Source organism: Meles meles, chromosome 12 (assembly GCF_922984935.1).
Source record: "Meles meles chromosome 12, mMelMel3.1 paternal haplotype, whole genome shotgun sequence".
NCBI classification, from domain to species: Eukaryota; Metazoa; Chordata; class Mammalia; order Carnivora; family Mustelidae; genus Meles; species Meles meles.
In genome coordinates, this window is record NC_060077.1 from 47,768,280 (window position 1) to 47,974,936 (window position 206,657).

Sequence of the window (206,657 nt, forward strand, 5' to 3'; positions counted from 1 at the left end):
AATCCAACTATCTTCTGTTGAGCTAGATATTAAAGAGATTTGAAACATCTCTTTAAAGTCTATTGTTTGGGGGTACCTGGGTGGCTTAATGGGTTAAAGCCTCTGCTTTCGGCTCAGGTCATGATCCCAGGGTCCTGGGATTGATCCCCACATAGGGCTCTCTGCTCAGCAATATAATATACTAATATATAGTTATTTTTCATAAGTATTTTCTATTTTGGGGCACCTGGGTGGCTCAGTCAATTAAGCAGCTGAATCTTGATTTCGGCTCAAGTCATAATCTCAGGGTCCTGGGATGGAGCCCTGTGTCCTGCTCCCTGCTCAGCGGGGAGTCTTTTGGAGGCTTCTCCCTCTGCCCCTCCTCCAAACTGCGCACCTGTGCGCACACACTCCCTCTCTAAAATAAATGAATAAATCTTCAAAAAATATATTTTATTAAAATATAATGAGATTATTTTTGTTATTGTTGGAGGGATTAATAAGTAAATTTTAAAAATATCTCCCCTTGGGGCACCTGGCTGGCTCAGTCAGTAGAACAGGAGATTCTTGATCTCAGGGTTGTGAATCCAAGCCCCACGTTGGATATAGAGATGACTTCAAAATAAAATCTTAAAACAAAACAAAACAAAAACCCTAAGAGTCTGACCTGGAGTTTTCCCAGACTTAATGCTCTGTAAGGACAAGTGTTGTGCTTTTGATTCATGTTTTTTAATGAGATAATTGTAGATTCACATGCACTTGTGAGAAATAATTCAGAGAGATGTCCTGCACCCCTCACCCAGTTGCCCCCAATGGTAACATCTTACAAAACTGTAGCACAGTGTCACAACCAGGATATTACCTTTGATGCCACCCACCCATCTTAGGTTTCTCTAGTCTTATCTGAACCCACTTGTGTATGTGCATAGAATTCTGTACAATTTTATCACATTGGGGCGTCCACAGCAGTCACCATGCCAACCGTTCATCTGTCTTCCATTTCTAAAATTTTGTCATTTCCAAGGTGTTAGATGAATGGAAGCGTATCGTATCTAACTTTGGGATTGCCTTTTTTCACTCAGTGTAATTTATCCAAATTGTTGCACATCTCGGTACTCCCTCTCTTTTTATTGCTGACTGGTGTTCCATGGTGTGGATCCACCACAGTTTGTTTAAACTGTTGGAGGACATCTGGGCTCTTCCCAGTTTGGGGCTATTACAAATAAAAGTGGCTGTGAGCATTCGTGTAGTGGTTTTTGTGTGAACACACATTCTCATTTCTCTGGGAAATTGCCCGAGTGTCATTACTGGATCATATGGTCATAGCAGATCTAGCATTTGGAGAAACTGCCAGACTGTCTTCCAGAGCGGCTGTGCCACTTTACATTCCAGCAGTGTATGAGGGATCCATCTCTCCACATCCTTGTCGGCATTTAGTGTTACTGCCTGTAGTAATAATCGTCACTATGTTTTATTTTCATCACTCTGATAGGTGTGTAGTGATATCTCATCGAGACTTTAATCTGCATTCCTCTGAAGGCTAATGATGCTGAACACCTTTCCACGTGTTTATTTTCATCTGGATAAACTCCTCAGTGAACTGTCTCTCCAAACATTTTGCCCATTTTCTAACAGGATTTTTTAACTGTTGAAAATGGTTTAGATCGAAGTGGAAATCTGCTTACTTGTGTCAATAGGAAGTCCCTCTTGCAAAATGTATTTAAATGGAAGTCAGCTTTAGGGGCACTGGGTGGCTCAGCCCTTAAGCATCTGCCTTTGGCTCAGGTCTTGATCCCAGGGTCCTGGAATCAGTCCCTACTCTACAGGGAGTCTGCTTCTCCCTCTCCCTCGGCCTGTTGATCCCCCTGCTGTGCCCTCTCTCTCTCCTTGTCAAATAAATAAATAAATAAATAAATAAAATCTTTTTAAAAAAAGGAAAAAGAAGAAAGAGAGTCAGTTTTACCTTATACAATTTCAGAGGTGCTAAGGGTTGTTAAAGGCTACCACCAGTTTTTAAGATCGGATCAGAAAAAAATAAACAGGTAGACTAGATCCTTAGGAGTTTACTCCCTTCTGGGGCTCATGCTTTACACACACACACACACACACACCCCTTTCCACAGGTCTGCCGGTTCATATCCATTTCTTTCACCAAGAGGGTATCAAGCCAGTATGAACCACCTCAGGTGAGGACACAAACTGAAGTGGCTTGTTTCAATCCAGAGCATCTCTCTGCCCCTGTTCCATGGTGAGGACCTTAAGGATCCCCTGGGCACAGTGCGAGGGTGACTCAGACAGGATTACTGGTTCCCTCTGTAGACTTTCCACCTTCAGAGTGTTGAATGGCCAGCAGGTGTGCTCAACAGTGGAAAAGTGGGGAAGACAAATGGCTCTAGACAGGGCGGGAGGGGCGTGGGTGTGGAGGGGAGGGTGGAGGTGGAGGGGAGGAATTAGAGAGCAGGCGGCGGAGGCAGGCGGCTGCCCAGAAGTACTGTCCAGCCTTAGTCAGCAATCTCAGGCTTTCGGTGCTCAGCACCAACCTACCTTATCAAAGCTCTAAACGTATCAGCACAGGCCAGCACTCCACAATTTGGTAAGCTGTTCTAAGCCCAAAGAAAGATTTTAAAAATATATCTGAATGTGCTCATTTCAAGCTTGATTCCACTGTCTGCCCATCCTTTGATGTCACAACAAAACTTAAGGTCCCGTTGACCTTGCCCTTTTGAACATGGTTCTACCGCTTGCTGAGAGAAACCTAACATGTCTGCTTTCTCCTTCAAAAAAAGAAAACTTTCCCCATTTCATTTTATATTTTCAGTTCCTTTTAGATGATAAGCTGACATTGAAGCATACTAATTGGTTATGTTATTTTTAAGTGAATTTTTAATGGCAAATAATTTGTTCCATCTGGGAAAAGGCTGATGGCATTTTCAGCAACCAGGCACAAATCAAGATGGATTATTTCCAGCATTAAAAAAAAAAAGAAGTGTATTTAGAGTCACATCATACTGGTCGTTCAGTGTCTTGGCATTTCCTGATCCTGAAGGGGGGCTAAGCCCTTGGCTGCTTCTCTCATCCCTGAAGCACTGGCCTCTCACAATATTAGAGATTTTGCTCACCACACTCCCACCCCTCCGGGATTTCTGTCAGCCGGTTTCAGGTGGTTGCCAGGGGCATTTGTGGTTCACACTGCGGTAGGAGTTCACACCGAACTTAACCCACCCATTGGCGAAGGCATTAGGTGGTGTAACACACCAGCCGCTGAACTTGGCGTCCCTGGGTGTTGGTCCCATAGCAAACCATCCTCTTACTTAAGAGGAAACAGAATGAGCCATTAAGCATTTAGGGAAAGCAAAGGAAAAGATCGTCTTGGGGTCCCATTTGGATCCATCCAACTCTCTCTCATCGGCCCTGTGGGAGCTCTAAAACTGAAAGCATTCTTAAAAAGAAAGGAAAGAACAGTTATTGGTACACTCATATGCATAGCAGTGTTTTTCACGACAGCCAAATGTGAAACAACTCAAATGTCTGTGGATTGATGAGACAATAAACAAAATGTGGTCTATATGTACAATGTATTATCATTCAGCCAGAAAAAGGAAGGCAATTCAGACATGTTACAATACAGATGAACCTGAAAGAGATCATGCTAAGTGAAATATGCCAGACACAGAAGAATAAATATTATATAATTCTACTCACCTAAGGTCCCTAGAATAGTCAAACTGACAGCCCCAGAAAGTGGAAGAGAGGTTACCAGGGGCTGAGGAAGCGGGAAATAGGGAATTGTTTAATGGGTATACACTTTCACTTTGGGATGATGGAAAGTACTGGAGACGATAATGTGATGGATTTTCTGCCACTGAACTGTACACTTAGAAATGGTTAAAATGGTAAGTTTTATGTTTTGTATAATTTATCACAATTAAACAAAAAAAAAAAAAAAAGAAGGAAATATGTTTGTGCTCTTCACTGCCCCGGGTCCTTTTTAAAAGAAAGTCTTCTGGGTATCATTGCTCAGGGAGGCAATGGTTAGTGACCAAACTAGCCAGTGGCGAGCTGGTAAATATTTATCAACCAGCTTTCTAACAACAACAAAATATCTGTATGCAAATATGTGTACAGAAGTTGGTTAGAAATTTTACTGATATAAAGGATGTGAATCACATGATTTACAAATAAAATACACAAACTCTTGCATGTCGATGATTCCTCAATAAAGCTGACTTTCACGAAATGATTTCATTGACTTTTGCTGAACTCTTGTATCCACAGCCAACTGTGGTTGCTGCTGATGAACAAACATCATTCTGACATGAATATTGATTGATGTTTTAATTTACTTGAATGAGTAAGACAAAAATGAAACAATAAAAACATAGGTGAGAACATCACTCATGAATGATGTAAGCAATTTTTTTGTGATGCATTGGATGATAATTTTTTTTTTTTAAAGATTTTTGTTTATTTATTTGAGAGACAGAGATCACAAGCAGGCAGAGAGGCAGGCAGAAAGAGAGAGGGGGAAGCAGGCTCCCTGCCGAGCAGAGATCCCGATGCGGGGCTCGATCCCAGGAACCTGGGATCATGACCTGAGCCGAAGGCAGAGGCTCAACCCACTGAGCCACCCAGGCGCCCCTGGATGATAATTTTTGTACTGTGTTTTTTGTTTGCTTTTTAAGTAGGTTCTGTGCCCAATGTGGGGTTTGAACCCTGGGATGGAGAGTCGCACTGTACCAACTGAGCCAGCCAGGCACCACCCCCACCTTGATCTAGCATGGCAGGAACTTGTGCTTAAAAAGGGGTCATAGAAATCCTATGTCTATTAAAGAACTATGGGGAAATTTACTGCAGGCTTGGCCTTCTGAGCCTTTTCTTCCTAGTCTTCTGATACTCAGTACATCAATTTAGTGAACTCAGCAATCAGAAAAGAAGGAAGAACTCTGGGGCGCCTGGGTGGCTCAGTGGGTTGAAGCCTTTGCCTTCAGCTCAGGTCATGATCTCAGGGTCCTGGGATTGAGCCCCACATCCAGCTCTCTGCTCAGCAGGGAGCCTGCTTCCTCCACACTCTCTCTCTGCCTGCCTCTCTGCCTACTTGTGATCTCTGTCTATCAAATAAATAAATAAAATCTTAAAAAAAAAAAAAAGAAAAGAAGGAAGAACTCTACAGAATGTATCTTAAGTGGGAATCTTGGGGTGGCTGCCCATTAAATGGGATTTCATTGGTGAGACAAGCATACCACAGAAAGAACAGGTGAGAAAACTTCACAAGCCCTATGATAAAATGAGGCAATAAAAATAGTGCAAATTTGTAGAGGCCTAAGAAAATATTTTTATTTTTATGTGTTTATTTTTTTAAGTAAACTCTACACCCAATGTGGGGCTGGTACTCACAAACCGAGATTAAGAGTCATATGTTCTACTGACTGAGCCAGCCAGGTGCCCCAGAAAAATATTAAAAAACAAAAACAAAAAACTCAGTGACAGCTGGTCATCAAATATTATGTAACTCATAGACCCTTTTAAAGAGGAAAAAAAAATGTTACAGACTTATTTTAAAAGAAAAATAATTCTCCTGGACCTTCAATATCGCCTTAAATGATTTTTTTAAGTATAAACATAAACTAGGCATAAAGCTTGTATGCATATAACCCTCCTATAATTGTAAAAGTAAATGTATTAAAATACAAACAAAACCACAAAAATCAACCATATTTTAATGAACACCACTGACTTAACAAACAACATAAATTTAATGTGATGAACAATACTCTTGAAAACAAGTTGCCACTGTTGGGGTTTAATTGGTTTGTTGAAAAAAAATAATGAATCAATCAGTGAGTAAATCTTGACTTCATCGGTGCCAGCAGCGGACAAAAGCTATGGCATCACTGATCTCCCGAGCCCCACCAGGCTCCTCACTGCTACATGAACATCAGGGAGTGGAAAGTACTATCTCTCTCTCATATAAGGAATGTTTCCTTCTCTCTTATATTTTCCCACACTTGTCACCATTGATAAACAAAGCAAGGAGATCAGATTCACCACATAGTTCATAAACATATTTGGCATTTAATTTTACAGTATTGAAGGTTGCCTGGGGAAAATATTGTACTTGCTTTATTTTCTTATAACTGATTTTATAATCGTTTGAGACCCCATTCCTGTCCAGTAATGAGAATTACCTCACCAAGGCAGTCCCTCCAAGGGGAAAATCCTGGGTTGTTTTTTTTTTAAGATTTTATTTCTTTATTTACTTGACACAGAGAGAGAGAGAGAGAGCGTGCCCGCGCACAAGCAGGGGAGCAGCAGAGGCAGAGGGAGAAGCAGGCTCCTCACTAAGCAGGGAGCCCAATGCGGGGCTTGATCCCTGGACCCTGGTCATGACCTGAGGCAAAGGCAGAGGCTTTAACCCACTGAGCCACCCAGGCACTCCTCTCGGGTCAATTTAATTATTAGACCAGCCAAAGAGCCTAGAAGGGGAGAAGGAAAGCTTCCCCACCCCAACAAACCCCCAAGACAAGCCAGCACTGAGATTACTTACTCCCTGAGCACAGATGGTACACCTGTACCTGTCATTGGTGGTAGACACTCAGGGGAGATGGTCTCCTGTAGGCACTATGAATCCCAGTGGGAGCTCACAAGAATCAGCATAGAAGGGACAAGACCAGCCATCCGCAGAAGCAAAGCACTTCGAACAGGGCTGTAAACAGGAGCCAGCCCCTCTGCCAAATAGAATCAGGAGCCAAGAGTGCCCATCAAGCCCGTCAAGAGACCAGAGGGCCTCTGAGTGTGGGCCGTCGCGTCCTTAGGACTGAAACCTTTTTTAAAGGTGCTTGGGTGGCTCAGTCAGTTAAGCATCGGACTCCTGATCTCGGCTCGGGTCTTGATCTCAGGTTCATGCGTTTAAGTCCTGCTTCGGCCTCCACATTGGACATGAAGTGTACTTAAACAAACAAACAAAAAAAGACTTAAAAAAAAAAAAAAAACCTATTCGATCACATTGTGACTGACAGCCTGACAGAAGGGTGGGGTGCTTTGTATGGATCCTAGAATCTAGGAGAAGGAGCCTAAGAGTAAATACTTGCCAGTGTTTCTCCTGTGCTGCAAATACTGTGTGTTGGACAGGTCACTGCATAAAATAGAAGCCAACATTTACAGGGCACTTGCTGTCTGTGCCAGGCCAGAGGTTAGCTTAAAATCCCCTCTCAGTTAATCCTGACAAATACATAATGAGGTAGGTTTATCCATTAGTCTTTTGTGAGTTTGATTACTGGGAATCAGTCTCCTTTGGGACAGATTTGTTTTAAGGGGTCTGAGGATAACTGAATATCTGGACTTGCAAAGTGAAGAGTCTGGAACATAGTGAACCCCGCCAACATACAGTTACCCCGAGGGTGCCAGGCTGAAACAGATGGCTGGACTCTCTTCAATCGTCTTGATTACAAAAGAGATCATCTGTTCCAGCCGTCAGTTGACCCGGGCAGCTTATCAAAGTCATGTTTTTGTTGCAAGATGCTGGACTCCAAATATGCAAAACCCAGATTGGAACAGACATGCGACCTGGAGTTCAAACGGGCCAGTCTCTACAGGAACTGGAACTGTTTTCATCATACATGCTTTACTTCGAGGACTCATAAACAGAAACGAGAATGCATTCCCCTAAGATAGGTGACATGCCTGGAATGGCTTTCAGGGGACAAAAGTGGGCACAGAGTCGGGAATGCATTGGCAAGGATTCTAACTGCCAGGAAAGGAGAGGAACCCCCGTTCCCAAAAAGGCATCTTGATAGAAGATTTAAAACTGGAATCATGGACATTATGGTCTTACTATAACATGTAAATATCTAAAAGGTGGAAATTGTCATTATTCTTTTTTTTTTTTTAAGATTTTATTTATTTGACAGACAGAGATCACAAGTAGACAGAGAGGCAGGCAGAGAGAGAGAGAGAGAGGGAAGCAGACTCCCCGCCGAGCAGAGAGCCCGATGCGGGGCTTGATCCCAGGACCCTGAGATCATGACCTGAGTCGAAGGCAGCAACTTAACCCACTGAGCCACCCAGGCGCCCCGAAATTGTCATTATTCTGACCTTATACAGTTTCCAGCCTAATGTCAGTCTGAGCTGATAACTCTAAGACAAGCGATTATCCTGTGGCATGGGGAACACCCACCCGCTGCCCCCACATAATCGAAACCAGCAAGGCTGGGGAGGACTGGCATCTGTTATTGTACCAAGATGAAAGTGGCTGGCAAAGTGTGTCTGGTTTGGTAATTAGACCCCTCATTACAGCTCTCAAAAGTAAAGCCAGACCCAGAAACTTTCTTTGACAGTAAAATATTCCTACCCTCTTCCAGGCGTGGATATTGATCTAAGGGGTACATTGTTAATAGTAATAAAAGCATAAAATATACACATGTATATGTATAAAATATGTAGAAAGTAATGTATTGAAGATCAGAGAAAACTTAGGAAACAGTATATCCTATGATCTGAAAGACAGTGAGGCAGCCTCAATTATGTACATATGGATGAATGAATGGGAATCCAGTGCATCAATATGGACTCCATGGAGATGTGGGCAGACAGGAAAAGGAGGGGCGCCTGGGTGGCTCAGTTGGTTGAGCGTCCAACTCTTGGTTTCAGCTTGGGTCACGATCTTGGGGTTGTGGGATTGAGCCCCCTGTCAGACTCTCCGCTCAGTGCAGAGTCTACTTAAGATTCTCTCCCTCTGTATTAAGCTGAGCAAAATAAGCCAATTAGAGAAAGACAATTATCATATGATCCCCCTGATATAAGGAAGTTGAGAGGCAGAGTGGGGGGTTTAGGGGGTAGGGAAGGAAAAAATGAAACAAGATGGGATCGGGAGGGAGACAAACCATAAGAGACTCCTAATCTCACAAAACAAACTGAGGGTTACCAGGGGGAGAGGGGTAGGGAGAGAGTGGTTGGGTTATGGACATTGGGGAGGGTATGTGCTATGGTGAGTGCTGTGAAGTGTGTAAACCTGGCGATTCACAGACCTGTAACCCTGGGGCTAATAGTACATTATATGTTAATAAAAAATTAAAAATTAAAAAAAAATAAAGGCGGGTAACACTCAAGAACACCTGGAACTTAAAAAAAAACAAAACAAAAAAACAGTTCTCTCCCTCTTCCTCTGCTCCTCCCCCTGCTCTCTCTCTCTCAAATAAATTTTTAAAAGAGAAAGGAAAAGGAATATTTTGTAAATATTAAACATATGTTTTTATTTTATTTATACATATTTCATTTATTTTTTAAAATACTGCTTTTACATTTTATAATATATATAACATATACATGTATATTATATGCAATTTGTATGTTTATATGTATACTATATATAATATGTTCACATTTTATTTATAAATATATTTTAGTACTCCTTTTTCTTCCTATCCCTGTCTCCTTAAAGTCTATGATGATGCAATATCCTGGGTCCCCATCCATTCATTCCCCCACTTTCTCCTGTTCTTATACAGTCAGATAAGGGAGATAAGATTGCAAACAATGAGCATAGTATTTGTGGGTTTGTTTGCTTGCTTTTAAGATTTTATTTACTTATTTGACAGAGAGAGAGAAAGAGCACAAGCAGGCAGAGCAGCGGGCAGAGGGAAAGAGAGAAGCAGTCTCGCAGGACCCCTGGGATCGTGACCTGAGCCCAAGGCAGACAGGTAACTAACCGAGCCACCCAGGCACCCCTTATCTGTGGTATTTCAATTCGAGGATATGGGGAGTGGTACAAAAGGGTAGCTATTCCCAAGCCTGTGTCTCCACACACACAGGAACAGAACAGTTCCTATGATTCCAACTGCCTCTTTTTTCCTTTTTTTTTAATTAAAACAACAAAAATATATATTTTTTAAATAAACTCTACCCCCAATGTGGGCCTTGAACTCATAACTTGGACATCAAGAATTGCATGCTCTGCTGACTGAGCCAGCCAGGTGACCCTCCAATTGTCTTCTTCTCCTTTTTCTTATAGATTTTATTTATTTATTTATTTATTTATTTATTTATTTATTTATTTGAGAGAGAGAGAGAGAGAGAGAGCGAGAGCAAAAGGTACCTGGAGGGTGGGGAGGGGAGAGGCAGAGGGAGAAGCAGACTCCCCAGTAAGCAGGAAGCCTGATGCAGGGCCAGATCCCAGGACCCTGGGATTCTGACCTGAGCAGAGGCAGACGTTTAACCCCTCGGAGCCACCCAGGCGCGCCCACCCATTGTCTTTTTCAGGTCTGAAAGTAATTTATATGCTGAAAATGTTTTTTAAAGTTTTACAATTTTTTTTTACTGATTATTGAAGGAATTTAGTAGTTTGTAGAAAATATAGCAAAGCAGAAAGGGGGCGGGGGGAAGCACCTTCTATAACCCTTCCCCCACAGTGGCTATGAACAGTGGTTTCAGCCTAAGAGGTGGAGCTAAGGGAAATCTTCCAGGAGCAACAAATGTCCTCCAGTGTTCTGGTTTCCTCCCCTCATTCCAAGAGCTCCTCATCCATGCTCCCAAAGCCAGTGACACTTCCTAGGGCAGCCTTAGTCTTGGACAGAATTGGGAGCCCCTATAAAGTGAATGTTCAGGGCCCCCAAGGGGGCTTCTGCCCAGAAATATTCTGTTCCATCCAGTCTGCTCCCCCAAATCAGAACTCGGGAAACAGCAGGTGTGATTTCACGGTAAAAGGAAGCTAAATGTAAATGCCCATCGCCTTAAGCTCATTCCTGCTAAAATGAGAATAAGGACTGTTCGATGTGCCTACGGGGAGGAAGAGGGATGCCCAGCCCCACGAAGGAGAAAGACCGAAGGGCCATCCAGGAAGGAGCCCTTCTGAAGCCAGGCAGCCCCACTTGTTGTGACTCTTTTAAAGCCTAAATGGGCCCTGTTTAACTTTAAACACGGCTATTCTCTGAGCAAAAGCCACCTAAGTGGTGTTTGTCTCCCCCTCCAACCGCCCCCACCCCCAGCAATGGTGCCCTAGCAACCTCTGTCAAGTGGGAAAGCGGGTCCCGCCCAGCAGAGTCCCATCGCAGACACCCTTCTGCGTCTCCCTTCTTCCCTTTTGAAAACGATCTCTTTCTCTCACATCTCCTAACTGTTAAAATTCACTCCGAATAGCAGGAAGCCTATTGGGCCAAAGCGTCCTGTTTCACATGAGAATTTCTCATCGTTTCCAGCACACAATCTTTCATCGCTTGTCTCTGGGTCTGAATTAGACACGGCTCTGAGGTCGCTGAACCTCCGATTGATTAAATCCCTCGCGTTGGCTCAGAGAAAGAGCTGTCCTGTGTATTTATTACAGAAAATTATCTGGTGTCTTTCAGATTCTTTTATAATGAACTCGTTCCCTTGTTTCCTGGGAATTCTTTGATATTCCAAAAGCTTCTGGCACATTTTACATGAGACTTTTCTAGCTTCTTCTTCCATAGAAACAGGAAGTTGACAGAAAGTCCCAAACATTTATTCTAGTTCCCCAAATTGGGATGCATGTCCCGTGGGTTCTAAAAATAGGAAAAGCCCTTTAACCTTGGATTTTGTCTTTACCAAAAGATTCAACGGATTTAAATTTAGTCTGAAATTTATCCACGACCCACCTGGTTGGGTTTGGAGGCATCTTTACGCTCATAAATATTCTTGGCTCTGAAAATACTACACCTGGAAAATGGCTCTATTTCCATTCCTGGACAGGATAAAATGAGTGTAACAACAACAAACATCATTGACGATGGTTACATGCCTTTCATTGAACCATTCTATTCTCTCTTATAACAGGAATTGCTGTATTAGCTCATCTATGGGTCCTATCCACCGTGTTGCCTGTTTGCTTTTAATAATTTATTGAGGTGAAATTCTTTTTTTTTAAGATTTTATTTATTTATTTGACAGAGATCACAAGTAGGCACATAGGCAGGCAGAGAGAGAGGAAGGGAAGCAGGCTCCTGGCTGAGCAGAGAGCCCGATGTGGGGCTCGATCCCAGGACCCTGGGATCATGACCTGAGCTGAAAGCAAAGGCTTTAACCCACTGAGCCATCCAGGCGCCCTGAGGTGAAATTCTTATAAAATTAAAGTGTTTTCAAAGAAACTATTTCAAAGTGAACAATTCAGAGGCATTTACTCCATTCAGTGTTACGCAACCACCGTTTCTATCCCGTTCCAAAACATTTCCAGCATTGCAAAGCAAAACCCTGGGCGCATGAAGCAATTTCTCCCAGTTGCTTCCTTCCCCCAGCTCCTGGCACCCCCCTCATTCCTCCCACCCTCCCCACCCCCGCCAGCCATCTGAGTTCTGTCGCTAGGCGCTTATCTATTCTGGATCTTTAATGCAGATGAAACCATACAATATGTAGTCTTTTGTCTGGCGTGTTTTGCTTAGCGCCCTGGTTTGGAGGCTCACCCACCGTAAAGCTTATGTCAGAGCTTCCTTCCATTTTATGGCTGAGTAATTTTGTATATTATGTGCATGTAACCATTTGTTTATCTATCGATGGATACTCGGGCTGATGGATACTCGGGCTCGTCCTACCTTTTAGCTATTATGAAGAGTCTTACTATGAGCATGTTGGTACAGGTGCTTGTTCAAGTGCCTGTTTCAATCATTTTGCGTATATCCCTAAAAGTAAAATCGCTGGGTCATATGGTAATTCTATGTTTAACTTTCTGAAGAACTGCCAAACTGCCTTCCACAGTGGCTGTACCATTTTACATCCCCACTAGCAACGTATGAGGGTTCCAATTTTTCAACATCCTTGCCAACACTTTTTCTTTTCTTTTCTTTTTTTAAATTATTGTTATGTGGGGGGCCTGGCCGGCTCAGTCAGTGGAGCACGTGACTTTTGATCTTGGGCTGGTGAGTTTGAACCCCACACTGGGTGTAGAGATTACTTAAAAATGAAATCTTCTTAAACATAATATAAAAAAATAATTGTTATAGCTATCCTAGAGTCATTGCCTATTTTTCTAAATAAAGTTTTATTGGAACATAGCCATGTCCTTTCCTTTACGTGTCTACGATGCTTTTGCTACCTCGGCAGAGACTATATGGCCCATAAAACTAAAATACTTACTATGTGGCCCTTTAAGAAAAAGTTTTCTGTACTCTACTTTGGACAATTAGCCCTTCTTTTTAATTTGTCATTTTATTTGACAGCTCCCCAAAATGAGACCAAATAGTATTGTGACCTTGGATGAGTTAGCTTATTTTTAGTCTTAAATTCCCTTATCTGCAAAAAGATACAGTAGGACTTGTTGATTTCCAAGTTCCCTTTGGAACTTTATAATACTCTGAAAAACTATGATATTTCCAAGATGGGCGGTTAATTTGCAGTTTATACTTTCTGCAGTCTGTAACTTGCTGGGCTTTCTTCTGGCTTAAGTTAATGGTTTCCTCATAATTCTCTTTGATCTATTCATCACACAAGCATAGGACAGTAGTCAATTCCCAGCTCATGCTGTTCTTTCTCTGTAAGAAGTTCCAGTAATTTGGTGGGATTGTCTAGGAAGGTAAGGACACAGGAGCAAGTGAAAATTCCTGGCTCTTCTAGCAAGGAAAAAAGAAACCCTGTCAAAACCAAATGGCATCATTCATGGTTTCTTAAACACACAGCTGTGCCCAGTTTAAGACCGAGGCTTCTTTCTCTGACTTCTCCACCTGGGACGGGGAGCCAGGAAGAAAATGAAGAGATGGAGCGAAGGAGAGAACAGACTAGTTCATGGTATGTGAAATGCATGGTCAAGGAATGCTTCTGTTGGACACCTCGTATTAATAACCTAGTTACCCCCTTAGAAGGCTGGAAGGGTAATCGAGATACTCGGCAGGCACCTGATCTACCAGGAGTTGGGTGTGGACGAGACCCCAGGGAATACTGTAGCCCAGCCCGCCGGTTCCAAAAGGAAGAAATAGAAATGCACCGCCTGGCCCCTATTCCCTGGGGGAACTGGCTGCATAACACAGATAAGCCCCACATACCCCGACTCCAATCCAGGGAAAGGAGGTACCCACGCCGACGGAAAAGCCGGTGTTTTGTAACTCATGGGATGAAATGGGTAGAGCAGTCGGGGAATAAGGGGGATGTTCTGCTGGTCAGACCCTGCTGACCCCAGAATCAATGTTGCCTGCTGTGGTCAGGAAGGACGAGCCTGGTCCCCAGAGAACTGTAAAATATACCTAAGTAATTCTTACCTTTGGGTCTCTAAGACGGTTTGCATGAAGCCACACAGTGAATGGAGCACTGTGTTAAGGTTTACTCCTCAACAAGCTGACATGAAATTGGGGAGCAAACTAGAAACCCTGTGGAGAGGGAGGGCTCAGAAGGTGTGTGACCAACACTCCACCCAAGGAACCAGGTGTTTGCGGCCCAGCACTGCCGGTGTCCCCACTCAACCTGGTAGGACTCAGTTGAACCAACTTCCTGTCATCAGGAAGGCCCGCCCATGTATCCCCTGGGGACCCGCCTGTGCCAGAGTTGGGGTGACTGCTAGTTGATGTGAAACTCTTGCTATTATTGTGGACCAACCTCTAGCTCAAAGTTCATTTTTCCCCCAGCTCGACTGAGGTATGATTGACAAAAATTGTATATATTTAGGTCATATAACATGATTATTTTTAAGATTTTATTTATTTATTTGACAGAGAGAGAGAGATCACAAGTAGGCAGAGAGGCAGGCGGCGGGGGGGGGGGGGGGAAGCAGGCTCCCCACTGAGCAGAGAGCCCGATGCAGGACCCAATCCCAGGACTCTGGGATCATGACCTGAGCCGAAGGCAGAGGCTCAACCCACTGAGCCACCCATGCGTCCCTAACATGATTTTTTTAATGTGTACAATGTGGTTTAATATATGTCTCCACTGTGAAGGGATTACCACAACGAAGTTAAAGAATATATCCACACCTCAAATAGTTACCCTTCTTTTTTTCAGACTTCATAGGGCCACAGGCTCCCTATTCTATGTGCCCTGAATCTCTTGCTGCTCCACCCTGCTTCCTCCCCACACTTTTGCACAGTCTGTTTCCTCTGCTGGAAGGCACAGGTTCTAGATTTCCACCAGCTTCTACAAAGCCCTCGAGATTCATACCACCCATACCAACTCCTCCAGGAAGTCTTCCCTGACCTCATGGTTTCTCCATCTCACTTTTACCAACAGCATGGCTCATACCCTAACATGCTTTCCTGTTTACTTATCCTCCTTCACAGCGAGTCAGCAAATCTCTGGAGGATAGGCACTGGCTCTTCTATCCTTGCCTCCCTTGCGTTTAGTTCCCTAGCGACTTGCAGCAGGCTCTCGATGACGGAGGAGATGAGGAAAGAGTGATCGTGGGGCGTCCACCTCTCCCTCCAAGCATCCTCCCTGTGGAGGCTCTGGGAGGCGACTTCCCTCATGGGTGCTCTTTGGCAGAGGGCAGGCTTTTGTCCCAGGACCCTGGGATCAAGACCTGAGCCGAAGGCAGCCGCTTAATGACTGAGCCACCCAGGCAGCCCTTGGGCTGAGTTTTCATAGTCACCTCAGTAACTTCTCTTCCATTCTCCCTTTGTCACCTGTAGCAGAGGGGATGAGGCCACTGTCACTCTTCCATAGTGTCTGAATGTAACTCCACAACCAATCCAGCCACATGGCTCCCTCCTTAAAGTCTCCCTGGCTCCCAGGCCCCAGGGGTCTGCAGCTGCTCCCCCCATAGACAAGGTCCTCCCCAGACGCCCGATGCCACCCGCCACCGGAACTCCTCTTTCCTGACTCTGGGCCTCTTATCTGTGCTTGTCTCTGTTTTGCCCTTCCCTGAGCCCCTTCAGACTCCCCCTGCAGCTTCAATTATGCCTTCTCTGAAGCTTTCCCCAGTCCTCCCAGGCTGAGTACCCACCCCCCCAGTCTGCCATCTGGCAGCCCCTCTGCCAGCCTCTAGCCCCGCCCCCTTGCCTTCTCCCCAGTTGCAAGAGAACTCTCAGAGGGCCGGGCTTTACTCACCTCTGGAGCCCTGACAGCTAAACACCGATGAGCAAGAGAATTGCCTTTTCCATGGATGTCTAAGCCAAGTGGGTCTTTGGGTCTTCCTGAAGCAGGCATTACTACTGTGGGGGTTAAGGGAGTGAAAGGGCAGGACAGGAGCCAAGTTGCGTGTTCTTCTTGGTTGGAAGCCAAACACAAGCATAGTCAGCTATGTATTTGCTAATTGTGCGTGCAAAACATCCGCATATTAAGCCCATTCAGCCTGGGCATTGGTCCTATTAGCCGGGAGGGGTAAGCGGGGAAGTCTGAGTGACAGTAGCAGCTGGGCAGGAGGGGAGGGCAATGGCTGGTGAGAAAGGGGCAGGCAGGACATGGCGGAAATTACCACACTCCTGGCCCTGCTCGGCTGCTGGGCAGCTGTCACCAAGCAGGAGCCCAGGCTTATTCTGGCAGGACACGCTAGTCTCCCCTTCCTGGCCAACACCTTCAGGGAAGCATTATGGTATAACAGAAGAGATGGTCTTCAGAGCTGCGGAGACCTGGGACCAAATCCCAGCTCAGCTACTGCTGGCTGTGTGATCTCAAGCAAGTTACTTAACCTCTCTGATCTTCAGACTCCTCTTCCAAAAAAAATAGAAATTAAAAAAAAACCATATTTCACAGGATTCTTTATTCCTAGAGAAAATGTTTTTTGAGTCCTCATTTGTATCATCTCTTAACTAGTCAATAGGAATAGACAAGTCTTTAAATACTAGTTTCTTTTCTTTCTTCTATTTATTCCCTAAGCCAAGCCCAGATTCTTTAAAGAAGTCCCCTTCATTTTTCCTTTCCTCCAGTGCCCATTATATTTCCTCCATGGCAGGTCATCCAATAATAATAATAATAGTAACACCTAACACTTGTCAGGTACTTACTACATGCTAGGTACTCTCTGAAGAACGTACATATATTTACTAATTTAATGTTCCTAACACAAAGAGATTAGGATTTCACAAGTAAGGGAAGGGAGGCACGGAGAGGAGGAATCTGTCAAGGTCAGGCGGCCCCAGATAATGAGGCTGGGATTTTAACCTGAGCATCCCAGTTCCAGCCCCTAGTGGGAGCCAGAGACCTTACAATTCAGTGCATCTGCAAGATACCATGTCTGCACAGCTGTCTCTCTCCGAAGTCCCTTCTTTTCTCTTCTCTCTTCTTCTCAACTGAAGAAACTGAAGGTCACTTTGGGCAGGGTTAGGTGCCAGGCTCAGAGTTTCACAACTACTTATGGCATTTGTCCTGAGCCCCATTCCTATGCCCTTCCTCTGAACTGGGCAACACCGGACACTCAAAAGAAAGGCAAATGGCTAAAACTAGTCACTTTATTGAGTAATTCATTTCTATGACTTTATCCTTCTTGTAACAATCATTAGAAGGCACCTGATCTGCTGCTTAAAAAAAAAAAATTTCCATTAGATACCATGATGTTTGTTTTCATGTAATTAATACCGATCTGAAAAGCATTCTTTGTTTTTGCTAATGTTTCAATTTCTGCCCCCATAAATATTTGTGCTGTTGTCTTAGTTTCAATGAGCCTTTGCTGTTTTCCTTGGACTGGGTTTTTCCGATGGGACGGGGGGTGGAGTGTTTACAGTCATCTTCAGAGCTTTGCATCCAAACCACAGTAGCCACAGCTCCAAGATGACATCCATCCATGTACAGTCAAAACAAGCCTGGGGTGCCCTGTGAGATCAGCAGTGCTGTGTCTCAGCGGCAGGGTGACCCTGAAGCTGAAGACACCCGGAGGCAGCCATTCCAAGGAGGACCAGCAGGAACAAACTCGTCACTGAATCTTCATGAACTTCGCTCTTAAATTGACTGAGGTCCCCACAACCCAGAACAGAAGTCTAGGGAAGAATGCTTTCTTGTGTCAAGGAGGTCCACGTGCCATGAGATAAGAGTCAGTAGGTGGCCTGGATAAATTGGAGCATGAGTCTACAGAGGGTAGTGTGGGTGATGAGACCTCACAGGAAGAAAACTTAGTAGATAGAAAATTTCCCAGCTCCCCTGTATAAGTCAGTGAATTCTTTGTTTTGATTTCCTCTTCTGTAAAATGGGAATAAGAATACTTGCCTTGCTTTTCCCCCAGTGACCAAATCGATCAATTTGCAAAGTGTAAAGTGCTCTGGAAATGTGATCAATTATATTATCATTATTCTGTAATGTATAAAATAAGGGAAGTGGCGTTTCCCCAGAACAGCATATACAGTATATAACAGAGATTTTCACTAAAATGCACCAGAAAAAGAAATGATACAATTCTTATGAGAAACATCTATTTGCATTTTCAAACCTAGGGAAAGAGAGACAACTTGGCAAACATAATAACAGAACAACAAAACATAGCAAGGTAGTGATGGGGGGATGGGGACTTCCCATGGACACCAGCCTGAAGTGCTCCAGACACACGAGGAGGGGGAGGCCAACGAAACGTGCACCACGGAAGAGCCAACTCCTCTGTGTGCACAAGGTGTGACCAGACTCAAGGGTAAGGGGAGCTCAATGTCAAGGCAATGTTAGAGCGTGCTACGGACTAAATTGTGTCCCGCAAATGCGTATATTGAAGTCCCAACCCCACAGTGTGGCAACACTTGGAAATAAGGTCTTTGGGAGGTAATTAAGGTTAAATGAAGGCATAAGGATGGAGTCCTAATCCACTAGGACTGGTGGCTTTATAAAAAGAAGAGCTCTCTTGCTCCTCCCCCGCCCTCAGCTCCCCTCCAAGAGGAAAGGCCACATGAGGACAAAGCAGACATCTGCAAACAAGGAAGAGAGCTGTCACCAGAACCCAAACCCTGCTGGAACTTTCTTCTGACTTCCAGCCTCCCCAACGGTAAGAAAATAAATTTCACCGTCTGTGATGTTTCGATATGGCAGCCCCAGAAGACTGGGGCGTTGGCAATGTCTTCATTTTTCTTTCAATACTAAAAAGAAAATCAAGTTTTTCTTTAAAACACACTAGTCTCAGGGTGCCTGGGTGGCTCAGTTGGTTGAGCGTCTGCCTTTGGCTTGGGTCGTCGTCTTGGGGTCCCCGGATCAAGTCTCCTGTAAGGCTCCCTGCCCGGTAGGGAGTCTGCTTCTCCCTCTCCCTTTGCCCCTTCCTCTACTCGTGTTCTCGCTTTCTCAAATAAATAAATCTTAAGAAAAATTTAAAATACATTAACCTCTCCAATTTCTACCTATATACTCAATAAAAATGAAAAAAAAAAAAACATAATTCCAGTGGAAAAGTCTTACTGGGTACCCTTTCGTCTCAAGGTGATGTCCTAGAGAAGAGCAATATTTCGCAGTACTCTGCCCACCCAATTCTCCTCAGAATCAGTCTGCTTTTTTAAAAGTTCACAAAATCAGGGGCACCTGGCTGGCTCAGTTGGAAGACCATGGGGCTCTCGATCTCGGGGTCACGAATTCGAGCTTCACATTGGGAGTAGAGAGGACTTAAGTAAAATTAAGTAATTTTTACTTAAGTAAAAATTTTTTAAAATCCCAGAACATTAAAAAGTTCACAAAATCGGGAATGCCAGAGTGGCCGAAGATCGTACGTGTTATAGGGTCTAGTCATGCACCCAAGCTTCCATTTCATTCCCAGAGTGGACAGACTGGAAACTCACAAGTTGGATTCTGACCACCTGAGGTGGTGAGAAGGCGTGGTCCTCCCGTTCCTTGGCTGTGGAACTCTGAGAAACTTGAGAAATCTCCAAATGCCAGTCTTCTCATCTGTGAAACAGAACAATAATTCTAACAGCCTCCAGCTCCCACCTACTGTAAAGAAACAAAGTAACGTAGCCCAGGATAGTGCCTGGCACCCAGTAAGGGCCCAGTTAATGTTAACTTATTACTCTCCATCTCAGAAAAGTCAGACCCAGGATAAAAACAAAAAACAAAAAACAAAAAACAAACAAACAAAAAAAACTGTGCGATGGAGCTAAAGCTCCAGACCTCCCATTAGAGCGTCCACCCTACTCCTCCACGCCTGCCAATTAGCAATCTACGGAACTGTAAAGCCAATTAACAGAGAATCAGAGTGAGGGGAGGAAAAGTGTTCGAAGAGAATGAATAGAATTAATTTAATGAAGTTCCATTCAGGAAATCCTTTCACTCAGGACAAGCGAAGCCATTGTCTACATGACACAGAAAGGTATTATTTGTGCAAATGTGCTTTGCAGCTCCACGCAGTGAGCCTGGCACCATTGCTCCAGTATTGTGCAAAGCGATGGCAGCAGAGAGGCTGGCACGGTGCATGACGTGTCCCCAAGTTAAAGAATGGGTGACCCTGGAGGACGCAGAGGATGCACCCCAGGCCACAGGGGACCAACATGGCCCAGCTTCCCAGAGCACCAATTTTATGAAGCAAAAGGGAAAGATCTACATGAATTATAAGGCAATGGCTTATACCTGAAAGATCTTTCTGGCATGCCATGTTCTGGTTCTGGCTGCACCTCCAGTTCCACAGGGGCTGCGACCTGGGCTCTGCCAGGGAACTCTGGGGCAGGGGGACAGATGAGCCCAGGAAAGGAAGGCAGACTCCCGCTTTCCCCGCAGAGTGATCTTTGTCAGATGGGACAGGCTCAGCCTCTCCTCGCTGAGGAATCACCTTCCACACCTCCTTCTGGCTGCTGGAGTGAAGTCCATGTTTCTTTAACTTGCCACGATGCCCTGAAGCCTGGCTCCGTACAGCCATTCATTCATTCATTCATTCATTCATTCATTCATTTAACAGAGAGAGCACACGCGGGGGAGGGGGGAGCAGCAGGCCGTGGGAGAGGGAGAAGCCGGCTCCCCGCTGAGCACAGAGGCCCGTGGGAAGTCCATTCCAGGACCCCGGGTTCAAGACCTGAGCCACCTAGGCCTCCCTCCCCACAGCCTTTTAAGTCTTTGACATCCCGGGGCTGCCTGAACACACCTCCTTCCCTCCATCCCTCAGCAACACCCCCTTCTCCAACAGGCCTTCCCCGTTCTTCCCGAGCGCCCCTATGCAAAACCTTGGCTGTCTGAGAGTTCATTTACAACCCCCTCCAGTGCAAAGCTTCTCCCCCAACCCTCCACCGCCCCCCCCAAGTGCGCACACGTCACCACCTAACTGCCAGGATTCACCCGCTACGAAAATTTGTATTTAACCAGCAGTCAGGAGGCACTGACTACGATTTGGCTCTCGTTCGCTTTTCCAGTTTGCCCAGAAAGTTTCTTGACGAGGTTTGCGCTGCTCTTTTGAAATGAAATCTCAGCAGATTTCATTTCCAAACAATTAAAATAGGAAGTGAAATTCTCAAGGGCGCTCCACTGTGACAAAAGTCACATTACGAAACCCAAGTGTCCTCATCTGTTAGGTGGCTCCCGCGTCGAGGGCAGCGTGACTTTCCGGGACTCCCGCAGTCAAGACTCCCTTGAAATTCGCTGAAAGAGGCTCTCACCGGGTCTATTTCACCCGCTGCCAGGCAAAACGGCTGAGGGTTTTGAATGCCAAAGCAAGCCCCTGTAGATGCTGAGTCAGGTCGTGAGAAGAAGGGGCTGCAGGGAGCCAGACGGCAGGCCAGCGGCAGCTTAGAAGACACAAAAGTGTTTCCTTTACTGAAAAAACAAAAACAGAAAGTTTTGTGGAGGAAGTTTTGTGTCCCAGGCAAGTTCCGACTGCACCAGAACAGCTGAGCTAAGCTCAGCCTGCCTCTTCCAGAAAGAGGGAGAAGAGAGGGGCTGTCTTCCCCGGACACCAGGGCCCAGGGAACGGACCCCAGGGAGTTCTGTCCGTCTCAGAAACAACACAGCAGCCGCTGCTCACGCTTATCCCAAGGAATCCAGCAAAACCAGACTTGCCCTCAGGAAATCACCAATTCTCAGAGCTTCTGGTTTTGTCTGATCGTGTTCATGTCTTTATTTTGTTGCTGTTTTGTTTTTCTGGCAAACGGAGGTGAACAGTCATCAATGAACAAATGAACCGAGAAAAAGAAGTCAACAGCCAGGCGGGGGGGGGGGGGGGGGGGGTAGGGAGGGTGGGGTGGAGGGGCACAGGCATGGGCTTGAGACAGAAAGCAGTGAGAGGTTGAGGCAGAGCTTGTTTTCTTCGGTTCTTACAAATAGGCTCATGATTTGTGCCGCCACGAACTCTGCAACGGGACGTTCATTGTATTATTGTCGTTTGTTTTGTCATCCATCCGTTCATCTGACATTGCATGGAAAGTCACCTACTGGGGCACCTGGGTGGCTCAGTGGGTTAAGCCTCTGCCTTGGGCTCAGATCATGATCTCAGGGTCCTGGGATCTGGGATCGACTGGCATTGGTCTCACCACTTGCCTCTCTGCCTACTTGTGATCTCTGTCTGTCAAATAAATAAATAAAATCTTTACCAAAAGAAAGAAAGAAAGAAAGTCACCTACTAACAACCGTAATAGTTCTTAGACCTTAGTGCTTGAATCGCCCCAGGACTTACCAAATCAGACAAAACCAGAAGTGGCCCCAGAATCCCAGAGCTTCCAGTGTGGAATGGTGTAGCAATGAGCAGGCGCTGGAATTTGCATTTCTTAAAAACTCCCAGGTGCTGCACATGTCACCAGCACAAGGAACACAGTCTGAGAAGCCTTGCCTGAATATACCCACCATCCCCAGAAAGCCCAGAACTTAGGTGATGCTCAAGAATTACTCAGTAAATTGAATTGAAGCCACTTTGAAACAATCCTGGACTACCGGAGATAACAGGCCGGCTTGTGCAAATAGTTATACATTTTCTCTGCTGAGACAGACACAACTGTGCAAGAACAATTTTATAGAGCAGAGTGGTCTCATGGCATAGCAGATATTAGGTGGAGAATAGAATTTGCAGCTGACTTAGTGGTGAGTTGACTTAGCTATGGACATCCTGGGAATTATTAAGAAAAATGGGAAAATTATTTTCTCATTTTTACCACGTACCCCTGCAGGTACTTCCTTCTCTTTCTCTCTTCTTCTTCATCTCCTCTCTCCAGCCTCCCCCTTCCCTACCATCCCTCTTCCCCACACTCCTCCCCTTCTCCACCCTCCTCCTCCCCATCCTCCCTCTTCTCCATTCTCTCCCCTTCTCCACCCTCCCCCTTTCTCTACCCTCCCCCTTCCACACAATCCCTCTATCCCTCTTCTCTATCCTCCCTCTTATCCACCCTCCTCCCCTTCTCCACCCTCCTCTCCTTCTTCACCCTCCCCCCTTTCCACCATCTCTACAAGGCTATCAGTGAATATTTGTACAAATACTTTGAGTTCTTTGGAAGAGAGAGGCTGTATTGTTGCCAAATGAAATAAATAATTTCTCTCTGTTTTTCTTTAAGAAGGTAGATTGGGCAATATTATATTTTAAAAAAAGAATTCCCTGAATTTGTCTTCTTTATAATATCTTGTGTATCGAACTCCAGGGTAAACAGAAAGCCTCACTTTTTTTATGACCTTGAAGTCTATAGTCAAAGGTGACTTGTGCAGTGGGTTTACCAGTTGGCTATTTTATAAAATATTTCTAAATTTATAATGGTGGTTTGTTTTCTCTAAGTAGTGTCATATCAAATATCCTCTTGTGTTCTTGAGTTCTCTCACTATTATCAAGTTATTTTATTCCTACTTATCAAATGGCAAACCTACAGAGATGTAAATTATATGGGCTTACAATTTAGCTTTTGTCCCCTCTTGGCTATTTTGCAAAGAGAGAAAGTAACTTTATAAATCCTACAATTTAAAAAATATGCATCAGCCATTAACTTATTTGTATTTCAGATTACCATTCCAGGTGAACGTTAAATGCATATTTTAAGTGCACTGTGTCTCTCATATATCAGTCTGGTTTGTTTGTTGTTGTTTTTATAGTGTTTTGGTAACTTTTTTAAAGCGATTTTACTTACTTTCGAGAGAGAGCACACAAACAGGGAGAGGAGCAGAGGGAAAGGAGAGGGAGAAAGAATCTCCAGCAGACCCCACGTTGAGCACAGAGCCCAAATCGGGGCTTGATCTTATGGCCCCGAGATCATGACCTGAGCAAAAACCAAGAGTTGGATGCTTAACCGACTGAGCTACCCAGGTGCCCCATGGTAACATCTTTAAAGCTTTCTTTTTATTAATCTTTAGAAGATGAACACTGTATATAAGCATATGGGGAGGGGGGAAGCTATAAGGGCACCTAATGAAATGTCTAATACCAGATCTTTTAAATTTACCTCTGTATCAGAATCACAAATAACACATTTAACTACAGGAGGAGTTCTGAATTTTAACCCTAACTTTGGCATTGTGTATTAGGAGAGGTTGACGATGTAAACTGAAACTGTCCTGTCTCTTATTAAAACAGCCCGGATAGTCTGGGAGGTGGCCATCAACCCCTACGAGTCTTCATGGAAAAGAAGCAGGTAATACATACATACCATCCAAAACAAAATCAGAATGGTGAATAGGAGAGCCATAGAATGTTGTCAGCCCTAGAGTCCCCACAGACTTTCATGACAGTGGTGAACGAGAGAAGATTCTAGAAAATTATACAATCTCCCAAGGGCCTTTCTTGTTTTTAAGGATAAATGATAGAAAGATATGATAGATGGTTAGATGGTAGATAGCACCTATCATTTACTGAGCCCTTATTCCCTGATAGGTGCTGGGCCAATTGCTGAGTCTTTTATTCTAATTGAGATGTAATTCACATATCATGAAGTTCACCCTCTAAAATTGCACAGTTCAATAGGTTTTAGTATATGCACAAGGTTGTGTGACCGTCACCACTATCTCATTCCAGAATATTTTCATCATGCCCAGTAGATAAAAGTATTATAAAATCAATTTTCTATGTAACAAGATAAAGACAATTTTGACCTCTTAGCAGTGGTATTAGAATTCCTTACTGTAAGAAGCTTGCTCTTGCTGACGAGATGCATTGATAAGGCCAAGCTGCAGCAAGCAGAATGTGACTGCATGACAGAGGAGGGACTCACTGTGGCCTCCTGGGAGCAGGGGGCTGAAGGGCAGGGAGAAAGGACTGCGCTGGAGTAGAGGTTTTGTTTAGCTCACTGTTCCAGATGTCTGGAACAGTGCCTGGCACCTAGCATTTGCTCATTACATGTATGTTGCCTGGTTTAATTCTATGTTTATTAGATATCAGACTCTATTTATATCCATGTCTATTAGATCACATCTTATTTTATTTTACTTTATTTTTAAGATTTTTTTTAAAAGTAATCCCTACCCTCAACATGGGGCTTGAACTCATAATTCTGAGATCAAAAGTCACATGTTCCACCGACTGAGCCCGGCAGGCACCCCTACACCACCCTTTAAAATCACCTTGTTCAGGGGTGCCTGAGTGACTCAGTTGTTTAAATGTCTGCCTTTGGCCTGGGTCATGTTCCCAGAGTTCTGGAATTGAGCCCTGGCCTGCGTCTGGGCTTCCTGCTTAGCAGGATTTCTGCTTCTCCCTCCCCTTTACCCCCACTCCTTCTCTCTTGATCACTCTGACTCACTTTCTCTCCCTCTCAGATTAGTAAGTAAATAAATAAATAAAATCTTCTTGTTCAAACCTACTGAATCTTTGTTGATGTTTTGTCTCCCTGATCCAACAGTTTCTGAAAGAATGACTTTTAAATCTCCCATTTGTACCATAGCAATTGTCAGTTTGCTCATGTAATTCTGATCCTTTTTTCCTTCATCAATTTCAAGGCTGTGTTGCTGAGCATAGACATCAGGATTTTCAACTACCAGCGACGGAAATTGACTTTGGCCCATTGCAAGACCTGAAACACTGGGCTCGGTGCTACCCAGCTACACCGCAAGCCACAAAAGAAGCCACATGGCGAAGTTGCAAATATCACAGTATCTCTGCAAAGTTACCTATGCTGCTCTCCAGAGCCCTGAGCAGCTCCCAGCCACTGGAATGTGACCAACGGAGCCAAAATGCTGCCCCAGGAACTCCGTCTTGCTAGAGACCCCAGCCTGCTGGAGAAATTCCGTGGTCTTTGCTTTTCCACGTCACTAGCTCCTAAATGGAGGGAGGCAAAGGTATGTCCATTGGCAGAGCCTAGATCACATGACTTACCTTGAGGACCACGACACTGGGAAATGACAGTGAGGTATTTTGAGTTTCTATAGGAGAAGGTAGAGAATCCTTCAAAATGAGAAGTGGGTGAGGCTTCTGGGCAAGATAAATATCTATTCCAGCTACGTATATAAATGCCTGATTGGTCTATCTTCTTGATATGTTTGGTTCGTCCTTGACTTGCATATTTTTGCTGTGAGATATTACCTTCCTGACCTGTCTTTTTTTATGTACCCTGCAGGCCAGGGAAAGAATAGAGCTGGCTTTCACATATTGGACAGGAGCCCCCATCCTGAAATCCCTCCCTGGTCTGGATCCCCATTCCATCTTGCTTTGTTTCAAGCCCAGTAGGGCCAGGGGAAAGGGTTTTCCTTCAGGGAAGAGTACTTTTTTTGTTTCTTTCTAAATTTCCCGTACCTGGCTGCTGGTAGGCAATCCAGTCTGTCTCCTAGAGGACAGGCACTCCTGACAACGAGTATACCAGCTCTTGCCAGGGCCAGAGTTCCTTAAAGGGAAAGAATCTACCTACAGCCCACTTCTTGGGTTTCCCAAGGACCCAAAACTTGGCCGGTGGGGGAGCGGGGAGTCCATTGCTGAGAGAAAGAAGAGAAAAGGGGAAAAGGAGCTTTGACTTGGCTAAGGGGCTGAAATTTACTTATACCAAGTATAATCCAAGTACATAGAGAAAAAAACTATCACCTACTTAAGACATATAGCCAACACTGTATATCCAGTCTCTTAGCCTAAGCAGCACAGCCTCAACTGAAGCCCTCTGTAGCCCTCCCGGGGCCCACCCTCCTTCTACCCCAGAGGTTACCGCCATCTGACAAACATTTTTTATCATTTTTATTTGTGTTTTAAGATTTGATATGGAGGATAGTATACATACGCATTGCTCGGCAACTTGTTTTTTCACCCCACATCATGTTTGGGGATTTATCCACGTTGACAAATGTAACTCTGATTCCTTCCTCTTCATAGCTATATAGCACTCCTTTGTATAAATATAGCAGATTTTTAAAATATCCTGTTGATGGCCATTTCAGTCATTTCCAGTATTTTGCTATTATAGGCCATGTTGTCAGAATAGTCTAGATTCTATTTCCTAGTGCATGTGTAGAAAAAAAAAAAAAAATCCCTGGAAATAGGTTACTTGGTTTGAGAGCGCACACATCTTTAATTTTTTTTTTTCTAAGTAGTCTCCATGCCAAGTGTGGAGACCAGTGCAGATCTTGAACTCACAACCCTGAGATCAAGACCTGAGTCGAGATCAAGAGTCAGATGCTCAGCCACCTGAGTCACCCAGGTGCCCCTGCACATCTCTAATTTTACAAGTGATAACTCAACTTCTTTGCTGATTGTATTTATTTATTTATTTAAAAGTGTATTTCTTTTTTCGTTTAAGCAATCTTTATGCCCAATATGGGGCTCCAATTCATGACCTCAAGATCGAGAGTAACATGCTCCTCCAACTGAGCCAACAGGTGCCTAGTTTTACCAATTTACACACTCATGGCCGTTTGTTTCCATAGCTCCATGTGGTCCCCAACGTTTGTAATTGTCAGCCTGCTTTATTTCTTTCCTGTCTAGCAAATGTGAAGTGTTATCTCACTGTGGTTTTAATCTGCACTTCTCTGATGGCTGGGGCTTGAGCATCTTTGCTTGTATTTGTCATTCTGTTTCTCTTTGCATTTCTCTTTCCTGAATTGCCTATTCATATTATTTACCCATTTTTCTCCTGGTGCTTTTATGTTTCTTTATTGATTTGTAGAAATTCTTTACATATCTTGGATAATCGTTTGTTAATTATAGGCATCACAAACAGCTTCTCCTAGTCTGGTTTATTATTTCACTTAATTTATAGGCCAAAGGGTTTTTTGTTTGTTTTTTAAAGACTTTATTTATTTATTTATTTATTAGAGAGAAAGAGGAGAGAGAGAGAACATGCATGTGCACCAGTTGAGGGGGAGGGGCAGAGGGAGAGGAAAACTCCCTGATGTGGGGCTCAATCCCAGGACCCTGAAACCACGACCTGAGCCAAAAGCAGATGCTTAATTGACTGAGCCACCCAGGTACCCCAAAGGTTGTTTTTTTTTTTTAAATGTAGTCAGATATGTAAGAAATCTGGAATAAGTGTGAAAGATTGTCAGTGTTCTCAATAGAAAATCATGCATTGCTTACAGTACATTTTTCCAGGTTGTTGGATTTTAGTTGCTCACTAAATAGCTCACTGGTTTGAGCTATTCTACAATGTTTAAGTTGCAAATACTGATAGCAATGTAAAACAATTCTTGTCTCTGGACAGGAAAATAAATTCTGTCTGGTGGCCCTTGGATTGACTCCTGCCATACCCCCTTAATCCCTCTCCTCCAGCCTGCCTGTGGAAATTTATTTCAACATGCATTTGTGCCTTATAAATTTGTGGTTCTCTGCTTCCTCATCCTAACAAATGTAACATCTGCCTGCTTCCCTCATTAATAATGAAGTGAATAGGGGCGCCTGGGTGGCTCAGTGGGTTAAAGCCTCTGCCTTTCGCTCAGGTCATGATCCCAGGGTCCTGGGATCGAGCCCCGCGTCGGGCTCTCTGCTTGGCGGGGAGCCTGCTTCCTCCTCTCTCTCTCTCTGCCTGCCTCTCTCCCTACTTATGATCTCTATCTGTCAAATAAATAAAAAATCTTTAAAAAAAAATAATGAAGTGAATAAAATCTTTAATAGGTATTGATTTTATATCTGTATGATTTTACCTTTTTGAAAATTTCCTTTAACAAGCATGTTAATCTTTTCCTTTACTTTGTGTTTTTGAGTCTTAAGAAGTCATTCCCTCTCCCAACCTTATAAAAATATTTTCACCTATATTCCTTTAAGCTATTAAAGTGTTACCCGTATTACTTAAGCTCTCTGCAATAGATTTTTTACTTATGACATGCAATGGTGATATAATTCATTTTTTTTAAAGATTTTATTTATTTATTTGAGAGAGAGAGACAGTGAGAAAGAGCATGAGAGGTGAGAAGGTCAGAGGGGAAGCAGACTCCCCACGGAGCTGGGAGCCCAATGCCGGACTTGATCCCGGGACTCCAGGATCATGACCTGAGCCAAAGGCTGTTGTCCAACCAAATGAGCCACCCAGGCGCCCCAATATAATTCATTTTGTTTCCCTATGGAGAGCCAATTTCCCCGGTGCCATCTCCTAAACCCTTCACCTTGCCCTACTAATTGGTAATTCTACTCTGTTTTATATGAGGACTCCTTCCTGCATAAGTCTGTTTTGGGGTCCACGTTCTGTTTTCCTGGTCCTTTTTTTTCCATTTCTGCACCAGTGGCACACTTCCATAATTTCGGGAGCATTATAAAAAATCCTAACATCTCTTGCCATGTTCTTTGTATTTAAAATTACAATGGCTGTTTTTGACCCTTTACTTATCTGTATTAAGAATCAGCTTATGAAGATCCACAAAATATCAACTGGGATTTTTCATCTGAATTCTATTGGATTCAACAAATTACTTTAGAGAGAATTGCTTTCCTTAGAATTTTATGTCTTCCCAACCACAAATACAGTGTATGTCTTCCATTTGTTTAGATTTCTTAAAATATTTTCCTCATGGAGTTTTATAGTTTTCTCCACACCAAGTCTTTTTTCTTTTTCTCCACACCAAGTCCAGCACATCATTTGTTAGTTTAATTCCTAGGTAATTTGTGGTTTTGTTGCTGTCATGAACAATATTTTTCAGATGTTTATTGCTGGCACATAGTAATGCAATTGGATTTTTGATATATTTGTTATTATGTCCAGCAACCCACAATTGTTCTGAACCTTAGAATTTTAATGTATGAGCTCTCCACCAATTCTTAGTGCTTCTTGGACATAAGGGACTCATTTCAGTTTTCAAACCTTCCCATGGCACATTTTTCAACTCAGTACTATGCAGAATGTCAGGCACATTGCAGACACATTCAATAAATATTCGTTCAATAAATAACAGTCAAAAGAAGGCATTGTCATTTGAGGAAACGTGCATTTCTCTATGATCAGCAAATTCCATATTCGGCTTTGTAAGCATTAAGAACATGATATAGCATCCCTTCCCTTCCAATTATACACAGGTAAAGTCTGCTTGAAATAAATATTGAGAGCAACCCTGAAAGAAAAGAGGGAAGAATGGAATATCACAAATTGATATCTAGGGGGGGGGGTGAGGAGAGGGCACTGTTGCTAGGCAACCACCTTCATTCCAGACAGGTGCTGACCCAGTTCTACGAGGGTCTCCTTTCCCTCCCTCCTCTTCCTCATCCCCTCCTCTTCTTTCTTGACAGAGTCAAGAACATTACAGACAGAGATTTGTTTTCCCTTTTGGAGAAGGTATGTTGCCATTAAGTTCAGATTGTGATATAGGGTTTTGTGATTAGAGACTTGGATTGATGAGATCTGAAAGGAACCCTAGAGATACAGTGGTCCTGTTTCTGAAGCAAATTGTCCCCTGATGAGGAACTCATAACAGAATGTTGAGTCAGATGGGGACTTCAGGGTAGGCACGACAGGTTCTGCTTTGGTATTTGAAATGATTGTGGAGTATCCACCTGCATACTGAGAAGCACAGGACTGGAGGCAGCTGAATAGTTTGAAGAAACTTACATTGACAGGTCATCAGTTCAGTGTGAGGAGAGGTTGAAGTCAGGGCAGTAGACAAATGACCACAGAGGGCTGGTACTGTGAGAAGAGAAGACGCTTGGAGCTCGGTATACCACGTCTTAGAGGAAGAAAGGCATGGCCAGGAAGAGATGCCTGTCAAGGATGCCTTCAAGGAGGAGCTGGAGGGGTAGGAGGTGGAGGAGGGCAAGGGGACAGGAACCATACAAAGTTTTTGAGAGGAAGTGGGAAAGAGGCAGATGCCAAAGAGAAGTCAAGGAATATCAGCAGAGAGTAGACTTAGTGCAAGGTCGCCACGGGTGACCATGGTGGGTGGATGAGCTCTTTGCTCTTGCCCCTTGTCCTTGGAATGATGAGGCCCCAGCTGGGCTAGTTTGGTCAAGCCACTTAACTTCTGTGGGTCTCTGTTTGCTCATCTATCAATTGGACGTGATCACAACACTCCCTTCAGCACTGTTCTAAGGATTACTAAAAAGATGCTCAGTGTCTTGGTAATATCTCTATCCTTCACTCCTTCTCACCCAGATCTCCCCCTTGGAGCCCATCTGATAGCTTCACACCTCCTATATCATCTGAGCTTCTCTCTGTAAATTCCTCTGTGCTTAAGCTTTCTGTGAAAACCTTACTCTGATGCAAGCATGCGTGGTGAGAGAGGGCTGACTTCTTCCCTCATCCTGTACTCCCCAACCCTCCTGCAGAGGCACAACCCCACGCCACCCCACACCTCAGCCATCCCTTCTGACCAACTTGAATCCTCTAGAAGCCGAGGGAACAAATGAGGCAAATATCTCCTTGGAGATACACTGTCCTTTGAGTGATTCTAAATGGAGACGTTCAATTGACCCTTCTATCTTCTCCACTGAAAGGATGTATGGTTGCTAGGAAACCAACAGTAGGTGTTAACCACACCTGGCAAGAAAATGCTCCTAACCTGAAGAGGAATTATCTCCACGAGAATTTTTAGCTGCTGTTTCATTATCATCTTTCAGAAATTTAATTTCACAAAGATGTATGGAATTTGCACATGCAAGGAACTTGCAGCCCAGATCGATTGCATCATTCCTCAACTCAAAAGCCTTCCATGCCCGTCCATTCACAAAAGGAAGTCAAAACTGTTTACTCTGAACTATAAAGCTAGCTTTGCCCCACCGCACTCCCTACTCCTGCCCCACCTGCTCTCTGCTCGCTCTCTCCATTTTACCTTGTGGATCTTCCTGAAATCCCATCCTGCTCTTGCCTCTGCAATGACTCTTAATTCTTCAGAACGTTGCTTTAAAAATACTATTAAGTCCAGGGGCACCTGGGTGGCTCAGTTGTTTAAGCTGCTGCCTTCAGCTCAGGTCATGATCTCAGGGTGTTGGGATCGAGGCCCACATCGGGCTCTCTGCTCAGCGGGGAGCCTGCTTTCCCCTCTCTCTCTGCCTGACTCTCTGCCTACTTGTGATCTCTGTCAAATAAATAAATAAAATCCTTAAAAAAAAATACTATTAAGTCCAAACAGAATGAATTGCTTGTTCCTGTTCACTGAGGATTTCAGGGCGTGCAGGCATTCATTCAAGAAAGATTTTCTCTCCTAGGTACTCAGTACATACTGAGTGCACCTTGTTTGCCTTCTTTCTTTATGGGGCACAGTTGGTAAAATGGTTCTATTCTCGCCTCTATCATAAGGATTTCCCAGTAGTGACAAAACTATAGCAACTGGTAATTCTTTGATTTGACAAATTATGGTCCTGGCTTAATAAATACAGAGTTGAGAATTTTAAAATTTAAAAAGCAGCTAGTAATTATCCCAGGGTAGTTTTTAAAAAATTAAATACACTCTGTTACCCAATCGTGTTTAGCACAGCCCTGGGAGACTTCCTCCTACATCGAGGCTTTGTTCGAGTTTTTAAAAATGTGGATGTTCCCAGAATGCTTCTCCTTAAGAGAACAGGTATTGTTTGATGCTCCCTAGCTCACTCCTAAGGAAAGAAATGGTTTCTCCCCACGATACATAAACAAACAATTCACCCGTCATCAGCCATCAAACCAGGATTAGTAAGATAGCCAACTTTCATTTTTCTTTTGACACATGCTTAAAATTCTCTCTAAATTTTTTTGCACAAACGAACCCCACTCCATGCCGCCCTGCATTTTGCCCATGTCATTGTGACAACATGTCTGATGGGGCAGTGGGTCTTTGAAACGTCCTTACTTTGCCTCCCCCATCCATGTTCCCTGGAGCCAGGTGCATTTCCCAGCACGATCCTAAATCACAACCACTTGTATTGCCAGAGTCTAGTATGAAAAGCAGAAACCAATTTGAGTATTTTGGAGGGATTCTACTAGAAGGAATTCAATATGTAAGTGATGAAAGAGTAGAGAAGCCAAACAGAGTAGCAACAGCTGGAAGCTACTCAAGCTGAGAGGGCAGAAAGGGTTCACGGAGCCCAGGATTTGGCATCACCTGGCAGGAGCCTGTCTCACAGAGGAGAAAAGCTATAACCAAAGACACCACCTGAGGTAGAGAGAGAGGGAGGAGAGCACCATGGCTGCTCCCTTTCTCCCCACTCCAGTCTTCCAGGAGCTTCTGTTGGTTAAATGGAAGCTACATCCAGCCCGAGGGTAAGGAACCTGAGAAATGTTGTTTCCTGAAAGAGCAGAGAAGGAAAGGCAGGAAAGGAGCTGGGGAGAGGCAGGGAAGGGATCTGGCAGCAAACAGGAACCCAGTCCGTGCCCTGAGCGCCGGAGATGCAGCTCTGTTTCTGGTTAAGTTTAAATAAGCCTTTTCTAAGGGAGAAGTGAATACCTCTTCATTATAATCATGTCCCGTATTTACATTTTAAGTGGTTTTCAGGAGCTTATTCCCAATTAATAAATGTCTTTCTTTTCAACATTTAGTATTCAAATACCTACTTATAAAAATGCATCTTATTCCTATTTTTGCGAAATTTAGCCCCTAAGGTTTTTCTCGGTTTGGTTCTATGTTTAGTAGAACTTTCAAGTTGCACATTGGGAGCTTTAGGCGAATTTAAATAATCTCCTTTAAATTAGAAGGAAACTCTCAGTGCACTGTAGGATCCCTTCAGCTGGGCTGAGCCCTGTCATCTGAAAGTCATTTGCCCAAACATTCAGCGTGTACTCCTGGGAAATTCTGTACGTGCTGGGAAGCTCAGAACCATGGAGTGCAAGAAGGAATCTGCTAAAAGCACCTAGAATAAGGGGAAGCAACATAGAAAGATCATATTTCTGTTCACAATTAAACTGGGCTATTAAAACCACATATTTACTTTTGGGAACTATCGTCTTCAGAAACTCTTGTCTACACGTAAGCCACAATATAGAACTCCTCTACTATTGTCATCCATCTTTTTTATTCTAAAAATAATAAATGTTCATTATCGAATATTTAGAAAATAAGAGAAAGTATAATAGTTAAATTTTTTTAAAACAGATAACTTCAACATGGGTAGTTAACCTCTGTTAACATTGGTGTTTAATGCATGGTGTGTGTGTGTATGTGTGTGTGTGTGTGTAAAACAGCCTGTGGACCTACCATGTAAAGTTATATACCCTGATTTGCATCATTTATCATTTTATTTTGAGGATTTCCTCAGCCTGTAATTTTCCTTAGTGAAAAATCATTTTTTTAAAATATTTTATTTATTTATTTGACAGACAGAGATCACAGGTAAGCAGAGAGGCAGGCAGAGAGAGGAGGAAGCAGGCTCCCTGCTGAGCAGAGAGCCCGATGTGAGGCTTGATCCCAGGACCCTGAGACCGTGACCTGAGCCGAAGGCAGAGGCTTAACCCACTGAGCCACCCAGGTGCCCTCATTTTAATCCCTTCAGAATATTCCATTGTATGGTTGGCTGTGCTATGATTTATTAAGGTATTTCCCTTTTGTTAGACATTTAAGAACCACATTGCCACCGATGTCTTGACAAGATAACACGGAAAGTGGGTTTTAGTCTATAAAAAGGAAGTAACATCTTGAAAGAAGCTGGCATTTCCTTTTCTCAGGCTGATTGTCTCTCTTAGCTTTGATTCACATTAAGTACTTTCAAAGGCTTCTCTTACTTTGAAGAGTAGGAGTGAGAAGAGGCCACCAGCTAAGGCTCTCGGACCGGACCGGAGGAATGGCCCTGGATAATTATTCAAGTGACGATTGTGAAGAAGGTAAGCCTTGTTCTTGTTCAAAAATTGCAGGTCACTAATGACATACTTAAGGATATATAGATATACCTCCTTAAAAATATATATATTGTGTATATATAACATATAAAATGTAATATATATGTAGTGTGTATATATATATATATATATATTTAGATGCTTAGATGCTTAGAAACTCCCGTTGAGTGATGAATTATGAATGCCAGAGAAAGTTATGGCAAGCACCTGATTTGATTTATTTGGGGCCTCCATTGGATTTTCTTGTTCCTTCTGTATTTTTCTTTTTTTTTTTAAGACTTTATTTATTTATTTGACAGATAAAGATCACAAATAGGCAGAGAGGCAGGCAGAAAGAGAGGAAGCAGGCTCCCTGCTGAGCAGAGAGCCTGATGCGGGGCTCGACCCCAGGACCCTGGGATCATGACCTGAGCCGAAGGGAGAGGCTTAACCCACTGAGCCACCCAGGCGCCCTTGTGTTTTTCTTTTTTTTAAAAGATTTTATTTATTTATTTGACAGACAGAGATAGGCAGAGGCAGGCAGAGATGGGGTGGGGGGAAGCAGGCTCCCTCCTGAGCAGAGAGTTGGATGTGGGGCTTGATCCCGGGACCCTGAGACCATGACCTGAGCCAAAGGCAGAGGTTTAATCCACTGAGCCACTGAGCCACCCAGGCGCCCCTCCTTTTGTATTTTTCTAGTAAACAATGATTTGGAGTGGGACTGGTCCAGAGTAGTCTTTATAGTCTAAAAAGAGGAGCAAATGAGATGATGCATAAAGAATTCAGCTCAGTGACTGGGTCGCTGAAAATATTCCACAGATGTCAAGTGCCATTAGTATCCTCAGCCGATCTTCATCTGAATAGGACTTCATAGCTTACGAAGAACTTTCACATACATTTACACTTTGAGTTGTCACAGTAACTCAGGGAAGTGGGCAAGGATGAGGATCCTTTTTACCTCCAGGTACTTCCACGCTGTGGGTCACTATGATAACTTGCTCACTTGCTGATGGCATTTAAATGGTCATTCTGGCCTGAATTATTACAGACTCTGATTTTGGCAAAAGCAGATAGACTGAGTGGACAAGGTTGGCAAGGGCTCCAGACTCCTTGCTCGTGAATAGTTTGATTTTAGGCAAGTTACTGAAATCCCTCCCAGTGTTTGGCCAAGGCCAATAATAACACAAACAGTAATACCACCGTGCCCTCTGACCTAGGGTTAATGATAAAGCACAAAGGAAGAAAAGGAGTCAAAATTATGTCTTTTTTTTTAAGATTTTATTTATTTATTTTACAGAGAGAGATCACAAGCAGGCAGAGAGGCAGGCAGAAAGAGGGGGAAGCAGGCTCCCTGCTGAGCAGAGAGCCCGATGTTGGGCTCGATGCTGGGCTTGATCCCAGGACCTTGAGACCATGGACCATGGTCGATCCCAGGACCCTGAGACCATGCCCTGAGCTGAAGGCAGAGGCTTAACCACTGAGCCACCCAGGTGCCCCAAAATTATGTCTTTAGGAGTAGAACTTAAGAAAGTATTTTGATGAGACTATTCTAAACAATAGTGCATTTGCAAATTAAATAACAATCGAAGCACTCCTGTAGAGTGATTGGTATGAGCTCTTAACCTTCCCTCCCTTCCACTGGATCTGCTTGCAGTCCAGGTGTGTAGTAATCCTTCAAACTGGTCCTAACACAGATCTATACTTCTTTTAGGACCCATCTAGAGGCAAGAAGGGAACTACCTCTGGGGGAAAAAACCCCAAGGGGCTAGCCTTGATTCAGTGAGAGACTGACTGAAAAGTTGCATCCAGGTCAAGGTCATGGCTCCCCTCATAAACTGAAGAGGCCAGGGGTCTCGGTCTCGGTGTCAATGGTTTGGCACTTAGGATTGCTCCAGATTAAGGTTCATCAATTTGTTTTCAAAGAGCTGCCCCAGAGTCAGCAAGGTTAATCCATTCTAAGCCCTAAGCAATGAAATAGCCAGCAAACACAGCCCACAGGGGAAGAAGGAAGAAAGTTAGACACACTGTCCTAACCGTTTAAGAACCAGACATGACAGGTCAGATAGATCATTCTGTTGAACAGTAGCACTCCACCGTTAACCAACAAAACAGGAAGGTTGATTGAATCTGGGCTCAGAGTTCCCAGCCTGGCAGAGAACTTTCTAGGGAATAAAAAGAGAGGCAGAAATAGAAGCGGTATTTGGATGCTGTTAAACTATATTTCGCTTTACCCGAGAGAAGAAGTGGATGTGAATTGCCTCTGCTACTGATCACGAAACTAACACAGATAAAACAGGCAGCAGTAAGCCTTGAATGAGATGAACAGCTGCTAAAAACAGGAGTGTGACCAATTCTTGACTTGTCTTGGCATTCTTGTCTCAGAGAAGAGAGGAAGCCAGGAAGGTAGCTGCAGCACCGGCTTTATGTTTGGTGAGGCAGAAGGGATGTATGTGTGGGTGACAGGGAAAGGTGGGGCCTGGAGAATTAAGCAAACATTCCACCTTAACCTTGTTGACTCATAAAAAAAAAAAAAAAAAAGCATAAAGATATCAAAGATATGTACAATGGATGATGACTTTTGAATGATTTACTTCAAAATTATCTAATGGCAGCAGGGAGTAGGTCTCCCTGGTAGGTGGGGGTATAGAAAAAAACAGGAATGTCCATGTGCTGGTAATTACTGCAGTAAGGTGACAGATCCATGGGGGTTCATTCAGCTACTCTCTGAATTTGTGTGTGTTTGACATTCCCCAAATAATAAGTAAAACAAAATAAAAATATATATGGCTCATTCCAAGGCTAAAAAAAAATAAAAAAAATAAAACTTTGAAAGGAAGAATAGCTTTAAAATATGACAAGCTTTCAAAAAAGAAACAGTGTATGGATAGAGACACACACAATCCCATTTAGGGAGAAAATGTGTGTTTTTGGAGTGAGGGTTGGGAAGGCAGTATCTAAAGCAGTGTGACTTGACTAGGAGCCATTTGGAAATTTGTGGGGACATTTTGGCTTACTGAAATCCCTGACAATGCTGGTTCTCAGTGGTGGAAGGCTAGGAATGTTAAAACTCCTTTCATCCGAGGAGCCTAGAACTGTTTCCTCAATGCGGGTAGTGCCCCCACTCTATAGCATTGATGTGAGGAGACCAAAGTGCCGAAGTGGCCACCAACATGCTCTTCTGTTAATCTGATCTTAAAATCACATGATCTGTGAAGGGGAAGGATAAATAGTAAAGGTTGAATAACAAAGGCCCACATGGAATTTTAAGAAGTGGGTCAAGAAAGCCAAAGATTGAATGGTCAACAGTATATTCAGGTACAATAAGAGTATAATATTTGCAGCTTTCAGAAAGAGGGGATAGTGTCCTCTAATCTAGAAAAGGTAGCACAAACATGGTCAGAAGGGAACTGGAAAGCAAAATGTTAAGAGGAGAAGTAGTGGGGCGCCTGTGTGGCTCAGTGGGTTAAGCTGCTGCTTTCGGCTCAGGTCATGATCTCAGGGTCCTGGGATCGAGTCCTGCATCGGGCTCTCTGCTCAGCGGAGAGCCTGCTTCCCTTCCTCTCTCTCTGCCTGCCTCTCTTGTGATTTCTCTCTGTCAAATAAATAAATAAAATCTTTAAAAAAAAAAAAAAGGAGAAGTAGTGAGAACATACCACCGGGAACTTGCGCCCATATCCCAACAAGGCTGCACTTGGGTCACTTGCCCTGGAAGACTCAACACTTGCCTCAGGTTGTGGAAGTGATCCTGTCCTTAGTAAGGAAAAATCAAATAAACCACAGGCCAGTGGTTCCATCAGGGGGTGAACAAGCCTGACCTCTGAAAAATGCATGCCTGCTCTAGTCATGTACACTATGGATCAGACCCTCACGTCAAGGAGCTCATAGAGCTCCAGACATGTTGAAACAACAACTCCAAATGTCAAAGACACCAGGAGATGAAGTCCTCAATGAGTTGCACAGAGGTTAATGGCATTAAGTCCAAGAAAGAAGACCTGTGGCTTGAGTCAGCAGGAAGCCCTTTGTGGAACAAAGGGATGTAACCCTGGTCTTAAAAGAGGGGCAGGTTTTGGAGAACCATAGGAAATAAGAGAGAACATAGCCGTGGAAAGTTCACATTTGGGGGAAGGAAAAAATGAACAGAAGCCTCATCCTTTTGACGGTGTCATAATTTACAACTTCACCTCTACCCACTTTCCTCTCTGGCATGCAGCCTTCTTGTGTCGCTCAGCCCTTGGTTTTCCTGGGCTCTCAGCTTCCACCGCACACCTGCCTCTGACTCATTGCTGCTCAGGCCCTCAGGTTTCTGTGTGCTCTGGCCCCACACCTCTCACAGCTCTTGGCCAAATGCCCCATTGCCTCGGCCTCATACGAGGAGGTGTCCCTGGCCACCCTTGGACAAACAGCTGAGACAAGTTCCCAAGAAAGGAAATGAGCACAGTGTTTCACTCTGAAACAAATTCATAGTCTTTGGGTGCGCTCATGGAATCAAATCCAAGGGAAAAGTTTGTCTAAAAACGTTCTCTTTCTCTCTCTAGGAATAGATTCCTTTTGATATATTCACTTTTTTTATTTTCTAAAAACTGGTATCAAACCTGATAGAGCAATTCACTTTAGATGCATCATGAATGATAGACTGGAAAGTTTTCAAATAATATTTACTAAAATGCTGGTAGCTGAACTGTGGCAGTCTGGTATCCGGAATCAGCTTGAAAGCTTTGATCCATCAGCTCCACCAAGAGCTGATACATCTAGGTGAGTGGTGATACCAACTGTGGCCAAAGCACTTGCTTTATAATTCCTGTGTGAGTCGGGTGCAGGGCTCATGAGGCTGGAAACAGATCCTCGCGGTCCTTCTCAATGTGATTTTTAAAAAAATATTTTATTTATTTATTTGACAGAGATCACAAGTAGGCAGAGAGGCAGGCAGAGAGAAGGGGGAAGCAGGTTCCTTGCTGAGCAGAGAGCCTGATGCAGGGCTCGATCCCAGGACCCTGCGATCATGACCTGAGCCAAAGGCAGAGGCTTTAACCCACTGAGCCACCCAGGTGACCCTCAATGTGATTTTTTTAAATTACATATTCTAATATTTAATACCTTCATTACATTTCTGGCATCCACAGTCTTGCAATTAAGGAAAGATATTTTTGCTTCTAAAAATTAGAAACCGTACTTCCTAGTAAAATGCCCAGGTACACAAATAGGAGGAGGTGAGCAATATAATCAAAATGCGTTAAAATACACTCCTCTTGGAGGCGGCTGAGGTGAGCGCTAGCGGAACACTGTGTTTTTCTTTATTTACTGCCTCTGCCAACACCATGTTTGGGTTCTTGGGTTGGTGCTTATCTGAAATCATGTTGACACAGGCATGAATGTTCTGAATTTTTGAAGTGTGCGCACGTGTGTATGTGCGTGCGTGTGTGTGTGGCTGTTGTTGCTTTGCTTGCTGGAGCTCTTTTCTCTGAATGAACAGCTTTTGAGAAGCTGTAAAAATTTCACAACACACAGACATTTGATGATGACAGCGTGTACTCCTTGGGAAAAACAACTGGAACCTTGAAGTAGTTGGTTCTGTTCTCATACTACTGCTTAGTATAAAACACTCGGGGAGGGAGGGACACTAGAGAGTTTCTATGTAGACAGAGTTTTGTAGACAGTTTCTGGAAAGATCACAGCTTGGACACAGCACGTTAGTGTATTGGCAGTTGAGGTTTTTTTTAAAAGATTTTATTTATTTGAGAGAGAGCATGAGAGAGCATGAGCGTAGGGAGTGGCAAAGGCAGAGGGAGACGCAAACTCCCCACTGGGCAGGGAGCCCAACTCGGGGCTCAATCCCAGGACCCTGAGATCATGACCTGAGCCAAAGGCAGAGGCTTAACCCACTGAGCCACCCAGGTGCCCCGGCAACTGAGTTTTTAAAAAGACTGTACTCCGCTCTATACTCTGAACTTTCAATCTCATTCTGTTCCATATTTCAACAGATTGAAAATTGCTAATATCTACATACACTGATGAAGGGATTTCTTGTGACCATGAAGCAAGAAGAAACACTTTTCTTTCCCACAGAGTCTGAATAGGACGTGCGATAATGGCTCCAGCACAGTGTACGGTACATAAAGGTTTTTTTCAGGTAGCCATTCTAATGTCTATCGATGGATCATTAGCGAAAAGCAGATCAAAGACAGATACCGACATGAACCATGAAGTTCAGGCTTCTTCAATCATTCTTATTCATTGAATGCAAGGGTGCTTCTGTCTAAATCCTTGTTTTGGTCTCTTAAGTTTCTTCAACTATGTTTAGAGAATAGGTCATCAGCTCATCTTTGCTTCGTGAACACAATTAGAATCTAAGAAACAAATTGTAAATGTAATGTTAATTTTATGTAGTGTGAAATATGTGAAGAATGTTGAACATTATACATATATCATTGACTGATGGCTTCCGTCCCTGCCAGACCCTGCTCCTACGTTTGCCGCAAAAAGTAGGTCAACAAGCTGGGACAGATGCGTGGCCTCCCTGGGCCAGGCTGAGAGAACATTCCTTCCGTGTGTTGTCTCCGGCCTCGCTGTTTGTCCAGAGGCACCGAAAAGGCCAGCAGGCCGCTCCTGGATCCCAGCCTGCGGAGTCCTTCCCACTGTTGGCGGGCCAGGCACAGCGCTTCAAGGAGGGCCCCCAACTCTGCGTATCAGCTAGCTTCCATTTATCTTAATGAAATGAAACAACACCCTCCAAACTCAAATCAACAAATGGTTTCATCAGAGAGGCTGCTTAAAGCCATCTTCCTTATCAGCTTGCCCAAGAGTGAAAGAACAGAAAACAGCGAAAAATTTATTAATTAATTGTCCCTCCTTTGTTCCTATCTCACCTCTGGTGCTAACTTTTTCAGTGTTTCAGAAGTCTTGGTCCTTAAAAAAGAACACTTGTAACAAGTTTTCACTCATACCACTTCTGACACCAAGTGAGGGCGTTTTGTTTTCGTTTTTGTTTTTTTTCCCTCTGCATCAACCAATTCTCCAAGTCTCTGGGCCCTGACTGGGTGTCGTACAATTCAGTTCAATTCTGACACTCCCCAGAACTGGTGCAGACCCCATGGGTCTAAAGGCTCAGTCCCACAAGACTGTCCCCACTTCAGATACCAGCCACAAGTCCCCATTTGTCATTAGTACTTCCAACTGACTAGCTATAGACTTGGGCTTCACACAACCCCTTCCTCAGGGTTGATAATTCCCTAGAAAGGTTCACAGAACTCAAGAAAAGACTTTAGCTACTATTTCTGGTTTATCTTAAAGGATTCAACTCAGGAACAGCCAAATGGAAGAGATGCACGAGGTCAAGGCATGATTGATTAAGCCATTGGTCACTGGTGGTTGAACTTAATCTCTAGCCCCTCTCCTTTGGTGGAGGTCCAACCTTCTAATCATGGCTTGGTCTTTCTGGAGATAAGCCTCCCCCCCCCCCCCCCCCCCCGCCTTGAAGGTACCTAGCGGGCAGCCACAAGAAGCGTAATTAGAACAGAAGAGCCTCCAGGATATTACAAGGGATTTAGGAGCTCTGTGTCAGGAACTGGTAACAAAGACCAAACATATATTTTTATTGTAATCACACAAGGTTTGTTACCTTTCTTTCCTTAAGATTTTATTTATTTATTTGACAGAGAGAGAGAGCAGGAGCAGGGGGAGCTGCAGAGGGAGAAGCAGGCTCCCCACTGAGCGAGGAGCCCGATGCAGGACTTGCTGGGATCATGACTCGAACCAAAGGCAGACGCTTAACCAACTGAGCCACCCAGGCATCTCAAGGTTTGTTACTTTTATTGATTCAGTACAGAGGGGAGGAAACCCTGTAGCTCCCTTCTTGTTGCTTCAAAGCCACCAGTTTCACCTGGGAAGCTTGCCAGCAGATGACAGCCTTCACAGCCACGAGAAACGGTTTGTTTTAAGTAGCATTGCTTTCCAGAAGCCTCCTTCGGCTTTTTACGTTCCATTCTGGCTCTTGTGAGTCAATTGACTGTTGGTTGGTCATTATGCTAAAAACAGATCAAAGATGGGTACTAAAAATAAGTTAGGAGTTCAGGCTTTTTCAAGCCCCAAGCACACAGAGTTTCACGCATTTAAAGTGACCCTTGGGGGCGCCTGGTTGGCTCAGTGGGTTAAAGCCTCTGCCTTGGGCTCAGGTCATGATCCCTGGGTCCTGGGATCGAGCCCCACATCGGGTTCTCTGCTCAGCAGGGAGCCTGCTCCCCCCCCCACCTCCACCCCCGCCTACTGTGATCTCTGTCGAATAAATAAATAAAATCTTTAAAAAAAAAAGTGACGCTTGATCCACAGATGAAGACAGCTTTTCTCCCTATCCTTGGTCTTTGAATTGGTCACTAGCTCCCTGGGGTGGGGAGTGGGAGTCGGGAGTTAGGTAGGAACCTGTGGGGAGCTTCAGCCATGGGAAAATGGAGTTCTGACTCGTGGAGACCTACCCAAGAGGGAGCAAGGGGAAGAAGCCCCCCAGATCCTCAAATTGTTTCTGCAGAAACCCTGATGTCTCCTTCCTTCCTGCTCTATCCCACCCCGACTCCACACTCTCGAAATGTCTCATAGATTCTTATCTAAAAGTGGCTGTTTCTGAATTTCATTTAACAGTTATTTCCAGAGTAGATGACCACGTATTTACAAATACATTTGGGGATACCCTTTTCTCAGAGGCTTTGAAATACTTCCGTCCACCAGAGCTGTTGACACTTCCAAGTGTGTAACAACCTGAGTCTTAAGCTTAGGTTATCGGTCCCCTCCTGAAAGCGTCAGTGAGAAGGGGGTGGGAGGAACCAGAAGCCCAAGTCCCCGGAAGAGATGAGACCTCTGAACCTCAGCGGGGCTGGGAAACACTCCAAGAGCAGAGGTCACAGCCTCCACCCCAGCCCAGCCCCAGCACTGTGCGGAATGGGCCTCTGAGAACGAGAATGGCCACATTCTCTGGAGACACACGCCACAGGGAGCATCCTGGGAGAAGGGCTGTTTCCTGTCCTAGGCCTTGAAGCACTCCCACCACCCTGAGAGGATGTGGCTGTTGGTACTGTGATGTAATTCTGTTCCTCACCCACCCAGAGTCCTTCCCGAGGGTCTCCCCTTGTTCTTGGGAAACAGCCCAAATTTTGGGATGAGGAATTCTGAAGATCAATTCTCTTGCTTGAGGGTGGTGTGGCCTTGGGGGGAGTTATTTAACCTGTCTCCAGGGTCTCATCTGTCAAGGGAATCAACTGGGTTTAATACTCTGTTTTCACACCCAAAAGGGAGAATTCTGTCTTTCCTGGTAGATTCTGGACCTTTTGTTGCGGGGTTAGGGTAGAAGAGGAAAATGAGAAGGGCCAGGGTGGGCTGCTCTGATTTATACAGGGAAGAAAAGAGAGTGGAAGTAGGAAGAAGGAAAAATCTACAGGAAGGAATGAGTAGGAGAGAGAGAAAGTTTAGAATTGGCTGAACTAGGGGAAATCTGGGGAGCGTGAGGAGGAAGCGGAGGACAGAGACTCAGGAGGCTGACGAGGACAGGCAGGACGTGTGACCCATGTTTAAAGAGAGAGAGAGAGAGAAAGAGAGAGAGAAATGTGAGGCTTTGCATGATTATTAAACTGTCCTTTAGCATTTCTAGAGATAATTCAGTGAAATACGCAAGCAGTTTGATCAGATAGGCCGTTGAAAACCATTCCCTTCATCAGCTTGCCTGGGAGTGAAATAAGGACCCAAATGCCCAGAAACGTATTAAATAAATATCCCCTCCTTGGCTTCTTTCTTACCCCCAGCTATAAACTGCAGCTGATCCCTAGTAGGTGTGGCTGCTGACACAGGGAAGCCACCCATCCCATGTGTCACTGAATTTATTGTTTTCTGTGGCACTTCGAAGTGTGAAGCCTGAAGAAGGCTGACAGAGAATTACAACCTCCTTTGACTTCGTCATCATGGGTCATGGTCCCATGAGGTGTGATGTGGAGAGGACTACTCTGGGAGCCTCTAGATGAGTCATAAACCTTCCAGAAGCATCCATGCAGAGTTTATTTATGTCATTCCAAGCCTCCTGTATCCAAAAGAAACCTCATAAAAAGTCAGCTAAAACCACTAGTGCATTTTAAGACACTTCATAGATTTTTGACACTAGGAATAATAAAATGGAAAAAAAAATACTTTGCGGTCAAAGAAAATGTTTTTGCTTATACCTTTGGCCAGATGGGTACCCTCTGCTGTGAACTGACAGGCTTTGATATTTGATGCAAGCATCTGAACACCTATATATTTAAAATTTTTTCCTGGGGCACCTGGGTGGCTCAGTGGGTTAAGCCGCTGCCTTCGGCTCAGGTCATGATCTCAGGGTTCTGGGATCGAGTCCCACATCGGGCTCTCTGCTCATCAGGGAGCCTGCTTCCCTCTCTCTCTCTCTCTGCCTGCCTCTCTGCTACTTGTGATCTCTCTCTGTCAAATAAATAAATAAAATCTTTAAAAAAAAAATTTTTTTTCCTTTTTGGTGGGGGAGGGGTCCTATAATAATCACTGCTTTTAATGGTCCCCAAAATGGCATGGGATAGTTTTATATAGAAATTATATTTGGAAATAAAGTCCAAGGAATTCATGCAGGCTGAACCATCGGTTTATGTTACTTTTTAGTTTTAGAGACGATTCCCATCAGATTTCTTTGTGTATCCTCGTAAAACCAGGAGCTAAATAAAGGAGAGAAGAAATGAACTTTGCTTCCCTCTTCTTCTGGGACTCTCACACCCATCTCATTTGTTCTCTGCGGCAGGATGCTCTAATTCACTTGACCTCCGCCGCCACGTGCTGTGCACAGAACCATAGAGTCCCCTTCTTTCTGCCGGGATGAAACAAAGCAGATAATGCAAATCACTTGCCCACGAAACTGAGATGCTCCCAACAGCGTTGGAATGACTTTCCCATTCCGAAGCCCCCAACTCCCGGATCTCTCTGTGTGATGGAAACCAAGAAACATTTCCATCAGAGAACCTGAAGTCCATTCGCCAATCGAAGCACCTATTCCCATAGTCTTAAAGATTTACCGCAGGGCGAGTTGCAAGTACAAACATTCACCCAAATTCCTCCCACCCCCACTCGATTCTCAGGAAAGAACAGACCATTTTAAATGTGTGCCTGTGGGGCCCCGAGATGTTTTCAAGGGAAACAGCTAGAACTTGCATTCCCATCTATATTTCAGGGGCAACTTCCACACCACTTACAAGAAATAATGGCATTTTCTTTCTTTCTCTCTCTCTCTCTTTTTTTTTTTTTTGTTTTGTTTTGCCCTCAATGGAAAATAATGTTGGTGTAGAAGGTTTAAACACACAAAATAGAGATCTGAAAAAGAAAATCACAGAATCCTAAAATTTTTGGTGGTAAATCCTTCTAGGCTGCTTTTATGGACATTTATGTTTATGGAATATATATGGGAAGGGGAAAAATAACTATTTGCTAGATAAATTGATTTTTTTAATTAACTATGCATCATGAATATGTTCCCACTTTATTCAGTATTATTTCATATGAGCATTTGAAATGGTTGCATTAAGGGGGTGCTATGATCTATTTAATTTAAATTTATCCCCATTGCTGGACATTAATCCCAATTTTCTGCTATTAAAATCAATACTTCTGAGGCATCTTTGTATAAACCTCAGCAATATGTTCTCTCGTAGAAGTTAGAGGATGTTGAAATGCCAGGTCACAGAGCATGCCCATTTTAAAGGTTTTTGACATGCAACTTTATTTAATATTTAATATTTAATATTTTATTTTATATTTTATATATAAAATATTATAATATTTTATATTTTATTTAATATTTTATTTATTTATTTGTGTGTGTGAGAGAGAGAGAGAGCACAAGCAGGGGGAGTGGGAGAGGCAGAAGCAGGCTCCCTGCTGAGCAAGGAGCCCCAGGCAGGGCTGGATCCCAGGACACTGGGATCATGACCTGAGCTGAAGGCAGACACTTAAACTACTGAGCCACCCAGGCATCCTGACATGCAACTTTAAACATCAATTTTCAGTCTTCCTAGTCTTGCCAACATTGCAAATTATTTCGATAAAAATACTTTGCCAATTTGATAAAAGAAAAAAGATGGTTTCACTGTGTTTTTACTATGAATATATATGATTCCTCATGAGAGTGAAGGGCTTTCTTCACTGTTCATTAACCATTTATATTTTTCTTCTTGTTTTGACTATATCCTTTCTTTAATTTTTTTTTTGCAGCACTTGTCTTTTTCTCGCTATTATAGAAGACCTCTTCAAACATTAAGGACAGGAACACTTTGTTAATATATTGGCAAGTTTTTCCCAGCTTGCTATTTGCATTAATTGCATTTATGATTTTTTTTAATGTACAGAAGTATTTTATTTTTAGGTTTTATGCAGTAGAAACTATTAATCTTCTTTACATTTTCTGACTTGGCATGTGTAGCCTTAAAAAGCTTTCCCTAGGGATGCCTGGTGGCTAAGTCAGTCAGGCGTCTGCCTTCATGATCCCTGGTGTCCTGGGATCAAGCCCCGCATCAGGCTCCCTGCTCAGCGGGGAGCCTGCATCTCCCTCTTCCCACCTCTCTCCTACTTATGCTCTCTCTCGTTATCTCTATCTCTCAAGTAAGTAAAAAATTCTTTAAAAAAAAAAAAAGCTTTCTCTAAGTCCTATAGACTTTTGTCAATAAATCATAGTTGTGTACTATACAGTCTTGTCATAGCTCTTCTGTTGTTGTGCAAGGTCAAAGAGGCTGAAGGTCAGGAAGAGCTCTTAATGCTTACTTCCGCCTTACATGTCCTGTGCTTAGTCAATTACAATCCATTCACCGAAAGCATGTTTTAATCGAGGACCTGCTGTGTTCCAGGATTATCAGATGTAGATGACAGAGACACCTGTGCACAACTGCTGCTTTTTGAATTCGACCAGCATTGCTGAATAATCAGCATGTGTGAACAGTGCAGAGACCAGGGCAGGAAGGGAATTGGATGAATTTTTAAAAAGTCCCCACGCCTCGAAAATGTATAGTTCAAGACACTCGAGGTTTTCAAGAGGCAGGATTTATTAGAGGCATGTGAATAACAGCAGTACAAGGGAAAGTAAAAATGGCTTGTGAGAGGGGTGAAACCTGTCCATGCTCCCACACGGGCATCAGGGAGGGTCTGCAGAAAACACGGCATCTGAGGTGAACTTTCAAGGTGGAAGCGACAGAGAGAGCTCTCTCTCCCTCCTGCCCTCAAAGCCCAGAGAAAGCAGGCACCATGGACCCCACTTCTCTCTGTAGTACTATAAAAGAAAGGTTACCAGTCAGATATGCTCGTCATCAACCCACAATGTCCACAGGAGGGGCTCAGCGAAGAGTCAGCATTTCTCTACACTGCCTTTTGCATTTACAATGTGCGTGTGGTATTTTTCCAGGTGTAGATCATTTTCTCTGTTAATGTGGTTCAGTCTCCTCAGACAATGTGGCAGACTATATTTTCCAAAGATGGCTGCACTACTATACATCTCATCCCACATGCTCTTAGGATAGGACAGTAACAGGTTTCATTGAGAGGTGGAGTCTCTGTTCCCTGTTGTTGAGCCTGGATGAGCCTCCATATTTGCCTCAACCAGTAGAATGTGGGAGAAGCACTGCTGCCTGACATCCAAGGCTATGTCCTAAGAAGCACTCCTAGCTGGCTCTCCTTCTCTCTCTAGGGACGCTTGCTCTCTGAACACAGCCACCATATTGTGAGGAAGTCTAGGCCATGCCATACCGGTCTCACCAACAACTCCCCCATCAGATTCCTGGTCAATAGCCAGACAAGTGAACAGGAGGAGTTGAAGCTCATAATGTCATTTACATCTTGAGACAATGATTGTGTTGGGGAGAAAGGGACAACAGATCAGGCATGGAGGCAGGGAGAACAGATCAGAGGTGATAGCCATGACCCAGGACAGAGATGGTGGGATTTGCTAATGGACAGATGGGAGTTGGGAGGGAAGGAGAGGAGTCAGGGAAGATGCCGAGATTGTTAGCCTGAGCAGCTGGGTATTGAGGAAGTATGGTGTCATTTATTCAGATGAGGACACCTGAGGGAAGAGCAGCTTTTCAAGGCAGGTTAGTCAATAATTTGATCCTGGGTGTGTTCAAAGCCTGTTAGACATTCAAGTAGAAGAGCGAAATAAAGAGTGGGAAATGTGAGTCTAGGGCTTAGGGAGGCTGGAGATACAAATGTGGGAGTCATGGCATACAGATGGCATTCTGAATAATGCTGTGTAAGAAATGACCCCCAAACTTAGATTAAAACAGCTGTTTCATTTGCCCACCAATTTATGGGTTAAGAATTTAGGACAGACACAACAGGAATGTTTCGTCTCTATACCATGATTTCTGGGATCTCAGCTTGGAAATCTCAAGGGCTAGAGGTAACATGATAGGTGGGGCAGGAATCCCATGGAAGCATCTTCGTTTAAAAATCTGACAATTCAGGGGGCACCTGGGTGGCTCAGTGGGTGAAGTTTCTGCCTTCGGCTCAGGTCATGATCTCAGGTTCCTGGGATCGAGCCCCACATCGGGCTCTCTGCTCAGCGGGGAGCCTGCTTCCCCCTCTCTCTCTGTCTCTGCCTGCTTGTGATCTCTCTCTGTCAAATAAATAAATAAAATCTTTTAAAAAAAATCTGACAATTCAGGCTGTCTGTTTACTGGGACCTAACAGAAGTTATCAACCAGAATACTTAGAGTGGCTTCTCCATGTAGCTTGAGCTTCCTTATAGCACACAAGCCTTGGGATGGTGGGACCACTTATATGGCAGTTCGGGGCTCTAAAGTGAGTATACGAACGAACGAGGCAGACGCTGCATCATCTTTCCTAACTTAGCCTTGAAAGTTAGACAGCATCATTTCCATTTCATTTTATGGGCTACGTACAAGAGAGTCACAGCCTGCCTGGATTCAAGGTGAGGTGGGGAGGGTGGTAGATGTAGATCCCTTCTCTTGATCAAAGGCACGTGAGGGTCACTTTACAGAAGAGCATGTAGAATGGAAATATTGTTGTGGCCAACTTTGGAAAATACGGTTTGCTACAGAGGGCATTGATTTAGGGCCTTGTAATTCAATGAGATCCCATAGGAAGCAAATGCAGACTGAAGAGGTCCGGGACTGAGCCCTGGACACTCAACATTTAGAGGACAGGAGGCAGAAGAGCCAGTGGGTGGAAAGAAGCCTAGAGCAAATGCCATCTTTTTGCAGCAACTGCTCCTTCCTTATGAAATTCCTTTAGGAAGTGAGGTGAGGACAGGTTCTTGTGTTGGCCACCAACTGCCCCCTGGATCCAGAACCAGTCATCTCCAGTGGGCACTGCCTGGGGGCGCAAGCGAGCCCAGCTCCTCAGGCCTATCAAGATGATCAGTCCGTCAATATCTTAGACCCTCAAGTGCTCATCTTGCATAACACAAGGCAGGGTGGGAAGGGTGGTGGCCATAGACCCCCCTCCTGTGGAGAGGGGGTGGCCCCAGTCCAGAAAACCCTCCTTCTAGAAAACCATTTGTTCCCCTTCTTCTAGAGCTAACGGAGCCTCCATTTTGCTCGACTTCAAAGAAAACTTAACATCCAAACCGTAGTATCTGGATTTAGATTTAACTTGACTTCAGTTTCCTTTAAAAGTATTTGATAAAAATGTCTTAGGTCTTGGAGAGCTTCCTAAACTAAGCGAGTCCAAAGGAAAACTAAGCAAGTCCAAAGGTAATGATGTTTTCACCTCCAGGAAACAAACCTGCCCGAAGGTCCCTAAGCGGCAGGTCCTAGGGAACCACACAAAATAGTTACGTCCCACATCCCAAGGACCCTGCGAGAATAGTTAAAATAAACAGTCCGTGTGTTAAAGAGTTGGAAGTTCTATGATTACAGAGCTGTCTTGCTGAAATGGGTTCTAACCTCTATAGAGTTAGAAAGAATGAGGCACGTGCTGTTCCTTTCATAGTCGTTCTTGCTCACGCAAATGACGCCCTATCACACCCAGCAGTGCTTAACTACTAAGTTAAAAACAACCACATAGCAATTGGGACCACTCCAGGGGGTGGAGTAGGTCCCCTTGGCTGCTCTGTGGTTTTCTGCAATTCGTGTATTGTATACAAGAAGACTCGACCTGGGGCAGGCAGCAAGAAATGTGTAATTAGAAACACTTCCAAGGAAATTACGGTGACAAGTGAAGGCTTGAGGATTTCCGCAGGAGCCTGGAGCCGCAGATATTCATTATAGGTACTCGGGAGGCACAGCTGCCCCTCTGAAAACCGTCTCTAATTGCTGTGCGGCTGGATGCAGGCGTGGAGGACAGCCCAGAGCTGCCCGGAGCCAGAAATGGTGTCTATGGCAACACAACGCTCCATTTTTAAACTTTTCATTGCATGAAAAGAAACCGCTTATGTGTTGTTTTTTTTTTTCCCTCTCATTCATCCTACCAAATCACAGTTGGTACCAGCAGTGAAGCCCCTCTAGGTCTAACGTTTCCTGATAGCTCATGACTTTCTGGGTTAAATGCTTTTGGCTTTACCTCCAACCAGTCATTAATAACTGCTCCCAGAAGCATTTTCCAATCAAATTATTGTTTAACCAAAATAAAAGAAAATGCACTTTTATTGCTGTCGACAGCAAGGATCAACTCTCCCTCTGAGTCTACGTGGGAACAGCGGAGGTTTTAAATTTAAGGAGAAGTGTCCCTCTGGGGGTCAGTTAAGAAGGGCTTTCTCTAAATACAGCAAAGTTGCCCTGAGTGCCGTTGAGGACCATTGGCTGTGGGCTGGGAGGATGCTGACCCACAGGCAGGAAGACTCAGGAAGTTTACATGGACACCCCCTGGGTCCCAGTCATTCTTTGTCAGTGTCCTTCTAACCTTGCTGTTAAGCCAAACATCCTCAATGCTTGGGAGGGGGAGGGGGGGCAAAGGATAGGGGGTGGCTTGAAGGGGAAAAGATTGCTCCCATGAGCAGTGAATAGGTAAAACCCACACACATAATAATCACACTTCCTGAGTGCCGACCATGTCCCCGGCAGGTGCTGCGCCCTGTGATTTACCCACGCCATCTCTAGTGAGCTCCATCAGGCCCCCCCAGGAGGAGAACGTGATCACCGTTCCTGTTTCACAGACGGGGAAACTGTGATTCAAAGAGATGAGCTTAGCCAAGATCCACCACACTCAGTGAGGAGCAGACCCAGAACTTGATCCCCAGTCTCTCATCAGAGCCTTTTCTTTTTTTTTTTTTTAAGATTTTATTTATTTATCTGACAGAGAGAGAGACAGCGATAGAGGGAACACAAGCAGGGGAAGTGGGAGAGGGAGAACCAAGCTTCCCACTGAGCAGGGAGCCAGATGCGGGGCTCGATCCCAGGACCCTGGGATCATGACCTGAGTTGAAGGCAGATGTTTAATGACTGAGCCACCCAGACGGCCCTCTCATCAGAGCCTTAGCTGTTAATTTTTTTCTAAATGTTATTATCTACATTTCCTCTAATTTATTACCTACATTTTATTTGTGGAAAAATATGCAATTTACTATCATCACCGTATCTTCACACTGCTAGGCGGCCATCATCACCCTCCATCCCCAGAATTCTCTCCATCTTGCAGAACTGAACCTCCCTTCCCATTCAAAAAACAACTCCCTATTCCCTCTCCCCTCTCCAGAAGCCCTTGGCAACCACCATTCTACGTTCTGTCTCTCTGAAATTGACTACTCTAGGTAGTGGGTTTATGCAACATTTGTCCTTCTATGACTGGCTTATTTCACTTAGAAGACTGTCCTCAAGGCTCATCTGCCTTGTAGCAGGTGTCAGCATCCCCTTCCTTTCTTTTTTTTTTTTTAAATATTTTATTTATTTATTTGACAGAGAGAGAGGTCACAAGTAGGCAGAGAGGCAGGCAGAGAGAGAGGGAGAAACAGGCTCCCCACTGAGCAGAGAGCCCGATATGGAGCTTGATCCCAGGACCCTGAGATCATGACCTGAGCCGAAGGCAGAGACTTAAACCACTGAGCCACCCAGGCGCCCCCTCTTCCTTTCTAAAGCCGAATAATACCCCATTGTACGTCTGCAACACATTTGTTCGCCAGTCACCCATGGGTGCACGCTCGTGTTGCCCTCCCTTCTTGGCCATTGTGAATAATGCTGCTGTGTTTAACTCTTAACCACTAAGATACATGGAGACTTTGAACGAGTCTTAGAGGGGGGCACACAACCCACAGGCTGCCCGACACCCCACCCTATCGATCTGCCAGGGACCGTGTCGCCCATCAGTCCATTCCAGAAGGCGCCACCTCCCAGGCAGGAGAGAAAGATGCCTGAGGCCAACACCTGTAGGTTCGCCACACGCGTTCCATGGTCCGTGCTAGCACCTCTGATGAGGAATTTAGGCGTCCCGTGGGAAGACAAGGTCTTTCAAATCCAAATTTCTCAGTCCAGCCTCGATTGCAGGATTCCCCAGCTGGACCAGAGCCTGTCTTGGGACTCCACAGGTTCATCTGCCAGCCCCTGCTGATTTCTTCCACCCGGAGGCTCCCAGTGGTGCCGGGGGTGAGCAGGGTTCCTCTCTGAGGAGGCACTGCCGCAGGGGCTTTGTGGAAGTGGGAAGGGCACTCCTGGTTGTCTTACGGTCTGGTTTGGGGGCACTGCTGGTACCTAATGTGTGGGGCTGGAGACACACATTGGCTCCCTGCCACGCATAAGACAGTAGTCCACCACAAAGAATTGTTCCACATCCTGAATCACTTTCAAATGTCTCATTAAAATGTATCTTGTAAGTGAGAACCCCATTATAATTATCTGAGCCTAAAACCTAATTATGTTTTACAAACGAACACACAGTAATTTTGCATGATTTTTACACGCACCAGATTTTCCAGGAATGCAACTATTGAGTAAATTGAGAGAGACGGTGATTTTGTTTTAGACTTGGAAATTTACCTAGAGTTGAGCACCATTCTGGAAAAGCCAATGCCATTCCTAGTGTCTGAGTTGCAAAAAAATTATATGCAACTTTATCACTTACAGTTGTTTTATTTCAAGTTTTTATTTAAATTCTAGGTGGTTAACATTGGTTTAAAAATTGATTTCAGGTATAGAATTCAGTGATTCATCAGTTACCTACAACACCCAGCGCTCATCACAGTGAGTGCCCTTCTTAATCCCCATCACCCATCTGGCCCATTTCCCACCCCTCCCCTCCAGCAACCCTCAGTTTGTTCTCTATAGTTAAGAGTCTCTGATGGTTTGCTTCCCTATCAGTTACATTTGAATTGCCACATTCAGGAGAATCTGCGTTTAGGGGCAAGTATCCAACTCATTTCTTAGGTCTTTCCAGTATAGTCCTGCCCTAGCATTTACATATTGAAACATACATTGTATTATTAAAAGTTTCTAGTCTTATTTCTTCTTTATTTTACACCCGAGTCCATTATATCATTTTTATTTTTAAACATTATGAGTGTCAGTTGATTATCGTAGACCACAACTCTTCATCCAAAACTCTTGGGAGCAGATGTGTTTCAGAATTTTCCACATTTTAGGAAAGTCATGTGGTGCACATACGATATATTACATAACCCCTTAACTGGGTCTGGAACAGCATCTTGTAATCAAACACACTAATATTTTTTAAAAGATTTTATTTATTTATTTGACAGAGAGAGACACAGCAAGCAGGAGAGGGAACACAAGCAGGACAGTGGGAGAGGAGGGAAGCAGACTCCCCGCTGAGCAGAGAGTCCCATGATGCAATGGATGATGTGATGATGCGGGGCTCTATTCCAGGAACCTAAGATCATGACCTGAGCCGAAGGCGGACACTTAATGACTGAGCCACCCAGGTGCCCCAAACACACTATTTATACAGTAAAACATAAATAGGCAGTATGGGATGAATAAAGTCTATATGTAACTCTAGATGAGCTCGGGGCAGATTTTTTTTTTTTTTTTTTTTTTTTTTTTTAAAGATTTTATTTATTTATTTGACAGAGAGAGAGATCACAAGTAGGCAGAGAAGCAGGCAGAGAGAGAGGAGGAAGCAGGCTCCCTGCGGAGCAGAGAGCCCGATGCGGGGCTCGATCCCAGGACCCTGAGATCATGACCTGAGCCGAAGGCAGCGGCCTAATCCACTGAGCCACCCAGGCGCCCCTCGGGGCAGATTTTGTTGAGAAAATTTAAAAAAAAAATCTTTGGATTTTCAAAAACTTTTTGGATTCTGGATAAGGGATTACAACCTTCCATTACATGGAGCTCCCACTTGGCCGTGATGAAGGGGAATTATAAGACAGCAGCATTGGATCTGGTAGGCTGAGACCATGACTTCAACCTCCACTCAGTGTCAGTTCCCCCCCAGGGTTTGGGGGCTCCCTCCTATCCTTGAGCTTCTCCCTACCCACAGCCCCATCTAGGTTCAAGTGAATGCACACCTCAAACCTTCTTTCCTGTCTGTCAGCTCCTGGAACTTGATAAAATAACTTTTGTCAGGTAACCGTCATCACAGGTGTTGGCCCTGAGGTGTCTAACCATATAGGATTGCTCTCCCAGCAGGGTGGGTAGAAGCCCTGTGCGCTCAGCACTCCGGCCTTCCCAGCTGGCCACCTCCCGTCCACTCTCATCACAAAGGTAAGCTCTTCTCTCTGTCTGAAATGCTTGCTTTCTCCCTCTTATCCTCTGGGTGCCTCCGAACAGCCAACAGCCTCTGTCATTCCCTCAGGCAAAAGCCCATAACCCTTGGTATGTTCATTCATTACAAAAACATGGTTTTTTTTAGTATCTACTATGTGCCAGACCCTGGGCGAGGCTGAAGAATGTGGGTCCTGTATAACCTCGGATTTTACCGGATAACATCTCCCAAGGCCATGCTTATGGCATAAGACACTCATCAGCCGTCGGAGTAGGAGCCAGCGGAGCAGGGGTTCCCTCAAAGGCTCCCCTCCCAGGAACAGTTCCGTTCCCACAGAGCCAGGAACTTGCATTTGTAAGGCAGCTGCTTGATGTGCCAAACACTCTGCAAAGTTCTCTTCTCTTCAGAAAGGGGACACTTGCTGGTGTGCCCAGGAGACTGAGTCCCAGGATAAATGCCTCATCTGTCCAGAATGTTAATTTCACTCCAAGATTCGAGAGGGAGAGTTAATTAGTATAAGGTAAGTAATTTAAGACATTTTTACATTACATCAGTTGTGGAGATGCTGTGGAGCAAAGGGCCAAATGAACACATTTTTCTTAATTTAGTTAATAAATTTATTATTTATTTATTTTTTTATTAACATAGAATGTATTTTTCATTTCAGGGGTACAGGTCTGTGATTCATCAGTCTTACACAATTCACAGCACTCCTTAGCACATTTAATTTAATTTAATTTACTATTTGAAGAGGTAATACAGACATAAGACAAAATTTGAAAATTATAAAAAAGAGTTTAGAATGAAAATCCTGCCCTCTGTTCTCCAACCACCTGGTTTTACTCCCAGGAGGCAACCAGTATTCCTAGGTTCCTGGGAAGCCTCCCAGAGATAATCTATACGTAGTACAGGTAAGTATCTATGTGTAGGGTTGTTGCTTTGTTTAGTACACATGCTCGCATGAAAGACGCACTGCTCTGCAGCTAGCTTTTTTTCAGATAACACTACATCTTGGAGACCTTTTCAGAACATGTTCATAAAGAATTATGTCATTATTTTAACAGCTGCACAGTATCTCATTTTATGGGTGGGCCGGAATTTGGTAACCAACCCTATGATGGTTATTTCTAATAGTTCCCAAGTATAAACAACACTGCAACAAACAGGAACCTGAATATTCTTCATCTGTGCATGTGTTAGTACGCCTGTAGGAAGAATTCCTAGACGTGGATCGTGAGGAATGCTGTAGGGTCCAGTTGGCCCCAGAAGAGTTTTCCCAGTCTGCACTACATCAGAGTATCTTGTTTCCTTATCCCTTAGCCAATACACAATAGACAATAATGTGTTCTCAAACTTTCTGACCTTGGCCAATCTGATATCTAGAAACTTGTATTTCATTGAAATTCTTTATTTGCTTTTCTTAAATCATGTTAAAGTTTGAGTATCTTTTTTTTTTTTTTTTTTTTTTAAATAATGCCTATGGCCAGGAGTGCCTGGGTGGCTCAGTCATTAAGCATCTGCCTTCAGCTCAGGTCATGATCCTAGGGTCCTGGGATCAAGTCCCACATTGGGCTCACTGCTTGGCGGGAAGCCTGCTTCTCCATCTCCCACACCCCCTGATTGTGTTCCCTTTCTCTCTGTGTCTCTGTCAAATAAATAAATGAAATCTTTAAAATAAATAAATAAATAAATAATCTCTATGCCTAATGTATAGACTCATGTCCCTGAGATCAAGAGTCCCATACACCACCATCTGAACCAACCAGGCAACCCCCTCCCATTTTTTTTTTATAGTTTGAAATCCATTGGTATTTCTTATTTTGGGAACAGTTTTGTTTTTTTTTATACCCTTTGCCCATTTTTCTATTGGATTTTTGGCTTTTTTCTTATCAATACTTAGGATCTCTTTAAATATTTAGGAAAGGTAACTTCTGTGATTTGAATTACAAATATTTCCCTTCAGTATGTTTGTCTTTTGATTTAGTTTGGTCCTATCCCCACCCCAACCCCCACCATATAGTCATTTGTAAATTGTTTTGTTTTGTTTTGTTTTGTTTTCGGTAGCTGAATTTACCTTTGCTTTAATTATTTGACAGAGAAAGAGAGAGAGAGTGCACAAGCAGGGAGAGTGGAAGAAGGAGAAGCAGGATCCCTGCTGAGCAGGCAGCGGGATGTGGAACTTGATCCCAGGACCCTGAGAGCATGACCTGAGCGGAAGGCAGTCGCTTAACCAACTGAGCCAACCAAGTGCCCCTTTACCTTTGCTTTCATAGCTTCTGGGGTTTTTTCTGTTCTTAGAGAGGCTTCTCCCCTACCTGAGGGGATTAAAATTCATTTTTTCAATGAGACCCGCCTCCAAAGATGTTCTGAGGTCTGACTGTGCCAAGTACCGCTTCAGGTGCGGAAGTGACGTGCGGAACTAAACAGATCGCGGCCGCAGGTTCCAAGTTTTTAGCGCTTTTCCTAAGTATTTTCATGGTTTCAGGCTTTTTGCAATTAAATCTTTCTTCTGTTGGGAATTCAATTTGGTATAAACTGTGAGGGATCCTTTTTTTTTTTCTTCCTAACTAGCAACCCAGTTGTCCCAATATCCCTGACTAAATAATTTATCTTTTCTTTACTGATCTATCACTGTTATTATATGCCAAATTCCCATGGCTCATACATTTTTAAGCTGAAAAGAGGACTTCAAAGAAATGTCCTGCTTTAGACCCCTCAGGCTGTTAGGAGTCTTTAGGAACTCTCTCTTCTGCCTGTGGGAGCAGTTGCTGGGAAGTCTGAGTATCACCGCTGTCTTTTTATCCTCCTTGATCTTCACTAAGAACCTCCAAGGCAGATAGGGTATTTATATTTTCCAAGCAAGAAAATTAAGCCTAGAGAAATGAATAAGGTGCCCCAATAGGTTAAGCCCCTATTATTTTATCTGCCCCACACTTCCCTTCTGGGAATTGGCTGCCCTCACCCCCCCCAGCCCCCACCCTACCTCAAGGCCATCCATCTGCCTCCAGCAGCCAGTTAGTCTTTCTCTGTAAATCTGAAATGGAAACATAGAGGGGCCAAAGTTATAAAGGCCACATTTCTTGCCCACAGAGGAAGGCAGAGGAACCTAATCTGTAGAGGGAGATGAGCCTGAATAAGGCACTAAAGAAGGTTAGGGGGGAAGGAAGGGCAAGTACCAGGACATTCCTGTCCATGGGTCTCTGTGTGGCCGGCTGGGTGTTAGCTGCTTCCCTGTTTTGGTGTTCCTCTAGACTTTTCTATATCTTTCAAACAAATTCTCCATAAGCTGCCTTAACACTTTGACAGGTTTCTTTCTTTATTTTTTTTTTTTTTAAGATTTTATTTATTTATTTGACAGACACAAGTAGGCAGAGAGGCAGGTGGGGGGTGGGGTGGGGAAGCAGGCTCCCCCATGAGCAGAGAGTCCGATGTCGGGCTCGATCCCAGGACCCTGAGATCATGACCTGAGCTGAAGGCAGAGGCTTTAACCCACTGAGCCACCCAGGCGCCCCTGACAGGTTTCTGTCACCTGCAATCAGGTGGAAATGGCTGAACAGGGTCTGATCCCAGAAGAGTTTGTTTCCCAAGTGTTCACTTGGGTGTATCATGAACAGGGGCCAGAAGGCTGTTTGGACTTTAAATTGTGTCTCTTCTCCCTCTCACGTGTTCTCTTCTCCCTAGAGTACTCTTTATTCTTTCAGGAATTACAGCTGCGCCCCACCCCCACCCCTGCCGCTGGAAATCTGGAAGCCAGTTTCTCCTTAATGTCTCTTGCACTTGACCCTACTTTTCCATTCTCTCTGCCAACTCCAAGTTTTACTGCCTGTTGTAATAGAGTCCTAACATTACTGCCCCCATGCCTTTGCATGACCCGAAATGTCCCTTCTCACATGTACTCTAGGGTCCAAGTCAAATATCACCTTCTCTGTGGGGCCTCTTTGACCTCTAGGATTCGGCTCTTCCCTGCTGACGCAGACCTGCACCCTAAGATATTACAGAAGAAACTATCCAGGGATTAGCTGTGTGACCAGAGGCACGTCACTGGGCTCAGCTTTTCTGAGCCTGTTTCTTTATCCATCAGACAGGCTGAATAGCAAGGCTGTGGTGAGAATTCAATAAACTAATATGTAAAAAGGACTCTTTCAGGGCTTGCACATAAAAGAGGAACCACCCCCCCACCCTTCCCTTTGCCCCTTTGCTCTGGTTTCTCAGCAGGTTGTTAGCTCCCCGAGGCCCGGGACCTTGCCTTACTCCGAGGGCCTAGCAGAGAGCACGGCATAGAGCTTGCTGCTCTATCAGTCCATGCTGAACAGATAAGCATATACATGGAAGAATGAATAAAAAACCCTCTCTACTCCTTTAGGCTCTCTGTTCAACCCCAAAAGCACATTCGCCAAATTAATGCTCCGTTGGTTTGGTTCTTCACATGCGTTACTTCTTGTTTAAAAATCATCTATGGCTCTCTCCTACTTATAGGTTCAAATTCCTTATTTTATCTTATTTATTTCTTTTTAAGATTTTACTTTTAAGTAATCTCTATACCCAATTGGGATTTGATCTCACAGTCCTGAAATTAAGAGTCGCAGGCTCTACCCACTGAGCCAGCAAGGTGCTCCTCAAATTCCTTATTTTAGATTCAAGGTTTTCATGATCTGGCCCTTTGTGTTGTTTTTCAATCTTATATCCTATTATTCACTGGTACAAATCTTTTAATGTAGCTGTTCTGGCGGATTTCCTCATTGCCAGTCACTTCCAAAAAGTCCTTTCCTTTCTTATCCTTCATTCATACTCAACCCCTTCCCCAAGAGGCATTTCCTTCAACTACCTCCTACCCAACAATGGCAGAGAAAGCTAGATGCCACCTAATTATCCCCAAGGAAACTGAAAAAAAAAAAAAAAAAAAATCCCTAATAATTCCACCACTTGTTTGGGCAGATTTTATTCTAGAACTTATTTCCATACATTGAAAAACATTTTTTATTTTTTTTAAGATTTTATTTATTTATTTTTAAAATATTTTATTTATTTATCTGACAGACAGAGATCCCAAGTAGGCAGAGAAGCAGGCAGAGAGAGAGGGGAAGCAGGCTCCCCACTGAGCAGAGAGCCCGATGCAGGGCTCGGTCCCAGGACTCTGAGATCATGACCTGAGCCGAAGGCAGAGGCCCTAACCCACTGAGCCACCCAGGCGCCCCAAGATTTTATTTTTTTTTTAATTTGACAGACAGAGATCACAAGTAGGCAGAGAGGCAGGCAGAGAGAGGGAAGCAAGCTCCCTGCCAATCAGAGAGCCTGATGCGGGGCTCAATCCCAGGACCCTGCAATCATGATTCAAGCTGAAGCCAGAGGCCCCAACCCACCGAGCCACCCAGGCACCCCTGAAAAATATTTTTTTAAATTGTTAATTGAGGGACTCCTGGGTGGCTCAGTCAGTTAAGCGTCTGTCTTTGGCTCGGGTCCTGACCCCAGGGTCCTGGGACAGAGTCCTGTTCAGCAGGGAGCCTGCTTCTCCCTCTACCTGCTGCTCCCCCTGCTTGTGCCCTCTCTCTCCCTTTCTCTCTCTCTCTCTCTGATAAATAAATAAAATCTTTAAAAAAAAACAAAAAAATAAAAATTGTTAGTTGAGAAACTGTTCCTATAATGACCACATGTTTATTTATACTTAGATAAGCAAATAAAAATCACCATAATCCTGCCAGCCGGTGATTTAACTTCTGGTCACAATGGAGCCTTTAGATACATATTAGCATTCAAAACAACAATTCCATTCATTGTTTACAAAGTTGAGATACTATGATCTATCTGGTTTCTGTTCTGCTTTATTTGGTTAGCATTGTTTCAAAAAACATTTTTCATGTCATTAAGAAAGTTCGGTAAAGATAATTTTTTTTTCAAAAACAGAAGCACAATATCCCATTGTTTGCATAAAACATAATTTACTTAGTTTTTCCAACGTTCACATTTAGGGCTACTTTTTTCAAGTGTTCTTTATTTAAAATAATGCTTCAATGAATAATTTTGTGCATAAATCTTTAACCTTGTTTCTCAAAGCTTCTTAGGATTATTACAATAATTACACTTCTGGGGCACCTGCTGGCTTAGTTGGTAGAGCTTGCAACTCTTCATCTCAGGGTCCTAAGTTCAAGCCCCACATTGGGTATGGAGGAGACAACTTAAAAAAAAATAAGAAAACAAAAAACAACAACCATATTTTTGGAGTGCTTACCATGTACCAAACATTTACTGCACTCTTTGTTTTTTAAAGATTTTAGGGGCACCTGGGTGACTCAGTCAGTTAAGCGTCTGCCTTTAGCTCAGGTCATGATCTGGGAGTCCCGGGATGGAGCCCCACGTTGTTAGGCTCCCTGTTCGGTGGGGAGTCTGCTTCTCCCTCTCCCTCTAACCCTCCCTACTGCTTATGCTCTCTCTTTCAAATAAATAAAATCTTTAAAAAAATAAATAAAGATTTTATTTATTTGAGAGAAAGACAGCATGAATGGAGTAACAGGCAGAGGGAGAAGTCAACTCCCCACTGAGCGGGGAGTGCTGGAATCAATCCCAGGACCCTGGGATCATGATCTGAGCTGAAGGCAGATGCTTAACCGACTGAGCTACCTGGGGAACCCCAGCATTTACTGCACTGTTAATGCACTGAATCCTCATAACAATGTATAAAGTAGATACTATTCCCATTTCACAGATGACAACACTGAAGTACATCAGTTACATGCTCTATATGCTCAAAGTCATGAGAGTGGGGCCAAAACTTAACCTAACTGGTATGACCCCAAAGCTCCTGTTCTCAATCATGAACTTTTTTTTTTTAAGATTTTATTTATTTATCTGACAGAGAGAGACAAAATGAGAGAGGGGAGTGGGAGAGGGAGAAGCAGGCTTCCTGCCGAACAGGGAGCCCAGTGTGGGGCTCAATCCTAGGACCCTGGGATCATGACCCGAGCCAAAGGCAGACACTTAATGACTGAGCCACCCAGGTGCCCCAAACTTGTTATTTTTTTTTTAAAGATTTTATTTATTGGGGCGCCTGGGTGGCTCAATGGGTTAAGCCATTGCCTTCGGCTCAGGTCATGGTCTCAGGGTCCTGGGATCGAGCCTCGCATTGGGCTTTCTGCTTGGCGGGGAACCTGCTTCCCCCTCTGTCTCTGCCTGCCTCTCTGCCTACTTGTGATCTCCCTCTCTCTGTCAAATAAATAATCTAAAAAAAAAAAAAAAGATTTTATTTATTTATTTGACAGAGAGAGTGATCACAAGTAGGCAGAGAGAGATAGGGGGAAGTAGGCCCTCCACGGAGCAGAGTCTGAAGCGGGGCTCCCTCCAAGGACCGCAAGATCATGACCTGAGCTGAAGGCAGAGGTTTAACCCACTGTGCCACCCAGGTGCCCTATCATGAACTTTTTAAAGCTCGTCATACATATTGCTGCCAGACTTTCTAGAAAGGTTGTTCCAGTCGACACCACCAGTAGGATGAGTGTCCATCACTCTTAATCATCCTTCTTTCCTTCTGTCTTTTTGAAAGATCTTATTAATTTATTTGAGTGACAGAGAGAGAGCACATGCAGGGGAGAGGAGCAGAGGAGGAGAAGAGGAGGAGGGAGAAAATCGCCAGCAGACTCCCCGCTGAGTGCAGAGTCTGAAAACGACAACGCTGAGATCATGACCTGAGCCGAAACCAAGAGTTAGACAATAATCTAATTAACTGACTGAGCCACCCAGGGGCCCCATTAATAGTCCCTCCTACAAGTGATTGCCAGGCATTTGCATTTCACCTTCTGTGAGCTGTCTCTTCATATCGTTTGCCCATTTAACAGTCAAGGTTACCATGGATCACCAGTCAGTCCCGCTGAACTTCCCAGTGGCTGGGAAAGGGGTATTGCTTCCCCCAGAATCAGGCCACATCCATCCCATCCCATTGCACTCCATGCAAACACTATAAAATAATGCTGCTATGTGGGGGGACATAGAGCCCTGTAGGCCGGCCTGTCTGTTCACGGTTTAGAGGTGCCTTCTTTGGAGGCCTGAGAGTGCAGGCCATATGTCTGTTGCAGGGCTAGCCCCTATGATTACCGGGAAAGTGCTTTCTTCTTTGTCCATGAGCTCTTTATGCATGCATGCCAGTATAATTAAACAACAACAACAGGTTAATTTCAAAGAAAATAAAACTAAGAGTTTGCTATGATTTAAGTATAAAGGTAATACAACAGAGAAAATTCATTGCTTTTTCTTTACAATGCTAATACCATGCAAACTGCAGTGGGATGATGAATGGCATTACAGGCATGGACAATGCACTTCTGGAAGACTGAGGACACTTCACGGAAGCATCTGCAATGTATTTTCCTAACACTGTCTGACGTCAGGTTTCTACCATGTCCTCTGCCCACTTGCTCAACAGTTTGCTTCTCTGCGGTTCCTTGTATAATGACCACAGGCACTACTCACAACCACCCACCACGTGCTGGACACCTGGGAGATGTTTTACGCGTGATCTGGTTCTCGGCCGCACAGTAACCATGCAAGGTGGGTAGGACTTGCTTCAGCCTTGAGATGGAGAAGCTAAGGCCCAGGAGTCAGGGGTTAGTGAGAGAGTTGGGATCTACAAACTGAAGCCTGTGACCTTTGGCTATGCCCTTCTCATGGTGGGCGTGTGGGATAGGCTACTTCACCCTAGATGGCTGTCCTTTCTCCTTCCCAGCTGGCTGGGCTGTGTCCAATGGAGATTTCTGATGGATCAGAGGAATTGGAAGAGTAAAGACATTTGCACTGTTGTCTTCAGAGGTCTGCTCTAAAAACACTGTGAGACGAGGAAGGGTTTTACTGAAACACGTCTTCCCAGATTAACGAAGTATCTAAGTCCATTCTTGGCTTGAACTGTTGTCCTTAATAAATTGGTAACACAGCCCATGGACGTGCCCCATCACCTATGTCTCTCAGCTTCTCACACCAGTTATAGGAGCCTGGAGGCCTTACGTCATCCTAGGCAGGGACTGTCATAAAATTCTCTTTCCTCCACAGAGTGTGAAGGGTCTGGAGGCAAAATGTTCCTGTGTGGGCCTAGGTGTGGGGCTGCAGGTACCAACCACGGAGAGAAGGGCAGGACCTCAGGCAGGATGAGGAGACTTGGAGAAAATCCGAGGCAATGGCACTATGGCAACCAGGTGGCAGGAATGCACCTCCCCAGGGCATCTCCCGTGCAGGAAAAGGAGGGTGTCTTAGGTGGGTAGTGCAGGGGGTGAAGGCTGAAATAGCCTCTGGTCCACGAGGTCTGCTGGGGTTTAGCTGAACCCTGTGCATACAGCGCTTTCTTTTAAATACTTGGTGTATTTTTGGTGACAATATGGATGTAGCTTTCTCTGCCATTCACTTTCGGTCTCCAGGAAAAGGTCACATCCTGTTCTGCTTGGTACTCAAAGAACCTAGCCCAGAACCGAGCACAGGATTGGCAATTAGGAAATACTGGGATGAGGACTACGAGGAAGTCACACTTTGTGAGCTGCTCAGTGTGGCTCTGTGGTCCTCACTGACTTCGGTTCTGCATTCAATATCCTTGAGCTTCCCAGTAAGTCTCACTTAAGTCTTGCATCTGGTCTCAGGTGGTCTGGAGAAATTAAAGAAGGAAATTGAAGTATCTGCGCCAAATTGTAAAGGGAAAACAGTGACACCCCTCATCTCGCTGCCCGTCTCCCTGGCCGAGAGAAACGATCAGAAGTCCCCACGGGGAAGGTGAATTTCAGGAGGGAGAGCTGGGGTGCTGAGGCCCACCTCTTGGACATTCTCTATTTCAGGTCTTGGAGATCTAACTTTCATCTGATGAAGGCAAGCAGCAGGTCTCTCCCAGGCACTCTGCCTGTGCGCTAGACCTACTGGCCTGGTGTGAGTTCTGGCTGTGCTTTTATGGAACGTGCAGTAAAATAATCTGATCTGAACTGAAGCCGGCATCTGAAGTTTCTCATCTCCCTTCCTGGCAGGACTGGTGCAAACTACAAAAACCCCGAGCCTAAAATATCCCAGCCTTTGTTGTGTGCACCTTCTACATTTTGCATTTTTCTAATAATAGCTACCTGCTTGAGACCCTCCTCTAGTTACACAAATTATATTATCATTGATCCTCACAATGCTACAAGGAAAAATATCACAAAACTGATATTTACAGGTGAAGCAACCTAGGCAAAAAGTTTGTCATTTTCCCCAGCTCAAGCCCCCAAAGATCACGATCTGTAAGCATCTAAGTGGGCTGCAGAACCACAGCGTCAGGTGGCTTTTGTTAGGAGTGACATCCACTGTCATCTCTAAGCTCATTTTCAGACAAGATGTTCTGCAGAATTACTTTTTTTAAAAGGTCAGTGATTACCTGTAGGTTCTTTTTCTTTTTCTTTTTTTTTTAACTGGCTCCCATATGTGTCAATCAAAACAGTTGATGCATGCAAAAAAATGTTTATGGGTACTGGAAAGGGGGCAATATTAAAGTAAATCAGGGGGAAGACTCCCCCCAAACACAAAGACCTCTGCAAGGCCAAGAATTACATTTCAAATTCTTTGTAGGCCTGCAATCCACAAGGAATTTGCATGGAGAACATCCTCTTCCTGAGGTGTCCTCCCCCTTCCCTCCTTAGCACCCAGGTCAGTAGAAATTCTGGCTCCTGACTGAGGCCTCCCCGACAAACTTCACCTCAAATAAAAGTCCTTTTCCAGATTTTGATAACATTCACAGTTCCAGTCTGATTGCTCATTTGATCACTTAATCAGGCTCTGCCTTGCATTTTTATTGAAATAAGTCCTGGGCTTTGGCTTTGCTTTCCACTATTTTCACTATAGAGGGCACAGGGGCAAAGAGCCACACTTTTTTTTCCCTTTTGTAGCAACATGGTGCTATGTACATAGAAATTCCTCAATAATATTTAATTGGTGGTTCCATAGGTGAAAAATAAGTGAATTTGGAATAATTCAGGGGGTAGGTAGATTGAGCTGATATAAATAACAACTGACATTTTTAACGGTACTTTAAGGTTTTCTAAAATGCTTCTCAAGCAGTCTTATTTGTACCTCAGAATAACCTGTAGAGGAAATTGGCTTGGAGAGGCTAAGAGACTTGCTCTTGAAACTCAGATCCCTTTCCTTCTAAGTTTGTACTATTTCCGAGATGAGTTGACTCAAGTACAAATATGAGATTAAATCTGGAGATGGACCGCCCCGTAAAACGTCCTCACCAGCAGAGGGCGCAGGATCACGCATGGGTCTTAGAATATAACAGGTTTGTGTACTGGCCCAGTTAAGAGCTAGATGTCCTTGGGGAAATTATTACATTTTTCTGAGCCTCCTCTGTAAAATATTGATCATAACACATCACCACCCCTCCTTGCCGAGTACAAAGAATTGGAAATAGAAATATTCTGTGGCTGGCACACAGTAGGTGAACAATAAACTGTATCTCTCATGGTCCCTATAAGAAAATCCATCACAGGAACTGTGCGGAGGTTAAGTAAGATATTGATTCTTGTTTGATGCTTTAATAAATATTTGAAATTAGTCTGCATGTTTGCCACTTAAAATAGACAAAGAGTTATATCAATGGACAAAAAAATGAAGATTGATGAAAAACTGACATGCTGGCAAGAGTGTTGCAGCAAACTGCAACAACCTTTCTGGATGTGAAGCCTTAAAAATATGACACTGAATTTGTCCCAGTATCTGTTTAAGAAAATACCGGATGGTAACAAGATTTAGAAAAACCAAGGAAGTCATCACCACTCTATAACAGCAAAAGTGGAAACAACCTAAATGTTCAATAAAGGGTACAGGTTTAATAATTATAATCTCTCCATCAAATTGAACACTATGCAGCCATTAAAACGATCCCATAAAAGAATATTCTAAATGAAAAGATGATCGCAACATAGCAAGCAAAAATCACAATACAGGAACAGCGTGCTTTAACCTGTTTAAAAGTACGGGACAGACATAAAAAGTTCAACAGTTACCTGCACAGCAGATGAGATTGTTAGTGATGCCTTCTTACTAAAATTTCTCTTTACTTATCTTATTCCCTAAATGTTGTGCAATTAACATTTATCATTTTTGTAAGAAAAAAAGAGTTACTTAACATGAACAGAGCTGGTGTCTTTCATTTAACACCTTCGGGCACAACCAGGCTGGTGGTCATGCAAATTATGTTAATTGTAATAAAGCCACTTGGAAGTTTTGAGGTAGTTGGTTAAACAAAATCATTAAACTCCTAATGAAATTTCACAAAGCTGGTCACCAAGCTTTGACTTAGCTGCTGTAAGGCTGCTATAAATAGATCCCATTCTCTCTTTTTTTCAAAAGGCCTAAAAATGGCATAAAATATGAACAATTGTTCATGCAAAGGCCATGTGTCATGTTTGTCCTAAGCAAATGTAACCTGAAACTCACCCATATCTCGTACACTCCAGGCTCAGTGCACATCTCTGGTGTATTTGCTCCACATTACTCAATTTACTTTCCTGAACTTGAAGTGGAGTGGAATTTCAACGTAGAGTTACCCATTAGTTCCAGAGCTAAATTTAAACCTTTAATTAAATTAATCCCCTGATGGTAAACACATTGCTTCTCCCTCAGAAAAGTGTAGAGAGTTGTCTTAGATGGCGCTGAGCTTAATCAAGCGTGACAATTGTTCCTTACTACATTTGGTATGTCACCCAAACCGCACTGGGAAACCGGTACACGTTTCTCAGGTTGGTCTTGGTGCCCCCTAGCCCCCCACCCTCCTCAGCCAACACAGGCATTTGGTGGGGCTGGGGCTCCAAGGTACAGCATGCCCTCTATAGTGAAAATAGTGGAAAGCAAAGCCAAAGCCCAGGACATATTTCAATAAAAATGCGAGGCAGAGCCTGATTAAGTGCTCCTGAACGGTCTTCCAATCCTTGGGCAGGGACCCGTCTTAAGAGAAGATAGGGTAGGTGCCAAATGGATGTTTATGAGATAAATGACAGAAAGCAACCATACTGTTCCCAGTTTATATGGGATAACGAGATCATAATCCACAAATTGTGCAGGGTGACAAGGGGAAAAGGGTATGAGGCCATCATGGCTTTTCTCGGTCTTCATAGAGTAAAAATTGACGTTGGCCTTTGCTAAGAGAGAGATGAAAAGTGACGGCACCATCCGATGGGGATGTGTAAATCAGTCTGTCCACACAGACGACGTTCAAATGCGCTTGGGTTCTTATGCACGGAGGGGCGTGCATTTATCTCAAGGGGCTGCACCCTCCGCCTGCGAATGAATGAGACACAGCCGTTAAGGGTTAAGCGACAGTTTTGAGGTGGGACTATCCACAGACGGGGTTGTGGACCTGCCCGTGTTAACTATTAACAAGGACCTATTTCTCAGGGCCCAACGGCGGCGCGGGGTCCAGTTAAGGAGCTCGTGGGCCAGATCTCAGCGTCCCTCCAAGTTAACTATCCCGCAGACCCACAACTCTCCCGGGGCCACATCCTCAAGCCGCGCGACTCCGGGGTTCTGCTGGCACCCCAATTCCCGGTGCGGGAGCGGCGGCGAAACGTGCTCGCCTCCCTTAGCTGGCTCCCGCGCGCCCTGGGAGCCATCAGCTCCCCGCAGGAAGCTCGGGCTACCTGGACCGCGGGCAAGATCCCCCCGCCCCGCCACTTGCTCGGCTTTCCCTTCCTCCTCCTCTTCCTCCTCCTCCGGCCCCTCGCCTCCCGCCGCCAGTCTCCGCGGCCGCCGCCTGCGGCTTTGTTTTCCTCCCAGGTTTCATTCCCCACACGTGATACTGTGTTATTGCAAAGAGCGCTTCGGAGCGCGAGCGCAGGGCGCGCGCACCTATAAATACGGGCTCCCGGGCCCGGCGGCTGGAGACCGCAGGGGCGGGTAGGGCTCGGGACCCGGCTATCCTCGGATAGTCGGCCAGCCAGCCGGCCGGCCAGCGAGCGAGCGAGCCGCGCGCGTGGGCCGGGGCGGCGGCGTCCCCGGCCGCAGCATCGAGGGGCGAGCATGGCCCGCCCGCGGGGGGGCCGGGCCGCCGCGCACGCCGCCCGCGCCCCGCGCCCTGCCCAGCCCGGGTCACCGGCGCTCGCGCTCGCCGCTTAGCATTCCCGAGCCTCTCGCTTCTCCCGGCAGCGCGGAAATATCGCCGCAGACTGACACAATGGCGGCGACTGCCGCCACCGCCGGCACGGCCGCCTGCAGCAGCAGCAGCAGCAGCAGCAGCAACAGTAACAGCAGCAGCAGCAGCAGCGCCGGCACCGACGCCGCGGGCACCAGCGGATTGCAGCCGCCGCCGCCGCAGCCCCAGCCCGCGACCGCCGCGCCGGCCCAGCCGCCGCCGCCCGAGCCCCCCAGGAAGCCGCGCATGGACCCGCGGCGCCGCCAGGCTGCCCTCTCCTTCCTCACCAACATCTCGCTGGACGGCCGGCCGCCGGTGCAGGAGGAGGGGTGGGGCGGCGGCGAGGAGAGCGGCGCGGCCAAGCCGGGCGCTGGCAGCGTCTGCGGCGCGAGGACTCGGCTCAGCCTGATCGCCGCCGCCGAGCGGGGCGGCTGCAACGCGCTCGCCGCGGCGGGCACGGCGGCGGCGGCGGCGGCAGCAGGATGGGGCCCCTGCCTCCCGCAGCCCTCCCCGCTGCCACTCCTGGTCCCCGGCGGCCACGCTGCGGGGCCCGGCCCGGGGGCGGCCCGGGGCTTCGTGAGCCTCCTGGGCGCGGGCCGGGCGTCGGGGGAGCAGATACAGCCGGCCCGGCCGGCGCCTCTCGCCTACTGCTCTCCGCCGCAGCCGCCCGACGGGCCCGGGGACGCCGGGCAGGAGGAGTTGGAGGAGGACGATGCCTTTTTCAGCGTGCAGGTGCCGGCGGCCGCCTTTTTGGGCTCCGGGACCCCCGGGAGTGGGAGCGGCAGTCGGGGTCGCCTCAACTCGTTCACTCAGGGAATCCTGCCCATCGCCTTCTCCAGGCAGACTTCGCAGAACTACTGCTCCCTGGAACAGCCGGGCCAGGGGGCCAGCACCAGCGCCTTGGAACAGTTGCAAAGGTCCCGGTGAGTAGGCAGGACGCGACGCGCGCCTAACCCCTAGGTTCCTCCCGGCAGGCACCTGGCGGTGGGACAAGGGTCGCGCCCACCTTCCCGCGCCCTGCCGGATCCCTGGGCTTCTGGCCCAAATTCCAAACCACGAGGGCACGCGAAAGAGGGACTGTGTGTTCACAGGTGTGTGCATGAGCCCGCCTTTCGCAGAGCAGAAGCATCACGCTTCACGCTGTGAGTCCGGACTTGGGAGTTGAAGGAGCCCATTAAAACCCGCCCCCAAACCTCCCATTGCAAGGAGATCATGAACTTCTAGAAATGCTGTCCAGACCCAGAGGCGCGCTCTCCCCCGCGCCAGGCAAGACCTGGCCGGGCGCAAAGTCCAGCGGTGGGTCCGGCCCGCCGAGTGGCGCGTGTGAGCCTGAGCTTCTCGAAGACGCGCGGTGAATCCCTCCTGAGGGGAGTTACTGCCTACCCTCAGAGTGGTCCTCCGTCCCAGGAAAAACTTGGCGTTTACCTTTTGCTTTCCTAAGAAATGGAAAATCCTTACATTTCTTTGCACCGGGCTTTGGAGTTTAGGGAGACGGAGGAAATAGGGCTTGAGGATTTTTTTTTTTTTCTCCATTCCAAGATGAATTTGTTAGAATTAGTTACAAGCTTGTATCTGCCAGTTTCAGCCCTGTGCAGGTTTTATGCATCTTAGCAAAAATCTGAAATGTTGGACATTTGCTTATTGTGGTGGACATAGCTGGAGTTTGTCAACGTATGTTCAGAAGACAGTTGGGAATTAGGTCTGTGTTAGAAGCGGGACCAGAGTTTGGAAAAGAACCTGCGTGGGGAGCAGTGGAGAAATACAGGCCTGTTTCCTGGGAGGGAGTACATCTCCCTTGTTCGCTAATAAGGCCTGGTAACCTCTGGGGTCTCCATTTCCCCTTCTGAAATGAAAACATTTCGCAGACCTTAAGATGAGAAAGGAGAATACTTTCTGTTATAGCCTCTTTCCTGTACTGCTCTTCTGAAATCTCAGACATTTTTTCTGCCCCAAATAAGAAGGTGGCCCTGTTGGAAAACTTTACTTCCTCCCCCAACGGACAGATGGGGAAAAACAAGCCAGTCTTCTCCAGAAATTTGCTCTGAGTCTCTTTCTTCCCCAAAGGGTGAAATCCTGAGCCTGCCTGGTGTGTAGCCTCACGGTGTGATTGCACATGGGCTGCGGGGAGGGGTGTGGAACAGGGAGGCAGCCTCGTGATTGCATGGATGAATGAGAGACGCTGAGCACAGGTGACTGGCCCTGGCATTTCTGGTCCAAGCATGCATCTATCCGTTAGCGGGCAAGTGCACAGGAGGGGAATCCCTTCCTTTCTGGGCGACTGGTGCGTGCTCAGCAGTTTCTGGGCAGCTCGCTGTTACCACTGGCTCATAATGACTCTATAGTTTGAGTGTTAGCCCAGCCAGGCCAGAGGGTCATGACAGGAATTGTAATAAACATACATGTTATTCTAAGCCAGTGTGCAGGGCTGGCCTGTGTCTCATGGTGGACAGATGTGTTCCTGTGCTAAAAGCAGCTGGAGATCAGATTACCTCACACTTTGTCTCCAAGAATCTCATTGCAGGAGATATGGACGATCTTCTGTGTTACTGTTTCTTTTCTTTTAAGATTTTATTTTTAAGTTATCTCTACACCCAGCATGGGACTGGAACTTAGAACCCTGAGATCAAGAGTTACATGGTCCACTGACTGAGCCAGCCAGGCGCCCCTGTGTTATTTCTGATCCGAAGAGTAGCCAGAATTGGATCTCCAGTCCTGTAAATAGGAACCCCTTGGATGTTTTATGGAGTCCCCCCCCCCCCCCACCCCAGCACACACTCTAGGATGAGTCAGTCAATTGAAGATGATTCCTGACAGTCACATTCGTCTTACTACTTAGGAATTATCCCTATCTGGCAACTTGATAGAGGCTTTTTTTTTTTAATTACAGCTGTCAACAGAAACAGCATGAGATTTAGCTTACAGAGAAGAGGTGAATGGGTAAAAGATGGATTTAAGAAAGGCCTTGAAGAGCCTAGCTTGGCCACAGCTGTTGGAGTGGTCATGAACTTGAAATATTCTAGGATGCTTTATTTCTGACACCATGCTGCTTTTGGGAATTTTGTCAGAAGCGTGCTGCCTTTATGACCACTAACGAGTACTTTTACCTGCCTAGATGGGGTGATGTAGAGTATAAGCTCATCTGAATAGGGCCCAGGGCCAATTTACAGGAATCCCAGGTGTGCCTCCCTTTAAGAAACTGCCCTTGCCAGCGTGGTTCTGTATACTACTTCATGGTTGTTCTCTTGGGATATCCTTTTTAAATCAAATGATACCTTCCGTGCATGTATCCCTTACTATTTAAGGAATTCCATAGAACCTTGCTGTTCAAAAGGGTGGGCTCTGGGTACCTGAGCTTCACCAGAGTTCTTAGAAATGCACACTCTCCGGTCCTACTCCAGATTACTTGAGTGCAAATCGGCATTTTTTTTTTTTTTTAGAGATTTATTTATTTGACAGAGATCACAAGTAGGCAGAGAGGCAGGCAGAGAGAGAGAAGGAAGCAGGCTCCCTGCTGAGCAGAGAGCCCGATGCGGGGCTCAATCCCAGGACTCTTGGATCACGACCCCAGCCGAAAGGCAGAGTCTTTAACCCACTGAGCCACCCAGGCACCCCACAAATCGGCATTTTTAACAAGAACCCCAGATGATTCATATACAAATGGAAGCTTGGAAGGCATTGCCATAGTTAATCTGAAATCTGCCTTTTATGATGAACTTGAGATATCCTAGATTGGGTTTGTTATGAATACATAAAATCAGAATTTCTCAGTCTGAAACCGTGAAATGTTCTGTGTTATTTCCGTCTGCCCGCTGGTAAAATCGCAGTCACTGCTCAGACTTCGAGACCTTGAAATGTGTCAGAGGAAAGTTTCTGGGCCCAGGTACCATTTCTGTGCCCTGGGCTGGACATTTGACCTACATCTGGTTGAACAGGCACATCTGTGTGTAGGTGGTTTCCCAGAGCCAGTGCTGGCCCAGATGGGAACCCGGACCTGGGACATCCAAGGCTGCCGTCTTTGCCTCTGCCACTCAGCTGTGTGGTTATGCCTTGCATGTGGTAGGCCCTAGAACAATTTTGGAGCTGTGGGCTGGAAATGTTTGTCTGGGATACAGCAGGCCAGTCCTACTGGTGTGATTCTCTACTCTTTAGTCACCCCCCTCCCCCATTTAACCTTTGTTTGGGCCCCCTGCTGCTTCTGCTACTGTCTCCTTTGGAGCCTCTGGGGAACCCAGTCCTGTGGGCCTGGGCATCTTCCCGGCCTGATGGACAGAGCTCCAGTCCTGGGAAGCCAGCATGCTGGGGTTTGCTCTCTGGCTAGGTGTCAGAGGTGGGAAGCCAAAAAAGATGCCTTCTAGCTTGATAGGCTGTTGTGTGCTGTGCTTGGGCGGTGCCAGCTGCTTGGGGAAGGTGTTAATAGGTGAAAGGGAGTGTAAATTTATAAGGTGTGTTTTAAGGTTTCCTTTCACTTTAGACATCTCATCTCTGGCTGCAGCCGCCCTCAATCCTGGCTGCTCCACTTCCTCGAGCTTCTGAATGGCAGACAGCTGCCCAGAAGCATGGAGTCGAGCCCAGCTGAACTAGTGTGAGCCATCAGGCCTGCCTGAGGTCCCTGCATGGTGACCAGGGAATTAATTTAAAAATACACGAGGACTTTCCTTCTTAGAGTACCTGCGTTAGCATTGTGCCTTGTGGATGGAGAGTTCATTTGTACATGGAAAGAGAGCCGCGGTGCGAAAGAACTTCCAAGTCTTAGGTTCAAATCTTGAAGCCACTGTGAAACCCTGGGCAAGTTTAATCAGTCTTTTGGGTCTGATTCCCCTGGAGAGCCAGGGTGGGGGTGAGGGGGTGGAGGCTGTGTCTGGGGCCCTTTCAAGTGTGAACTGGGCTTACATCATTGAGGGTTGAGGGATGCCTCTGAGTGGGCATATCCTCCCCCCTTTATATCCAGGCTCCTCAAATGTAAATATATTTAGAATCCCCTGGGACCTTGGAAAATGGGAAAATTCTGATCCTGCAGGTCCCGGAGAGCCTGGATTCTGCATTTCTAACAGCTTCCTGCAAATGCAAATGAGCAGCCTTTTGAGGAGGAAGGCTTGACTGGCTGCTAGGATTGTTCTGATTGTAAGAGCGAGGAAACCAGGTCTCCTCTTGGAGTTGTGGAATACTGGGCTCAAGGTCACTCCGCCCGCTGGGGCAGGGCTCAAGCTGCTTGAGCTGACCACCTCTCCCTCTGCCTTGCCCCTCTTCGGTTGAATGTCAAGGTACTGTATCCGCAGTCCCTGCCTTCACTGAAAAGAAAACTAGGTGGGCTGACCAGGAGGTGGACAGCCAGAGTAAGAGAAGGGAGATGGACGTTTTCCCTCAGCTTGTCACCTCCTTGTTTTGGGACCTCAGGCAAGTAGCCACCTCGTGTTCCTGTTGTAAGCCACCTGACCCATCTGGGTTTTAGAAATCCAGACAGGACTTTGATCTCCTCCAGCAATCAGCAAACCCAGTTTATTGTTGAACCATCTTTCCAGCAGCATGAGTGACCGAGACCAAAGCTGCAGTCCCAGGCAGGCTCGGCCCTGGTCAGGACGCTTACCCAAGACTCAGAGGAGGCCGTGCCTTGCCAGGGACTGAGGTCAGTGGCCCTAGGTTCACCCGCTGCCCTCCCCTTTGCACTCACAAAGCCTGTAATGTTGTGGGCGAACTCGGAAATAAATCGGAAGCCTGCTCACCGCTGGCAAGTGCCCAGAAAGGGCAGCTAGTTCAAGTCTGACCTTTTGCCCTTTGGAAAGGGGGTGGGGGAGCCGCAGCATGGTTCTGTACCCTGTCCGCACAGCTGGCCCGGGGAGCTCCGCCTGCATGGACTTTTTCCCATTGGAAGGAGAGCTGTTTGGTGGGGACAGGGACCTGGTACTAGGTAGCTTTTAAAGCACACTGGGAAGGAAAACGGGGTGAGGCCCGGTGAGGTATCATGGTGTGAATCAGGAATGCCAGTCAGCACTTGGCAGCTCTGGATTCTGGGCCAGCCCCTGCCAGGCCTGCTAACTCGCGACAGGTCATTTTCTACCTTTATGGACTTAAAGGGTTAGAATAGGTGAGCTGCCACTCTTCCTGGCATGGGGCTCTGAGCGGCTCAGTCGTGGGCCTGCTGCTGAGGACGGGGTGTATTTAGCTCAGGTCCGGTGGATCACCTAGCCTTAGAATTGGATGCGGAAGTGGCCCTGAGTTGGTCCCACGTGGCTCCAGTTGGCGGGACGTGTTCTGATGAATGAAGGACTGAGTGGGTTTTCCCTGGTGTCTGGGAGAACTTTCCAAAGTTTTCAGCTGTGCTCCTTTTGGCAGTGAAGGTGTCATAACTGGACTGGCCAGTTTCGGAGGCCATCCATGCTGGAAGCCACTGCCTCTCGAGTTGGTCAGCCCCCAACCAACACTACCCCATTGAGAAAGAGATCTGTGCTGACCTCCGCTCTTGCTCAGGGGACTTCAGGTTGCAAAGCTCTTTGTATTGAATCCAGCCCCCTAACAACATGGAGGGGCAGGAATCCAAGGCCACAGAGTGAGCAAAGGGTGACTTGAGGTACTTTGTTAGGCATGCTGGTAGAGGAAATTCTAGTTTGGGGACTTACCTTCTTGTGTCATTTACTCAACAAACGTTGAACATTGACTCTCATTGATGAGGTGCCAGTGGGCTAGTCATGGGAGGTAGGGACATAAAGGGGGTCCCTGTCTGTTGGGAGATATAAATAGCAAATGGACCAGTCTTTCCAGTGATAAGTGCTCGGTTAGAGGTGCACATGTTGTTTTGGGCCCCCACCAAGGTGGGAACACTATGCCCTCCCCTGTGGGACCTGGTTCAGTGCCTTGACACAGTATTTTTATTTACCAAACATGTGCCAAGCATTATTTGAAGCTCTTAATGAGGAGTAAGCAAGTTTATACTTACAAATGCCCTGAGACAACACTACTGCATCACCCCCATTCTGAAGCAGAGGGTCCCAGAGCCTGTACAGGGGCTGGCTTCAAATGCAGGTAGTCGAAGGATGCCTGGGTGGCTCAGTTGGTTAAGCCTCTGCCTTTGGCTCAGGTCATGATCCCAGGGTCCTGGGGTCAAGCCCCAAATCCGGCTCCCTGCTCAGCAGGAAGCCTGCTTCTCCCTCTCCCTGCAACCCCATATTCTCTTTTTGCTATCTCTCTCTCATATAGTATTTGAGAGATATATAATGTATATATATAAGTAGTATAATATGTAATATATAACAAATAATATATAATATAAATATATAACACAAATGATATAAAATATATAATAAATATTTACATATTACATATATAATGTATATTATATATAAGTAATATATAATAAAATCTTGCAAGAAAATGTTAAAGATGCGGGTAGTCTGGCTCCCGAGTCTGTGCTGTGGTTTGAGTCAGGCTCTTAAGCACTCCTTCCCCGGGCTTCTGCTGAACAGGGCAGAGGGTGGCCTACATGACTGGAGGGCCTTGCGAGCCCTGTGGTTTCCTTGTTTAGGTTTCTGCCTTTCTGGCCTCTGGGGCCGAGGGCCCGGAGTACAGTCCCGGCTGGACGAGGATTCTGGGGACTCCAGTAACCCGGTCCTGCTGAGTTGCCCGCCCGGCCTCCTGAGCTCGTCTCAGCCACATCTGGCTGCCTCTGGCTTCCCATTGTTGTGTCTGTGCTTCTGCGGGTCGACAGCACCGGCCAGGAAAGAGCAGGATGGAGCCTGAGCCTGGCCCTGCCCTCGCCCACTGTGGCCCCGCCCTGCCGCCTCCTTTGTGACGAGGCTGTCATCCATGAAATGGGAACAGTACTGCCGCCCTCCTGGGTGTGTTTTGTGTTTGGACCTGCCGTGTCTTCTCTCTCTCTATCCCTTTTCCCCCAACTCCAGGGTCTGCCAGCTGCTGCCCACGGGCTATTTTTCATAACATCTTCTGGGAAACACCAAACCTGATTTTTCTTTTATTTTTTTTTTTTAAGATTTTACTTATTTGACAGATCACAAGTAGTCAGAGAGGGGTAAGCAGGTTCCCCACCGAACAGAGAGCCCGACGCGGGGCTCCATCCCAGGACCCTGGGACCATGACCTGAGCGGAAAGCAGAGGCCCAATCCACTGAGCCACCCAGGCACCCCCACCAGTTCGTTTCTGTGTTGTCTTTGGCTGCCCTGGGCTGCAGGAACCCCAGTGAGCAGCTGTGGCAGAGAGCATGGTCCCAAAGCCTAAGGTAGTTCTTCTCTGGCTCCTTACAGGAGACGTGTGCGACCCCCTGCCCTAGCCCAGCCCTCCGTACCCCGGAGGTGTGCACTGGTGTCGTCCTGTTCGGTTCCCGCCTCCCCCCCCACCCCATTCTCCTTGCCTCCTGGGGGCTCCTGGCTTCTGTTTGGGCCTGCCTACTCCTCCCCCTGGCTGGTAGAGGGAACTTTCTGAAACCCACATCTGACCCTGTCCCACTTAAAATTCCTTGTATTTCACTTGTGGCCACCTTCTGGCGACCACTGCAAACTGCCGGCCCCCCAACCATCTCCTCCCCCTCCCCCACCTGTCATGTCCAGGCCTGCCGATTTTCCACTGAGCACTGAGGGCTGTGGCACTCAACAGGCTTCCCCAGGGGGGAATTCTACTCCCTTCCCCTCCCACCAGATGCCCTTTCCTTTCTGACCCATCACCCCACAGAGCCCTCGTGTTTGGCACTGAGCACCCTCTCCAGGCCTTGACTTTCTTCTTTCCTGGTGCGTGCGGGCCCTGACCCCTGCCTGGTTGTCGGCCCTTTGGGGGCTGGTTGGTGATGATCTAGGGCTGGTTCTCAGCAGAGTGGAGCAGCTCCCTCTATCTACAGAGCACCCACAGAACCAAGCAAAACCCACATTCCCTGACTCTTAGTAGGGAAATTTGATCCCAAGACACTGGCAAAACTGCTTGAAATTCTGCGGGATACCTTGGTCTTCAAGGTAACGGTAATCCTGGTACCCCCCCCCCCAGCCTTTTAGGTCTTTTCTTTTCATGCTGGGGTCACCCCCAACCCTTTATTTAGTAAAACAACCTCACCACCACCTCTTCCTCAGTTCTGCAATAAGGAACCTCCCCACTTGGATGTTTCTGTCCCCGTCCTGGGGATGAGGCAGGTGCAGGTGATAGAAATTGTACCCCTAACCCCACCCACCCCTGTCTGCCTCTCCCCTTCCCTGGGGAGGGGAGGAAACATGTATGGAGTTCTGAGTGCCTTCCAAAGTCCTGTGTGCTTTACATGCATTGTTTTGTTTCATTTATGCAGCATCCCTGTGGAATAGGGAGGCTATCCATCTTAGAGCTATGGAGGCAGAGGCTTGGAGGGGTAAAGGGAACTTGGCCGAAGGCCCAGCTGGGATCTAGAGCTGGGATTTGGACTCTGTCTGGTTTGTAAGTGGGTTTCTGCTAGAGCCGGTGTGTGATAGTTGGCTCCTACAGAGGTGGTTAGAGACGACCGTCGGGGGATCTGAGCTAGTTGATAGCCTGAAATCAGTCCTGATGGGAATATTTACACCCCCGGGAATCAGTCAGCTCTGCCAGCAGGGGATGATTCTTCTTTTTTTCCACCCCCCTCTAGAGAGCTGGTTTACCAGCATATCATTAGGTTCCATTCTCCCCTTGGGGGGCTGTGCACAATGTCACCATCAGGGGAAGAGTATTGAAAACTGGAGGTTTTTTTGTGTTTTTGTTTTGTTTTGTTTTTATATAAGAGTCAGCTACTTCACATAATGTAAATGTCCCCAAAGTTCATCACCACTTACTTTCCACCTCAGAAAAAGGTCAGACCCCCTTACGTTTCAGCCTATGTGCAATTTAAAAACCAGGCTTTTCACAGGCGCTGTGGAGCTAGAACAGACCGTTTCGTATTATGTGTAGGAATCACAAAAGTATTAGCCGTTATTCTCTTTTACAAACTATGTGATGTTGTATTTTTATTTTTGTTTGGTTTTTAAAAGCCTCCAAGAACATATAATCAATCAGAGTTCCCTGGGTTTCTTTTCCCCCTTTTTGTTTGTGTTGTTAGCATTTTGGATAATTGCACCCTAGTTTATATTTAACAGGGTTATCATTAATGCGACTTGGAGTTGTTGCTGCACATTTACTTATAAGACTAAAAAGCTTGTAAAGCGGCCCATGCAAATGCCAGAAATTTAGGACTTGGAATCTTGTGATAATACGTGTGTGCATGAGAGGGTCTGGTCCTGCGCTTGATTTAAAGGCCAGGGCGTTCACATACCAAAGTTCAACCCCATGATAGATGACAAACCGTTCAAGAAGAGAATAGTAAAATATTGAGAATGCCAAAGATGCCTAGCACACGGATTTTTATTTTAAAGCACTTTACTCATTAACCCAATGATTTGTAAAACCAACGCTTATAACCCACTATCTGCTTGGATGGTCTTAGGAAGAGCATGGGGAGGGTCAGGGACCAGAAGACAGGCCAAGTCTAGTTTTGCTTGAGGACAGCCATTGGCATGCTAGGGGACAGATGGTTGATGCGGTGTTGAAAGGTGGTTCTCGGTAAGTACTGCATTTAATGAGTTGAATAAAGTTTGCTTTTGGAGGGGGAACAGTGAAGGAAGAAGATGACAGAAGTCCAGGGTCACATGTGGGGGCAATTGAGGGACTCGATTTCCCCATCACCCAACAAAACATCTGATGACAGAAGTTCTTTCTGCTGCTTTGGGGCTCTGCAGTTTACGGAACGTTTTCGTATAGATGATTTCGTCGGGTCGTCTCAGAAAAGGCGGTGTGTTAGCCATTTTATTGACTAGGAAGTGCAGACTGAGAAGAACGAAGAGGTCGGTGGACGTGAACTGCAGGTGTGACAGGCCTGGAATTTTGTCTTCAGTGTGTTGAAGTACAAAGAAATATTGTGCCATAGTTTTTGGCTGGCCAGCGCCTCTCAGCAGGCAGGATGCTGATTTCCACGTGATAAGCTCTGGGGCAGGCCCAAGAAGCCTGGTTGTGGAAAATTTCCCCAGTAACCTCTTGCTCCCCAATCAGAGTTCCTGCGTCCCCGCCCCTGGCCGCGCGGCCTCCTCCTCAGCTAATTGGGTGAACAGATTCAAGACTGGAAAGACCAGATTTGGAGTCGGAAGGCTCTGCCACATAGGGCGCTTTCAGGTGCCTCATTTAACCCCTTTGGACCTCAACATCCTCATCTGTAGAGTGGGGGGATAAGAATGCCTGCCTTTTTGGAGATTTGCCAGCCCTGACGTAAGAATGCAGCATGAAGCACCTCGCAGGGGGTTGGCCCTCCTTGGTAGCTGATCCGTCTCGTAATAGCCGTGAAGTCCGATTTGCCTGTGCCTTAGGCGGTCTCTTGAGAAACTTGATGGGGTCCGCTAAGATCATCTGGCATGGAGTCGTTAGCCTTGGTGGAGCTTGTGCTATGGTACACCAAACAGATAATTTGCTGCATTGTTTTCATTTCGTAGCTACTAGTAAAGGAAAATCAGAGCGGTGAAGGAAAACAATGCCCCTTCCTTTAGGCCCTGACTTTCGCCTCTATTTGCACTGGAGTCTTGACACTTTCCATTGCCAAAATAAAGGTCTCGGACGGGGAAGCAAGGAGGGCTGAATTCACATGTTCAGCATTGTACACTTGGCACTGCAGGGTGGTGAGGTGGAGGGCAACAGCTGGTTTGGCCCACACGCAGGCACGTGGAAGACGCTGCCCCGGGGCACACCTGGGACTGCTGCCTCCAAAGACAATTCTAGAAGACATACCTTTGCTCACTCCCTTTGCAGAAGCCACAGCCCTCGTTCCAGGGTTTGTATGTGTTGCCTGCCCGGCATCCTTTTCTAAGCAGGATATCCCCCTTGAGGGTGAGGGACCTTGGGGCACCCGTTGGGCCCCTGTGGTCATGACCATGGAGTCCGTTGTATGCTCCTCTGGTGTCTTGGCCTCCCCCTTTTCCCATCACTGTTCAAAGGTGCCTTTGCATGTGGCCCTCACCTCCTGTCTTTGAACCGAGTTAGAGTTGGGGCTTTCTCCAGGGCTTCCAGCGGGGCTTGGCTTGGGCTGGCCGCAGCCCATGCCTCTCCGTGTGACGGATTGTTCACACGCCTCTGTGTGAACGGTCATGTGGCTTCTTTGTTCACAGATGGGTGGGGCCAGCACCTGCCTTCCAGGAGAGAAGTAGAGCCCAAGGCAGCTGGGCTCCTGGGTAGCAAGAGAGGTCAGGCCTACTGTTGCTACCATGGGCCCAGGCAGCGTGATGGCTCCATTCACTGGGTGCTGAACTGGACAGGAGCTTCAATTCAGAGCAAGGACAGAGGCTTCTGAATGGGGCAAGTCTGACCTCTGGAGGAGGGTCAGATGGAGGAGGAGGACCCTAGGAGTGCCTGCCTTATGGTTTTCACCCTTTGGCATCTTCGTTGTCCCTTCAGAAAGACAAACGTGTGTGTGTCCAAAATGTTCGCTTTGAGGGAGTTCCTCTACTTTTACACATGCAGAATTTTTGGAAGAGTGTCCAGAGGTTCATGGAGGCTGGAAGTTTTCTCCCCAAGATGGGGATATGGGTGACAAAGCTGGTGTAGGGGCCCCACAGGGAGGTGGGGGCCTGAATGCAGAGGCAGCGCCGGGGCCTCTGACCGTCCCAGACACGTGATGTGTCCAGGTGACCTGGATTGAGGGCATGCCCCTCAGGGGAAGCACTGCCTGTAATCTCTGAAGTCTCTTGGGTCACCCACCTCTGCAGCTCTCGAGGTGTGTCCCCTGACATTCAGGTCCACATGGGGCCCCAGAATGGTGATCTTATTTGGAAATAGGGTCTTTGCAGCTGTAGTCAGTTCAGAACTACTGGAGTAGGGTGGTCCCTGAAGCCAGGGGCTGGTGTCTTCACAAGAAGGCGGTGTCAGCACCCAAGAGACCGAGAGGAGAACACCAGGAAAGATGGAGACGGAGACTGAGCAATGCATCTATGAGCCAAAGCATTGTCAGCAAGCACCAGAAGCGGAAGGACACAAGGAAGGACACTCCCCTAGAGCCTGCAGACGCCCAGATTTCGAACATCTAGCTGGTCTCTTGAACTGTGAGAGAGTTTAAGTTCTGATTTTTGAAGCCGCCCAGCTTGCATTAAAGTGTTATGGCAGCCCCAGGAAACACAGGCCTGGTGGTGTCACAGTGTTAGACTTGGATCCGGTTCTCCACCCGTGTGGACCAGCCTTCCTCTCCCTGGCCAGTGGGAAAGGTCAGAAATCCCAATGCACAGCCTGAAGGCATGTCTGTAGGTGGCCCGGGAACCGTGGAATTTGGTGGTGGGGGGGCGGGACCTAAACTCTGGTGAACAATTCTGTTTTTGTCCAGTTCTTTGTCACAGCGGTAGACCAGTCGTTCTCGGAATGTGATCCCTGGACCAGGAGCACAGGCATCACCTAGAAACTCGTTAGAAACATGCAGTTTTCCAGGCCACGCCCAACCAGTGTGAATCAGGAATTCTGGACGCGGGGACTAGCCATCTGTCCCCAAAGGCCCTTGAGGTGCCTCTGGAGTCCATGCGAGTTTGGGAACAGTGTTGTCACTGCGGACAAAGCCTGTTGTGTCTCCGGCTTTATTGCACCTCCGGGGAGATGTAAACAGTGTCTGGTGTTATGTGACGTATTTTCATTTTGCTTCAACACATTTATCCAAGTGCGAATCAGTGGAAGTTCTCTCCTGATGTGGGGCTCTGCCGAGGGGCCTCAGGTATGAGGCTGCTCGTGACTGTTTAGGCTCATCCTTTGCTGCCTCCCCCTCCAGCCCCCCCCATCTATCCTGTGAGCTTCTAGACGTGGCTCTGAGGGCTCCCTCTCACATCAGTCTTCCCTGCCTCCTTCGGCATTCCACAGTTCCCTCTATTTGCAGATCTTAGCTGTTCGCGCAAGTATTCCAACAGGCATGTTGGGAGCGTTCTGCCACATGCCAGGGACTGGGGTGACCTATCCTAAATAGGTCATAATAACTTTTTGAGTGAAGATGCATTCATTTTTCTTTTTCCTCCGACATAGAGAAGGCTATTTCTGTTTGGAGAATATCTCAAGTTTTATGCTCATTCCCAAGTTCTTTGGCCTAAAAATTCTAATAATTACTTTTTAAGGTAAATGTTGAGCATATTAATTCCAAAAAAGAAAAAATATCGTACATCAGATTTTGTTCGTTTAATTTTAGTTAAAGACCTATATCTATCGTTTCTTTTTATTAAAGAAAAAAATATCCTTGAGTGAGATCCTAAGACTTTCCAAGCAATTTCTGGTTCAGCTTGCGCACATTTGCAGTCCGTTACCAGGTGCTGAGGTCCCAGTGATCTGGAATGTGGAGGGTGAAGATATGTTCTCCAGGCGAAAGGGAGACGCCGCTTACAAATCTGCAGGATTGGTGGGCTGCAGTAGCTAAACAGGGACGCAGGGTAGGGGTGATGTCATACTTGTCCATGACTCAGTTAGGCTGTGATGCTGTGTCAATATTTCAGTGCCATTGTGTCTTTTTCTTGTTTTATTGGTGATTTTTCATCCTAAGGCATGATTATGGAACACAGACATTCTGAGCTCTGGAGCCATATGGAAATCGCTTCACATCTCAGATCTGCCATTTCCTGGGTGTGACCTTGGGCAGATTCTGTAATCCCCATGGAGCTCAGCACTCCTCTATAAAGAGGACGGAAACAGCCTGTAATAATCAGACACCTCACGGCATGAGTGCCAAGATTAAATCCAGTGATTTCTGTAGAGCTCTTAGCACAGTGCCTGGCACATAGTTAGATCTCGGTAAATACCCGATGTGATCATTGCATCCCTTATGCTCTGCCAGAGCTCTGCATGTCTCAGAGAGGCTGACATCACCCCGTAAATGAGGGAACTGAAGTCTAGGGAGCTTGCTTTTCCCGCCAAGTCACGTAGAGCTTGGGATCCTCTCTCGCCCGTAAGACCATACTTCTGCTACGATGCTTTATTGCCTTTGACACGTGCATTGTTTCAACCCAGCAAGTTTTGTGGCCCTTGCTGAGTGAAATGCGTTTCGCCTGAGGATCCGGTGGTGGTTCTTGGCACGTGTACTGTTCGATGCTTTCGCTGTCTAAGAAGATACGCTGATGTTCCTGTCCTTTACCGATTCAGCCCATTTGCCTCTGGACCTGTCAGTGGGGCAGCTGTGTATAGAGTGACCACACCAGACTTTTTTTTTTTAAGATTTTATTCATTTATTCAACAGAGAGATCACAAGCAGGCAGAGAGAGAAAAGGGAAAGCAGGCTCCCTGCCGCGCACAGAGCTCAATGAGGGGCTCAATCCCAGGACCCTGGGATCATGACCTGAGCCGAAGGCAGAGGCTTTAACCCACTGAGCCACCCAGGTGCCCCCACACCAGACTTTGTTATTTGGCCCTGTTTGCTCCAAAGGCAAGTGAATAATTGAGGCCAAGCAGACTGGAAGAGACGGGAATGATGTATTTCAGTCCGGTTGCCCAATCTAGATAAACCCTCCCTGCAAGCTGCATTTCACAGAGCTGGAAAGAATTTAGCTTGTAGAGCTTATTAAGAGGTGTGACATTCGTAATGTGTGACTCTAGTTCTTTCGGAGCCAGGAAAATAAAAGTCAAGACTGGAATATAAGGAAATGGATAAGATACGTGCAGGCTGGTGAAATCTGGGCTAAAAAAAAAAAAAAGAATATTTACACGGGAGTTCAGCTTTGATTTTATATTGTCACAAATTGTTACCAGATGCCTGCATTTCAGACAGACTCCCCAGCCGATCCGAGAGTGTGAGTTGGAAAACAAATCACTTTGCCATTTGGAATGCTGATTGATATTTTAGAAGTTTCTTTTTGTTTTCAAAGGGAAAATAATGCATATTCCAGGCCTAGCAAACAGAACTTTTATAAATGGCAATTAACAGAAGATGCCCAAGGGAGGAAGTCTCCAGTTTCTTTTTATAACCCTGGCAAAAGTAATTGAGGTGACATTTTATTAACATTGGCATCTCCCACTCGCGCTGGGAGCTAGTTCAGCCTTGTCTAACCATGTCCAGAGCTAGTAGTTTGGTTTCCATTCTCTTCAACCTCAGGTCAGAGGAGAAGGCACAAGAGCACTTCTGTCTGGGGCGGCTGGCCTCATGTGGTCTCCCTGTGGCAGGACCCCCGGTTCATGGGGTGGCTTGTACATTTTCCTCTATGGTTTAAAAAAATAAAAGTAGCTTTTAGTTTTGGGTCTTAGGTTTGGACTCAGCAGTGTTCCCTTCTCGTCTAGGACATTTTTCCTGCTGGCATTTGAATGACTCATAAAATGAATCTTGAAAGGCTAGACACCTCTGCCATGTTCCCTGAATGCTTTCAAAAAGGCGCTGCTGTTGGGGCATCTGGGTGGCTCAGTGGGTTAAGCATCTGCCTTCAGCTCAGGTCATGATCTCCAGGTCCTAGGGTCGAGCCCCACATAGGGCTCCCTGCTCAGCGGGGAGCCGGCTTCTCCCTCTCCCTCTGTCGCCTCCCCTGCTTCTGCTCTCTCTTGTCTCTGTCTCTCTCAAATGAATAAATAAAATCTTTCGTATATGTGCTGCCGAAGCAAACACTAAATAAAATCTTCAAAAAAAAAAAAAAAAAGGAAAAAAGGTGCTGCTGTGTAAGAGGATATGCTGATTTTCCCATTTCGAGTTCTTGGAGAGTTGCCGGGATGACTGGGAGAGCTGAGTCTGAATTCTGGCTCCACACCTTGGAGGCTGTCAGACTCTGGTGAGAATCACTCTCTGAGGCTGAGTCTGGTAAAGAGGAATAGCAGACCCGGGTGGTTGGAGGATTGCAGGACTGGAGTGGAGTGAGGTCACCCCATGGCCTCCAGATGAGCCTTGGTATTTCCTACAGGGGCCAAGCTGTATAGACTTTCAGATGGACTAGAAGGGACCTTGCAGAGGCCCAGAGAGGTGAGGCTGCCATGCACTCCTGAGCTCCATGTATGGTGGAATGAAAGGATGAGAGCCCTTGCCCTTGCACACTGGGGCTAATGTTGGTCAAAGGCTTCTCAGCTATGGACCGAGACCTAGAGGGGGCCAAGACTGGGTGATCCAAGTACTCTTACATTTCCTCTTTATAAAGAGCTCGGCATCCGGACTTTGTCCTCCCATGTTAGCTGCCTCTACTCTATGGGGATGAATTTTTAGTTTCACATTTTTGGCTTATACAGCTGACCCTTGAACAATGTGGGGGTTAAGGGCATTGGCTCCCCCACATAGTCAAAAATCTGCATATAATACTAATTAATATAATTAGTACTCATTATAGTACTAAATATAGTATCCTAAATAATACTAATTAAAGTACTACTAATACTCCCTAAAAAACTACTAATAGCTTGCCGCTGACCTTACTGATTGCGTAGTCGATTAACACATGTTTTGTGTATGTATTATACACCAAATTCTTACAGTAAAGTAAGCAAGGGGAAAGAAAATGTTATTAAGAAAATCATAAGGGTCTACGGCCATACCACCCTGAACGCGCCCGATCTCGTCTGATCTCGGAAGCTAAGCAGGGTCGGGCGTGGTTAGTACTTGGATGGGAGAAAATCATAAGGAAGAGAAAATAAATTCATAGCACGATACTGTAAAAAAAAAAAATCATGTATAAATAGACGACCCCCCCCACCCCGCCCTCCGAAAGTTCCAACCTCTGTTGTACAAGCGTCGTGCAGTAGTCCCGTCCTGTGAAGTCCTCAAGTCTGGGTGGACGCTGAGTTAGCTGCAGACACTGAGCGCTGAACCGTCACTGGGGGGGGGGGGGGGGGGCTGGCAGAGGTGGGCTCCTGTGAGCCTCGGGTCCCATTGCCGTCAATCAGTCAGTCAATACATAACCTTGTTTTCTATGTGCTTCTGTGTGAAGATACCTTACTTGGTACTAAGTCATTAACATTGAACTCACAGCCCCCAGTCACGCCTGAATGAAGCTTCTCTCTCTCTCATACACGTGTTTCAAAGCTTCTCTCTTTCATACACGTGTTTCTCCCTTGGGCACCTTGCAGCCGTCTTGCACTTAACACTGAATAGTGCTTCAGTTCTTTGCCGGGGTGGGGGGGGGGAGGGGAGTGTTTTAAACAGCAGAATCACCAACAAAAATGCAAAAAATGTGGCGCTGAAAGTACATTGAAATATACTTGTTTATAGTATGAGAGTGGAGACAGGAAGGCAGAGCCTTGCCTTGTCACCTCAGCTGTTTAAAAGTTTCCCTGCTCTGCCTGTGCACATGGCCCCGAGTGATCGCAAAAGCACAGTTAGTATTGATTTGGGGGGTTACACGTAAATTTTTGCAAGTAAGTGAATTCACGGCTCCAGAATCTGCAAGTAAGGAGAATTGACTATCCTTTTTGCAGGTGTTTATTAAGTGCGTGCTGTATGCTGGAGGCTTCCTAAGACGGGGATGTCTTAGAAGGGGTGTTTTTTCTGTTTTACAAAGGCCTGCCCTGTGTGTTCTAACATTTATTCCCAGTAACACCCTTGATAGGGGAAGAGCTGGCTTTAGTGTCTTCCCTTTACAAACAAGGAAACTAAGAACCCGAGAGCTGATGTGACTCAGGTCCCAGCATCCCAACCGAATCTGAGTTCCTGGCTCTGACGCCATTTTTCCCCCGCTGTGCTATGCAGGCAGGCATAGCTGCAAGACAGGATGAGTGCGTCAGCCGGTAGAGTTGGAATGCTGGCATTATATATATATTTTTTAAAGATTTTATTTATTTGAGGCAGAGAAAGTACATGAGCAGAGGGGGGGAGAGGGAGAAGCAGACTCTCCACTGAGCAGGGAGCCCGATGTGGAGCTCCATCCCAAAACCCCAAGATCATGACCTGAGCCAAAGGCAGACACTTAACTGACTGAGCCACCCAGGCATCCCTGCTGACATCATATTTTAATACTGCTTAAAAAGTTACCTTCCTGGGTTGCCTGGTTGGCTCAGTCGTTAAGCATCTGCCTTCAGCTCAGGTCATGATCCCAGCATCCTGAGATCGAGCCCCACATCGGGTGGCTTGCTCAGTGGGAAGCCTGCTTCTCCCTCTTTCACTCCCCCTGCTTGTGTTCCCTCTCTCGCTGTGCCTCTCTCTCTGACGAATGAATAAATAAATAAAATCTTTAAAAAAAAAGTTACCTTCCTGGGACTCCTGGGTGGCTCAGTCAGTTAAGCATCTGCCTTTGGCTCAGGTCATGATATCAGGGTCGTAGGATCAAGTCCCACGTCGGGCTCCTTGCTCATCAGGGACCCTGCTTCTCCCTCTGCCTGCTCTCTCTTTCTGACAAATAAATAAAATTAAAAAAAAAATAAAAAAATAAAAAAATTACCTCTGTAATGATTTCTCTATGATCTCATTAGATAAAGGTGGCATAGCATTGTGACTAGGAGCATAAATTCTGGGGCCAGACTCTACTTGAATCCTGGCTTTGCTACTCACTACCTGTGCGACTTGGGGTACTTTATAAGTCAAATAAAACCTTTCTGACTCTTAGTTTCCTTGTTTGTAAAATAAAGATAGTATTAACACCTGCTGTGTGGGGTTAATGTGAAAATTATGTGAATTAATTCATATTTAGTGCTTCGATCTGTGCCCGGCACACTGTAACCCTCTGTGTGTTAGACGTGATTATCCGTTGGCAGGATAAGTACTCAGGAAATCCATGTCGAGTCAGTCCCCGATGACTCCGAAAATTAGGCAAATGGTAACTAACGTATGGCTGTAATTTTGCACGGCCCAGAGCCAAGAGGAGATTTTGCAATTTTCCAGTCCTTTTGATCCATTGGGGCAACACAGTTCAGACCTGGAAAATCTGTTTTAGAGCTTTATTTATCCAGTTTGACTGTCAGCACATCAAACAGACTTGGTCAAGTCTGTGTCATTTTTGGTGAGTGCACAGCAAATCAGATGAGCAAATATTAGTGGGTACCTCCTGGGTGCCAGCGAGCCTGTTGGGTGTAACTGTTCCTGCCCGTGAACATTCAAGTAAGAGTATGTGATGTCACGAGGCCGAGAACTATTAAGGGGTATAAAGAGCACGTTTCCATGTCACCCTACAATCTCCATCTTTAGTTACCCAAGTGAACTTAAAACTGCCAGAGTTTTCCTCTCCTTCCTTCTGCTTCTCAGCATTTCGTAGAGATGTTAATAAAAAGCAGTTGTGTGCCCCACACGGGTGGAGACACACCATAGGGAGAGTCCCCACACGGAAGCCATCCCCAGACCCATCAGACCCACATCCTTCTAAATGGCCACCAGCCACTTTCCTTGGTAATACCTTTTGGGTCACCCGCAGAAGACGATTGCAAAGGACGTAGCATGTGACTAGGATCCACATCCGTACACATCCGTACAACTACGATATGGCAGTCATTTGGAAAAATTGATTATTTTTCTTTTCTCTGGAAACCCCAATTTGGGGCAATCAAGTTACTTTATGCATTTCTCTCGCCCACCCCCACTCCCTGCCCATGGCTCCAGGTCTCACAGAATTCATCTTTTCCGGGAGGTGCTTCCGTCGGGAGCAAGGGCATAGGGCCAGTGGACTGTGAGAGCAGCGCAGGAGATTAGTTTGCTCTCTGGAAATAGGGTTTGGAACTTTGCAGCCCTGGAGAGTGGTGGGGGGAGGGGGGTGGCGCTCTCTGTTATTTGCTTACAAAAAATTGCAGACCAGTTCCTCCTACTATCTAAGCATAAGCTTACTTTGCTTCCCCTGCTTGCATTCAAGATACAAGTTCATATTATAATACAGAGTTCTCTTGCTTGAAAACCCCTATTAAGAGAAAAGGGCACCTTTCCTATAAGGAAGTGTTTTGTGATGCATTTTAGGTAGACCTTTTACCCTAGTTCTTCTACTCTACGCATTTTTTTTTTTTTTATCAGTGAACAAGTGATTCTTTCTTCAAAGTCTGTGTTTACTCAGCCTGAGGCGACGGCGTGAGATAACACTGCTAAACAGATTCCAGTCAGATGATCCTGGGTGTGTGAGTTTAGAAAAGACATCTGTTTAAGTTCAAAAATAAATAATTAAAACACAGGCGGAGACAAAAGGTTGTTGCTCCTAGCAAGATTAAAATTAGTCTGCTGTGTTACAGGGGTTCTTTATATTTGTCTCCAAAGAATTTGATTTTTTTTTTTTTTTATTTCGTTGAAAGATCTGGGTAGAGAAAATGGTAAAGGTTTTAACTTTTTTTTTTTAAACTCATTGTCAATTTAAAATATTCTGACATGGCAAGTAGTACTCTTTGGTATATCTGGAGAATTGTAAGTCTTAACCTGTAACGTGATTCTTATCACTTTAGGAAATGGCCTAAAATAAGAGAAGATCTCCCAAGTGATTCTCCCAATTCAAAAAGGTGTGTTGATTTTTTAAATAGGTGTTTTGGTGATGGAGTACTAGAGTGTTGAATGAGACATAGGAAAAGACACTGGCAAAGTCGCCTTTCAATTTTCTTTTGCAAGCCCTTTGCCCCTGGTGCAGTACTGGGGAAGGCACACTGCCATGTGCTGTCCTGAATGCCTCAGTGGTGGCCAGTCTGTCCGGCCTGTGTGTCCAGCCCACCCTTCCTGTAGGGACCCCTGCTCACCTGCTGTCTGCAGTCAGCAGAGGGCTGGGGATTGAGGGGAGGTGCTCCCCGACATTCCCCCAGATGGTCCCCAGGCCTGCTTGGCAGGGGCCCTGTGTTCTATGGGGTCTTCAACTTGTCAGTGAAGACTCCTCTTCTTCTTTTTTTTTAAAGATTTTATTTATTTATTCGACAGAGAGAGAGAGATCACAAGTAGAGAGGCAGGCAGAGAGAGAGGGGGGAGGAAGCAGGCTCCCTGCTGAGCAGAGAGCCCAACGCGGGGCTTGATCCCAGGACCCTGAGACCATGACCTGAGCGGAAGGCAGAGGCTTAACCCACTGAGCCACCTAGGTGCCCCTTCTTGTTAGATTTTATTTTTAAGTAATCTCTACACTCGCTGGAACCCCCAGCCCTGAGATCGAGAGTCACTAGGCTCTGCTCACTGAGTCCCCAGCCATCCCCATGAGGGGCCCTTCTAAACACCAACTGGCCTGTGGACTGTGATAAAAGTTTTGCTTTGAAAAATGGGAAAACAACAACCCAAAGCCAACTCTCACTTCTTCATCTGCTACATTCTGCCTTTGCACTTTCTGTTCGAACACTTCCTTGATGCTTTTTGGGAATCTGTGTGGCAGAAAAGTTGTATCTACATTGTCTGAGTGTTCAGAATGAGTGACAGAACGTGAGTCACGTTACCAGTCATCCCATTGCTGCTGACATGCTGGTGTGACTCCTGGGGCGGGGTTCCCTGGGTCTTCCACTCTCCCTGCCCTGTTTGTTGGGTCTGAGCTCTGTGACAGGGACCAGAGCAGCCATAGGCTGTAGACGCAGACTTTGCTCTCACAGGGTTTGAGGATGTGTGCCAGGAAGGTGCCCGCACACGTGTGTACTTATTTTGTAAGTGGCATCATGCTTTCCATTTTTTTTTTTTTTAAGATTTTATTTATTTATTTGACAGACAGAGATCACAAGTAGGCAGAGAGGCAGGCAGAGAGAGGAGGAAGCAGGCTCCCTGCCAAGCAGAGAGCCCGATGTGGGGCTCGATCCCAGGACGCTGCTTTCCATGTTTTTGAATTGCTTTTTTCTTTTTCATTTAAGGCGAGAAAGGAGCCACATTTGTAAAGTATCAGGAAGACTCTTAAAAAAAATACTTGTGATAATTTGCGAGCCAATTCTTATAATCTAGATAATCACCTCTAATGATGCTGGGTGTGTTACGTTCTTTTTAAGCAAGATGTTTTTAGCTCAGAGAGCCAGCTGCTTGATGTCCTGCTGTGCTTCCAGACACTTAGGCAGCATAAGGGAGGCATGTACCTGACATTTGTTTTCTTTAGGCTCATTTTTTTCAGGAAATGCCTATTGAGTAAACATACTTGTGGGGGCCTGGGCATAGGGTGTTGAACAAAATGTTGTTGGTTCTCACCCTCAGGGAACTTAGAGTTCTGAACAGGATGCAATTAAGAGAAATAAGTAAGTACATACAAATATGGGTATAAGATATGATGTGTGCCCGAGAAGAATATGTGGGCTGTGGAAGAGATCAGTGGAGGAGGGAGAACAGCTTCCACTGGGTGGAGTCAAGGAGGGCTTCCTGAAGGAGGTGTCTTCAAGAGCTGGAAGAGAAGCCACCAGAAGGTGGAGTGAAGGAGAGAAAGTTAAGGACAGCAGAAGGGAACAATGACGTGTTCCAAGGCTGTGTGGCTAGGAAGATCCCATTTGGGAGAAGAAGTGAAAGGACGCCAGTGTAGCTGAGAATAATGGGTCAGAGGGGGAGAGATGGGCTAGACTTTTTTGTGCCTTGTGGGTTTCCTTAACAAGTTTGTGGTTTCTTCTTAGTGCAGTGGGAGACACTCAGTGGATTTGAAGCCTAGAGCAACCAGGTCCAGTTAGTTCACGTTGGCTACCCAGGAGATGGGAGACGAGCCATGATCAGGCTGGGGAACCAGGGTTCAGGTTTATTTCAGAAATACACTGCGTGGTACTTACTGCTGCTTAATGTAGATGTGTTGCGGAGGGGAGTCAAAGATGAGTCCTGGGTTTGTGACTTGGCTTCTTGGTACCAGAAACTGAGGCGGGGCAGCTCAGGGGGGCACTGGTTTAATGGGAGAAGAGGAAGAAGTTGAGTTTGGTGCATGAAGTCCAAGCCGCCTGTGAGAATGCCACGTGCAGATTTAAGGAAGGCAGATGGGCACACAGGGGCCTGGAGCTCCATGGGGAGGCAGGTTGGTGAAACAGATATCGCCATCATCCAGCAGGTGTTCAAGGTGAGGGGTGAGGATGGGGAGGGTGGATTCACCCAGGGAGCCAGCCTGGAAAGATGTCAGAGCGATTAACAGGTTATCAAGTCTGAGTTCTTACCTGGTGTGTCATACTGCCCTTGGGGCTCTGCAGCCAAGGAGGGGGGCGTGTTTCACTGTACTGCTTTGGAGGGGCCAGGATTGTAAGCAAGTGAAATTGTTTCAGAAACTTTGTCATCTGGAGCAGACTCTCTCTGGAAGGGTCTGCGGGCTCTTTCAGCTCTGTTTGGATATGAAGATGAATTTGGATGGGAACGCTTAATTTCACCTTGCAAGTTAGGGTGAGGCTATCTCCCTTTAGCCCGTGACTGTGTTGTTGTTGGCCAGCACCCCCTCCCCCAGATCGACACAGGCCAGTGTTGTCATCCCGATGGCCTGGGGCTGAGTGTGCAGCCTGACCTCTTGCGGCCCCCACAGCAGCCAGCAGCGCGGGCCAGTGCATGGGCCACATGTGGGCTCTGTGTTTCCTGGTGTATCTCTCTCAGATATCCCTGAGTGGAGCAGGAATGAGATTCTTGTCCTGCTTGATGTCAGGAGGACATGGGTTTCTGTGCATCAGAAGTTGCTCCCTGCATCTGTAAACCAAACTGAACAGAGGATGTAAACCCATTTGGTGTTATATAACATCGAATTTGCCATCTTAGCCATTCGTAAGGATAGTTCAGTGATACTAAGTGCATTCACATTGTTTCAATCACCAGAACCCTTCATCTTTAAAAAATATATATATTCATTTGAGAGGGGGAGAGAGCACAAGCAGGGGGAGAGGGAGAGGGAGAGGGAGAAGCAGACTCTCCGCTGAGCAGGGAGTCCAATGCTGGACTCGATCCCAGGACCCTGGGACCATGACCTGAGCGGAAGGCAGACACTTAACCATCTGAGCCACCCAGGCATCCAGAACCCTTCATCTTATGAGACTAACTCTGTACCCATTAAATAACTCCCCGTTGCCCCCTCTCTGAAAAACCACAGTTCCGCTTTCCGTCTCTGAACTCGCTTGTTCTAGGTATCCCATATAAGTGGAATTGTATAGTATTTGCCTTTTTCTTTTCTTTTCTTTTTAAGCCAGAGAGTAAGAGCAGTGGAGGGGGAGAGGGAGAGGGAAAGAAAGACTCTCAAGCAGGGGCTTGATCTCATGACCCTGAAGTGATGACCTGAGCCAAAATCAACAGTGGATGCTTACCTACCAGGCTTACTTCATTTAGCACAAAGCCCATCCTTGTTGTGCATGTGTTAGAATCTCCTTCCTTTTAAAGGCTGGATCATATTCTATTGTGTGTATTTTCCACGTTTTGCTTATCCATTCATATGTCCAGGGACATTCCGGTTGCTCCTGCTTTTCAGCTGCTGTGAATACTGCTACGAATGTGGGTATAAATCACAGTCAAGATTTTGCTCTCCCCCCCCCCACCCATCTAGAAGCAATCTCTCATAAGGGGTGATTTACAAAGGGAAGGGGAAGGTTGCTTTGAATGCAATGATTCCTCATCAAGCTTGGTGCCTGAAAGTTCACATTTCAAGGGAAATGACTGATTTCCTGTCTACTGGAAAGAAGCAATTCTAGGGATTTTTTTTTTCATGTATGTGCAAGCAACTGGCTAGGACATTAATCCTAATGGGCTGTCTTATCAACCTTTTATTTCTTGCCCTTCCCCCTATTTTTTTCAGTAATGGTGCCAATCGATTCTTTCAGACTACCCAGAACACGGTAATGGTCCATATTTCTGTCTCTCTAACATGGATGCATCCCTTTCCCAGACTACATATTTTTTCTATTTCTGGTAAGAAAACGGAATACCTGTGTGAGACATTTAGAAGAAGCAGAAATTCAAATCACCGGTAAACCTACCACCTGGAGAGGACCAGGTAACATTTTGGCATAGGACACGTGCGCACACGGACCGGTGGTTGTCTGTTAACGGTGTATGTGTATATTCTCTCTTTTTAAGTCCTGGAGCACAAACTACACATACTGTTCTGTAAGTGTCCTTTTATCACTAAGACATTGTAGAACACCCTCCCTTGTGAAATCATACCCTGTGTGTGACTCCTGCTGCCTGGATTTCACTCCATTGTCAGAGAACACGGCGCGTTCTGCCCCTCATGCCTCCTGCAGGGTCAGGTGTCCCGTGGTTTCTATGTTGAGCGTGAGTTCTCTGCTGCAGATCTTAATGCAGGAGGAAGGGCAGCATCCCCCTCATTTTACAGTAGAAAAAACTAGGAGAAGGTAGCTCCACACAACTTAACAGGGCCAGGGGAAGCTGGAAATAGAAACCAGAGCGCTCATTCACTGCCTGTTGCTCGAGTCACTCTATAAAACTAATCTCAAGATCTCTATCAGTGGAAATGATTTTCCCCTAATCTCCTGGGAGTATGCTTTTTAATATTTGTATGTTTGCTTAATGGTAATTTCAATGCCACGTCTTTTTTTTTTTTTTTTTCCACTTAAGAAAGTGAAAACTTTCCAGACTTCTTTGGGAGACTCAAGGATGTTTCTCTCACGTGGCTGGAAGCCTGTGTGCGCCTGGGACCATCCCCTGGACACTCCCACTGAGAATCCTTAGGCCAGCAGCAGGCCAGTTTTTCCAAAAGCTGTTTGGAGATTCAGGGTCTCTTTCATTTACAGGATGCCTCCCTTTTTGCAGTTTTATTAGCTCTTTCAAAATACTAGTCCTTCAAAGGCTAACAAGGTGCCATCCGTACGGAAGTCATACTGGTTAGATTTTGTCAGTCGTACTTTGGATAGTGTTAATTTGGTGCTAATTGTTTCGGGGGTTTTTGAGGTGCTGATTATTTTGGTTTGTTTGGTGATTTAACAGGTTGTTATTGTGTGCACCTAAGGTGTGTTAGTCCTGGCCTTAGGGACCTGTGAATCACTTAGGAGAGCCAGACAAGAATATCCCCAGATGGTCCAGGGCTTTAATGACGGAGCACAGGTCAGGATGCCATGGGAGCAAGGAGGGGCTCACAGAGAGGGGCAAGAGGGAGCAGGGAATGGGCTGTTCCAATCTAGAGGCCCTGCAACACAAGGTATGTCCTGGGGGAATCTCAACAGGCAGCTTTGCCGCCTTGGAGGGAAGGGTGTGGCTGGGGGCGTGGAAGGATACCAGGGCGTGCGAGGGCTTGTGCCCTTGTGTCCATTCCCACGCTTGGAAGCAGCAGGCAGTTTCTGGTAAACACCGTAGAGCTGAGCAGGCAGCTCTCTGGGTGACACCCGTGGCTGTGTGGACAGGACAGACGGTGGCAACTCCTGGGACACCCTTTGCCCCCCTCTGCCCTTTCACACCTGAGGCCCCTCAGGGTCACCCAGGGCAACCCCTCAGGTATCTGATGGGACTGATACCAGTTTGACTTTTTTACCACTAAAAAAAAAAAAAAGAAAAACCGAGGTTGGAACTCAAACAAGTATTTGCCCACTAATGTTCATTGCACCATTATTCACAAAAGCAACCCACATACCCATCAACCAACGAATCTCTTAACCGAAATGCAGTATGTATACTACTCTTCAGCCTTAAAAAGGAAGGAAATTCTGATACACGCACAATGTGGGTGAACTTTGAGGACATGGCTCTAAGTGAAACAGGCCAGACACAGAAGACCAAATGTTGAACGATTCCAGTTACTCGAAGTACCTTAAGTGATCAAAATCAGGGAGACGGCAAATAGGACGGCAGTTTCCCATGGGGGGAGAACTAGGAAGTTAGTGCTTAATAAGAGCATAGTGTGGGATGAAGAATTTCTAGAGATGGATGGTGCTTATGGAGGTGCAACAATTTGAACGTACTTAATGCCACTAAACTGTGCACTTATTTCAAAATGGTTGAAGTGGCAGTTTTATGTTATGCATATTTTATCACAGTAAGAAAAATGATAATGGCAGGAAAAAAGCCAAGCATAGAGGCGTCTGGGTGGTGCAGTCAGTTGGGTGGCCAAATCTCGGTTTCGGCTCAGGTGGTGATCTCAGGGTCACCGGATTGGGCTCCACGCTCAGCTTAAAACAGCATCTCCTTGAGACTCTCTCTCCCTCTGCCCCTCCCCCCACTCGCTTACACACTCTCTCTCTCAAATAAAAAAATAAATCTTTTTCAAAAAGAAAGAAAGCAAGTGAGCGAGGCATAGAGCAAAGCTGAGCTCTAGGCCAGAGCTGACTGTTGAGCCACAGGAGGAGTCCCTGGGCCCTCCACTTTCCCCCTCTGGAGGAGCCCGCCCTCCACACTGCCTCCCATGAGGAGGACGAGGCCCTCCGTGGGGCAGAAGAGCAGCCAGAGGTTTGCACGTGCCCATTTGTGCTGGAAGGGTCCCCCAACAGGTCCCCATGATGCAGGGTCTCCACAGGACCCTAGTCACCTAAAGACCCATGGTTAAACACGTCAAGCCTGTCCTGTCACACCTTGTATAGAGAAGCTGCCTAGTCTGTCAGGAAAACACAATTACTCTGTTACTGGAGCCTTAGCGTTCAAAGTAAAGCCGGCAGTGTGGCCTAATCCAAGGTTCCAAAGTTAATTTTTTTTAAATGTAAAACATTTAATTTAAAAGTGTTGACACTACAATATATAAAAATAGATCTTATAAATGCACTTTTTTTCTTCTTTTTTTAAAGGGAACTGTAAGCTACACTTTGGTTAAGACTATTATCTTTAGGCACTTGGGTGGCCCAGTCATTAAGCATCTGCGTTCTGCTCGGGTCGTGATGCCAGGGTCCAGGGATCAAGCCCCACAAGGGCTCCCTGCTCTAGGGGAAGCCTGCTTCTCCCTCTCCCACTTTCCCTGTCTGTGTTCCCTCTCTTCCTGTGTCTCTCTGTCAAAAAACAAAACAAAACAAAACAAAAGTTGACCCTTGAAAAAGCCCACATTGTAGCGCAGTGATGTATGGCCAGACGTAACAGCCCCAATGGTTAAACCCTTGGATCAGGTCATAACCAGTTTTATTGCAAAAGGACCCTGTACACATACATCAGTTCTAGTACGTGAATAGCTGCCCAGCACGTCCTTCACGTACACAAACATGCATCATGAGACCCATCCCTTCTGCATCTTAGCAACTTGGCTCCCGAGCGCCACTGCTCACATCCCCGAGGCCTGTGAAGACTCACTTTTCACAGTCATCCTGAGGGAAAGGTGGAGAGACTTAAGTGCAAATGCAATGCATGATAAACAATGTCTTAACGAAAAAAAGTTGCCAATGAAGCCAAAGTATTTGAAAGAATTTACTACAAAGCACCATAAAAACTGCTTTCACTTAAGTTCTCTCCCCCGTGTCTGGTGAGCCAACTGAATGTCTTTGGGCGTGATGGTGACTCTCAGCCTGGATGGCTCCCAGATTAGGATCTTCGAAGAAGCCCACCGGCTGCGTTTCCCTGGTCTCCAGAAGTGAGCCGGTGGTGGCACCCTAAAATGTCAGGTGGGTTTTGAAATCCTGGGCAGTCTCCTGCACCAACCTCTGGAAAGGCAGCTTCTGGATAAAAAGTTCAAGATCGGTAGATTTCTGATAACCACAGGCCTCCAGAAGTGCAGTGGTCCTGGGCCTATGGCCATGGGGTGTTCTCACCCCGGCAGTAGAAGGGGTGCTTCTCCCGTGGGCTTTGCGAGGCTGCGAGGCCCCTTCCCAGCTGTGGATTTGTGGGTGGTCTGTTTGGCTTGGGCCCTTTTCTTTTCTCTTCTCTTCTCTTCCTTTTTTAAAGATTTTATTTATGAGAGAGAGGCAGGTCAGGGGAGAGCAGAGGGAGAGGGACAAAAGTAGACTCTGCTGAGTGTGGAGCCTGACCCAGGGTTGGATCCCATGACCCCGAGCTCATGACCTGAGCTGAAACCAAGAGTTGGATGCTCAACCGACTGAGCCACCCAGGCGCCCTGGGGCCAGTTTTTTTTTTTTTACCCGGATGCCGAAGTCTTAGACTGCTTCTCCGACCACTGCAGCGCGCCTGCTGCTCCTGGGGAGAGCCGTAGTCACCAAGCAAAGACCTTCAACAAGCAACCAAGCTGCTCTGTGCTCCAAAGTTAATTTTTTTATTATTTATTTACTTTCAAAGATTTTATTTATTTTTTGTGAGAGAGCATGTGCTCAAAAGCAGGGGGAGCAGCATAGGGAGAAGCAGACGCCCCACTAAGAAAGGACCCTGATGCAGGACTCGATCCTAGGGTCCTGGGATCGTGACCTGAGCCGAAGGCAGAAGCTGAGCCATCCAGGTGTCCCAAGTTAATTCTTTAAAAACCCATCATTCCTTCTTATTTGGGTGAAACTTCATTTTTTTTTTTTTTTTTTTTTGGCAAAATAGCTCATTGGAAAATGAACTTCGAGGTTGTTTGAAGCTAAAAGAGCTTCCTTTCAAAGGTAGCAGAAACAGAAGGAGCTTCACTTCTTTTGAAGCAAGGTCCTGAGGAACTCAGCAGAATTTGCAAGGACTGTGGGACAGATGAGTTGCTCACATAGGCAGTGAGAGGGGTTGAAGTGGTGTGTGACATACAGAGGCTCTCCAGAGACTCCTTTGAAATCTGGTTGGTTTTCCCCTAATTGAAGCCAGCCGCCTGTGGGGTCACAGGTGGCCTCAGAGGAGGTGCCTCCTTCCTGAGGTTGGCAGTGGCTCTGAGTGCATCAGCTAGCCGCGCGGGAGGGAGGGATCACTGAGCAGCCCTCTGTCCTTCCCAGTCCCCCTCTGGAAGACGGCCCCATTCCTTCTTCTATAAGAGACACTTGAGAGCTGTAGTTCCAGAAAAGGTGAGACGCAAGAATGAATCTCCCTTTTCAAAGTGCCACCTCAGACTGTGTTGTATAGACTTTGCCCCATTCCTTACCTGCCACCTCCTGGCTCTCTGGCCTTGGGCAAGTTACGTACCATGTTGGGACCTCAGTTTCTCCATCTGTAAAATGAAAGCCAGTGGGACCTAAACTTGCAGGGGTGATGTGAGAAATAAACACAGAAATGTTCTATAAGGCCTTTAGCAGAGGGGTGCCTGGGAGGCTCAGTTGGTTACATCGGCCTTAGTCTCAAGTCATGATCCCAGGGTCCTGGGATCGAGTCCCACATCAGGCTTCTTGCTCGGTGGGGAGTCTGCTTCTCCCTCTGCCTCTGCTGCTGCCCCTTGCTCATGCTTTCTCTCAAATAAATAAATAAAATCTTAAAAGGAAAAAAAAAAAGCCTCTAGCAGAGTGCTTAGTACGGAGTGTTCACAAAGTGAAATATAAATGTGTAACCAGGGCCTGCCGGCTTCTTAATCTGGTGTGATATTCCTCCTGAGAGCCTCCGTTCTCTTGGAAGGGGTGCCTGAGCACACATAGGGCGACTGTCCCCTTTGTCCCACACCTTCACTCTGGGCCTCTGGAGGGTTGGGTGGTAGGGATGCTTCCGAGCTCTATGCTCGGTGTTTCTGGCTTCCAAGACCACACACTCAAGGCTTCCCGGGCAGCGTGTTGATGGACCTTGGGTCCTTTATGCCCCCGTGCTTTTTACTAGTTTAGAAGCAGAAGCCAAAGCCAGACTGCTGGGTTTTTTATGAACCTGGGAAAATGGGTTCTTGATGATTATGAGGCATTAAATCTTGGAGCCAGTTTAATAGGCACAGACCAGCCTCAGAGCGAGCCTCTTCTGTCCTGATGCTTGACAAGCTTCAGTTTGAAAGGACACGTGTCAGAATCCAGGAACAGAATGTTTCAGACTGAGCAGGGGGCTAGGACAAATTGGAGGGGTATTTCGAGTTGGAAAGGTTAAAACCTCCTTTGTTCACATGTGTTGGCTGCAAAGAAGACAAAAAGGTTTGCTCTTCCCTTGAGGGATGAGCAGATAGTGTCATACGTGATTGGAGGCTCATGGGTTTGGCTAGCACAGTGACCTGTGCAGCTGGGCAGTGTGTGATCCCCTCCCCTGGATTAGTGATCTCCTGGGTCCCTCCCAGCGCTGACACCCAGGAAGCCTTCCCTGGTTTGCTCCTCCTTGGCCCCACCTGGGGCCCTCCCTTCTTGCTCCCACCTCGAACACACCTGTTGGTGCATTCTCCACTTCTATAATTCTCTCTCAAAATGGGTCTCCCCACCGAGTTGTTCTTGGAGGCGGGTAACATGCTCTTTTCATCTGCTATTCCCTGGCACCTTGTTGTGGGTGGGTAATATGTGATGGGTGAATGGTTGAATGCACACAGAGTTTAGAGTTCTAGCGAGCTTTGTCCCAAGTAGTGAGGGAACGGTTCCTGTGCACTGAATCTTCCCCTGGTATATATCATATCCTCTGCTTGTCAGCTCCTCGTCCCTTTATTTATGCCTCTGTTTCTTGGTAAAACTTTGCAATGTCTTTCTGTCTTGTCACTATTTCACAGTATTATTATTTTTCCTGGCGATATTTAGGAATCTGCTCAGTTTTCAGAGAGGGCCTTCACTTCTTGTCTGGTGGTGCTTTGACCATCCTCCCTCAGTGTCTCCCCAGATTCCCACCATCCCCTGGAACCCCAGCTCCCTGGGCCTGGTCCCCCTCAGACACCCACTCACCACATGTGCCTTTGCTGGAGTTCTGGTTCCCCACGATTGCGACTGTGTCAGACTTGGGTCCTTGCCAAAGAGGCATAGCTCTGAGCTCACCTGCGTCCCAAGCTCTGGCCTATGAGAATCTGACTAGTCCTGATATTTGTGCTTTTTTGTTTTTATTTTTGTTTTGTTTTTAAGATTTTATTTATTTATTTGAGAAAGAGAGAACGTGCACACAGGTGTGAGCACTGCAGGGGCAGAAGGAGAGAGAGAACCTTAAGCAGGCCCCATGCCCCGCATGGAGCCGGATGTGGGGCTTGATCTCACAACCCTGAGATCATGATCTGAGCTGAAATCAGGAGTCGGACCCTTCACCAAAGCCACCACCCAGGTGCCCCAAAGGTCTTGAAGTTTTAGAGTTATGTCTGCCCTGTCTCCATACAAGGTCATGAGTCACCCCAAACGGGGACTGAGTCTTAGCATTTCTTCACTCTTTGTATCCCTGACACCCAGGACTGTGAGTACTTGTGTGTATATGGTGGTGACAGTAATAATGACAGTAACGCCATCTTGCTTAGAGTCACATAATAGTGACAGTTGAATCTGGAACTCTCCCTATTACCCCTGCCACCCCGTTAGCACCATCCTCTGCTTGGTAACAGTGGTTTCTAATCTTCCCTTGGGATTTCCTCGACTCTCTTTTACAAAAGAGGGGGCAGTGAGCATATGTCGTACATACATAACCACCTTTACATCTGGTTCTAAATGTGCACAGAACCCCTGGAAAGTCAGCCATCCCAGTGTAAGGCTCCTGGGCTAAAGAGTGACACCACCGAGGCTCCTTAGGGAAGGGGCGCCTGGGTGGCCCCATCAGTGAAGCGCCTGGCTTCGGCTCAGGTCATGGTCCCAGGGTCCTGGGATTGAGCTCCTATGTTGGGGCTCCCCGCTCAGCAGGGAGTCTGCTTCTCCCTCTCGCTCTGCTTCCTCCCCCTGCTCGTGCTCCCTCTTTCTCTCTCATATATAAGTAAAATATTAAAAAAAAAAAATCCTTGGGGAAATAAAATGGTGGCTGATTGCTTTTATTTTCACCCATTACTTTCTGAAGGCATTGGTTGAAAACCGTGTATACTCCCCCTCCCCCACCTTCCAGGTTGTTCAGAATATGTTATTTTCCACAATAACCATGTGGTATCCTACGGAAGCTCTGGCATAAAGGGACCATTCAGACCTCTGGGATAGGCTTTTGCAAAGAATCCAATAAACAGTTGAATCCGCATTACATCTAAGTGAATATTCATGTGGTTTTAGGCACAGTTCTTCTGCCGCAAATTCACTTTGGAAACCTTTCCTGAACAGCCTGGTAATTAGAACTGTGGTTGCTAATTATGTATACGGTGAGGCAGATGCACTAATAATATATTTTCAAAGGGCTCCGCAAGAGCTGTTAGAAAATTAAACTACCTCCCCAGACGCTGACAGGAGCACAGAAACACCTCAGAGCGGGTATTGTCTTCCGTCTTGCCTCTTGGATGCCTGAAGGTGCTCTCGGGTTCTCTCCTAGAAAACAGGATCAGCTTTTAATAAAAAGGGAGCGCTTTGTTCACGTAGCGTCCGCTAGAGCTTAGAGAGATGAGAAGTCCGAACAGACCAGCACTCTGGTGAGTGCATCCGGGAGGTTGCCTGTTGGCCCCACAGGGAGAAAGATGGCGGCCTTGTGGGCGCTCAGCAGGCGGTGGGTGACGCAGCTCTGGGGACCCCGCGAAAGCGAGGAGCTGGCTGTGCCTTTCCAGGGTTTGCCCAGGTCCACCTTCCCTGTCCCCCCCCCCCCCCCCCCCCGCACTGCCTGCTGCTGAGGGCTGGACAGAGACCCTAAAGGACCGGTTCAACTCACCTGAAAAAGGAAAGGAAGCCCCTCTGCGATGAGGTAGTCTGTGCCCTGGCCTTGCTCTCCTCCCGTCTGGTGGCGGCCTGGGCAGGCCTGGGAGGCTCGCAGTTCCCGTAGCTCTGGGCGAGGGAAATTGAACCAGAGCCATAGTCTTCAAAACTGTGTTATCTAGAGCTCTGAGGATCTCGGCAAGAACTTTCTCAATTCCACAAACAGTTGATCTATTTTTCACTATGTGTTTTCCTCAATATGCATTTTTCTCTCTATATATATAGCATAGATATTTTAACATGTATATATATCTTGTATGTTAAGTATTTTAACAGCTTGATTGAGATACAGTTCACACACCATCCATTTCAAGGGTACGATTCAGTGGGTTTAGTGTACTCATGGAGTTGTACAACTGTGGTCACTATGTAATTTTCGAACATTTTCATCACCCTGAGAAGGAACCGTCTGGCCATTGGCAGCCATTCCGCATCCACGCACTTCTCACACCCAGCGCTGGACAACCACTAACGCACAGCGTGCCTCCAAGGATTGGCCTGTTCTGGGCGGTTTGTACAATTGGAATCCCACAGTACGTGCTCTTTTGTGACTGGCTTCTTTCACCTCGCTCATATTTTCAAGGTTCATCCATTTTAGAGCTTGTGTCCATAGTTCGTTCTTTTTACAGTTGAATCCTATTGTGTCTTACGCACCCATTCATGAGTTACTGGATGTGTGGCTTGTTCTCCCATCTTGGCTGTTGGAAATTGTGTTGTTTTGAACCTTCTTGTGCAAATTTTTATGTACGTAGGCCTTTGTTTCTCTTGGGTTATAGCTAGGAATGGAATTGCCAGTCATGTGGTGTAGTTCTGTCTTTAACATTTTGAGGTATAGTGTACGTGTGTGTATGTACACATACATGTGTATAATATATACATGTGTATACATACACACATATACATCTGTATATATAATACATGTAATCTATATGCATCTATTATATTGTATGTTTATAATATATGTTATATATTATACATATGTACATATGTATGTACATATGTAGTTGTCTATTCATATATAAGTATACACTTAGCGTATATCATACATATTTATGTGTATATAGTTGTATAGAAATGTTTTAAAAACTGCAGTAAAACATGAACCTGACAATGTTCTCGAGCAAACTCTATCACACAGGTGACCATGTATGCCTTAATTATGCATTAATTAATTTGTGCTGCCAGAATAAGTGGATTTTGTGCAACTAAGCTTCACCTGCCACATCTCTTTAATTGAATTGGGTCCTGAGATGTTTAAAAATGGTTGCCATAGGTATCTGTGGCAGTTGAGATTATCTCTGTCCTGCACAACCAAGACCAAAAGAAACAAATTAGGTGCTGACATTGATCTTAGGCTAGAGATGTCATCGGTAATTCCTGGTTTCATGTTGTTCGTACATCAAAATAGCTTCTCTGCTCTAATAGTGGTTGTGTCATAAGTACATTTCATGCATCCGATTTATAAAAGTTTTAATTATTCTAATCTGTATTACATCTTGGGATTTGATGTAAAGTTAATTTGAAAACAAAACAAAACAAAACAAAAAAAAACCATCCTGCTGCTCAGAAGTTTGAACATCAGCAATCTGATGATCCCCGAGGTCCCAGCCTTGGTTTTGGACCTCATTTTCTTTCTTTTCTTTTTTTTTTTTTTGGACTTCATTTTCAATATGGCTTTGGCTTCTGTTGGCTTGTCTGAGGGTCTCCCGGGAGCAGTTAAGATCCATCTTTGGCCTCCCCAACCCCCCAGCCCCCTGCCCTGCGTGGGCCAGTGGTAGCTACAGACGGTTGTCTGTGCTATACTTCAGGATTTATGGAGCACTTACTGCGACAAAGGTAATGTAGTTATTAAAGGAGTTTCAAAGAAGGGGAGACAGTTATCGGGTCAAGGTCCTTGCAGTCTGGTTGGCGACACAGGGTATAAAATAAGAATAAAATCATTCTACAAGTATCTAGATAGGAATATTTCCTAATACGGTAAAGATACGAAATGAAGGAATTCAGAAATAGTCAGGGACAGCTTCGCAGAGCAGGTGGTTCTGCACAGTGCCTTGGGAGGAGACAGACGGTAGGATTTGGATGGATGAGGAGCAAGCAGGTGAAGCAGATTCTGAGTTTTCTTTTGAAATAAGATTTGGTCACTCTTGGGCATTCCTTATGAGGCCACTGATTCTGAAGACCCCAGTCCCCATTCAGCTTCATAAAGGGAATTAACATCTTGGGGCGGGAGAAATAAGGCATTTTTAAAAAGCTTTCCAGAAAGGAATGAAGTCACCTGGGCCCATTGTCAGGAGAGAGGATGGTGTGGCCTGGAGCCGGCTGGACAAGGAAGCATCAATCTTTGTTTCCATAAGCTGTTACGGAGCATGGGCTGAGGTTAATCTGGAAAACTAGAAAATAAAGATTGATGGAACCCCGTCAGTCCTGAATTTGCTATAAATAATTGCATGCTGTTTCTGAGCTGTCAAAATCCATTTCTTCTGAAGGCCCTTTAGAACAGGGAAAGGTCAAGCTGGGAACCAAGGGAAAAACTCAGGGGAGGGATTATGCTGGAAGGGCAGCTTCCTAAAGGTCCCTTTTAAATACTGATGTGGAAGTAACCAGCCTGCCAGACTCCCTGCTGGTCGGAGTTGAATTAGCTCCATTGGCCTCTCACCTTCCCAGGACTGGGGAGCCAGGGAGAGGGGTGCCCCTCCCACCAGAGTTGGGCTTTCTCCTAGAGCAGGTGCACCTCAACCTTTGTGCAGCAAAGCCCATACAGCTGGGTGTAGAGAGCCCTGGTTTGGCTTCCAATGGAAGAGTGTGTACATGGCTTAGAAAGTGTTGAGCCCGCAGAGGCATTCCTGCAAAGCGCCCATGAGGCCTTCTAATGATCGGAAAAGGAAGTGCCGTCGCCCAGGCTCAGCCCACTGTCAGGGTGCGATATTTAAGACAAGGGCCCATCCTGAGGGCAGCAGAAGAAGGTCCTGGATGCAACATGCTTCCTGAAAAGGCTTGAGCTGAGTGGAGGCCGCGTATCTCTCTGATCTAACTCGGTGCCCGTGGGCCTTCACCAGCCTACTGTATCCCCACTCTGGTTCCCCGATGGGAGCTCTGCAGGGGTTTGCACACCTCTTTTGTTGTTCGGCTGTCAGAAGGACACACTGCATGAAGGTGGGCTCACACTTACGTGGCACCAACCCCAGCCCCACGCACCCATTCCAGCTTCTTCTGGAACCGACCCTGGGCATCTGATTGGGGGCTTGTTTCCCAGCTCTTTTTAGGTTCTTCCCTGACTTTACTTCCAGGATTGTGCCTGGTACATACCTGGTGTTCCATCCTGTTGAGCTCTGGTGAGGCAGGTTATGAGAAATCTGCCCCGAGTTTACCTTTCGAACCACCCACTCTAGTCTGGTTGCTCCTTCTCCTTGCCTCTTCCCAATTAAATTTTGGTTCTCCTTTGAGCTCGCTCACGTCCTCTTCTGCCTCCCACACATGCCATACCTGATCTCTCTTGGTCTTAGACTCTGGGCCCCGGTGTTGTATTTCCAGTCGCCGTGCCCCACCAGGCCCAGGGAATCCCTTCTGCAGAGAATCCCTGGATCTGATTGCTCAGAGTCTGACGCCCAATCAGGACATCCATGAGTTGGCCGCATACTTCTTGTGTTGGTTATGTTAGATCAATAGGGCTCTTTTGTCTCCAGGGTAAAGCCAACCCTTTTATTTTTGGGTGGTTTTCCATTGTTCATCTCTCTTTCCCATCCTTGTCCTGGCTTGTCCCCACTCTTCTACCCCCGCCCCCCTGCTTGGTATCTGGCACGTTGTACAACAAGAACAACATCATTTATCTCTCAGCCATACAAAACCCCAAACCTTTCTGGACCCCGATTGATTTTTTTTTCCTCAATCATTATGCCCACTTTTGCTTTTTGCCTTTCTGCACATTTGGTCAACTTGGTCCCCTGAGCTGCAGGGCAAGGCCCTTCCCTCCAGGACAAGGCAAAGCAGGGTTTAGGATGCAGCCCTGTCACCCAGCCTGTGACCCTGGCTGGCCCCTTTATTTCCTGATGCCCTGAGGGTGTCCCAGGAGACTGGGCAAGAGCCTTTGTGGTGGCCCAGGGTGCTGCGTGACACTGCTGTCTTCTCACCTCCCCATCTAGTCCCTTTGTCAGAGGAGTTTGACCTGTTCCCACAGTGAATCTTTGTGGCTTTTACCCTGGGGAGTGACGTGACAGAAAGAGTGTTTTGCAAAGTTAGCAGGGTGCTGGTGGGCAGGGTGAACCTGGGCATCTGAGGACCGAGTGCCCGGCCGCTAACTAAATCCTGCCAACAAGTCTGTCTCTGAATAGCCCTAAATACCAAGATGACCTCACACCTTGGTTTTCCAGGATTTGGCGAGTCTGATGAGGACTTTGAAATAAAAGCAAACTCAGGCAAGCCAAATGGCTTTGTCTTCTCTGTAAACATTTAAAGTTGCTTTCTTGACCTGCATATAAAAATGTAGAAACAGATCTTATTTGAAGAAGCTGATTGGCAACTCTTGGTGCACTGATTTTAAAATTTGGTTTCTGCCTGATTCATCAGCTAGAAATTTTAAAACGTAGCCACTTTCAAAATCCATTTCCAGTCCTCCTTTTTTTTTTTTTTTAATTTTGTTAAAGACTGATTATTTATTGGAGTTGGGGGAGCATGAGCAGGGGGAGGGACAAAGGGAGAGGAAGAGAACCTCAAGCAGACTCTGCACTGAGCGTGGAGCCCGATGGAGGGGGCGTGATCTCACAACCCTGAGATCATGACCAGAGCCAAGGTCAAGGGTCAGATGCTTCACTGACTGAGACACCCGGGTAACCCGCTCCTTTTCTTAAAGATAATCCTCTGCTTTCCTTCTTTTGCAAGAAGATTTCCATGATACACTGGGGATTTGAATTGTTTCCGTCCATATTCCAGGTGTGGAGCTGGCTTTAGATGCATGAGCTGCCCTCGAAGGTTTTCCTTGCACAGGCAAGCCAGCCATGTGTCCTTTGCTCAGAGGCAGGGCAAGGGCTGACTGGTGTTGTAGGGTGTTGGCTGATGGCCCCAGCCTGGGGGCCTGGCCCAGTCAGAATGCCCCTGCAGTGATGGATTCCATGGCTTTCTGCCGGGCTTTCCTCTGCAGTCGGACAGGCGGTTCCCAGGTGGGCAGTAAGGGCCAGCTTCAGGTCCATCGCCACCTTTGCTGCTGGACAAAGCTTGAGATCCATGGAAAGCAGAATTAAGCCTGGATCCGAATCACATATCTTCCTGCTGAAGCTCAGGCCAATTTTGCTTTTAGACCGTGTGTGCTGCTTCTATTAAGAGGTGACAGCTGACTTTTTCTTCATCTGTGAACACATATGTATTGGTACAAAAACAGTTTGCTTTTTCACTGAGCCTGGTCTCATTTGACTTCTGCTAAAGGAGCATCTGGAATCTTGGCTTTAGCTTTTACCAAATCACGAACAAAGTCATCATAACTTACTTGTTGAATATGTCGAGTAAGGTTATGATGCTGTGATGTCAACAGCTCAAAGCCGTGTTGGAGAAATGAAGGGAGGAACAGCGTGGATTAGAGGTGCACTGGGCTTTCAGAGAGCCTGGTATTTGAAAACCAGCGTTTTCACAAAAGGTGTATCAATGACAGTGTAATTCTCGGACATAGGGAGGTTCTTCTCTTTAGGGTTCTTTTAAGCGGTAGGCCCCCTTGTAAATGAGTTTACCAATTACAGACTTCTGCTCTGCCTTCTAGGAATACCTCTTGTGCATGAGCTGAACACTATTTTTAGAACAAGAGGCTAGGTCTGTGATGTGGAGATGCAAGAGACCGGGCAGGGAGGCGGGGGGAGGATCTTAGAACATTTTACCAAGAGATTGTCTGTCTGCTAAAGAGGCCAGCCCTGCCAGGTTCTAGGCTAGTGGCCTCCCTGTGTTGTCTTGCTAGGTCCTGTTTGGGCCCCTTGGGAGCTTTGAATACCAAGTCAGAAAGGGAGACTTAAGAGAGGAAGCTCCCTTCGTCTCTTGGTTGAGGTGGGGCTTCTTCGTGTCCAGCCCTGACTCTTGGCCTACAGCTCTGTAGCACCAGCTTTATCTGGGGGAGGGCGTCTACACCCTGATCGTCCTCAGAGGTCTCTGAGACCTCAGAAGGGTCTTGGACCGCGCCCCCACACCTACAGGTCATTTCTGTTTCTACTTCATACACGTTTCCTGCTTTGAATTTTTTAGAGTGAGATGTATTACTTTCATAGTCACAAAAGCAGTTCAGATTCCACTTGGAAAAATGAATGTGTAATAAGCTCAAACAGAAGAACATCCCCCCCTTTTTTTAAAGAGATTTTATTTGAGAGAGAATGAGAGACAGCATGAGCACAAGTCTGGGGGAAGGGCAGAGGCAAAGGGAGAAGCGGGTTCCCCGCTGAGCAGGGAGCCCACCTCGAGGTTAGATCCCAGGACCCTGAGATCACGACCTGAGGCGAAGGCAGACACTTAACGGCTGAATCACCCAGGCACCCTCCTTAGAAGAAACCCGTTTTAAGCATCATGTTTTATACCCGAGACTACTCAGCTGTCCCTTCCCGCCCTTCTGATAGATGAGTGTCTTCTGCCTCCCTCGACTTCCTGTTGTAGTGCGACACTGGGAAGCTTTCTGAGGATGATGTTGGGGCGTCTGTTGACCAAACTGGGAACTCTACACTGAGTAGAGCGAGCCCGCTGATCATTGTGGGAAAGATCGGGTGCTTTCTGGGAAAAGTCCATGAGAACCCACCTGCCTAATGATGGAGTTCATCGTTTTATTCAGCCAGCATTAATTGAGTACCTACTGTTTGCTGAAACACGTTCTTTCCCTAGGCCAGGCAAGTAAGGAAGGAATGACACCTCGCTTGAGTCAGCCCACTGTCTAGTGCGGTTCAATTTTGTCTGGGGGTTAGAGATGGTCAGTGGGTGAAAGACATAGGTAAAAAGCAAGTAAATTACAAGTGTGTGCGTGTCTTATGACTAAATTAGTTATAGGTTATTTTTGTGGTGGTTGTGCTTTTGTGGGGGGGGGGGGGGATCATAATAACTGAGCAGATTGAAGCCATGACCTCAGCTCACCCATCACTTGTGTGACTGAGGTATCCATGAGGCCCTCGCTTCCTTCACGAAACCTGTGAAGGCCTAACTGTGCCCTCCAGTGGCCCATCTCATAGCCAGGAAGGGGGCTCTTACATGGATGGGCAGGGCTGGAGCCACGGAGGAAATTGCCTTTGTGTGAGGATAGCGCTGGTTGGCCCAGATGGCCCACGCTCCTTCTTGCTCTCAAAGCTTGTGTTTTCCCCCCAGAGATTTTTCACAGGGCTCCAGGGGTCCCCATGGGCAGCCAAGGGAGAGAGCAGTGATCCAGACTTACTTCTTATTTGACACTTAGGCGAAGGCCAGGGGCCACCTTCCTCATCACTTGCTGGTCCTGTCAGAGTCCCATGCTGTTCCCTGCGGTGCCCATTGTCTGCTATTTGCTTTTGAGCCAACCTGCTGCTTCATGTCCCCCCCTTAAGGGGATTGCCCTTGACCAGGTGATCCAGCTGGCCCCCAGGATGACCCTGATCAGCAGGGACAGCAGCAAGCTCAGAGTTCAGCTCTGGTGAGGCTCTTCTGGCTGTTACCTCGCTGCCCCCATCAGCTCTCTCTCTCAGAGGCACTCTGCTTACAATGCTAAGAAGAGACAGCCCCTTTCCAGAATGCCTGATGAAGATGTCCCGGGTACAGCTCCCACCTTGCCCCTCACTCTCCTCAGGTCCCCAGAATTGCTGCCGACTGGGTTGACAACAGCGGTGGCCAGGAGGCCTTCTGGGGTGGCCGGCAGCTCCTCTACCTCCGTCAGTTTGTATGGATAACTGCTCATGGTTACTGCGCTGACACTTCTGTCCTAAAAGACACTTTCCAAATACTGGCCCTGGGTCCTGCCTCACCTGGCCCCCTGTTAACCCCAGTCACGTGTTTTTCCATGTGACTTTTTTCCCCTCCCTTCTCCCAGTGACCTTTCCTTAAGTTTTGAGTGTCAGTGGATTCATTATAAGCAGCCCTGAGTGTCAGGAGCACACAGTGAGTCACTCTGCAGTGAACCATCGGCCCTAATGAGAAGTGAATTAATTTGGTCCAGGTGGGGGTGTGTCCAGATAAGCAGTCTCGTCATGATTAGCTCTTCCTTGTCTAGACAGCGTCAGCATTTGAAAGATAATGTTCTCAAATAAGTCTGGGGGCTTTAGGGAAACTGTGTGCACAGTTGAGTATGAGCCACATTGGCCTCAAAAGTATTCAAGGACTGTGTGGAAAGGCCCAAATCGTAACCCTCAGACCAGGCAGGGAAACCTGATGACTCCATGGGAGGACCGGGACTCCATGGGAGGACCGGTCACTGCCTCTTCCCATTTGTTGATGTCGAAATGGAATGCTCAGGCTCTTACTTAATGTCTGCTTGCTTACTAAGAAGGCTATGCATTGTCAGTCATTTACGTGCGGAGACCTCTGCTTGTTAGCTGTGCCCAGTGATGAGGACTTTGTGTCGTAATGGACTCAGCTTATGAGGCCTATTGAAGGGTGGAAAGTGTCTGGTAAAGGTTGGCCCCCTGCCCTGAGCCTTCTCTTCCATTTCGGGCTTTCTGAGGATAGAAAGCAAGGGCAGAGGTTATTACATGCCTTGGAAGGATCTAACAGGTGTCAGGAGGCAGAGAGGAGCACCCCTGGATTAATACCACAGGGCATGCCCTTGTGGCCGTGAACACAGGCTTATTTTATGTGGGAAGGGCGGGCATCATATATTTGTTTCCACGGTGCCTTTTGACTATAATGTTTGCAAGCTCTGTATGTCTATCTCAGAGAATACATGCAGTTGGCCCTAGACAACATGGGGGTTAGGAACACTGCCCCCAACCCCTGTGTGCAGTGGAAAATCTGCGTGTAGTTTTTTTGTTTGTTTTTTTTTTTAACTCTCCCACAACTATTAGTAGCCTACTTTTGACCAGAAGGAAGCCTTACCAATGACAAATAGTTGATGAACACATATTTTGTTAGGTTTTAGGTATTATATACTGTATTCTTACAATAAAGGAATCTGAAGAAAAGAAAATGTTAAAACCATAAGGAAGGGAAAATATACTTGTAGTCCTGTTCTGTATTTATCAAAAATGTTCACATCTAAATGGACCTGCACAGCCAGTCCCATGGTGTTCGAAGGTCAAATGGATATTGCTTGGGTTCCATTCATGAAGAAGAGACACACAGTCACCAAATTTAAAGGAACCAGTGGGTATTTGGGGTTTGGGTTTTCTTCCCTTTAAGGGTACCAGACCTTAAATTCGTGTGTGTGTGTGTGTGTGTGTGTGTGTGTGTGTGTGTGTGTGTGTGTCTATACCTGTTCAGCTCATCAGCTCATGAAGAGACTATCAGATGTACTGGCTTTTATTTTATTTTATTTTATTTTAGAGATTTTTATTTATTTTTGTGACAGAGAGAGCGAGAGAGACAAAGAGATAGCACAAGCAGGCAGAGCAGCAGGCAGAAGGAGAAGCAGGCTCCTGGCTGGGACTCGATCCTAGCACCCTGGGATCATGACCTGAGCTGAAGGCAGACATTCAACTGACTGAGCCACCCAAGTGTCCCAGGTGTACTGGCTTTCAGAAAACAAATCGGGGGCACCTGGCTGGCTCAGTCAGTAGAGCATGCGACTCTTGATCTCAGGGTTGTGAGTTCAAGCCCCACCTTGGGCATACAGACTACTTTTGTCTTTTTTTAAGACTTAAGTAATTAGTTAATTAATAGAACACAGATGAGTAGGGGGATGAGTAGAGGGAGAGGCAGAAGCAGACTCTGAGCTGAAATCTCAGCCGGATGTAAGGCATAATCCCATAACCCCCAGATCATGACCTGAGCCAAAATCAAGGGTTGGACACCCAATCCACTGAGCCACCCAGCTGCCCCATAAGATTTTATTGTTAAGTAATCTCTGTACCCAGCATGGGGCTTGAACTCACAACCCCGAGATCAAGAATTGAGTGCTCTACTGACTGAGCCAGCCAGGCGCTCCTCAAATTTGGCTCTTTTCCAAATAAGCACCTTTTTTTTCCCCCTGGTGTAGGAAGATCTGGATACAGCTTTTTGATAAGGAAATTGTCAGATTATGTGCTTTTGTGAATGGACCCTGGCCTGAATGTTGGATGAGAGCCTGTGGGGTCCCAGACTACATGTCGGGGCCTTGTATGTTCACCATGGGATTCACCTGGCATTTGCAGCTGGAATGCCAACCACACTGTTCTTAGAGGGGCTGGGAGGCAGCACCAGATGCTAGAGGAGGCCTGAGGCCAGGGCATCAGCAAAGGTGGCACTCAGTTCTTCTTGGAGGGTATAGATGTCAAAAGAACATGTGCCTCAGATGGGCTCAGGCACAAGGCATTTTGGGGTGACCTTACCACTGGCTGGGGTTGGGGGAGGGGCCCAAGCTAGGGCAGCCAAGCTGATCCCAGTCCTTCGAGCCAGGATATGTGGGTGGGGGTGTGGTGTCAGGTCAGGGTGCAGCTTCAGTGCAGGGAGTATTATCAAAAATCCAGTAGCTACCGGTCATTTTTTGCTCTGTGCCAGAGAATCTTGTCTCTCTGTTTCTTATTTTCCTTTTCCTGTTTCATAGATGAGGAAATTGAGGCTCAAAGATTAAGGAGTTTTCTAGGACTCTAAAGCCTCTGAACCCCAGGACTGAAATCTGAATTTGTTTGACTCTGCATGCATGGCGCTTGTGGAATTGCACCTGCCTCTGGATGGGGACTGTGGGGGCTCTGGTCCCAAGAGCTCTGATGGGTGGGAGTGAGACTGACTGGGCATTTGTCCTGTCCCAGCCTGGGACTCTGTACATAGAAGGGCTGTGCTTCAGCTGCTGGCCTGGTCAGTTCAAAGCTGCAAGGGGCTGTCACAGGGATCCTGGTGTAGCCGAGTCCCTGGAGTTACAGGGCTGCTCAGGACAGTCCTACTTACTAATGAATTGGCCACCTATAAAATCAGTTCCCACCCACTTGGGCCCTCATGCACCCCTCTCAGGTAAGACCAGTGTCTCCCCACAGCCATTGCCTCAGGTCTGGCTGACTACTAGAAATCTGGGAATATTATGGAAATAGAAATTCAGTGGAAGTTAAGTGCAGAGTGACACTGCGGATCTTGCAAAAGGTCCGGTGTGTCATGAAGATACTGAAGGTAATGTTCTAGAACTCTTGGTATTCCCACATTAGTAAATGAAGGTCTGAGAGAATACCAGTTTACCACTGAAGAACAAAGAAGAAGGGGTGTGATGACTCTTTTGGAAAGGAATTGATATAAAAAGATTAGGAAAGGCACTTAGAAAATTGATGAAGCCCTTGAATCATTTGCAAAAATGACCTGATGGTCTTATTAAGAGTAAGACATAAAAGATTCCAGGGTAATGATCAGAAAAAGTACACACAGAAGAAGGGACATGCATTTCATTTTGTTGTTGTTCTTTAGGACAGATTAGAACATGGTTATAAATGCATGTTTTTAACCTAATTTTTTCAAATGTAATATAAAATAGGCTTATCCTTCTCATTATAGTCCCCTTTTATCAAGATAAAAGCCCAATCAGATTTTTTTCCATCTACATCCTCAGCAAACCATTTACTATGAAATAATGGTCTTTGTTCAAATGGACTGATTGTAAAGTTACTAGCTTCTGCATACCACCCTGATCCCTTTAACAGATATTCTCAGTTAACTAGAACCTGTTCGTTCTTTCATCTGGCAAAAGGAATTAGATTAAGGAGGTTTTGGCTGGTGGTTTGCAATTCTTTAGCATCCCTAAAGAGTCCATGTTTTGCCTAATCATGCCCAGGTGTCTAATCTTACAGTCCCGGAGAAACTTTCCCAAAGGAGTAATGTCTTCCATGTTGCTAGTTGCTTTTGAAATCATGGCCATCCAGAGACCATAATTTTTTTTATTGCATCCTAATGATTTTGAGATTTTATTTAATACGGTTTTAAGGGCGCCTGGGTGGCTCAGTGGTTTAAGCCGCTGCCTTTGGCTCAGGTCATGATCTCAGGGTCCTGGGATCGAGTCCCACATTGGGCTCTCTGCTCAGCAGGGAGCCTGCTTCCCTCTCACTCTCTCTGCCTGCCTCTCTGCCTACTTATGATCTCTCTCTGTCAAATAAACAAAAAAATTAATACGGTTTTAAAATGTAATATTTATCAGTTAACTTGGTTCAGACCATGGGGTACTTGAATACTTAACAGTATTATCTAATGTTTTATAAAAACTGCACAGTTTCCAAATAAAGTAAGAGGGACCTTGTCTTTTTTGATAAAACTGCAGCATAAAAACATCCGTCACTTCCTGATCAACATCAAGTGGCCCTATTAACCAGGGGGAATGCTCAACATTCAGCAGGGTGAGATGGGCCTGGCATTCAGGGTGCAGGCTGGGAACATGACAGCCTCTTAAAGACAGCTTTTGTCTAGTCTTCTTCTTCTTTTTTTTTTTTTTAATAAACTTTAGTTTTTAGAACAGCTTTAGGTTACAGAAATGCCTGGTTCATTTTACAATCCGGTTTTAACGTGTCAGTTTTCTTCCCTCTTTCCTGCAGACGTCGCCTCATCTCCCAGAGATCATCCTTGGAGACCCTGGAAGATATTGAGGAGAATGCCCCTCTGCGGCGGTAAGTTTTTACTATTGCATTTATGTGTATGTAAATGGCCTGCAGTACAATATGACAGCCAGAGTTTGATTTTTTTTTTTTAAGACTTTCATCAGCAGAATTAATCTTTTTAAATGGTGGTCTGATCCCCAGACTCATAGTTTGGAAACACCAAGTCTGAGGACCACTAGAGCAGTATTAAATCTCAATTATGTATTGGGAAAGCCCAGTTTGCGTGGTGGATTGGGATGCTGTTTACTTTGCAATGGGAAAGCTGCTGCTTGAAGACGAGCCCATCATTGTCCCAGCTTTCTTAGGTGCAGTGACACAGTGATCACGATCCTGGATTTCATTAGCAGGTGCCCACCACATGACTCCATCACCAGTTGCTGGGGAAACTCAATGGGGATAGCTGTGAGGGCTTTCTTGGGCTGAAAGTGATTTCTCCATTGGGATTGGAAAGGTGCTCGCGAGGCGTTTGGGTGACAGCAGTTGCTGAACTGTGCTGTGCCTCCGGCAGCTTTCCTTGCTCTCGTCCTGCACCTCGCCGCCCACCCTCATCTGTGCCTTAGTCTCCCCTGGCCCTTCTTGAGTATAGGAGACTGTATTCACACAGCATAGCTCCTTCAGTCCTCACGGCGACTCAGCGGGGTTGGTCAGGGGGTGCTCTACCGCAGAAGGAACTGAGCCAGGATGGGACACGGATGCTTCACGGGGCATGCGCTTGGATTGCGCCGAGGGAGGCCCATGGAAGAACGTATGCTCCCATTGGCTAGACCAGCTTCCGGTATCCACGTCTGCACACCTTTTGCTTTGGTTCCTGTCCAGAGCTCGGGAGTGTGGGCTCCTTGTTTGAGCTGGAGAGAGCGCCACTGTGGACTGAGGCTTCTCACCCTAGAGCCTGCGGATCTGATCGAAAGTATTGGGTGATAGTGGAGTCCAGCTGCTGATGTCGCAAAGACAAAAGTCAGGGCCAGACAGTCCGATTTCCACTTTCAAAGTCTTTCTGAAAACGTATGTAATTTCTGGGACCATTTTAGGGTGAATGACGTGTGGCTCTGTGATTAATGTGGCTTGGGTGTGAGGGTTCTTCTATCCCTTACTATTAAATGTTGGGAGAAGGTTGTTTCCTTAGGTAGTCCTGTAAAAAGCTGCACAAAAAGTCCTCTTAGGGAGCTGGCTCTGGTCCAGAGTAATCCTGGAAAGTGGAGGAAAAATATTCTCAGGTGACTCTGAGCGGCTTTGGTATTGGAGCAGGTTAAGGTCACTCTTGCCACAAATGGGGAAATCAGTGAATAGGACTAAAAAGCTCTGGGTGTGTCCAGAGGCTGTGAGAAGCCTTAGTTAAAACAGTGTGGTAGCTGTGAGTCAGCGAAAACCAGGTAAAAATATGTTACTCTGTCCTCAGGGATTCAGGTGGTTAAAGGGGGGGTGGGGAAAAGGGCGAGGAGGAGTACCGTGCTGTGTGCCTGGTCACGTGCCACGTGTTCACCTCTGTACCTTCCTTCCAGAGTCCACCCAGGCTGATCCTCTGCCCTCCACCCTTCAGTCGTTTGTTGCTACAAATGACCACAGTAAAAAGAGCTTATCTGCCTTAGCTATAGCTTATCCAACTCTTATTTCCAGAATACTTAATTTCCAACAAATCTTGTGTAAATTACAAAATTTAAAAAACAAGTCTGAAACCAGGGGAACCTGGGCAGTTTGGGAAGGCTTTATTTCCCATAATAGATTTTTTTCCCCCAAAGTTCTAATATTTACTTAGAAAGGATGAGCACTGGGTGCTGTACAGTATTGCTGAATGACTATATTGTACATCTGAAACTAATGTAATGCTGTGTGGAACTACAATTGGAATAAAAATAACAGCTAACTTAGAAATGTACTTATTTCTCGGAAATAAAATTAGTATGGTATAAGCAGAAGGGATATTCATTTGAGAGTCTGGGGTCCTGAATTTTTGGTTTGATTCTTCTACTAACTGGTTACATGGCCTTGGACATTTTATTTAGCTTCTCTGGGGCCTCAATTTTCCCATCTGTAAAATGGGAGGGCAAATTGACTGTTCTCTGAAGTCCTTTGTAGCTCGCAGTGTTGTGAAATGAATATACCAGTAAGGATACTGAAGTGTTTTGGGAACCGTGGGGGCGGAAGGCTATTAGCCCAACTTGCTTTTAAACTCAGCACATTGAACAAATGGCTGCAAGGCATCTATTAAAAACCTTTTGCATAATTAAGTGTACGCTGTAATCAGTGCTAACAAGAAAGAGCTAATCTTTCATTAAATTAGTTTTTAATTTAATTCTATCCTAATTTAATTTTGCATGACTTAAGATGTATGTTTTTAAATGGATACTGAAATTAATTCTTTGCTTAACCTGCCACAAGCTGAGGGCTCAGTCTTCCAGTTTCCTTGGCAATTGTTGCTAATGCCACAGTTCTTTTTAAAAACATTTCTTAGGTTCCCTGGTGGTTTAGTTGAATGCTTTAAAAAAAAAATGCAAGACAACACACAACTTGCTGAAGGAGGGGCTGGATTAGTAGCATATGCCCTTATAATTAGGGGCTGATAACGTTATTTTTGAAGTCTCACTTTTCTCTTGCATATCAGTTTGCTAGTAACTTAGTGTCCTGCACCTGCCTAGAACTCCAAGAGTTAAGTATTCGTAATGAGAGGCTTTGGACGTCACACCTGCCTGGTGGTGACCTGGTACTCTTAATAATGCCCAGGAGATTGCTACGAGGTGTCCAGAAAAACCTCAGTTTGATGGTGGCAGATGTGCCAGCCATCTCCACCTGCCCCTGTTTTCCAGCCTGTCTGGGTTGATGGATACTGGCTACTGCACCGTTTAGTGATTACTGGTGCTGCCTCCTTCCCCTTTGAGTGCCAACAACCACCTGTGGCCTTTTTGCCAACTTCCAGTTCTAGCAGGAGGCAGAGGAATTTTGTGCTGAAGGGTACCAGCTTCTGGCTGCTGAGGGCAGGAGTACCTATCCTTTACCCTCACGGTCCGGCCCTTGGCCCACTGTCCTCAGTGTGGCTGGCTCAGGAAGCTCTGCTGTTTGGGGGGAAGCAGGGTAAGGATGTGAGGACACTTCTGGACACTTGGCCCTCTCCAGAAACCAGTGGAAGCATAGCCTTATGCTTTCAGAGATTGTCTTCTCTCCAGTGGCTACATGTCTCTAGAACCTTCTGCAGTGTGTAGTGTGTATGAGAGAGACATTTGGGGCCTGTAGACTCATATGGTCATTTTGGAGGTAGAACTGAGGCAGTTCAGGATCCTGGTTCTGCTTCCAGGGAGCTGCCCCAAGAAGGCAGACTGAGGCACCGTGCTATTGAACCTCAGTTAAGACTAACTCTGAGTTTGGAAACTTGGAGTGGGAAGGGGGATTGATGGGTGCCGTCTTTTCAAACCCCGAGTGGAGGAAACATCAACTAAATAAAGGTCTTTGAAAGAATCTAAAACCAAAAATTCAGGACCAGTGGTGATAGCTACAGTTTTAAGAATAAAGGAAGCAAATAGTAACAAAATATGCATGCTTTCTAGTTAATGGTATGTTAATAATCACAACACTGAGATTTGTATACAAATATTTACTTGTTGGTACAGGTGTATATGAATGTGTCACTTGACAGTTTGTGAATCTCTTGTATATAACATTGTGTGTATTCCTCACAAAAGGCCAGGAGGGATCTGAAATATTACTAGTGATGGGGTGTCAGAGTTGGTGAGTTTGGGGCTGGAGGCAGCGAGTATCTTACAGGCCCACGTGGGTGGTGTGCATGGACCATGGACCCTGCCCTGATGTGGAAAGCTACCAAGAATCTGATACCATGTCTTTGCTTTAGCCTGCACTCATTCACTTCAATATGTTGTTGTTGTTTCCAAGTTAAGTGGGGAAAAAAATCATTCTCTTCATTCTCAGGGAATGGCTTCTAGGAGGACTGGGTCTTTTATAGAGGGTGAGTGAGGGGGCTTGGGGAAACATACACCTGACGTCTAGGCCAGGGACAGCACCTAGTTTCCCTTGAGGTGGGCCCTTGGAGTTGCTGTGCAGGTCTGTGACCCTCCCTATTGCCCACACCTGTACCCCAGCATGCCCCCACGGCCCACCAGCCCTCAGCTGTACCTTCTTGTTGGGTCATCTTGTCAGTCTTACCTGAAGCCTCAGGGTTCAGAACTGACCAAACTTCGGTGGTGGCCCCAGCCCAGAGCTCAGCGTGGCTTTGGGAACCCAGGCACTGCTCCAGAACTCACTCTTTGAAGCCTAAGGTCCCAAGTACCCACGCTCCATGGCAGGAGCCAGCCCTTAGGGCCAGTGGTCAGACAGGTTTAAGTAGACCAAAAAAAAAAAAAAAAGAAAAAAGAAAGAAAAAAATGGGTAGCAGAAACCCAAACAGACATCGCAGCTCCCTTTCTGAAGACAGGACCAAACTTCAGACTCTTATTTGTTGATTTTTTTTTCTTGCCCCTTTTCTTGTTACAGTTGTATAACTTTAGAGTTTGCCAGGTAACTTTGAAAAATACACAAACAAGATCTTTGTAGCCTGTGGTGTGTTCTCTTAGTCCTGTAGTGCAAGCGGTGTCATATATTCCAGGAAGAAAGTAATTTTGAATCCAAGTCATTTTGTTCAACAAATATTCATTTAAAAATGAATCTGGAGGAGAAAAAGAAAACAGCCGCCCTTTCAAAGTAAAGCCATGATTTCTAGGCGTAGTTAAGTTAAGTTGCAACAGCCGTCCAGGTGGTTCAGGCCAGAGTCCTGCTATGGAAGAAAAATGATTTGGCCTTGCTCTTAAACTAAATTTTCCAGTGTTTTTCTTCCCCCTGTAAATTCTTTAAATTTACAGTTTTCTGTTCCCGTTACCAGTGTTGATACAGGAGGATTCTTTTTAAGATGACAAGAAAGAATAATGGCTTTGGAATCCTTGTGGGTTATGTTATTGTAACTGAGGACAATAGTTTTCATTAGCTGGCTTTCCAGAGACCCATATAAATGATTATCAGGATTATCAAGGAAGTTGTCTTTCGTTGGTTTGTTTTGTTTTGTTTTGTTTTTTTAAAGCTTCCTCGCTTCTAGCTGTATTGTCCTCATTATCCTCGGGGTGATTCAAACCATTTGTCTGGTCTTCCTTCCTGTCTTTGTGTGGAGATGTCTCAGCTGTCCTGCAGGCAACTGACCGTGTTTTTGAAATGACTTTATTTTTCAGATGTCGAACTCTCTCAGGTTCGCCCAGACCAAAGAACTTTAAGAAGATTCATTTTATCAAGAACATGCGGCAGCACGATACCAGGAATGGCAGGTACCACGCTAGTGAGAGCCGCCCCACCAGCCTCCCTGCACTAGGAGGTGGTCCAGTGACAATGGGAGGGGGGACTGTTGACCTGGCCAGAGAATCCCACGCTGTTCACACAAACAGGATCTCATAGAACTGTCCCAAACAGACTGTTTCCACCCCATTCCCAATAGAAACATCTAGAGAAGACTACAGAAAATAATGCTCCCTGATAGTGACGAAAGGCTCAGTGAGATTTTCTAATGGACTATCTAATTGCACTCAAATACATTTTTAGAGAAAACCTAACAGAAAAAGTTACTTTTTTTTTTTCCCCCTGCTTTGTTGGGTTTTCTTTTTTTTTTTCACTAGGACTATATGCTCCGGTCAGTAAATACCCCACCAGGTCTGTGCCTGAACTTGGGCTTGGTGCTGGCTCAAAGGGCTCTGTAGGAGAGCAGAATGACAAATTTGCCAGCAGGTTCTTTTTGGGTGCCGATTCGGATTCCTGGGCTACTGAGATCTGGAGCACGAGTCTCTCCAGTTCTTCCATTGCTCTTTTGGAAAGTGTTATTAAATGAAAGTGACTGTGATGGAAGTTTGTATAACCCTGATATTAAAACTCCTGGCCACAAATAGGTTGGATTCTTGTCGTGGGTAAGTCTACTCACAGCAGCCTGAGGGCAGCACGGGAACAGAGCTCCACGACCTCAGGGTCCCTGATGCTCTGTACCCTATAGGCTCCTCCCCATTGACCTGTGACCTGCCCAGTGGTTCCCTGTGAATGGGAAAGTTAGACACCCTAGAGCAGAGGTCCTGCCACAAGGACCATTTTGTTTTAGTGCCTCTGGATTTACGGAAAACCATATAGCCCCCACTAATAATCTCTGAGCCATATCAAATGAAAGTTGCTAAAAAATCTTGAGTTAGATGCAGGGACCAAGGCTCAGCGTACCTGTCTATAACTTGGTATAAAATAGCCCTGTACAACCCAAAAGATACCACCAATGATTATAGATTTTAAAGATTTGTTTTCTTGGAAGTTAATACCTATTTTTTTAAACCGATTGAAATAGGAAACATAATTTTCCAGCTTTTCAGTGGTTTCAGAATAGCAGAACTGAGTTCCCTCATCAAGTAGGGTTTGTGTAGTCGGTGTATATTCCTATTTTAAATATAGAGTTTTTAATTAAAATTACCCAGCTGTCATCTGTTAAAGAAAATACTCTGAATTTCTCTCACTCAATCTCACGGTTATTGTGCCTTATTCCCTGAACCATCCTGTTTTATTTTTCTTTTGAGGCTCTTACCGAAATGAAACCTCACTCATGCCATTTTCAGTATAATTAATCATTGTTTATTTACATTTATGTTCTTGTCATAATCTCTTTAACCATAAAATAAACGTAGATAGCCTTTCTTTCCCAAATAAATTCAAGACAGAACCAAAGGAGTGGGCCAGATGAGTAGGCTTGCCCACCTCTAGGGGTGCTGATGGTTTGGAGGGGTGCAGAGGCAGCTAAGCTCCTGGCCTGCTGCAGTAGTGAGAGAATGTAGTGAGGAAGATATTTGGGCCAATGGGCTTGCCGGCCTACAGGATAGAGCCGGCCTTCCTGGCAGACCCTTGACCCAGGAACAGCATAAACAGTACAGAAAGCATGCAGTTGCTACAGTTTTGCTGGGGAATTTTCAGAGGGCGCCAGGAAGGATTATTAGCTTATCTGAAGATCTGAGAATTGGAATTTAGGGCAGAAAAGCAAGCTAAGAGCTGTTGTGGGACCCACAGGCTATGGGCTGGGCCACAGTTGGTTGTATCTACCCAGGTGAGAGCTACTTTTCCTGTGCCAGAGGACAATAAAAGGGCTGGAGGTGCTCTCCTCTCTTCCTCTGCGTTATTGGCAAGGCTGGATTGTCCTTAGATGAAAGAAACAACCGGAGGGGATACCAGGAAGATAATATGGCTTCTGAGAGACAGAAGGAAATTGTGGTCAAGAGCTAATGAATGGAAGGATGTGTGACCCAGCCTTTTGAGAAAGGGAAGGAGAATTACCCCCACCACGGCTCGGAGGCAGCCATGAGATTGTCCCGACAGAGGGACATGTGGATGAGCTCTAGTCCAGCGGTGGTGGGGAGGAGGGATCCTGGTTGTGCTCTCGGAGGGGAGGGACAGATGCATGGGCGGGGGTCTCCGATTCTGCCACCTTGGGTGTACTGAGGCACATGTGTGGCACCACACCAGAGCGCGCATTGTTGCAGTGAGGATTGAGTTCAGGTTTGCCTGCTGGGGTTGGGAAGGATTGAGGCTTTACAGTTAAGGCCAGAGGTGTTCATTAGAGAGCTTGAAGGTCTGGACTGCAAATGGAATGGCCTGAGTAGTGGTATCTTGCCTCTTGTACTTGGGGAAGGAGACCGGGCCCTTCAGAGTCCCAAGGCCCAGTCCCACAGCGGTTCCCACTCAAGCCTGTGCCAGTTCCCAAGTGTCCTCGTGATGATCTTCGACTAGCACACACCAGACTCTCAAGACTGCAGGCCAGACCTGGGGCCCACTTGCTACTCTGGATCTGAAGACCTTAGTATGGAGGCTGCTCCGTCCCCAGGCCTGCTGACTCTGTGACAGAACCACCACCATGGAGGGGAATTGGGGCTCCAGGCTCAGCAAGGACTAGTGCAGCTGACACCAGGGGAAGGAAGCATCTGTTCTGGGATTCATTGCCAACCTGTGAGTATGAAAAACAGTTTAAAACAAGAAGGAGAAAAATCATGAAAACTGAGGACCGGATATGATAAAAGTTAACACTTGCATCAAACTCAGGTGGACATAATGATCAATGTCAGGGTAGCTGCTTAGAAACAGACATTGGGGTCTCGGCCAGCTTCATGCTCTCCCACTTCTCTCTGTGACATTAGAGGAATCTCAACAACATCTGAGGTAGAGGTGAGCACCTTCAGTAAAAGGTGTGGTTCCGATGGAGGATGGCCTCTTCTTGAAGGAAAACCTATCATCAGCTTCTTCAAAATCAGTGAATTCTGTGCAGCTGGCCTTGGGGACCTGCTGGAAGGCTTCGTGTGGGAGTAAAGTGCAGAGCACCAAGCTCAGCATGTTTCAGGGTCTTGTTGCAGACCCTTGAGCCAGGTGGGGCTGAAGGCTGCAGGCTGGACACAGGTTAGAGACCCAGTGATGGAAGCTTCGGCTCTGCTATAGGAACCAGGTGGTATCATGAGTTCTTGACCAGCCACATGTTGTGCTTCATCTCCTCGAGGTCAGGGGACATGGTGAGGGGAGCCGTCGTGCTCCGGTTCCACTATTGTTATAACACAAACACAGGTTAGTGAAGGGGAAGTTGTGTTGGACTTGATGGTTGTGAAAGGAAGTAGTGCTTGGCTGGGTTTTAGGAAGACTGGTCCCAGAATGTTCAGACTATGAAGTGGATTCTTGTGGCTACAATCCCATGGCCAAAAGGGATTATGAAATACGTGGATCATACAGTGATGATGGGTAACATTTATTAAGTGCTTACTGGGTACCAGGCTCTAAGTACTTTATATGCTCTGTTTCATTAATTCGGTGGGTATTTGTTGAGTAAGTGAGTAGAGAGATCTTCTAAGGGACTTCCAGTCTTCAGAACTATGTATCTTGAGGAATGGAAAGAATTTAGAAACACCCTTGAGAGGAACGTATTGCTGTTATTGTGTTAAGTAAAGTAGAATGATGCCGGCCAGAGATGTCCACGTCATATCCCTGGCGCCTGTGAATACGTGGTTACGTGGCAAGGGGAGTTGAGGTCGCTGATCCTGGGTTATCTAGGTTTGCCCAGGTAATCACCGGGGTTCTTGAAGGTGGAAGAAGGAGGCAGCAGAGTCGGTGTCAGAGTGATAGGATGTGAGGAAGACTCACTCGCCATTGTTGGCCTTGAAGATGGAGAAAATGGCCTTGAGCCAAGGACTGTGGCACAAGCTGTAAGAGGCTAGAAAGCAGATTCTTTCTTTGAGCCCTCAGTGGGATCTGGCTCTAACCCCTCGATGTTAGCCCCACAAGACCCATTTCAGAGTTCTGACCAGAGTTATAAGATAATGACTCTTGTTCTAAGCGAATGACTGTGGTGATTTGTTACCGCAGCCATAATAAACGAAAACACTCAACATCCCAGTTTACAAGGGAGGAAGCTGGAACACACGACTGGAAAGTGAGGGTTAGAATCCATATCCAGGCATCAGATAGCAAAGCTCGTTCTCGTAATCAAAGGGAGAGGTGGGAGGTAAAAATCTAAATATTATAAGACAGTATGTCCTGGTGGATTTTGAGAAAACTATTGAATTCTGCTTTTTAAAATTTATTCGCTAAAGGCCCCAGACTAGTAGGTAAGCTTGGAAGAATAGTTTGAGGAGCCCTAAAGTCCCGAGTGAAGTCAGAATTGAGGAAAAGAAAGAATAACTGGCATCCTTGTACGTGGCTGGTGGAAATGTAAAATGGTGCAGCCGCTATGGAAAACAGTTTGGCAGTTCCTCGAAAAGTTAAACACAGAATTATCCTATAACCCAACAATCCCACTACCAGGTGTATACCTAAAAGCATCGAAAAAAGGAGTTCAAATCATAGTTGTGTGCCAGTGTTCATAGTAGCACCGTTTACAACAGCCAGAAAGTAGAAACAAACCGAGTGTCCATCAGCAGGTGACTGCGGAGAAACAAAATTTGGGCTGTCCCTGCGAAGAAATAATACTCAGCTGTAATCAAGGACCAAAGTGCTGCTAACACGCCTGATAAAGTGGGTATGAAAACATCATGCTGACCGAAATAGGCCAGACACAGAAGGTCACAGAGTGTATGATTCCATTTATACAGAGTATCCGGAAGGGGTAAATCTAGAGAGACCACTTGCAGATCAGCAGTTGCCAGGGACTGGGTGAAGGGGGATGGATCCTCTGTGTGGGGTTATGGAAGAGTTCTGAGAGCAGTGGCGGTGAAGGCACGGCCTTGTGCATGTACTTACTAACCGCCAGTTGTACACCTACGGATGGTTGATCTATTTTCTGTTCTATATATATGTATTTTGCCGCAATCAAATAAAATGCCAGCGATAGCCGTGGGGCTTTTCAAACCACAGAAGAGGGAAGGGAGAGATGGTTAACTTCTTGGGGTTGATGGTATAAGGACAGAGCAGAAGTCAGCCGCTGGCCTCGTTTTCGCTGCTCCAACCGGCGGAACTGTGAAATGTCGGCTCTAAACCAGGCGTCGGGCTGGGCACACCACTGGCGCTCAGTAAATAGATACCACTTATTGTGCAATAAGTGAACAGAGAGGCCTTATATTTTGAAGTGAGTGCCAGCCCTCGGGGCGTAGATTCCAGGGAATGGAAAGAATTTAGAAATAACAAATGACCTTTAAAATATCACCAAGAATAAAAGAAGTTCTAAGTCAACTGCCAGGCAGATGTTGCCTAAAAAAATCAAAAGGAGACCAAGGTGGTAGCAGTGGGTGAGCCCTAACCATCACAAGCAAGCAGGCAAGCCTCGGGCGGATTGCTGGCAGAGCTGGGAGGACTGGGAAACAGATGGTCGTGTGCTTTCAGAAGGAGTGGAGGTTGATAGCCGTCAACATGACCTCACTGAGAAGGAGCCATGTTAGGTTAACTTCAATTCTGCACTGATGGAATAACTAGGTTAGTAAATTAGCGGACTGCCATAGACGTGACATTTCTCGATCTCGTCAGCATGTTAGACTGTTCCTCATTATCACTCAGTCCAGCATTCGCTGGGGGATTGTGAAGCCAGAGCCCCTGCACGCAGTGACTGCTGTCTGTCTAAAGGGGACCCCGAGGGGCCTGGCACACCATCTTCCCTGGAGCATGTTGAGTGCTCCTCAGAGCCAAGGCCAGCTAGCCTCACCATGGGCCGTACAGGAGGCCAGAGGCAGGAAGAGGAGGGGGACTGTGATGGATGACCACCTGTACCGCAGCTCCCCAGCGGCTGGAGATGCTAGACCCACCTCAGGATGGTTCAGTCAGCAGGGATAATTATCATGGAGGTCGGTGATGGTTTTCAGTACAGGGTAAAGACTCTTCAAAAGTGAAACATATCTTGGAATCTGGATGGACACGGTTTTCCAGAGAGCCTAGCAGCATGTTGTAACCACAGAGTGAGCTCATTTACCTTGTCCTTACGGAGGGAAACGTATCATTCTCGCACCCAGCCGGGGTCAGTCCCATCTGCCCTGTTGGAGTCAGCATGAGCGTCCTGTTTTAGAACACTGGATTTGTACTGGCATGGCCTCATTGCAGTGGCCTAGGATTCTCCAGGCCTCTTTCTCACAGAATTATGGATGACACAGAGTGAATGGGAACAGCCAGAGTCCGTTACATTGAACTGCCTGTATATAAACTGTCATTTCTGGGGAAAGAGACGTGGGTTCAGGCAGAAGGTGCCCGATAAAGTAGTTCCTTAACTATATGGAATGCAGAGTGATCCCTTTGGGAGTACTGGCACCTGCCCTGTGCTGGGCATTTGTAGTGATGGGATATTTCTGTAAATAAAGCAGACAAACATCCTGCTTCAAGGACTTCCAGGCCAGCTGGGGAGGTGGGGTAGGGGTGGGGGAGGCCCTACAGATGGGGAGACTTTTTTTATTTAAGTAGGCTCCACACCCACCACAGAGCCCATTGTGGGGTTTGAACTCATGATCCTGAGATCATGACCTGAGCTGAGATCAAGAGTCAGTTACTTAACAGGCTGAGCCACCCAGGCACCTCAGTGGGGAGACTTGTGAGCATAGGTCTGAAGGAGGTGAGGGAGCCTGCTCTGAGCTGTCCCAGCAGGGAAGGGCATTCAGGGTAGGTGGAACAGCAGCAGTAGAGTTACTATGGTGGAATGTGGCTGAGGGGTGTGCCTGCAGAACTGTAGGAAAGCTGGCATGGGAGGAGTAGAGAGAAGGAGAGAGGAGAAATCTTGGAGGATGGATTGTGATGATGTCTGTTTTTATCGTGAGCCCGATGAGAGCCATAGAGGGTGCCCAGTAGAGGACCAGCATGGTCTGGCTTGCACTTGAACAAGAGTACTCCGGCTAACCAAAAATCAAGGGAAAGCATTGCAGGACATTTTCGGTAACCTTATCCTTACAGAAAATTAGTGGATATGTATATTGTGTATTGTCTTTTAAAAGTGGGTTTATTTTTTAAACAAACATTTAAAAATGACTTGAAGTCTTCAAAAAACTATTACAAACATAGGAGCAAACCCTCTGTCGTGGAGGAGAGATGACCAGTGATCCCGTGCCAGAGCATCTGGAACACGTTGCCTCTGAGCATCCTGTGAGGAGGGGAGTTGGCAGGTGGGGGCTGCGGGTCACTTGGTTGTTAGAGAAAAGCTAGTCACAGTTCGCTCTAATCTGCATCTTTACCAAGAGCCCCTCTGTCTGCTGGGGAAGAGAGGTTCAGCAGAAGTGAAGACAAACCTCGGTCCTCAGGGATGAGATATGACCAGCCTTGGCAGGCCAGCAGGTGCTGGTGGAAAGCGGGTTGCTGGCGGGGTAGAACGGGGCCATCAGAGCAGACGGTGGAGCTTCTGAGCATGAAGACGGAAGACACGCAGGTGGCCTGTGACCTTTCAGGGCATTTCTGACTAGTAACCATCATGGTCCTTTTGGTGCTTCCAGTTCCGGAGTGTCGAATGTTTGTCTTTGAGAATGGTAGGAGGCAAGAGCCCTCATTGCAAGTGGGTGACACCTTTCCTCAGGCGTGCGGCTGGTGGGCATCATTCAGAGCTCCGCGGAAGTCCTCTGGTTTTCAGGCATCTGCATGGCACACAGGTGTTGGCTGCCAAGTCCGCTGGAAGCGCCTGCCCCCGGTTCCGCTTTGAGAGTCATTTCACTCTAAACAGGCAGAGAGGTGTTCTTTGCAGTGACTGATAGGCTGTCTCATCCTTTGGGAGGAATTTTCAAAGAGGTTTAAAAAAGGCTTTGAGGTGCGGGTGGACACAAAGAAGTCAACTCTGGAGTGTTGCCTCTTTAAAGTCGTGGACTCAGCAGGAAGGAAAACGTAGAAAAGATTGTAGCTCCCTTTATCTGCTTTCCAAAGTCAGATGGGGAAAGTATGATAACGGAAGTCAAGTTGTAGCCTTTCCTTTTTATACTAAAAATTTTTGGAGGGAAGGCAGGGAACGGGTAATAACTAAATTAAGACCTTGCCTGTGACTCATCAGTCCCAATCTGTCAGCCTAGTTTAGTTTGAAAAAATGAGTTGGAGGAAATGGCACATCGCAAAAAAATTAAATAAATAAAGCTGCTAGCTAATTTCTGGACCGACCTTCTCAGAAGAAAAAAAAATGTCATTGCCTTGTCTCTGCTGAAATAAATGTACCTGATTTGACAGATGTCTAGCATCTTCTGAGGCTCTGTGCAACATCTACCCCTCCCAAGCATGCTTTTCCCATAGAGGAACTTTTCCTTGTTTAAAGACCAGGACCCCCATTCCCCAGTAGCACGGGCTGGCTAGGAAGCATCTTTATTTGTATCCATCTATGTCTGCAACCAGGCGTCAGCGAAACCTCAGGCCTGGGGGGTTGTGAGTGGACAGACTGAAGAAGCCTTCAGCCATCCCCAGGCCTTACTCAGACTCCCGACCCCAAATGGCGCCCAGAATGCCCTCCGTGCTGACCCAGCGGCTTTTCTTCGCACCTTCCCTAGTGCTGTGAGCAACAGGAGAAAGGGAGCAGCTGGGCACGAGAACCATCCACTGGGGATGCTGGTGCCTCGGGGCCAACACCCTCAGGCCAGGTTTTATCACTCGTGCCTTTTTAAGAAGCATGGAGGTTATCTGGGGACTCCGCAGGAAGCTGTAGAGAGAAATGATTTTCAGTGCTTCAGGTGTACAGATGTATTCGAAGTATGCAAGCAAGCACTGGTCGCTGCTTTTCAACCAGTTTGATTTACAGGAAATAAAATGAGTCACAGAGGTAGGGCTTGGGAGTTATTTCTCTTGGTGGTTCTGCTTCAGTTCTCTGCGTGGTGAGAGGACCTGGGAGCCTGGGGGAGACCAGGTCGTGGTCCCCACCAGTGGAATACAGCAGTCAGAGGAGAAAACCGTCATGCATGTGGCTTGGGGCCAGGGGGCCAGGGCTCAGGACAGGGTGACCAGTCCTGGCCTGGGGCGTACGAGAGCAGGTAGCGGAGAGCTCCATGGCTCAAGGTGAGACTTCTGACCTCACGCTCAGCTTGTTTTCCTCCTCCTTCCCTGCTCTTGGCTGGTTTGTGTACCCCCTGCTCCCCAGATTCTTTTGCTGAGTCCCAGTACTTCACCCAGTACTTTGCCCCACCCAGTACTTCAGAATGAGTTCATTGGCTAGAGTCATTGCAGATGTAATTAGTTGAGATTGTACTGAAGCCAGCCGGCCCCTAATCTAATCTGCCGGCTGTCCTTGTTAAAAGGGGGAAGTTTGCACAGATCTGCATGCAGGGAGAATGCCACGTGGCCAAAGTCTGGTGTTACATTGACACCTGCCAAGGCACTACTGGAAGCTGGGAGGGAGGCCTGGAGCAGACCTTCCCTAGCGCCTTCATCAGAGGGAGCGTGGCCTGTGGACACCGTGAGCTTGGACTTGGGCTCCTGGACCAAGAGATGAGCAGTTCCTGTGTGTCAGCCATGTGCAGATGGTCATTTGTCATGGCAGCCAGCCCTCGAAGACCGCCTCCCTTTCTTGTTCACATGACTGCCAGGAGCTCCAATGCCTGTCCTGTCTTGGGGAGCTCTTCTGGCTGCAGCTTTGGTCCCTGTCACTGTCACCATCACCATCTTAACCACTCACGGGCTCCCTGAGCCCTGGGACTCCCTCCGTCCGAAGCTTAGGAGGCCTTTCAGGAGCGTGCCTATGGCCTTCCCAGCTCTGCTGCTCTTCTGCCGCCGAGACACCGTCCAGCTCTGCACGATTACTGACGGGCAGTGTGTGCTTAGGAAGGGGAGTTTCGGGACCTGTGGAAGAGCTCTCCGCAGAAAGCACGTGTGTTGCTTAAACACTGTGCTTCACCTTCAGGCCTATCAGTGTTCATCCATTCACATTTTTTTGATGCCAAGCCTCTTCTTTGCATCTGGGCCTGCTGACCAGACTCTTGTCTCTGGCATCAAAACCACCCGTCATTCCCACCTATTGCTGCCATGTCCTGACTGGGCTTCTTCATTTTATTTATTTATTGTTTAAGATTTCACTTACTTTTACATTTTTTTTTTAATTTTTATTTTACGTATTTTTAAAAGATTTTATTTTTAAATAATCTCTGTACTCCCAGCATGGGGCTTGAATTCATGACCCTGAGGTCAAGAGTCCTGTGTTCTTCTGACTGAGCCAGCCAAGAGCCCCAAGATTTTTTTTTTTTTAAAGTAATCTTGACATCCAACGTGGGGCTCGAACTCATCATCCCGAGATAGAGTCACATTCTCTACTGACTGAGCCAGCCAGGCGTCCTCAGATTGGACGTTTTTAAAGTGACTCAAGAATCCAAGTGCAGAATCCTATTGGATTTTTACGATGTTTTCCTGATACTTGAAAGTTGTCTTTCTAGTACCTCCCCCCTGCTTTTTTTAGTGACTTTTTTGAATACTTTCTAAGCATTTGGTGTTTTTTGTAGCATTGCTCTTGTTTTCTCTTAACATTTCACTGGTCTGTGCAGTCATTATCGAACAAGTATGAGCAGCAAGTGTAACTGGCTGCTCATACCCCTCTACCTGGGGAGGTACATAACTGTAACTGAAGCAGGTTGGGGAGGTACATAACTGGCCCCTAGTAAGTGCACAGTTCAGTGTGGCTATTCTAGAGAACAGCCTCTAAGGCTGAGCTGTGAGCGAGACAGTTGGTCAGAGTGACTCACAGAGGGACATGGAGACCCTGGTGGGTCAGGCACGTGAGGCCAGCACAGTTTTCTGGCATACTCAGCCCCTCCAGTAGGCCTTCTGCCCTTTCTCCTCTCAGCCTTGACTCATGCAGTCCGTCCTCCAGTGTATCTTCTTGTCCCTTATCCCTCAGGGCTTGACTCAGGTGTCACTTCCTCCAGGAAGCCCACCTTGCCTCCCTCAAGCCAGGTTAGCTGTCCCTTGGATAGCAACCTTTTTCCCAATCAGGCCACTCCCACCACCACAAGTTTTGTGAGGGTGGAGCTCCCATCTTTGTCATCCGTCATTAGATCCCCAGGGTCTGGCATAGAGTAAGTGCTAGGAAAGTGTTTGTGGAAGGGAGGGAGGAGAGGCAGATCACACACAGCTGTTTCTCAGGGGTCCTCCACCACTCCCTACGCTGTAGGATAAGCTCTGCCCCCGTAAGCTGGTGCTGAAGGCCTGTGCTGTGGTGGTAGTGGTGTCAGCAGTCATGGGATGGCTGTGAGGATGCGGGTGGTGTGAGCACTCAGGATTAGTAGACAAACATAGCCATTGATGATAAGACCGCGGTCTTGTATCTGTGGGCTGTTTAGCCTAGACCTTCCGGTACTTTGTACCATCTAACTCAGGCCAGCTCTGTGGCCAGTTGCCCTTACTCTGACTGCCTGAGAGCCTGCCACATCTGCTGTGGTCATGTTTCCCTTCATCCTGGGCTCTGTGTTCCCTGTTCTCAGCCATTGGAATTCTACTCCTCCACTAGGGCCCAGCCCAGATTCCAAGCACCTGCCCCTGGTCTCAGCCCTGCCTCTTGCTCAGGCTTCTGGTCTCTCTTCTCCACAGCCTTCTTCCTTCTTCCCACTCCCAGAATTGGGAGATTGTCTTCATCCCACTCCAGGATGCCAGGGACAGAGCTCCCTGTGAAGAGCGGCCTTGGAATGGCCACAGGTTGTCTGGCCTTGCCCTCCTTCCCACTATAGCACACGCAGGAGTGAGTGTTCCTAAGGAGGAAGAGCATCCCCCACCCTCACGGCTAATAAGAGTTTAAATAGAGGAAACAAGAACATCTTGATTTCGTTTTAATTTTCATTCATCTGCTATTTAATTGCCAGCCCTTCAGAAAACGAGGGAGGGGGGTGTCTTGACACTCTCCCCGCCCCCAGCTTGTAACAAAGTACTGTGGGAAGAGGAAGCCGTTGGGGAAGGGATGGGGGCTGGGAAGAGAAAGCTTTTGCCTGGCAGGCTCTGGTCCTGAGATTTCATAATACTCGTTTGTTCTCTGGCGTCAGTCTCAACAGCTTTACTTTCTGCATGCACCCGCCCCCGTTCACGAGTGCACAGCTGACCTGCCGAGCGGAAGGCGTGCGGCACTGTGCAGCCATGGGAACAAAGTGACGGACGCCGGGTGGATGCACTGTCCAGGGCTGCCCTACACATCGTTACGGAAGAGGGGGCCAAAAACCGCACAAGTGCGTGCTCTTGCAGCTCCGGAGGCCGAAAGTCAGCAGTGTCTTGTGCCTCCTGAGGGCTCTAGAAAGGGATCATCTGTCACCTAGTCCAGTTTCTGGGGGCAGCTGGCAATCCCTGGTGGCTTGGGCTCTAGGCCGTGCCAGTCCAATGCACGTCTCCATTGTCACAGGGCTTTTCCTCTGTGTGTATCTGGGTGTCTCCAAATGTCTGTCTGCATGAAATCCAGCCACTGGGCCGAGGCCCAACATGATTGCATCTGTGAAGACCGTGTTTCTGGCCACATTTGCAGGTGCCACGGGCTTCAGCATCCCTTTTTGGGGGGACACAATTCAACCCCTGACACCAGTATTTGAAAGTGTGCTTTTCCTTTCTTCCTGGTCATGTAGGGAATGGACTACAGAATTGGGAAATGCAGTGTACATGTGCACCCAGTGCAACATAGACTCCTGGGTCAGGGACACCCTTGGGCTGTGTTCGTGTTCAGCCACCATTGTTGCGAATGAGATTTTCTTTGCTCTAACTTCAGACGTTGGTAGCTTGTTTTTATGTCCTTAAGAGCGTATTTCTGCTCTCATGGAATATTCCACCTGGGAGAGATTGAACTTTCTCACAGCCAACAGAGACGCTCCAGGGCTCTGGAAATAGAACCGAAAGCCAGTTTTCAGCAATTGAGGGAACATTTGAGATCTTGCCTGGCTCTGGGCTAAGGGGTTGAGAGTGGATTTAATGATGGGTCTGTGATACTCTGTCAACCATGGGGCCCTTGAGCATCTCCAGGCTATTTAGAACACTCCAGTATCTCACAGGTAGTGTGTGCCTTTGGAAGCTTTGTGGCCTGAAGCCCTCGCTGCTGCATACCAGAAACACTTTTCTAAGCAAGGAGCTGAAGCCACTGTGAAGGAGAAACATGGTGCTCTTTATGCATCCTGGAGAGGTTTGGAAAACATTGTATATCCTGAAGCAGTTCTGCCCTTGTGGGTTGCCGCCCTGGGAGCTTTTTCCTTTGTTTTGTTGTTTTTTCCTTCTCTGGCAGATGTTTGTATGGAAATGTGATTTTTAATTCCTTAAAGACCTGTCTCTCTGGAGTTAATTCCTATTTTGAAGTTAGAGTCTTTTGTATAATGTTTTCTGGTCACCTTTACTCTATGTTGAGTGGCACAGAAGGGAAAACCATGTGGGCTTTCTGCTTGCAGTGTGGGCATACAAGAAATAACTACAGTGGTTGGAGGCCAACACACAGAGGTAGCCAGTTTCCGAAGTCCCCTGGAAATGGAATGTGGCTGTCTTGTGTCATTCTTGACAACTACCATCTGATTTAATTCTCTCACAAATCCAGAAGCACTTGAAGAAGGCGAACAAATCTGATTTCCTTGGGCATCACCTTGACGATGGATGTTTCCCCAACACTTACAAAGAAGAAAGCTGCAAATTCACAGGAATCCTCCAGGTTTGGGACACAGCAGTTGGTCACGATGGGCCTTTCTTTAGGTTCACACTGTTCCAAGTTGCTCGTGGAGGAGATAGAAGACAAGAACTTGCCACTTGCTGATATTTGTCTGCTCTAGCTAAAGCTGAAGCCAGAGCTAATTTAGGCAACATGTTGGCTGCAATTGGCCATTTCCAGCTCCCCAGGACTTGAACAGCCACAGACTTGTGTGGAGCTGCTGTTGGGTCTCTGCTCTGGATTCCTTCTCTGAACCCTGCATGATGTTGGAATCGGTGGGACGGTTCCACCCAAAAATGGAAGGGAAGTGCCCAAGGATGCTATGCTCTTACTTAACCTCCTTCCTGTTCCAGCTGCTTGAGAATGGCCAACCAGAAAAGGATCTGCCTGACTGGACTGTTGGGAAACATTCCATATTCATAGTTGCTAAACTTGACCTGTGCAGTAGAATAACACATTTTTCTGAATGAGACTCAGACTGTCAGCCTCTTCTCGACACCTAAATGGTGAGGACCACACAGATGAGCACTCATTTAGAGAACAGTGCACCCATTTGCTAATAGGCATGTTGTGGTTAGAACTTTGGAAAGAATACTTAATTTCACATGCATTTATGTTCTCTCGTTTCCTTGTTCTATTAGAAATGTCCCAACAAATTCAGTGTGTGGGAAGGAAGCACACATTAGCACTAAGTAATGAAGGAAATGCACTAACACTAAGCCAGCTGAGGCTGTTCGATCCATTCCTTCCTCTGTTGCAGAAGATGTGGATACCGAGCGCCTCCAGGAATGAGTAGTTCCAGACTTTCCTCCTGGGTGGATGGCAGGGGCTGGTGGGGATTGTTTGGAGAGTCTCTATCCTTCCACCTGGGAAGGCACTCCTGCTAAGTAGAGCAGGAGAAGGAGGCACCGGGCAGCTCTGAAGTCAGGGTGGCTGTGATGGGTCACCCTCTGGCCCCACCCATTCCCAGCCTGGTCACCTACAGGCGGGGCTGGAAAGCCACCCTAGAAAATGTGGTGAAGTTTGACTTCTTGGTGTCTAGGAAGTCCATGGATACCCAGTCAAACCCACAGGGGCAGACTCTTCTAGTAAGTCTTAGTGAAGTACAAAGCATCAGGGCACAAGGCGGAGAAGGGCCTGGCTTCAGATCCCCGGCTGGTCTCACCTGCTAGTGTGTCCCCTGTGGCATGTCACTTAACTTGCTTTCATCAGTTGAAGCATCTAGAATTGGGCATCTAATGGGTACTTAATAAGTATTAACTTACTATGTCTGTGTAAGTAAACATACAGAGGCATTATAGTGAGAATCTGCCACTGGTCGCTGTGAGTGAGAGCCCGAGGAGGCTGGCTGGTGTTTAGCAAAGTGTTGTGCTCATGATTTATTTAGCTGTTGGCCCTGGAAGCCTTGGTGGCCCACTCTGCTTGCGGCATTCTTGTTCTTGCAGTGGTGACAAGGTTTGGGTCTGTGGTACCTGATGAAAAGCCTCTCCTAGAGAGGAGAGACAGCTCTGCGTGTGGGTTACACACCTGTAGTCACGTGTCATCCCTCAGCTGCCCTTGGGCACACCTCTTGACGTCTTAGCAGACCTGTGTGTTTTAGCACAGAGGTCTGAAGAGGTTCAGAATCCAGGTGCTATGCTGGTAAAATTTCCCTCAGGTTTACCAGGGAAGAAGGCGGTTCCCAGTAAAACTGGTTAATATTTAAGAGTGTCATTGTTTGCCAGGCATTGTTCTGCAGGCTTTCCCAGTAGACTGACTTACTCTATACAGCATTCCTGTGGGCTAGTTAGTAATTTTATCCTATCATTTTAGTTGTGGAAACTGAGGCTCAGAAGAGTTAGTAAGAGGTGCAAGGGCATACAAAGATGACACCGCTGATATTTGAGACTGGGACTGTGGCTTCAGTCTTGTTAACCACTGGCGACATGGGTCAGTGTGGGATGAGCGTGTAGCCCTGGTCCTGCCTTCCCAGGGACGGGGACTCGGGTGCTGCTGTGAAGCCCAGCATGGCCCTGTTTATGGAGGAGCTGCCGTGGGCCCCACCCTTGGACATACCCTCTGGAAGGGCAGGGAGGCAGCAGAGAGCAGCCCTTTGTGATTGCTGTCCTCCCCAACAAGGAAATGAGGAACGCGGTGAAGGGGGAGGAAATGCTTCCTAGGGCCATGACTTCTGAGCTGAGTTTGGAAGAGTAAATAGTTAATACTCTGAGCATACTCAATTGGACACAGCAGGCAAAGGACGGGCATGCAACAGCAGGGTCTTTTCAAGGTGGGGGACAGCAAGTCCTTTAGCATGGATGGATGATAAAGTCAGGGTAGGGGAGTGGGGTCGTGTTTGCTGAGACCAGAGAAGGAGAAAGATCCAGAAGACAGAGGGCCTGCTTGGCCATGCCAGGGAACCCGACTTTATCCTGGGCAGGTCGACAATGTAATATCGTAGTTGTTGTAAAAACAAGGTCACAGTCTCCCAACCTTGATGCAGTTAGTAGTATTGGGTTTTTTTTTTACCCTCTGATTTTTCATCATGATTATTTTAGTATATGTGCTGCCGAAGCGAGCACTCATCATGATTATTTTAGAAAAAGATTACAAGAGTAAGTTTCATATCTGATGTGTGTTTCTACTGTGTTAAAGAATGTTAGGTTTTAAATCTCCTCCACTTGTTTCTTTCTTTCTTTTTTTTTTTTTTAAACCAACAATTCTCTTTGGCAAAAGTTATTTTCATGTGCCAGGATAAGTACTTGAGAGAGTTTTTTTTAATGTTTTCTTAAGTGGTCTTTGATTGCATAAGAGCATCATGCAGAACTGTTTCCAGTCGTATCTTTATAGCAGGAATGGAGGCTAAGACTGATTATGTAATTGTTCCCTTAATTTATTCTTAGAACCTAACGTGCTGCCAGCATATAAAAAAAAACCCCAGCAATCACAATGGCATCTGAGCGTCTCTTGCTCACGGTTTCTGGCACTATGGCTTTTGCATTGTTCACTGCAGAGGAGACATGGATGGTTTCAGTGTGGCATGACTGTTGGCAGCACTGGGCACCCCAGACTCATGGCTCTGTCTGCTCCATCTTACTGTGCAACCCACAGCCAACAGCTCCTGCTGGGGAGGACTCATGTGTACTCCTTAGAGACCCGAGCCGGCGTCTCGCTCGCTAACCTCTGGGTAAGGAGAGGCAGCGTGCTTTAGCTGCGCTGAGGTTGCATTTTGCAAGGAGCACAGAATACCATCTGTCAGAGGAGGTGGCGGGAGTGTGCAAATATTGCTGTGAATTCCATGAATGCTTAATTGCTACAGTTGTTTCTTTTCTTTCTTTCTTTTTTTAAATTTAAGAGTCCTTGCATTTAGTTTGTTGTTTGTTGTTTTTTTGTTTTTTTTTTTTAGAATAGTCCTTATCAGTGGCAGAAGATCCTTCTGTAGTATATTTTCAGTGCTGCCCTATCGTGACAGTGCCCAAGTTGGGTATGTATATGCATGCTTGCTTTCTAGTTCTCTGGGTGAAAAGTTGTGACACGTGTGCGTAATGTGGCTGCCCTTACTGTTTCCAAGAACTTGCCTGGCTCTAACACTGCAAACTGATTACTTATAAACTGGGAAGAAATTTCTGCTTTCTTTTCAGCCAGAAAGCTTTCTTGTTATTGTGAGAGAGAGTGTGTGTTTGTGTGTGTGTGTGTGTGTGTGTGTGTGTGTGTCCATCCGTCCTCACCGTCTTGCCTGCTGTTTACAAATGTGTATTTTGTCCCCTCTTCCAATGCTGTAAAGCAAGAGCAATCCGGGGACCCACCCCATTGCTCGGGGCCGTGTCGGCTTTTGGAGAAAGGTAGGTGAAGAAAAAAATCAGAAAAACCATGTGAACATCCTGCCTCTTTGCATCTTGGGCTTGGGGCTGGAGACTGACCAGCAGGCTGGAGCAAATACCAAAGCAAAATGGTACAGCAACAGACCTATGTGATTCACCACAGGCCAAAAGAATGCTTACTTCTCTAGCTCAACAAGCCTTTCCTTTTGCTCTGAAGAGAAGTAGGTAAGTGAGGCTCTGTCCTTGTGGAGCCTCCCCTTCACTCCCCGTGCCGAACTCTGTGCTCATTCCTCCGAGTCTTCACCACCTTGCCCCTCACCTGTCACTGTATCTGGTGTTTGTCGCCAGGGAGCTGCCGGTGTTTAGGGTAGGACAGCTCACCGCGTAGGATGCCAGGAATCGTGTGGCATGTTGACTCCACTCTACAGGTGAAATGCTAGAATTGCCCCCTGGACACTGTGACGACGGTACACTGCCCACTCATGACCGCTGCCCTTGGGAGGGTGGTGTGGCCTCTGGTGCTGACTCACCATTTATTCATCTAACACCGTATTCCACGAGCTCTCTCCCCTGGTCATTCCTGTTCACCATGGCTTCCCCCTCCCACCACCCCCTGTTAGACTTGGGCTGTTTGACTCACCTACGGTCCTTATTTCTGCTCTGCACCGTAAGCTTCATGGGCAGACAGTAGCGCATCTTCATGGAATTCTGACTCGGTCCTGTATTAGATGTGCGCCTTAAAGAGTCGCAGTAATGGGGCACCTGGGTGGTTCAGGGGGTTAAAGCCTCTGCCTTCGGCTCAGGTCATGATCCCAGGGTCCTGGGATCGAGCCCCGCATAGGGCTCTCTGCTCCGCAGGGAGCCTGTTTCCTCCTCCTCTCTCTCTGCCTGCTTCTCTGCCTACTTGTGATCTCTGTCACATAAATAAATAAAATATTAAAAAAAAAAAAAAGAGTCGCAGTAATCTTACTGTTGATTGAGGGCGCACTTTGTGCGAGTCCTTTTCACTCCCTGCATCCTTACGACCTTACAAAGTAGGTGTTCTCAAAAAAGTAACAACAAATCCTTTCGGTTACAGATTCAAGGATCACCTGGGCGTGGCCTACAGAGCTGCCTGCAAGAGACCTCATGAGGAGGCTTGCTTGACCTTATCGACCTGTCGTGGTCCCGGGTTTGGCTGCACTGACAGCAGGCTTACTTACTCCCTGTGGAAATGGGTGGTACTAGCTCTTAGACCTACGCGTGACCCAGAAGGCCAGTTCACTAATTTTACACAAATAATCACGCCAGGGCCCAGATGATGTTGGTGTGACCAGCCTGTGAACACATTTCCAGGGAGATCTGAATTAGCCGTGGAAGGTTGTGTGCAAGTTTGTCCTCTCGTGGCCAGCTTGGATGGCCACTGTGGGCTTGGCCTTATTTTTGTGTTTTTCTGGGCTTCCCCTGCTAACCTTTCTGACTGATGTATTCGTCCTCCGGCCATGGTCCATTTTCTCACGTATTGAGTGCTTCCTATGTGACCAGGTGCAGGGGTAAAGACAGTAAAAGATGAACCTGGTTCCTGTCTCCTGAAACTTAAAACCACGAGGGGGAAACATATGAAAATTTCCCATATGATTAATTACTACTTTCAATTAAGGCTAAAGATGTTCAGGGGACTGCAAAGTCTTCCTGACTGAGAACTCATCTGGTTTCTTTAACATAATCTGACTTCTCTGTGCTTTCATCTTAGAACTGTTCGTGTTTGTTTCATTCTGGAACGGTGCTCTTCTTTCCAAATTCTGAGGCCCCCTCACCATGGTACCCAAGTACTTATCCCCATTTTATAGATAGGACCACTGATCCTCAAGAGTTATGGTCTCAAACATCGCTTTGGGCCAGAATGGGAATTTGAACCCAAGTCCGTCCAGCCCTGGGACTTCCCGTGACTCACTCTGGCCAGCAGGCAAAGTAAGTTCCATGTTCACAGAACGCCGTCTGTGAAATGGAGCTTTTATAATAACTGCCTTATGGAGGTGAAGTGAGACTCCCAGGGCAACTGACTACACGGTCTAGCACAGCCCCTTACAGAGGTAGATGGGGCCAACTTGGCAGGGACCCCAAATTTCTTAAGTAAACACAACGTGGGAATCAGTGAGGAGAACTTGGGAGACTTGTCATTTTCTGCTTGAGCAAATCACTTCCCTCTGCAAGCCTCCGCGAGCCTCTGCTTGTTCCTCTGTAGGATGGGGTTCACAAGTTACCACCAGTGTTGTTAGCTTTGAAGATCCCTGCATTTTTTTTTTTTTTTTAAGATTTTATTTATTTGACAGACAGAGATCACAAGTAGGCAGAGAGAGAGGAAGAGCAGGCTCCCCGCTGAGCAGAGAGCCCGATGTGGGGCTCAATCCCAGGACCCCGGGATCACGACCTGAGCCGAAGGCAGATGCTTTAACCCACTGAGCCACCCAGGCGCCCTGAAGATCCCTGCATTTTATACAGAGCTCGTGGGAACACAGTTTAACTTAAACTGCCCAGGAAGAGATCACCCCTGCTATCTGTGTTTGATATCCTTATTAGAAATACGTGGCCCTCCTCATCTTTGACACCAGGGGAGAGGGGTTCTGTCGTCCTGGGTTCACATTGATTCCTGCTGGGAGGGCCCTGTGTGTTACCAGGGAAATGTCACAGGGTGGCCAGCTTGCTCAGCTGTGCTGCTGGTGGCCCCACAGGAAGTAGCAAAGTGCGTTTAGGGGCTCACAGGGCATAACCTCTTCCATCTTCGACATGAATAAACTCCACTCCTTCTTACTTTATAAATGAGGAAACCAAGGTGCAGTAAGGTTAACTTTCTTCAACAAAAAAACACCAGGTCCGTTGTAATGCTTGACAGACAAAAGAACATGCCTGTTTCAGTAGCATATTCTGCTTAAGAACTCAACACAAGGAAGTATGAACACCACTCAGAATACTATAATTTAGCAGCGAGACGAAGAAGCAGTTGTGCTTTGTAAATTTTTTGATGAGCAGACATCCTAGAATGAACAACTGCCACTTAAAATTAGGATTATTTTCACTAATTGTTTGAAATCACTATGCTCAAATAACAGAAGTATTTATACCAGTAAATTCTATACATCCATATTTTACGGCACTTTAGCTCATGCCTGTACAAACCAGTACCTTCTGTTGGAGTTCTCGGTGTGACTGAGACTCAAATCTTAGAATTGCAGGGCTGGAAAGGATTTCAGAGATGACGTGGCCTGGCCTCCCTGCTTCATAGCTGGGGCCCCTTGGGCTCAGGGGTGGACACCCAGCAGAACCAGCCACTCCAAAACCCAGTACTCCAGCCACCTTAGCCCACTGACTTTGTGGTTCCTGGTCACCATTTTTCTGCTGTGCTTAAGCACGTGGACTGAGCCACAGGTGCCTGATTATTCCAGACAAGCAAAATCCCCCTGCTGGAAGGGATGATGTCCAACTCCAGCTTCATCATAAGTTTTAAAAAGAGGAAACTCAGAAGTTCATCCAGTGTGTACTTGAACCTCTTACAAAGCATCTCTCAGGATGGCCTTATCTCTTTCCGGCTGTTTTCTGGCTTCTCATGCTGCGCTGGAGCTTCCCAAGTCTGGCTCTCACGTCTTGGCTGGCCCTGCCTCCCACCCTGACCCTAAAGCTTTTTTCTTGCTTTTAAACTGAAATGAGCACGCACTTTGGCTCCTGGCGTCCATTGACCAAAGCAGATGTCCCTTTGCTCATTACCGTCTAAGGGTAGGAGACCATCAGACTCGAGAGCCAACAATGAAATGAGTCCTGGGCAGTGAGCAGCTGGAGCACAGAGGAAGGTGCTCAGGGAATTGGGACCGAGGGATCCGGGAGTGCTCCCCAGAGACCGCAGCTCTTCATCAAGATGGATAAGTGGGAGGTCTTGGAGAAGGGGAGGGGCATATTCCAGCCTCCCCCGTGACTGGGGGATATAGATGGCCTGGCCCCTTGTGAACTTCTTGGGGTTGGGGTGGGGATTTTCGGTAAGGCCTGGCATTGAGAGAATTCGATAAAGCACCATCCTGGCAGGACTCCCACTGCCGACCCACACTGCAGCAGTTTGCTCTAGGGGGCAGGCAGTGGGTGGAGAACGAAGTGGGCTGTCCTAGGACGTCCTGGCCACAGACCCATCACTCAGCCCGCCCCAGGTCTCAGTGCGTACCGTGTGGAGGCTTGAGTAGACTCTCCAGAGATCCTGCACACTCCGTTCTCACCCTTGTCAATTTTGCTAATGTGGAAGCTGTTAAGTCTGGCTGACGAGGAATTTATGAATGAGGCGTACTTTTCACATTTTCCATCCACCGACGATCAGCTGCTTCTAGATCTCCTATATGAATAATGAGTCTCCATTCAGTTTTTAAAATTTGAGACTTTTTTTTTTTTAAAAACATGGGTCTGGTGACTTTGTAGCTTTATTTGGTACATGGTTGCCTCGTGAGGGCTGGATCACCCCAGGGTTTACATGCAGGGTTTGGGGTCATTTGGGTGCCATCAGGTTAACACTTTTTTTTTTTTTTTAAATATTTTATTTATTTGACAGAGAGAAATCACAACTAGGCAGAGAGAGAGGAGGAAGCAGGCTCCCTGCGGAGCAGAGAGCCCAATGCGGGGCTCGATCCCAGGACTCTGGGATCATGACCTGAGCCGAAGGCAGCGGCTTTAACCCACTGAGCCACCCAGGCGCCCCCAGGTTAACACTTCAAGCTGATAGTAGTAGAATCTTCAGAGTGATTTCTAGAGCCCCTGCTTGAAGCAGATTGTCCTGGATGTTTAGTGAGTACCGCAGTCTTCAAACTGTTCTTTCCTGCCTTGATTTATAGATGAAGATTCTTGAGAAAGAGAGTCTGTGTCCTTAGGATTCCCCGACTAGGTAGTCCTACATGTGTGTGAACACAATACCGGTAGGAACACACGCTGAAGCATAAAATAATGCTTATGTAACACCAGGCACTATGCTGAGGGCTTTTATACGTTCACTCATTGAATCATCGCCAGAAGCTCATGCGCTGGATTCTGGGATGGTCAGTTTACGGATACGGGGTTGGGGCAGGGACTAGCTTAGCAGCGATGGCCAAGGTAGCAGGGAGGGCGAACAGGCAGACCGCAGGCTCTGGGTTCCACCTGCTGGCTCGGATCCTGCTGGCAGTGACCGGTGCAGGATGCTGGCTGGCTAGTGCGTACCTGGATGTTAGTGGAGCTCTGTATATGCCCTAGGAGGGCCACCTCCTGGGGACCCTGTGGCTTGGCTCCTCCAAGGGCAAACTACAGGTATCTCTAGGGGGAGTCTTGGGTGAAAATAATCTACCATTGCCCTCACCTGAGGGTTTGTTGGCTGGAGAATAGGGTCTACATAGAGCAGAGAGGAGGTCGCATGATGCAGGTGTCCCCGTGGTGCAGACAGCCTGGCTGTGTGTGGGTGTCACTGGCTCAGGATCCTGAAGTGTTGCTTGCTCAGGTCTCCCCAGTACCCACGCAGCCATGGCCAGGTCACCCCCAAATGCCACCATGAAGCAATCGAGGGGCTGGTAGGCGTCTTCCTCCTGTCTTTACACTGTGCTGGAAGATGCTGCTCTTTGAGAAGGTGTGCTGAGTAGTTACATCGGCACCAAACATGTCTTCACTTCACAAAAGGATTGGTGACAGGGTTTTTTAAAAGATGGTTTTCTTGCCTGCTTAATGAGCTCTCTTCCTTCTTAAGATATCATTTGATCTACAGAGTTTGCTTGCTTACAACACTTCGAGAAATCATCTGTTAGGTAAAACAAGGTGCTTCTAATAACTGTCCTCCATTCCTGCTCTTCCAGTTTAGGAATTCAGAGTCTTGCTGTGGCTCTGCTGGGCACGGAGGGATGGGGTGCAGGACAGATAGGCTGAGATGACAGGCTCCTCCCTGACTGTTGGTGGGGAGGCAGTGGACTTGGGATGGTCCACAGAATGTCCAGGACAGACAGAGAAAGCAGTATAGATACCCAAAAGTGACCCAGTGGGAGGCAGTGCAGCGGGGACAAACATGCAGCCATGCTCTGGGCTGCCTCTGTGGAAACGTGCTGGATGTTGCCACCCCACAGTCACCGGAAGCTCTGACCCCCAGCTCCACTCCGTGTTATTTCCGCCTCCAGCTTCCACGTGAGGACTTCTGCTCCGCAGAACATAGGCTGCTTCCAGGTATCTAGGAAATGTAGTCTTTGGCCTTCCTGGGTACTGTGGGCCCATCTGTGGTCTCTGCCATCAGTGGCTCACTGGAGAATTCACCTGTTCTCACACTGAACCTGTGGAAACCACCAGAGGACTCCAGGCCTTAACCTGGCATCAGTCCCAGGAAGGAACCATCAGGAAGTAAGGGACCCTTTACTCTGCACCTCACTGCCCCCCGTAAACATGCTTCCCTGAAAGAAGAAACTCTTAATGTTTGCAAACAGGCATGTAGTTTATAAAGAAATAATGACAAAAAGGAACAAAAAGACCTTGCAGTTAGCCAGATACTCACTCCAGCATTCATTCTTTCCCAAACTTCTAAGTTTTCCTGGGTATCTTTTGGTTTCATCTTGAAGAACTTGCCCTTCCTTTACTATTTCTCTAGTATGGATCTGTTGCTTCAAGTATTCTTTTATCTGAAAATGTCTTTGTTTCACTTTCATTTTGTTCCCCCCCCCCCAATTTTATTGAGAAGATGACGTCTAGTCAGACTCCATACATCTCCAAACCCCAGGTGAAAGCAGCACCCCCAGCCCTGGGCCCAAGACTGGTGCTGCCGGCACGTCTCATCCCCTTCCCAGCCTCCTCAGTTCTCACCAGTGTCTCTGCTGGCTCCTGACCGCAGCCCTCTGCTGGGACTAGTGTTGAGTTTAGGAAAACAGGACCGAAGTCAGATACGTGGGAGCCCTCGACCCTGGGTGTTTGTTGTTTTTTTGTGACTCTAGGTTTCTGACTCCTGCTGAAAGCCTCTTTTGTGATTTTCTAGATTAATGAGCACAGAGACAGGGCCTTGGGCTCTAGGCCTCACTTCTCCTCTCAGACCCATCTTCCCCATGGCTTTTCTTGTTGTCTGTTAACAGGATGCCCGGCCCTGTAGTAGGTTCTCCTTGCCTTTGGGGCTTTTATACTTGGTGCAGAGCTTGAAAGACTGTTCTTGTCCTTCAACCCATTGGAGCTTCTTACTGAGGGAACTCAGACCTCTCCTCCAGGGCCCTTCTCGGGCCACGGTCACAGTCCCCCTAATGCCCTGCCTCAAGGCCCTACTAAGAGGCCGCTCGTGTCCTGTGGTACCCTTAGGCCTGTCTTAGCACTTAACAAATCTATTTTAACGTCTTTGTAATTTGTCCTTAACCCTCCTTGAGGGTGTGGAGTGTCTTAGTTTTCAAGGCATTGCTCACACTGCAGTGTGCTTAGTAGACACGGTATTTGTTGAATAAATGAATATAGACAGTATTTCTGAGGACTGTGTCTCTGGACTTTTGAGAATGGCTAATTTTATGGACATGTCATTGCCCCCCTGAAAATGATGGCCAGACTGTCACCTTCCATAGGAGCAAGTGCTCTCTGGAGTCCTCAGCCTGGCACCCCATCCCTGTGGGTGTCTTGATAGGAATGGCAGCACTGGACAGGCAGGAGGCACCTGGAAGGTGCCAACAAGGATGAGCGGTCATGGGCCTCCGGACCTTACTTTTCTGCAGATAGCTGTCATGGCCACAGTGAAAGCCGCTAAGTCTGCAGTGACTAAAGGGGGTGTCAGGCTGCAGGCGCTAAGCCCCAGCGAGGTTTCCTCGCCTGACCTACCCAGCCAAATGACCCCCGCATGTAGCTTCACCAACAGCGTATCACTCATGCTGTGCTCTTGGAGTTCCTCTCAAATACTAATGCCCTGAATATTAACCCCAAGAATGCCAAGGGCCTTTTGCTGATGTCACACCTGGTCTGCCCAAGCCCCATCAGGGTTTCCTGGCTTTAGCTCGTTTGCTTTTCTAGCCCTTGATCAACATGTGATTTTTTTTTCCTTTCATGTATACTTAAAGCAGTGGACATCTTTGAGTTGACTTTTGTATCGAGTTAGAAGGGGGTGGTTTTCCCAAAGGGGCAGTGGGGAGTTTCATCTCGTCACTGGTGCCCTTTCCATGTTGGATGAAGTGATGCTTTTGCTTTGGTCCTTCCCGTCACCAACTCACACGTTCACACGTTGATGTGTGGTCTGGTCCTCACTGTCCGGCCTTTTCTGGGGCCTAGCATGGCCAGGTGTGATCAGGGGCATGTGTTGGGAAGGTGCTGGAATTTTCTTGCATGCTTAGATTGAAGACTGGTGTCAGGCTGCGCCAACTCCTTTCAAGTAAACTGCAGTTGGGCCCCCGAGTCCCACTAATCATTAGCAGGAGTGAGTTGTCACTCAGAACAGCAGGACTGTGGGCTGAGCTCAGTGAGCAGAAACCACTTCCAAGTGTATAGAAGCCCCTCCTCGACATGCGGGCATTGCCACTTCTCGGGGCATCCCCAGGCTAACTCACTAAAGGATACATGACCCAGAAGGTTCGCCACATAATGCTATTTCACATCAGTTCAGTGGTAAGGAGCATACTTCAAAGATAGACATTTAGAGCTAGAAGGAACTTGGAGACTGTTTAGTCCTGTGGTTTTCAGCCTTTTTTTTTTTTCCTGATGAAACCATTCCTCCAATACAAGTTTACCCAGAATGCCCATAAATAAAATAGCTAACCACAGAGTTATTCCAGAAAAGTGGGTGGGAATGAGAAGCCCACTCATTTTCACTCCGTCCTTCAGGATCCCAGTAGGAAAACCACAGCCCTCCATTCCTGCCTTCGGGGCTGATGGGCAGCTGAAGCCAAGGAGCATAGGTTGCACAAGATAGAGTTGGTGGTCAGGCAGACTCTTCAGTCCCAGCAAATTAATTAGCTTTGCTGGTGCTCGCTCATCTGTAGAACTGGCTGTGAGGAGTATCCAAGGAAGTATTACATATGAAAGCTTTGAGCAACCTGCCAGGTCGTATGTAGTAAGTACTCATTAAATGTCCGCTTTGGTTCCATTTTTGTCCAGTCACGGAGCTATTTCATTGCTCTAAGTCCGCCCCAGCATTGCAGGTGTCAGTCCAGTTTTTGATGAGTTAGCCAGCACTATGTTTCTGCAAACACAAGGGATCCATCTTCAGATCTGCTTTTATCTGGTCTTTAAATTGTTCTCCTTAGTGGTACATGGCTTATTTTTAAAAATCTAGAATGTATGTGAAAATGAAAGGAAGGTAAAATTTACTGAGCCTTTACCTCCTAAACAAAACCTTCATTAACGTTTTGGCCTATTTCCTTCCAGTCTTTTTTTTTTTTAACCTCTTATCCCGTAGTACACATGCTTGTATGGGATACGAGGAGATGATTGTTTTGTTTTGATCTTTCTTGCTGGTGGGAAGAAGCTTTGCCAAATCCCACCTTTCAAAACAAGCTATTGGAAGCTGGTCACTGAGAAGAGGAACAGATGTTGCCCGTCTCTTTCACTATAACTGTAACATCAAACCTTCCCATAGCTGTAAACACTCTTCTCAGATTAAGCTTGTAAATTATACTATTTTCTGGGAAAAGCCCCAGCCTTAAACCGGCTCCTCTTCTCTCAACCAGCAGTTTGCCAAGGCCCGATGGAGTCTTTTTGCCTTTTATCCACATGAGTCACTGCCTTCTCTTTTTTAGTGTAGATCTGTGGTTTGGCATGACAACCCTTTGCTTACAAAATAAATTGCAAGTTTAGTTTCCCGACTCTCTTAAGTAGGCAGACCCCACTTTGATAAACAGCTCATCCACACCTCTACCTAAGACTACTGCCCCGTCCTCTTGCACCCCGGCCCTGTCCTCTGGGCCACTGTGCTATCACGCTGGAGCTGCAAAACAACTTACGAGTTGAGAAGTAGAGAGAGGGGAGAAACTATGGATAGGAACAGCTTAGGAGTAAGAATCCTGGGGTCCTGAGAAGGAAAAGGAGCCCCAGAGAGGGCGAGGGACATAATGCAAACTCGGCCCCCTTTAAAATGTTGCTGAAGGTCAGCCCCAAACCAGGAAACCATGAGAGAGACTCCACTTTTTCCTATTTCTTTCCCCTCTGCTCCTACAACCAGAGCTCTTGCTTTGCCCAGGACTAGCTTGGTGACATTATAGGCTAAAAGAGCATTGTGTGGGCGATCTCCATTTGTAACATAGTGTCAGTGGGAAAATGCATTCCAAGTTCCAGACAGCCAACTCAAAAGCTTTGGAACACAACCACTGGGGCGTGAGAGACTGCAAGCGTTGTATTGAGGGCCAGTCCCAGGACCATCTCTGCATATGGGAACTGAGACAAGTGCCCAGATGCACTTTATTTCCTGAAACAGACATCAGTAGGTATTTCTGTATACAGGGATCTGATTCAGAAGGAAGTAGCAGTGAACCGAGTTAACTTGTGACTCAGGGTTATGTAAAGAAACCACGCTGGATGATTCCAGCTTGTTGATGTGTATGTAGGAACGGACCCATTCAGATAACCAGCCCTGACTAAATGATAGTGACTGGGTTCACTTACTACGATGTATCTGAGACCATGCTGTGAAGGAGATGGCTTCCCAGTGCAGCACAGGTTATCTCTGGGGGCGTGTTTTAAAATAATAGTGTCTAGGGGCACCTGGGTGGCTCAGTCATTTGAGTGGCCGACTCTTGGTTCCAGCTCAGGTCATGATCTCAGGGGCGTGAGGTTGAGCCCTGCATTGGCTCTGCACTTAGCAGGGAGACTGCTTCAGATTCTCTGCCTCTCCCCTCTACACTCCCCACCTCCCCTGTCACTTGCTCTCTCTCGCAAATCCTTTTTTTTTTTTTTTTTTTTAGTATTGTATTTGCTAGAGAGAGAAAGAGGGGAGTGGCAGGCAGAGGGAGAAGCAGGTTCCCTGCTAAGCAAAGAGCCCAGTGCTGGTCTCTATCCAGGTCCTGGGATCATAACATGATCCGAAGGCAGACACTTAACCAACTGAGCCACCCAGGTGTTCCAGTAAATAAATAAATCTTAAAAAAATAAATAGCAGTGCCCACATGGTATTTGTTTATGTCCTTAGCTTTTGGCATGGGGGCCTTTCAGATGAGGTCATCCTCTTGGGTCTGTTTCCTGAGTGTCGATCATTGAGAAACCAGCCATAGAGAAAGCTGCTTCTGAGAGGGAGCCTGGAAGCCTGAATGCCCCCTGCCATCCCCCTCTTCCTCCCTACCCACTTTATCCCAGAACATCTCTTTTTTGTTGTGGAAAATTACACATTCACAAATTGTGTTTCTTTCCTCACACCAACCATATTCCCACACAGAGACAGATTCTGGAATGATCTCATGGATGAATCATGCCGTTATCCGGCTGTTTATAGGAGCTGCCTTTAGACAAAGATTTTGGTGTAAGCTACATTAAGACCGCTTCATTGTCTGCCAGTTACCCTTGGGGGGCTGGCTTATCAATGGAGTGCTGAGTGTGAGGTGCAGGCCTTGTAGACTAAAAGCCGCTTTGATTTCATTTTTTCCTGTCAGCCCTGGGCTTTGTTCCATTGACTCTGAACTGTGGTGGTGTAACGCTCTGCTCTGATACAAGAAAGCAGATCCAGTCCAAGATGGCAGCTGTATTGTATCTGAAGAGGCGAGACATAGGACTTCTTAAACTATGATAAATACTTAAATCACTGAGTTCCAGTTGATGCATAATCTCTTAATTAAAATTAGCTCACAAGTGGTATTTCCTAATCCAGCTTTCAAGCTTTGCTCTCTGCAGTAAATCTTTTTTTTTCCTTTTTTTTTTTTTGAAAGATCTAGAAATCCTATTAATATTTAACTGGCTTTTAAATTATTTATGCATCAAAGTGTTTAAACTATTGTTGACCCTTAATGAGCAAGTGCCCAGTGGTGCTTCTGTTTGGCATTACAAGGTCTCAATTTTAGAGCACCATTAAATGATCACAAGTGGCAGTCAGGCCATCCTGGAAGCTAAAAGCCCTGGAAACTAGTTAATTGGATTACTCACACAGCTCCATCTACTTTCCAGGTGTTAAGTATTTAAATCATACCTTTCTTTTATTAGGAGTAACATTGGTTCACTAATCATATACTCCTTAAGAGAAAGGGCTTACCTTAAACTTCTTATTTTTTTTTCTTTTTCAAAGACTTTATTTGTCAGAGAGAGCGAGCGTGAGTGCATGCGCAAACGGGAGGAGGGGCAAAGGGAGAAGCAGACTCCCCGCTGAGCAAGGAGCCCCATGCAGGACTCAATCCCAGAACCCCAGGATCATGACCTGAGATGAAGACAGACATTTAACCGAGCCACCCAGGCATCCTGAAACTTCTTGTTACTTAATAGGGAATCTAGTTTGATCAGTTCCATGCATTATGGCTCCATGAGTATCAGAAAAGGTAATGAAAGATCATTTTGCCTGTTAAACGCAATGAAATCAGAAGTTGGCCATAGTGTGGTGGCAGTGACCTAGGTAATCCCCTTTGGGTACCAGGATTTCTAGATTGGCCATCTGCTCAGACCAGATGATTCCACAACTGCAGAATCATCTGCATTTACTCTTTGCCATGAGAACTGAAACCAAGACAGGTCGGGCAGGGGGGTTTGCAACCACCAAGTCACAGGCTTTCAAGGAGAGCCACACTCGGTGAATCGTGGGCCCATCCTAAGAAGAATAGGGTTTCGCTCCACAAAGAACCAACCTCTATTTCTGCCCCTTGCTTAAGGGCATAACTGCTGCTTGGCCTTCTCCCCAAATGCATTTTCATCTTCTGTTTTCATTGCTTCCCCCATCTTCTGGGAACCCCTGCACCGTCCCGCCTTAAACCATCTCCCAGCCACCCCTATCCCCACTGGCCGGACTTTGTAAGAAAACCTTTGTGCTGGGTTTTCAAAGTGTGTCTGTTGCTTACAGCCTCTGCAAAACAAACTTGAATAGATGAGAAATGAGCTCTTGCAGCTAAGTAGGTCTGAGCTATAGCGTCACCCGGGCCTGTGGAAGAGAAGAAAACAGACCCTTGCATTGTCCATGGTTCCTGACCGCTGCTTCTGTTAGTGCATTGGTCCAAATGAGATCCTTCCCTATGACCTGCCTGGCCACGTCCGTCTGTGAGTGCGAGCTACGGCTTGTAAACCGTAATGCATACAGCTTTGGCCAGTATCCACATACGGTATTTGAACTTGCCTCCATGCCATTTTTAGAAGAAGGCAGAACATAAATTAATATTTGGACTCTACATGTATCTGGGGAAAATAATCTCCTAGGCTTTTCAAAGAAACTGGAAAGTCCGACTTCATTCTGCTTTCAATTACTTACAGCTGCAGTTCCGTGTTCTCCAGTTTTCTCTCTGCTCTGGGAGGGTTAATGCTGGCTTTTGAGCCAAACAGATATTTCTGTTTTCATACACGATTTTAATGAGAATTCAGGACAATGATGTTAGAAAGAAAACATCAAGATTTTATCATGACTCCCTGGGGACTTCTACTTAATCCTTTTTCACTGAAGTTTTTAAAAGATTCTTTCTGGGTGAAGCAGCAGGACCGTTCACAGTTCCCTTCTGTAGGCAGCTCTTCCTGGCTCCCCAGACCGGGGGTGTCCGGGGCCATAGGAGTCTCTTGCTTGCTTTACAGTCACGCCTACAGTCCTGAGAGGCTGCCTTACCTGTAAATCAGGTGGCACGATGTGCCTGCAGTCTCTGTGTACATAGGTCAAAATGGGCAAACAACAGCATTTTCGTGTGGCTTGTGTGAATACAAGGTTTCAGCAAGCACTTAGCTAAGGAACCTAGAAAAGTTTGTCAGCCTCTTTATGAAAGATGCCATTTTCAGATGCCAAAAATCTTAATATAGAGACAATAAAAAGCTAGGAAACCAACATACTGACCTAGCTTAGATGAGATCCGTCCCTCGATTGGTGGACATGCACGTGCAAACAGATGTGTGTACCAGTGTGCTCCTAATTCAGTGCCACCAAAACAGCAGCCCGGAAGTTAGGGACAAACTCTTCTTGAGTGGGAGGCAGAAAAATTGGAAAGTCTGCCCTCAGCCACTGCCATGAAGCTGTGGGTTTTCTGGAGCAGATATATTTATTACCACATGGATGAGGTTTTGAAGTTCAAATGCACCAGATGTGGTGTGCGGGAAATGTCTCATCTTTTTTAAAAAATAACTTACTTAATATGAACTATTAGTGCCACACCTCCCCAAGACTGAAGGGAAATTAAAACATAATCATCACTGGGCATCCTCCTCTCTCTCCACCAGGATGTGTAAAGGACCTGGAGTCTCTCTCGTGCCTCAGATTTGGGGGCCCTGCTGCTCTGTGCCTCACCTAGGATGTGCATTTTATCACCGTCAGGAGCCCTGTTCCAGAGTGTTGAAGGGGTGCGGGGCATGGGTCCCCTTTGAACACGAGTCCCACGGTCGTCCTTTCCCTCCCCACGGAGGGTGGTCCTGTGCTGGCTCCAACTGCAGGGTCCTGCCTGTCTCCCACCTTCTCTGGGACACCTGACACAGTCTCTTCTCCAGTGAACCAGGCCTGGAAAGTAAACACCCTGAGGCAGTGGCCAGGCTGCTTGTGGAAGGCTTACTTGGTACAATACAGTAGCCGCTTGCTATGTTATTAGCTTGCTAGCTAGCTGTTTAAATTTAAATTGACTAAAATGAGGGGTCCCTGGCCCCTCATTCGGTAGAGCATGTGACTCTTGATCCTGGGGTTGGGAGTTCGAACCCCACGTTGGCTGTAGAGATGACATAAAAATCTTTAAAGGAATAAAGAAATAAATAATAAATGAACTAAAATAAACAGTTCAGTTCCTCAGTCAGGTGATCGCACTTCAAGTACCCTGTTGCCACATAGAGCTACTGGCTAGCATACCAGACAGCTCAGACGGAGGACGTGTCCGTCGCTGTAGGAAGCGCTGTTGGACGAGGCCGGTCCGTAACGAGCAGTCTGCGTTGTTCCTAGGAGCAGTTGAGGGTGGACCCACTGTTTTCTGACTCAGCTGGGCCTTAGTTACTGAGAAAGGACAATGATACAAGTGAACGGCTGTGGGAAGTGATGGCTGCAGGGGGCAGACCCACACAGTCGTTCTCGAGAGATGGGTTCCCATGGTTACGTGTGGTGGAGCTGTGCCTGTTACCCTTTGTCCTCTGTGTGGTCCAGGGTGTCCCGAGGTGCTAGAATACTCACTGGATCTGAGAACCCCTGTTTGTTTAAGTGCGTTTTGGGATTTATCTCATGAGGGGCATCTCGGCTGTTGTGCGCACATGAAGTTGAATGCGTGTTAGGGCTGCATTTCCCTCGGGGGCGGCATCGGGAAGGGGAGTGTGGTTTGAGCTTGGCTGGTCTCCTTCTGTGAACTGGGTTGTGTACATCAGCATGGAGGGGCCCCTGGCTAAGGCAAGGCTGCCCAGGGAAGCAGGAGCCTGTGAGCAAATTGAGACCAATGGCATGGGGCATGATAGAAAAATAGCCTCATCCCTGCCATCTGTGTAAACCAGCTCTGGTGAGGCAGCAAAGAGCCAGGCTACCTGGCTTCTTCAAGTAAATACTGCACGTCAGACATTGTGTAGGTAGGACACAAACACGGAATGAGCCTCTGTCCCTGCCTGCAGCCGGCTCTACATTTAGGAGCACCCTTAAAATGGGCATATTTTAATAACTGTACTTATTTGGGTTTTCTTACCCCGTGAAGATAGGCCCTGCTTTTAAATTAGATTCAGCCCTAAATAACACTCTCTGTGTGGCAAAATGGAAACAAGGAGACAGTTGTTTGGGAGTTGGGAATTCGAGGCCCGTGCCCGCTGGGTTGCGCTTCCGGCAAGGAGGACGTCCTGGAAGCGAGCCGGAGATCCTTTCATGAAATGCGAGGCACTGCCGTCTTTGTACCCGCTCCCCTCCTGGGCTCCCACGGCCATCCCCTTTCTCCTTGCCCGCCACGGCCACTTTTGCCTTGTTGCCTGGTTCAGGTTCTTGCTCTGTTGGCATTTCCCTTTGTGAGGGCCGGCCGCCTGGACGGCTCCTGCAGGAGGCGGGGCCGCAGGGTGGGTGGTCTCTGGCATGGGCCATCCCCGGGTTCTGGTGGCCTTTCAGAGCCCCACTTTGCTCCCCACCTGCTTGCCTGCTCTTTCCAGCTGCAGATTGGAGATCTGGACCTGGAATGCAGGTCTCTGTTCACAGGGCATGTTTATAAAGTGACATGACTTCAGTCATCCTGGATCTCACAGTCCCCCCACAGAAGAGGTGCCCCCCACCACCACCTCGGGAGAATGCAAGCACATGCCCAGAGTTCTCCCATTGTTCACAATATGCTTGGAGCTCTGGATGGGATGGTCTGCACCTTCTAACAGTGTCTACAGCTCTGTGAGTTACTGTCCCATTCTGTACATCCCTAGTGGGTGAGCTTGATGTCTGGAATTACCTGAAGTCATTTACAGTCATGTACAGTCTGTGGTCAGTAGTCTGGGGGGAAGGGGGAAAGCCCTAATCCAAGTAATAGTGTTTAGAATAAAAATATGTATAAATATAAAGCTTGCAGACTGGGATGGGCTCCAGAGAGTTTGAGCATGGCAATATTACGGTGTCCTAAGGAGACTACTTTAAAATATGCAATACTTATTGGATGCAAATTTTGGTTATTCCTTTTTTTTTTTTTTTTTAAGTCTATTTATTTGTTTGTTTGTTTTTGAGAGAGCGAGCCTGTACATGCTTGAGCCAGGGGGAGGGGCAGAAGGAGAGGGACAAGCAGATTCCCCACTGAGTGTGGAACCTACACAGGGCTGATCCCAGGGACCCAAGATCATGATCTGAGCCCAAAATCAAGTCAGATGTCCCCCTTGGCTATCTCTTTTGAAAGTGTCATTAATCACACTGCTGCATTAGAGGTAAGCTTATAGAGCCAGAGATAGATCAACTAAATCAGAGAATCCCTGTTTTCCTTCCCAGAAGGGGAGGCTCCTTGTCTCTCTTACCTTACTCACCCGGCTCCCTCTCTTTTTCCTTGAATTCTTCTTCTTTGGCCTGGAGAGTCTTGCCTTTACGTTCTGTTTGTTCTTGTTTGGGTTGTAGTAGGAGCCCACCCTTGAACGTGGGGCCCCTCTCCAGGCCACACAGCAAGAGCACTGCCAGCCTGAGATGACTTTTGACTCACAAGCACCACATCCTAGGGACAGAATCTGGAAGACAGTCATTCCCAAACATGGCTGCATTTTAGAATCCCCTGGCAAGGACACCCAGGTTGTCCCTCATACCAGTTGAAACAATGTCTGCGGGTGGGTTCCAGGCAGTGCTGGTTTGTCAGAGCTCCACACATGATTCTAATCAGCAGCCAAGCCCCAGGACCACTGTAAGGAGGGGGATTGTCCTTGACAATGTGAGCAGTTACACTTGAGCATAACCACAGCCAGCTCAGTCTTGCATCAGTCGCAACTGGATGCAAACCCCATCTTTGCAGCCTCCTCTCCTGGTGACCTTGGCAAACCACTCAGCCTCCTTTGGGTTTTTTTGTCTGTAAAATAAGTTAATGATAGCAGTACCTGTCTGATGGGGTCATCTTAAGGCATGGCAGAGACGATGTGTGGAAGTCTTTGTAAATTGGGAAGTGCTGTATAAATGCTGGTTAGTACTGGAGATTATTCTTTTTTATAAAAAGACGCTCATGTTCTAGGTCCCCTGGCGAGGTGGCTGGGGTGGCTGTGTTGGCATTAATTCCTTTGTTACCAGCAGTAATCTCGGGAACTGTTTAGGATAAGAATTCATTTCTCTTTTCTAGTAAAAGGGGCGGTGAGGGGAGATGGTCTCTGCCAGCTTTAAAATGAGACCAGCAGCTAGAGCCTAAGAGAACTACTGGCCTCTTGATGCCCAGAGAATGCTCCCTGGCTTCTTGTTAGCGGACTGCGAGTGGAGGGGCCTTGCTTGGAGGATTGCCAGTGGTCCATCGGCATCTGAGCCTGCCTTTCATCTTCAGGCTTTCCGTTTGCTTGGATTTCATTTATATCAAAGTGGATGAGACAAGGTGGAACTGCCTCAGAATGTTGTTAACCGGCCCCCGAGGAGGGTCAGAGGGATACCCTGTTGGCCGGAGCCCATGTGCTCGTTTTCATCAGTGTGACTGTGGTGTCTTGTGTAGTAAACATCATCGTGGCTTTTTGGGGTACAAACCAAAGCATTTTCTCTTGGGCTTGTCCTCCCCAGGGATTTGAAGTTGGATGGAGGGAAGCAGTCCACAGGTGCCGTGAGCTTGAAAGAGATCATTGGACTTGAAGGTGTGGAGCTGGGAGCTGATGGGAAGGTAAGGCTTCCTAGCTTCCAGTCAGCGAGGCTGTGCTGACACCACCAGGGTGGGTCAGGACGGGAGGCAGCTTGACAGTCCACGGTGGTGGACGAACCAGGTCTGGGCCAGCCTGTCCCCACTCCCCTGGCATGCACTCGGGAACGCACTGAGCCAGTAAGGAAGTAGCAGCGTGAGTATTTCTCCACCAGTGCCGTTTATGATGGAATGCAGGACACTGACAAGTATCCCCTACGCAGCGTGCATGTTCTGAACCGAGTGGCTTGGACATGTGTTAGCTGATGTGTCACCAAGCTGCATTCCTGCCACTAGGAAGTTTGTTTTGAGTGTGGGGGAGGGGGGAGGCTTCCCACAATGCTGAGAAGCTGAGTCTCTCAGCCTTAGTGAAGCACCTAGCGGGAAAGCTGTCGCATTCCTCCTTATGTGCGATCCAGTGAGCTGCTGCCTGGAAGTCTGAGGGGTGAAGATTCAAAGATGAACTTGACATTTTGGTGCTGGATCCAGGCAGTCTTTGTAAACCCTTCAGAAGCCCGTTTATGGAGATGATGCAAGTATTTGGGGAAGCCATCTCAGGATAGTTTGCTTCCAGCTGAAGCTGCTGGGCAGCCCCTGACCTCCCCATCTCGCCTCTCCCAGAACAGTTGGTCACCACTGTGTCCGGGTATCATCAGCCCTGAGCTCACAGGCAGGGGTGTATGAGCAAGGCTTCTCCAAGTAGGTGAAAAGAAAAACACTTGTTCTGTGTCCATTCCTGAAGGTTGAGTGTCTACATAGGAATGAGGGAGGTGAGCTGGAGACAAGCATCAGAGATCACATCTGCCAACAGAACTTACAGGGGTGTTCTGTGGTGGCATTAATTCCTTTGTTATCAGCAGTAATCTCGGGAACTGTTTAGGGCAAGAATTCATTTCCCTCGTCTAGTGAAAGGGGTGGTGAGGAGTGTCTACATAGGAATGAGGCCACAGCCCCTTATCGTTACTCTTCGGGCCTGATGTGTTCTGGAATTCTGTACTCAGTGGGTTATAAAGCTCGTGTGGTGTTCAAAAAAGAAAAAAAAAAAAGACAGTGTGGTATGTGTCTTGGGTATTACACAACATCCTAGTGCTTCGGGGATAGTTCTCAAACACACTGCTCTTTCTACCATATAACGTGAATATTCGCACAGAGTGCGATAAATTAAAACTCTGCCTAGCCTCAAGTCAGTGGAGGTTAGGTTTTGGCGCAAATAAATACCAAAACAAATTTCATCTCCAATCTCATTGGATTTTAGAAGTGCAGATGTAAGAATTTGAATGCACGCTTTTCACGGCTTGGAGGTAATTCATTTTGTCCGTTTTTGTCTTCACCTTTTAGACTGTTTCCTATACGCAGTTTCTGTTACCCACAAATGCCTTTGGAGTCCGGAGAAATACCATAGACTCCGCCTCCTCCTTCTCCCAGTTCCGTAACCTGAGCCACCGCAGTCTCTCCATAGGCCGTGCAAGCAGCACCCAGGGGAGCCTGGATACAGGTAACCTCAAGCGGGGCGGGCAGCATGTGGAGAAGGTGCTTTGGTGCACTGTATGGGCGGGGTCTCCCTTTATACAGACTGGAGGACAGGGGCCTCTGGATGGAGCAGGAGCCCAACCCACAGGCCACATGACTTTGGGACAAGCCCAGTTTCAGGCCATACATGTTCACAGCTGGGCCACAGGGGGGACCTTAACCAAGGAGATGTTTCAGCTACCAACTCCCGAGCTCCCGCAAGGAGAAATACCAAGGGCATCTGTACCCATAGACATGGCCGGATCGCCCTCTCCCCCACCTCTCCCCACCACTCAGCTCCTCACTTCAGCCTGGTTCTTGCTGCTCTTTTCCTAGTGTTCAGATTTGGGTCAGGTGTGAGAACTTTTTGGTGATTCCCCTAGTGGGTGAGCTAACACGGCCCTGTGAAGGTGAAGGAAGGCTTGCTTGCTTCTAGCTTTGCCTCTGCAAACCTTTGTAAGCTGCGAACAAGGGAGAGAACTGTATGAAGCAGTATTACGTCCACTGTCAGAGAAATTCCAGGTGACAGGGAAGTTCCTCGGGCCTGTCCAGGTGCGGAGTTTGGAAGCACTGTCCTCCTGCTCCTGCCAGCTCTGGCCGTTGACAGCTATTAGCACTGGCGTCCGCTCTGATCTGTGTGTGGACACAGTAGCCCGCCTGGAAGCCTTCACACCAGAAGTGAGTGGCTGGCGAGGCAGGACTTGAGTGACTCGTTTGATCTGTAGGTTCAGCAAATGCGCCTTCTAGGTGCCCCATTTTGTAACCCAAGTGCCTGCTGCATTGTTCATGCTGATGAGGTTTTGTGCTCTCCCAGGTCTGGGGAATGATACGTAATATTCTAAACTGGAGAACCTGTCAGGATGTTAAGTATTGGTGACCCCTCGTGTGGGGGGGTACCCTTCAGTGGCCTGTAGGGATGTCTCCTGAGGGGCAGAGTAGGCAGCGTGATTCTGGTCTCAACAACCTGAGGCCCTAACTTTAGACTTGGCGTTCGCCCCCCTGCTTCTGCTTCAGGGAGTCCAGGACCCCTATTGATTATTTTGTGTGGGATCCTCAGGTAGCGACCTGGGAGACTTCATGGACTATGACCCAAATCTCTTGGATGACCCCCAGTGGCCTTGTGGCAAGCACAAGCGAGTTCTGATCTTTCCTTCGTACATGGTGAGTAGTGGTGGAGAGATGGTCTGTGTGCTGACCCCCTTAGCCTCACCCCTGCTGCCCCCTCAAGTGTGCTCCCCTTAACAGGTGGCTGCTCTCTGGCATCGGGGGGCTGGTTCAAACACTGCACAGCCTGGGGAGCTTCTGGGGGACTCCCCAGTGTGGGTTGCTCACGGCTCTGTCTGGAGTTCCCTGGTGACGGTAGGCCTCCACATGCACTCCAGTCAGTCATTGGGAACTGGGCTCTGGATGACAGAATTCCTTCCTGGGGGCGTGAAGGTAGGCCACTGTGGGCGTTAAATGCAAAAACTTCCCTTGCCGTTTTTGCTTCATGGACTCTTCCTGTTTTTTTCCTTTGTGTAATTTTGGTTTCTGCTTTTGGCTAACCACCGTTTCCCACCACTTGGTCTGCCATTTCTCCAGACACCCGTGGGGCCTGGCTGGGTCCTGTGTACCTTCTTGGGGCAGACTTGCCCCATCGCAGTGGCAGGCGGATCCTGGGCAACCGTGGGAGGAGGGGAGAGCTGGGCTTGCGGGAAAGCTGCCAGGCCAGGCCTGCTGCACATGGCACCAGGTAGGAGAGCACCGACCCAGAATGCTTCCACTCCCTCCCTGATGGGCCCAGAGGAGCTGGCACAGCTGAGAACATCTCGCTCTGGCTCCCTTGCTCCTCCCCAGCCCATGCTGTTCTCAGGAGCTCTGACCTTGGGAATGAGCAAATAGTCCTTTTTCTCTTCTGGACTCTTGTGTCTGCAGAGACCAGAGTAGGACCCCATTTACTCAGAGGGCCCCTGAACACTCACTCTGAACTGAGAGTTCTCAGTGCTAGGCTTCTACCCTCCAGTCTCACTTTCTTCCCTGAATATTCGGCAAGTATCTGTCATCAGAGAAATACCAGGCAGAACACAGGTCCTTGCCAGTTGCTTCCAGCGTATATTCTATTCTAATACACCATGCTGAGTCAGAATGAATTACCGAAGACTCTGAGGTTAAAATTGCCCCTGCTTCTCACTCTCCCATCTTTATTTCTCACCTCCTAACACAAAAAGCAGAACTAGAGCTGTGTATTTTTTTTTCCACTCTGTGACCTGTTAAGATTGATTGTTACTTTTACAAAACCAGGCCTTACTCATGTAAGCTAGCACATAATAAGTATTTAATAAATGACCAGAATCACTGCCCTAATGTCAAGGAGGGAACAATTGGAACGTCATGACTTGTGTAAGAATAGTATTCTTTATGTTATTCATTGCCTTATTTACTAAGTAATGGGCAGGAAACTGTGGCTTGGGGAGTCTGAGTGAGGCTGTCACGGTTGACAGACAGGAAGTGGGGGGCCGAGGCCAGAACTCCTGGCTCGGTGCTCTTCTCACTCGGCCCGTGACTCTCACATCTCTCAGCAGTCGGGGGCAGAACAGCCGAACTCGGGGACGACGTGAAAATGACTCTTTGGGCCAACGGTTTAGCAGATTTCTAAGTAACACAGAGAATAAGAGAGGGCACTGTTTTTGACTGGGCCTTGGCAGGGAGCTCTTCCCTAGGTAACGTTATGTTTGGCGAAAACGACCTCTCCGGTAGGCCTGGTGACAGGCTGGTGCCCAATCTTTTTTCTTTAAATGATGTCGCTGTGAACTTCAAGGTTTGGGCCACAGACTACATGTGCATGCCTGTGCACATGAGCAATTTCTCCTCCTTGGGCAGTGTGCTAGATGACTTGCCAAGTCAGCATATATGTCCTGTCCTCCTTGTTTTATGGTCCCAACTGGCTCATTTTTCATCTCACCAGGTTGCATCTGCAGCCTCTGCTTCCTGTTTTAGAGAATGAAATGGCTCCTGAACCGCATTTTCTGGTCAGTTCCATAAGGTGTACATCTCTTCTGGCCACAGAGATTGGTACTTTGATCAGATGTGGGACTTCCACTTTTCAGCATCCTCCTGTCATGGCCATGTGTGTCCTGTATCACAGAGAGACTCAGACTGGCTCCCAGAAGACTTCTCTAGAAGCAAGCATGCATTATAAGGCTGTCTCTCATACATCGAACTTGCAGGAATACATGTGGGGGTGTTGGTTTTGGCTTTTGTTGGTTTGCTTAAAGATACAGAATTTGCCCATTCAGCCAGTATTGACTGAGGCCTTGTATAGTGAAGAACAAACTGGCCACGATCATCATTTTCCTCAGCCTTACTGTGCATAGAGAAGTCAGACAGTAAGCAAACAGCCAAGTCACTGCGGTCATGAGGAGGATAAGGAAAGTGCTAGGAGATGATGGCAGCAGGGCATGGAGGTAGAGGTGGGAGGTCAACCTTAAGGAATGTCTCCCTGAAGAAATGGCATTGAAGAGAGTGTGAGGAGTAAGAAGGAGCAGCCATTCCAGGCCTTGGTGGGAAAGGCCCCTATTGTCTTGTGAAGAGGTGAGTGAGGGCAAGTAGGAAATTGGTATTTTTAGCAATGACAGTCCCCGTCCTTCCCTCTGCGGGTGTGCACATGAGCATAGCCACAAGTGGAGAAGACAAGCCCATAGAACAATCATCCTGACAGGTTGTCCATACTTACTGAACTCCAGGCACACGGAGCTGTGCTTGTAATAGGCACCAACTACCTGGGTAGACAGAGCTACACGGTTACTTGACCCAAATAACATGGTTACTTGAAAACCCTCTTTGAGGCTCCGGGGCCCATCTTGGCCTGTGGGTGGGCAGGTGGGAGGCCCTCAGCCCAGACAAGCTAACCCAGTTTAAGAGCTTTTTCTCCTAGGCTGCGAACCCTCATCGTTGGCAGGGCGCCCCCTGCAGGCAGATGTCAGACCTGTGTGAAGCCAGTGCAGCCGGCGGCTCTGTCCCGTCCCGCAGGGCTTCCTGGTGTGGCCTTTGCTGAAAGACGGGGCAAGGGTGCTGGCCAGGTGCCAGACTGACTGCACAGCACTGCCCACCCCCCTTCATATTGGCCCCCGAGGCCTTTGAGGTCCTGCTACCAATGCCTGTCTCCCTTAGGTCACCAGCACAGCTCAGGGGAGGCCAACCTAGTGGAGGCCTAAAGCCTGAAGCCCAGGGACTGTTTTCCGGTGTCCCTGGGTGCTCTGTTTGCATGGCGTTTCGGGGGCTGAGATGTTCGTGTGGCCTCTGCAGAATCAAGCAACCCAGAAAGTGACAGGCTAAACCCCTCACCCCATTACCTCCCCCAGCCATCATTTGTTTTCTCTTTTCATGTTAGGGTGTGATTTATGTATAATCATACACACACATTTGAAGTGTACAGTTTCATGAATTTTGTTGCCTCTGCTTTAATCAAGATAGAACATTTCTTTCCCCTTGGAAAGTTCCTTCCCATACATCCTGTTCTGACTTCTGTCACCGTAAACTAGTTTCGCCTATTCCAGTGCTTGATGTAAGTGGAATCATATACTAGGCACTTCTTAAAAAACTTTTTTTGTCCTTCTTCCTTCACAGATTAATAGGTGAGATTCACTCGTGTTGGACATTATCAGTAGCTTGGGTTTTTTTAATTGCCGAATAGGTTTCCCTTGTTTGGACATACCCCAGTTTATTTATCTCCACTCCTGTTGATGGACATTTGGGTGGTTTCCTGGGAGGGGATGCCTTGAACATTGCTGCCATGGGCATTCTTACACAAGTGTTTCGTGTACATTTTCATCTCTCTTGGGTAAGTACCCAGGGCTTTCTGGATTCTAGTGTAGGTGGTGTTAACTCACCAGGATGTGGCTGGGTGTATATTTTCATTCATGTGTGTTCTGAGTACAAGATAAAAAGGCCACTTGTGGCCACAGTTGCCCATGCCTTCAAAAGTGGGAGAGTTCCAGAGGTGAACATTTCCCTGAGGCCTAGAAAGAAGCCTGTCATGTACAAAGTTTTTAAGTGGGAGCCCTTTAGAACTGCCCTTGCTTTCAGAGTGACACAGGTTTTTAACTTTGATCTGTGCAAGTCCCTCCCACTATTGGCCGCTGGGAAAGGGCAAAGGGGACATTTTGAAGTTAAAAAAAAAAAAAATAATTCCTGGGGCAGGTCTGGAAACCCAAGTCGCAGCTGCCCCTGTGGTTTTGGCCCTGAAGTTTCTAGACAGTGACCACAGAGTAGGAAAGTATGTTGAGCCTCCTGGCTACACGCAGGTTCTCACAGGGCCTTAGCTTAATGATGGTGTTTCTCAGTGCGGTGAGGGTGGGCGCAAGGCCTCAAGTCGGAGCCGGGTGCTTCCTGCTCTGTGCACGGCCTGCCTTGTCATTAAAGTTTCGCCAGAAAGTGGTTGCTTATCATTAGAACCTGGCAGCTGAAGCCAGTAGTGGTTTTGTTTTTTCTTCCCTTTCTGGGTGTGGAGAGCAATTAAGAGGAGAAAGTAAGCAAAAGAGCTGACTGAGATAATGCCAACAAAGTTAATGTTATTTGAAGGCATATCTGGGTCCTTTTCCTGTCTCAGGAAGAAATCCCTCTCAGACTGTTTTGACATCAGAAGGAAAACTGACTAATAACCTTTACGATAGCTGTAGGTATGTAAATCTCAAGAGGACAGGTCTTGGATTGATCTTGATAAAGTGCCTATTCACGTATTTACTTAATATTATAATCTAACTACTCCTAGGAAAAAACTCCTCCTCCTACCTCCAGGTCCCCCCACTCCCCACCAGTGTTGTGGGAGTATGTCTTAGAGCTTTTTCAGCACAGTATGAGATGCTGAGCAGTGAGAAATTCAAGACTCAATAAAAGGAAGGCAAAGTCAACCTTCCCAACCAGTTGGGCTCTGGTTTCCCTCACCGTATTTCTTTTGTGCTGAAAGCCATCTTGATGACTACTAGGTACTTACCTGTCTGCAGGGTGGGTTTATAGAGAAGCTAAAGCACCGTGAGCCCCAGGGGCTCCTCTCGTGTAAGGCTCCTTCCAGGGCCCTCAGGTTTCAAGGTGCTTGAAGCTCACTCAGTTTTGGAAAAGTAGTAAGTCATTACAGTAACACCATTGCTGGGCCTCCCCTGAGACCTGGAAGGGCCTTAGAGCTTCCCCAGCTCTAGGGAAGATCTTCCAGGCACTGCATAGGAGCTGAGCACTGGGATCTCTGAGGCCCACTAGCTTTCGGCGCAAGTGTTAAAATGCCTTCTTGAATCCCCTGTTGCATTGTGGTGGGTTTGTTTTCTTGCCCTAGGGCTTTTTTGGGTTGTATGTGACAGCTCTGTTGGATATATTTCACATATCCAATAACATATCCAATAACAGCATACAGTTCACTTGTGTACAGTGTACAGGGCCTCCTGGCTGGCTCAGTCGGTAGAACAGGCTCTTGGTCTAGGGGTTGTAAGTTCAAGCCCCACATTGGGTGTAGAGCCTGCTAAAAATTAAAAATAGTTGTTTGTTTTTGTTTTTTTTTTTTAAGATTTTATTTATTTATTTGACAGAGAGAGATACAAGTAGGCAGAGAGGCAGGCAGAGAGAGTGAGAGGGAAGCAGGCTCCCTGCCGAGCAGAGAGCCCGATGCGGGACTCGATCCCAGGACCCTGAGATCATGACCTGAGCCGAAGGCAGCGGCCTAAACCACTGAGCCACCCAGGCGCCCCTAAAAATTAAAAATAATAAAATGTATAATAAGGTGGTTTTTAGAACATTCACAGGGTTGTGCAGCCATATCACCATAATCCATTTCGGACATTTTCATTTCCAGAAGAAGCCCCTGTACCCTCAACCCTCTACCCGCTAAGCCCTAGGCAACCACTAATCTGCTTTCTGTCTCCATAGATTTGCCTATTCTGGACATTTCATAAAAATGGAATCATACACTATGCGGTCTTTTGTGTCTGGCTTTTACTTAGATAATGTTTTCAGGGTCCATCCACATTGTAGTGTGCATCAGTATTGTGGTTTTCTTTCATCTTTTCTTACAAAACATGCAAAATGAAATATTAGCTTTACATTGTACGCAAGATGCCGTGGCATCTGCTTCATTTCTGCATGTTTGTCTCAGATTTGCAGTGACCATTTTGTGTCTCTGCCGTGCTCCTCCAGGCTTGGTTCATCAGCTCCTGCTCTGAGGTGACCACTTAAAGAGCATGTGTTTACAAGTGCATCCAAATACTGTGTGGTGTGTATGTGTGCCTGCGTAAGTGCCCTCAGGGCCACACCCACCCGGTGTCTTCTGGAATGAGTGAAGGCACTACTCCAGAAGTTTCTGTATCCTACAAATACCTGAGACCATGGCCCTGCTGGGCGTCTCCCAGCATCTCCACGTTGGTGGTGTAAGCCTGAAGCAGAAGTAGTTTCTCCTGAGTTTCTCTCCTTGATTTGCACACGGTTTCATTTTAGTGAAGGAAACTAAAGAGCTGCTCCTCTCAGGGCAAGGGAGGGAGTAAATCCAGGGTCACAGATTTGGAATCTGATGGGTAGAAATAGCAGGAGATGCTGCCCCAGACTGCAGAGGCCCTCCGCTCATTCCCACGGTTTTCCTTGTGATTTACTGTCCTCTTAGGGAAAAGGAGAAATGCCTAGAAGAGCCGAAATGCCCAGCTGCTGGTGGTTAGATAGATGGAGTGAGGGCTGCTGCTCGGCTTAACGACCTGAGCGGGCGCCCATGGGTGTGGGGCAGGCGGTCAGGTGGGAGAGCCCTGGCCGTGTGGGGGCCGTCAGGGCTGGAAGGTGCTGCAGGGAACCCTGCCAGTTAGCCCTCCTTCCCTTGGAACGTTCTGCCCCCGGGAGCTCCTGTGACCTAGAGGGGAACCGTAGCTGAGTCTACAGCAAGAGCACATCTGTTCAGAACCGCTCACAAGAATGCCTGGGGAGCTGTGGAGGGCAGGAGGATAGGAAGGCAGGAGGGACTTACTGGGCCCAGAAGTGGAAGCACCTTTTATATTGTTTCTCTTGAAAGCAGACCAGCAACTCTGGTCGCTTTCAAGACCCAAAGAGGGTCAGCTCTGAGACCCTCTTTGTTCTCCAGCACTATTATTAGGATATGCGTACCCCCCACACGCCCCTGCTCCCTCTGCTCCCTGCCTCACCTGCCCCCACCATCTCCCGTTGCATCCAGCCCCCCGAGGCCCCCACTGCACAGCACTGTGTCTGCTGCTGTGAGCCCGGGGAGGCCCAGGTCCCTTCCCTCCCTCCTACTGTCAGTCAGTCTTTGTTTTCTTTAAAAAGCAAAAGATACCTCCTTGTGTCCACAATAGATGTGGTAGACTCTTCCAGATAACTAAGGTCTGGTCTCACCATCTTTTCCTGTCGTCTTGGAAGGTAGTTAAGGTGTCAGCCCCACAGCAGGCCGTCCTGACTCTGCCTCCCATCTTCAGCAGGTCGGGCCGCTTTCTGAATTGTGTCTCCGGACCTTGTACATTTGGGATGGTCTCCTCCCAGCTGACTTTCCTCTGTTGCCTCCTCTGTAGCTATGCACACAGCTTCCTTGTGGGCAGGCCGTGGCACGACCATGCACCCAGCCACCTCTCACACTGAGAGTGGAACGGCAAGCACCGCGGGGCTGGAACTCTCTGTCTACCGTGTGGCCTGGCCCAGCTGTTGGCCTCTGTCCTGGACCATAAAGAGCCCTACATCTGGCAAATCCCGTGGCCTGGAATTAGGTGGCTTTGAAAACAGTGGCCACTGAGTCTGTCCCAGGCCAGGAAGGAACCACACCAGCTTCATAGCGTTTTGATTGGAGTAATGTGTGCTGGCAAAACCTGGGCATTAGGAGTCTTTACACAGTCAGACTCGTAGCGGAGCTAGTACATAGCAGTGCCTCACTTTTAAGTCCTATCCTCTGAAGCCACAAGGACTGAATAAGTGGGGACCCATCGTACCTCTGTGCGTGCAGCACAGCCTCGGGGACTGCCGCCTCAGCTTACCTCTGTCCCTACAAAGAGGGTAGCTGCCTTCCGGGTGGTCAAAAGGTCCTGCCTTTCAAGGGGTCATAAGGCACCCTCGAGACAGGACCACGCAGGAGAATCGTGGCCGCTTACATTCCAGAGAGTGCTTCTCAACAGGAACTGGAACAGAGGAGAGCAAGAACTGTCATCCCTTCTGGAAACTGCCTGACCTGGTGGCCATGGACTCGGGGTGATTGAGCCAGTACCCAGAGTCTGGGCGGTGCAGCACCATTTGGGAGCAGTGGGCTCAAGGTGCAGCAGGCGAGCAAGGAGCTGGGAGCAGATGGTCACTTTGGGGGCTGCCCACTCAGCTGCCCTGGTTGTGGACCCCAAGCAGCTGAGATTAAGTCAGACTGAAACAGCCCCACAGATGTCCAGGTGCCCTGCAGCTCCCGACGTGAAGCAGATGGCAGAGAAGCCTAGAGGAAGGACCTGCAGCACAGAACACGGAGCAGCTTCATTGGACCACCCAGCTACTGAGCGGCGGGGCTGGGGCCTGACCCGGGGCCTCTGGCTCCATGTTTTGTGATCTTCCCCCACAGAGCCACAGCTCAGAGAAGCAGAGACAATAGCAAGACTGAAGACAGAGCTGTCCCAGCAAGGAGAGGAGGAAGAGAAAGGAGAAACTGGAAAGGCTCCCACACACGGAGGCCAAGGCCAACAGTGCCTGCTGCCTGCGTAGAAGCCAAGGCCCATGGGGGCAGCCGTGTCCAGCGTGGGAAGAGCAGCTGCCATCAGAGCACGGCAGGGCTGTGTAGCTGCACCATTAGGAGCAAACACCACTGCACTGAGGTGAAAGGTGTCCCCTCAAAATACAGGTCAAGGTCCTAACCCCTAGTACTTCAGACTGGACCCTTATTTAGAAGTAGGGTGTTGCAGTTACAAACCAGTTAAGCCGAGGTTTTACTGGAGTAAGGTAGGTGGCTCTAACCCAGTATGACTTGATGTCATAAACAGAGCCAGAGAGAGGATGGCCACATGGACAGACACGTGGGGAGAGCACCGGGTGATGACTGGCAGAGACTGCGTGATGCCTCTGCAAGCCAGGGGCTTCCTGGGACTGCCAGAAGCTGGGAGAAGCAAGGAAGGATTCTAGCCACGGTTTGAGAGGGAACAGAGCCCACCTGACACCTTGGTCTCAGACCCGTAGCCTCCAGAACTGAGAGATCTCAAATTCCTGTTTGAGCAGCGCACCCTGTGCTGCTGGGTGACGGCAGCCACAGGAAACTGAACACAGCCACTTTTGCATTCTCTGCCTTCCTGAGGTGCTCAGACTGACGTCCACAGTTTACCACCGTCCTCTTCCTGTCTTAAGTCATGGAGGCCTTTCATTGCCCCAAAGGCCAGCCTACCCTGCTGCCATATATCAGCAAATGGACTGAAATGATGGCCTCATTGGGCCCCTGCCTCAGGTGCAGCAGCCACGGTCGTCCAATAGTCCATATTCTCTTCTCCTTCCCCAGATGCCTTTGGACTTCCGAGAGCAGCCACCCTGGAACTGCTGGGCTCAGCTCTCCCTTGTCCAGTGGAGTCCTTCCCCCGCCACATGTCCTGATAGCTGCCAGCGACATGGGGGTCAGGAAATGGGGGGCCTCAACAGAGACGGAGGTTTGCAGAGATCCTCCACCCCCAAATGGACCATATCTTCTTTAGAAATGACCCAGAGTAGCCCAGCGTCAGCCAAATAAGTGGAGGGTGAGGCTGCCGGCAGGGTTCCTACTCCACGCCAGGAGCAGTGGCAAGGATGTGACTGACTGTAAGGCTGGAAACCCCACACGGGAAGGATGACAGAGTGCTGCTTCTGTACCTCTGGACAGCAGAGCCAGGATCCAGAGGAATCTGTCACCCAGAAGATGAAGTCAAGGGCTTGGCTTTCCTTGCAGCTGCCATGTGCCACCCAAGCTGGAAGCCAGGCATTGGGCCCAGGACTCCGTGTCAGCTCACTGGCCCGCCCTCTGTTCACCTGTCCAGGACTGGCCTGGAAGTAAATGCACGTGTCCACTCCTACTTTCAGGAATAGTAGGCTCTGGATCTGTACCCCAAGAGCTAGGGCAGGCTAGGGCAGGGTTGCTTGTGAAAGCAGTCTCTCCTGGGCCCAGGGCTACAGACGGAGCTGGGTCATCAGTGTTCGTGGGGTCCTTCTGAAATTCAGTCTGGTCAGGAAATGGTGTGGGAGGGCCCCCGGGATAAGTCTTCGGTGCCCTGGGGGAGCTGATGACATTGGGGCCTTATCCCCCAGAAGATCCCCCATGGGCTCTGCCCTTATCCCATGTCTTCCCAGGTGAGATTCACTTAGGGTATTGGTCGAGGCCATCAGTGAAGGTAGTGTGTGCATCAGTGATGGTTCGGTTACAAAGAACGGCATCCATGCAAGCTAGTTTATAAGGGATTTATCACCGAATACCGAACAGCTTGCAGAGTCACTGGGGAGGCATGCACAACTGCCTAAGTTGGGATTTCGGGAATGACCCCAGGACACCCTGCAGAGCAGGCCACCAGGGAAGCCGCCACCTGACCTTGTCCTTGATCAGGGCCCGGAAGATGGTTGGGATCGGGCACCAGCTGCCGGTTTCAGACATGGCAGTGCCACCACCGCCTTCAGGCCACTTCGGATCCATGCTGCCTGCTGTGGTCTCCACCAGCAGAATAGGCACCCAGGACTTCAGGACTCTTGCCGTGACTTTTCTTGGCAGCCAGAAGACCAGAAGCCCGGCTACTGTTTCAGTGGTGCCTTCTTGTGCTGGCGTGCAGGCCACAAAGCTGGAATGGTATCTGGAATCTTCCCCAGACAGTCCCCTGTCCGGACTGTCATGTGCAGTGAAGGCCAATCACTGGAAGAGGGACCAGGTTGCTAGAAGTTGGGGGAAGGTGACCCCACAGGAGTGGCTCCGGGCCAAACTGTGGCTGGGTGCCAGCCCCGCGAGGAGACTCTGCTGAGTGTGCAGGTCCCCTGGGCAGCGTCACCATGCTGATGACTCCCAGGGCGCTGCCCACATGCCCTGACTCAGGGTACCTAGGGCAGCCTGGTCTCCGCCATCTCCTGCGTCTGTGCTCTTGATTCACCGGTGGCCTTTGGGTACATGGTGTTCTCTCTGTTAGCTCCAGGAGGAACCTATGAAGCAGCCGCATCAGGTGTTCTCGCCAGGTGTCCATCCTTTTTCAGGGACGTGGGAGGCAAGGCCGTGGAGGCCGAACATCTTTCTCAGGGCCACCGCCTTGCTGGAGGCAGAGCTGCCCTCCGCCAGCTGGCCCTTCCTTCCTGCCGGCAGTCTTGAGCTGTCTCCTCTGCTCATTTTAGCCCAATGGAGGATGGAGATGCAGGAAGGCAGTGCAAGCGGCGAGCTGATAGCCCTGGCTCCCGGTGCTGGCCCTGTCCCTTCCCTGCTCCGAGCCTCTGCCTCCCCATCTGGGAGATGGGGCTTACGGCTGCAGGCTGCTTCTCGGGCCACGGGAAAGCTATGGTGTGTGTAGCTCCATAGAAGATAGAGCAGAGCTGCTATCTTAGCACAGGCACGGGCCACAGGCAAGGCTCTAGATCTCCCCTTCCCATTCTGGGAGATCCTTGCTTGGAGCTCCCGGGGCTTCAGTCCCCAGCAAGGGCTGGTGAGTCTTTGCTTAAGATTTTCATCTACCGAGGACCAACAGAAGAAGCTGTCCACGAGAGTTTGGGATGCCTTGTGTGGGGTAGAAGAGGGAGGGAGGGCTGGGTGTTTCGGAAAGAGAAGAATTGGCTGATCAGCCAGCGGGCCCAGCTCGAGGTAACCGTGTTAGATGTAGTTCCCCATTCTGCTGCCTGTTTCCGAAATGAAAAATCGTACATCCTGTTCCACCCCGTCTGTTCGGGATGATAAACGCATCTTGGAGGGCTGCCATGGGAAGCGCCCGCTCTGCGAGACACTGAGCAGCCTCCATGATGTCCCGTGCTCCCCTCTGGGCGTCCAGCAAAACCTCGCCACACACAAGTGTGTGCATGCGTGTGTTTGCACATTGGGGCCATGGGGCCACTCCCTTGCTCCTTGCCGGCACATCGCAGGGGCACAGGGCAGCTCCCGGAACGGGCATGTTGAGGCTAGCTGAGGGGGAGCCTTCTTGACCGGGCCAGAGAGACATGGCGCCACGGAAGAGCTCTTGGCATCGCACCAAGTCTGCTTCCACCCAGAATCTGAGAAAGTTCTGAACAAGTTTGGCAGAACCGTTTTGAGTTCGTCTTGCTGTGGTTTCGCCTTTACTCCCCAAAGCTGCTGTTATAAAGGTGCTGTTAGGATCAATGTGAGTGGGGACATGCTGGCTCTTCGTCTCCTCTGGGTTATTAACGCACACCAGAGGCCTTCCACGTGCCTGTACTAAAATCCTGTCCAGCCAGGCATCTTCTGAGTGGAGGTGTTTACGGATAGCCGCCCGCTGGTGTTAGAGTCGTGGAGGAAAGTGGTGACGCATCCCCTGGAAGGCGCCAGGCTACAGAAGCCGTCCCCAGGATCGGGCCTTCTCAGCAGAATCTGCACTTGCTCCTTTCTCAGGCTCTGCCTGGTGAAGGTTATCGCCTCCAGCCAGCCAGGGAGACGTCAGGCATTGTTGCTGCCCCTCAAAAGCAAAATTCCAAGGAGGAGAGAGGCTAACCTAGTGAGGCCTGGCCAGAGACCGTATTTCCTTCAGAGTTAATACTATGCAGCACAGACTAGCCAGGAAGACCCGGGGCCTCAGAAGCCTCAGAAGGGGCTTGAAGGAACCACTCTTTAAGGATGGCTAGGATTAGAAAGGGGGAGGGGAGGGTCGCCTGACTGGCTGGGTCCCTAGAGCATGCAGCTCTTGATCTCGGGGTTGTGAGTTCAAGACCCATGTTGGGCAAAGAGCCTACTTAGAAAAGAAGGGGAGGGGAAGAGGAAGAAACCCAGGGTTTAAAGGACTGTTCCTGGTAGCTGACATCATGTACATGCAACAGAAGGTTATCCAGCCTTAAAAAGGAAGGGAATTCTGACCCCTGCTGCACTGTTTGACCCTGGAGAACGTGATGCTGAGTGAAACAAGCCAGGCACAAAAGGACCAACGCCAGCACTGTGTGATCCCACTCATGAGGGACCGAGAGGAGTCAGGTTCAGAGACAGAAAGCAGAATGGCAGTTGCCGGTGGGAGCTGGGGTTGGGGGGAATAAGGACTTGATGAAGGGGGACAGAGTTTCAGTTTTGTGAGATGATGAAAGTTCTGGTGATGGCTGGTGGTGATGGCCACGCACCAACATGAATGTACTGAACGCCGCTGAACCGCGTATTTTAAAATGGTTAAAATGCTAAGTTTTGTGTGATACATATTTGTGTGATATATGTTTTCCCACAATGAAAAAGAAAATAGCTAACATCAAGTGCTTGCTGTAGGCCAAGCACTGCACAGAGCCCTTGACGTGTCTCATAGTTCTCCAAATAGTCATGTGAAGTAGGCACTGTTAGGTGCTTTCATCTTATAGATGTAGAACCTGATGTTTGGGGTCATTGGATAACGCCCCACAGCTGGACAACTAGCGATGGTCAAGTGTGGCTTGAAGCCTCGTGTGTGGGTTCCCACACCGTGCCCTAAATGCTGTGCTGTCTGAATACCAGACTGAGGCACAGGAACTGAGAGAGGGGCTCCCTCCCTGTCAGACCCTGATTGCTGACTGTCTGGAGGCTGCTGCTTCCCCATGTTGCCTGGTCTTGCTGTAACACGGATTTGTATTCCAGAGACCGTGTCCCCTTCAGGCGCTCAGGCTCAGTGGGACTTCTGCTGTGCTTCTCCTCCAGGCTTCCTCACTGCTTGGGGCTATCAGAAGTTGTAAGATGGCCATAATGTGCACATAATTGTAGCCCGTGACCTGAGTGATTCAGTCGGTTAAGCATCTCCCTTCGGCTCAGGTCATGATCCCAGGGTCCTGGGATTGAGCCCTGTGTTGGGCTCCCTGCTCAGTGGGAGGTCTACTCCTTCTCCCTACCCCAACTCTTGCTCTTTTTCTCTTTCAAATAAATAAGCTCTTCCAAAAAATTTTTGAAAGAGTGACCCGAGTTGCCCGATCTGTTACAGACCACAGTAATCGACTATGTGAAGCCCTCAGATCTCAAGAAGGACATGAATGAGACCTTCAAGGAGAAGTTTCCTCACATTAAGTTGACACTCAGCAAAATAAGGAGGTACGTGAGGCTCAACATCCACTTGAACTCTCCACTCAGACCCTCTTCCTGGAATGCATTCAGCTCACTTTTTGTATGCAGGTTCCTCGTGTAGTTCAGGGAAATAAAACAGGTGTGTGCGGCGAGGAAAGGCTCACCCGCCTCTGGCTGGCTCCTGCCTCCATGAGCGAGAGCTGAGGGAAGCAGGGCAGAAGGCGGAGCTCTCAACGCGAGTTGACATGGGTGTGAGGGTAGTTTCCTTATGTGAAAGAACCATTATTTCCTAACTGTCCGAGGCTCAACTGTCTAGTCAGGGTTCTGTTACAGAGAACTCGGAATAGGAAACATTCAGTTCCCTGCTTTCTCAAATGTAGATAAGACAGAAAAGCGTTGGTTTGACAGCCTTTGAGGGGATTCTTTGCCCACAGCCTTCCACCCAAGAGTTGCCAGCCAAGCGCTACCTTTAAGCATTCAGCAGAGCAGCCAGAGCAGAGTCAGGCCCATGTTTCCCCTGCAGCAGACTGGATTGACTTTGTAGTGATCCACATGTGCTGGGCCAGAGAGGAGCCGCCTGGGGTTGCGTCTGTCTAGCAGGACAGACTCTCAGTGCACATGGTGACAGAGGCTAGACTATATGCCAACACAGTGTGGGAGTATGTGCCAGCATTTACATGCTGTGTAGCCCAGTACTGATCTGACTCTGGCATGTTCCAAGCCAAAGATGTGAGAAAAATGGAGTATTCCCACTGTGTCCATTTGCTGGGTTGCATTCTTAAGTACACTGGCCTAACCCCTCTTCTGCCATAGTTTCTGAACATGGCGGACCCTCCGCAGAGTTGATACCAAGCACCTAGTTTCTTTCTCTTGGTGTTTCTGTTGATTGATCGTAGTACCCCTCAGTTTCCCTCTTTCCCTTTGGACAGCTCTACGCCTAGTTTCCAGAGACCCTCAGACACCACCTGGGTTCAGTGTGGTCTTCTGTGTCCCTTGTTGACATGGTCTCCGGTTCCACCAACAGAGAAGAACCCTAGCAGCTTAAGTCTGTTGCCCACAGAGAATGGAAAGTTCTTACCCCTCAGGATTTATTCCCATTCCACGTCACCCTTCTGGGAATGAGACAAAGGAAAGGCTTTCAGGATGGACTAGTCATTTTCTTTGGAGGCCTCTGAAACTCCCAACTTCTAATAATGTTCCTTTCTTCCTGTGTTTCTCTAGTCTGAAGCGAGAGATGCGGAAGCTTGCCCAGGAGGACTGTGGCTTCGAGGAGCCCACAGTGGCCATGGCCTTTGTCTATTTTGAGAAGCTCGCCCTCAAGGGAAAGCTAAACAAACAGAACCGGAAACTTTGTGCTGGAGCGTGTGTACTGTTAGCAGCCAAAATCGGAAGTGACCTCAAAAAACACGAAGTCAAGCATTTAATTGACGTGAGTTTTGTTGGCTGAGGGAGCACGTGGGAAGAGCCTGCTTGGTGATCCTGCCTGGGAGAATTCCGGTTGTTAGTAGCCACTGAAAGAGCAGGGCTAGGAGGTCATCCCGCAGCAGCGGTTAGGCCCCCCAGCTCAGGCTGTTCTGGAACAGAGGGAGGATCCACTTTGACAAGACCGAAGATCCCCAGTATTGGGTCTGGTCATAAAAATCCATTTTCAGACACCCTGAGGGGGGAACTTATTCTCAAAGTCACGGAAGCCATTGTAACGGGAAGGGGACTTGGGAGGCGTTGTGACCACAGAGCGTCCGTCAGACACTTTGGCTCAACAGACCTCGGCTTCCTGTGGTCTTAACTTGCCTCTTCTTTGAGGAAGGGCATGGGTTTGATTGAGTGGTTTCTCCTGCTTTTAAAGGAACGCCCCATCAAAGCAAGGAGACCCCGATCTTGAATGGGTATGTGAGTGCCTGTAGTCATAGAAAATTTGAGATACAGTAAAACCAACAGATCAGCAGACAGTTGCCATTGAAAAGAACGCTTCTTACCACAGTTCCCAAGGGAAGTGTTTTAGTTCTGTCTACCATAGCAAGATCCCATAGCCAGGGCAGCTTAAACAATAGACCTTTATTTCTCACAGTTCTGGAGGCTAGGAAGGCCCAAGATCAAGGTGCCAGCTGCTTCGGTTCCTGGTGAGAGCCCTCTCCTTGGCTTGTGATGGACGGGTTTTCACTGTGTCCTCACATGGCTGGGAAAGCTAACAAGCAAGCCTTCAGCTCTCTCCTTACATCACGAGGACTGCACTCCTCAGCCTGATCACCTCCCAGAACCCCCCACTTAATATCAGCATGTTGGGGGATAGGGTGCCAACGTAAGGATGGGGTGGGGAGGGACATCATACCATAGGGAGCCATGTGGGGAAGTACCGGGTTGGTCAGGAGGCAGAAGGAGAAGGGGGAACTGTGAGCAGGAGACTCTCTTGTGGTTCCTTTGGGAAGGAACAGGCCAGGCAGGGTAGGCAGGCTTCAGGTTGTCTAGTGAGAGTCATTTCCATGGACTTGGGCTGAGGCACTGGCCCTACTTGTCTCCCTGGCCCTGGGTGCTAAGGGCAGGTGGAGTGCGAGAGGCAGACTGAGGAGACGGTCAGGGTGTGGGCCTTGGGTTGGTGGGTTTGCACAGGAAAGATGTGCCCACTGGCAAGTTGTGCACCCTAGGCTAACCCTAGGAGGAGCCGAGGTGCCCGGGCCAACAAGAACCCAGAATTCAAAGCGTCAGGATACAGCAGCTCCAGGTCGTGGCTATGACAAGGCCCTGTGTATGTGTTTGTGTGGCTGGCTCAGTTGGAAAGGAGAAAAGGCAGAAAGGGAGCTAATGGAGGTACTTCCCACGTAAGAGCATTCTTTTTTGCTTTAATTTACCAATTTTACTCTTTTTTATAAGATTTTATTTGACACAGAGATCACGAAGGAAGGAACACAAGCAGGGGGAGTGGGAGAGGGAGAAGCAGGCTTCTGGTTGAGCAGGGAGCCCAATGTGGGGCTCAATCCCAGGACCCTGGGATCATGACCTGAGCCAAAGGCAGACACTTAACAACTGAGCCCCCCAAGTGCCCCATTTTTACTATTTTTTTTTTTTTTTAATTTGACAGAGAGAGATCACAAGTAGGCGGAGAGGCAGACAGAGAGAGAGGAAGGGAAGCAGGCTCCCTACTGAGCAGAGAGACCAATGTGGGACTCGATCCCAGGACCCTGGGATCCTGACCCGAGCCAAAGGCAGAGGCTTTAACCCACTAAGCCACTCAGGCGCCCCCCATTTTTACTATTTTTAAGTGTACAGTTCAGTGGCATTGAGTGCATTCATACTGTGTGGCCGTCACCATTGTCTGGCAAGACTGAAACCGTGTCCCCGTTAAACACCAACTCCCCCTCCCACCCATCCCAGGCCTCGGCCACCACTGGTCTGCTTACGGTCTCTGAACCAGACTCGAGCAATCTCGCCTAAGTGGAATCATCTCCTATTTGTCTTTTGTGATGGGCTTATTTCCCTTAGCATTAGGTCTTCAAGATTCATCTGTGTTGTGACGTGTCAGAATTGCCTTCCTTTTTAAGGCTGAGCAGTATGTCACTGCATGTCTGTTCCACATTTTGTGTATCTAGTCAGCCATTGATGGAAGGAAGTGTTCTTTAAGTCGGTGCTTTACTGCTCCTAAGAAACGGTGCTCGTCTAACTTGTCTGTACTTTTAGGAACATGGAGGGGGATCTTGGTTACCGAATTGGAGAATCAACAGGTGTACATAGATGTTCGATGAACTAATCTTTGTGTATGTGATGTTATGCACATCGAGTTGTATTTGAGTAAGACACCATCTGGCAAGAGCTGACCGTGTCCACGCAGAACACACAGGCTGTGGTTTGACATTTGCAGTAGCACCGAAGCTGACGCAAGGTCCCAGCCCAGTTAGAACCTGCACGTGGGCACAAACGGCTCTGCTGGAGAGTTTGTTGTTGTCCTTGTTTCTATTAAGCCAAAGCAGAATGCAGTCCGGCAAAAACAAGGACTTGCCTCCTCACCCTCACAGCTGGTTGGAGCGAGAGGCACTGCAGCTTGGGCACAAGCTGAGCACTGCTGTCCTCAGGCACACACTCCAGCTGGGCCATGCCCTGAAAGGCAGGTGATCTCAGCAGGTCTTGGGGTCCTTGTGTGTGAAATGAAAGGACCAAACTACGTTTGGTTTTGCCCCAATCCCAAACTTACCACGTCATTACTACTATTGTAGAGGATATGGTATCTGTAGTCTTCCTTCCACGCCTGAATCCTCTACCGTTAACAGTCAAGGTTGGAGCTCAGTGTTGCAGTTTACCGCGCACATCCCCTTTGACAAACTTCCTACTCTCTTGACTCCCATCTTCTCTCATCTGTCAAGTGGACATAAATGTAGCATTGACCTTGCAGGGTTCTTGAGAGATGAAGTCTGGGCTGTATGGCAGTCTCCTGGCAGACCGTGTGTCCTAGGGGAGGTTCGGTTCCTTCTCCACCTGGACTGAGAGCAGGAAGTACAGCTGAGGCCCCCCTTCCGCCCTCCTAGTCTTGTCCCTAAAGGGATTCTCCGTAAACACTCATTAGCTAGGGGGATAGAGAGCTTACACATGGAGAAAGCCTCGGAATTTGATTTCAAAGCTAAAATGCTCTTGGTTTCCTTTCATTCTGCTGCAGAAACTGGAAGAGAAGTTCCGGCTGAATAGACGAGAACTGATTGCCTTTGAATTCCCAGTGTTAGTGGCCTTGGAGTTTGCTCTCCACCTGCCGGAGCACGAAGTCATGCCCCATTACAGACGCCTGATCCAGAGCTCCTAGCACAGGCCCCAAGGAGGGGTAGAGACCACTTCCTCTGAGCCCATGGAACAGCACTTATTACTGGAAATGCAAAAACAGAACTCGACATACCAACCTTTTTTCTTCTCAACATGTTTTTGGGTAGAAGCAGTACTGGAAACTTTTCAGGGAGTCCTGGTCTGGCTACCCGGGATGAGCCAGGAGCGGTTTATTACACAGCAGGGGAAGGGAGACCTGTGCAGAAGGTGGCAGAAGGCCTTTTGGCTTTCCCCTGGCAAGAGTTCCCCACTGTCCCCATGGGGGTTTTGTCCCCGGGCCCATCCAGACCTCGCAAGCATGGTTCAGGGTCTCCCCTGCAGACCTGATCCAACTCAGGAGGGCAAAGTTCTAGAACAGAGTGGGGAAGAGAATTTGTAGCACTTGGGGGAGAGCTTTTAAAAGATACCCTCACTGTATCAAAAGAGTGTGCCAATCTGTTCTTGTGTCAGCTCTTGGAAGTGCACTCCCTCCTGTCCTGTGTTCCCCCCCCACCCCCGGGTGAGAACGTGTGTGTCAGAGAGATTGCCCGTCAGCCCTCCTTGGCCCGCAAAGCCAGTCCCGCCCACCAGAGAGCAGCCTGACCTTCAGTAATTAGTTCTAAGTAATCTCTGGGTCATGACATCCTCTGCTCTTAGAAAATGCCATAGTTTCTGTTACCGCTCCTACCACCAACGGGACAAAGGACAAGTTCTCCGTGCTGGTCACGGGAACGGCGTGGCGGGCGGAGCCCTGTGCCTTCCCGCCACAGCGCAGGCTCACATTGGCCCTTGGCACCTCCCTGCCGTGGAGCGGCCCGGGCTGCGCTCCGTGGTGTGTATTCCTGTACTCTACGTTAGAGTGCGTCATAGGCACATTGACTGTGCTCGCTCCGTATCACAGGTTTTCTCAAACTCCACAGTAGGCGTCAGCCACCCGCTGGGTGTTTGGAGGCGCCTGACAGCCGGGACATGCGGCATCTGGAGCCGCAGCTCGGTCACCCGAGGAGGCAGGGACTGCTCGATGCCCAGACAGCTGTCTGCAGAGCTGCGGCTGGAACTCGCCCCGACCAGCCTCCATGACCTGTCCCGAGGCACGTGGCCGCAAGACATCGCCCTGCTGGAGCTCACCTGACAGGAAGCGGCCTGGGGCCCTGTGAAAAGAGAATTAAAATATTTTGTTTCTATATACATGTATGTGTATGTGTAGACAGACACCTGTGTGGCCCTGGTCACCCCTTGCCCTGCGTGCCTGCTTCATCTGCCATCCCCACTTGCACACAGATTCAGAGCCCCCCTGCCCCGCCCTGCCCCGCCCCAGGGAAAGGGCCCCAGGGAGGCAGAGCACACACAGCTTTGCTTAGCAGAGCTGGACAGAAGCTGGCGGGCACACAGGATGGCAGAATTTAAGAAACCGCTGGGGAGAGAACAGAATCCCCCCTCCTCCAGAGCCCTAGATTGAATTGAATTTGGTACTAAATATTGTACTTTTGGTACTAAAGCCAGTGACTTTCCTTGGCTGGATTCGATTCTAAGACTGATTTTGTCAGGGGCCATGGTGAATGCAATCTCTAAAAATCAACTCACAGTTAAGGGGCACCTACCTGGTGTTGAGGCAAACTGGGAACAAATCACGAAGTTTTCAGAGCATCTCTTAGCGCCTGAACTAAACATGCCCTTGACCTTCCTCTCTTGGTGTCTTGTCATTTGCTGCGTCTGATGAGCCACCCCAGGTTCCCAGCCTGTTCGGCTCCCTGGTGAGTACCTGGCAGATGGAAAGCATTTCTGAGGAGCAAGGCCACTGGCATCTAGAAATTGACCACAGAGCTCTCCACCATCCATCTGCCTTGAATGTCCTGCCAAGTTCAGGGGGATGTCTAGTGGGTGACACATGCCACCAGGGTCCTTCCTGGGTCTGAAAATCAGGTTAGTTGTCTTGTATTTGGGTCTGTGTGTACTTCGGAAGCTGTTGGTCCTTTTTTTTTTTTTTTTTTTAAGACTTCTTAATTTTAAACTCTATTGGCCTGTGGGGAGGGGGATTTTGTCAAGAGGCTTCTTTTGCTTGTCCTTGACATGAGCTTTCTCAAGGTAAAGGAGGAGGAGACTGAGGGTAGGGGATGAAGGTCACCACCAGAGCTGTCCCAGTGACCTGCATCCCAGGCAACCTGGGCTTTTGACAAGGAGTCAAGGAGCCTAAGCCTGTGTGGAGAGGAGGAGGCCACTTGGCAGACTGTTCTAGAAGACCTTGAGGTTCTGCCCTTTCAGCCTCCACCACAAGGGGCAATTTCAGCCCCTTAACAGCCCCGCTTCCTCAGACCAGTGTCTTCAGCTCTCCTCTTGCACACAAGTCTGGGAGGAAGCCCTGCCTACCCGCACGCCCCACAGGACCACACTAATTGCTCTGCCTGGGTCATTCCCCCAGACTGGGCTTCTCCCCTCTAGTTGGCCTTGATTCTTCAATAAGAGACAGATACCAGCCAGGCAGAAAGGCTCCGGCAGCTACCTGGGGAGGAAATGGCAGCAGCCGCTCTGTCCTGGAGCAGCAGCCCTGCCTGGGAAGGGTCTGTTCCCCCCGCCCCCAAGAGTAGCTGCCCCAGGAGCCTGAGCCTGGCCCAGCCCAGTGACAGCAGAGGTCACTACTTTCCCTCCATTTCCCCAGGGTTGACCTCAGTGGACACAGGAAACATGAAATACAAGGCTATTCATGTTTTTTTGTGTGGGTTTTCCTGGTTTTTAACTTAAAAACTCCCCTTGTACGGTTTCTGTGGTCTTCACCCACCTGGCCCATTTTGGGGTGGTCCCTTACTGCACAGAAACCACTCCGTACCACAGGCCCTGCCCTGCCAGTGGGGGAGCAGGCAACACTGGGGAGCCTTCCCTCCTTGTTACTCTGTCCTGTCCTCTTTATTTCCCCAACAGCTAGAATAAAACTGTTTACAGACCCTGCTGCTGAACTGTCTCTCAGACATTTCCGGTTCAGGCCTGAGCAGTGGCCTCTCCAATCTGCCTCTGGCTGCCTCCCTAAGATCAGAGCCTGAGGCTGCCTTGCCCTCCTTGCCATCCGCTGGAGAACATTGAGCCCCGTAGGTTTACCTGTTAATCAGTCCTTGATAGGGAAAGTCCTTCAAAGAAAGGGGGTGTGAGGGGGGTGGCCTGAGTTCCTCTGGATTGGGGGGGAATCTCTGAGGACCGTGTGGTTAAGGATAGAGCTGGCCAGGTCACAGCAGGGCCAGGCAGGAGAGTGCTGGCGGCCTGGGAGGGGAGAAAATGAAGACTATAAATCCTGAGTCACAAGTTAACACCAACTTAGAAGACAGCTTCCAGAAGTGCAACGGTGAGGCACAACTGAGGTGAAAAGCTATAAAAGAAGAAAATAATTGGTGACAGGAATGGTCTTACTGCCAAAGGAGCTCCCAGCAGGATGTGAGGCCTTGCTCAGAGACCCCACCCCATAAAAGACCACTCAGACTTCTGCAGTCAAATGCTCTACCACTGAGACCACTCAGACTTCTGAATAGATACTCCAGAAAGTCCGCAGACACAGGGCTGGCCACGGCATGGAGACACGCCCAGCGAGTATGGTGCTGGCCTCTGCCATTTCTCACCACTGTCCTACTATTCTGAGTGTGGTCCGAGCAACCCTGGGAGCTTGCTACAAATACAGGATCCGCATCCTAACATTTCACGAAGATGTGTGTACATCGACATCTTATTCCTCCGAATAAGCACAAGAAATAAAATTTTTGGCTAAAAAAAAAAAATAAGCACCCAGAGTTGTGTAAAATAGAAATGCAGAGACCCTAGATAGTTTTTAATACAAAGAAAAAAAGAAAAAAAACCCAAGAAGCAAAAAAAACCCGCCAGTCTCTCACTGGAAGGTAGTTTTGACATCAGATGGCATAGCCCCCGCCACTAACAATTTCTGGATGCACACGGCCAGAAAGTTTTTAAACCAGACAGACCTACAGCTCACATATTGTAAATCCGAGCTAGCCCACGGTACATGGCCTCGTCCAGGGTTGACTAGGGACGCTGTTCAGAAGAGGACTGCGTCCCAGGCGTCGGGCCCGGGGTGGAGAACTGCAATAGTGGGGGGTCAGGGCTGTACCCTCATGACCTTGGAGACATCACGGATGAGCAGACCTCCCATTTTGTGATTTCACTGGGGTCCACCTACCATTTTTAAATAGGTCTTACCTTGGGTTCTGTGGGACCCAAGGGACCCCAAGGGCCTGTCCCCGAGGGAGGGGCTTCCAGAGCTTGAGGAGGGACCAAAAGTAGAAGGCACTTTTCCCGGGTACCATGATGCTGATCTCCAGAGGGAGCTCTAAAGGCAGAAGCTCGAGAGGGAAGCGCCAGGGCAGGCCAGATTCTCCAGATGGGCCTGGCGAGGAGGAGTCCAAGGCAGCTGGCTGGTAATTGGTGCTCTCGAGTCAGCCTGGCACGCGGATGACAAAGCAGGCCAAGTTAGAGCCATCTTTTGGTCCTAGAAGTGAAGACCAAAAAGATTGGCAGGTTGAAATTAGGGACGCCTTCCCAGGGCAGCTGGACGGCTTGGTGAGAAGCCAGAGACATGAACTGTGATAGGCAGATAAGCCCTTGGATGTTGCTGGCTGGAGGGGCAGAGCGGGGATGACGTCACACACGCCAAGCAGATACCACATGCCACTCCTGTGCGAGACACTCCAAGCCCATGTTCTTATGTAACCCTTAAACCGTCAAATTACAGATTACACTCTCATTTCACAGCAGAAGAAACAGGCTCTGAAAACGTACTTTTCCAAGAGCTCGTAGTTACGAAGTGGGAAAGGCAGGATTCAAATCCACGTCTGATTCCAAAGCCCAACCAGCGCTCTTGCTCCCTCTGAGTCACCACAGAGAGGCTAAGAAGCTAGGAACACGGAAGGCCAGAGCCTCAGCTGACCTCAGCTGACCTCAGCTGTCCCCCTTAACTTGCTGGCCTGGATGGCCCCTCAGGTTCTCTGGGGCCTTCTCCCCACCCACACAGCAGCCATCGGCCCTTTCCACGCAGGAGGAGGAAGGGACCCGGAGCTGTAAGGTTCAGAGCTTTGTCTTCTGGGACACGAGCAACCATCACAGCAGTTGTAAGACACACCTCCGGGCCTGGGAGAACATCAGCTTTTTGGAAAGCATGCTCCTGCCACAGGTAAGCTAAGGGGCTTTTACAACTAAGTGGAAGTTCACGTGGGAAACACGCCCACGTTGGTGGCCACCAATATCGACCCCATCAGCTTCTCATCACTCGTGTATGGGTTTTCCACTGTGTTAGGAGGATCACAAATTCCATAATTCACGACTCTGCATGTTCCCTGGCTGCCAACCCTCCATCAACATGCGACCAGCAAACACACACTTTCCACTACGATGAGGCCAAGTACACGCCCGACAGGCAGTCGGCTGGCAGGAAGGGCCAGATCACAGAGGAGTCCAGAGAAGGGCTTAGGGAATAGGAGCTGCTTGAGACTTCACTCCTCAGCCCCCTAATGTCACTTGCAGAACACAGGCCTTGTCAGGTGGGCCCAGAGACACTTTCACGGTCATTAACTACTACTCTCAACCTCAGAGCTCAGGAGGGCAGGAACAGTCTGCACCCCCATATCTGCAAGCACTCAGAAGCATACGGGGTGCACAGAATTCACCAGATAAATGTGGGTCAAGTCTAATAAGCCATCATCACCGAACAATCACCCCATCGAGCAAACGATCCATCAGGTCTCCGCTCGGGTCGTGCTCAGCTCTGACCCCACGGACTGCACCACCCCAGCTCCCTTGCCCTCCAGCTGCCGCTTCGGCTCTACCAAGGGTGAATAAGAGCAGGAGGACAAGGACATCCAGCTCTGTGGTGCCACAGCTCAACCTCCCCCCCCAACCCAAGGGACCCTGAGGGCTCTTGTCCTCCTTGGTCCCTTAGCCTGTCCACACCTCCAGAAATTATTTCCTCACCGAACTCAGCTTTAATTGCCCCCCCCACTGCAAGTGTGAACCCCAGCCGGCTCCCCCAGCTGGCAGATGAGAACACGGGGTTTCATTAAGTGTGAGCAAGTGGGAAAACAAGCATTCTAGATTTTCCAAATCATTCTGGAAACAGTGGAAATCGTCCCATAAAACCATCAAGAATGAGTGAGAACAGTCAAGAAGATCACATACCATTAAAAAAAAAAAAAAAAGTGAATCTGACCCAAAAACAGCCCTCCTCAAGGTGCTGGTGGTATCCAGAACCCCTCCCCACCACACGGACATTCCTTTGGAAGGGTAAAGTTCTTGGTCATTCCCCGCTGAGGGGCTTTGAACAATCCTAAAAGTTGACCAAAAAAAATTCCGGTGGGGGCGCCTGGGTGGCTCAGTGGGTTAAAGCCTCTGCCTTTCGCTCAGGTCATGATCCCAGGGTCCTGGGATCGAGCCTCGCATCAGGCTCTCCACTTGGCGGGGAGGCTGCTTCCTCCTCTCTCTCTCTCTCTGCCTGCCTCTCTCCCTACTTGTGATCTCTATCTGTCAAATAAATAAATAAAATCTTAAAAAAAAAAAAAAACTCCGGTGGGTCCCCGGGGGAGCCTGATGGCATCTGCCAGAACCACTCACTCTAAATCAATTTTTTTTTTTAATCCTGTGTTTCAGGCCTTCCAGTCCCTAGTCCTACTGTGGTGCAGTGGGGTGTGTTGGAGGTCTGTCGACCTCCCAAACATAACCCTCAGGCCTGATGGGACATTGCTGCTGTTCAGGCCACAAGGGACTCCAGTCCAGGCAGGACACCCTAAGTTTTTAGAGTACAACTCCAGGAGCCCCAAGGGGCCAGGCGGTTGGTGAGAAGCCATGGCCCCGAGCCCTAGGACAGCTGGGGTGCTGAGCAGCGGGGGCTACATGGCTGATGATGAACCAGCAGCCCCCATGCTCTCAGGGCTGAGGGGGTGCCTCAGCCATCTCACTCGGGAGAGGAGACACAGAGCACGGCCCTGTGGGGTGGTCTGAGCCACAGGACCCAACCTGGGCACCTGTTCGCCCACCTAAGGCCAGCGGCTAAGCCCCCTCCTCCTGCCAGCCAGGCCAGACGGGTCCCTCGCAGGGACCGGAGGCCCCACCTGCCTCCACACAACTCAGATACACGCACATAGACACACGGACAAAGTCACACTCACAGATATGGTTACACACACACACGCAGCATGTGCTGTCATTTTCTCATGACCCAGAAACCCTCCACTGGCACACGGCGACGTGAGGCAGGTGCCAGTAGCAGGGGAGGGGGTGCGGGAGGGGGCACCGCGTCTGCCATCCTGTCTGCCCCAGCTGGGTGACAGTGCAGTCACTCCTGCTGTTGGCCAGGAGCAAGCCCTGAGGGTTGCACCTTCCCAGCGGGAGGCACTGTTGTTGCACTTACTCACATACCCACCCCCCAGGGACTCTCACCCCCGGGAGGCGACACTCCCTCCCATCCCCGTGGCTGGATCCGCAGGGCTGCAGCTTGGAGACCCGATGATGGCCGCAGGGAGGAGGCAGCTCCTGCACCTGTGGGCCCCAGAATGGCCCTGGAGGCCTCGCCGCTGCCTTTAGCCCAAAGGACCCCCAAGTGTTGACTGCAGGATCCCGGGGAGACCATGAGGCCCTCCTGTCGGCTTCTCCCACACACAACCCCCACCATGAGAGGGGTGTACCATGGCTCCGGTCGAGGTCACCTGGACCGGGGTCCTCACAGGGGTCACCCTGCCAGGCGGCTTCTCTCCCCCTACCTCCTCCCTTCCAGAGGTTTCCCAGGTACAGGACCGGGAAGCTTCGAGCAGCCAGCATGGGCTGGGCTGCCTGACCTGCTAGCCTGGGCCCCTACTGAGCCCGGACAACAACCCCCACTCTGGGGAAGGGCGTTGTGACAAACGGCCTAGAGAGTGGGGCCCTCCGCCGCCCAGCCCCCCAGCTGCATCCGCACAGAGCCTGACAAGTCAGACAGGGTGCCTGCGCCGCCAGCCCTCAGCCCCGTGTCTACAGGAGAGCCCGGGTGCAAACACTGTGGGGCCGCTCACCGCTCACCTGAAGAACCCCGGCCCCACCTAGGGAACTGCTCCGCTCCTGGCTGGAGGAGGGGCTGGGTTCTCAGCCTTCGCTCTCTCCGCTACTCCTCCCTCTCTGCACACATCCCCACTGCCCAGCAGACGGCCCCAGGACACACCAGCGCAGCCCCAGCCCCGCACCCTGCAACAACAGACACTCTGTTTCTCACAGTTCTGGAGGCTGGCAGCCCCCGGTGGGGGTCTCAGCAGGCTTAGCTTCCCCTGGGGTCTCTCCTTCTGCCTCTTCCGTCCCTCTGTGCCTGCGCATCCCCGACCTCTCTCTGTGGGTGTGAATCCCCTCTTGTAAGGACAGCAGATGGATGTGTTCTCTCCCACACGGGCCTCGTTGACCCTCCCTCCCTTTTTAAAGGCCCCGTCTCCAAACAGGGTCGCTTTCCGACCCCTGAGGGTTAGGGCTTCCACACAGGACTTTAGGGGGCACACAGTCCAGCCCATAACCCTCAGAGTGGACATGACATGCCCCCAAGCCAAGGCGGTTCACACGTCCACCCGGTTTCTACACACATGTCAGATCCAAATCCAAACAGGCTCTGTGGAGGGCAGGCTTCCTGCCCTCTACCCAGCCCTGCTGCCAGCAACCAGGTGGGTCTCCTGAGGTCCTAGATTGTTCTGTGTTCCATCTGCCCCAGCCCACCTCCAGCCCCTGATCTTCTGCTCTCAGGAAGGGTTTGCTTTCTGGGCAGCCCATATACTGAAAAGATGGCAAGGCAGAAACAGAAGGAGGGAGGGAAGGAAGGCAGAAGGCAGGAGGGAGGGAGGGAGGAAAGAAGGAAAGAAGGAAGAAGGGAAGGAAGGAGGGAAGGAGGGAGGGAAGGAAGGCGTTGCTTTCCTCTTCCCTTTGTCACAACCCCTCCAGGCTGTCCCACCCCCTGCAGTCAACCCACACCTGCATTTCCGAGCCTCAAAACAGGTCCTTGGCTGCCTGCTGCCTGTCCTTCTGGGCCAGCAAAGGGCCTCCTGCTTCCAGACGTGTCACAGGGTCCCCCTCTCCCTTTCTAGGCACCCCCCTCACAGCCCCTGAACACAGAGAACCTCTCTAAGCACACCGAGCATCCCACAGTGTCAATTTTACCAAAACCTCTGGCCATCCCAAGTTTGGGAAGTCCCTATAATTCCCAATCGCCTTTCGGTGATGGGAATTTTCTGGAGCTATCTGGTCACTGGAGTTCCTAAGGTCTCACTTTGAGAGAGGTTTTCGCTCTGCAGGATTCCCAGTGCCCATGTGCCACAGCAATTTCGTCTCCCCAAGTGATCTAAAAACCACCCCGAAAGAGACAGCGCACGCTTTTTATTCTTGCAGAATAATCAAAATGACTCTCAGGAAGTCTCCACTCCAGTTCTAAATCAAAGCATGAGTCCCAGCTGCTGAGAACTGAATAGGAATCAGACACAAATGGAGAGGCAGAGGAGGAGGAGAACTGGGTATTTATTACGTAGACTTTCCCAAACTGAAGCCGTTCTCTCAATTCCAATTAAGACAAGATCTAGACTTTTGCTGAGCCCAGTTACTCTTAAGGACACATCTTCTGCAGGAAAACTAAAGATCTGATGCGTGCTGGTCAAAGTACAGTGTTCTAGTAAGACCAGATGGCTCAGAATCACCCTGCATGCCTTTTAAAAATGAAAAGGCCTGGGAATTCTAGACTCTCCGAGACTGAGACGCAGGAATCCATATTTGCGACAAGTCCCCCAGCGGTTTTTCTACATTCAGAAGTTTGAGAGTTGTAGCTGTGAGTGTGCAAAGTCGTTGCAAGTAACAGGTGAGGCCAGTTAATTAGCCCTGCTAATGCTGGCAGGGCTGCTCGAGAGGCAACACGCATGGGAGCTTGCAAAAAAACAGATGCTGAGTCGCTAGGTCTGGGAGGGCACTCGAGATTCTAGGGAGCCGGTGTTGCTGGGCCACCTGTCTCATTTCTAGTGTTCTTAGTAGCAAGGTTCTGGAAGCACGTTTCCCTCCTTTGTGCATGAGCACACGCGTGCATATATCACAGTAACAACACAGCCCTTTCATATGGCTTCTCTCCCCTAGTAAAATATAATGAGGCTATTGTTTTAGTAAAGATTCTAAACCTTATTTACACAACCACCGCCCTCACATGCCATCGCTTGGGTTGCAGCACCCAAGAGTGGTTCAAAGAAAGGCTCTGATGTCAGAGGGGCGAGTTCACACGGCAGGTGCTCTCTGTCCCTCCCCAGCGAGTAAGCCTGCCAGTGCAGGGACCTTCCCAAGCTTCAGACCTCCACTGTGAAATGGGGTTGGCACTGCCTTTTTCTCTCTGGAGGTGGTGAGGGGCCCGGCAGACAATGAACGTAAAGTCTATGGGTGGAACCGGATCCGCAGTTGCTTTCACTCATGGTCCGGTAGCAGTCGGTCCCTGGAGAAGGCACGTGGGGGACGCCTCCTCCGGGTCTGGCAGCGAGGGCCAAGTCATATGTGGGATAAGCAATCAGTCTCCAGGGGCGCCTGGGTGGCTCAGTGGGTTAAGTCTCTGCCTTCAGCTCAGGTCATGATCCCAGGGTCATGGGATCGAGCCCCGCATTGGGCTCTCTGCTCAGCAGGGAGCCTGCCTCCCCCTCTCTCTCTGCCTGCCTCTCTGCCTATTTGTGATACTGTCTGTCAAACAAATAAATAAAATCTTTAAAATAAAAAAGAAATCGGTCTCCTGAAGACATCCCTTCACTTCCACTTTGACCTGAAACACTATTGTTGACTGACCCATCAACTATTCCAGTCGCTCTGGGCAGTAGATGCCTTCTGGCATTTTCAAGAATTAAAATCTAGATTTGTCTTAGTCTACTTCAGCTGCTATAACAAAAACACCGCAGACTGGACTGCTTAAACAACAGATGTTGCTTTCTCAGTTCTGGAGGTGGGGAAGTCCCAGATCAAGGCATGTGCAGAGCCGGTGACTGGTGAGGGCCCTCTTTTCTGGTGTGCAGATGGCCGTCTTCTCATGGTACCTTCACATTGCAGAGGGCAAAGAGAGGGGCAAGTTCTCTTGTGGGTTTTTGTTTTTGTTTTTTTGAAAGAGAGAGAGAGACTGTGCAGGTGAGGGGAAGGTGGGAAGGGGCAAAGGAAGAGGGAGAACTTCAAGCAGGCTCCACTCTCAGTACTCAGTGTAGAGCTCGACATAGGACTCGATCTCATGACACTGAGACCATGACCTGAGCTGAAATCAAGAGTTGGATGTTTAACTGACTGAACCACACAGGTGCCTCTTTTTTGTTTCTTTTTAAATGTTATTTATTTATTTGACAGAGAGAGAGAGAGAGAGAGATCACAAGCAGGCAGAGAGGCAGGCAGAGAGAGAGGAAGGGAAGCAGGCTCCCTGCTGAGCAGAGAGCCCGATGTGAGGCTCCATCCCAGGACCCTGAGATCATGACCTGAGCTGAAGGCAGAGGCTTAACCCACTGAGCCACCCAGGCACCCCTCTTGTGTTTCTTCTTATAAGGACACTAATCCCCTCATGGGGGCTCCATGTTCATGACCCAGTTAGCCTCAAAGGCTCCAACTCCAATGTTGTATTGCTGATTTAGGATTTCAATATATGAATTTTGGGGGGACACAGCAATCTTGTCCATAGCAAGCCTTAAAGAGAGAAAATGAGTATTTCAGAAGATTTGTTCTAGTGATGCTCTGAGGTCTATCAGTGTCCTTGGAGCAATTGTGTGACATCTGTCCTGATTTGCCCCTGGCCTCCCTTCTGCCTCCATTCTGATTGGCTGCCCTTGCCGTGGAGGTGACAGGTCCCCACAGAGAAACCCCTGCATGGAAGATGCCTATTCTTCATCTGTCTCTTACCCCTTCCCCAACCCAGGACAGGGATAACTGTCCATCACTGCTCTGGCTCATTTCTGGCATGGGTTCCAAACAGACATTCCCCCAAAATGGCGACAAGAATCAATCCACACATTCTTTTGGCCAGGCACTGTGCTAGGTACTGGGGCACAATAGGGAGGTGTAGTTACTACAGACATGGTGACTATCTTGGTGAAGCTCACAGGCTATAGAGAAGACAGACAGTCAAATGGTTGCATGACTTTAACAAGTCCTACAGTGGAGGGGGTTCATGATGTGTTAGTGGGAATCTAGTTGAGGACTTTGACTTAGTCAAGGAAATTAGAGAAGAAGAAGCGATGCTTGATCCGAGATAGGAAAAATGAATAGCAGTAAAATGAGCAAGATGAGAGGAAGAGATTTTCTAGGAGGAGGGCACATGCAAAGCCCCAACATCAGGAGGGAGTGTGGTGTGTGGTTCTGGATGAGACCAGAGAGATTGATAGGGTCAATGTATTAGTCAGGTTTCTCCAGAGGAACAGAACCAAGAAGAAGAAAAGAAGGGAGGATGGATGGATAGATGGATGGATGGATGGATGGATGGATGGATGGATGGATGGATGAATAGATAGATAGGCTTATATGACTGCGGAGGCTGAGACATCCCCAGATCTGCAGTCAGCAAGCTGGAGACCCAGGAGAGTTGATGGTGTGTTTCCAGTCCAAGTCCAAAAACCTGAGAGCCAAGAGAGCCAAAGGTGTAAATTCCAGTCTGAAAGCCACCAGGCTCAAGACCCAAGAAGAATGGATTTTTCCATTTGAGTCTGTCCTAACTTAGACTATCAGGCAGGAGGATTTCCCTCTTACTCAGCCTTTTTATTCAATTCAGCTCTTCAATTGATTGGATGAGACCCAGCATCATTAGAAAGGGCAATCTGCCTTAGTCTACCAATTCAAATGACACACCCTTACAGACACACCTAGAGCAACATTTGGCCAAATGTCTGGGCATCTTATGGCCCAGTCAAGTTGACACATCAGATGAACCTTCAAAATCTGACTATGAAGGGTCTTGTTGACCACAAGAAATTTATCTTCATCCTCTGGACAATAGAACATCTTTAACTCCTTTAACTAGGATGATGACATAAGTAGATTTGAGATTTGGAAACTGCATTCAGGCAGGAGTCTCAGGGGAAGGTCAACAAGAAATAAACACAGGCAAGGACAGACCAGTCAGGAGGGTTCTGCAGTGATCAGGACATGGGGCGTCAGCTTGGGGAGTGGGTGGTGATGGAGACAAAGAGAAGTGGTAGACCCCAGAGATATTTAGGACTTGGCAATGGCTATGGGAGAAGAGGAAGAAGAAGAGGTCATGGTCAAACCCAAGTTTCTAGCCTACAAGGAGGGCAGTGCTTACACTAAGGTAAGAAACACCCAAAGAGGTCAAAGAGTGGGAGGGAAGAGGGTGAGTTCAGACTTGCATCTTGTGATAGAAACCCTTCAGTAGGATGGAGTTTTCACCAAAATGTGGGACTATGTTTCCTCTTGGATCCAGGTGTGGCCAAGTATGTGGTTTTCTGTGGCTGCTGTAACAAAGTACCACAAAGTGAATGGCTTGACAGACATTTATTCTCTCATAGTTCTGGAGGCTGGAAGTCCAAAATGTAGGTGGTGGCTGGGTCAGTTCTTTCCAGAGGTTCTGAGAGAAAATCTGATCCATAGCTTTCTCTCAGCTTCTGATGGTTGCAGGCAATCCTTGACGTGGCTTGATTTGTAGGTGGATCATTCCAATCTCTGTCCCTGTCTTCAAGAACATTTCTCTTCTGTGTCTCACAGTCTTCACTGGGTCACCTTCCTTCTGTATATATCTGCATGCCCAACTTTCTACTATCTTGTAAGAGTCATGTGGTTAGGGCCCATCCTAAGTCAGTGTGATCTCATTGTAACTGGATTACATCTACAAAGACTCTATTTCCAAATAAGGTCATAGTCACAGGTACTTCTCATTAGGATTTGAACATACTATTTGGGGGATGGTAGGCAACAATCCAACCCATAATACCATGTGACTGATTTTGTCTGTTTGTTTTGTCAATGGGACACGAGTTGAAGCAATATCATATCCCAGACCAAGGCTTTTAAAACTCAGGTGTAGCTTTTACACTCCCCTTTTCCCTCCTGAAGGAACTTAGAACACGCCACCCCAATATGGGCCGCTTTGGCGTACTGGTTATCTTGAGCTGAAGGCACTAGAAGAACAGCAAATGCAGTGGGAGGCTTTCTCTGCACTCTCCTTACTCCGAAAGGAGCTGGAGGTCCGTTGTCATAGACTCCCCTCCTGGGGAGTTTCATCAATGAGGAAGATTGACTCTCACTGCAGGAGAGAAGACTGGAAGCCAGTGCCACAGCCCGACAAATTTGTCACACACTGTCTGTCCCTCCTCGTCCTTCCTAAAAATCATTTCCTCTTTCCTGGGCTGTCTTTACCTCCCCTCCCCTTCCCCTATCAGACAGTATATAAATTCTCAGTTCTCACCATCTCGCAGGGGGGTGGGGGCGGTATTCACTTTGTTTTTTCCTGTGATGCCCCCAGGCATGTAATAGTAAAAAATGAATGCATTTGTCTCCTTTTTTCCTATTAATCTGCCTGTTGTCATTTTGTCTACTAGACCCAGCTATTAAATCTAGGACAGCAGAGGGAAAGCATTTTGTTCCTCCCCTACACTACCCACTGGATAAAGGCAGAGGACTCTGAGGCAGGTGGCGGAGCCAGCCGATGGGAGGAACCAGGACCTTTGATTCATCGTGTGGGAGAAACAAGCAGCAGACCAGGAACTCTGCTCTGGACTGGTATATTGGAGAAGAGTAAGCTTTTACGATGCTGAACCCCTGAGATTCGGGGTTTGTCTGTCCTAGTGCTAACTTCACGTCTACGGAAATCTTGGCTCACAAAGGCTTGGAGACAGGCAGAGGAGATGCCAGGTAGATGTGGAGCTCCAAACGTGGGTAGGGCTGGAGATGGTAGTGGGGGCAACAGGAATGCCTGGGATTGCCACAGGAGCAGGCCTAGAGGGAGGAGGGAAGCCCCAGGCCCAGGCTTTGTGGGACCATTATGTTTAATACCTGGGTAGACTAGAATGAGTCTGCCAAGAAGAGAAAGAGTGGTATGAGAGAAAGGGAGCCGGACTCCCGGGGCACGTAGTCTCACGGGCCCCGAGGAGCAGGAGACCCAGGCCCTGAGAGGCCATGTGTGACGAGGCTTGCAAAATACCAACCAGTTAGAGGACACGATGGTGGCTGAGGATGGGCACTGCTGTAGAAGGTGCCTGAGGTCAGGAGGGAGGAAGAAGGTGTGAGAAGGAGGTGAGAAGATGGCATCAGCAATCTTGAAGGGTTTGAGTCATGGAAGGAAGGAGCAAGGGTGGAAGCTTGAGGCTGAGAACCAAAACCTTCTAGCCCACAGTCAGCCCGGAGGCAGAGAAGGGAAACCACCACTGACTGCCCAGTTAGCGGCTGGCTATTCCACTCTCTCCATTAGCCTTTCTTGACTCTTTTGGGATTGTCCTCCCAAGCAAATACTGTGATTGTTTACTACAGAAACTTCCCCAAAGACCCTTCAACTCTTCAGAGAAAAGCACTGACTGCTTGTGCCTGAAGATGTTGTGAATACCTCCCCTGCTGTCCCCGGGGTATTGTGTTTGTGACCCAGTCCTAGATCCCCACATGCAAAGATTCACCTCAAAGCAACCTTCCAATTCCTGACGCATCCTGAGCTTGTCTTCCCCGCTCTGAAAACCACGCTTCGCTGTGCGCCCGACGGCCGGTGGCATCAAGAGGCAGTAGCAATGGCTTGTCAGCGGCCATGTTGGTGGTTCTGGGGAGCCAGCTCCTGACAACGGGATGAGGAAAGAAGTCAAGTTCGGTGTTTTCTTGTTTCTGTTTTGTTGTTGTTAAGGAAGACTTGAGGGTGTTTAAAGCCAGTTGAAAGAGAGGAGTCAAATAACCGAGAGAGATGTGGTCAGGTTCCTGAGGCGGCAGGAGGAGCTAGAATCAAAGTGAGCAGAGAAGGAGGGATGAATGCTAGGCTGGAGAGGAGGCACCCCTCAATTGTAGAAGCGGGGGAGAGAGCTGCCAGTGCGAGCTGGTTTCTGTGGATGAGATGGGAAGATGAAGTTCTCATCTGACAGCATTTATTTCCCCTTCAGTAAGAGCTGAGGCCCATCCACCGAGAGAGGGGAGGCCAGACAAGGGGAAAAGGGTTCGGAGAGAGTGAAAGCATTTGAATCGTCGTGGAAATCCAGGAAAGTGAACCAACCTGAGAAAGGACCAGTTGCTTGAGTACAGAGTGCCATTTGAGACTGGTGCTTACGGGCATCTGGAGAACGTAATGTGCCCTGTCCTGTGACCCCTGAATGGGGACTTCCAGGGTGCCTGCGTGTTCCACGTGCACCTGGATAGGCAAGTGCTAAGAGATGTCAAAGTCACTTTCCTTTATTGCCACATTCCATTTATTCCCATCTCCTGCCACCTAAAACCAACCACTGTGGAGAGCCATCATGGATTAGGATAATAATAATAATAATAGTAATAGTTACTGCTTATCGTATGCTTGGTACTGTGCTGAGCACCCTGTGTACATACATACATATACATGGTATGTGTACTTAGACATATGTACATAAACATATGGTGAATATATATATATATACACACACACACACACCTTTTCCCCATTTAATTATTTCAACAAACCTATGAAGGAGTATTGTCCATTTTATTTTTTAAAATATTCATTCATTTGAGAGAGAAAGTGTGAGCATGAGCGGAGGGAGCAGAGAGAGAGGAGGAAGCAGGCTCCCCACTGAGCAGAGAGCCTGATCTTGGGTCTCGACCCCAAGACCCTGGGATCATGACGTGAGCCAAAGACAGACGCTTAACCAACTGAGCCACCCAGGTGCGCCATTGTCCATTTTAAAGACAGTAGGACAGGGATTCAAGGGGTTCCCCAGCTCCTGCCCAGGACCTCGTCTGCACACTCTGCAGACCTCAACGCTGGTGGCAATCTACTTGCCTGACCCAGGGTCCGGGGGAAGACCATGGAGGAAAGGCAGGTAGGGGATTCTTGATAAGAGAATCCACTTTGCCACAGGATAAAAATAAATTCCATGCCTAGGACAGGGTGGAATTTTCTGTCTGGTGCCCTGTCTGTGGGCAAAGTTGATCAAAGACAACCCGAGAGCCCCCAGGGGGAATCACACACGATAACAGGCTGACCGTCCTTCCTCTTCCCTGCCACTTCCCCTTCTCCCTCCCCAATTCCCCTGCTCCCTTGGGTACCCAAGTCTCTCAAGGCAACCTCCCCACCTCAAGTGCCACCAGTGTCCTGCCCACTGGCCCCCGGGTGCTGTCCCTACCTTGCCAAAGGACCAGAACAGTGCTAAGTTCTCAAAAAAGGGAGAGAAAAAGACCCCCCTCCCTGTCAGTTTCACCTTTGATCCCACGGCTCACGGCCTCCAGAGTCTTCTGGAAAATACTTCCTTTGACTTATGTCTGGAGAAGCCCTTGCATTTCAGACTTGAAAAACATGAGTCCCTGAGGAGTGTGTGTGTGTGTGTGTGTGTGTGTGAACAAGCATGCGTGCATGTGTGGAGCATGTGTACGGTGCGCGTGGGCCAGCAGCGCTGGGGTGGGGGGCTTAGCAAGATTCTACATTTCCCTCATCATCCTCTTTACCTCATCCACCTGTGCAAACAGTCTGCCTGCGGACTTCAGTCTCCACTAGACTGGTCTGGCCCCTTAGGACCGGTCTGATCCCAACTTGCCTCAAGCCAGGAGCCTCTGCTCTTAAAGCAGTACATATCTGTTAAGCTTTTGACCTAAAACTGGGTGGGGCACCTTGGGGCCACCCCAGGAATATGGACCTTGTCCTCTGGGGCTTGGTGAGACAAACCTGAGGCCCATAGTGCCCTCAGTGCACCTTGGCTTCCCCATCCCACTGGAGTGGGAGCAAACCTGCAGCTCAGAGTGCATAGGGAGACCGGCTGGACTCACGAGGCGGAAAGGAAAATGCAGGGCGGGTGTCTTCATGGCCCCTATTCAGGAGCTTGGTCAGGAGGAGGGATTTGTTTTGTTTTGCAGGGAGATCTGATGAGGACAGGGACACTCATACCCCAAGGTCACGGTCATGCAGCCCAGCTCTTACAGTGGGCCATCGGAGGGGGGAATGGGTATTAAAGAAAGTGCAGATCCTTGATGGGATGCTTTTCAGAGGTCTAAAAACAAAACTTTTGGTGTTGATGGGTTCCTGGCTGGCTCAGTCAGAAGATAATCACTCTTAATCCTGGGGGCGGGAGTTCGAGCCCCACACTGGGTATAGAAATTACTTAAATGAATAAATGATAAAAATGTGAAGAAATGGCATATTCCTGGTGGGCTGCTTTTCAGATGTCTAACAACAGAAGCGTTGCTTTTGACAATAAAGAGCTGAGAGACACAAACGAGCAGATTTATGACCCCAATTCCATGAGCATAGGCGAATTCATCCACACAGGAAGTAGAACTGAGGTTCCCAGGGAGCTGGGGGAAAGAAGGAATTGGGAGTAACTGTCTAACGGGTATGGAATTTCTGTCTGGGGTGATCAAAAGTTCCAGAAATGGCAGTGATGATCATACAACACTGTGAATCCCCGAAACAGACAGTGAAAACAGTCAAAAGGGTACATTTTATGTTGGACATATTTTACCACAATTTTTTAAAAGAGCTTATTTATTCATTTCACAGAGAGAGAGAGAGATCACAAGTAAGCAGACGGGGGTGGGGTGGGGGGGAAGCAGGCTCCCTGCTGAGCAGAGAGCCCAATGCGGGGCTCGATCCCAGGACTCTGAGATCATGACCTGAGCCGAAGGCAGAGGCTCAACCCACTGAGCCACCCAGGAGCCCACCACAATTTTTAAAGATACGAAAATAAAGAAATGGCTGAGGAGGCAAGAGACGCTGTGTGGGAGAACAGTAGGCCCGGGGCAGGGTGGGGCCCAGACCAGGGAGGAGAATGTTCCAGAAGGGACTCCAGCATGCAGTGTGTTCTGCCCTGACATTTCAGAGTTCTTCAGCCTGCTATTCATGGCTCGGTCCCCCTGCCCTCACTCGAAGTGATGTGGAACACGGGACTTGGTTTTCCCCATTGTCCCCCAGTGGGCACAGACAGAGGCCACCCCAGCTCCAGCCAGTCCCTCCCTGCCCCCGAGGCTCTGTCCTCCCCAGCCTCTGGGTTGTTGCCCAGTGACTGCAGGACACACATAGTCAGCAGCAGCCCCGTCCCCCCCTCCCCTCCCCGGGTGTGGCAGCCGAAGAGAGAGAGAGCTGTCCCTCTCTAATGCCAGGGGAACCATACAATAGGGCTCAGGGCGGCGGCGCTTTCCAAACATCCTTCTGCTCTGCCTCTCTTACCTTTTCCTTCTCCGCTGTACCCGTTGTCACCCATGTGACCACAATATCACTGTATCACTGCAAATCAACCCCCCAATCGCAGTGGTATCAACTAACAGACATTCACGATTTCTTGTGCCCCTCGGGGTCAGTTGGACAGTTCTGCTTGCCTAAGCCAGGCTCAGTGGTCGCCACTGGGCTCCTTTAGGTTGTCCGCGGTTGACTGAGGGCCGCCGGCTCGTCTGGGATGGCCCCGGCGGGGAGGACTTAGCCCTGCTCCACAAGGTCTCTCATCTTCCAGCAGGCAAGTCCGGGCTTGTTCTCAGGGTGGAAGCTGTCAAAGGAAATGCTCTGGACAGAGTTAAACAGGCAAGGATAACTACTCCAGACCATTGCAAGACCACTGTAGCAGGGGACAGAGACGGCACTCAACTGGGAATCCAACAGAGAGCTGGGGACGTGTAGCCAGCGGGCAGGGCGAGGGAGCCCATGGTGGAAAATACCAGGAACTCAGTTTGGTAAGGGGGAGGGGGGAGGGCTATTTGCTAAACTGGCTGGGCAGGAATCTTGCTGAACTGAACTCCGCAGCCAAGGAAAGGGCCCGGTGGAGAAGAGGGCTTGGAGAAGAGTCTGAGAGAGCAAGGAGAAGAGCTAAAGTCTTCTTAAGGCCTTAGCTCAAAACTGGTGGTGTCACTTCCACTGCCTTAAAAGCCAAACAAGTCACAGGGCTGGCTCAGGTGCAGGCAGTGGTCCAACGGCTCCATCGCATGGCAAACGGGCATGAGGAACAGTGAACACTGACGCCATCTTTGCCATGGATTCCCTACTCTTCTCATGAGAAGACCCTTTTCACTCACCAAGACCCTTGGGCAGAACGTATAGCACCCAATGCTTCCTATATTCTGACTTAGCTGGTAAGCTGGCTGAGCCTGAAGGCTTACCACACCAGAACTGGAACGGAGGCAACCCAGGGACGCATGTACTAATGAGGTTCTCAAGACCCAAAGACAGCCAAGAGAATAAGATGGGAACTTCATGAACAGAACGTGTGTAAATCGGAGACTTGGTCTGAGGGAAAAGTAAACTCTGGTTGTCAGAAGGTAAGTGGAGCCTCACACAGGGGCTAGAACAAGATTTTTTCTAGGAAATCGTAATACTGATAATGGCCTCCCTTCCCTGGGCATCCGACGTGTGCTAGGCATTGTGCTAAATGCTACACATTTAATCATGCTTTGCTTTTTGAAACAGCCCTGGTATTATATCCTCCATTTTTATTGTTACACACATTGAGACTCAGAATCCAAGACCAAAGAGTTGGCAAGTGTAGAGGATTTAAAGTCCATTCGGGCCCACACACCCAGAACACCTTCTGTGGGCAGACTCTGTGGGAGGCACTGAGGAAACAGTGATACTCAGACATGGACCTGTCTTCAAGGAGCTTACAACCTAGAGGGCAGGGCAGAGAACAGAGAGGTCATTTTTATGCTATGAGGTGACTGTGTGTATGAAGAGATGAGAGGAGAGGCATTCACTCACTCCTGTATGTCTCACGCCCCAGTATCACCACATGCCTTTCCCGCACCACCCCACAGCTCCTTGGAGACTCTTTACACTAGCGTCACCTTTGGCAGCTAGTCACAGAGACTAGAATTAACAAAGGAGGACTTAAGTATTTTCTCCCACTTAGCACAGTTGGAGGTGGGCAGCCCATGGGTGCCATGTTGGCTCCATTGTCTTGTCAGAAACCCAGCTCCTTCCAGCATCGGCTCCACCGTCCTCAGAACACAGCTTCAAACCTGAAGGTTGGAGGGACCCAAGATACATGCTAGAACCCCAGCTATCATGACCTCGGTCTAAGAAAAAAGCTGGAAGAAGGCTGGAAGTCCACCTCTCTGAGCTCTTTGAAGAAACTGTCCCTGAGGGTCATCCACCAAATTCTGCTTACATCTCCTAGGCCTGAACCCAAATAAGCAGCATGGGCTACACGGGGTGTGTGTGTGTGTGTGTGTGTGTTTGTGTGTGTGTGTGCACACGTGCATGAATCTGTTAGCTGTATACACAGCCTCTCAAGTAAACTGCTCGCTGTTACTGCTGTTACCAAGTGTCACGGGATGAACTGTGGCTCCCACATAAAGGCACGTTGGAGTCCTCACCCCCGGAACGTCAGAATGGGATCGTATTTGGAGACAGGTCTCTGCAGAGCTGATCAACCAGTGACTGGTTAGGGTGGGTCCTAATCCACCTGTCTGGTGTTCTTATTAACAGAGGGAATTAGGACACAGACACACGCATAGCGGGGAGACCATGTGAGGAGCCACGGGGACAAGAGGCCTGGAACGGACCGCTGCCTCTCAGCCCTCAGAAGGAACCAACCCCACCAAAACCTCCATCTCTGACTCCCAGCCTCCAGCACCGTGAGGCAAGACATTTCCGTCGTTTAAGCCACTCGGTCTGTGGTCTTGTTACTGCAGGCCCAGCAAACAAATACACTGAGAAGAAGAGATAGATGTAGGCTGGGGAAGCAATTAGCCATCTCCACACGTCCTGCGGGAGCAGCGCTGAGAGCGCCTGTGCTCCACAGGGGAGGCGGACCGGGGTGAGCTTGAGCAGGGGTGACAGACAGGGGTGGGGGTGCCGCAGAGGTGGGAACCATCCCCAGCACAGGCCTACGGCTTTCCTAGCCCCTCCGTCCCCCAGGTCTGTTGCCCTCACCTGCGGTGAGGTTCCAAACAGGCCTCCATGGGGCTTCCACCAAGACTGTGGCCAGGAACCCGGAGAGGGCCGCTCCCCATGATGCTCTCCGTTCTCTGCCTCCCAATCCGTGTCCTCGCGTCACGTGCGCATGAATGGGCTGTGCCAGAGCACAAACTCCCCCAACGGCCATGTTTGTTTTTCCCTTTTGCCCAGGACAGAGTGCTTGACTTAGAGGAGACATGATAAACCATTGACAGAAACACAAACAGCACATGTTTGACTCAGTTGTACCATGAGAGGAGTGGCTGGGAACCAAAAGCTTCAAGGACTGCCACCTGAGAGTGCTGACCAGACCTCCTCTCCCCTGTCCAACTTTAGCGCACACAGGAGACCGGGCCCCTGTATTCCCCAAAGCGCAGCCAACACCGGCCTGTCTTGTGATAACAGATTTGACCGAAGGCCTGGGGTTCAAATGGGGCATCGCTGAGAAATAAACTGAGGCCGGAGCCCCCAGGGCTCTGGAAGAGTGTCGACCACGCCCCCTCCTGCTGCCTCTCTCCTGAGCTCCCTCACCTGCCTTCAGGTCCTATCCCTACACCCCAAGTTTTTCCACCGCCTGTGTTCAGGACTCCCACCCCGGGCAGAGATGTGCTGTTAAGGAAAGCAGCCTTCAAAAGAATTTTATGAACTACTTAAAAACCCGAGTCTAACACAAAAGGCCATGTGTTGCATGATCTCCGTTCATATGAGATCTCTGGAACCCACAAACCTATAGATGTAGAAATTACATTGCCCAGGAGCAGGGGAGGGAGGAATGAATGGCCATGAGTGTGGGGTTTCTTTCTGGGGTGATGAAAATATTCTCAAATTAGTGGTGATGGTTGCGAAGTCCGGTGAACATACTAAAACCCACTGAATTGTACACTTTAAAAGGATACATTGTAGGGCATGTGAATTACATCTCAGTAAAGCTATACTTCTTAAACACAGCTCTGTCTAGGGGTCTTCTTGTAGGCTCAGGGCCTCTGTGAGAACAGGGAATGGATATAGGGACCCTTGAAGGACATGGGTTTGAACTGATCAGGTCCACTTACACATGGATTTTTTTCAAAAAATGTACCTAAAGTACTATCAATGCATATTCTCTTCCTTATGATCTTAATAGAATTTTCTTTTCTCTAGTTTAAATTATAAGAATACAGTATATAATGCATACACACAATATGTATAATCAACTGTTTAGGTTATCAGTAAGGCTTCTGGTCAACGGTAGGCTCTTAGAAGTTAAGTTTTCGGGAAGTCAGAAATTCCGTGGATTTTCAACTGTGCAGGGGGCCAGAACCCTTCTCCCCTGCATTGTACCAGGGTCACTGTATTTGCTTTCTGTCTCTGATCACACAGAAAGTTCCATGGAGCTACTCCTGCCAGAACAAGGGTAAATCAGCCTCACACATCCCGGTGGGAGGCAGGATCCGTCCACAGCCTCACCTATGTGAGGAGCCAGAACCCCCCCCCCCCGCCCCCTGCTTCAGCAATGGAGCACCTGGAAGCACCTGTGACCAAGACCAGCCCCCGGCATTCAACGCGAGGACAAAGTGAAAGAATGATTGACGTCACTTGCCACGGCACAGAGAGAGCCTGGACAGACCCTGGGATTCTCATTCTCCCTCTGGCTTAGCACCCTCGTCCCCAATCTCCTAATCCAGGGGCCCCGCCGACGCCCTGGTCCTGGGAACGGGGCCTGAATTAAGTCCCCGGCCTTCCAAGGCTCTACTGCTCTCCCTGAGGCCCCCTCGGAATGACGGTGTGAAGCCAAATGGGCACAAGGGCCTGGCCTTGCCAGCCCTGCGGGCCCTTTCACACCGCGGGCAGGAAATAAATAACTCAAATGTTCCTTTTGGCTCAGGCAGTTGTTGAAATGGGATTCCACGCTCAGCTGCCAAGGGTGGGGAGCTTGGGGGGTGAAGGGGGCGCGGTTCCTTCAGACCCCTCCCCAGTGGATCCTGGAGGGAACCACACAAAGCTTTATACACCAGTTTGTTTTACTAAAGGCAGGCCACCAAAAGTCAGCTCCCTGCCGGAGCAAAGAACCTCCATTTCACCAGGAACTCGGGCTGTCTGCTGCCTCTGAAAGGTTGCAGAACAGAGGGAGCCTTGTGCAGGTTCCGGAATGCCCCATTCAGAGGACCCAGGGGCTGCCGGCAGGTGGCTAGCATCAGGGCCGGGGGTGGCGGGTGCTGCTGGGTGGCAGTGCCTGGCCGTGAGCATCAACCACCCTGCGGCCACCACTCCCCTGGTTTGCTCAGAACCCAGCCATGTGGGGAGGCAGTTGAGGGGGGTGAGCAATGCCCATGGACAAGCTACAGCATGGGGAGGGACCAGGGAGATGGCCCTGAAAACATTCTGGGCTGAGAAGCGGGAAGCCTGGGGAGGCTTCCTGTCCTGTCAGAGTCTCCGAGGCCCCATCTGGAGGTCGGACCTTCAGAGGGGGTTGATGATACAATGAGCTGGGACTACCTGCAGCCAGTATGGAGGGACCAGGGCTCTTGGGCTCTGTCGAAAGCCTGAGCTCCCCACCCCAGCACTCCGATTACGGCCAGGCTGACCCGACTCCCTCCCTCCCCAGTCCCTCCCTGGCTTGCTCTTTGCCACTGGCCGCCCCTCCCAGCACATGGTCAGACCTCCCCCCTCTGACTCTGCTCCCTCGGTCCTTGGTCCCCGGGTCCCCTGTACCCTGGCATGGGAAGGGCCTGCTGGCTGGTGGGCTGCGAGCTCAGGGGGCCTCCTTCAAGTCCTCATGCCCCCTCTAATGAGCCTCAGGGCCTCAGGGGAGTTACTCACCTTCTCTGTGTCTGCCTCCTCCTCCGCAAACCAGACCACTGGCAATCCCTCCCCCAGAGGCTCCTGGTGAGGGCGGGGACATGCCACATAGGGGCCACCCTCAGAGCAGCACTGCAGGGCGCAGGGTTGACCTCAGGGCCAGGCCATGCAGCACACTAGCCCCCGGGCATCGTGCTCGAGTGTGCATGAGATCCCACCCGTTTGAGAAGAGAAATTCCTTACTTTTCAGGAGATGCTCAGAAGAGTCTGAGTTTCCCCACTGGGCTTTATTTTCTTAAAAACCCTAAGCTCTCTGAAATTCTGTTATTTACTCGTTTGTCTTCTGTCTCCATCACTACTAGGAAGCAAGCTTCAGGAAGACCAAACAGATCCTGACACGGTATGTTTTGAATGAATGAGTGAGTGAAGGAAGTATGTTAACCCAGAGCACAGATCTGCCCGGTAGGAGGGCTCTGGCAAGCTGGGACGGGCAGCTGGGGCCCTGCTCCCTGGGGCTGGAGGTCAGCTAGAGCAGGGACTGCTTCCCCTGGAGCAATGGTCTTTTCTGGGGAGGAGCTCAGAGCACTCAGATCAGAGCCACCTGAGAGGATCAGCGTTCTAAGACCTCTGCTCTATTATCTAGGGCTGTATGACAGACTTTCTGGAAAATTACCGCTTAAAACAACTTCACCCTATCTCATAATTCGGTGGTCGGGAATTCACGCAGGTGCATCTGGGCTGGGTGATTCTTCTGCTCCACCTGGCATCCACTGAGGTCATTTGATGGCAGTCAGCTGGCAGATGGGCTGGTCTGGGGGGTGCAGGCCAGCTTCCCCTCACAGTCTGGTGGCCTGGTGGGGTTTGAAGAAGGGGGTGCTCAGCAGAGCCTGTCTACTGGAGTGCCTGCACCTGTTCTCTGCAGCACGGAAGCCTCAGGGGGGCCAGACTTGTGCATGTCAGCCCAGGGCTCCCAGAGACTGTTCTAGAAGACTAAGGCAGAGGCTACAAGGCTGCTTTTGACTTGGCCTTGGAAGCATCACTTCCACCATGTCCTATTGGCAGCAAGCAAGTCACAGAGCCAGCTCAGGTCCGAGAGAAAGGGCCAGAAACCACACAGGGGAGTGAATACCCTCGGGGTGGGGGTGCGGACGTTCCTTCAGGGGAACAAGCCAGCACAGCCTCTTTCTGGGCGGGGCAGAGGGACAGAACCTGAAGCCAGGGCAGGGCCAGGAGAAGCTCAAGGGCCTCACTCCGTTGACTGGCCTTCCCCAGAATGAGAATCAAGACCACAGACTCCCAAAGAGTCCCAATGCCTTGAGCTTCCAGATGATTCCAGATCCTATTTCAGTACCTTCCCCAAGCCAACCGGGCAAGAAAGATACCATGTTCTAAGCATTCCTAACCCCCTACTGCATTCATACGTGCTTACGTTTTCAGCCAGATCTGTCACTGTACCCCCTTTGGCAGGCCTGCAGACCGAGTGCACTGCCACGCAGGCTCCTTCAACCTTCAGACCGCACAGCCACCAAAACATGCCAGCCCCCGAGAAACCGAGCCTGAGCATCCAACCATGGCTGCTCATTTTGGAAATGGTGAGAGCTACAGTTCGGGTGGGAGGAGCGTCGTTCCTGAAGAGCTATTGGTCACTCCAACCCCAGGCAGGGCAGATTTCAGACACAACCCGAGGGAGAGGAGGCTGGTGGGACAGATGGGGACACTGGGAAGGCAGCTGGGATACCGGCCACAGACCCCATCTTTTGGCAAAGATGTGGTCTCCAGGGAGAAAGCCACGAGTGACCTCACTGATGTCAGACAACCACGTGGAAGCACTTAAGTGCAGAATGGGCAACGCGCTGTAAAATGTGAGGGGCGACCTTTCTCCTTCACAACAGAAGTCTCTGCGGAGAAGGTGGACAAATTTCATCAGAGAGACCTCGGTTTGAGCTCTTGCTGGGTGACCCTGGAAAAGTTACTGAACCTCTCTGAATCTCCTTGGTAAAACGGGGGAGAGTGCTGCCTGCCCCACCATTGGTAAAACGAAATGACATGACACGTAGGAAGTGCCCAGCACACAGCAACATTTGACAAGCATTCAATAACTCAGTGTTTTAGACATCGTGATGGGGTCGGTAACCCCATCAGCTGCTGCCAACACCAATCTCCTCAGCCACTTCCCTGGATCAGAGTAGGTGAGCTGTTTCTTTTTTTATTTTTCTTTTTAAAGATTTTTAATTTATTTATTGGACAGAGAGAGAGAAATCACAAGTGGACAGAGCAGCAGGCAGAGAGAGAGGGGGAAGCAGGCTTCCTGCTTAGCAGAGAGCCCGATGTGGGGCTCGATCCCAGGACCCTGAGATCATGACCTGAGCTGAAGGCAGAGGCTTAACCCACTGAGCCACCCAGGTGCCCCAGGTGAGCCGTTTCAGATGAGTGCCAGCCAACAGAAATGTCACACAAGCCAAATCTATAGACTGCAATTTTCTAGTGGGCCCATTAAAAAGTGTAAAAAGAAATGAGAAATTCATTTTGATATTGTTTTATTTAATATAACATATCAACATATTTCAATCCATAACCAGCATAAAAATTATTACAAAAGTTTTACTTCCTTGTTTTATACTAAAACTTTGAAATCCACATACACTTACACTGATTTATACCACATCTGAATTTGGACGCTTACCATTTCAGTGCTCAGTGGTCACATGTGGCTATGCTGAGTCCCCATACTGGACAGCACAGCCGTCGCAGAAGGAGCTGGGTCAGCCTCCCTATTCAAGAGCTAAGTAGCCTAGACAGTTGGTAGAAGTCTGGGCCTGTGTTTAAGATGCAAGGACCCT

At 47.9% G+C, this 206,657-nt stretch overlaps 1 protein-coding gene across 1 annotated transcript; it reads left to right on the forward strand.

The window, feature by feature from the left end:
- Positions 1-69,267: 69,267 nt before the first annotated feature.
- Positions 69,268-180,798, forward strand: CABLES1 (Cdk5 and Abl enzyme substrate 1). Its single transcript, XM_046025505.1, has 10 exons — positions 69,268-70,457; positions 116,376-116,447; positions 121,640-121,732; positions 138,857-138,934; positions 157,489-157,585; positions 158,939-159,095; positions 160,167-160,270; positions 174,160-174,266; positions 175,461-175,668; positions 178,882-180,798. The coding sequence occupies exons 1-10, from the start codon at positions 69,577-69,579 to the stop codon at positions 179,020-179,022; spliced, it is 1,938 nt and encodes a 645-aa protein (XP_045881461.1). The 5' UTR covers positions 69,268-69,576; the 3' UTR covers positions 179,023-180,798.
- Positions 180,799-206,657: the final 25,859 nt, after the last annotated feature.

Excerpts from the sequence above, each read along its gene's own strand:
- CABLES1 (XM_046025505.1), top strand. The coding sequence starts at position 69,577 with ATGGCGGCGACTGCCGCCACCGCCGGCACGGCCGCCTGCAGCAGCAGC. Across the intron at positions 70,458-116,375 it reads GAACAGTTGCAAAGGTCCCG|ACGTCGCCTCATCTCCCAGA; the intron begins GTGAGTAGGCAG and ends TCTTTCCTGCAG. Across the intron at positions 160,271-174,159 it reads TGATCTTTCCTTCGTACATG|ACCACAGTAATCGACTATGT; the intron begins GTGAGTAGTGGT and ends GATCTGTTACAG.